Source organism: Heteronotia binoei, chromosome 3, assembly GCF_032191835.1.
Source record: "Heteronotia binoei isolate CCM8104 ecotype False Entrance Well chromosome 3, APGP_CSIRO_Hbin_v1, whole genome shotgun sequence".
In the NCBI taxonomy this organism is placed as follows: domain Eukaryota; kingdom Metazoa; phylum Chordata; class Lepidosauria; order Squamata; family Gekkonidae; genus Heteronotia; species Heteronotia binoei.
The window spans coordinates 99054253-99342610 of record NC_083225.1 but is presented as its reverse complement, the minus strand read 5'-3'; the positions used below and the strand labels follow the sequence as shown (position 1 = coordinate 99342610).

Here is a 288358-nt window from a genome sequence, read left to right as displayed (position 1 = left end):
AATATACAGAGAATTTGTGCAGTGGGGGCAATATAAGGATATTAACCCATTATTCTGTACTTCATTGTATTTATACAATGAATGAAGGTCCTTGGACCACTTTCTCAAATGTCCTTCCCTATTATTCTGGATGCCCTCACCTGGATAGCCTAGGCTGGTCCAATCTCATCAGATTTAAGATACTAAGAGGGTCAATCCTGATGCCTAGTATTTGGATGAGGAGCTGCCAAGGAAATCCAGAGTTCCTATGCCAAAGCAGACAATGGCAAACCATCTCTGAATGTCTCTTGCCTTGAAAACCCTACTGGGTTGTCATAAGTTGCCTGTGATTTGACAGCACTTTGCACCACTACCATAATACTGGATAGGAAGCAATTTAGAGTATTGTAGTTTTAGGAGAAATTGTTCTTGGATGTGTCATCAGAGTCCTCCTTGAATGTTAAAAGAATTAATAAACAGCCATGGATGCATATGTGCTTCCCTCATAGAGATAATAGTGGTGACGGGGTGCTGAAGTTAGACAATGGCTTGGGGAATCTGATCCTAAATCTAGGGAGAAAAGCTATTTATAGTTTAAAAAACTGGAGGAGATCCTTTCATTTATATCCCAACCTCAGATCCTTAGAGGAATTTGTGAGGATTGTTGAAGATCAGTTGTATATAAGTTTTGGTAATTTTTCCCCACTACCGTGTGATTTTTGCTTCTTCATGGCATGTTCTCATGTGATTCCATGAACAGCTTATGTGGAACCTATAGGAAAGTACAATAATGTGTTTTTCCCCACATGAACTCCCCCCCTCCCCGCTAGGTAATATTCATGTGGAAAGGAAACGAATCCTTGGTCCTTGCCACCATGGCTCTATTATGTACAAAGCTCCTTCCCAGCAACTGAGAGGCAACACTTCCACCACTGTGTGCAAGTGTCCTGAGTCATACCAGCAAGTGCAGTTACTGAGGGCTAAATCCAAAGAAATGGATCTTTCCCAACTCTTCCTGTATGCTGAAGTCCTTGCACAAACTGAAAAGCTTCTTCCAACGTTCATAGGAGAGGATTCCTTGGAAACAGTATGACATACAGACAAGGAAATGGCAGCTTGAGCAGAAACTCTACAATTGCAGACTACCCCCCATGGAAGCTGAAGTACCTTCTGCTCACACACAAGGGCACCTTTGGATTTAGTTTATGAGCCAAATTACAGCAAACATGGGGCAGAAATGACCTTCCCAAGATGCCCTTCTAATTTTCCCTGTATCACATTATCATTATGCCATGCATTTCTCTTCCCCAATCCTGTGAGTAAAACAGAATTACAAGTTACAATAATAGAAACACAGGAAAGCCATTTCCATTGTCCACCCTCCTGAGAAGAAGAAGAAGAAGAAGAAGAAGAAGAAGAAGAAGAAGAAGAAGAAGAAGAAGAAGAAGAAGAAGAAGAAGAAGAAGATGATGATGATGATGATGATGATGATGATGATGATGATGATGATGATGATGATGATGATGATGATGATGATGATATTGGATTTATATCCCGCCCTATACTCTGATTCTGAGAGAGAGTGGTCACAATCTCCTTTTACCTCCCCATTCCACAATAGACACCCTGTGAGGTCAGTGGGGTTGAGAGAGCTTTTACAGCAGCTGCCCTTTCAAGGACAACTACTACAAGAGCTATGGCTGACCCAAGGCCATTCCAGCAGCTGCAAGTGAGGAGTGGGGAATCAAACCCGGTTCCCCCAGATAAAAGTCCACACACTTAACAACTACATCAAACTGGCTCTCTAAATAATGTGATACTATGCATTTGTTACTCTTCAATAGCATTTCCCATATAAGATTTCAGTTTTACAGATTAAACTAGCATTCTAGGAGGTCAGTACTTTTAGACTTATCAACAGACGCTAAGATGATATTTACTTCAGATCCACTGCCAAATTTTTAATAGGTGTCCTCTTAGTATTTTTAATGTAATATTGCTGTATAAGTTAGATGTTTCTCTGTGCTGAAATGGAATGCCTCCAGTCCTTCTGAGTAGTTTCATACATCCTCATCCCATTGAAGTTGATATCAAAATGTCTACTTACTTTAATGGACTTGGACTACACTCTAATGCAACCCATCAAAAGTTTCCATCCAGAAGTTGGCTCCACCCCACCCCCCAGATAAACAAACACATTTTGCAGGAATGTTTTCCACTGACTTTCCCACCACAAGTACTGCTAGCTGACCACAAGTTGGAATGAACCGTAGGTTTCATATTACACCATTCGAACCCATGGTTGTAGGACCATGCATGGCAGATCTTATTTCTGCTGCATAAGCAACAACTGGAAACAGCATTTAGTACAGATAACCGATGACATCTAGTGAGCAGCTCGTGTAATACATGAATACTACAAATTCTGGGTTTTGTGATAGCTGTGCAGTATGAGCTCAAGGAACCACCACAAGAAGCCTTATTGATTTACACCAGAGGGGGAAAATGTGTGAAATTTAGGATTATGTTTGTACTTTGGATTTTCCCTGCAGCTCAGTTAGTACTGGAACATATTTGGTGGGTCATGCCACCCAGGAATTTCCTATTTAGTTGTACCGTTATGCAAGAAGAATTATGTAGCTCCCCTGTTTTGTTGTTAGAGCTAGTTGCTCATTGTGCTTTTAAATGCACATCCTACTATATTGTTACAGTTGGCTGATGAATGTAAATTAGAGCACAAAAGGAAAGTGGAAGCCAATCTACTGATTTCACTTGATTAATGAAGTGACCCTGATCCAGCTTTAGTTGTGCTTTAGTAGTATGCAGATAGTGCCTCAGATTACCATCAAGATGCACACAGTAGCATCACAGAAGAAGACACACATAAACTTCACCCATGCCTCCTACTTAGTAACTATCCACTAGAATGTGGTATACCGCAGGGAGCTATTCTCTTGCCAATGATGTTTAACATCTATATGCGCCCCTTTGCCCAGATAGCCAGATATTTTGGCATGGGTTGTCACCAATATGCAGTTGACATCCAGCTCTATCTGTTGATGGACAGCCATTCAGATTCCATCTGACCAGGGCACTAGAAGCCATGGCTGGTTGGTTACAACTAAGCCAGCTGAAGCTTAATCCAACTAAGACAGAGGTCCTGTACCTGAGTCAAAAGGGTCTAAGATTGGGCATCCGACTCCCCACCCTGGATGGTGTGATACTGGATGCCATACTTTCTATGGAGGCCCAGGTCACAGCAGTTGAGTAATCTCCTTTTATCATCTTTGACAGGTCAAACAGCTAGCGCCCCATCTGGCTCCTCGGGACTTAGCTACAGTGATCCATGCAATGGTCACTTCCAGGCTGGACTACTGTAACTCACTCTATGCAGGCTTGCCCTTGGGGCTGATCCAGAAACTCCAGCTGGCGCAAAATGCAGCAGCACGACTGTTGACTGAATTGCCTTTAGGGGCAAGCTGTCAGTCAATGATTTGCAATTTGCACTGGCTACCAATCAAGTACTGGATCTGCTTCAATGTTCTAGTACCTTGCACGGCCTGGGACCAACATACCTAGGGACCGTCTCTCCCCATATGAGCCCCAGAGACCATTATGATTGGCCAACTAATATCTTTTGACCAGCGTTCCCTCTAAGCTGCGTTAACATGAGCTAGCTCACAGATTTTTAAGCTCCAGCTCACACATTTTTGTCTCAGCTCAGGAAGAATGACCCCAGAGTACAATAATTTATGCAGTAGCTCACAACTTTAATGCCAAGAGCACACAACTTTAATACTAGTAGCTCACAAAGTAGAATTTCTGCTCACAAGACTCTTCAGCTTAGAGGGAACATTGCTTTTTACCATCCCTGGCTCAAAGGACTTCTGGCTTGCCTCGACCAGGCTTGCCTCGACCTGGTGGAATCACCTTCCCATGGAGATTCAGGCCCTACCGGATTTACTACCATTCCATAGGGCCTGTAAAACAGAGCTATTCCGCCAGGTTTTTGGCTGAGGCAAGCGGGCGTCCTCACTTCAATGGTTATACCATCTAATAGTCCTCCCCTGCACTGACTTACCACCTTGATTGTTAGATATTGGCTGACATCTATGACATTTTTTACATCTGTGACTTAAATTGTGAAATCTGTTGCACCATCCACGTTGTTTTTATCCTGATCTGCTTGTTTTGGTTTTTTTATTGTTGGATTTTTAACTGTTTTACTGTGTCTGTAATCTGCCCTGAGCCCATCCTGGGAAAGGGCGGGCTATAAATCTACAAAATAAAATAAATAAAATAAATACTGGGATTTTTCTATCATTTGTCTTTTTAGAGACCAGTGTAATATTTTAAAGAACAGAAAATCAATGGGCAGATGTTATTGACTGATATTGTAAAGTCACTTGGGAAGCAACTGGCATTTTTAATGTTTGCCCCAACTCTGACTTCTTTCTTACTGCTATGTACTTCTCCCAGACATATGTGACATCTGAAATCCATCTGCCATTATCACCTGAACTCTGTTTTAATCTGCTCTAAATTCAGTCAGTTAGTTGGTGACTGCTTTTATATCCCAAGTGCTGCAACTGACACAGAACATGAGAAATCTTCCAGTCATTTCTGCATTACTTTCATATTCACAATTTCAATAACATTTGTGTTTACTTGCTTAGGATACGGAATTTTTTATCAATTCGTCTATTGATTTTATCTGCAACTAATTACATATTTTATACTTTAATTTATTGTATGTTTTAATAATGATGTACAGCACCCACTGAGCCCTTCAGAGGAGGGGAATTTATAACTTAAATAATAATTATGTGTGTGTGTATAAAAGTTGTATTTAAATAGCTCATTTAGATCAAGAAGACTATTGTTATCATTTGATGAACCAACTATCCCAACTCTGATTATGCAAAGGAAAAACTTGCTGAACTCTTGGGGTATTTTCCCTTCTAAAGTTTTTAACAATACCTTACGCACACCACTTTTTGGGACAGTGTCTCAAGCTGAAAAGATTGAGACAAGATCTTACCCAAGGATAAATCTCAAGGCTCTGATAGCTGTATGGAGTGTGATCTAATCAACTTGAATGATCCTTCTGATCATATGGAATCTAGACTAGGTGATTCACTAACAACACATGGCCTGGAGTCAGATTTAATTAATTCATACAGGGCGCTTCCAGCATTAGAGAAAAAGTCAATTACTGACAGGCTTGATAACTTGAGGAATAGATTATTGGGATTAGATTATCATCCTCAGAAGCTTGTACCACTTTCTCCAACTGTCATTCCAGCCCATTTAGAAGTACCAGATCAGGTGCAATTATCAGGAGAACCTGATAAATCAATTTATGTTCCCTTTAGTAGTGATCTGTTGACTCTGAATACAGATTATATTTTCCCCCAACACCAAATTAAGTCTGACCCTTTGATTGGAGAACATTTCAGCTGTTATTTAGAGGAACATGAGACTGGCACAACTGGCCCTCTTCCTGTTGGCCCCGTAGAGGCTTCTAAATTAGTGTCACCTCATATACATAGGAATGGATCAATTTTAGTGGATTCAAAGGAACTGGATAAAATAGAGAAGTTAGATTGACAATTTGAAACCCAGAGTGAACATTATTTAAAGTGTATTTCATGGAATGTGTCAGGCTGGTTCAACAAAATTCAGAACCCTATGTTTCTGCAATTTATAAGAGCATATGATATAATCTTTCTCCAAGAGTCCTGGTTAACATCAAAACTGATGCTAAATGGGTTTCTTACCTGCTCACTTAATGCCACACCTTCAGTTGCTAAAGGTTGTCCTAGTGATGGTCTGGTATGTTTGATTTCAACTTCACTGAATTGTGATGTGACAGCTCTCCCTTCTTTATCTCTAGCAATGGCTTGCCTTTTGAAATTTAAGGAACAGTCTACTTTGGCAGTAAATGTTTATATTCCTCCTTATTCTACACTTTACTACTATGAGAATTGCTGGCTAGACTTGGAAAATTATATATATATGACCTTGAAGATACTTATCCCAAGGCACAACTGATTTTATTAGGTGATTTTAATGCCCATATTGGCAATAGTTTTGATGGGGTATAAAAGTTGTATTACATCTAAAAACTGCCTTTTAAACCTACTATTTTGTTCCCACAAGGAGGATAAAAGTTGATGTGAAAAGGGGACTTCACTTGTTTGCACCAAACAAAAACAGCCAGTCACACAGCTGCAGCATTCTTATTAGTGTGTATATCATATTTCTGTTTATCAGTCTTAAATTATCTTCAAGATGTGAGGAAGAGAAAATGTTAGAGTGGCTTAAAAGGCAGTGGGATAACCCATTGACAATATTTTGTATATCAAAGAAGTTTTGGCCCTTGAGGTTTCCCACCTTTAGTTATTTGCTTCTAATAGTACTATTTGATATTATAAAAATAGTGTGTGGAAAACAAGACCACAAAATTTCCATCAAGAAGTGAGATTACCCAGATCCATCAAGAAGTGAAGAGATTACCTTACTTTCCCATTCAGACAGTTCTGCAAGTGTAGCACAGACATGTCTCATCCCATATTCATAGGCTTCCTGACACACCCTGTAACTGAAGACGGGGGTGGGGGGCTGCTTATGCACACTACATAGATCCCATCATGTGCCAAGTTCTTCCATTCCTCCAAAGACATTAGAAGTCAGTCTCAATGACTGGAATGCTGCTGATGCCTCTGACTGAGGGTATTGTTATTACTGAATGAATTTCTGTCACATTTGTTCATATGAACGCACATCTAAAGAATTCTCAGGAGACAAACTGCTCTGGAGACTGTGGCACATAGACCCTTTGCTTTTGATATTACATGTGTTTTTCTTCTCTTGAAAGGCTTTTAGCCCTGAGGTAAGGATTAAACAACAACTTAGCAGCCTTAAAAGACATCAGAAAAATAACCTGTCATCCTTGAAAGAAATAAGGTCTGAACTGTTTTTCAAAGGTGCAGCAAATGCTTTCTGGGGCATCTTGGTTACCACCCACAACAGTTGCAGAACTGAATCAGTTTTACTAATCAAACAATGTTGAAAAAAATGCAAAATTAATATTTTGTAATTCTTTATCTTCTCGTCTTGAGAAATCATTCTCCAAATATTTTAAAATGTATTATTGGTGAGGATAGATTGAAGGGCTTGTCCTTACACTTCACTGCAACAGGAGTGTTGAACTCATTTGTTATGAGGGCCAGAACTGACATAAATGAATCCTTGTTGGGCCAGGCCATGTGCGTCATAAAACATAATGCCAACTAGCAGAGATATAAACTTTATAAAGAACACACACAAACACAAAGGTTTTTAAATCATGCTTAAAAGATTAGCACTCTTGCAATATTTTGTTTATTTATCTCTGATAACTGACATTTCTTGCTCTGAATTATTGCCATCAAAATCTGGAGACAATGTCTTTGCTGTAGCAATCTTGAGTATGCTGTTCAGGTGTTGTTCAGGTATGTATCTGTGAATACACTGAGGAGGGGGCGAAAAAAGAAAGTGAACAAATGAGATTCTCTCCCTTGTGAGTCTTCATGGGTCCACAATGTGTGATTGTACATGCACACAGCTCACAGCTTGAATCTAAAATGGTAAGGTCATTGTGCTAAGCTTAGCTGAAGGAAATATTGAGCTGTTGGCATACACATATCTATGATGCCTCCAAGAAAAGGCAACACTCAACACCTGCTTCTCATCTCATTCAGTTTTTCAACAACACTGAGAACTGGTGCTGTGTCCATCAAGTCTTCCCTGGAACTCCTATAAAACACAAATAGGATCTATATCCTGACTACTTGTCTGTCTGCTAAAAAGGTTTCATGAACATTCAATACATGGAAACCAACCTGGCCTACAACAATATAAACTAGACTGTAGAGATGAACAAATGTACTCAAAATTGCAGCTTTCATGGAACTTTGATTGCTCTAGGAGCAGCCACTAGGAATATGCAGAGATAGTACACAAACCCTCTATGCACAGATGAAAATTCATGAAAAAAAGCTAACCTACACATTAGATCCACCATTGGAGCTAAAACCAGGATAATATGCTGGTTTCCAAAGAGGAAAAATCTGCTTGGTAGTCACTGTTCCTCATGTCAGAACTTGCAGAAAGTGTGATAATTTGTTTTTAACCAACTAGGCCGTCAATGTCCGGGTCTTACAACTTAACATGAAATATGACATGTGAAGTTGGATAACTAAGTTTTTCCAGGGAGCCAAGACTGTAAAAAATACCTTGCTGCTGACATGTTCATAATGCTGCATGAGAAAGTATACATAATATGAGATGGTTCCAAGAAGCCATGGGAGTTGTGTTGAATAGAGGGTGGAGGAAGATTCGGCAACACTCCAAAGTACTGAAAGATAAAGGTGTGAAAGCTTGAAAAGTGAAAAGCTAAATGGATCACCAAACACTGCATTTTGGCATGAGTGATTATAGTATTAATACAGTAGTACATAGAGATGCCAGTAATTTCACAGCTATGGGGGGGGGGGGGGGACTGTCTTTATGTTGCTTACAAAAGATAATCTGCATTCTGGTCAAGGACCAATGCCATTAAAACCAGATGCCATTGATCATGGCTATGGGAATGTAAAACAGACAAGTACAGTGCAACTTCCAAGTGGCAAAAAAAAAAAATCCCTCACCTGCAGCTGATGCATAATCCATGAAAATAGGTTTGACATTCAAGAACAAGATGCATTTTTAAAAGTGTGTGTGTATATATAAATATATACCGTATACATATAAATATATATATATAGTGTGTGTGTATATATATACTGTATATATATATATATATACTGTGTATATATATGTGTGTGTGTGTATACACACACACACATTATACACATATATACATATATATATATTTCATATTTTTCTGCAAACTTTAGCCTTAACTCAGACTTCTAGAAAAGTGGACCTCCCTCATCTGTCCTTGTTCCCACTGTGAATTTTCAGATCTACATTCTATGATCCAGTTCAGAAGTAGACAAAATGATAAATATATAGACTCTCCCTTCCAACCCCTTTCTCCCTCCCCATTTTCCACTCTCCTTTCCCAGTCTTCTCTCTCCTATTTCCATTTTCTCTCTTACCATCCCATTCTTGCCCCCCTCCCATTTTCCACTCATCCCTCTCTTGCCTCTCCTCATTAGTGTTTCAACTCTTAGTCACACTGGAGTTGCCTATACCAGGTTCCATTGCTTTGGTTACTAATTACCGGTAAGTCCTCATGCAATTTCCATCAGTTTCCAGTATCTGGGTTTTTTTTGGGGGGGTGGGGGAATTCTAAACCCCACCTCTCAACTTTAAAAACAAATTATGTAGAGAAATCCCCCGTCTGTTGTCCTTACATGGACCCATTATGTGGATTTTTAAATCAACATTCTGGAGCTGTGTTCAGAATTGGATATAAGGATTATGAATTATTTCTCAGGTATTTTTATATATAAAAAGCACCATATACAAGCACATGGAGGATGATTCTTGGAAAATAGATTACCTGCAACATTTAGAAAAGCAGCCGCCTTCTCCTGTGACAATGTAATGTACAAGACTTGTTTGATTATATGCGTTTAATAAGATCAAAAAGCACTCCATTGTACATTCCCTCTGATACAGAAAACATCAGTTCAGCCATGTGATACCAGAGAGATGTGTTTAATGGAATGTATAGATATAAAAGGTAATACTGAAACATATCTACACTGAAACAGCCAAGGGTTAAATGCATTCTTCTTTTTAAATAAATATTGAAGTGTGATTAGGAGGTTTTCACAGGGCAAGAATATCCCAGACAGTATCATCATACCACCTCTAAGTTTTTGACTTTGATACATTAAGCTATGTACATCAACATGATTCCCATTTTAATACATGTGTAAAGAAACAAAAAAAACCAACACTTAGGTAATGGTCTTTATTAAACTGTAATCTCAGGAGATTTTCTAGATAATCCAGGTACCTTTTCAGAGGATAACTTAAACTTTTTACTCCACTTTGTTCCTCCTTAAAAATGCAACACCTCCAAAGAACATAAAACATAAGATTTACAACACAGAAACAAAAATATACTTCACAATTCCAGAGAGCAAAATTTTAAGTTCCGATCTACCATTAAAATGATACATTTCCTAACAATGTGCACCAAATGGAAACAAATCTTGCTGCCTAATGTGAGTGCTTAGAATATGGGAGGTTCTTGGCCACATCTAAGGTTGTGTCCACCCATGGCTGGATCCTACACTTTTGTTGCTCTACAATAATCATTTGCAGATAGAGCATTCAATTTGTTAGAGAATTTTGCACGCAGCAGAAAACACTGAAGGAGAGGGACAGGCAAACACAGGAATTAATAGACAAGAGAGATAACTGTATTCAGTGGTAGAATATATTACCAGGATAGTATCCAATATTCAAGTCGTTGCCAGGCCAAGGTCATACACAGTAATCAGTACACACTTCAGTAGATAACAATATACACCAGTAAGTATACACAGCACGATCCAAGCACAGTAGCATAGGATCCAACACCAGCAGTGTTCGCTGACACCCAGACAGTGAGCCTCTCAGTACCCACAATCCTTACAGGCAGACAGAGCAAGCTCACTGAGCTTCCCTAAATACACATATCAATCATGCAAGCTCACCAGAGGTTGCATCAGCTCTGTGAGTCAGCACAAAGCCTAATTTCAGGTGAGGTCATGCCACCTTACCTCAGTAACAGGTAACAGCTGGACCATGATGCGGCATGACTCAGCATGACATTGCAGAAACAACATTTACTATTACTAAGATGGAGTCAGTCAGCCATTTTAGGACTGAGTTCCAACATTCTCTTCTTAATAGTTCTGTTCGTTTCTCAATCCGAGCCTTTTACAGTGCTCATTATGCTTTTCCATAGTTTGGGGTTTAGTAAACATATCTGCTGTATTGTGGCCAGTAACACAATACCTTATGTTTATCAACCCTTCCATGATACATGATCTGACATTCTGGTACCGTATGTCAGTGTATCTATTCCTTGTCTTTACTTCTTCTGCTTTTGCAATCTCAATCACAGCTTGATTGTCCTCCAGAATTTCAACAGGCTTCTCTGCCTCTATTTGTAGGTCCTTTAGTAGCTGTCTAAACCATTCTACTTCAGTACATGCAGTAGAAAGTGCGCAGAACTCTGCTTCTGTGGTGGACAATGCAACCACACGCTGCTTTTGTGTCTTCCAGCATACTAATACCTCTCCCAAATAATGGAAAGACCTGTTGTTGACTTTCTGGTTTCACAATCACTTGCAAAACTTGCATCTGTATACACTTTCAGTGCTAGCTCCCCCCTAGGTTCGATATAAAGACACCAGTCAGCAGTGTTCTTTAAATATCTCAACACTCTCTTAGCAGCAATCCAGTGATTCTGCTTAGGGTTCTGGGTAGCTCTTGCCAACAGATTACAGGCTACTGATATGTCTGGCCGTGTCCAATTACTGATATAGCTCAAACTACCAATTAATGACCTGTACATTTCAACATTACATGGTGGGCTATCAGTAACATTATTTACAAAGCCAGTCACCATAGGGGTTGAAACAGTTTTGCAATCAGTCATCTTGTACTTGTCCAACAAATCTATGATTTTAGGGTTTTGTGAGTTTAAAACCTTGTGTAGTTTTTGCAATATCTACACCCACATAGGTCTGTACAATACCAAGATTTCTCAGTTTAAACTTCTTACTTAAGGCTGAAACAATATCATCTGTTTGTTTCTTTGTCTTGGTTAGAATCCCCAAGTCATCCACAAAAGTAAGAACAATACATCTTGTTTCACCACTTCCCTTGGTGAACACACATGGATCAGCAATGCTCTGGGTAAACCCCAGCTGTTTAAGTGTACCCACTAGGCATTTTGACCATTGATGACCACTTTGCTTTAGACCATACAAGCTCTTATTAAGCAACCAGTATCCCTTTCCAGTACCAGGAATACCTTCTGGTTTCTTTAAATAAATTTGGTGCTCCAAATTAGCATTTAGGTATGCCACACAGACATCCAAATGGGTAAAACGGAGTTTTTCTCTAGCTGCTACAGTCAAAGCAGTCAGAAGTGAACTGCTCTTTAATGTTGGAGCAAACACTTCATCATAAGTCTCATTAGTCTGTCTGCAGCCTTGTGCTACAAGCCTTGTCTTATACTTTTTTTCCCCAGACTGGTCTGTTTTCACCTTGTATACCCATCTAGTGCCTATGGGTTTTACACCAGCAGGTACAGTATCAGTCTCAACATAAACATTTAAACGTTTCAGGGAAGAAAGTTCATCGTCCATAGCAGCCCTCCAGTTACACTGCTCTTCCTTGGACAAAGAGAAAATGTCAGTATATTTCTCAGGCTCATGTATAGCAGACATCACAGGACTAAATCTCTCAGGAACTCTTCTTTCACGTGTAGATCTCCTCAATGCAGGCTCATCAGTTGGCACATTCCTCCCGGATAATTCCTCACTGGTAGGCTTCATATCCATCTCCTCCTCATCAGGCATCTCTTCTTTTGGGGTTAACTCAGCCGCCTCTCCCTCCTCTGGGTTGCTAGGCATCGAGCTGACTTGTAACCGGACTCCTTGGTCACCCTCAGGACAGAACGCTGGAGATTGTGTGCAACGATTCCAACCTTCTGATTGCTCCAGAAACGTGGCTGAAGCACTAATCACCACCTCACGACTGTCGAGCGTGCCAAAACGATAACAGCTCCCGTTTCTCTCATACCCAAGAAACCTCATACGTCTAGCCTTCAGTTGGCCTTTACGTCTGAGCTGTTGAGGAATATGAACAAAAGCTGTAACACCAAATACATGCAAATTTGCCAAGTTAGTTACCTTGTCATGCCATAGGCTTGCTGGTATTTTGCCAGTAGATGAACACCAAACTCTGTTCAGGTTGTAGTTGGCACAGCACATAGCCTCTGCCCAAAATCTCCAGGGCATATCTGCATCACGTAACATACACTTTTTATTTATTTATTTATTTATTTATTTATTTATTTATTTATTTATTTATTTATTTATTATTTGTATCCCGCCCTTCCCACAAGTGGCTCAGGGCGGCTCCCAACAATTAGTCAACATAAAATTAAACAATATTTAAATATATAAACAGTTAAACATTTAAAACAGTTAAAACCTTAAAAACCAATAAATGGCACATGTCTTGCAATGGCACTGGCACATGTCTTGCAATGTACGGCCCCTTCTTTCACAAAAAGCATTGTGGGCTGGTCTGTATGGAGCAGTCAATCGATGCTCAATTCCAAGCTCTGCAAATAAACTTTGAAAACGTTTATTAACAAATTCCGAGCCTTTGTCAGAAATTATGCATGCAGGCACATTTCCAGTTTTTCTCTTAACAAACCTTAGCCAAATCTGCATATTTTGAAAGGTTTCTGTTTTAGCTTTCAACAGGTAAACAAAACCATACCTTGAATAGTGATCTTCTATGCTTAATACATATTTGGCCCCGCCTACCGACTCCTTAAAGGGCCCTATCAGGTCTAAGAACACTAGGTCAAGAGGTTTTTTACTACAAAATTTACTTGGAATATGAACAGGAGCTTTAGTAGACTTCACCAGCTTGCAGATTTCACAGTCAAGAAATTCCTTGCATGGTTTAAGACTAATGCCTTCTGCCTGTTCCACAGTCTTCTTTAGAGCAGGAAAACCAGCGTGCCAAACTGGTCCAAAACTGTCTCTGTCCCAAAGTATTAATGATCAACAGGAACTGAAGACCTCTGGATGATGTCAAAACCACACATGCAGTTCTAAAAGTAACATATGAACATATGAAACTGCCTTATACTGAATCAGACCCTTGGTCCATCGAAGTCAGTATTGTCTACTCAGACTGGCAGTGACTCTCCAGAGTCTCAAGTTGAGGTTTTTCACACCTATTGCCTGGACCCTTTTTTAGTTAGAGATGCCAGGGATTGAACCTGGGACCTTCTGCTTACCAAGCAGATGCTCTACCACTGAGCCACCATCGCTCCCCAAATAAATAAAATAAGAATTCATCATACAGCCACCAATAATCAAATACCACCACACCAAACAATCATCAAAAAAATCCAAACACCTGTCCAGCAAACCATGAGAACAAGTGGGGTTGGTGATCTACCTCTGACCCCTCCGCGATCTACTGGTAGATCGCGATCTACCTGTTGGACATACCTGTGGTAGGTGAAGATCACACCTGCCATCTCTGCAAACTAGTTTCCCAGGAAGAAATGTGAGACTAGATCACCATATAGTATTTGTTACAGTGTATTTCTTTTATATCAAATGTCCCAGAATTACAGGGAGTAGTGTGAGCTGCAATTCTACTACCTGTGCAAATTGTTTCAGGTGATGCACTATGACATTACTAGTATTTGTACAGAAAATCCTAGTCATTGCATTTTTAAAAGCAACCTGCGAATTTTCAAGGTCCCAGTGCGCTGCTAGGAAGCCTCATATTTCCCCAGTGAGCATCAGTTTGTATAATGCAAGGCCACTGAAGCTGGCTACGCAACCTTCTTGTCATTGTTGTCTATTAGCTATGTTAGGTCTAAGTAGTTGTCTGTAATAAGAGTGTAAGAATCAGTGGAGTTTTCTGTGGCTTTTCTTCTATAAAGGACCAAAAAAAGGTACACAGTTCTATAGTTAAGAAGTAAAAATGAAAAGGGGGCACATAACCATCCTTCAATATGATATATGCCATCATCTGTCAACAATGTCTTCCTGCATAGAACAAACAGGTCAGTCTCTGTGCAAAATAAATCAATACAAGTTAGTCATAAAAATGGAAATACCCAGAAAGTTGAGGGATAATCTTATATATATATAAGTTTTCTTTATCATTCTACATTCCCATCATTTCACTGAGCATGTCTGTCAGGGTTGGTTTTTTTCCATTCTGCATTGTTTTTCTTCCCTTCAGCACTTCATTTTCTGTTCACTGGTTTTCTAGCTGTTCTTCCCTTTGCTTTGCTTCCAAGCCAAAGGCAATTCAAAAGCATACAGATTTCCTCCAATTTTACCCCCCCACCCCTTGCTGGCCTTTTCTGGCCCCTCAGAGGCCACTCCTTTGCCCACGTTGAGTTCCTTCCCTCACTTTTTATTGATAATACCAAAGAATGTTCAGAGATTTTGTGCATGCATGAACTTTGTTTTAGGAATGTAATGTGCTGGGTCTGAAAATGTTCAGTAGCAAACATACTTTATTGAAGAGCACATGACAAAGACAACATGACAGGGCCGGGTCCCCGCTTATATGCTTTCACCTGGAGCAACCCCCTCCCTGGTTCGGTCCAATCCTGTACGGTTGAAGTTCCTGCCACAGATCTTAATTGGTGGTCAACCTCAGTCCCTACAGTCAGGTGACCCGCGGTTTGCTGCAGCTCACCTCAGTGCACGTAGTCACACCGTGCTGTAAATTCAGGGACTGAAATGCAAGACACAACACTCCTCCTCCCCCCCCGCCAAGTTCAATGCACATAATCTTTGAGATATGCTTGTGGCTGCCATTCTCTTTGGGACTGCTGAGGTTCGACCTGGGGAATGGGGTCTGACAGAATTACTCTAGGTGCCACCGGTTCCCTGCAGAGGAGCGAAGGCAGAAGGGGAAATGCAAGACACAAGAAATCAATTTGAATCCCCAAATTAGAGCCAGTTCAGAAACATGACATTACTTCTCGCAAAATATCCCCCCATATTTAATGACGAGAGAAGCATAGTTTGGTATACTGAGGTTTTGTCAATGGAAAAGCAAAAAGGCCAATTAAAGGTGTTCAATAGTAATTTCAGCCTTTTTTTCTCCTTTTTTTTCTTTTGCAAAAAGCAATGGCCCCTCTGGGGATCAAACCTATGACCTTGGCATGAATAGCACCACAGTCTAACCAATTGAGCTAACCAGTCATTTTCAGTTAGTGTTCAGTCTCTGGGTCTCTAGTCCAAATGTTCTTCCAAGTCATAATCCATAGTATATTTTTCCCATTTTTATTTTGCCATTCCCCTTGCTGTCTATATTTGGAGATACACTTCTCAAGGGATTCCTTGTCATTAATAAGACTGTACTGATGAAGTATAAGGCACTGCATTAGAATGCTCTCTGTGGTTTCTATTTGTTCTGCTTCTTATCTCTTAGTTCTGATCTGGCAAGAAAGAATATATCACAAGTGGTTAAATGAGCTCAACAGCCCATCTGACTTGTGACTGATGCAGGGAAGTCATGCATGAGTAAGGGGCAGCAGATCAGAGCCCGGACAGGCAAGAGGGTGAAATCCCTGTGTTACTGGTATCATTCGCATGCCGGGCAGGGGGGCATGCCTGATGGAGGAAGAAGAAGAAGAAGAAGAAGAAGAAGAAGAAGAAGAAGAAGAAGAAGAAGAAGAAGAAGAAGAAGAAGAAGAAGAAGAAGAAGAAGAAGAAGAAGAAGAAGAAGAAGAAGAAGAAGATGATATTGGGTTTATATCCCGCCCTCCACTCCGAAGAGTCTCAGAGCGGCTCACAATCTCCTTTACCTTCCTCCCCCACAACAAACACCCTGTGAGGTGGGTGGGGCTGGAGAGGGCTCTCACAGCAGCTGCCCTTTCAAGGACAACCTCTGCCAGAGCTATGGCTGACCCAAGGCCATGCCAGCAGGTGCAAGTGGAGGAGTGGGGAATCAAACCCGGTTTTCCCAGATAAGAGTCCGCACACTTAACCACTACACCAAACTGGCTTGCTCACTCACTCCCTTCGTTCCTTGGTGCACCTGCCACTGCCTCACCAAGATAACACCCCCCCCAAAAAAAAACCCCTCATAAGGCTAGGCTGAACCAGCTTGTAACCTCCCCCCCCCAAAAAAAAAATTAAAAGAAGGGATACCCAAGCAATAGTGGAGCTTGTAGACTAATAAAGGGAGGAGAACCACTAACCATCCACCAAGATCACTGCTCAAGAGTAAATTCTGATTGAAGAATCTCCAATTTCAAAAAATACACCCAGCATGAAACTGACCAATAAGGAGAGAACAACCACATTGCACAAAAAACGCAGAAAATTTTGGTACAGAAACACTGTTTGTTTGTTTGGCTTATATCCTGCCCACCCTGCAAAGCAGGCTCAGGGTAGGTTACATCAGCAATCAAACAATTAAAATGGTTAAAAGCATATTACAATTTCAATATGGAATGGCTAAAAATACAAAGAAGACTTTAAAACCAAATTTAAGCTAGGCTTAAGAAACTGCCTCGGCAGTAACAACCTATCGATGCAAAAGCCAATACAGATCCTGATTGCTGGAATGAAGGAGAGGAGGCCTAACAGCAGGTAGCATTCACCATCTCAACTAAAGGCCTGGCAGAAGAGCTCTGTCTTACAGGTCCTGTGGAACTGGAGCAGGTCCCACAGGGCCCAGATCTCCAAGGGTAGCTCATTCCACCAGGCAGAGGCCACGGCCAGAGACTGCCAGAAGATGTTGAGTTGCTGATCTTAAGGATCTATGGAGCTCCTATGGGGAGAGGCAATCCTGAAAGTATTCTGGCCCCTGGTTTTAGCATTAGTATTCAGGTTTTCTCATTAATATGTAAAATATATTCTCCATGATTCCCAATAAAAAAAATTAGAGGGGGGAGGAGATGTGAAGTGCAGGCACAGCATTCGGCGTGAAGCCCTACTGACTCACCTTCTGGAAATCGGCAGTAAGCTGCGAGTGCATAATAGGCCAGTGCTAAATTATTTACCATAATTGCCGTAACTACTAGATACACTTGCCCTGTATGGTCCCTACACATATCTTGAATATCTTTATATTTTTCATAGAAATTTCATAAGCAATACGTTTCATGGCCCTTAATCCCAATGTAAAATGTTTTGTTCCGTATGTCTGCTGATTGATAAATTCACTTAGGACAGAATGGATTTTAGCCGACAAAAGCTTACACTTCATTAAATCTGTCAGTCTTTAAGATATTTTAGTTTTGATACAATAGACTAACAAGGTTACCATAGAAGAAAAACTTAATTACTATGGGCAGAATCAATCCAATCCACTTGCACAGAGGGCCTAGTGGCCATATATTCTCTTAGAAATGTAAAGTCAGTACATATTCACCATATTGGTAATTGAAACAACTTGCTAGAGATGATCCTAAATCACAGTGCTACAGAGACATTCTCTCAGTTTTGAATCCTAATATTGATAATTGATTTTTAGCCCTTTAGAAAAGCAAAGTCTTCAGAACAGATTCATGAGCAATATTAATCTTGGGGAGAATTCTGAAGTTAATGCTCCAGCATATCTGATATAGAATGCAGCAATAAAAACATTCAGTGCTATTGTTAAGGCCAACAAGTGCACAATAATTATTGGAAAACCTTTTCTGGTGCTTTCAATCAGATTGTTTGCCTGTCAAAAGCCAATAGATGTTCAAACCTATGGGACCCACCTACAGCAAACTTGGATACAATGAAAGTTCCATAAGTGACTGTTGATATTTGCACAGGTATTCTTTCTTCGCCACCTGTGCTGAGTTTACAAAATGGGTGTGTGACTCTTCTACCTTTTGTGTTACCCGCTTGTGTTGCTGAGATACTGTATCTCAGGCTCCACCAGTGAAAATAAGACTAATTGTTTTCTCCTGTCCTCGATCAGATCATATATTTGAGTGATGCTAATGAACTTTGTCCATTTAAGCTCTTTTATGTGGCTTGTCATAGTCTGCCTTTGGAAACCTAGAGCAATGTAGTATGGTCTGGAGGATTTTTTTTAAAAAAGACTTTGACAATCATTAGAAGAACTAATCCAAACAGACAATGCTAGTTGTGGCCAGTTCTCATGCTTTTTTGGTGACCATGTTATATTTTGCATCTGTGCATCGGAAAATGATTTGCTTAGTTTTCAGTCTTAAAGAGAACTGAAAATCTTCATTTATATTTCACTGCCTAGCTTTCTGTATCTCTAACAATATGAACGGTATATAATAGAATGAATACATCTTATATTCTAGTCTTCATCATTTTATGAGGGCTGGGTTTTTTTCCTCTTCCTCCAAGGTCCTATCCAGACTAGCTGTGTAGTGTGCAATTGCCATGATTTGAACACTAGTTTTTTAAAAAAAAAATCCTGATAATGCTTTGGTCAGCTTACTGCAGTTCTATATTTTCTGTGTGGTTGTTCCATGTGTTCGTATACCTGCTTTGTGTACTTCAAACTGCAGTCCCGTCTGGAGAATCAAAGTGCTATTGAGGATTACTGTCCCTTTAAGTTTCATCCTTCTCCTTCCAAGTGAATTAAGAACGTCCTGATCTTTGCAGGTTGACCATTTTTTGCACTGGCACTCATGAATAAAATAAATAATTATGACTGGTGATATGGACTTGCTACATAGTAACAAAACCGTCCTTCATGACCACCCACAAAAGATGATGATGAACCACTTATTCATGAGTACCACTGAGAACAGGAAGTAATCAATCTAAAAACAAAAGGAAAAATGCAGGGAAAGTGAGACCTTTGTTGAAGGAAATTTGCTTCCAAGCAGACATATAGTAAGCTTTTGCGCTTGGGGTCAGGCACTGCCAGGTTTTTAAAGAGAATATAGCACCATATTAAGTGCCACATTCCTATTCTAGATAATTAAAGGTAAAGGTAGTCCCCCTGTGCAAACACCAGTCATTTCCAACTCTGGAGTGACGTCGCATAATTACTGAAGACTAATAATTTAACACTTCTAAATAATTCTCATTTGGATAATACCCAAGTTAACTGTATGGGCAGGTTTAGCAGTGACAATATAAAAGAATCACCCATTGTCACTTCTGTGCATTGCTATATTATAAGCACAGATATCTACAAACACCTCATATTTTACATGCAGAGATGTACAGCATGTAGTATAGGAGTCCTTAATGTCTTGCCGCATAGAATAAGTTTGCTGAGCTGAATTAGAGGTTTTCCTAAGTAAGATTCTCTGTATACCACTAACCATCATGTGGCCCAGGTCAAACAAAGCTTCACTTATACTGACACAGTTGTTGGATAAAAACAGAGACACAGTACAGTCCTGTCTTTTGTAGCCTGCCCATTTCCTTGTTTATGTACCCTGTCCTCCAAGTACATTCTTCTCTTTAAAACTCAGAACTACACTTTCAATGGAAATCTGTTATTCTTTACTACTTTTTTTTAAAGTGAACTCAAAGCAGGCTTGGATAGAAAAGAGGACAGAGAGACTGCTTAACCTTTTCTCCTTCCTATTCTTCTACAGCTCAAAACTCATCTTCACCAAGCTACTTTTTAATTTGGAGGAGAAACAATACAGGATCCCTGTACCACCACCATCACCTGACCTCTGTCCCAAAAGAATGAAAAAGAAGCTTGAAGCAGTGATTTTGTCCTAAGAAATTAATGGAAGTGAAAGAGTTAAGTTGCTTCTCTTCTCTTCACCCACCTTTGTGCTCCCACACAGCCTGACCCTGGCTGCTTTGGATATAAAAGGGGGAAGAAATATCACAGAACTCCATATAACCTGTTGTTTGAGCCTGCAAGAAATGTTATCCAGTTCTCATGACACAATAGGGCAGGGCTTGTTTGCTTTGGAAGGGGCTCTGTATCTTAGTAGAAGTCTGAAATAACTAACCAGAAAGTTGTTCTTGGGAAAAGGTGTGGATTTCAAAACATTCAGCAGCAGGGCAATTGCCAGAGGACATATGAATGAATTATACTGATACTGAAACCATATGTACTAAATATATCTATGAAAGAGACTAAGGCAAACCAGGATTCTTCCTGTGTATCAGATCTGTGCAATGGTGCAATCAAGCTCACAGATTAAACCACTGCCACTCCACTGGTTGGTGGGTGCCCTGGGCTGGAGTCTTTATTCACTTTCAAGTTTATATAAACTTTTTGTTACAATTGTCCAAGGTGAATTTTCCAGCTTTATTTCATTAAAAGCAAATAGGGTTGCCAGCTCTGAATTGGGAAATACCTGGAGATATGGGGGGAGGAGCCTGAAGAGGGTTGGGTTTGAGGATGGGTGGGACTTCAATGGGGCATAATGCCATCTTCCAAAGTAGCCATTTTCTCCAAGGGAACTGATCTTGATCATTTGGAAATCAATTGTAATAATGAGAGATCTCCAGGTGTTACCTGGAAGTTGGCAACCCTACAAGCAAAACAATATTCATGATTTGCACTTCTCTGTCTGGTCTGGTCTGTAAGAATGGAGAATGGAGTGTCTGGATCTCATTTTTATGCAGATATACTCAGACACAATTCACCTGCTACTTTGAAGGTGTTACTCTCATATGAAGGGTATGTTGATATCACATACAGCAAGCTGGAATGAACCACGGTAGAGTGAAATGGAAACTTAGGGGCTCACTGAGAGCTCTCACCACAGCAGCTCTCACCATGTGAAGGCACAAACTGGCTTTTTTTAAAAAGGAAAAGCCTTTGCTTCTTTCACCCTTGGGTAAGAATCTCCCGCAAGTACCTAAACAAGGAAGCTTTGTAACACTCTGTGTTTTTAAATTTTTTCCTTCTAAGCTAACCAATGACCAACATGGGTATGTTCAGCACAATAGGCTTTAAAATGTTCTTGCGGCATAGTAAATTTTGTGGCCTTAGTAGTATTCCCAATATGAAACTGAAAGGGTCCCTTAGCCACATCTGAATATTTATTTCAAGTCCTTGGTATAAATTAGATAGAAAATTCAATCTTTTTAAAAAAATTACATCCATTCATGCATGGGAATTATCCATACCCATTTCTTAATTGGCATGGATTGCAGCCTGTATATTCATCCATTTATAGTGCAGCCATGTCATGAGGAGGATCAAAAGCAAAGCAGGATCCAGTTGTTTGAATGAAAGTGTAGACATCCTTGCAAACTCATTAATAGATCACCTGTGTTGACTATTGCTTCAGCCCTCAAAGCGTATAAGAGAACAGTTTCCATCTACTTTCCAGCACATCTTCACTGAGGTTTTTGTGGTAAGCCATGAGACGTGCTCCCTGGGTTACACTATCTAACCTCACTTGTGTTATCCCAGTACGACTGTGGTTTGGTCTTTAAACAAGTTCAAAGATAAGCAAACACCATCATATCTTGTGCGACCCCTTTCCATAGTGAACACTGAATGAAAGCAAATGATAGAGCTTTAAATTGTGGGTCATATAATATATTGTAGCAGGAGTCATCCATGCTGCAATAATTAATCATTTCCACATTTGGATCAGGATCCCAATTCTACACACATACCGAACCAGCAACGGAACAAGTTACAATGCTGATCATACAGATGCCCAGGAGTCATTTAATAGAAAAAGAGGTGCCAGAGCTCATTTGCTTATGCCACACACCCTTGACATCACCAGAAGATTTACTAAATTATATTAAATGCTTCTTGAATTATGTCATAATAAAACCTTATTCCCATCATACTTTTTAAATTACTTTGTTCTATATGGTCACAGTGGCATGATGAAGATTTCCATCTGTCTGCTTTATATGTTTTGGTTATTTTTCCATTTTTTGTGGGGAAAATTATTAGAAAGTTTGTTGGAGATCAGTAAAATTCTCACAAGGGGCTTGAATAATGGAGCCCAGAAGCAAGTATTTGGGGGTTGGGGTTTAAGAAAGAAAGAGCACAATAAAATTTAGAGGTTCTGGAGCTCTGCTCTTGTGATAGGGGTCCCAAATCCCCCGCCTGGGCGGGAGACCCCCGATTTGGAGCCTCCTCCCCCCGCTCGCCAAAAATCTGGAAAGCGGGGGGGAGTGGCGGCCCTTCCCACCTTCCCACCAAGACGAGCCGAACGCAAGCGGGCCGCTGACTGGGTTGGCTGCCCACCGAGGTCTCGCGCCGCTGGAGCTGGGCGCTCCTTCTCAGAGCCCTTTTCTTTCTGGTGGCGCAGCTTCCCTTCCTGCCTCAGCCCAGCTGGCTGGGGGCTCTTCTGCGCCCTGGTGGTGGAGGGCCGGCTGTCCCCAGAAGGAGGGAGGGAAGCGCGCTTGTGGGCCTCTTCTGCGGCGGCAAAACAAATGAAAGAAAAGTGAGCTCCGTTGCTGCTGGCCGCGCTCGCCGCCTTGGCGCCCGCAGCCACTTTGCAGCGACGACGGCTCCAGCCACGTCACCACCCCCCGCGCCCTCGCTTCCTACCAGGGGCCGCAGCAGAGCCACTTGGGGAAACCCCCGGCAGAGCGGCCGCTTTCTACAGGAGCCAGCAGGTGACAGGACTGCATGCGGGTGGCGGGACTCGGCGGGACTGGCTCTTCTGACTGCCTTGACTCGAGGGAGGGCAGGTGAACTCGCGGCGGCGAACTGGTGTGGGTGGGCAGGCAGGCAGGCAGGCAGCCAGATGGGCGGTTTCTGTTGCTGGGGAGGGGAATGCCCTTAATCAATGGGCAGGCGGGAGCGGCGGTGTCGGACTCGGAAAAGAAGGTGCCGGGGTTGCCTTGGGCACTTGAAGCTGGGGGACAGACAGTCGCCTGGCCAAAGTAAGGGAAGGCAGGGACTGCTGGGAAGGGCGAGCGAGCAAGTGCCAGAAGGGCAGCAGCAACGGAGCATGGGACCAGCTGCCCATCGTGCCTTCCTTCACAGCAACACATACACACCAGAGTTGAAGAGCCCATGATCCTCTGGGGACGGGGCTTCCCCCTCTGGTCAGCTGACTCAGTGGCAGCGCGGGAAGCAGTTCCCCCCCCCAAAAAAATGTAGGACCATGGCGGAGTGCAGATTTGCATTGGGGGGTGGATCCACATGTCACTTGAGGACTTATCACCAGCTTTAAGAGGGGATTGGATAAAAATATGGAGCAGAGGTCCATCAGTGGCATAATTGCCCATCTTGGAGTTCAATTATGCTTGTCTTACCCTTGTTCCTGGCTCCGCTCCCAATGTCTCCTGGCTCCACCCCCAAAGTCTCCTGGCTCCACCCCCAAAGTCCCCAGATATTTCTTGAATTGGACTTGGCAACCCTATCTTGTGAGCTCCTGCCCAAAATGAGGCCTGCAGATGCCAAAATTCAAAGTTCCTACTGCACTAATAGATTGCCCTTGCTTGGAAGCTGTTGTGCACATACCCTGTTGACCACTGCTTGTCCACTACTACGCAACAGCTGGCCAGACTCTCATCTCCTTTTAACTATATTCAGCAACCACAGTTGAGGATGGATGCCAATAGGCCCTGCCACTAGGCAAACCAGGCGATTGCCTAGGGTGCCGGCCTTCTGCAGGCATCAAATTGGGCACCCCCCATGTGACTCAGTGATGTTATCAGTGCGGGGGGGGGGGGGTGCCAGAAGTTAAACTTGCCTAGGGTGCCAGACAGTTTAGGGCCAGCCCTGGATGGATGATGAATCTCTTACCATTCGAGCAGAACTAAGATTCCACTATTCGAATCTTTTTGCCTCTTTGCGCTAATGCACAATTCAAATAATTCTTTCTAATTTATGATAAATTATCCTGAACCATTTTTTAAACAAAGGACAAGTTACAATTTCCAGTAAGCATCTCTCTTTTTTTTGCACATTGAACCTGAATTCAGTAGAGATTTGCCTACATTATGTTAGGATGATTAACAATAGAAACTGAACTCAAAACAACCCTTACTCTGTAAATTGTTAATGATAAAAACAATATTCCCAGTGATTAAAACATGCTAGTAATTAATTATGAAAGTACAAGAAGTGCTTTCTATTCCTAGAATTTCTAGGTATAAAACAGTGTTAATAGACACGTAAAAATCACACATAATCTGTACTCCAGTTAAAATCAAGAACATCAGTGTCAGTCCATGAAACAATTCTTAATGATATCAAGATTCATCATGTTTTTTGCATTCTGTGACTTCCAAGAATGCATCACAAATTATATGCGCAGGAGAGTAAGTTAGAAGATTGTGCCGCAAGCCCTTTGAAATATAAACACAAGGACACCCATGACCCTAATCTTTTCCACTTAGTACCCTCTTGAGTCCTTCAAAGTGCTGATGCTGGAGGTTGTGGGACCTATGTGAACAAAAAGCCATGCAGTGTGGGGTGGAGGGAATAGGGAATACTGAATAAAATCAGTCTTCCTTCTTACATTAGCAATATTTCTGCTGTAAAAAGAAATTCCATTTGTGCTATGGTTCCCCCCACCACATCTCCACTCCTTATTCCATCATTGGCCTGCATGGCTTTTGTCCAAGATTAAACCATAGGGGTAAAAGTCTTCAGTACACATGCTGTTTGAAACAAAAACACACTCTTGGGAATACCCTCAATATATGAAGAGATATGAGGGCTGAGCCTGAGATAGATTTATTATTTATTTATTTATTACATTAAGCTTATATCCCGCCCTCTCCACAAGCGGACTCAGGGCGGCTCACAACATTACATTACTACCATTAAAATCAATAAAACATATAAAACATAATTACATATTTAAATTATTTAAACCCATTTCATGGTGCTGTGTTAATACAGTACAATAAAGGCAGCTCTGAAAATTCGGTGGTGACCACCAGTACTCTACTTGGTGCTCTATATGATGTCCAGTGGCAGCTCTCTCTCAGTTAGATATCGAAGGCCTGTCGAAACAATTCGGTCTTACAGGCCCTGCGGATTGTAGGTAGATCCCGCAGGGCCCTTATGGCCTCTGGGAGAGCATTCCAGAGTTCTGGCGCTGCCACCGAGAAAGCCCTGGTTCATGTCATACGCAACCTGGCTTCTTTTGGTCCTGGGATGGACAGTAGATTTTTGGTCCCTGAACGCAGTGCTCTCTGGGGAATATACGGAGAAAGGTGGTCCCGCAGATAGACAGGTCCCTGACCATAAAGGGCTTTAAAGGTCCAGTACCAACACCTTGAAACGAACTCAGAACACAACAGGAAGCCAGTGCAGCTCTTTCAGCACCAGTTGAATGTGCTCCCATTGAGGGAGTCTCATTAACAGCCGTGCCACAGCGTTCTGCACTAGCTGTAGTCTCCGGGTTAGCATTAAGGGTAGCCCCATGTAGAGAACATTACAGTGATCTGTTTTTGAGGTGACCGTGGCATGGATTACCATTGCTAAGTCATTGTGCTCCAGGAACGGGGCCAACTGACACACCCGCCAATGGTGAAAAAAGGCGGATCTAACAGTGGCTGCTACTTGGGCCTCCATTGTGAGGGAGGACTCAAGGAGCATGCCCAAGCTCTTGACCTTAGGTGCCGGTATTAATGGCACCCTGTCAAGAGCCGGCAGACAAACCTCCCTCCCCGGGTCACCCCGACTCAGATAGAGAACCTCCATCTTCGTCGGATTCAGCTTCAGCCGGCTCAGCCTGAGCCAAGAAGCCACGGCTTGAAGAGCCAGGTCTAGATTTTCCAGGGTACAGTCAGACTGGCCGCCCATCAATAGAAAGAGCTGGGTGTCATCTGCATATTGATGACAACCCAGTCCATACCTCCTGACAATCTGGGCAAGGGGGCGCATATAGATGTTAAATAGCATCGGGGATAGGACTGCTCCCTGTGGCACCCCACAGCTGAGAGAGTGCCTCTGGGATACTTCCTCCCCTATCACCACCCTTTGTCCCCGATCTTGGAGAAAGGAGGTCAACCACTGTAAGGCGGACCCCTGAATCCCCACATCAGCAAGGCGGCTAGTCAGTAGCTGATGGTCAACCGTGTCAAAAGCAGCTGACAGATCTAATAACAACAGCACCGCTGAGCCGCCCCGGTCCAGATGTCGCATGAGGTCATCTATGAGGGCGACCAGAACCGTCTCCGTCCCGTGACCTGGTCGAAAGCCGGACTGGAATGGATCCAGTGCGGAAGTGTCCTCCAGGAATCCCTGCAGCTGAGTTGCCACCACCCGCTCTATAACCTTACCCAAAAAGGGAAGGTTTGATATCGGCCGATAGTTTGCCAATACGGCCGGATCTGCAGATGGTTTTTTAAGAGGGGACGGACCACTGCCTCTTTAAGAGGTGTGGGAAAGATCCCTTCTACCAGGGATCTGTTGACAATACCTTGTAGTGGTTCACGTAGCCACGTCTGGCTAGCTTTTATAAGCCAGGACGGGCACGGATCCAACCTACAATACTGAGGGCTGTAGTCCATAGTATGTTGATGCAGGCCTCTAGGCAGCCATTCCTGTGTGATAACTCTATGAATGTCACAGAATGATTTCAGGTCAGAACTTCAGACTTGATGCCACTGCTGCCTCTATACCAGCTTCTGGAGGGCCTTTTTTTGAGCAGGAATGCACAGGAACACAGTTCCAACTACCTTGGTGTCAAGGGGTGTGGCCTGATATGCAAACAAGTTCCTGCTGGGCTTTTTCTACAAAAAAATGCCTGTGTGAAACAATGGTGATATCAGGAGGTGTGGCCTAATATGCAAATGAGTTCCTGCTGGGCTTTTTCTATTTAAAAAAGCCCTGGTGACACCCAAAACTGAAACCTGTATATCAGAAATAATCCCATCAAGGATAATGAAACTGGCTTCCTGGCAAACTCCAAAGGGATAGCCATGCTAGACAGTTGCAGGAAAACAGGGGAGGGGGGACACATATTTTCCTTCACCTTATTAATTTGCCACTAGTTGGGAGGAGGTCATGCTTTTACCAATTTGAAGTTGTCAAAACAGAACTTTCCTGCCTTCTTACTCCTTGCTGCTTCTACAGGAAAAGGGACCCTCTGGAATGGGGGGTGGGGTAAGTGAAGACAGGAGTGATTACTGCAGCTGCCTCTTCTGCCAACGTAAGTGACTTGCCACCAGCAAAATGACTGTTAACACTGGTGGAACAGCTACCTTAGATCCAACCCACTGAATGGATTTTAATTTTTAACTGGATCTCATTTTTATTGGATCTCATTTTCATTCTTTATTATAATGTTACACATCTATATCTCACATTACAGTGCTGCTATTTTAAAAAACTTAATCATATCACTGCATTATAACACAAGGATAAAATAAGCAGTGAGGTTTAATTTAGCTTTCTCCATGCAATTGCCAGTCCATGAAATTCCTTCCTTCCTTCCTTCCTTCCTTCCTTCCTTCCTTCCTTCCTTCCTTCCTTCCTTCCTTCCTTCCTTCCTTCCTTAAGTTTTGTTGCCTTGTGCTTATACTTTCTTCATTCTTCCCCATCACCATCTTCCCCTATAACTCTTGGTGTGTTTTTGATGAAAATAATGAAATTATGTAATTGATTTGATAATCATGGAAACTTAACATCTGCAGTGTTTAACATGCTTCATAATTATTGAATAACACTGTTATGAATTGGTATATCCTGTTTAACTATTGCAAAGGGAGTACTATTTTTATAAGGATTTTTCACTAGCCATATTCTTAGTTGGTGACTAACAGGGGCGGCCCTAGGGAATCTGGTGCCTTAGGTGAGGCCCCACCCCCCACCCCTGCTGCCCTGTGGGCAAAGCTGAGGGGAAAGGCATGCGTAGCAGTGTGGTAAGGCTCTGAGCAGCACAGAGAGGCTGTGTGCCACCCAGCCACCATTGCTTCGCCTTCCAGAAGCAGAAGCGGAGCAACAGCAGCCAGGCTGCGCGCAGCCTCTCTGTGCTGCTCAGAGCCTTGCAATGCATCATGCATGCCTTTCCCCACCCTCTGGCTTTTCCCACAGGGGGGGCAGAAGGGTGTGGGCCATGGGGTGGGGCAGGCGCCACGGAGGTGGCTGGACAGTGGCTGGGCAGCACAATGTCTCATCCTAGCTCCAAGAAGACCTCTCCTTCTGGGTGATATCAATTACTTGGGAAGCAGGGGGAGGACCCAATTCAGTGCCCCCCGGGCCATGCCCTGGGCAGCCACCTAGATCTGCCTAGTGAATGGGCTGCCTCTGGTGACTAAGGAGGAGTAGGAAACCTTTGAAATGGCAAGAACCATGCTATTTCCCATGAGACATCCAGCCTTGTTTTTTGCAGTGCTATGGTGTTATGTTACTGCGCATGCACAAAAAAAGGAGGCTCCGTTGATGATAGAGTAGATGATGACACAGCTGCACAACTGCTTTGCAAAAGAAGTGAGAAAGATCGGATCCAAATTTAAGGAAAATTTCCCTGAAATAAATGCCCTTTTGCAGAAAGGGTGTCACAAAGTCAGAGCATCAGCTGGGAATTTAACTCTCTGGGAAAGAGAGGCAACACTGAAGTGAAGAAAAGATCCTGAACTTCAGTTTGCAGCAATGTTTCCCACACTGACTTTTCTTATTTCCATCCATACCCTTATTTTCTTTGTACCTATGTCTCTGTCTCTCTCTCTATATGTGTGTGTGTGTGTATACATCTGCCAGTTGAGGATACTTCATATAACTGATGAGATAGACTCTAGCCAACTGCACTAGTCTTTAAAGTTCAACAAAATATTTTGCAGTTTTTGTAGATGTGAATGTATGACAGAATAATGATTGTATGACAGAATAAGTATGACAGAATTAGGTCTACAAAGTATGAAATCTGGGGAAGTATTTGGGTTAAGAATTATAGGATTTTTTCCTCCCCAGAGAGGTTAAGACATTGGAGCAAGTACATTTAGATGGGCAGCACACACCATTTTAAAATATTTGTGCACTCCTAAACAAAGTATACCTTTCTAAGATTAAGACCACCTCACTATATACCACCAGTATTATTATACTACTAGGAGTAAGGCCCATTGTGGGGGGGGGGGAATACAACGGGCTCTAGAAGGAGGCTCTAGGCACATGCCTGCCACCCTTGCTGTCTTCCCGCCCACCCAAGTGAAGGCATTAACTTCCCTCCACCTCAAGGGAAGCTTATCTCTGCTATCTAGAGAGCAGTTGTAAATCTGAGTGATCTCCAGTGGTTCCCTAGGAGGAAATGGCATTGTACCTGTCTGAGGTTCCACCCCTCCTCAAACCCCACCCCTTAAATATCCACGAATTCCCTAACCTGGAGTTGGCAACCTATCTCCTTCCCTTTATCTGCCCCTCTGACTTCAGCTTTCTATCACCTGTGCCCTCTCTGCAGCCTCTATATAGGAAAATTAGTCTTTCTTCACGGGGGGAGGCCCCGAAGCAGTTTACATCATTCTCTCCCCCCGCATGTGATCTGAACAACAACCCTGTGAGGCAGGTTAGGCTGGAAGTCTGTGACTGGTCTGAAATCAGTCACTCAGCTTCCACAGCAAGGACCTGGGTCCGGCAGATCCCACTCTGAAGCCCTAATTCCTATGCCATTCTCAAAGTCCACCACAGAATCTCCAGGAATTTCTCACCAACCTGGAACTGGCAGCCGTAGTCAGCACTGGGCCCAGTGAGTTCTGCCTCAGAGGCCTGTAGTGAGAGCTTTCAGTCCAACAGTCTCTCTCTGACAGACTGTTTAATAGGGAGGAGTCCTCAGCCATTACATCAGTTTATATCATTCTCCTCTCCTCTCCCCTCCCCCCTTTGATCTGAACAACAACAGCCCCGTGAAACAGTTTAGGCTGGTTTGAAATCACTGTCAGCTTCTACAGCCCTCACCTGGAGATTGGCAACAGTGGCTCCCCAGGAGGAAAGGTCTCTCCCTCGGAGTCCATTCTGTCACTTGAGCCCATGTAGCCTGAGTCCGCTTGCGGAGAGGGCGGGATATAAATGCAAAGTAATAATAAATAAATAATAATTGGAATAGAAAGAGTGAAGAGTATTGGTAGGTGGAAAGGGCCCCTCCCTGCTGTGAATGAACATTCTTTTTGCCTCAGTTGAAGAGAAGGAACCCAACTGTTTTCTCGTGAACAGTTGCTGGCGGAGGGGGGGGGCTGGGGGGCCAGACACCACAAATATTTCCCCTGTTTTACACCCTCGCACCTCCTTGCCTGCTCTCAGACGGACTGTCTTGGACTTCCTATAACAGGCCCTGAGGAAAAGCAGTCCTGCTCAGTAAGCTCCCTGTCAGGAGAGAACTGTCTCCGTCGAAAGTCAGTGGCCTTCTGCTGGGGTTCTTACCTGATGGGGCTGGCGGTGGGGTTCTTACCTGATGGGGCAGGGGAGAGCAGACTCAGCCAATGGCACAGCAGAGCCAATGTGAGCCAATCCTGCTCAAGCCACATCCATCCAATAAAAATAGGGAGAATTGCCACCACGCTTGGGCTTTTATTATTTACCTGATAATACAGACTCTTAGGAACAATTAGGATCTGTTCTGTATAGTATATGTTTAACGTCTACATGCACCCCCCTTGCCCAGATTGCCTAGAATTATGGGTTGGGCTGCCATCAGCTATCTACTGATGGACGGCCAGTCTGACTGTGTCCCAGAAATCTGGATTTGGCGTTGCAAGCCATAGCAGGATGGCTTAGGCTGAGTCGACTAAGGCTGAATCTGGCAAAGACAGAGGTCCTTTGCCTGCGTTGCGGTGGTCCTGGCAGGAAAATCCCCTTACCGACTTTTGACGGAGTGTCACTTACAACAGCACCCAAGGTTAGAAGCCTCAGAGTGCTACTGGAGCCTTCCCTAACAATGGAGGCCCAGATAGCAGCTACTGCCAAATCCACCTTTTTCCACTTTAGGTGGGTAAGGCAGTTGGTTCCCTTCCTTGAGCACAGCGACTTGGGAACTGTGATCCATGCTAAAGTCACCTCGAGACTGGACTACTGCAATGCCCTCTACATGGGGCTACCCTTGTCCCAAATCTGGAAACTGCAGCTAGTGCAGAATGCGGCAGCCAGGCTGCTCCTGGGGCTCTCCATGCAGGAACACATACAGCCTGGGCTGCAGACATTTCACTGGCTGCCAGTAGTATACCGGATTTGCTACAAGGTGTTGGACACTATCTTTAAAGCCCTATATGGCTGAGGACTTGCTTACCTTAGGGACCATCTCTCCCCACATGTTCCCCAGAGGGTGCTTAGATCGGAAACTTATTATCAATCCCTGGGCCGAGGGAGGCAAGACTGAAAACAACATGAGAAAGAGCCTTCTCGATTGCCACTCCTTATTGGTAGAACCAACTGCCTGAGGAGGTCAGAACCTTGTGGAACCTTACCCAGTTCCACAAGGCTTGTAAGATGACACTGTTTCAGTTGGTGTTTAATTGAAATGCTGACCACCACCAAGACACTAGGTCCAGTGGACGCTAAGATCATTGAATACCATCTTAAATCTGTATCGAAATTAGCACCAAATTATTTTCAACTGTTTAATGCTTTTAATGTAAATGTTTTTATTGTAAGTTATGTGTTGTGAGCCACCCTGAGCCTGCTTCGGTGGGGAGAGCGGGATAAAAATCCAATAAAATAAAAATAAATAAATAACTTCTACCTGACATGCTAGTTTTCTACGCACAGGGTTTTTTTTCTGGCAGAAAGTTCACTTACTTGAGTACTGGTCTGCAGTGCCAGGACCAAGTGTTGGAAACTCAAATATTGGTTATTTATTTAGTGCATTTGTATCCCACTTTTCCTTCAAGGAGCTTTAACAAGCACATATATTCCTCCCTTCCTCTATTTTATTTTCACAAAAATCTGAAAGAAAAGTTTCCAGTCCCTTTAATAGAGTCCTAATGCGATACTATTTATGAGGTGATATGATATGACTTGTGCCATGAAAAGCTTCACTTGCCCCTTTTCACACATTGAGTCTTGATTAAAGCAGCAGGACTTTTGTTTCCAGGTTATTGGCAACCCTAGAGGTAGGCTAGGCAGTGACTGGCCTAAGGATAGCCTGCAAACTTCATAGCAAGTAGAGATTTGAACCTGGGTCTTCCCAATCCTAATGCAACACTTTAACCACTACGCCAAACTGACAAACAAATAAGCATTTGGACATTATATAATGGATCAGTTCAAGTTTAACTTATTTTTTAAGATTTACAAAAGAATCTAAGATCTCATGCATGTGATCAAAACTGAAGAAAACAACTCAATCCCATGTTAATGTCATGTATAAAACTATATGATTTGTTAATCTATCATCAATACCTTGAGTGATGAAGTTATATACAATTTGTACAACTGAATTAAAGGACAGGTGAGCCAAGGTCTTACAGTGAGAGTCATTACTCACAAAGGATACACCCAAGAAGAAAACTATGCCTGCATAAAAAAGTCACAAATGCAAGGCAAGAGATTCTGCTGGCCACACTAAAACGCAATACCTTGCCAGCTAGCAAATGTGGCTGACACAGAACCTTTGGGAAAGTATTCAGAAAATAACTGTATGCACATTGTGGTCTGCTGACTGTGGTCGCTTCCCAGACTATACTTCACATTACTAAAGAAATGCTACTTCCTGACATTTAAAAACAAGGACTCTTCAAGCTATGGAATGCAGACATGCATCATGTCTGTGAGATTGGAGGGGGGGGGGGAGAAGATCAAATGTAATATTTTCTTTCAACACAGACAACTGCTTTGAGACTTTCCACTCAGACAGCCTTGAAAACTCCCTGCAGCCTTTGCCAATTACTACTGACAAATACCACTTGGTCCTGAGTGATGTTTTAAGTGAAATAAAACAGTGAAGAAAACTGAACATGATGAAAGAGATTCTTTTTTTTCTTCTTCTTCTTAAGAGGCGACTACAAGTTAGGTATTCACAAGGCAAGGTAAAGGCTTCCTGTTCATGACAAATGCCACGTGAAGTTGAGAGCCAGAGCAAACTTTGTTTGACAGTAAAACAAAACTCATTTTCCTGCCTTCTTAAACATATCTATTCTTTTCATTTCCCACAAAGGAAGAGAAGCTAATGCAGCATTCCTGTTCAACATCAGTCTTCACAATATCAGTGTTCTAATGGAGAAAATTATTCCTGACCATTTTGCTGCAGGTGACAGATGTATAGAGGCTTTTTCCAACACAGTCTCTGGATCCTCTTGCATTATAAAATGTAGCAGATCACCGCAATTGCATAAAATACAGAAGGGATTTATTTATTTTGCTGGTGGTGAGATCTGCAATATTCTGAATGGCAGTAATTAAAGCCAACAGAACTAAGGCCGCTTGGTAAAATAAATATTTGCTTTACTTGCTATCATGCCCATACACTCAAATTCACATTAGCACTTGCTATATTTCATGCATTACGCTTCTGTTTAACAATTTAGAATTTGAAATACCACATATGTGGGAGATACCTTCCAAGAAACGCTGAAACAGGAACTCTTCTGCAGGAATATTGCAGAATTTCCTTCTGAGGAAATTCATAACCATCAACAGCATGGAATAAATTGAATCAAACTATGTTCCTAGTAATACCAAGGATATATTTCATTAAATTGACATGACCAAAAGTTTTAAACAAAAAAGAAAAGTTTCCCACTAGATTCAAGTCTCTTGTTTCCATTGGATCTAAGAATGTCTAGAACCAAGGAGAGCAGCCAGATTGGCCATTTTAACCAATCGGTGGAATGGCAAATCGCAGGCTATAAACCTACCTGCTCTACTTGCTCAGAGAAGCCCACTCACATCTCTATCAAGACCCCATCCTCCATTCACTTTCCTTTCTTTCCCTGCTCCCTAAAACATTTGTTAGAAGGAAAGATAGCAGAGGGGAACTTCATAAACCAGATGATATCTCTTGGAAGCATTAAAACACAAGTGTTTGAACTGATTTTAACAAAAATCAGGATTTGAATGGTAGGTTGAGCTCACAATAAGCCTATTTTCTACCATTTAAAAACACAAAGTTGTGCAGATAGCATCTCAGTAGTACACATGCACCCTCTAGTGTACTAATATGGAAACAGCAACAGCCCCCAATAAATTAATGGACAAATTGTTGTGATAAATTACATTTCACATTAGGACTGGGTTAACCAGATAAGTCTCCTTAGCAGCAGAACAAAGTGAATGTCAAGGGGTTGGATGCTGTGGAAAGGATCCATACCTGCAGTGGGACAGTTTTTGTGTCTTCCCCGTCATGGTAACCCTTCAGCTTCCCCTCACTCTGCTCCAGACAGTCTGGGTTCTTCTGCCCATAGGAGCAACATTTGGGGAACATTTCAGGCTGCAGCTGGAGGGGAAGAAGTGGGGAAGTTGTGTTCTCATATGCAGAATTTAGACGGGATCTAACTCATATTTTGCAACACTTTGTTAGCTGTAGTTTCTCACAGTTGAATGAGAATCTGAAGATTTTAATGACACTTGCAAAAATAGCTCTTTTGAATCAGCTTATTGGGGCATGGGGATATGTTACTGACATAGCTTGATTCTGAGTATTTCTGCATTATTACTCATAATTTCTGCTGCAATCTTAGCACTATTATTCATTATTATTATTATTATTATTATTATTATTATTATTATTATTATTATTATTATTATTATTATTATATTTATTAGATTTATATCCCGCCTTCCCCACCTAAGTAGGCTCAGGACATAAATGCCCTGAGTGAAATGCCCATGTCCTCATCTTCACAAACCCCCGTGACAATTGCCAGGTTTAATCATCAGAGGTAAAACTGAGGCAGAAACAGCATGGCCAAATTCTCAGTTCATTATTGAGTCTTCATATGTCTAAACAAAAAGCATAACAAGAAAAAACTTAAAGAGTTTACATGTATTTGTTTATATGTATGGCTTTAAAAAGGTAAAGGTAGTCTCCTGTGCAAGCACCAGTCATTTTCAACTCTGGGGTGACATTGCTTTCACGTTTTCATGCCAACTTTTTATGGGGTGGTTTGCCATTGCCTTCTGCAGTCATCTACACTTTACCCCCAGCAATCTGGGTACTCATTTTACCAATCTTGGAAGGATGGAAGGCTGAGTCAACCTGGAGCCAGCTACCTGAACCAGTTTCCGCTGGGATTGAACTCAGGTCATGAGCAGAGGACTCCGATTGCAGTACTGCAGCTTTACCACTCTGCACCACGGGGCTCTATATATATGACTTGCCCATCCCAAACTCTAATCTTAATAATAATACCAGAATGCCTTCAACCAGAATCCTGTCTGTCAGAGCTACGAAGGCAGTCAAATTGCTCTGGAGGATCAGATTTGCTCTGCTATCAGGTCACATCATGGCTTGTATGATTCAGTTTGGGGTCTTCTTCTAATTGGCTGATCAGTTGCTGACTGTTGCTAAGAGGAACCCTTGTCTGGAATCATTTTGTGTCAGTTCTGATTGTGTCTTGCTCTTCACTCACCTGATCTCCATGACAGTATGGACAGGCATGCACATGTCACAGCTTGTGTGTATTCATTTGCTCATTTTCTCTCACACACATTTGCAAACACACAATACTCTAGAATTCCCATTTGGCCAACCCAGGCCACTTGCTTCTAGAATATTGTGTCGACATATGAGAGAATACGTGAACACAGACAATTAAGCTGTGAAGTGTGCATGCCTGTCCAGACTATCATGGAGGTCGGATGAGTGAAGAACAAGATACAATCTGAACTGAGACAAAATTATCCCCATTGTGCCAACACTCTAGGCCTCTGACTTTATGTTCAAGTGATTTCATTCAGGATACTGCAGTCTATTGTACTTGCTTTTGTGTTTATCAAACTATATAAAACTTCTTACTGTGCATTTCAACCATAAAATGATAGGAATTTGTGTGTGCTACTACTACAAAAGCAAAAATTGCCCCAAGTGTCTATGAAGCATAGCATATGTTTACAGACCTTTTAACAAGCCCAGCCTGAATTTAGTTTGCAATTAACTAAAGCTAGACGTTTTATTTTGCGGCAATGCTAACATTTTCTTTCATTCTCCAGTTTATCATCTCCATCTACACCCATAGATGCATTCAATGTTGGAAACTGCTTCATATACTTCATGCTGTAAAGAAGTCCCTTTCTTTCACCCGGCTTCATATTTCTAAGGAGCACTTCACTTCTAAGGCACAGTGAATCCTTGAAGACATCACTTATAGATCTTTCTCCTTAGTGAGTGTCATCTTTTGACATTTCATTCATAATGTACTTAAAAGCTTTAATTAACAGTTTGAAAGTTGATACTATCTTATCTTCTCCTGAATAGACAAGTCTAAAAGCACTAACCCATGATGAATGAGCCCCACATTTTATAGCTGAAGCTGGGAAACTAAAAACCATTCTAATGATAGCTGTAAAATGATATCAAGGGAGCTTCTGAGATCATCTCATCCCCCCCCCCCAATCACACCCATCAGTACTTTACAAGTAATAAGCAAAGAAAAATAAACGACAGCAATCTCCCCTGGTGTAACATCTGTATAGGAATCATGTAATCCCTTTCCTGCTACAGTATCACACTTCACAGTCATTAGCTTTTTCAATATTGTTGTGTATATGCTTTTAAATGAACAACACTGAATAACAGATGACTCTTCTGTTCTTTTAAAAAACAAACTTGATACCAAAAAACTGAAGGGGGGGATTAACCTTGTAACGTGCCCAGAGTTGTTTCCTGAACCCTTCCAGTTGTGTTACAAATGCTCAAAAGTCTAACATTGGACTTCACGGCAGGAGGATTAGCAGAACAATCCTAAACCCTGTTGCTGAATGGCCTAGGCATACATTTATTTCAACAGCAGCATAAGTGGAAAATATACCAGCACTGCACTAGTACTTCTGCTGTACTAGCGCAGAACTAGGCAGCATCAGGAAAACACTGAGGATCAGGGTTCAATTAGTATCTTAAACCTTCCCATATCACTCTATGTTCCCAGCACTAAAGTAACAGGGCTGTCTAGAAAGCCAGCATATCACTCTATGATTAGTGGCTTGCAGTTTACCATGGAGTTTGGTGGAGCTGCTATGCCTCCAGTTACTAGGCAGTGTGTATGTGTGGGGGTAGGGACATATATTTACTCTGTATTAAATTAGAGGGTAATTTAGTGGCTCAGCTGCATTAGAGGAAGGTGCTTTCTAGAGCTAGAACAGAGCTGCTGGTAAGGTGAGTGAGTGTGGTTTGCTCTTCTAAAACTGCTGGGGAGCATTACCTAGAGCTGCTGTGGGAGAGAACTGTGTGAGTGCTTGGTGCCTGCTGGAGAGGGGTTTCTGATTGCTTTTGTGTAGCTGTTGCTGAGTGAGGAGAGCTTGTTTGCCTGGGGGTAATTGCTGGCCCCACCCTCTGCTGTTGCTCTGGCTGATGAGTCAGATGTGAGTGGGGGCTTAAGCCTTTAATTTGCAAGGCTCCTCCTTGCCAGAGGCAGAAGTGGCTCAGCTGCATTAGAGGAAGGTGCTTTCTAGAGCTAGAACAGAGCTGCTGGTAAGGTGAGTGAGTGTGGTTTGCTCTTCTAAAATTGCTGGGGAGCATTACCTAGAGTTGCTGTGGGAGGGAACTGTGTGAGTGCTTGGTGCCTGCTGGAGAGGGGTTTCTGATTGCTTTTGTGTAGCTGTTGCTGAGTGAGGAGAGCTTGTTTGCCTGGGGGTAATTGCTGGCCCCACCCTCTGCTGTTGCTCTGGCTGTTGAGTCAGAGGTGAGTGGGGGCTTGAGCCATTAATTTGCAAGGCTCCTCATTGCCAGAGGCACAAGCCAAAGGACAAGAGTAAAAAGGCTCTTGGCCTGGGGGTTCTGTAGAAAGGTGGGTACCTACTCACAAGTAGTTTCAAGTGGCAGCTGGTAGTGGGATTTAAAGAGAAATCAAGATACAGAAAGTTTTGAAATGGATTGCAGCAGCATGGCTGGTGAGGGAGCAGAGGCAGTGACGTGCAATGAATGTGGGATGTTTGTATTTCTAACTGAGAGTAGCAGCAACTACACTTGCAGCAAGTGTAAGTTAGTGGCCCTGCTGGAGGAGAAGATACGGGGACTGGAGGCACGATTGTCCACACTGCAGTGTATAAAGGAAGGTGAAAGTTTTCTTGACAGAACGCATGAGGCGCTCTTGAAAGGACGAGAGGCGGGAGAGGAAGTGGTATCTCAGCAATTAGAAGAGAACCCAATACAGGAGGAGGGTTCCTGGAAAAATGTAACCTGAAGGAGAAAGAAAATCAGATGGTGTTCTGAGCCTCTGCTGCTCAGCAACAAGTTCCAGGATCTCCCCACAGTCCCTGATTCTGAACCACTGGAACTAGGGCTACTTCCCTAGCCTCCACGAAGCTTGAAGACAGTTTCTCAGGATCCTGTGGATAAGAAGGAACAGGCAAATAAGAAAGGGCAGAGGTGCGGCAGTATATGTGAAGGAGGTATACACTTGTGAGGAAATATGTGAATCGGAGCATGGCAGCTCAGCTGAGAGTCTTTGGGTAAAAATAAAAGGTGTAAGAAAAAACAGTGATATTATTGTGGGGGCCTGCTATAGACCACCAAGCCAGGCAGAGGACTTGGATGAGATACTCCTACAAAAGATTGCAAAGTTCTCCAACAGAAGGGATACAGTGATCACGGGAGATTTCAATTACCTGGACATCTGTTGGAAGTTCAAGTCTGCAAAAAATGAAAAATAGAATCCTGATTTGTCTTGCTGACAACTTCCTTTTCCAGAAAGTGAAGAAGGAAACAAGGGGATCTTCTATCTTGGATTTGATTCTCACCAACAAGGAAGAATTGATTGAAGAAATGGAAATAGTGGGCACCCTGGGCAGTAGTGAACATGTGATTTTGGAATTTACAGTCTTAGGGAAGGGACAAGCTATATGTAGTCAGACTTATAGGTTGGACTTCAGAAAGGCAAACTTCAATAAAGTTAGAACTGTGCTGGGTAAAATCCCATGGTCAGAAATACTTAGGAAGACAGGGGTTCAGGAAGGGAGTTTTTTTTAAAGCCAAATACTGAAAGCGCAATCATAGACGATTCCTATGAGAAGAAAAAATGGAAAAAGCCTAAAGAAGCCAAAGTGGCTCCATAAACAGCTCTCTAAAGACTTGAGAAATAAAAAAGACTCCTTTAGGAATTGGAAGGAGGGCCTTATAACCAAGGATGAATATAAACAAATCACCAGTGCTTGTAGAGAAAAAGTTAGGAAAGCTAAAGCTGGCCAAAGATGCTAAAAACAACAAAAAAGAGTTCTTTTTTTTATGTCCAGAGTAAGAAAAATAGCAAGGACATGGTAGGCCCATTATGAGGGCAGGAAAGTGAAATTGTAATGGGTTATCAGGAGGGGGCGGAACTGCTCAATTCCTACTTTTCCTCAGTCTTCTCTTCTGAAGGAAATGGTGCTCAATATGGCAAAAACAGAACATATAAGGAGGGTATGAAGTTCCAACCTAGGATCAGCATAGAGGTGGTACATAAACACATAGTTTCTTTAAATGAAACTAAGTCCTTTGGGCCAGATAAACTGCATCCAAGGGTTCTAAAAGAGCTTGCAGATATAATTTCTTAGCCTCCGGCTATTATTTTTGAGAATTCTTGGAGAACGGAAGAGGTGCCAGAAGACTGGAGGCAAGCGAATGTTGTCCCCATCTTCAAGAAAAGGAAAAAAGAGGATCCGGGTAACTACCAACCGGTCAGCTTGACGTCTATACCTGGAAAAGTTTTAGAACAAATGATCAAACAGTCGGTCCTGGAACATTTAGAAAGAATGGATGTGATTACTAAGAGCCAGCATGGGTTTCTCAAGAACAAGTAATGTCAGACTAATCTGATCTCTCTTTTTGAGAAAGTGACTACCATGCTGGATCAGGGGGATGCTGTATCTTGATTTCAGTAAGGCTTTTGATAAGGTTCCACATACTATCCTTGTTGACAAGTTGGTAAAATGTGGTTTGGATCCTGTTACCATTAGATGGATCTGTAACTGGCTGACAGATCGCACCCAGAGTGCTTGTGAATGGTTCCTCATCCTCTTGGAGAGGAGTGACACATGAAGTGCCTCAAGGATCTGTCCTGGGACCTGTTTTGTTCAACATCTTTATCAATTATTTGGATGAATAGAGGGGATGCTTATTAAATTTGCAGATTATACTAAATTGGGAGGGGTTGCAAACACGGAAGAAGACAGAAACAGGATACAGGATGACCTTGACAGTCTAGAAAACTGGGCTAAAATCAATAAAATGAATTTTAACAAGGATAAATGTAAAGTTCTGCATTTAGATAGGAAAAATCCCATGCATAGTTATAGGATGGGGGAGACTTGTCTTAGCAGTAGTATGTGTGAAAAGGATCTAGGGGTCTTAGTGGATCATATGCTGAACATGAGTCAACAGTGTGATGTGACTAAAAAGGCAAATGCAATTTTGGGCTGTATCTACAGAAGTATAGTGTCCAGATCACGTGATGTGATGGTATCGCTTTACTCTGCTCTAGTAAGACCTCACCTGGAGTATTGTGTTCAGTTTTGGGCACCACATTTTAAGGATATAAACAAGCTGGAATGGGTCCAGAGGAGGGCAACGAAGATGGTGAGGGGTCTGGAGACCAAGTCCTATGAGGAAAGGTTGAAGCAGCTGCAGGTGTTTAGCCTGGAGAGGAGGCAGCTGAGAGATGATATGATCACCATCTTCAAGTACTTGAAGAGCTGTCATCTAGAGGATGGTGTGGAATTGTTTTCTGTGGCCCCAGAAGATAGGACCAGAACCAATGGGTTGAAATTAAATCAAGAGAGTTTCTGGCTCAACATTAGGAAGAACTTCCTGAGTTAGAGCAGTTCGTTAGTGGAACAGGCTTCCTTGGGAGGTGGTGGGCTCTCCTTCCTTGGAGATTTTTAAACAGAGGCAAGATAGCCATCTGACAGCAATGAAGATCCTGTGAATTTGGGGTAGGTATCTGTGGGCTTCCTGCATTGTGCCGAGGGTTGGACTAGATGGCCCTGGAGATCCCTTCCATCTCTATGATTAGCATAAGATACTGATTAGAGGTGCCAGGGATTCACCAAACCTCACAGCTTAGATTTGGACTGTTAAACTGCTGCTTGTTAGAACTATAATAGACAGATGAAAGAAAATCCTGCTCCATTATGTTTGGGACAGTACTGAATGAGCTCTGCAGGTGAACAATATAGGGGGAAAAAAGAATTATCAGGGATTTGGTGTGGAAAAACAATACTTTCTCTAAGATTAAGGTCCAGAAACAAGTGGGGTCACTACAGTTATTGTTCTGTAAGCCCTTTAGGATACTTTTAAAAAATTTCCACATGTAAACCTTCAAGAGTTTCCATGACCCACCCTAGATAAAGAGCATTTGTTAGGAAATGATCACATACTATGTTCAGCACAGTTTATTAAACAAAAACTATTTTAAACACCATTTGTTTAGCCTGATTTGTTGTGTGAAATCCCTGAGAGATAAGAACTTGGCGGGGGGGGGGGTTGTCAAGTAAAGTGACTTATGATGACTCTATGGAGTTTACAAGGCAAGAGGTGTTCAGAGGTGGTTTGCCATTACCTGCGTCTGTGTAGTGACCCTGGTATTCCTTGGTAGTCTCCCATCTAAATACTGAAGCAGTGTGTATGCACACAAAAGCTCATACCATGAATCAAGCTTTGTTGGTCTTAAAGGTGCCACATGACTCTCTGTTCCAGGGCTGACCTTGTTTAGCTTCTGAGAAAGGATTAACCTAGACTACCCAGGACACAGCAAGAACTTAGTTACAGAATTACTATTGATCACCAGTTTCTAGCTTGCTTGATTTGAACTCCTTGGTCAGTTCTTCAGTCATGGGGGGGGGGGGGGGGGTACTTCATACTTTCTTGCTCTGTAATTGTCACCTATTATAATAGGAATTAAAGGAGGCCTTATCTGATACTGGGGAAGGCAATGGGAAACCACCCTGTAAAAAGTCTGCCGTGAAAACGTTGTGAAAGCGACATCACCCCAGAGTCGGAAATGACTGGTGCTTGCACAGGGGACCTTTCCTTTCCTATCTGATACTGAAGCTCCTCCCTTAGTGCAATGTTAAGTCCGAAAGTTTCAGTTCCATCCAGATCTCCAGGGCTTTATGAGACAAATCCATTTTCAGCATCTGCTTAAGACAAACAGAGAAATCATCTATGCTCTAACACACTATTCCAAGGAGATCAAATCGCCAGGCAGTGTAAATGTTGAAGATTCTCAGCAGACAGCAGTAAGATGTTTAGATCTTCCATATGTAATGCCTCCACTAAAGTTAGTTGGTTTATAAGATGCATATAATCTCTTTTTAAAAGAGAAACCTGGAAAGTAAAAGAATATCAATAAATTCCACCAGCCACTGCATTATAGTTACACATAAATCCAGACTTGCTGAAAAATCTGTGCAAATAAAACCCAACATTTTGAACACTGCTTGAAACATAAGCCAATGCATACATTTAGGGGTACCCCACTTGAGCTAAGGCAACCCCAAGCTATGGAAACAAAATGGATTCAGATCAGAAACAGGCCAAGGAAGTACTCCATTTAAAATGGAGTAGAACCAGCAGAGAGCTTGTTCTGGTTATTACGTAAGCCACCCTCCTGGTCTGGCTATTCTTCCCCCCCTCCCAACTGAATGAGATTATAGCTTCAGCAGGTAATGTATTGTTTCTGTCTTAATCCTCTGCTACTGATTAAACAGCCATCTCCCTGTCTCTTTACTGCAACTCAGCTTCTCTTATGTAGGGTGGCCAGATCGTCCCGGTTGCCCGGGAAAGTCCCGATTCTGGCCGCAAATTCCCGCCTCCCGGGCTGGCTATACCGGGACCATTAGAGATCCCGGTTTAGCCAGCCAGAGAGCCGGCGGGCCGTGCGGGAGGGGAAGGCGGTGAGTGAGGGAGGGAGCGTCCCTGCGCGTGCGCACAGCGATTGGCGGCGGTGTGGCGGGCTCTGCGCATGCGCGGGGACGCTCCCTCCCTCACTCGCAGCCTTCCCCGCCCGCGCGCGCTGCCCGGCGGCGGAGAGGCCGGCGCTGGTCGCTGGAGGCCGGGGAGGCGGCGGAGAGGCCGGCGCTGGTCGCTGGAGGCCCGCGCGCGGCCCGGCAGCGGAGAGGCCAGCGCTGGTCGCTAGAGGCCTGCGGGGGGAGGCGGGCCGGCGGAGGCGGCAGCAGCGGCGTGGCGGGAGGCCCCGGGTCGGTGGCCGCCTCCTCCTCAGCCGCCGCCAGCCCCGTCCCTGTGGCATCGGTCCCATCATTGTGGGACCCAGGGGGCCGGCGCAGCGGCCCGCTGAAGCAGCCTGTCGGTCACTTCCAGGTTCCTGTCCTGCATCTCGACCTGTGTTATTAGTGACAGGCTGCTTCGGCGTGCCGCTGCGCCGGCCCCCTGGGTCCCACAACGATGGGACTGATGCCACAGGGACGGGCTCGAAACACTCTATAACCCCTCAAAAGAACAGCAGTCTAGCTCGCTTCCCCCGAGCCCTGCCGCCATAAGCCTCAAGGGGGTTCATTTTGCGGCATCTCCCGGCGGGAGGGTGGCACCCGCACGGGACACATATCAAATGAAAGAGGGGGCACAGGGCTATCAGAAACAGCCGGCTGAGGGAGTCGGGAGACCACCCCACTGGGGGATCCACACCCCGAAAGTGATGAAGGTGGCGCAGATAGAGCCAACAGAGCAAACAGGACAAAATAAATAGGCTGCATTATGCAGCACAGTCTCACTGGAATCTGACTGGCTTCTCAGCGTGGAACCCGTTCTCTCTAGTCTTCTCACTTTGAAAAAAGTAAAAAAAAGAGTTTTATTTAACTTTATTTCCCCCTTTCCCTCTCTATAAATAATCTTGGTGTTTCCGGCGGTGATATTTGGGGGATTTTTGGGGACGTCACAGGAAGTGCTGTGAAGTCACTTCCTGTTTCCGGCAGTGGCATTTGGGGGAAATGATGTCACAGGAAGTGATGTCACTTCCTGCTTCCGGCAGGTGGCGCGGGGGAAATGATGTCACAGGAAGTGATGTCACTTCCTGTTTCCAGCAGGTGGCGCAGGGGAAATGATGTCACAGGAAGTGATGTCACTTCCTGTTTCCGGCAGTGGCATTTGGGGGAAATGATGTCATTCGGAGAAAATGATGTCACAGGAAGTGATGTCACTTCCTGCTTCCGGCAGGTGGCGCGGGGGAAATGATGTCACAGGAAGTGATGTCACTTCCTGTTTCTGGCGGTGGCATGCCATCACCGGAAGTGACATCACATGAAGTGACGTCACTTCCTGTTTCCGGCGGCGCGCACACACATTCCTTCCCCCCTCAAGGTGTCCCTGGCTGGCCTGCAGATATTATGGCCACCCTAAGTCTTAAGTGTCACTATAAATCCTTTATCTTCTAAGTTTACTCTTCCTGGCGGTATTAAATTTGCCCTTTTTGGGCAAACTTATCGAGAGGGCAGTGGCGGTGCAGCTACAGACTTTCCTGGATGATGCTTCCGTCGACCCCCTTCAGTCCGGCTTTCGCCCGGTCCATGGGACGGAGACAGTGCTGGTTGCCCTGGTAGATAACCTGCAACGGCATCTGGATCGGGGCGGCTTGGCGGTGCTGATGTTGTTGGACATATCGGCAGCGTTCGATACGGTCAACCATCGGCTACTGGCCCGCTGCCTTGCCGACGTGGGGATTCAGGGGTTGGCCTTGCAATGGCTTTCCTCTTTCCTCGAAGGTCAGGGACAGAGGATCGCTATTGGGGATGAGCTGTCCCGGAGGCACACGCTTGATTGCGGGGTGCCTCAGGGTGCGGTTCTTTCTCCAATGTTATTTAACATTTATATGCGTCCCCTCGCCCAGATTGCCCGAAGGTATGGGCTGGGTTGTCATCAGTATGCTGATGACACCCAGCTCTATCTGCTTATGGACAACCGGCCGGTCTGCGCCCCAGAAAATTTGGACCGTGCATTACAGGCCGTGGCCGGGTGGCTCAGGCGGAGCGGGCTGAGGCTAAATCCAGCGAAGACAGAGGTCCTTTGCTTGGGCCGTCGGGGTCCAGGAGGGGAAATCCCCCTGCCAGCTTTTGACGGTGCGCCGCTGACTGTGACGCATAGGGTCAAGAGCTTGGGGGTACTACGGGATCCTTCCTTAATGATGGAGGCCCAGACAGCAGCCACTGCCAAGTCCACATTTTTCCATCTTAGGCGGGCAAGGCAGTTGGCTCCCTTCCTGGAACGTGACGACCTAGCAACAGTGATCCATGCAACGGTCACCTCAAGGTTGGACTACTGCAATGCCCTCTACATGGGGCTGCCCCTGTGCCGAACCTGGAAGTTGCAGTTGGTGCAGAACGCCGCCGCCCGGTTGTTATTGGGGCTCCCAAGACGGGAGCACATTCAGCCGGGACTTCGGGCTCTGCACTGGCTGCCAATACTTTATCGAGTTCAGTACAAGGTGCTGGTCATTACCTTTAAAGCCCTATATGGCCTAGGACCTGTCTACCTGAGGGACCGTCTCTCCCCACGTTCCCCAGAGAGTACTGAGATCGGGAACTCAAAACCTCCTTGTTGTTCCCGGGCCAAAGGAAGCCCGTTTGAAATCTACGAGGGATAGGGCCTTCTCCGTAATGGCCCCTTCCTGGTGGAACCAGCTGCCGGAAGAGGTAAGGGCCCTGCGGGATCTTGCACAATTCCGCAGGGCCTGTAAGACAACCCTCTTCTGGCAGGCCTACAACTAACCGGCACTGAAATTTGAAATCGAGCGTAGTTTTATAAGATTGCAGAATGTTTTAATTTTAATTATGTTAATTGTCTGAATTGTTTAAATTTTAATCATGTAAATTATATGAAATGTTTAAACTTTTATGCTCTCATGTTAGATTTTATATGCCGTAAGCCGCCCTGAGCCATCTGGTGGGAAGGACGGGATACAAATTACAAATAAATACATAAAAATAAAAAAATCTTTGCTAAACTGCCAAAGTAATTAACACCCATCCTAACCCACTGTTACCCATCTGGCAAATATTACTAAATCAGCCCCACTGTTGTTTTACCTGGAGATCCATTCAGGTGACCAGTTAGCTCTGTTCATTGGCTTGAGGTGAGCACCCAATTGGGTACCCAGAAAAGACTCATCACTGCCCACCACAAGCCATCCCCTTTTCTGGGAGGGCCTCATCCCTTCCAAAGATTATGAACATGAGAGCAAGCTTCACTTCCTTGTTCAGTCTGAGCACATGGAACCAGATTGTTCCCCCCCATTACTCTAAGTAAGGGGGCCCCTCAGACATGGCACAATGGTAGTGCATGTTGTGGCGGAACCGGCCCGATTCTACCTTCAGACCCGGTCCCGTCAGCTCCCTATGGAGTCGCCAACTCCTGGAGGGAGCTATTTCTCCTCCTGCCCCTTGGGCTCGCTGCCACCACCTGCTCAGTCCCGGGGTTCAGATTGAGAGGAACAGGACTCCCAATCCCCCTCTCCAGCTGTGAGGCTAGGCCTCCAGGTCCTCTGCCTTCCTGCACTTGGGTTTCACAGAGACCTCAGCACTTCTTTGGGGCACCCCTGGAGGATTGGCACCTTATCCAACTGCATGCCTTCCCCCTTCCCCGGGGCCCCCTTCTTAAAAACAGCGTGGTCTAAAGCGGTCTGGGGATCTATGTGGTACAGAGATTGACTGCCAGTATTTAAACAGTAAAAATATATTTATTTAACAAGAGAAACAGATAGGAAAAGAAAAACAAAACAAAAACAGTTGCATTTAAAAAGTTAGCACAGCACAGCACACGCACAGCAAACAGCCTGACAAACAAAATGTGTTATAAACGCGTCCTGCTGGCCCTGATCTAAACTTGCCCTGTCTTGTGAATTACTTACTTTGTCTTACTGCCTGGAGGCCTCATTCTCTTTTGAATAGGCCGCATGCACAGGCAGGAGCTCTCCCACTGGCAACCTCTTCCTTCGAGCTGCAGCTGAGAACTGAACTCTCTTCCTGCCTAACACATGGCAAGAACAAAAGCACTTCCTGCCTCTCTAGGAGATTTTCCCCCTAGCGTTGGTTTGGTTCTGGAAGGGAGGGGGGGAGTGAGAGGAAGGCTACAAAGCCTGCTGAGGGATTTACTGATCCCTGCCAATGAAGCACCACCACTGACTAAAATGGCGTTTCTCCACACATGTCTACATCTTCAAGTTCCAATGGACCTCTGCACACCTGGACAGGTAGTATAGTCTCTGTTTGTCATTCCCTGGCATTCGCTATTCCTCACACCTTTTGCTCCATAGGTCTTGTATGTGTGGCTGTATAACCTGTGTTTTAATGAATGATTGTAATTGCATATACCTACATTTATTTTAAGTAAACATTATAAAATATATTCACTCTGGAGTTTTTCTTTATGCGAACTGGACCTTCATATTATAGGTGAGATCCACGCTCCTAATTCGCTCTACCCAAGTCTTCTTGCTAATTCCCCCATCTAAAGAGGAGACCATCCACCAACATTATGAACCTCCTGACTCCTGGAAATCTGCCTTTCACTAACACTTCCAATGCTTCAGGGAGACAGTTCAAATGCTTCTTTTTCATAGGATAGTGCGTAAATTTTTAGATTTTTAATTCCTCTTTGTTTTCAATACTGATCCTTTCTTTGTTCTCTTTCTATGATAAAGGTTTTTGTTTATTTACTGATGGTATTTTGAATATTTATTTTAAATATTTGAAAATACATTTTACAAAATTTGACATATACTTATAAGCAGCTTTGTATTGGTTACAGTATTGGAACTGATCACGGAAATACAGATTCAAATCTCCACTCTGCCAATGATGTCTGCTGGGTGACCTTCTGCCAGTTACACACTCTCAGTCTTATCTACCTCAGAGGGTTGTTATGAAGACAAAATGGAAGGGAGAATAATGATATGAACTGGGTTGGGGAGAAAGATAGGGTATAAATGACTCAGCTAAGTTCATGGCTGTTCCTCAAAACATTCAAAACAAAATTGTTCAACAGGGCCTTTTTATTTGTGTGAAACTTTAGGTAGCTGTCATTGTTTTGTTCATTGTATGTATCAGTTCTTTGATCCAGTTTTGTTTCACTGTTTGTATATATCACACTCTATTGTATTGTGTATAGTATATTGGGGGGGGATGCAGTTAAGATTTGGAGAGATTTTAATGGTTCTGTCTTAAGATCTTAAATCTAATGTTAGATTGCATTTTTATATGTGCATTCAATATACAGTTACCCATCCTCAAGTCCTCAAGTCCTTGTGAGATAAACATACCTTCTGAAGGGCCTGCTGAGTCTCCTCTGTCAGTGATGTACAGATTTTTGTTGCAAGGTCCAAAGTCTTCTTTTCATTCCTCTCTGAAATGGTATCACCAAGCAACACTTTCTTCCATGAAGTACTACAACCAAAATGTTTTGAATAAAAGTATCATACTTCTGAATGTGACATAAGGCTGAAGCCAAAGAATGGCACACAAACTGGTATATTTTTGTAGCAGACATTTTCAGCAAATATTTGCAGGACTTACAATTGGTGAGCTTCAAGACACAACAATTTGAGTGCTGTAAGAAGTCTCCAAGAGGGCCCATCCCACCCAAATGTCAAATTGCTAGAAATAGAAAAGAACAAATCACTAAAGTGTGCAAATTGTTAAACTCAAACAGTATACAAGAACAATAAAAAGTAGCTTCCCCCCCAATCAATTTACATATCTAGTAGTAGCAAATAAGAAATTATTAAGAGGAAGATGCATCTGGGAGGGACTGTCAAGGATCACTGCCCAATGGAGTCTGAAAACCTTTGAGTGACAGGATATTTGAATGGAATTTTGTTGGAAGAGTCAGTTAAGGACTGAAAGTTTAAGATGAGATACTTAAGCACTGACTGTGGACTGGGAAGGAGGCTAAGAGAGTGAGTAGATCAAGAATTCTCATTCAAGCAAAAAAAAAAAAGAGGAAAAATAGCTTCTAGCAAAGAAAAGCGATCCCTGTCCAGTTAAGAAGGGAAACTTCTAGAAAAGAGGAGTGATCTCTGGTTTGTGTATAAAGAAGAATTTTGGGAACTTGGTTGTATGTTCCTACCTTGTAAACTTCATGTGTTGGTGAAACTCAAAAACCTATGCTTGAGTGTTTAAGCAGAAACTGAAAAGAAAGCTTCCAAAGAGTGTAGTGCAGGGGGAAAGCAGTGGTGTGGCAGTACTCTCGTGCGCCGCCCACCACCCTCTAGTCCCCCTTACAATGCGTGCGAAAAAAAAATGAAGGGCAGGCGGACATGGGCTGGCAGCTGCTGGAGGCGTGCAGCGTGCACAGCTGGCTCAGCGCGCACCAAGGCCAGGGCAAAGGCGCCCTCTTCCTTGGGCATGCACAGCGCGTCGTCGCGCAGGTAGGAAACAAGGCAGGCCAGCGGCAGCTACTCCAGCTGTGCACCCACCCCATCAGAGCCAGCTGCGATGTGGCACAGGACGTACTGGTGGGCAGCAGCAGTGAGCGGTGCGCACGCGAAGGTCTCGGCAAAGTCTTGCATCTCCAGCACCGTGGCCAGTTCCAGATGTGCTGCCAGCCAGTCCATGCACACATTAAAAAAAACAAAAGGGAGCTGGAGGGGGGCGCGGGGTTCTGCCTCTAGCGACAGATCCCTTAGTGCCAGCAAGGGATGTCAAAAAAAGAGAATTCCTGATTTATACGATCTGAGGAGACATCTGGCTCATCTTAGGAACTGTAGAATATTCACTGCTGTAAATAGGTTCTTACTGAGTAATTTTGCATCATTTTAAGTTGTATTAATACTGATGCTTTGTTTCACCATTGTTTCTGATCTTCAGTTCTAGATTTCAGCAAGTCAGATCTTAATGCATTGTGCATTAGATGTCCCATCCTGTTGAATGTATTGACCTATTTTGAGTGATCTGCCTTGAATCCCAGTGAGAAATGTGAACTATAACGTAAAGAAATAAAAATCGCCATTTGAAACTGAATACTACATTGTGCGTCTATCTATCTTCTAGTTCTGTTCTTAGGACTACTGGTATTCTTTCTCTGTTTTACCTGTTTCTTCTATACTCCTATCCACCAAGGCAGGAAGAACAGGCTCTCCATTTAGGAAGGCTAATTGTCCCTTCTCTGTTTTAGATTAAATATTACTCACCTCAAGAACACTCATCACTCTAGTTATGAAATGTAAAAAGGATTCTAAACAAATGTTTTTAATATACATGGTTTCTTTAAAAACTGAATAGCCAAGCCTTGGGACCTTCCTGTAAACACAGGGGAAATCTTCATAGAATCATGGAGTTGGAAGGGACCTCCAAAGTCATCTAGTCCAACCCCCTGCACAATGCAGGAAACCCACAAGTACCTACCCAAAATTCATAGGATCTTCATCGCTGTCCGATGGCCATCTAGCCTCTTTTTTTAAAACCTCCAAGGAAGGAGAGCCCACCACCTCCCGAGGAATCCTGTTCCACTGAGGAATCGCTCTAACAATCAGGAAATTCTTCCTAATGTTGAGCTGGAAACTCTTTTGTTTAATTTCAACCCATTAGTTCTGGTCCTACCTTCCAGGGCCACAGAAATTCCACACTATCCTCTATATGACAGCCCTTTAAGTACTTGAAGATGGTGATCATATCACCTCTCAGCCGCCCCCTCTCCAGACTAAACATCCCCAGCTCCTTCAGCCTTTCCTCACAGGACTTGGTCTCCAGACCCATCGCCCTCCTCTGGACGCGTTCCAGCTTGTGTATATCCTTCATAAAATGTGGTGCCCAAAATTGAACACAATACTCTAGGTGAGGTCTTACCAGAGCAGAGTAAAGCAATACCATCACATCATGGGATCTGAACACTATACTTCTGTTGATACAGTCCAAAATTGCATTTGCCTTGTTCTCTATCTCTATCTCTCTCTCTCTCTCACATGCACACACACACACAGATGAGGTAACCTGATCAAGAAAACTGAAGAAAGTCTAAAATTTACCCAATTGCAGTTTGTCATCTAGAAGTCTTGTCAACATAGTATACCAGTCATGCATTTTGCCATGTTAATAAACAAAGCCCTCTTGTGCAGGGGACATAACAAATGGCCAACTGTAAGAAATTATTTTGGCACTATGTTTTTAGCACAAATAATATCAAAGTTATTAACTTGGATCCACCAGAAGATGTTCATGGCAGAAGGGAGGAAGTAATCTTTGCTGATTTCCCTCCCCCACCCCCAAACTGCATGCTTCTGACTTATCCCTCCATGCTGTTTCTGTGGGTCCCCTATCCCTCAGGAGTAGCATTTGATGGCGTGGATTTTGGCCTGAAGCAGGAGAGCAGAAGCAAGGAAGTCACACTCTAAGGATAGAAATCCCTTCTGTCCACAGAAATGTCCAAAACACCAAGGCAAAATATAGCGCAAGATTACCGAAGAAAGAATTTTTAAAAACCCTAAATATTGTGTGTTCATACTTACTCTAAAAGTCTGTGCTCTTGCAAAATGAAAACCTTCATGTGCCTCTGTTTATCCTCTGGAATGAGATATTTAAGAATGGTATCTGTAGGAAAACAGATGTTTCAAGTGAACAACAGTTATAATAAAGAGTGGTGCATTTGAAGTATTCTGGCATTGCCCTCTATTATCTATCCTCAGTACCATGATGAGAATGGTCTGGCTAGTCTGGCCACAATGGTATATGATGAATGGCAGAGAAGAGAATCTTAGGTATCAAACTCATTTGTTATGAGGGCCATATGTGAAATAAATGAGACCTTCTTGGGCTGGGCCATGTGCAACATAAAATGTAATGCCAGGTAGCGAAGCTATAAACTTCATAAGAGTTTTTTTTAAAACTTAAAACATGCTTAAAAGATTAGCACTCTTTCAATATTTTGCTTATTTAATAGTTTCTGATAACTGACACCTCTTGCTCTGAATTATTGCATCAAAATCTGGAGACAATGTCTGTGCTGAAGCAACCTTGAATATGCTATTCAGGTATTTGTAAGTTGCAAACCTACTTTTGATTTATTGACATTCATTACAGAAATCTCATGGTCAATGCTTTGAGCCGAAAACACCGGCGAAAACATGAAATAGCTGGACAAAGTGAGCTTTTGTACATAAGTTGCTTCATGTGCTGGTCAGCCAATGGAGAAAATAGAGGCTTTGCTCTGTAGTTCCTGTGCAATTGAGCAAGCCTGGCAAAGCAAGCTGTGATGCAGAAGGCAGCAAGAGAGAGAGAAAGAAGCAGATGACAATGAATTGCTCACAGATGTGATGATAGGAGCCCTCTGGGCCCTGATCTGGCCCTTGGACTGTATGTTTGATGCCCCTGACCTACAACCTCTGTCTTGCTGCCTACTCTCAGTCCACTGTTGCAAGGCTACCAGAGCTTGCTCCTCTCAACAGCCTAGGACCAGGAGGATGAACAGCACCAGAGGAGAAGCATCCTGCTTAACTGAGCAAGAGCAGCCATGTCACCTTGGACATCTGGTATTATTGTCCCATTATATGTTCATGATGAGAGACAGAGAAAGAAAAAGGTTACATGTTTCCTACATGCTTCAACTCTGCCTCTGTAATGGACACATATAACTTGACCTGGCTCAATTTAATCAAGTTATCTGCTTGCTGATGTAAGTTATTCCCTACTTTCTGCCTGTGGCAAAGTTGCAGTATGGATTGTGTTGACTGGAGGGGGGGCATCATGTACAGATGGCATTGCTTAGCTGGAGGGGTTTTGTAAGCATGCTTAATAACTATACCTCTTTGACAAATGCAGTTATTTCCTATGGGCTTTACCACACAACAGCTGCAGTCTACACCCACAAGTCCATACAGAAACTTTTTTTATAATTTTAGTAATCATATAATGATTATTAAAATTATTAAAACAACTCTTGCAATACTACTGGCAATTAGTAAATCAGTAAATAAAAAAGGAAGCATGACATAGTGCCCCTTATCCAGAGAAGAACCAGTATCATACAGTACTGTACATAGGAATAACCAACAGAGGAAGGGAAAGGGACGACGGGGGGAGGGAGACCAGCTTAGATGGGAACCATTGCTGTCCTCAACCACAGGCCTGACAGAACATCTCTGTCTTACAGGCCCTGCAGAACTGCATTAGATCCTGCAGGGCCCAGATCTTGGCAGAGTTCCACCAGGTTGGGGCCAGTGCCGAAAATACCCTGGCTCTGGTTGAGGACAGCTGAATGCCCTATGCAATCAGCAGAATTTAAAGCCCAGTGAGTGATTACCACCATTGTTCTAAGCCCTAGCTCCTTTGCATTACCTTCAATACCAAATCAGTCTTACCTGTGCCAACATACACACTGTTGTGTGGATTACTGGTGGCAATGAAGCCATATTCTAGAAGCAGGCGCTGATCATCATGAGGGCCATAGTTAATAAATACTTCCTTGTATTTTGGACAGTGTGAAAGGGTCATTATTTCATAGCACTGTGTCTTCTCATTAAATGCAGCTTTCACCTTGGGGTAGGGTGGAAAGCGATACAATTTTAGCTTAAACAAAATTCCTGCAAAGAAAACACAAATTGCCTAGAATTTATAACTACTTCTGAAACATCATGTTTCTGTCCTGACTTTCTTTCTTCATGGTAGGTGACTATTTCTGCTGTGTGTGAAGTGGGGAAGGAGGAGGAAATAGGCAGGCTTTCAAGCTCTTCTCTTCCACCACAAAGGTCACCCAGAGACCTAGAATGAGGAAAGAGAGCGCAAGAGCTGAGGGAGCCACTGGAAGGAGGGGCAAATTAAAGAGGGCTATGCAGGCTTCTGTCTTGGTTTCATAGCTCTTATAGGAGCTACATAGAACCTTGGTGTCAAGGCAAAAAGAGATGCATCATGATGCAAATGGTGGTCAGTTATTTATATGGTACATGTGCGTTTCCTTCTCCTAATGGTGCCAAAAATAATTCTCTAACTTTTCCCTACACTGATTTTACAGGGACTATTATTACCAGCTTTTGTTTTTTAAAAAGTATCCTTCTAGCATGGTTGTGTTACAAAGGGCATACATATGTATTTTATTTTTCTGTACAAACTATTAAGAGCTTTAATAAAGACATGTGTGTTATATTTGTTCATGCCTTCAAGCTCTCAAACATCTGATGTTCATTCTATGTGGCTTTTACATTAAGCAAGTTTGGCCGCCCCTGTACTAGCTCCTTTTAGTGTTATGCACCACTAGGTGGCAAGTTAGACATTTTGGAGGCTGAGAGAGTTCTACAAGCTGTGACTGACACAAGGAAACAGCTCATTTCCTGTAAAGGAGTCCAGAATCGAACCCAGTTCTCCAGATTAGAGTCTGCCATTTTTAACCACTACATCATGCTGGCTCTCTTAGAGGTCATTAATTCAGAGGGTCACTGTAAATCAGAAGAGACTTGGCAGCACACAACACACATAACGTAATTCCTAAGAAGCCTTTTCATATTTAAGTATTACAAAATCAAAGGCCAAATGTGTGAGTATGCATCACAAGGTGAAATAAAAAATACTCAAGAAAATCAGAAGTCACTTAACCTGGATGTTCCAATCAGAGCTAAAAGATGAGTTCGAATGAGTTTCAGAACTAAAACTATTTTTTCTAATGATATATAGTCATTTTGGGGGCATTTGTTAATTCACACACTAAGTTTGCAGTTACAATGTGCCAGTCTCATGCTATCCATTCCAACTACACATCCATATCTGATCGAATTTTAAATTAGCTACCTGGACAGACGGACTATGATTTAGTAGGTCTAAGTATGGGGCTAATGCATAGTTATCTGGCTCTCTAGAAAAACATTCCTTCTGTGAATGCTTCATATATACTGTTCTTGTATTTATGGTGCACCAAGCCCACTTAAAAGTGCTGTAGTTAAAAATAGACTCCACATCTTCAGAAAACAGAGGCTGCAAGGAAAAGAAAAAATTCTTTGATGAGTTAAACAGTTCCTGCACCAGACTTCTTTGCTCATGGGCCTTTCTTCTCAAAGGCTCGGGAAGTAGGTTCACTGCCTTTTCCTCCAAATATACAGGACAGGTGTATGTTTCAGGTAGAAGATCTAGGTAAGGATGCCACTTAGACTTCTCAAGAGACCATTTTTCTGCTATTAGATATGTACACAGTGCAGTCAAAGGAGAAATTGGAGGCCTCCATCTAGCAAAAAGGAAAAAGAAAATCTCATTTCCAGAAACATGTTCCCACACACTACATACATGGAGTTTTAAAATGTGTAGACTACAGCAGTTTCTGCTAACTACCCAACACAGTTTTTACTTGAACAACACTTCCTTTAAGTGATTTCCAAAGCAGAGTTGCACCATTTGAAATTCACAGAAGTCAATGGGTTTAGAAGTTAGTGAGTGTAACTCTGCTTAGGAGTGCAGTGTCAGTCACTATTCTCTATACAAAATGCTAACAGCTTGCTCTGTATGTTTTAAAATCTCATTAGAATAAATGGCTTTTCAAACAACTCTACACCTTAAAATCCTATTGGAATTAAGGAAATTTGTCTTTTTCTGAACTGTTCCCTTTTTCTGCTTCTATTTTTATCTACTAAAAAATTAGCAAACACGCAGACCAATGTTTGTTTACTTATTTTTATTATCAAATTTATATCCCGCCCTCCCCTAACAGGCTCAGGGTAACTAATAGCAGTTAAAAAACACACAGAATATTAAAAACAACATACAGTAAAATCAATTCCACACATTTTAACCATAGAATCCAAGATGCATGCCGATGTTTCTGAATATCTATATTTGTCCAGTGGGATTATCAGTACTGTACTGTTCTAGATTTTTAAAAACAGATTTTGACATTAACATTCTCTGCACTCTATTTTTCCCCTTTCGTTGTTAGACATTATTTAGAACATTTTTTTAAAGATTGACTTTCCTGGTAGTCCTATTTTCCATGTTACTATCCTCTTTCTGAATATGTACCCAGTAGCACCTAAGCAAAAGATGCACCTTTCATAAACTTTCCTCTCTCTCTGGTTCTGTTAAAAGCAGTGGTAATCATTCACATAAAGACACACACAGTGGGTCTAAATACAAAACTCAACAAATACAAGGTTTTAGTAAGAGAGAGACCAATTTACTTTATAATGTATTCTCCAAAATAGCTGCTAAGTACAGTATCAGTGGTGAGCAAGCATTTTTCAGGCAACGCAATGATCAACTGTCCTGCCTGTAAGATTTTAAAACAATCAGAGTTAATATACTTCCAAATACATTTTACATTCCAATATGTAACAATCCAGAAGCACTGTTCTTGCATTGATAACACCTGATTACAGACAAGATGGTTGTTGGAAAGACTGATGTAGAAGAGGAGAATGATATGTCCATTTCTGATTGGATGAAACTTGTTATCAAGTCAAGTTAAATAATTAGGTGTGTTCATGAAGCCAGCTTTGTTCTTGGAAGACGAAGTTAGTGTGGTTACTTTACCGCACGCAATTTCACTAGGAAGTTATTTCCCCTTCAAGACGCAACTAACATTGTTATACTTAATCTTGACCAAACAGAGACGCTACCAGTGGGGTAAAGGTTTACCCAAGAATTTAGATCTCTCCTGGATAGAATCGTACTCCCCCTAAACAAGCAGGCCTGTGTAATTTAGTGAAATTACACTGCTTCCCAAAAGCAGCTGAAAATGACAGTGCTGGATATTTTTACACTATAACAAAGGATAGGGGAGCTTTCTGGAGGGTACAAAATGGAAAAAAACCCTTATCCTTTCTACTTTTACCCCCTCTTAAACTTTTCCCCTGCAACTCCTGAACAGAGATGTTCTACTTACATAGTGCTCCAACAGTCTTCTTTCAGGCACCTAACTAAAAGCACTCTTGTTAGAGGCTGGAGAATACACCACAACATTTATTTGCAGGTCCCTATTGATACCAGGGCCACTGCGTGGGAACAGGCAGAGTAGGCATGTGGGAATAGTTCTAGGGGTGCCATGAGGTGCCCCCTCTCCCCATGCCCACTGCAAAGTCCAGCTCTGAGCACACACCCCCTCTGACTCTTCCAAGGCCTCCCAAGGCTTAGGAGACCTCGGCGAAGTCCAAGGTGGGCGTGGCTGTGCAAGCGTGCTCAGAGTCAGCTCTCAGTGCACCCCCCCCCCGACTCTTCTGAGACCTCCTGAGCTTCAGGAGACCTTAACAAAGTCCAAGGTGGGCATGGCAGTGCAAGTGCGCTCAGAGCCAGTTATCAGCATGCGCACCCCCCGGACTCTTCCAAGGCCTCCCGAGCAAAGTCCGGGGCGGGCATGGCAGCACGAGTGTGCTCAGAGCCGGCTCTGAGCGCGCCTGCCCCCCGACTCTTCCGAGGTCTCCTGTCTGGGGGGCATAGCAGTGATATCATCGGGGCGCTTTGCTTGCACAAAAATAGAGATGGGGGGCGGATGATCAGGATTCGGCCTAGGGGCACAGGCACCCCTAGCCCCGGGCCTGATTGGTGCACACTTATTGTCAGTCTGATCCAAAATATTTACCTTGGTTCTGTCATAGGAATACAAACCTGAAGAGCTTTTGTAGTCATCAGTCCTCTTCCTGTTTCTAGAACAGATGCAAAACAAGGGCAGTCACAGTGAAATTCACTGTCATGTTCCCCAAAAAACTGCAATGGTAGCTTTTGAATTCAGACCCAAAGAAATGAAATGTTACCCTCCATCCTTGCCCCCCAAGTAAAAGTACCTTATAAACTGTAACATTTATTGCATCTTTACACTATCTTCCTATTAACATGACCACATCCTCAGGTGAAGCAGAAGTATCACTATACCCTACTTAACCTTATATTAATAAAACAATAGTAGAAAAACAATGAGTAGAAACAATAAAAAACTTACCTGAAAATTGCGCTGGCCTTAATATACTGTCTTCATAGCCTCTTTCTTTCAGCCATTTCTTAAGACGTATATATTCACATTTGTGGCTAAGATTAACTAAACCAAGTAGTGGACAAATAATTACTTTGGATACACTTTACTTTGATGCTGTTTTTAAAAAGCAGGATCACTAACGAAACTACTACACACAGAGTACAAACCACAACTAGTATTCCCTCTAGCTCAGTTTTTTAGCCTTCAGCTCAGACATTTTTGTCTTACCTCAGAAAAAATGGCCCCAGAGCAAATTAATTTATGTACTAGCTCACAACTTTAATGGCAGTAGCTCACAAAGTAGAATTTTTGCTCACAAGACTCCACAGTATAGAGGGGGTGTTGGCCACAACCAGTAAACATTTAAATAGAATAATGAATCAAAATATTTTGGTTAAATGGAACAACCTGCCAATCCAGAGCCAAGCAGATGCAATAATGGGAGAGCTGTGATAAGATCTTCTGAGCAAGTGAGCAGGTTATCCTTCAGATACCTGGTCCCAAGCCAATTAGAACTTTAAAGGTAAGAACCAGCACTTAAATTTTGCATAGCAATTGGTCAAACAGCAGTGTTCATTCAAGGCTACATTCCCATAGCCTTACAAGTCAGCAATCTCATAGCGGCATTCCAAACCAATGGAAGTTTCTGAACAAGGAAACTTCACAATGACCATGTAAAAGTAACCTAATGCAGGTCGTATGTTACTACAAAAAAAGTGCAGTTGGCTAAAGTTGCTAACACGCCACTGATCACACCTGAGCATACATCAGCAAATATAGATTTAAAACCCACACAACCTGCAAGGCCATTTGTGGTGGTTTGATATGTAAATATTGTGTTTTATTTCTGCATTTTAATGAGGGTTTTTATATGTATATTGCTATAATTTAAAATGTGGTCCTTTAGAATAAGAAAGAAGAGGGAAGGCTGGGTTACTGAAGTGTGTGATGACTGGATGGTAGCAGTATCCTAGGGGGTAGAGTTGATTCGTTTGGTGTGAGTTTGTTCAGAGTGTGTGTTAGAGAGAAGAGACTGAGTTAGGTGCTGAGAAATCTGTGTTCTATACGGAAGTTATGAGCCTAAGTGGCAAGTAAGAAAAATAAGTCTGTTTTGTGGTTATGACCCTAAGTAGCAAGTGAGGAAAATAAGGCTGTGTGGAAGTTATTAGCCTAAGTGGCAAGTAAGAGAATAAGACTTTGTGGCTAAGTCTATTTAGAGAAAGAAGAACTGTATATATCTAAAATTATTTACTGAAACCTTTATGCTATTATATTTCTAAATAAGCACAATTTATGTTTAAGAGAAAACAGTTGTTTATTTTGAATAAGGATTGCCTTTTACCTCATATGCTGACTGTTGTCATTCTACCAAATATAATTAAACCATAATTCTTTGGGTCCAACTAAGAATTCTAAGGCTAAAGCCTCTGGTGGCAGCAAAAATAAGTATGAAATGTTAAACAACCAAAAAAAAAATAGATCTGGTAGTTTTCAAGGTTCAACAAGATCCATTTGCTATAATTCTTATAGCTCAAGAAGCTATAACCTGCAACCAGATAACTGTGTTCTTACTCTCACATTTTCAGACCTGAGAGTGCAATAAATACTTCAATAAATTCAACATTAATAGGTGTGTTAAGAACATTTTTGCTTTGATAACTTCAATTTAAGTAACAGTTATAAAAATAGGCAAAATTGCAGTTAAAATATATGAAAACAATGGCTGTCAAAAACCTACAGTTCAATTTCCACTTGGGGGTCACCTTATGCTCTAGGGCAGGGGTCCCCAACCCCCAGTCCGTGGACCGGGACCAGTCCATGGCCTGTTAGCAACCAGGCCGTGAGTTGTATAATTATTTCATTATAAATTACAATGTAGTAATAATAAGACATTAGATTTATATCCTGCCCTGCACTCCAAATCTCAGAGTGGCTAACAATCTCCTTTATCTTTCTCTCCCACAACAGACACCCTGTGAAGTAGGTGGGGCTGAGAGAGCTCTGCCCAGAAGCTGCCCTTTCAAGGACAACTCTGTGAGAGCTATGGCTGATCCAAGGCCATTCCAGCAGCTGCAAGTGGAGGAGTGGGGAATCAAACCTGGTTCCCCCAGATAAGAGTCTGCACATTTAACCACCACACCAAAATAAAGTGCACAACTGTATCATTCCAAAACCATCGCACCGCCCCCCCCCCCCGCCCCAGTTCGTGGAAAAATGGTCTTCCGCAAAACCAGTCCCTGGTGCCAAATGGTTGGGGACTGCTGCTCTAGAGTATGCTGACACTTCAACTCTTGGTTGGCTATATTATCTACCAGAAACATTTCAGTCTCATTTGAATTTAGCTTTGATATATTGGTTTTCATCTCACTACCAAATGCCAACCAATTCAGATTATCTACCACCTCACCATAGACAGCTTAACACTGGCAACAGAACTAGGGGCTGTCTGCATATTGATGATACATCTGCCCAATTCACATATGAAGTAGGAGGCACCTGTGTCATTCTTACTTTAATAATAAAAACAACATATAGGGAAGTGTGCTTCTCACCCATTACCCAGAGTGATACAGCAGTTAGAGTGCTGAATTAGGCCAGGAAAACCTGGATTCAAACTTCTGCTGCCCACAAAACTTCCTGAGGGACTTTCAGTCATGCATTCTTTCTCATTCTCATGGGCTACCATAAGGATACAATGAAGGCAGACCTATGAAAGTCACCACTAGAAACCTTTGAGGCAGAGTAAAATAACAGTGCAGTAGATAAGATGCACACTTTTCTTAATCAAAATATGTCTTGACTAATCACTAATAATTTTGCTGCCTTGAACATTTTAAAAATCACATTACCACATTGTGAAAAACATCTAGAGTGATTTCTTCTCCTCTTTCGGGATGTACGGCCTCTGTGTTTCTTCATATTCACAAAATGTCTTCAGAATCTATCAATGACCTATAAATGGGAAATGGAGAAAGAAGAATGTTTCCTACAATAGTTCTTTCAGGTGTATATCTTAATTTCCACCAGCGTTCCCTCTAAGCTGAGTTAGCATGATTTTTACAGATTTTAAGCCTCCAGCTCACACATTTTTGTCTTATCTCAGGAAGGATGACCCCAGAGCACACTAATTTATGCAGCAGCTCACAACTTTAATGCCAGTAACTCACAAAGTAGAATTTTTGCTCACAAGACTCTGCAGCTCAGAGGGACCATTGATTTCCACTATTAAACTCTTGTTAATTTAGGGTCATTAAGAACTTTTGAAGAGCCCTGCTGGATAAGACCAGTGGTTGATCTAGTCCAGCATCCTGTCTTACACAATGGCCATCTAGTTACTCTGCAAATAAAACAGGCATAGAGACTGAGGCCTCCCTCTAATGTTTTGCGTCACCTGCAAACATGACCATTATACTGCTCACCACCAGTTTCAGACCATTTATGAATAAATTAAATAACACCAGCTTCAATTCCAATCCTTGTGGGATCCCAGTGCCTACTTCCCTTAATTGCAAAAACTTTTCATTTATTCCCACCCTTTGCTTCCTGTCATTTAACCAATTTTGAATCCATAGGAATACCCAGTCTTTTATCTTATGATTGCTAAGCTTGCTCAGCAGTCTTTGTGCGGTACTTTATCAAAAGTCTGTTAATCCAAGTATAATAATGTCTACAGAATATTAACCATTATCCACGTTTGTTCACAAAGAACTCAAAAAGGTTGGTAAGGCAAGTCTTGTGAGTCAGTTACAGTGGGGTGTAACTAATCCTGACTACACTAGCAAGTGACTGCAAAGATGACTGCACAAAGTTCATAGTAATTTAATCATCCTTTCCTAAACACTATAACTATCAGCCTACTATTTAAACGTTATCACATGTATAAGAGTATGTGATTCATTTTGAAGGGCTTGTTGTATTCCCACATTCTGGATGTATTTGCAAACAACAGAGGACACACCCGCTGGAGAATTACACAAGTGCTACATGAAAAGAAATAAGATTTATTTATGTTTATTAGATTTTTATTCTACCTTTTCCTAGAGGCTCACGGTGGATTCTTTACAGTTATTTTTAAAATAGTATCCTAAACTGCAAAGACAATCCATCTTTAAAACAAACTGAAATGCATATATGAAATTGCTCAGTTAAACTACACAAAGGAAATTACGTCAACAACTACTTCCATTCAGAAAATGATCTAATTTCCAGGGTTACCGTCTTCTCCTTGACATTAGTATCTGATTTCTCTCTTTAAGACATACAAGTAATTCCGTCTTTGTCCTTCAGTGAGCCGACTGCTGTTATTGTGTTAGTTTGGAAGGGGGGGGGGGAGGATAACAAGTCGTCTATATAAAATGTACACCCTCAGTTACGACTCCCGATCTTTTACAGACTTAGGCTGCGATCCTAAACACACATCACGAGATCCGAGGCATGTTTACGCTCAAACCTCAATCAAAACTGTATTTGAACGCAACTCCGCATAGCTTTGCCGGGAAATAAAATGCAACGAAGTGAGTCGGGCATCCTCGTCACTACACGGAGGCTAGCTAAAACTCTCCACAGCCAGAGCTCACTCTGTCAGCAGCCCCCATTTCTCCTTCTTCCGACTCCATCGCCACATGCCAAAGCCAAGCCCAGCCCAGCCTCCTCCTTAGATGTGAAGGAAGAGGAAGCGGCGGGCGCTGGTTCGTATCAGCCAGTTGTCAGGCGAGAAAGAGAGGCGTTTGAATGAGCCACACTTTCCATTGGGTAGGCATTCCTGTCTCGCAATAACACCGTCTCAGCGTTAAAACGAACAAACAACCTATCTGTTAGTGATTGTTGGAGTTACAGCAGGAACAAAGATGAGGCAGGTTAGGCGCTTATTTCTTAAAATACTGTTTATTTCTCACCAATTTCTGCGTTAACGGTTTCCTTTTCTAGCATGCTGACTGCGAATGGTTCTTTGCTTTTAGATGTATTAATAGTTATTAGTTACAGAGAACATGTTGCTTTTTTAACCTAACTGTTCTTGTTGTAATAAATTGTATGTCGTCTTCTAATATTTTTTTTTCTAGGCAGCTGCTTTAGAAGCCGTTTGGAAAGGAAAATGTCCAGCACTCCGGTAGCTGTGGTGACCGGAGCCAACAAAGGCATTGGGTTTGCTATTGTGCGGTCTCTGTGCAAGCAGTTCTCTGGAGATGTGTACCTGACAGCCCGTGATGCGGAGAGGGGCAAGGCAGCAGTGGCAGAGCTGCAAGCAGAAGGGCTGAAGCCGCTTTTCCACCAGCTGGACATCAATGACTTGCAGAGTATCCGAAGCCTGCGCGACTTCCTGAAGGAGAAGTATGGAGGCTTGAATGTGCTCGTCAACAATGCAGGGATTGCTTTCAAAGGTAAAATGCTGACTGAAGAAGCTGTCTCGGATGCTTAGTGAAAAGTTTGACTCAAGACCAACAGAGTTTAATTCTGGGTATAAGCTTTTGTGTTCATGGATTTAAACTTTGTTCTTTTGCTTTGGATCAATATGGCTACCCAACCTGGGGAGGGATGGTGGCTCAGTGGTAGAGCATCTGCTTGGGAAGCAGAAGGTCCCAGGTTCAATTCCTGGCATCTCCAAAAAAAAAAGGGCCCAGGCAAATAGGTGTGAAAAACCTCAGCTTGAGACCCTGGAGAGCCGCTGCCCGTCTGAGAAGACAATACTGACTTTTATGGACCGAGGGTCTGATTCAGTATAAGGCAGCTTCATATGTTCATATCATGGAGCTGTAGCTGTTGTTTGATACAAGGACTGTATAAACCATACATATGATAGTCTATAATTCTGCATTTTGAGCAGCTTAACAGTGCAATCATATACTCTTCTTAGTTGAAGTTAATGGAAATTTACACTCCTCAAAGTGGGAGAGCCAGTTTGGTGTAATAGTTAAGTGCTCAGACTCTAATCTGGGAGAACTGGATTTGAGTCCCCACTTCTCCACATGCATCCGCTGGAGTGACCTTGGGTCAGTCATAACTATCAGAAGCTGTTCAGGAAAGAGCAGTGTCTGTCAGAGCTCTCCGCCCCACCTATCTCACAGGGTGTCTGTTGTAGGGAAGGGAGGGGAAGGGAAAGGAGATTGTAAGCCGCTCTGAGACTCCTTTGGGCAATGAAGGGTGCAGTATAAATCAAATCTCCTCTTCTTTTTATTTTGGTATCAGTGGACATGGAAGGATGTAACTCTGCTTAGGACGTACATTCTAAGTGATGTCCAAATCACAGCATTGGTATTTTCTCTCATCAATTGGACAGTCTCTCCATGGTAGTTTCTGCTGTTCCCTTTTCCACTTTGATTGCAAGGACAATGAGCAGAACAGAAGTACTGAAGGAAGGTTTCCTTTCTTGAAATATAGTTTCAGAGTTCCATTGCATCTCTGTGTAGTGCAAGATCTTCTTACATTAATTTAAAGCCTTGTTAAACTGTTTTCTAACAAAGATGATCCCAAACCCACATTTTGGCTTGGTTTACATTCTCGATCTGATTGGAGATGTTACCTAAAAGGGTTTTGTCATGTGACATTTCCTATACTATTTTAAAGCTGCTATTTCACACAGAATTTCATCTCTTATTGCATCTTTTCAGAATCTCTTTAATATTTATGACAAAGTACATCTTTCTCATACGCAATACATCATGACTGATACCCAAAATAACTTTAAGTGTAGAATTAGAGATGGGCTTGTTGGAGCAAGAATCTACATAAACCCAGTCTGACAGCTACAGTATGACAGCTGGTGATCTAGCTGCCAGGCTAGGTCACAGTGACCTGATCAGCAGACCGGCTTGAGCCGGCAGAAGCCAAGTGATGCAATCTGCTGAGTCAGCACGGCCAGGATTGGCTGCTTGGACTATATATGATCTGTGTGTGCATCACACAGGTCTCTCCCTGTGAGATGGTGGTTAGGCGAAGCACTTTGTCCGTGGAGGTGATATTGTATAGACTGCACAAGAGAGCACTTGTCGTGTATATATGTTAATACACCTTTTGGCACTAGTTGCACGTGTCTGCCTGATTTTCTTTCCTGAAGCCCTGTGTCGGGCAAGTCATCTCCCTCACTCTGCTACTCCCGCTCCGACAGGGTTATGGGCCCAGGGCGGTTCCGCTGCGCGGAGGAGAGGGTTGAGAGTTGAGCTGACTGTGAGTTTGGAAAGAGCCGGAGGCGAGGAACGCCGGTGAAGGACACAGAAGCACCACCGTTCTCTGTTTGAGAGCCAGAGGGACGTCGGCAGCCAGCTGTGAGGAGGAGTCGGCACGATGGCTCAGCAACAGCTTGGAGTAGCCGTTGAGAAGCTCACCTCAGCCAACTACGCGGTGTGGAGCCTGAGAATGCAACACTACCTCAAGCGTGAAGGGCAATGGCTGTTCGTGAGTAACCCCCCTGCTGACTTATCTCCTGCCGAGACTGTGTTATCGGATAAGGCACTGGCCAACATAGTGCTATCTATAGGAGATGACCAGCTGGTTTATGTGCGAGGGAAGGACACTCCCAAGGCTGCCTGGGACGCGTTGAGTGCGGTGCATGTTAGCACCACTGCTGGTTCCCTCATGGCCTTGACAAGGAGGATGTTCCGCACCGTTATGCCGGCTGGAGGGTGTGTGAAAGATCACATCAAACGGCTAACGGACTGTTTCGTTGAGCTGGAGGCAAGAGGCAAGACTGTAGCTCCAGACGACAGAGTGTACATTTTGCTGTCGTCGTTGCCACCTGAGTACACTCCCCTGATAACTTCTCTGGAGACGGTGGACGTAGCGACCCTGACCATGGAATACGTCTGTGCCCACCTGCTTGACTTCCAAGAGAGAATTGCGGCCGTGAGCTGTCCGGGGGTGTCGGCCGGGCAGCGTGCTGTTATCGGTGTGTCCGGGAAGACAGCCAAGAATGAGCCAGCTTTTGCTGCTGGCAGGCGTCCGAAGGTGGAGGAAGTGGAGCCGACTGCGTTTGCAGTCCGTCGCTGCTATGGATGCGGGTCGTCGCAGCACCTGCTCCGAGCTTGCCCTGAGAGGGAGAAGAGGCGGGGGCGTGTGCGGCGAGAGCGGAGGACCGCCAGCCCGTGTGAGGAAGCAACCCGGCTGGTCACGTCTGCAGTAGAGAGCACAGGGTCTGCTTGGATTTTAGACTCCGGGGCAACGAGCCATCTCTGCTGCGAGAAGGAGTTGTTGAAAAACATTGACAGTCCTGAGCATAAGTATGTGAGATTGGCTGATGGGATCACTGCCAATTCTGTTTGCTCAGGCAATGTGGAATTTCCTGCACTGAAATGTATGTTGCAAAATGTGTTGTATGTACCCTCACTGCAGTCTAACCTGTTGAGTGTTAGCACACTGTTTGACCAGGGATACCAGGTGAGATTTGAGAAAACCTGCTGCAAAATCCTGGGAGGTGGGGGAAAGTTGCTTGTGACAGGAAAGAGGGAAGGTAAACTGTATGTGGTCCAGAGTGATTGTGCCCAGGTGGCTCAGGTGTCGAATGAGCCTGTGCACAATAATTGTATACATTTGCTCCATAGGAGACTTGGGCACTGCGGATTTAGGGCGTTAAAGAAAACCCTGGAGCTTGTGCCTAGTTTGAAAGTAAATCCTTGCAAATGTTACTTGGATTGCCAGGTCTGCAAGAAGACCAAAAGCAAGGCGTGTGCTGTTGCTAAAGAAAGCTCAAGGGAAAGCACACGAGCCCTGGAACTAGTCCATTTAGACGTTATTGGCCCATTGCCAAAGAGTCTGTCGGGGAGGAGATACTGCTTGGTGGCCACCGACGACCACACGAGGTACGCGTGGGTTTTCACCATGGTGCATAAGTCTGAGGTGTATAAGACATTCACCAAGTGGGTCAAAGCAGCGGAGAGACAATTAGGGGTTAATCTCCTAGCTGTACAAACCGACAGAGGGGGGGAATTCTTATCTAACCAGATGAAACGTTGGCTGGAGAACAAGGGCATCGCCCACCGTCTGACGAACCCGGCAACGCCCCGAGAAAATGGGCATGGGGCTGTATTGCAGAATGTGATGTATTGCATGTTAGAGGATGCACAACTGCCAATGACCTATTGGGCAGAAACCATACATGCAGCTGTTTTTTTGCAAAATAGGGTTTGGTGTAATACTGTGAAAAATGTGCCTTACAGGTTACTGTTGAACAAGACCCCAGATTTGAGTTCTTTAAAAGTCTTTGGGTCACGGGCTCGGGTTGGCATCCACTCCACGAGTAGCGGGGAGGGGGATGTCCGGGCAGAGAGCCTAATTTTTCTGGGCTACAAGCCAAGGGCCAGGTGTTATCGTTTCTGCAATAGCAAAAGCAAGATAACACTTAGTAAGAGTGCCCAGTTCAATGAAAAAAGCAGCTGGCCAAGGTTGCACTCCTTGCAGAAACAATTTGTCCTGCTGCCAAGTAGCGATAACGATGTTGGAGCGCAGCCCAGAACTCCAGCCCAGGAGGTGGCACCCAGTGGGGCTGGAGAAGGTGAGCCGAATGCTGGCACAGAGCCTGACGAGCAGAGTCAGGAGGCAGAGCCTCAAATGCAGGAACTGGAGGTAAAGTGTGAGAGTCAGGAGGTTCAACACCCAATTACAGGGGCAGAGCAACCAGCCCAGGAGGTGGGAACAGAGCAACCCGAAGAAGACAAAGCTGGTCCAAGCACAGGGCCACGGGTGTCTGCCAGGTCCACCAAAGGCCAACGTCCCGCTAGGTACAAGTGTCCCTATGTCACTCTGACTGTCAATCCAGACCCACCCGGATTTGAGGAAATGTTAAAAGAAAAGGCTAAGAAATGGAAAGCCTGGGTGGCAGAGTGCGAGGCAAGGGAGAAGGAGGCTGAAGCCAAGCGTCTGAAAGAGCTGGCTGAACAGGAACACGATGATGTGTTTTACAATCATGATGAGTTCCTGAACGAATTCCGGAAAGGGTTCCGAGCTACGTAAATATGAACTGTAATGTTGCTGGTGGACATGTATGTAAACTGTGTAAAGTGTTTTGGTGCACTGGGTTTAAATAGATTAGGAGGTGTGTTGGAGCAAGAATCTACATAAACCCAGTCTGACAGCTACAGTATGACAGCTGGTGATCTAGCTGCCAGGCTAGGTCACAGTGACCTGATCAGCAGACCGGCTTGAGCCGGCAGAAGCCAAGTGATGCAATCTGCTGAGTCAGCACGGCCAGGATTGGCTGCTTGGACTATATATGATCTGTGTGTGCATCACACAGGTCTCTCCCTGTGAGATGGTGGTTAGGCGAAGCACTTTGTCCGTGGAGGTGATATTGTATAGACTGCACAAGAGAGCACTTGTCGTGTATATATGTTAATACACCTTTTGGCACTAGTTGCACGTGTCTGCCTGATTTTCTTTCCTGAAGCCCTGTGTCGGGCAAGTCATCTCCCTCACTCTGCTACTCCCGCTCCGACAGGGCTAGGACTTGAAGTTCAGTTATTCAGGTTTAGTCCTTACTTTTGTTTCTCTCTCCATCTGAAAACCAGTTGCAGATACAACTCCATTTGCTACACAAGTAGAAGTCACACTGAGAACAAACTTTTTTGCATTGAAGGATGTCTGCACAGAGTTGCTACCTCTACTGAAGCCTAATGGTAAGTGCACTACAATGGGAAAGAAATCACTGTGCTGTCACCAAAGAAGTAAATCCTTCCTTTATCGTGTAGGATGCAGCAACAGCCAGTAGATAAAACCATAACAGAAGAAATTTTTGAAGTCTTGTGTTTTTAGTTTAAAAGTAATAAGCTTTTCCATTTCTTAAAAAGCAGTCCTCAGATGCTGTACTTAGAAGCAAGTTCCATTGTATTTTATGGGACTTACTCCCAGGAAAGTGTTGTTAGGATTGCAACCCAGCTTCTTAGGATTGCTCTCCTAGACTACAGAGGAAAGTACACTTGCATTTCTGATCTTAACCACATGTATTTCTTAGCTAACCCTACTGGTTTCAAGGGAACATAACAAAGTGGCAACATAACTTGGAAGTATTGAAATGAATGAATTTACCCCCAAGTAAACCTGTTTGGGATTCTAATTGAAATCATTATTCAAGATTCCTAATCTTTTAGTATTGATGTATTATTTATTAACTCTGGCCCTGAACCTCAGTAGCAAGCCCTGTGTGTCCTGATTACCCACCGTCTGCAGAACACCTGTTGGTTTATGAATATCTGCTCCTGAGTAGCATAGGGATCATGAGGGACAGAGAATAGTAATTAGTATTGCCTACCTTTCTGAACACTAGATAAAGTTCTAACTCCATGTTTAGACATGCACAACAAATTAGACTCAAGCAGCAGAAGAAAACTCAAAAGATCATTTAATCCAAACTGCTGCTTTGTAGTAGATGTCTCTGGCTAGCAGTGCCCATTCATTCCACACATTAACATTAACTTTCTTCAGAGATGATCCAATGATAACACTGCTAGACAACAGGAAGAGTAGATAGCCCAATATCAGAATTGTTTTTGCAGTACAAAAATGTTTGTAAAGTCACCCAGTGAACATGAAGAGCATGCTTCTTCAGGAAACCATATTCTTTATGGTTGGTAAACGCAACCCTGAACAAAAGAATCATTTTGAGCTTTACTTCATCAGGATTTGGGGAGTCATAACTAGTGGCATATGGCCATAAACTTTCTTCCTGTCCTGTATTTCTTTCCAATAGCCAGGGTTGTGAATGTGTCCAGTGTTGCAAGTGTCCGAGCACTGGCTGGGTGCAGCCAAGCCCTACAGCAGAAGTTTCGCAGTGACACGATTACAGAAGAGGAGCTTGTGAAACTCATGAAGAAATTTGTGGAGGACACCAAGAAGGGAGTGCATGAGAAGGAGGGTTGGCCAAATACTGCTTATGGGGTGTCCAAAATTGGAGTGACGGTCTTGTCCAGAATTCAAGCACAATTGCTGAATCAGACAAGACAACTGGATGGTATTCTACTCAATGCCTGCTGCCCTGGGTGGGTCAGGACTGACATGGCTGGTCCCAATGCTCCCAAAACTCCTGATGAGGGAGCTGAGACTCCAGTTTATTTAGCCCTGTTACCACTTGGTGCTGATAAACCTCATGGCCAATTTGTTCATGAAAAGAAAGTACAGCCATGGTAACTGCCTTTACTATTTCTGTGTATGCACCCTGGAGATCTTAGAATCCTGGCTCAATCCAGAAAGAGCACTCCAGCTGCAGCCACAGGTATCCATAGCTTAAATACACCAGGCTGCAGTGGAGAGAGAGACCTGCATACAACCATCACATAATGTGTAGAACTTCATATGTGTTGTTTTTAAAACACCTGTGCAGCTTCTTCTGCTTGCAGTCACAGTGTCCAGAATCTCAGTAAATATCTTAAGTTACATTGATTTTTTCTTAATGTGACTGTGCCAAACCAAGAGCTAGAAAATATATGTATGTGTCACTTTTCTCTGTCAATGTTGTTTTCTGTAATGTATTAATTCAAAACTTACATAAAAATGAATATGCAAATTAGAAAATAAAAATAATTGATTTAGTGATATTTTTGCATATTTTGAGGGAACAAGGAGAATTAGCCTTACGAAATGGAGACTACTCAAACACAGTTATGCTTCTGGAGATGCACACTTCAGTGCTGGGGTGCGGTGAAACACATATTCGTCTGGAAAAATAAACATACAATTTTATAGCATAAGAAGAAAGTCTGAATATATTAGATTCAATCTAAAATTAATGGACCAGTCTTTAATATATTAAATCATTCTATTAAAAGATATGCCCATATATAGTTATTTGCATATACAATGTGCAGTAATGTTTGATGTTTGTTAAACAGCAAATGTTAAAAAAGAAAATACCATAATTATCTAAAAGGAAGATGACCCTTTATGTAAAACAATCCCTGTGAAAATTGTTATATGCAAAATGTTATTTTAATACTTAACCTAACTGCAACTGGTGTATAGATTTAAGATGCATATTGATATTGATAGCATATTGGTAAAAACCATAGTCTTCCTTTCAAGATAGGAAGCTTGCAGCACAATACTGGAGAAGAGGAGTAAAATATGGCAAATGAGCCAAGCTTGTGAGATGACAAAATGCTCAAATGTTGTAGAAACAAATCTCTGCACCTCCCCAGGGAAAGGTAATTTAAAATAATCCAAGTGGAGAGAGTGCTTTTCCCAAGTGAATAGGCCTTCATTTGTTATGTATTTAACTTACTCATTGTGATTCAGCATTTTTGCGCTTGATTATGTAAAAGTCACTGGGAAGCTGTCCAATCTGTTGTTTTCTCATTTTTATATAAGGAAGAAAAACCCAGGCTTTTAATTAGAAATAAAATAATTTTAAACTGTCCATTGGCTAATAGTCTTATTCTGTAACCTGCCACTTTTGTGAGTAAAGAAGATATTAGCAGTGTAATCCTATGCAGAGTTACTTCACTCTTAAACCTCTTGATTTCACTGGGCTCGTGCTGGGGCAACTTTGCATAATAATTTACTCTATGAGGTCAAAATGCTACATGTTACATAAAACACATTCGGAGAAAGGTTATGATGACATGTACTTTGATAAACTACAGCTGGAGGAACTGTGGGAAACATTGGTTTTAAACAAGATATTGCTTCCATAGAATGAAAAGGAGAGCCCTGCATGTAGAATTCTAACCATATTTAAAAGTTGTTTTGATTTATTTACTATATCCTATCTTTTTATTTTGGCCTTAAGGAAATGTACAATTTGTTCTATTAAAACTATTGCTTCAGTGAAATTCATTTGTAAATATACACCACCAAAATATCCTGTGCTGCAGTTCTCGTATTCCACTAAATACCCTGGCAAATAAAACAGCCTTACACTGCTTTCTAAAATCCGCCAAAAAGAACTCTCCCTTTTACCACTATGAGGGACTCTCATAGTGAGAGCCACTATAAAAGGAATATGTTCTAGTAAATCACAAACAAGCAAGGTTGGGTGTATGATTGGTGGTTGATAGCTAAAAGATAGCCAGTGTGGTGTAGTGGCTAGACTAGGATCTGGGAGACCCTTCATATCCCTGTGCTACTATGAAAGCTTGCTGGGTGACCTTTGGCCAATCAGATGCACTTCATTTACCTTATTGGAGGGTAAAATGATGGTGAGAAGAACTGTGTAAGCTGCTTTGAGTACCTATTGGGGGAGAGATAGGGTATAAACTATATAATTCTATGAAAATAAATAAAAGAATCTGACTGGTATATGGGTAGATAATGAAGGGACATGGTCCTTCAGATATATTGGTTCCAGGCTGTGAGCAATATTGTATGATCATATATAAGGTTCTTTGTTAATTGATCTTTGCAGAACACTGGCTAGCTATGAGTTTTGAGGGAAAATACTGTCTTCTAACACAGAAAGAAGCAATTTTCAGAAATAAAATGTGTCCAGTGATCTTTTTGGTGGAAGGAACACAGCTGTTTCTCTAGTTACAGTTCTACTGTAGGGAACTCAACTCAGTTTTGAATTTGGTGTTCTAGTAGCATGGAATTTTTTATATAGCAACAGTTTCACATGCTATTGAGATATTTGCATATAATGGTGGTCTGTGGCTATCAAGTGCAGCCTTAATATCACTCATGGTTAAAAAAAATCTCATGCATTATTTGAAAAACAAAAAGGCCAGCAATACTATTACCACATTTTCTTGAAAGTTCCATTGAAATAGATGCAATAGACTTCCACAAACCATCTAGATCCTCCGCGTGAAGTACTTAAAGAATCAATAACCTCAAGGCCCCCAAAATGGTAGAAAAGTTACTATTGGCGCACATTGTCAAAACTGTTCATTCTCTATATAACTTGGGGCCCAGAGCAGCCACAATCCCCTCATTGTAGAAGAGCAAATATAAATAAAGGCATAAAACCAGAAACTAAGTTTGGATGTTATACATAGGTCAGCTTATTGAATTAGTTCACCATGGAAAATGGGAAGATGAAGTAATAACCATTTCTTATCATCAGTAATAAATAAAAACCCAACCATGGTGGCAAATCTGAGAATTTTCATTGGTTGGATGTGGCCTATGCAGGATTGGCTCGCACTGTCTCTAGTGTGCCATTGGCTGATTCTGCTCCCACTGCCAGGCAAGAACCCCAACAGAAGGCCACTGACCTTTGATAGACTCAGTTCTCTGCTGACAGGTTCTTCTGGGGGCTTACTGATCACTACTGCCTCTCCTCAGGGCCTGTTGTAGGAAGTCCAGGACAGTCCATCTCCCCCCCCACACACACACACAAACAACGCTGCCATGAAGCAAACAGTAAACTGTGAGAGACATGTTCATGAAACATGTTCATTTGAGATCACTCAAATTTACAACTGCTCTCTAGATAACAGATCAGCTTCCTTTGAAGAGGGGGGGGGGGGAGTCAATGCCTTCACTTGGGTGGATGAGAAGACAGCAAGGGTGGCAGGCACTTGCCCAGAGCCTCCTAGAGCCCATTGTATTTTTCTTCACAATGGGCCTTACTCCTAGTAGACATATAATTCCCACATTCACAAAATCAAGAAGAGCTTCTCAAGTTACATAGCTGAGTCATGTGTAACAATTTTTTCGCCAAATGTTAAAAAATATCTAAGGCAGGGGTGGGGAATGTCCATCCCAAGGACCATTTACAGCCCTCAATATCACTTGGTCTGGCCCTCAGGGATTGCTGGGCTGAGCTGAGCCATGTGGTGGCCCCCCTGGGGCCTTGCTAGTCAGCCAGGATCACTGCAGGGCCTGAAAAAGTCACTGTCACAGTTCAGGTAAGTTTCCCCCTTATTTCCTTATTTCTCTTTCTTTTTATTTCTTCTCCCCATTTCTTTGTTTCCCTTAATTCCCCTTTCTTCCCCCTTTTTTAATTTCCCTTTATTCCCCACTGTGACGGTAATGGAAGCGTTAATAGAAAAACTAAGGACTCATAGAGCCTGAGTCAGATGATCTGAGGGTGGGGGCCGGAGTGCTCGGAACTCTCAGGAGGAGTGATTGACAGTTAACGTCTGGGGAGTCGTCAGTAAATAACTGTCAGAGGGAGACAGTTAAAGAGAGCAGTTGGTTTTTCAGCAGAGAGCTGACGAACAGGGAATTATCAGCGGAGAGCTAAGGAGAAGGAGCTGAGACAGGAGCTGAGGAGAGACTTCGAGTGAAGTGAAGCTCACGGCTAGCTCTGTAGAGACAGCCAAGGGGCTGAGTGTGACAAAAGGAAAGTCACAGTGAAAGACCTAATAGGTCACAGAAACATATACACTTCTCTTAAGAACTAACGAGGTTGTTGAGGGAAAGATGTGGGTCTAGAGGAGTCAGAAGGGCTGGGAGTAGAGACACCAGTCGGCTCGAGAGACCAGACACATTAAGCCCAAGAGGCCAACCTAAAATAGTGTTGGAGAGTGAAGAATATATGAACTGTGAACCCTGAGAGACCTCAGTAAAATCTGTACTGTAAAGCCTGAACTATTTAGCAACTATTATTTATTTGAGATACAATATAGCCCATGTAAATACCTCCCATCCCCCAGTTGGAGACTGTGTGTAAATAAAATTCTGTGGTTTACTTTTAAGTTCTCTGGTGCCTGTATATTGGGAATAACCATCAAATCTGCCATTATCCCCTACATATTGAGTTCTCCATCCATCTGAAAATAAAACAAAACCCCCGAAGAGACTAGTATTGAGAAACCCATATTATACCCACCCCTTTTGTTCAGTAGTCGTGAGGTAAAATACAGAAGGAAGGAACCAAAAGTTAGAAGAGGGGCTGGGGTCGCCTTAAGTCTCCATACACTGCTTATAGAAACACAGGAGGTGTCATACCCACATTTCTTTATTTCCCTTTATTTCAATTTCTTCTCCACATTTCTTTATTCCCCTTTCTTCTCCCCTTTCTTTCCGTTTCTTTCCATTTCTTCCCCCCATTTTTATTTCCATTTATTTCCTTTCTTCCCCATTTCTTTTTTCCTTTATTCTCCTTTCTTCCCCCATTTCTTTATTTCCCTTTCTTTTTCTCCTTCCTTCCTTCCTTCCTTCCTTCCTTCCTTCCTTCCTTCCTTCCTTCCTTCCTTCCTTCCTTCCTTCCTTCCTTCCTTCCTTCCTTCCTTCCTTCCTTCCTGTGATGGACTTGAAAACAGTCTGTGCAGCCTAGCTCGGAGTGAGTTCAATAGCAAGCTCACTGGGATTGGCTGGACTGCCTCCCAGCAACCAATGTGACTTAAATAGAAGGCAGGGCCGAGATGAGGGTCTTTTTTGCTTCAGTCTGGAGTTGCACAGACAGGAGAAAGACCTGTTTGAGAGTTGTGAGAGACAGAGCTGGTGACAAATAAGGCTCTGTTCTGAGGAGATTTTTATTTTCTTTTTAGAGGCCAAGTAAGCCTCTGGCGACAGCTCTGGTTTAGGAGTGCTGACAGGCCAATAGTCAGACTTCTGTGTAAAATCAGAACATCATACACACACTGATAGCTGAGGGATTGAAGTTTGGTTATCAGAGGGGAGATCCAGGAAAGACAAAGGCTTCAGACAAAAAGGGGCTTGACTCTGAAGTTGTGGGTTCGTGATAGAACCCTGAGGGAGAGTCAGTGTCCAGGGGTCTGGAAGCAGGGTCTGAGGTGGACCTTCAGGGATAACCAGTACCTCAGGGCTTGAAGTACTTTTGAGTGTGTGGGACAGTATAGTGCCAACCAAATTTATACTGGGCGCAGCTGATTTTTGATTTTATTTGGGTTATCCAAACTTAGGATAACCTAAGCTTCAGTTTGTTCGTTTGAAGGCTCGGCCAGCCTTGATAAGCACCCAGTTGAAGAGATGTGGTTTTCTTTGTATACTGTTAAGTTCTGCCAACTGATTTACTTTATTCCTTCATTTATGTCTATAAATACATTCCCATCCCCTGCCTTTGAAAAACCAATAAACCTTTTCTTTTGGTTTTAAAAATGAAAAACTTGTGTGTGTGCCACTTTCTGTTCAGGGTATTTCTGTCAGATGTCTAGGCTGGTCTGTGAGGAGAAAAGTTTTTATTAAGTGACCGCCTGGGCTGGGAAGAAGCCTCAGCTGGATAAGGGCTTCTTCACACTTCCTCTCTCTCTCTCTCTCTGGGGCCTGAGTGGTGGCATTGTGAAGGACTGCTGCCGTGGTATGTGGGTGTCTTTAAAGATCTGCTGGGAGCAGCTGCAATTTCTGCATGAAGGGAGAGGGGGTGGTGGCAGGGGTGGGGGTGAGAGCTAGCTGCCACAAGTTCAGTTTGCACTTGATTATCTCAGATGATGTGGCCTAATATGCTAATGAGTGTGTGACCTAATATGCTAATATTAGGGGATGTGGTCTAATATGCTAATGAGTTCCTGCTGGGCTTTTACTACATAAAAAGCCCTGGAGCTAGGCATTTGCCTAGGGCGGCAGGCTGGTGGGGGTGTGCCAAATTAGGCTTTCCCCACATGACTTCAAATAGAAAAACAATTATTTATATTAATTTTGCCAGCCTGAATCATTCTCTCTCGGCAGAGCAAAGTTTTTAAGGTGATAATTTTGTATGGGCCATGAATGATGTTATAAATATCCAAATTGCCCTTGGCAGAAAAAAGGTTCCCCACCCCTGATCTAAGGCCACATACAAGTGTACCTAGAATAGCCTTGCAATAGGACAGAACAGCTCAGTGACTCCAAATTCTTGCCAAATTTTCACTAACTGGCTGATTTTCATCAACTAATGTTCACTAAGTCCGCTAGAGAGTACATTGAGCTACAATCACCTGGACAGCCCAGATCACACTAGGCTCATCAGATCCTGGAAGCTAAGCAGGATCAGCTCTGGTTAGTACTTGAATGGGAGACACACACACACAAGAAAACCCAAGATGGCTAAATAGAGGCAGACTAAATGAAGGCAAACTATCATTGAATGACTCTTGGATTGAAACCTCTAAGGGTTCATCATAATTCAGCTGTGACTTGATGATACCTTCAACCACCAGAATCTTGTCAGCAAGAAGTTTATTTTATGCTGTAATGTAACATTAGATACAGATGCATTGTTGACTCACTGCCTCGCCGAAGTGGGAATACGTGGGGTGGCCTTGCAAGGTGCACATGTGTCCACTAGATATCCCCTTTTGTGTGGTGTTCCACAAGCAGCACTCCTCTCCCCAATGTTATTCAATGTCTATATGCACCCCCTTGCCCAGCTGGTACAGAGCTTTGGGCTGGGATGTCATCAATACGCAGATGACACCCAGCTGTATTTGCTGTTGGACGACCGGTCCCACCAACTCTGGCTGAGGGTTTGGAGGCCATGGTGGGCTGGCTAAGGAAGAACAGGTTGAAGCCGAACCCATCAAAGGCAGAGGTTCTGTGGTTGGAGGGAGTGGGATTGGAGTTGGAACGTAGACTGCCAATTCTTTTTTTGTTAATAAACAATTTTTATTAGTAACATATGGCAGCAAAACTATATCTACATCTTATAAAGACTTTAAAAAGAGAAATTCTTCTACCCCATATCTTACTTTTCCCCCACCCCTCCCCCGTTACTTGACCCCTGCCAGTGTTATTTACTTAAAAAAAATATTAAAGGTACCTTTAACTATTAAAAAACCAAAAATTATACTTTTGTTTTAAAGAAAAAATGAAAAGCTTAATCATTATCAAAAATTGTCCAATGTCCTTTTATTTTTCACTCTTTTTCTACGTATCTTCTGAACTTCTTCCACTCCAACTTAAAAAGCTCCAAATCATAGTCTCTTAATTTTCTTGTTAATTTGTCCATTTCACTCCATGACATAATTTTTATAATCCAGTACCATTTCTCTGGTATTTTTTCTTGCTTCCACAGCTGCACATACAATGTCCTCGCAGCTGAGAGCAAGTACCATATTAGAGTTCTATCTTCTTTTGGAAATTTTTCCATTTGTAATCCCAGCAGAAAAGTCTCTGCAACTTTGTAAAATTCATATCCCAAAATCTTAGAAATCTCTTGCTGAATCATTTGCCAAAACATTTTAGCTCTTTCACAAGTCCACCACATATGGTAGAAAGAACCTTCATGCTTTTTACATTTCCAACACCTGTCTGGCATCTTGTTATTCATCTTTGCTAATTTTTTTGGAGTCATGTACCATCTATACATCATCTTAAAACAATTTTCTTTAATACTTTGACATGTTGCGAGTTTCATAGAGTTTTTCCACAAATATTCCCAAGATTCCATCTTTATTTCTTTATTTACATTAATTGCCCATTTTATCATTTGAGATTTCACTACTTCATCTTCTGTAGACCATTGTAAAAGTAATTTGTATACTTTTGAAATTAATTTCTCATTATCTCCGAGCAGAACTCTTTCCATTTCTGTTTGTTCTTTCCTTATTCCTTCGGTTTTAATATCATTCTCCACCAAACTTTTTATTTGTTGCATTTGAAACCAATCATATTTGTAACTCAATTCTTCAGCAGTTTTCAGTTCTATTTTTCCACTTTGTATTTTTAATAGCTGATTATATGATAACCATTTTTCTTCGGCTGTTTTAGCAGATCTTTATCACTTCGGCTGGCACTATCCATAAATGTCTCCTCTCATCACCATATTTCTTATACTTTATCCATGTATTTAATAGATTACTTCTTATATAATGGTGAGAGAAAAGACCATCCATCCTCTTTTTTCCATAATACAAGTATGCATGCCAGCCAAATTTATTTCCGTGGCCTTCCAACACTAAAAGTTTTTTATTTAACAACGTTATCCATTCTTTCATCCATACTAAACAAACTGCTTCATGATACAATTTTAGATCTGGTAATTGGAATCCACCTCTCTCTTTTGCATCTGTCAAAATTTTCATTTTAATCCTTGGTTTCTTCCCAGCCCACACAAATTCTGAGATTTTCCTTTGCCATTTATCAAACTGTTTAGCGCTTAGACTGCCAATTCTTGATGGGGTGCTACTAACACCACCTACTGTCAAGAGCTTAGGAGTGACACTGAACACCTGACTTTCAATGGAGGCCCAGGTCACACATATTGCCAAGGTGGCATTTTTTCATCTTCATCAAGCTCAGCAGCTAGCTCCCCTCCTGTCTCGCTTGGACCTAGCCACAGTAATCGATGCAACAGTCACCTCCAGACTAGACTACTGTAACTTGCTGTAAGCTGGCCTACCCATGAGTCTGATCTGGAAGCTCCAACAGGTTCAGAATGCGGCAGCGCGAGTCCTGACAAGAACACCAGCTACACTGGTTGCCAGTTGAATACCGGGTTAGATTCAAGGTTTTCGTTATGACCTTTAAGGCCTTGAGCAGTCTGGGACCGATGTATCTACAGGACCACCTCCTCCACTATATTCCTGGAAGGGCGTTGCACTCTAGTAGTCAAAATCTGCTGGTGATCCCTGGCCTGAAAGAGGTCTGGCTGTCCTCAACAAGGGCTAGGGCTTTTTCAGTCCTGGCCCCAACTTGGTGGAACGCTTTGCCAGAAGACATCAGGGCCCTGTGGGATCTATTACAGTTTCACAGGGCCTGCAAGGCAGAGATGTTCTGCCAAGCCTTTACATAAGGACGGTTGCTGTGCTGGCACCTTTCCTCTCCACCCCCTCTTGGGGGGATCCCCCCACCCCTGATGTGATGTAATGACTAAGAGCACTTTAAAGATGCCATCAGGGTTTGTAATTTTTTAATGTAAAAGATTTTTATGTATTTTTTTACTGTTGTACATCACCCTGAACATGGCACTTGCCTGGATAGGATGATTAATAATGGGGGGGGGGATGGTACGCATGCGCTGAGGAAGCCGGCTGTTTGCTTGTCCTCCCCTTCGGATTGGAATTTTAAATAGCTCAAAAGAATGTAAATAGCCTTTTGGCAAGACTAATTGAAGAAGGAGCTTACTTACGAAGGTCTGAAGAACGTAAGAATTCCTTTCTGGGGTCCCAGAGGGTAAGATAACAACTCTTACTATCAAATTAAGGAGGCAACACCCAGGCTAATTACTCAGCGTGTTGCGTGTAGCTCCAGAAGAATAAATAAGAAATTATGGCTAAATCAATTAAAGAGTTATCAGAACAAATGTCTGCTTTCCAGGCTTTAATAAAGTTGTCCCAGGACCAGATAAGATCTGAAATTAAGTCAGTGAGAGAGATAGTTTCAGAATTGGCAGCTGAACTCAAAGACACACGGAGCATTGCTCTTTCGGCTAACGAGCTTGCCTTATCTAACAAACAGAAAATAGTCCAGCTGAATACGCAGCTTTCAGAACTCTCTGACCGTAATAGAAGAGCGAATTTGATTCTGGATGGAATTTCAGAGGAAATAAATAATAAACTGCTGGAAGGAACTCTCATAGACTGAATGGGTGAGCAAGGAGTTACTCTGCAATCTCAGGACATTGAGAGGGCTCATAGACTGCAAAGGAGACAAGATGGTGGTGCCCCAAGGGAAGTCATAATTAAATTTTCAAGGCAAAAGACTCAGCAGACATTTTTCAAAACTTTGAAAAAAAAGAAAGACCTTTCTTTTAGAGGAAGGAAAGTTTGGGTGAGGGAAGACTTCTGCCAGGAAACCATCAGAAAGAGAAGGCTAATGAGACCCTTTGGGCAAAAATTATATGACAATAAGATTAAATTCTCTTGGGAATACCCTTCCTCAATAATTATTTTTAAAGATGAAAAAAGGTTGGTTGCCCGCAACCCTAAGAAAGCAAGAGATCTCCTTACTCACCTGGGCATCGCCACAGACGACCTGAGAGACCCGAGAGAGGAAGAAGAAGAAGAAACAGTGGATCTCGAAGTGGACCCGGGAGAAGGAAGCTCAAGTAGACAAGAGAAAAAGCCAAGAACGGACTACTAAAGGGAAGTATAAAACAATTTGAGCTAACTTTAGGTAGAAACTAGAAGGGGAGGGTCGGGGTGCGTACTCCCTGGAAGGTGGAAGACAGGATGATTGCCTCATCCAGAAAGTTGTCTGTGCCACAGGGGAAGGGAATGGGGGGTGGGTTTTTAGTAAGAATTAAAGTAAAATACCCTCAGCCAGTAGGGCCCAAATTTGCTACAAATAAAGAGAATGGATAGATCTTTAAGAGTGCTTTCACTGAATGTGAATGGCCTAACATCAAATCTTAAGAGATTCAGAGTAATTAAAATGGCTAAAGAACAAAGAATTGATCTGTTGTGCCTACAGGAAACTCACAAAAAAATAAATGATAGAAAACCATTGATAAAAGATTTGAGATGGCAGGTTTTAGCAGAAGCAACGGGGTCTTCCAAAGCCAGAGGGGTAGCTACATTGATTCATAAGGATACTAAGGTGGAGGACATTGAAAAATTAGTAGATAAGGAAGGTAGATACCTGTTAGTTAAGTTTAAGCTGGAAGCCATAAAAATCACTATAGTAAATGTTTATGCACCAAATAAAAGACAAAGGAAATTCTTAAACTTGGTTTTTAAGAAGATACAACAGTTTTCAGAGGGCGAACTAATTGTAGTGGGTGATTTAAATACGCACATAACCAAGAACAATAGTATTAAGCTAAGAGATTGGGGCTTGAAGGACGCTCATGAGTTTACCGACACGAGACCCAGCCCGACACACATTTCTAGTAGACATAAAACAGCATCCCGCTTAGATTATATAATTTTGGAAAAAAATAATAATATAGCGGTTAAAGAGATCAAGACCCATCCAATTTTGATTTCTGACCATGCCCCTTTAAGTATAGAATTAGAACTAAATCTTCCCTCGACAAACAGACCTTGGAGGTATAACAACCTGGTAATGGCAAAAGAAGAGGATAGGGAATACTTAATGACACAGTTAAAATTATATATTAAGGAAAATAGAGGCACTGTGTCAACTAATATATTATGGGACGCTGCTAAAGCGGTAATAAGGGGCCATTTGGTTAGGAAAGAAAAAGACATAAAAAGAGAATGGTATAAAAAAAGGCAAACAAAACTTAATGAATTGGAGGAGTTACAAAAAGAAATAATGGGAAAGTGTAATCCTAGTTTACAGATTAGAATTAAAGAGATTCAAAAACAGTTGGAGGCCCTAGATATGGCAACAATGTGGGAAAAGGAAATAATGGTTAGGAACGACTTCCAGAGGAATAGTATTAATACAGCAAAAAGGTTAGCTAATTATTTGAAAGTTAAAAAGGCAAAACAATAAATTAGAAGTATAAAAATTAATAATAATACAACTCAAAACTCTAAGGAAATCACTAAGGCATTTGAGGACTTCTATAAAAAGTTATATATGAAAAAGAATATAACGGAGGTGTGGGACGCACCTAAGCTAATCATAGAGGAGGAAGCGAAAGCCTCACTGGGAGCTGAGATTACACTCCAAGAGATAAAGGAAGTAATAAAAGCGCTCAAAAAAGGTAAATCACCAGGGCTGGATGGCTTTACTTCTGACTTTTATAAAGAAATGGTAGAAATTATAGCACCCGAATTGCAGGTGGTTTTTAACGAAGTCTTGGAAGGAAAGAAAGCCCCGGACTCACGGAAGGAAACAGAAATAATTTTGATATTAAAGCCCCAGAAGGACCCGGAAGAAGTAGGTTCGTATAGGCCCATTAGTTTACTAAATCAAGATTATAAGATCTTTGCTAAGGTTTTAGCAAATAGACTTAAGCGAGTTATCCCGTCAATTATAAAAGGGGACCAATACGGTTTCATTGAGGGTAGATCTATTGCTCATCCCATTAGAAATATCTTAAATGTACTGCACCATGGCCAAAAGAAAAAAATAGCTCTGTTAAAGTTGGATGTTTACAAAGCCTTTGATACTCTCTCACATGAATTCTTGTGGCAAATATTAAAGAAGATAGGTTTAGAGGAACGGTTCTTTTTTTTTTTTAATAGTATTTTTCTTTATTATACACCAAAGTGAAAACCACAAAAAAAACAAAAAAACACATACAATCCTTACATCCAACGCATTGTCCCAGTGTAGTTCCACCTCCCTCCACCATACAAACATACTCCCAACCATTCCGGGAGTGTTCAGAGATTTTCCTTTATATTTCTATTATTCCAATATTAATCCTTTACTTTTTACCCAGCAATATATTGGACCCCAAGTTTCTTTACATTTTTGGATGTTACCATCATGTAGCCTTGTGGTCATTAAGTCTAATTCCGCAGCTTCTACAAGTTTGACAATAAATTCTTCCCTGGTAGGTATTTTGGGCACCTTCCAGTATTTGGCGTATAGTATTCTCGCAACAATGACAATATACATTAACACTTTTGTTGTTTGGGGTGTTAAGTTCTCTCTACAAATGTTTAAAAGATATAATTCTGGAGAGTAATGTAGATTAATTTTTAGAATTTTTTTGGTCCAAGTATGAATCAAAGCCCAGTACTTTTTAGCGTGCTCACACTGCCACCAAATATGGAACAACGACCCTTTAGTCTTTTTACACTTCCAACACTTGTTGGAATAACTAGGATATATCTTAGATAGGCAATCTGGTGTCGAATACCAACGATACATCATTTTATACAGGTTTTAGAGGAACGGTTCTTACACACCATACAGGAAATATACAACGGTGGTAAGGCAAAAGTTAGAGTCAACACTGACCACTCACAAGCGTTTTCAATTCAAGGGGGGGTAAGACAAGGCTGTCCACTATCCCCGCTCATATTTATAATAGCTATAGAACAATTAGCAGAGCGAATTAGGAATGCGGGGAGAATAGAGGGGTATAAGTCAGGTAATGAAGAAATGAAAATTAATTTATTTGCGGATGATATCATAGTAATTATGTCTAACCCCAAAGAACGAGTTAAAGAGATTAAGATAATTTTAGATGATTTTGAAAAGTGTTCAGGGCTAGGAGTGAATATGGCAAAATCAGAAATTTTATACCTTAATGTTAATAGAGAGGAAAAACAGGAAATAAATAGGATTACGAATATAGGAATGGGGGCCAAGAGACTTAAATACCTAGGGATAGTCCTGCAAAAAAATATGGACAAAATGATAAATGAGAACTATGGTAAAATATGGAAGAAAATAGAGAGAGAGATGAATAAATGGAATCATAAAATACTAGGGATATCAACTAGAATAAGAGCCCTTAAAATGTTCTTGATGCCAAAGTTAATGTATTTATTCCAAACGTTGCCCTTAGGTTTGAGGAAAAATCAAATTGAACAATGGAATAAAGCAATTAAAGTGTGGATTTTTAATAATAAAAACTGTAGGTTTCATAAGAGAATTCTATACAACCTTAAATCAGAATTAGGTTGGGGAATCCCAGATTTAAGTAAATATTATGAGGCCTTCCAACTAAGAGCGTTACTAGATCTGAGTGAGGATAAGGTACAGAAGTGGATTAATTTCGAGAATGCAGTTAACAGTGGTATTGGAAGATTTGGTATTTTTTCCACAGTGTCGACAAAAGATCTAAAATTAGCCATAGGGCCCAGAAGAGCATTATTAGAAACCTGGATGAAATGGTACCCACAGTGGCTAGGAAAGGTTTCAATGTGGAGCCCCCTAGAAGCTATTGTTAAGGAGGCGTATGCTATAAAATGGTGGGAAAGGCTTAAAAACAAAGGCTATTATAGAGTGTATGATATGTTTAGGGGTGGTAAACTAAAACCTTTACAGGAAATTACAGAAGATTTAGGTAATCAATACTGGTTAAACATAGCAGGCTTACATAAGAAGCTGGGACAGACTAAGAGAGATTTAGACCAGACGCTGGCTCCAGGAAAGAGGGGAAGGAAGAATACAAGTACAACGCAGCATTGCTTGGCAGGCAGCCCAGACAAGGAAGATGTCCAAACCTTGGGAGACCCCTCTCGGACTTGAAACAACTAGGGAATGCCAGACACCTCAGTTTTTGGGCTGGTAGTGCTGGGGGCTGGGATAGAGAGAAGGGTATCTCCATGGGCCTCACTCTGGGGGTGCTGGAAATGCTGTGTAGACATGGAGGTGTAAATAAATGTGCATGTGCAGCAAGAGACCAGTCTACCTGTCATATATCAACGTGGGGGCTCATCCAGGATCCGGAACCTCAGCTGAGATAGCTGTGGATAATGATGGAAGCAGCCACTGGAGTTACAGGTGTCTCTACCCTCGACATAAGCCAATTCAAAGAATGGCTCATGACCGCTCAAGGCGACTTGATACAGTGGGTCTTGGACTGCCAACAGGTTTTGCAGGAGCAATGCTTCCAGGATTTAGCTCAAAACTACTGGCAATGACTCTCCTCTCACGGGACCCTTCTGCTTGCTGAAAATAGCAATCACAGAAGATATAGAAGCCTTCCTGGGGGCTTTTGAAAGGACTGCCATTGCTGCTGCCTGGCCCAAGGGCCAATGAGCCACCATTCTAGGGCCCTTTCTGACTGGTTCTGCCTTGGCCACCTACCAGGGACTAAACACAACAGATGCTGCAGAGTACAACAAGGTCAAAAAGGCTACATTTTAAAAATTGCATATTACGACCGAAACCTATCACCAGCGCTTCCACTCCTACAAAAGAAGTAAAGGGAAGAGCCCTTTCAAGATGGCTTATGCTTTGAAGAAGCTCATGCATAAGTGGCTGAAAACTGAGGGAGCACCATCTGACCTGGTAGTGGGAAAAGTGGTGACAGAGCAATTGATACAAGTCATGCCGCCAGCTTGTCAGGCATGGGTACTCCAACAGCAACCTACTATGGTCAAGGCAGCTGCCCATCTCTGAGCCTTTCCTGCTACAGCTGAGGAGGCTTCTGAAGCCAAGAGCAAAAAGACCACAGAAGCTTCTACAAAGCCTAAGCTAAAGATCTTGAAAAAAGAGGGTCGGGTTTGAGGATTCAAGTGGGTGACATCAGGGTGAAGCTTGTTTCTTGTTCAAGAGAAGTCCCATTGGTAGTGGAGGAAAGCATGCTCTATGGGACTATATTATTTTGGACTGAAAAGGATTTTCACCATTCATGGACTGTAACTTTACCAATATTGTCTTACTATTCTACATTGTAATATATATATGTTTGTTGTAAATTGCAAGATCTTTTCATTGTTTTTGTCTAACCTAGAGACTGTGGTGCCTTGTGTTTGGGATGGAGCAATTAATAAATCCAATTAATAACAATAATGACAACAATAATAATACTGTGATTCAAAGGGGTCATCCATCCAAGAAAATGCACCTTTTTCTGTGATCTCTGTTAGCAAAGGAAGAAACAGACACTTTTAGGGTGATACATTGGTGTTGGGGGTTCCCATTTGGCACACTGCAACCCAGGAAGTGGAAGTCAGAAATATGGAGAGTGGGGGATCTTCATGCATTTACAAGACTCTGCTCATCATGTGTAAATAAAGGGAGGGAATATTTGGTTTTAAATAAAATGGATTATCATTTAACTTTCTTTGTAGAATGATGTTATCAGTGCAGGGAGGGTGCCAGAAGTTAGCCTTGCCTCGGGTGCCAGACAGTCTAGGGCTGCTCCTGATCATAACTCATTCATAATAAAGTAAATAAATAAGGATGTGCTTGTTAGTGTATGAGTCCTCCGTCCACAGCATGGATGCAGCATGGAGCAGCAGGTGGATCTACAGTGACAGCATCTGACAGTTGAGGTCAGAGCAACCTTGGAAGAAGGCTGGTTGAAGCCAGACTGTATCTGGGGAAAGCACCTGCTGGAGTCAGCATTTGTGTGGACTGCCTGATTGGCTGACCATTGTATATATGGACTGCAGTGCCAGACAGTATCTCTCTCTGGTGAGAGTGAGTTCCTGGCGTAGCACTTTGTCACTCAGTATAATATATGTTATTCACCGCACCAAGTTGTTTGTATATAGTTGTAAATACACTAATTTATACTAGGTGCTGGTGTGAGGCTCAAATTCTTTCCTCGCGTCGGCCTGGTGGCAGTTCTCTGTTTTGCACTCTGCACATGAACCACTGACAGGGTTATGGGCCCAGCTGGGTTCCGCTGCGCAGGGGCTGTCTGAGGTCTCTCGGGACACTGAGGTGGAGCCGGAGGCGAGAGACGCCATGGAGGACGGTGCTGAGGAACTCCAGCTATCTCTTTCCGAGAGCGACGAGGGGGAGGATGGCAGCCAGCTGTCTGCTGGGGCCAGAGTGATGGCTCAACAGCAGCTTGCCGTGTTGGTGGAGAAGCTCACGTCTACAAACTATGCTTTGTGGAGTTTGAGGATGGAATTCTTCCTAAAGCGTGAAGGTCTGTGGACTTATGTGAGTAACCCCCACACTGTGTTAACTCCTAATGAGACTGTCCTGGCAGAAAAGGCACTTGCTAACATCGTGCTGAGCGTCGGAGACGACCAGCTAATCTAAGTTAGGGGCAAGGACTCTGCCAAGCGTGGGACGCTCTGAGTGGAGTTTACGTGCGAACAACGGGCTCATTAATGGCCTTGACTCGCAGAATGTTTTGCACTTTGATACCGGCCGGTGGGTGTGTGAGACAGCATATCAAAGCGCTGACCGACTGCTTTGTCGAGTTGGAAACCCGGGGCAAAGTGATTGCAGAGGACGACAGAGTCTTCATCCTGTTATCTTCCCTCCCTCCGAAGTTTTCCCCGCTCATTACTGCCCTGGAGACTGTGGATGTAGCTGTTTTGACTATGGAGTACGTCTGCGCTCATCTATATGATTTCCAGGAGAGAGTGGCGGCTGTTGTCTGTCCAGGAATGTCGGCTGGGGAGCTTCCATCTGGAGGAGTGCCTGTCCGTGCAGCTGCTGCCAAGCAGCCGAAGGCGGAGGCAGAGCCGAGAGATTTGGCTGTGATGAGGTGTTACCGGTGTGGATCTGCATCTCATCTCCTGCGTGTTTGCCCAGAAGCTGGATGGCAGAAAAGGCAGGGGAAGAGGAGTCAGCATTCCAGGAGCAGCTGTGAAGAGCAGGCTTGGCTGGTGACGTCTGCAGCGTGTGCTGAGTTGCCGTCGCTACTCGACTCAGGGGCGACGAGTCACATTTGTAACTCGAGAGGTTTGTTGCGAGACTCTCAAGCTTCCAAACTCTCCCACGTGCGGCTGGCTGATGGCTCAACAGCTACTGTGGAGTGTGAAGGGGCTGTTAGTTTTCCTTCTCTGAGCTGCCAGCTAAAGAATGTACTGTGTGTACCCTCCCTAAAATCTAATCTACTGAGTGTCAGTGCTCTTGATGACCAAGGGTTTGATGTTCTGTTCACTCGTAACTGTTGTAAAGTGCTGAGAGGGGAGGAGGTGCTGGCTACTGGCCACAGGGTAGATAAGGTTTATGTGCTGGGGAGTGAGTCTGTGACAGTTGATCAGGTATCTAATGTTCCTGAACATGATAAGTGTGTACACTTGCTCCACCGCAGATTAGGGCACTGCGGTTTTCATGCACTAAACAAGACCCTGTCTCTCTTGCCTGACCTGAAAGTTAAGCCCTATAAATGTTTTCTTGACTGTCAGGTGTGCAAGAAAGTAAAAAGTAAAGCATGCACAGTGGCAAGGCAGAGCTCCAGAGTGTCTAAGCAAGCTCTGGAATTGCTGCATTTGGATGTTATGGGCCCTTTCCCCAAGAGCCATTCAGGGAATAGGTACTGCCTAGCGGTGACGGACAACTATTCCCGGTTTTGCTGGGTGTTCACCATGAAACACAAAGCAGAGGCGTTTCAGTGTTTCTCCCAGTGGGCAAAGACTATAGAGCGGCAGCTAGGATTGCAAATCAAGGCTCTACAGTCAGATAGAGGAGGAGAGTTTACCTCCAAGAGTTTTGAGACCTGGGTGAAGGACCGTGGGATTGTGCATAGGCTGGCAAACCCAGCTACTCCTTCCGAAAACGGTCTGGCTAAGCGCAGAGGGGCCATCCTACAAGAAATCATGTACGCCATGATAGAGGATGCGGGTCTACCTTTTTCCTATTGGGCGGAGGCTATGGAGTCAGCTGCCTATGTCTGTAACAGATTGTGGACAAAAGCCACAAATAATATCCCCTACCGAATGTTGTTTGGGAAGCTGCCCAATCTGAGGTTTCTCAAAGTGTTCAGTACTAAAGCCTGGGTGAATATACCTTTGAAGCACCGCAGGAAAGGAGGTGACCGAGCTAAGTGTTTAACATTTCTGGGATATGAGCCAAGTACGAAGTCTTATCGGTTCTGTAATGGGGAAGCTAAGATAATGTACAGCCGGTCTGCTAGCTTTAACGAAAACAGCAACTAGAATAGACTACATGGCTCTGAGGATAGAAGTGCAGTTTTACTGCCTTGTTCAGAGAGCAGCTCTGAGACAGAGCAGCAGGAGGTAAAACAGGAGAATGAATCACCCAGTCAGGAGGTGTCTCTGGGAGAGAGTGAGCCCGGTACTAGCCAGGGGCCACATGTGTCCTCCAGAGTGACCAAGGGTGTTCCTCCTGAGAGGTATGGGTTCCCTGAGGTTAACCATGTGTTTGTGCCTGAGCCTGACTCCTACCAGGAGGTGTTAGTGCTGAAAAGCGAAGAGAGGCAGGCCTGGTTCTCAGCCATGGAGCGAGAGTACGACTCTCTGCTAAAGAACAAGGTGTTCTCAAAGGTGCCAAGGCCAGCTGATAGAAATGTGATATCTTGCCGGTGGACCTACAAGGTCAAGAAAGCCGCTGACGGAGCAGTGCAGCGGAAGGCTAGGCTGGTTGCCAGGGGGTTTTCCCAGAGGAAGGGTTCTGATTACGAGCAGATATACACTCCAACCCTGAAGGCTGAGACTTTAAGAGCCGCTCTGTGTAAGGCTGGGTGCTCGGGGCAGAGAGCACATCAAATTGACTTCGAGACTGCCTATCTGAACTCCCCACTGGACCAGGACTTGTATATGGAGCAGATTCCTGGGTTGGGGGAAGGGAACAAAGTGCATGTCTGAAGAAAATGCTGCTGACATTTTCACAAAGTGTTTGAATGCTGATGAGCACTGTAAAATTGTAAATTTACTGGGCATGCTGTTTTTGTCGGACTAGGAGGTGTGTTAGTGTATGAGTCCTCCGTCCACAGCATGGATGCAGCATGGAGCAGCAGGTGGATCTACAGTGACAGCATCTGACAGTTGAGGTCAGAGCAACCTTGGAAGAAGGCTGGTTGAAGCCGGACTGTATCTGGGGAAAGCACCTGCTGGAGTCAGCATTTGTGTGGACTGCCTGATTGGCTGACCATTGTACATATGGACTGCAGTGCCAGACAGTATCTCTCTCTGGTGAGAGTGAGTTCCTGGCGTAGCACTTTGTCACTCAGTATAATATATGTTATTCACCGCACCAAGTTGTTTGTATATAGTTGTAAATACACTAATTTATACTAGGTGCTGGTGTGAGGCTCAAATTCTTTCCTCGCGTCGGCCTGGTGGCAGTTCTCTGTTTTGCTCTCTGCACATGAACCACTGACAGTGCTCACCACCATTATATTCATTCCTTCCCCTAATAAATATTTTCTGGCTATGGGCCTGAAGCTCTGGGAACTGATTGCCAATAACTTCAGATAATTCCCTCCTTCTTTAACATTTATGATCATTCTTTTGTGTTATTTCTTGATCTTGTGTGATCTGCATATGCATTTTGTAACAAATTCCTAATAAAGGTTATTTTATTTTATTTATAATCTCAGTACAGTACAATCAAAAGTGGATAAATATCTTAAACAATGATCCTAGATGAATATATCATGGTTGGCATGTAGGGTTGCCAGGTCTGTGTTGGAAAATACCTGGAGACTTTGGGGGTAGATCTCGGAGAGGGTGGAGTTTGGGGAGCGGAAGAGCCTCAGCATGGTACAATGCCATAGAGCCCACCCTTCAAACCAGCCATATTCTTCAGAGGAGCTTATCTCTGCCATCTGGAGATCAGTTGTAAAAGCAGGAGATCTCCAGGCTCCACCTGGAGTCCGGCAACCCTATCTTAAAATTCTTCCAAGGTTCTTTTTTCTGTTTACTGTTCTTCCACTACTGATTGCTCGACAGAGGCTAACAGCCATCCAGTGAATGTCTGGAAAAAATTATTTGGGGTCAAGAAGTCTCAAGAATAAGATGAACCATATTATCTGCTTCGCTGCAGAAAGGTGGTTTGTCAAAGCCAAATATAGTTAATTATTGTGCCTCCATGTTAAAGGTTACCATACAGAGATTTAGGAAAGACAAGTTCTTGGAAGTATGGGATATTGCATCTTCTACAGTTGGTACCTCTATGTTTTCATGGTTATGGCTAAGTTAACAAGATCAAATAAGAAAGAGTGGTGATAATTACAATGGCATTAGGCCAGCTTTTGGATCATTGGTGCAAGAAACTTATTGATAATTTCTCAATTTTAAACCAGGTATTGAGCAAGAAATACTTAAGTCAGCTAATGATCTAGGGAGAGTGGAAGAATGCTGGGTTTGAAAAAGTTAATGATATATGTGAAGAAGGAGGTCATGGCAATATTTCAGCATCAAAGTGGAAACATTAAAAGGCTGCAGTACCTACAGATAAAAAGTTACATTAATGAAATTGCTAGAACCCCAAATCTGAACAGGGAGCTCATTGGAATGGAGAAATGGCTCTATAGTCTGCATGATCAAAAAGGGGCACTAACTAAAATATACAACCTGCTACAATAGAATCAAAATCTGTTATAGCTTACGTTGTCAGAAAAACTGGGAGAGAGACCTAAATCAGGAACTGTTGGATCAGAAATGAGAGGGTATTTTTAAAAGCATATTTTAAAATGTAGATATTATAGTAAGGTGATTTATCTGAAGTTGATTTACATGTGGTATCATAGGGCTGCCAATCCCCAGTTGGAGGCAGGAGATCCTCCAGTTTGGAGGTTCTCCCCCTGCTTCAGGGTTATCAGAATGTGCGGGGATGTCTGTTGGGTACTCCATTATTCCCTATGGTGATTGGTCTCCATAGGGTATAATGGAGAATCAAACAATGGGCTCTGAAGGGGCTATTTTTTTTTGAGGTAGAGGCATCAAATTTTCAGCATAGTATCTGATGCCTCTCCTCAAAAAAACCCCAAGTTTCAAAAAGATTGGACCAAGGGGTCCAATTCTACGAGCCTTAAAATGATGCCCCTATGCTGCATTATTTCCAGTGGAAGGAAGGCATTTAAAAGGAGTGTGGTCCCTTTAAATGAGATGGCCAGAACTCCCTTCAGAGTTTTATTATTTTTTATTTATTTATTTGTGATTTATATCCCACCCTTCCCACCAGGTGGCTCAGGGCGGCTTACAACATATAAAATCTGACATAAAAATATAAAATTATGCATAAAAAATTCCACAATTTACATAATAAAAATCTAAACATTCACATAGTTATGTACTTAAACCATTCGAGACATACGGCGGTCTTGCAACTACACTCAGTTTCAGTTTCAGTGCTGGTTAGTTGTAGGCCAGCCGGAAGAGGACTGTCTTACAGGCCCTGCGGAATTGAACAAGGTCCCGCAGGGCCCTTACCTCTTCCTGCAGCTGGTTCCACCAGGAAGGGGCCATTACAGAGAAGGCCCTATCCCTTGTAGTTTTCAAACGGGCTTCCTTTGGCCCGGGGACAGCCAGGAGATTTTGAGTTCCCGATCTCAGTACTCTCTGGGGCACATGTGGGGAGAGACGGTCCTTCAGGTAGGAAGGTCCTAGGCCATATAGGGCTTTAAAGGTGATGACCAGCACCTTGTACCGAACTCGGTAAGGTATTGGCAGCCAGTGCAGAACCCGGAGTCTCGGCTGAATGTGCTCCCGTCTTGGGAGATCAATTGTGATTGTCACAATCTTGCTCCTGGCTCCATCCCCAAAGTCTCCTGGTTCCATCCCCAAAGTTCCCAGATATTTCCTGAGCTGGACCTGGCAACCCTAATCATACCCATACAGATTAAGAAAAATGTTGCCAAATACTTCCGGCTTATGTTGGAGATTTGGGGGACATGGTTCTTACTTCCACATATAGAGAGATTTTAGCTTTATAAAAAATTACTGGGGCATGATAAGGAAAGAAAAGATATCATAGGAAAAAATACCCATCTTTCACTACTGGTGTGTCTTCTGGTCTACAGAACTGAGAAACCTAGGAATGCATGGTGTTTAGTTTTGCATTTATTACTGACAGCTAGAATATTAATTGCCATGAATTGGAAAAGGCATTCACTGCTGAGATATGGCTGCAACCTAGTTTGAATGATTATGGATAAAACTGCAACATTAAAGCAATATACCAGAAGGAACAGTGTCCATAAAGTCTTTGTGGACTGTTCACAGATTTTTGGAACAAGAAGTATCCTATGAAATCTGCAAAACTGTACTTACTGTAATGCTTGCAGGGGGAAAAAATCAGAATGTAGGATAATTAAATTTGATGTAATACTGGGAAGAATTATTATAAAGAAAGGGAAAGTACTATTTTTAGCATTCATGGACCAATTTATTGTGAATTGTATTAATTATTTGTGAATTTCTGTGTTGAATGCAAATATGTAAATATGGAATATAATTTATATATAAAAGGTCTATTCAGGCTTCTAAGGTCTATCCAGTGGGACATACTCCCAGGAAAGTATTCTTAGGAGTACACTAGCTGTCATGTGGTAGCTCCAAAAACCAACTCCAATTTAGACACAAAACTGAACTAAAAACCTCCTTTTGGGAAGTATTTGTTATCTGGACTGGTCTGGAAAATTTTCACCGCCTCTACTTCTCACTTGCCTTAAAAGCTCTTTGCTGGGGTTGCCAAAGGTCAATTGCAACTTGGCAGTGCTCATTTATACATTTGATATGGGACTCCATAAAGCTGCCAGAACAGGCAGGTCTGCAGCTGTCCAGACAGAATAGTCTTTGAACTACCTTGAGTGTGGGAAGATCACGCAATTAGCACACCAACCTGATTCTCTATATCCCACATATTCAGATGACACAAAAGAACACAGGCTTCTCACACTCATGCTTTACCACATCCCTGTTCCCCGGACAAATTTATCCCAGATGAATGCTAGCTTGCATTAATTCTTGTAAACGCCGTTGCCTGGTGCTGGGCAGATGTTTCCTGTTATGCTTTAAGTTTGGGTGACTTCAGTGTAACTGCAACATGTATAAAATAAAGGAACCTGGCTCAGAAGGCAGGCTTTTTCTCCCGATACACGTGTCGAGTGATCATTCCTACACTTGAGCAAGAACAGCAGTGTATACAGAACTGATAGACACTGCATAGACTCAGTAGATAGATGAATGTTCTCCTTATATGGGTGAATTTGTTGCTAGGTTTTTTTCTCCTGAGAATCTGAAATATACCTTTTCTTTTGGTTCCTGTTCAGAAAAAAGTAAGAGGGTGGGAGGAGGAGGAGAGAAAATACATAGAATGGAGATTTCAGCATTGCACTCTTCAGACCATGGGTTCCAGAAAAGCAAATGGTTTCTTCTCTTTGTAATCAAGGTTTATATACCTACCCTCTTAGCTGACCATTTCATGTTTGTATAAGATTGGCTTTACCTCATGCAAGCATAGGCCACAAAAAATACATTAGACTTTAAGGTGCCACAAGACTCTATTAGTTTTCCCATAAAGACCGACATAATTGTTCCTATGGTATTATTCCACCGAAGTACAAAGCTACTTGAGACTAAGTAATAATATATAGCTTAATAACATGTGTTTTTGTTATGTGGGTGTCTTCCTTATTCCTGTATGGTTTCATATGTAAAGGAAAATGCCCAGCAAACCAGTAGCCGTGGAAACCGGAGCCAACAGAGGCATTGGGTTTACTATTGTGTGGTCTCTGTGCAAGCAGTTCTCTGGAGATGTGTACCAGACAGCCTGTGATGTGGAGAGGGGCAAGGCAGCAGTGGCAGAGCTGCAAGCAGAAGGGCTGAAGCTGCTTTTCCACCAGCTGGACACCAATGACTTGCAGAGTATCCGAAGCCTGCGCGACTTCCTGAAGGAGAAGTATGGAGGCTTGAATGTGCTCGTCAACAATGCAGGGATTGCTTTCAAAGGTAAAACAATACATCATCTATTTAATAGTTGTTTCCCAATTGCTGATGACTAGGGAGTCCTCAGTGTATTTTACTCAGTGGGAAAAATCTAGTCTGCATGTGCTCAAAGAAACTTTTATTTACTCTAATGTCATATTGGCAGGTTCTTTCCACTTCCCTGAGCAGTAGTATTACCTAGTCAAGCTTCTTTTATATGAGAAAACCTTGGAGACTTTTAGCATCTTCCTATAGCATTTGCTTTACTTACAAATACACAAGCAAAATATGAGTGAGGAAATCAGGTTTTCCAAGATTAGGGAGAAGACCCAGCAGAGAATAAATCAGATACACTCCTAAAGCTGCATTCCAGTTTCAACTAACTCCAGCTAGCAACTGTGTGCTTTGCAGGGTTTCTTTGTAGAAAAAGTCCAGCAGGAACTTATTAGCATATTAGGCCACACCACCTAGTGCCAAGCCAGTTGGAACTGCATTCTTGTGAGTTCTTGCTCAAAAAAAGTCATGGTGCTTTGTGTCTTTCTCTCTCTTTGGTTTTTCCAAGAGCAAAATGCTGCTTCTCATACATACATCAACTGGCCCTCCTGCCCCACCTCTGCAGGTGAATCACTTATTCAGAGAGTCATTAGAAACATAACCTTCCTTTGTTAACACACCTAAATGTAACAAGTGACAAACCCACAACTAGCATTGGATGAGGCAACTGTGATGGGCCCATTCACAGTAATCAGACAATAAACATGTGATAATAATAATATATGCCAAAGTGTTCTGGGTAAAGTGCTTGCTGACAAACTGCCCTAGAGTTTAGACAGTTTGTGGCATAATTTGGACACATTTGAGTAACCTCTGCTCTATAGTTTAGGACTTGATTGATACTGTGTAATCCAGGGATGTCAAACTCATTTGTTAGGAGGGTCAGATCTGACATAAATGAGACCTTGTTGGGCCCAGCTGGGCCATGTAGGGCCAGGCCTTGTGTATACCTATTTAAAATTAGGTAGCAGAGATATAAACTTTTTAAAGCGAGGCTTAGCGAAGATAATCAGTGAGAGATGTCTGGTCAGGGGATTCCAGTGCTCCTGGAGAGGGGAAAGTACAGAGTTGGAACGGAAGGAGACTGAGACATAGGAGGGCTCGCTCACTTTCCAGCTTGTGTCCCATCCCAAGGATAGCAGGTATGGGAGCCAAGTGGAAACACTCACCTCCATCCCTAGTGCTGTGCAATGCCAGGTCTATAAATAATAAGACCTCAGTCCTGCAGGATTTTCTATCTAGGCAGGACATGGACCTGGCTTGCGTGATGGAGACCTGGGTGCAGGACAGGGAAACAGTGGCTCTCTCCCAAGTGGCTCCACCTGAGTTCTCTGTCCTCCACCAGGCACAGACTAGTGGGGGGGAGGGGTGGCTTTTTTCATATGGGAGGATTGCTCCTTCAAGGTGCTCCTGTCTCCAAAGATCACTGTCATGGAGTGTGCTGGCCTGATGTGGGATGTTGGAGAGAGTTTGGCAATCTGGCTGGTGTACCGTCTACCTAACGCACCAGCCAGTGCCTTACCGTCCCTGATGGAGGCCGTAGCAGGCTGGGCACTGGAGCACCCTCAACTTATTGTCCTGGGTGACTTCAATGTCCATGCCGAGGACATGGCTTCTACTCGGGCGGCGGACCTAGTGTCTTCCATGGCAGCACTGGGACTCTCCCAATATATAACAATGCCCACACATCAGGCTGCTCACACATTAGACCTGATCTTTGCGGCGGGAGTTGCAGTGGATCAGATTTCTGACCACTATGCCCTGAAGGCTCGTGTGGATACTTCACTTCTACCCCGTTTAGGCGGTGAGCAAATTTTGGCTCAAACACGAAGCCAGATGGACCCTATGCAGCTTCAAATGGCTTTGCGGGATCCCTGGCCCTCTGGTGACTCATTGGATGAGCTTGAGGAGATCTGGCATAGCCAGCTCTCTTCAGCCATCAATGAGATCGCTCCTCTACATCCTCTTCATCCCTGCTCACAGTCCACACCGTGGTACACCCCGAAGCTGTGATCGATGAAATGGCAATTAAGACGACTAGAGAGGCAGTGGTGACGTACTCGGGACGAGGCTACAAGAACACCTTTAGGTCATTTATGCAGACCTATGAGATGGCAGCCCAGGCCACAAAAAAGGTTTATTTTGCGTCCTGGATTGCGTCTGCAACCTCGCGCCCAGCCCAATTATTTAGTATAATTCGGTCATTAACAACTTTACCACAAGGTAAACCGAACATTAGAGAATTGGAAATTGGTTGTGAGGCTTTTGCGAGTTTTTTCACGGATAAGATTTTGTCGCTTTGCCACGACCTCCCCACCATAATTGATACAGTGAAAGAACTTGAGGCACCAAGCACGTCTTCTAGTCCTCTTCTTGATTCCTTCACTCCATTCAGCCTGGAGGAGGTTAACAGGATCCTTTTTGCTGTACACCCTACTACCTGTGGATTGGATCCATGCCCGTCCTGGCTTATAAGAGCTAGCCAGGCGACGCTATGTGAGCCACTATAGGCTATTATCAACAGATCCCTCTTAGAAGGGATCTTCCCCACACTTCTTAAAGAGGCTGTGGTCGGTCCACTCTTGAAAAAAACCATCTGCAGACCCAGCTATATTGGCGAATTATCGGCTGGTGTCGAACTTTCCCTTTTTGGGTAAGGTCATAGAGCGGGTGGTGGCGATCCAGCTACAGGGATTCCTGAATGACACTTTCGCACTGGATCCATTCCAGTCCAGCTTTCAACCAGGTCATGGGATGGAGATGGTTTTGGTTGCCCTCATGGATGACCTCATGCCACATCTGGACCGGGGTGGCTCAGCAGTACTGCTACTATTAGATCTGTCAGCCGCGTTCAACACGGTTGACCACCAGTTACTGTCTAGCCACCTTGCCAACATGGGGATTCAGGGGTCTGCCTTGCAATGGCTGACCTCCTTTCTCCAAGGTCGGGGACAAAGGGTGGTGGTAGGGGAAGAATCATCAAATCAAATCAAATTTTATTCTTATATCCCGCCCTCCCCCGCCAAAAGGCGGGCTCAGGGCGGCTCACAGACATGGCAAGCCATGATTTAGTTAAAACAGATACACAATGATTTAAATGGTACAGTTATAAATTAATTAAAGTTTAAAAATAGAAAATAGAAAAATAGATAGAAATAGGTGCTATACTTCTATCGGTCACAATTTACGCATTATCATACATCAGTTCCAATTACACATGAGATGGCTAAAATTACAATAATTAATCAGTTTGGTCTGGTCCTGTTTTAAATGCGAGCTGAAAAAGAGAGGTTTTGCAAGCCCTGCGGAACTGGTTCAAGTCCCGCAGGGCTCGCACCATCTCTGGAAGTTGGTTCCACCAACGAGGGGCCATTAGTGAAAAGGCTTGCTCCCGAGTTATCTTCAGTCTGGCCTCTCTTGGCCCAGGGATTTGTAGGAGGTTTTGGGAGCTGGATCTTAGTGCTCTCTGGGGAATATATGGGAAGAGGCGGTCCCTTAGGTAGGCAGGTCCTTGGCCATTTGGACTTTAAAGGTGATAACCAGCACCTTATAGCGAACACGGTAGACAATCGGCAGCCAATGCAGATCCCGCAGCACAGGCCGCACGTGTTCCCATCTAGGTAGTCCCACCAGCAGCCTGGCCGCCGCATTCTGCACTACCTGAAGTCTCCGTGTTCGACACAAGGGCAGCCCCATGTAGAGGGCATTGCAGTAGTCTAATCTTGAGGTGACCGTTGCGTAGATCATAGTTGCTAGGTCGTCGCGTTCCAAGAAGGGAGCCAACTGCCTCGCCCTCTTAAGATGAAAGAAGGCGGATCTTGCGGTGGCAGCTATCTGGGCCTCCATTGATAGCGAGGATTCCAGTAGCACCCCCAAGCTCTTGACCCTGCGCACTGGTATCAGTGGCGCACCGTCAAAGGCCGGCAGAATGATCTCCCCTCCCGGTCCGTCTCAGCCCACGCAAAGGACCTCAGTCTTCGTTGGATTCAATTTCAGCCCACTCAGCCTGAGCCAGCCAGCCACAGCTTGTAGCGCCCAGTCCAAATTTATAGGGACATCGCCAGTCCGGCCTTCCATCAATAGATAGAGCTGGGTATCATCAGCGTACTGGTGACAGCCGAGCCCATACCTCCGCGCAATCTGGGCAAGGGGGCGCATAAAGATATTAAACAATATCGGGGAGAGGACTGCCCCCTGAGGCACCCCACAATGAAGAGGGTGTCTCTGAGACAGCTTCCCCCCAACTGCCACCCTTTGTCCCCGATTTTCAAGGAAGGAGGAGAGCCACTGTAAGGCTAGCCCCTGAATTCCTGCGTCGGCGAGGCGGCGGGTCAGCAGCCGATGGTCGACGGTGTCGAACGCCGCCGACAGGTCGAGCAGCAGCAATACTGCCGAGCCGCCCCGGTCCAGTTGCCGTCGGAGGTCATCTATGAGGGCGACCAAGACTGTTTCCGTCCCATGGCCCGGGCGAATCATCCCAAAGGCACCCACTTATATGTGGCATGTCACAGGTTGCGGTTCTGTCCCCGATGTTATTTAACATCTACATGCGCCCCCTTGCCCAGATTGTCAGTAGGTATGGGCTGGGTTGTCACCAATATGCGAATGACACCCAGCTCTATCTATTGATGGGTGACCATTTTGACTGTATCCCGGAAAATCTACACCTGGATCTTCAAGCTGTAGCATCTTGGCTCAGGCTGAGTTGGTTGAAGCTGAATCCGACGAAGATGGAGGTCCTCTATCTGCGTCAGGGTGGCCCGGGAAAGGTGATCCCCTTGCCGGCTCTTGATGGGGTGCCACTAATACCAGCCCCCAAGGTTAAGAGCTTGGGAGTGCTCCTGAAGTCATCTCTGACAATGGAGGCCCAGGTAGCAGCTACTACTAAATTCACCTTTTTTTCATCTTCAGCGAGTATGGCAGCTGACCCCTTTTCTAGAGCATGATGACTTAGCTATGATCCATGCTACGATCACCTCAAGAACAAAACACTGTAATGCTCTCTACCTGGGGCTACCCTTGACCCTAACCCAGAGACTACAGCTAGTGCAGAACACTGCAGCATGGCTGTTGATGGGGCTCCCTAGATAGGAGCACATTCAGCCAGTGCTGAAAGAGCTGCACTGGCTGCCTATTGTGTCCCAAGTCCATTTCAAGGTGTTGGTTATAATCTTTAAATCCCTTTATGGTCAGAGACCTGCCTATCTATGGGACCGCCTTTCTCCACATGTTCCCCAGAGAGCACTGCGTTCAGGAACACAAAATCTATTGTCCATCCCTGGACCAAAGGAAGCCAGGCTATGCTCCACTCGGGCTAGAGTTTTTTTGGTGATGGCACCAGAAATGTGGAATGCCCTCCCGGAGGCCACAAGGGCCCTGTGGGATCTTTCACAATTCCACAGGGCCTGTAAAACTGAACTGTTTCAACAGGCCTTCAACATCTGAATCTGGGATAGAACCATCACCTCTCACCGCTGAGAGGAGCTACGAATATCATGGGATCGATCATCAACAGAAAAAGAAATGTATAGCACCATAAAATGTTTTAAATGTATTTTATTGTTTTTAAATTGTTTTATATAACTGATTGTTAGCCGCCCTGAGTCCGCTTGCGGAGAGGGTGGGATATAAATTTAATGTAATAAATAAATAATAAAGGACACAGACAAACACAACTAACAATTTTTTAAAAAAACTTAAAATAAAACCTTAAAATGTTAGCACTTGTTGGCCTTAAAAGTGCTTTTTTTGTATCTCTCCCATGGGATCCAGGGAACTGAGCAAAGGAAGCTCTGGCTCTTTCCTTCCTTCTCCAGGAGACCAGGAGGGGGGATGAGCCTCAACCAATGGAGAAAATAGAGGTTTTGCTCAGTAGCTTCTGTGCGATTGAGCAAGCCTTGCAAAGCAAGATGAAATGCAGAAGGAAGCAAAAGAGGGGAAGAAGGAAGCAAACAAGAGCCAGTTGCTCATGGGCCTAATAGGAGCCCTCCGGGGACCTGATTCGGCCCCCGGGCCACATCCTTGACACCCCTGGTGTAATCCATATTATATCTTTCAACACAGAGCTGTTTCTCACACAGTTTTTGTGGGACTGATTTTATGGTTTTATGTTGCTTGTGATTTTTTACTCTAATGTTAAAACAGTGAGTGTTCCACATTGCTTTAATTGTGCAAGTTTCAGTACATTGTTATGTGATCATAAGCAATTTTGGGTGTATTTGTACCAAAAAGTGGGCAAACAATATTTTAATAAATATACATAAATATTCTTTTTGAAGCTTAAGAGCTTGTGTAAAGCAATGGATTGTTTGGCTGAACCAATGAAATCAAGAAAAAGAATACTCCAATGCTTCTTTATATACAAAAAAAGATTGAAGGTAAAGTTGGACATGGGGCAAATCAAGTGAATCCTAGTAGCTGTTACCCAAGTGTGTCACAGTACTAAGCAGGTGAGTGCTGTAACACAAAATTATTTCTACTTATTCAGATGGAAATCCAGAATATCATTTGCACTATATGATATTGTGTATGTTTGTGTCTTTTCAAACAATTCCTACATTTGTTTTCCCCTGCAAAAGATGATGATCCCACCCCATTTCATATAATAGCTAAAATAACAGTGAAAACAAACTTCTTTGGGACTAGAAATATTTGCAAGGAGTTATTATTAGCACTCATAAAACTGCAAGGTAAGCTGTACACTTTTGGCCTGTAATAACAAACTTTGCCATCAGGAGGAGACTCTCTTTTGCCTCATTCCACAGGCCACAAAACACTCCTGGAGCAGGACCTTATGTTCCAGTTTAACAATTCTGAAGTGTTTTGCAACCTGAAGATCCATTAATTCTTTTTGTGTGTGTTGCTCACTGTTGCTGCCATTAACTGAGTTCTATTCATTATCTATACCGCTATTTCACTTTGCCAGTTGTCATTAAGAATTGTGTTACTGTCCTCCAGAACTGGAAGTCCTGAGTCCAGTCTCTGTAGCTGTACCTGTAAAGCTAATACATTTATTGTGACATAAGCTGAGCCCCAAGGCACAGAGTGGTAAGCTGAAGATCTGCAGTCCAAACTCTGCTCACAGCCTAAGTTTGATCACAGTGGAAGCTGGGTTCAGGTAGCCAGCTCAGGGTTGACTTAGCCTTCCATCCTTCTGAGATCAGTAGAATGAGTACTCACTTTGCTGGGGATAAAGTGTAGATGACTGGGGAAGGCAATGGCAAACCACCCCTTAACAAAAAGTCTGCCAAGAAAACGTTGTGATGTGACATCACCCCATGGGTTGGTAACAACTCAGTTACCTATCAAAGACTACCAGGGACTACCTTTACCTTTTTAAACTTTCTCAACTTAAACAATCATTAGTCACCCAAGTAGCGCAAGACTGTTGTGTGGGCTGCCATGGACTAACCCAGCTCCCCTCCCCCATGAAATTGTCTCAATAAAATGCATAAAATCAGGCTCCTTTGACTATGTGACAAACAGAGACCTTTCAGGGGGGCTAGGCTTGAGAGATGGTGTTTGTATGAGGGACTCATGAAAGCATGCCTGCATCATGAGACAGGCCATAACAGAAATGGAGAAAAGAAATAGATGTAGGAAGCATGTTTTCTTCCTTACCCAAAGATAGTATTTTTCTTATTATATCTTCTCAGCACTTTGGGGTTGCCAATCCACAGTTGAGGGCAGAGGGGCCCCCCTGCTTCAGGGTTAGCAGATAGCTGGGGGAAGATGTCTGCTGAACACTCCACTATACCCTATGGAGACTGGTCCCCATAGGGTATAATAGAGAATCAATCCATGGGTATCTGGGACTCTGGGGAGCTGTTTTTTGAGGTAGAGGCACCAAATTTTTAGCATGGCATCTAGTGTGTTTCCTAAAAAAAATCTAAGTTTTGAAAAGATTGGACCAGGGGATCTAGTTCTATGAGCCCCAAAAGAAGGTGCCCCCATCATCCATTATTTCCAATTGAAGAAAGGAATTAAAAATGAGCATGGTCTCTTTTAATGTGATGACCAAAACTTCCTCTGGAGTTCAATCGTGATTGCAACAAACTTTTTCCAGGCTCCACCATCAAAGTTCCCTGATATTTCCTGAATCGGACCTGGAAACCCTACAGCACTTTGGCCTTCTAGAGTAAGTACTTCTAGAGTTGCTTCATGTTCTACACTGAGAGATTCAAGAGTTTAAACCTTCCTGACAATTATGCCTCTTCATTTGGGGGGGGGGGGGTGATACCCAGCAATGCATCTCTAAAATAAGATATAATTATGTACCCCTGGAATATGACACAGCAATACCCACCTGAACTGGGATGGTCTCTTTTCTAAGACCCTAAGCAGGCTAACATGGCACCAAATCTGGTTTGGTCAGGCTTGGCAGACATTTTGACTTTGCTGAAAGGCTAAGAGGTATCTATTTTTCTGATCCTGAGAATGAAGAAACTCAGGCCCAGAGAGGAAATATTGTGGGCAAGGCTGTAATATTCCTTCACCCTTTGGTAACCTCTTTCAAGTCCTGTTCTAAAACCATAAAACCACATAAGGGACAACAGCACCCCTGCATCTCAGCAGTTCCTAAACTGGATTGATATCATCTGTTGTCTCTCAAGAAAGACAGCAGAGACATTAAGGTGAAAGACTATCTGGTGGATGTGTGGTATATCTAATCTGGTCTCACATTTCTGTCAGGGAGCCTATTTATTATAGAATCTATATTTTTCTTTGATTACTGCTGAAAGCCATCGAAGTGGAACCATATCCTAAACACATGATGAATGGGCATCCATCCTGACACATAGAGAGAAAATCATCACCTTTCCTGAGCTTCAAGGGAAACTAGCCTCTGCAATAATAGGGCCATAAATCCATTTGCCCAAAGTAACTAAAATTCCTTTTTTGAGGTTTGCATGTATTTGACACCCTTTTTTCATTGGATACTTGGAATCTCTTGATGTGACATAATTTACCCTAGAAAATAGGACATCCTACCTGTCAAGAGAGAGTCCCTTCTCAGGAGTCTGCCCCCCCCCCACTTGAAGAGTCCCTTACTTCACATTCACCTGACTGAGCCTACACTGCAAGAACTAGATATTGTATCACCTTCCCCCTCCCTACCTATCAGCTAACCTCTGTAATGTCTCTTGAATACTTGAAATTCTTTGATTGGGATGTAACTAGTAAAATCATTTTCCAATAATAAAATCCATTAACTTAACCCTGGATGGTCTGGTAGAGTCCTGGAACGATGGGCTCTCCAGGGCCATCGAGGAGATCGCACCCAGGCGTCCTCTGCGCCCCCGCCCGAAACCGTCGCCCTGGTTTAACCGGGAGCTGCGGCAACAAAAGCGGGGGCTCAGACGACTAGAGAGGCAATGGCGGCGTACTCGAGACGAAGTGACCCGAGCATCTTATAGAGAGAGTTTGAAGGCCTATGAGATGGCAATCAAATCCGCAAAGAGAGCATTCTTTGCAGCTAAGATTGCATCCGCAACTTCGCGCCCGGCACAATTATTTGACGTAATTAGAGGACTTACTACGCTGCCGCAAGGCAGGTTAAATTCTACTGAATTGGAAATAGGCTGTGAGGCTTTTGCGAAATTTTTTGCGGATAAAGTCGCATCACTCCGCCCCGACCCCCCTGCCAGTTTGGAGACAGTTAGCGAACCTGAGGCCCCGAGCCTGTCCTCAGATTATACACTGGATGGCTTTGACCCCCTCAGTCTGGAGGAAGTTGACACAATTCTTGTATCTGCTCGCCCAACAACTTGTAAATTAGACCCATGCCCTTCCTGGCTTATTAAATCTTGCCAGGGGGATCTTAGATATCCCGTGCGGGATATCATAAATAGATCCCTAATGGAAGGGCACTTTCCAACGCCACTTAAAGAGGCTGTGGTCCGACCCCTCTTAAAAAAGCCATCTTTAGATCCGGCCCAATTGACACACTATCGGCCGGTTTCAAATTTGCCCTTTCTGGGTAAACTTATTGAGAGGGCAGTGGCGAAGCAGTTACAGACCTTCCTGGATGACACTTCCGTCCTCGACCCATTTCAGTCCGGCTTTCGCCCGGGACACGGGACGGAGACAGTGTTGGTTGCCTTAGTGGATGACCTTCAACGGCATCTGGATCGGGGTGGCTCGGCGGTGCTGATGTTGTTAGACCTGTCGGCGGCGTTCGACACGGTCGACCATCGGCTACTGACGTGCCGCCTCGCCGACGCAGGGATTCAGGGGTTGGCCTTACAGTGGCTTTCCTCTTTCCTGGAAGGTCGGGGACAAAGGGTCGCAATTGGGGGGGAGCTATCTCGGAGGCGCTCACTTGATTGTGGCATGCCCCAAGGGGCGGTTCTCTCCCCGATGTTATTTAACATCTACATGCGGCCTCTTGCCCAGATTGCCCGAAGGTATGGGTTGGGCTGTCACCAGTATGCTGATGACACCCAGCTCTATCTACTGATGGATGGCCAGCCTGTCTGCGCCCCGGAAAATCTTGACCAGGCACTACGGGCCATGGCTGAGTGGCTCAGACTGAGTGGGCTGAAGTTAAATCCTACGAAGACAGAGGTCCTTTGCTTGGGCCGCCGCGGCCCGGGGAGGGGGATCCCCCTGCCGGCTTTTGATGGTGCGCCGCTCACGGCAGCGGACAGGGTCAAGAGCTTGGGGGTGCTATTGGAGCCTTCCTTAAAGATGGAGGCTCAGATAGCAGCCGCTGCCAAGTCCGCATTTTTTCATCTTAGGCGGGCAAGGCAGCTGGCCCCCTTTCTGGAGCGCGACGACCTGGCAACAGTGATCCATGCTACGGTCACCTCAAGGTTGGACTACTGCAATGCCCTCTACATGGGGCTGCCCTTGTCTCGGACCCGGAAACTGCAGCTGGTGCAGAATGCCGCGGCCCGGCTGTTATTGGGTCTCCCAAAGTGGGAACACATCCAGCCGGGTCTCCGGACTCTGCACTGGCTTCCAGTGATATACCGAGTCCGGTACAAGGTGCTGGTTATTACCTTTAAAGCCCTATATGGCCTGGGACCTGCCTACCTGAAGGACCGTCTCTCCCCACATGTTCCCCAGAGAGCACTGAGGTCAGGAACACAAAATCTCCTCACTATCCCCGGGCCAAAAGAAGCCCGTCTGAAAGCCACCAGGGAAAGGGCTTTCTCCGTTATGGCCCCCGTATGGTGGAATCAGCTGCCGGAAGAGGTGAGGGCCCTGCGTGACTTGGCGCAGTTCCGCAGGGCCTGTAAGACGACCCTCTTCCGGCTAGCCTATACCTAGCCTATATTTAGCTAGGATGACAACTTGAGGTAACTGGCCAGCCATCTGTTTACAGGAAACTGAATTACTCTGTTTTTAATGTTTTTAACTGTTTAAATATTTAACTGTTTTATACTTGAAATTGTTTAAATTTTATGTTTGATTAACTGTTGGAAGCCGCCCTGAGCCATTCGTGGGAAGGGCGGGATATAAATCCCAAATAAATAAATAAATAAACCAACGGTTCAGTGGTCTATCTTCATAAACACTGATAAAATTCCCACTTACCTCACCTCTTGCATAGACTACCATTTTGAGCTAAGAAAAATATTATTCCCGGACTTCTGGTCTTGGTGACCCATCGTTAAGATCGACCACGGATTTGCTCCTGATGGTCGGTCTTAAATCGACCAATCGGGGGGTTTCCCCAGGCTGGGGAACCCGAATCCAAGATCCAGGAGGGATTCTGGCAGGCAAGTGGCTTGTCTGCTGGGACCGAGACATCAGCGGCAACTGATTCTCAGACCCGTGGACGCTGCGGAGCCCCATTGTCCCAATCGCCATTTTTAAATGGCACTCAGGTTGAACACCAGCACTTTTCTTTCTTCTAATCTTAATTCTGCATGATCAAAGCGAACTGGAAAGCACACTGATGACTGTAAATGCTCTTTTTCACTTTAAATATTTGAAAAGCAAAGCCTGGAAGTGCAAAGGCTGGTGCGGGATCGGAGGAAGCTCATAAAGAGAATGGGTGTGTGTGTCTGTGTGTCTGTGTGTGTGTGTGTGTAAGCCTCCTCCTGCTGTAAGGCTTCGAGCAGACTATGAGAGGACAAAGTTAACTTTTAACAGATTTAAATCCTGATGAAGATTGACCCACATCGATTTTTGATATTGAATATTTAAAAAGCAGTGAACTGAGCTTTTGAAAAACTGCTTAAGGTACAAGGTAGCTAAAGAAGTGACTGTGATATATTGGTTTGGTGCTGGATTTCTCCAGAGGCATTGTATTTAAAGAGTCAGAGGTGCCTGGTTTGAATACCGGTTTTCAAGGAGTCACATTGCTGACTTTAGAAAGAACAATTGGGGAGCCCATAAAGTCTGTAAAGAGGATGGTTTCATTTTTTTTTGGCGGATTTTAAAATTACTGACTGGATCTAGAACCCTATATAACCCTATACTGGATTAATTTTTGATTTTTACCTTCACTTATGGATTAGAGATGGATTACTGAGATCTGGAGGACTTTAAATAAATTGTTGGATTACAACTGAGAAGACATACTGACTTTGATGGACCAAGGGTCTGATTCAGTATAAGGCAGCTTCATATGTTCATATGTTCTATTGCCATGTGACCTTGTTTTAATACTCTAAATAGCATTACTGACCATTAGATGTCTGTTATCATAGGCCGGATTGTGAATGTATTTAGCCTGTATCTAGAGTGTCTGAACACTTGTCAAGTGTAGTGAAGACCTACAGCAGAAGTTTCAAAATGATACACTCATGAAACAGAAGCTTGTTAAACTCATGAAAAAGTTTGTGGAAGATATCAAGAAGGGAGTATGTGAGCAGGAGGGCTGACCAAATATGCCTTATGGAGTGTCAAAAATTGGAGTGACAGTCTTGTCCAGATTTTATGCAAGACTGCTAAAGGAGACAGAAAAGCTGATAGTATTCTACTGAATGTTTGTTGCCCTGGGTGGGTCAGAACTGATGTGGGTGGTCCCCAAGGCCACAAATCTCCAAATGAGGGTGCAGAGACTCCAGCTTACTTAGCACTTTTGCCCACAAGTGCTGATGGGCCTCATGGCCAGTTTGTTAGTGAAAAAACTATTCATTTTTGGTGAACTTCTCTACGTGAGAACCATGATGGTATGGTGAAAGATTCAAATAGAAGTGATAAAAATCCTCACTCTGCCTTAAAGCTCACTAGGTTGCAATCTGCCAGAAAACCATGCTCTAGGTTTTAAGTTCTGGCTGCAATTATTTAATAAAGTGGAAAATCTATTTTTAAACCAGCTTCCATCCCTCCTCTCTGCTCTGCCCCTAGCCTTTCTAACTACCTCAATTGGATACTGCCTGGATACAAACTATCTTGTTAATTTTTCTGCTTCTCTACAGTAATCCTTCCTTGGCTTCCTTCCTTCCCCTGTCTCTGTGTTGTGCAGAGAAAAGCTAGCATTGAAGACTGACACAGGCTGCAAAGCATGAGCTCCGTTTGGCTTCCTTCCTTCCCCCGTCTCTGTGTTGTGAAGAGAGGAGCTGGGCTGCCTCTCCTTCCTTCCTTCTCTCCCCCCCCCCACCCCAGTGTTTGAGAGAAAAGCTGGCATCCACTGGTACTTTATACCTATGAAGTGTTCTTCAAGGTATGTGCTTTCATGTGCCTTGCAGTATGTTCTTTTGGGGAGATGTCCCCGAAAAGCCTGGGTGGCAAAGAAGGGGGGGGTGTTTTTTTCAGCCAGGAGGGGTGGTGAGTGGACATGCCAGTAGCTATTTTTTTTACCAAATGACCCCTGGGCAGAATTGTTGCTGGCTGGGGTCATCTGATGGTAAGGCTTTTTTTTTTCTTTGCCCCCCCACCCTTTCTTTCATTCTGTCCCTGCAAGTGATGCTCTGTCTGTATTCTTGGTGCTGGGTGGAGGGGAGCAACAACGGGAGGGCTTCTAGTGCCCTGACCCCACTGGTGGACATTCTGGTGTTTTTTGGGGCATTGTATGAGTGAATTTTGGACTGAATGGTACACTGGCCTGATCCAACATGGCTTCTCTTATGTTCTTTCTTTCCATGTCTTCCTTTTCCTTTCCTTCCATTTCATTCTTTCTTTCTTTCTTTCTTTCGTTCTTTCTTTCTTTTTCTTTCTTTTCTTTTCTCTTTCTTTCTTTCCTTCCATTTTTACTGGATGAAACTTTTCTGTTCATCATACTGTTGTTGCAGACATAGGAGCTCTGCCAATGAAAATTTGGTACCCCCAGTTGTAGTCAACTGGCCTTTCTATGAGATTTCTGTGTGTGTGAGTGAGAGGTGTGGGGCAGAAAGAGATTATTGGAGATTACTGTTGTATATCTCAACAGCACTGGAAGTGATGGTACTGTGAACTTGGCTCCATTTTACTGGTCCTGCTTTTAACAGCTGTCTGACACCAAAATTAAACTCCTCCTGTAAATATTAAAAAGGATAAAAGAAGTTCACTGGCTTAGTATCTGCACAACAGGTTGCTTTTAAAGGCATGGGAAACACAGCCAGTAAAAAGCTGCAAGCCCCTCACAAATATCCTTTTTTGGGATAACTGCAGAAAAGCTTGTATGAACTTCATATAACATGAAATTAATTCACAGCAATTTCCCATTGTTTCAGCCAAGGAAAAGTATGAAAACTAGCTGTCGAAAGATTTTCTTGAAACCAAGCAAGCTTGGTTGTAGCTTGAGGCAGGGTTCCAATAGTAGCAGCTGAAGGAAGGGCCTACTAAATGTGTCAGCATATTTTGAAGTAGAGCAGCTGCCAGGACCCAGTGTGGGTGGTATACAGTGCTGACATTCCTGATGGCAATGGCAATAGCACTCCCAACTGCATACACTGGCCAATGCTATTGAGAAAGGGGTGTGTAGGTGGGGCTGGTAATTGAACATGGGTATTAGGAGTGCTTGCAAGCTGGAGAAGAACACACAAACAGATAGGTGCATGCGGGTGTATAGGTGGAAAGAGAGGACCCTGGGAATGTATGAAAAAGTTTCAGACCAGCCACTTTCCACCCCCATTTTGGCTCAACATGAGTTTCAGAGAGATTTTTCTGAAAACGAAGTTACTTCAGAAAAAGATGCAGGTTTGGGGGAGTGCCCTGGAAGTGACATCACAGGAAAAGGTGGAGTTTTGGTTCAGTGTGCCCCGGAAATGGCATCACTTAGCCCTTGACCTGGAAGTGACACCACTGGAAATGACACAATTCCTGTCTCCCGGCTCCACCCCCAAAATCTCCTGGCTCCACCTCTGAATTTTAGTGGGCCACGAAGGAGAAGTGTAAAAATAACCAGGCCACGGGAAATAAAAGTTTGGGAAACCCTGGCTTAGGGTGATAGAAATGAAAATGTAGATATCTGTTTCTGTCTGTTGGCTTACTATATGTTTTAACAAAAAGACTATTTTCCTCATCCTTCTCTACTGTTGTATCTAAATAATGAATCCTCTTTGCATCCCACTTTCCTTCAAACTTGATGTTATCATGAAGCCCATTCATCCAACTTAAGAATTCATCTGCAGTTCCATGATCTTCATATAAAATAAGCAAATCATCAATATATCTTTTAAACAATGTAATTTTGACAAGTATTGTTATATGCATCCATAATAAACTTTATTTCAAAAAAATCCATATACAAATTCACTACATTGAGAGCCAACAGACTTCCCATTGCTACACCTGACAACTGTAAATAAAAATCTTCCCCAAATCTAAAGTAATTTTTTTTCAAACAAAAAGTCCAACAGTTCCAATAATACTGTTCTTTATACTGCTTTATCGCATTTGGATAAAAAGGGGACGTATGTTAGAATGTTGTTTGCAGATTTTAGTTCTGCTTTTAATACAATATCACCCCATAGATTGTTGTCTAAGCTTAAAGATTTGAAGCTGTCGGACTCTATATGTGAGTGGATTTTGAATTTTTTGTCAGGTCGTTCACAAAGGGTTAAAATGGATGGATATATTTCCTCCGTGAAGATCTTAAATACTGGCACCCCTCAGGGATGTGTCTTGAGTCCACTTCTTTTCACTATTTACACATCTGATTGTGTTTCCAGCAGTCTGAGTAACAAAATCATTAAGTATGCAGATGATACAACGTTGGTAGGGCTCATCTCTGAAGATGATGAGTCTGCGTACAGGAGGGAAGTTCAACAGCTGTCCCTTTGGTGTAAAGTAAATAATCTTATTTTAAATATAAATAAGACGAAGGAAATTATAGTGGATTACAGGAAGAGTAGTTTGGACACCCAGCCGTTGTTTATTGATGGTGTTATGGTAGAACAGGTGACAGAATGGAAGTTTCTGGGAATTACCATGAAACAGGATCTAACATGGGGGGCAAATACTTTAGCTCTAGAGAAAAAGGCCCAGCAACGACTATACTACTTAAGACTCTTAAGATCACTACAACTGTCAGGGAGTCTGCTGGTTGCCTTTTATCGTAGTTCCATTGAGAGCATTTTATCTTATTGCCTCTGCGCGTGGTTTGGGAGCTGCACGGAAGCAGAGAGAAGGGTGCTCCAAAGAGTGACGAGAAGAGCACAAAAGATTTGTGGATGTTCTCTCCCCTCATTGGTGGATCTGTATAATATGGCATGTAAAAGGAAGATACAAATGATCCTAAGGGACCATACACATCTGGGCCATTTGCTTTTTGAGATCTTACCGTCAGGTAGACGATATAGAGTGTTGAAGGCTAGGACAAACAGATTTAAGGACAGTTTCTATCCAAGTGCTGTGGTTAGGTTAAATGCAGGGTTATGAAGGATTATCTGTTTTAGATGTATTTAATGGTTTAAATGGTTTTAATGGTTTTATGAATGTTTAATGGTTTTATGAATGTTTAATTAAGGGTTTAAATGGTTTTAATGGTTTTATGAATGTTTATCCGTTTTAGATGTATTTAAATGGTTTTAATGGTTTAAATGGTTTAATGGTTTCAGATGTATTTAAATGGTTTATGAATATGTGTGTTTGATGTGTTGGTATGTTTGTGGAAGAGCACCTCATTTCGTTGCTCTCTTTTTGTTGAGAACAATGACAATAAATTCATCTATCTATCTATCTATCTATCTAATACATAAAAAGGAGGTTGCTTTTCTACTCTCTGATCTAAGACATCTTCTATCACTCTCCTTGCCTCCTGCAATGGTATATTAGTGTAAAGGGCTACATCTATTGCCATTAAGACTACATTCTCTGTTACTCTCATACCTTCTATCAAAGAAATTAAATGCTTAGTATCTTTCAGATAAGTATCTGTTTTAACTACAAAAGGCTGTAGAAATGAATCAATGTACTGAGCTATAGGCTCAAAAGAGGAGTTCACAGCAGACACAATGGGTCTCCCAGGAGGTGGCGATCCCTTTTTATGTAGCACATAAAAATTGGTGCCCTAACATACTCCTTAATGAGAAATTTTGTGGTGGCATCATTCAAGTGCCCAAGGTTATTGACTTCCGTGACTATGATCCTAATTAGTCTTTTAATCTGTTCTGTGGGATCATACTCAATATGCTTGTAATGCTCCTGGTTCTGCAGCAATTTATAGACCATTGCCATGTAATCCTCAGTATTTAGAATAACAGTTGCTTCACCTTTGTCCGCAGGTTTTATAATGATGGATCGATCCTGTGCTAATCCTTCTACTGCCAAAAACTCCTTTCTCTTAAGATTATTATGATGCCATTGGTGCTCTTTTTTCATTTTCTCTATCTCCTGGAGTAACAATCTTTCAAACGTAACTATGGATGGATCTACAACATTTGGTACAAATGAAGATTTATTTACAAACTTACTAGTAGTTCTCATTGTGTCTCCAAAGTGCACTTTTAAGCTTAAATTTAAGCTGTCTGATTAATTTATAAACATCAATTCTAGTTGCAAATCTGTCATATTTATGTGTGGGAATAAAGTTAACTCCTAAGTTAAGTACCTTCTGTTCCATTTCTGTTAATACCCTAGAGGACAAGTTGACTATCAGCAACGCCTTGTGTTTCGCCTCGGAGGCAAAGGGTCCCACATCTGCAGGCATTTTATAATTCCTCCTCTTCCTAAAAAAGGCCTCTTCTGTGTATTTGAACTAGTGCCCTCTCCTCCTGATTCTTCACTTTCTATGCCCTCTGACTTAGAAGTAAACTGAACTGCCCAAGTAATTCTCTTCTTATTCCTTTTGCTATTAACAATTTCATTACCTTCTGATAACCAACTATACACTCTTTCATTTTCATAATCTTTAATGTCCCTCTGAAACTTCCTAATTTTGTTCTCTCTAATTTTATCCTCCAGTTCTTTAATTTCTTTTTCTAATTCCAATAGTTTTTTGCCAAATGCCTCCATGTCAGCACTCTGATTTCTAAGAACCTCTTGTAATTTGTCTATCTCCTCATCCAGTATCTTTATCTCCTCCCCTGCTGTTTCTATTATGAAGAGCATCAAATCCTGTGAACATTTATTTAGGACAGATATCCACGTTTTAAAAACAAAAACAAAAAACTTCCAGATTGGTAATAGGGCTGGCGCCTTTTGTATTTGCAACCCCCTGGATATCTTATTAACCTTGCAGTACTCCACTAAGGAGTTTGCGTGCACTGCATATTTCATTTTTCTTTTTCGAAGGTTAGCTAATTAGCAGTCTCTATTAGTCTCTGCTTCCTTATGTTCAAACTTTCCTGGAAAGGTGGTTAAAATCCTGTCTTTATCTCCATCTGAAAACATTAACATATCCATTATATCCTGTAATAAACAATGGTAAATATCAACAGGTTCCGATGTAATGGAGGTGATAAAAACAGGTTCTGATGTAATGGAGGCAGGGGTCATTTTGTAGAAAAATAGGTGGTGGAGTTCATCCAGGGATTGTTATACAGCTTAAATACTATTCAACGGACAAAGAGGTGGAACTCTCAGAAAGGTTCAGGAGCTGTGCTCCTGTGAGCTCCCACTGAATCTGAGGTCTGAATGGAGGTGATAAGAATCCCCACTCTGCCTTAAAGCTCACTATGTTGCAATCTGCCAGAAAACCATGCTCCTTATCTCTAGGTTTTAAGTTCTGGCTGCAGTCATTTAATAAAGTGGGAAATCTATTTTTAAACCAGCTTCCAAATGCAGCAACATCTGCTAATAAAGCTGAATAGGTGTAGCAACATCTGCTAATACAGCTGAATATATCTTGCAAATATCCCTGAAAAGAAATTGTGAGAATGAGTCTGATATAGATCTCTTCCGTTGGGGTTATTGCCTGAGATTCAATGTTGTTGAGAAGCAGGTTTTGCCTCACTTCTACACAACATCCTAGTACAGTTGTGAGAAACTAGGAGTTTTGCATTAATGGTTTACTGGAATTTATGCTTTTTAAAAATTATTCATACTTGAATTTATGCTTTCTTTTGGTCTATATGCAATTAGCCTGTACCCAGCGTAACTGAATTTTGGCGTTTACTATTATTAGCTGATCTTTGTTTTATGGAATGCTAGACTGAAGGCATAAACATTTGAGTGAGTTTGTCTGGGTGTGATTGTGTCCAACTGAAGGTTGTTCAAAGACAAGCTACAACAAGTAGATGCGTCTGATCTTCTTCGTGGTCTCTGTGCAGTCCCACACATGGGTTTTCCCGCTGGAACGAACCCGACCTCGGAGAATTCAAAGCTAGCCTGAGGCGTTATTTTTGGCGCGCACTTCCTCCCGCCCTGGGGAGCAGGCATCCACTGCGCATGCCTGGAGCGGGGGGAAGGCGCTCCACCCACCAGGTAAGCAACCTGTTTTTCCATTGTCTGCAGCAAACACATCCATGTTTGCAAGGAACACAAAAAGACATTGTGTATATCTCCCTAATCTCAGTCCTTCTAGCATGGTATCTTGGCAATTGTGCTGGAATCCTCTGGATACTGAAGATGCCCCTGGATTAGGCCCTTCCAGGTCTCCAGAATTGTCCCACTGCAGCCTTCTGATCAGAGGAAAGCAGCAGTTTTCACAAGGAAGCTGTAGCATCACCCCCTAGATCTGGCTGATTACCACCCAACAAGAGCAGAAGCCACGTGGAGGCTGAGACACAAAGGAGTATAAAACCAGCAATGAGCAGGCCAAATCTAGGGAGGGGGCAGAGGGCGATGCTTGCCCTGGGCACTGACGAAGGGGGGTTGCCAAATTGGGTATGGAATCCAATGTATTCTATGGGACCATAAAATAGAATGGCCCATAAGGGGATGCCATTTTTAAATTTTGCCCTCCTTCAAAAAGCATGTAGATCCGGTCCTGGCAAAGGGGCAGGGTGAGGCAGAATCTCTTCCACTGTCCATTGGGATTCTCCAGTTTAAATTTTATCAGCTGCCTGTAAAGCCTTCCTAGGTATGTGTGGAGGGGCTCTTATGTATGAGTGGAATACAATGAAGTGCTTTTGAATTCCTTGATGTGAACTCAATAAACATCCTTCTGCATTCAGGAACTTACTACTTGGCTTTTCCTCTGTCTCATTTCCTCTGTCTCATTTCCTCCCCTTTGGGAAAAAGTCCTGCTGGGTCAGGGTAGATTTGAGCAGAGTTCTGACCACTCTTTACACTAGGCCTGGGCTCATTTTGTCTTACATTCCTGCATAGGCTTACCAGTCCCCAGATCTGGGCAGTGGATCCCCTGGTTTTGCAGGCTTTTCCCCACTGCCAGCCAGCTGGACAATGGGTGAGGGACCTCACCCCAACAGCCACTGGTGTCTTTAGATCTCAGGCAGATTTAGAAGCTAGCAAACTACTTGTCTTTTGGAAGGGGTGTGTGTGTGCCTTCAAATCTCAGACTAAAGCTCATGGGGGCAGAGTAAGCAGGCAGGGCCACGTGTGTGAGAGAGGAAGAAAGAGAGTCAAGTCCTTCTGTTCATTTTGCATTTCTTTCAGAAGCTGTTTGTATAGCCCATACCAAACCTTTAATGGCATAATAGATTCAGATAAAAATACACAGAATATAAAAATTTAAACATTGGAGATAAAATCAAAATGAAACCGAGCTTACAGATGCATTCAAACATGGTCAGAATTAAATTTAAGGATGTCAGCCAGAAATTTTGCCACAGCCTCACTAACCACCCCCTCAGTATCACTCAATAAATAATAACAGGGTGGTAGAATGGACAAATCTGGGGGGAAAGAAAGCTTGCCAAATAAATCTTTGCGAAGGTTATGGTAAAAAGAACAATCAAGCAATATATGCTGGATTGAGTCAGAAGTATTCGCTCCACAGGAGCAAAGTCTGTCGGCTAAAGGGACTCGCTGATATCTCCCTTGTAAAACTTTGGAGGGAAACGCATTTAGTCTAGCCAACATAAATGCCCTGCGATGACTTGGAGTGGTTAAGTCTGATAGATAATTGGGCATTTTGCCACAGAAAGCATAGAGACCTAAGGAAGCTGGAGAGCAAATATAGGGGTCAGTTGGCCGTAATTTCGTTTCCTCCAATTCCCACAGTCTCGATTTAATACATCTGAAGATATATGACTCATCAGAGGTAGAAAAATCATCTACCTCTAACCCCAATTGACTGAGTTTGGACAGAAGCACTGCTGTCCAGGATGAAATATATGGGTCTCTTTTCATACAATCAAGAAGGCTGTTGGGATCTATTCTAAAGTGAATTTTGAGCCAGAATTTAAACACTGCAATCCAGGCTTTTGTCTCCACCAAAGACTGACCCACTTCAGAGCAGACAGCAAAGTAGGACACACATTTTGGCAAACCAAGAATTTGTCTAAAGAATGAGGCTTGAATGCCCTCCACTTTCCTGGTAAAAGCTGAGATCCATATAGGGATACCATAGAGAGTTTGGGCAAGCGTTTTGGCTTTGAACACTTTAATAGCTGCTGGAACTAACTGGTTGCCCCTTGCAAAGAAAAACTGTTTAATTTGAGCAGCTGAACATTTAGCCAAGTTGACGGTGTTGTTACGATGTGAAACCCAGCTTAACTTGTGATTAAAAGTGATCCCCAAGTATTTAAAATTTTTTGTTTGCTCAATTGTTGAGTTGCCAATAAACCATCTCTGTAGGCGCCAGCAATTTGAAAAGACAACTACTTTAGATTTGGCATAGTTGATAGAAAGTGAATTACAATTACAGTAGTTATAAAAGGCATTCAAATACCTTTGCAGGCCCACTCTTGTACAAGAGAGGATGGTAGTGTCATTGGCATAAAGTAATAAGGGGACCGCTCGGCCTGCAAGTTTAGGTGGATGACCGTTAATAGGGTTCAAAAATTGTGCCAGGTCAGTTAAAAATAAATTTAAAAGATGCGGGGCCAGAACGCAACCTTGTTTAACCCCCTTTAGCACTGGGATTTTACTAGTCAAGTCACCGCTAGAAGAAAATTTCACTTGGCAAAAGGTATTAGAATGAAGTTTTCTCAAGAGAAACAGCAGACGGGGGTCCATTCCCAGGTAACCTAGCCTGATCCATAGTTGGGCTCTATCTATTGAATTAAAAGCACCCTTCAAATCGATGAAGGCTGCGTATAATTTTTTTGACCCAGTATGCATATATTTTTCAGCAAGGAAGGCCAGAGTGCAGCAGTGATCCATAGCAGATTTGCCTTTGGAGAAGCCAATCTGTTCAGGACCTATGATGTTGCCTAGGCGCAACCAGTCAGTTAATCGGAGTTCTAAATGTTTTGCATACAATTTGCCCACTATAGATAATAAACTAATGGGGTGGAAATCTTCTGGTAACTCCAACCCCCCCCCCCTTTTTGTATATTGGGATAATTATAGAATCAAGCCAAGAGTCAGGGATGGAGCCATGCAGATCGATAAAAGAGAACAATTTTGCAAGGGGCAAGAGCCACCAATCGGCAAACTTTGTGAATACCTCAGCGGGAAGGCCATCAGGGTCAGGTGCTTTACCCGCTTTTAAATCCTTCAATAACTCACTGATTTCCTCTAGAGTTACTGGAGGCCAGACCGGCATATCAGTAACTGAGGGGTTTGCTAAGATAGAAGGGGATACACATGGAGCAGCAAAAATGTTAGAGAAGTAATCAACCCATGTTTGCTCAGAAATATTTGGGTCAGTAACAGAATTGTTTTTTAGATTACCTGAAATGATTCTCCAGAAAGCCTTATTATCACTAGATTTTATCGAGTGGTAAAGTTGGTCCCATTTATTCTGAACGAAAACTTTCTTTTTGGATGTAATAAGCTCTAGGTAGGCAGTCTTATAAGCAATGTAGGCCTTAATTTTTGTTTGGTCTTTGGAGTGACAAGCCTCTTTAAAATGAGCTCTCAGTTCTTGTTTCCAAGCTAAACAATCTGTATCGACAAGATCACAGGTTTAGCTTTAGCACTACAATAATCAATTAATAATGAGAATCCTGAAAGGATTGAATCATCTGAACTGGAATTTATGATTGAATCCCTTAATCTGCGTAGCGCTTCAGAGCCAAAGAGGGAAGAAAACTCCCTTTCTAGGGCCGGGGACCACTTGATTTTTTTAAGAACATTCTCAGAGGCCTTCACAGATTGGGAAGGTGATACCATATTAACCTCCAGATCCAATCTTAAGGATAGAGTTTGGGGCAGGTGGTCACTTTCTGTGCGCAGATCGATGTAAAAGTTATCGATAGATGACAGAAGGTTGGGTGAACCCAAACAAAAATCTATCACACTGCAACCCCTTGTGGAAAAAAAAGTAAAGTCAGTTGCAGCTGGAAATTTGGAGAGACCATTAAATATTATAACATTGTGCGCTATGCAGAATTCAATTAATCTAAGACCCGCCTTATTGGTTAAAGTATCTTTAGAACAACGGAGTAAACATAATTGTAGTGGAAGGGATTCAACCGCTTCAAAGCCAAAATGAGAGATCCATTTCTGATTGTTACTGCCTATCCGAGCATTAAAATCACCAAAAATCATGAGCTGAGCAGTATGGAATTTCCTAGACAAAGACATCACATAATCAGAAAATTTCTCCCAGACAGCTCACCATTAGAAGGGGCTAAATAAACATTAATCATGATTAGGGTCAGTGCTGGGGAGGACAGCAATAAAGCCTGGGCAATTGACGGGCAAGGATCCAAGAGGATCACCTTAAATGGTAAGTTGGATTTCACCAAAGCAGCCAGGCCTGCTTTACTGCGACCTTTAGAATGAGATCTATAAGTGGGGAGATTAAAAACTTTAAAATCCGTCAGTCTAAAACTGTCTTCTGCCCATGTTTCCTGAAGGAAGACACGATCAAAGGATTTCAAAAAGTCCAAAAAATCTGAGTCATTCACTTTACTCTTCCACCCAGCAATATTCCAGGAGATGATGTGGATATTCCTTGTAGCTTCCCTAGCTGGCAGTCAATCAATAATGGATATCCTTTCTAGCACCCTGGAGTGAAATACAGTGAAAATACAACCATTATGTTGGGGTGCCCTTGAACCAGTTAGAGAGGGTTCCATAGACAGATCAATTAAGTCAGCCGATGGGGGACAAGGGGACAGGAGGTTGCCTGCAGGATCCAGGTTGATTGAAGGAACTGATTTCCCCGGCTCTAAAGATCTTTGCAGCTGCAGCTTAGTACCTTCAAGTCTTACGAGTATCGCCTGTTGATCTTTTGCTGGAAGACTCCCAAATGACTGGAAAAGGTCATCTTCTAATGAAACATTAAGAGGACTCTGCATCACATCCATAGAGGGCTGCACTGATGACTCATGATGCAACTCGGGGTTTGCTTGGGACTGACCAGATCTGGAAACCTTAAAACACATCACAGCCTTATATTTTGCCGCTGAAGATGATGTGTTCTTCAAGAGACAGGGATTACTTTGCGCACTGTCCCCTGCAGACAGGTTAGGCAGCGGAGCATTAGTTTGAGAGTTAATAAAAGATTGTACGGGGAAAACCCCCTTTGACCATAAGTAATTATTTCGCCTCAAAATTAGTGAAGGAATGTTGGGGGATTGAAAGTTAAGCAGAATCCTCTGCATTTGAGACTGATCATTAAGAGATTCAATGGTAATCAAGTCAATTTTGTGATAGTTCAGATGAAGAAGTTCACAGAGATGGGATTTAGCTAAAAGTTTACTTCTCCAGCATGGGGTCTTCCTGCCATAAGGACAAACAGTGATGCATACCTTATTGGGCTGTAGAACCAATTGTTGCACATTCCTTTTATGGCCCACGCTGACCTTAGACTCCGTAAAGGAGCTCCAGGGATCAACATCCTGAGTTGCAGACGGACATTGCTTTAAAGGGGCTAGAGCTCCAATAGAGGTATCATCCAGCTGGGCTAAGTAGACTTCATCCATTGACACTGATAGTCTCTTTAGTTCCAAAGAAAGGTCAAGAATTTGGTCTTCTAAACCCTTTAACTTTTTAAAGATACAATCCACTGTGCTTGCAATCAGGGTAATTGGGGCAAGCTCGTCAGAAGACATGGATCTTTCTTCATTATCATGCTGACTCTGCTGCACCTTTAAAGACCCCACCGCAGACTGGAGTTGAGAGTCTACACCATCTTCGTGGTCAGACTCATTAGTCAATTCATTAGTCAGTTCCTCCTTTTCAGCAGGCTCTACCTCGTCTTCTAGAGGGGAGAAGCGATTCGATGTTTCAATAGCAAATGACGGCAGAGCAGATTTGGACTTATTGTTTAAGGTAAAAAAGTCCTCTATCCTGAACTGTTTGCAAAGTGGCAAAGAAGCAGATTCCTCCTCCACTTCTCTTGGCCGCTTGCCCGATGCCATTAAGAGGGTTCTGTTGGATGGCAATTAGCCCCATCCTGATAAAACTGAATGAATGAACGAATAAATAAATAAATAAAACAAATACCAAACAACTAATGTCTTAAAACTTACAGATAAAAGCCACAACATCTGCTAAGAATATCATAAAATATCTTTAAACGCCAAAGTTGTCAGAGCCAACTCTGTAGCCGACTGCACTCTGCCTTGTTGCTTTGTAGGAGTTGACTTAATTTCAACCTTCAGTTCAAATTAAAAGACTCTTAAAAAAAAAAAAAAACCCAAAACCCTGTCTTTGAGGGACAAGCTAAGACTATGTAAAACTTTATAAAACTTTATAAAACATCAGCTGTAGTTCATTAGCTGCAGCAGCTTCTGAGTCAGAAAACAAAAGCAGAGGCTTATTAACGAATTAAACAGCTAGAGCTTGGGAAAGACAAAACAGAGGCACCAAATGTTAAAAGTGAGGTGATAGGATAAGATTATTTAAAAACAATTCCTTCTATCAAGGCAAGATAAAAGTTAAAAGATTAAAACAACTTAGCGTTAGTAGGAGCGAAAAGACAAGCGTCTGCCTTCCTCCGAGTCTGCGCAGAACTCCCTTCTGAGCTAGTTCTTTAGAAACAAGAAAGGGTTCCTCCGCACCAGTGCCTCAGTCAATAGAAGGAAGAGAAGCTTGGCTCAGTAGCTTTGCTGTGTAATTGAGAGGGTGTTTGTATAGTAAAAGGGGTAGTAAAGAATTAACTAGAGCCTGATTATGGAATAGATGAAAACTCCACCCCCTAGACCTCTCTCTAAGTTGGTTGAAATACAGCATATTGTTACATTCAGCAACTCTGGTGAGTAAAGCTATCTATACCATTGCCCCAACAGTCCCGTAGCCAGAAACTTCCAGTTGGGGGGGCCCACAGAAAAAAATTTGGATGGAGGGCCCCCCCTCTGGCAGCCCCCACTCTCTCTGCCGCCACTTTTCTCCCCATGGCTCTGGCAGCCCTGCCCCCCACCACGCGGCACCTCCCCCTCACTCCCAGCCACCCACTCATCCACTGGAAGAAACTGTAAAGAGCAGGCTCCTGGGGCTCTTGCACGGTGCCCCCCCTCCCCGCCGATCACGTGATTGTCTGGAAAAGCCACTCCGAAGCTGGCGGTATCTACGCCAACTTTCCGGCGTAATTAGCAAGTTCAGCGCTGGGGCGGCCAACGCTGAACTTGCAGATCGTGCCAGAAAGTCGGTGTAAGAACCTCCAGCTTCAGAGTGGCTTTTCCGGCCGATCACATGATTGGTGGGGGTGGGTGGTGCCTTGCAAGAGCCCCAGGAGCCCACTTTGTACAGTTTCACTTGGTGACTGGGTGAGTGGGTGGCTGGGTGGGAGGGAGGGGGAGGTGCCGCATGGAGGGGGGCTGTCAGAGCCGTGGGGAGAAAAATGGCGGCGGAGAGAGAGGGGGCCAGGGAAAGGAGGGACCATAAAGGTCCGAGGGAGGGGTTGGGTGGAGGGACCTTGCCCCCACCCCACCCCCATGGTTACAGGCCTGTGCCCCAAGGAGATCAAAAAATGTGGGCATGCAAACTGTTTCTTTTGGATTCTTTGTGAGTGTGTGTGTGTGTTCACTTTCATTTAGTGAAAAGGCAAAAAAAGAGGATGAGGAAATGAGGACTGTGTTCAGGGGAACTGCACTGCTGTATTTGTTAAAATTTATTTATTTGGAATGGGAAAGTCTCCCGACTCCACCCCCAAAGTCTCCTGGCTCCACCTCCAAGGTCCCCAGATACGTCCTGAGATGGACCTGGCAATCCTAATTCCTGCATCTCCCAGCAGATATAAAAAGGAAAAAATATCAAACAAAATTGCTCAAGAGGCACTTTCACAAAGGGACAACAGCTATTGTTTATGGGCACTCTTTTTACAGCATTTATTGTTACAATGTTTGTGACAGACTGTTCCTACATTGTTAAATATTGTAATCCACCATGAATCTCAGTGAGAAAGGCTGACTATAAACAAACAATCAAGTAAAATCTTTCCTTACAAATGAAGTCTGGGAAATTAGTAAATTTTTATGCAAATTGTTACATGTTATAACAATATAGCTATTCGATTGATTTTTTTAAAAAACTGCAGAAATTAAGGGGCGGCACTGCCAGGGGCTGGGGCAGGAAAACCTGCCACGTGGAAGTCCCATTGCCAGTGCACTGTATCAACAGCCACAAGGAAACCACACAAGCCCATCCCTGTGTGGAAAACACCCCAGTGATGCCCTACATTATCCTAACAGATAGATTTCCGTTATTAATTGGTTTAAATTCATTTTAAAATGTTGCATATTTTACTCCTACAACTTTCATTCCATTTCTCCCACGAATGAAAAGGAGTAGAACAAACAAAGTTTTTCTTCCCTAGCCACATGTAAGAAAATAATCACAAAGACAAACATATATAGCAGACCTTAAATTAATAAACAATGAAATCCTTACTGGAGGGCCTAAAAGTGCATAGGGAGCCTACTAGGCATTGTGCCAGTGTATCTTGGAGTTATGCCTACCATAAACCCAGCCTGTGTTTATGTGTTCTTACATGCATGTTGCATGCTTGTGTGCATATAAAGCATATTTCTCTTTGTTGTGCCACCACCCCAACATAAAATCTAGCCTCCCACAATATCAGTGACTTGGGGAACCCTGGTAAAGGCTGCCTCTGAGCAAGTACAAAGGGCAGAGCTTTCCAATTACTTCAGCCCATCCCATGTGCAAGTTTGTGAGAGTGTGTCATAATCCTGAGCCTAGTGATGCCTAGAGGCTCCAAAGAAGCCTGCCTAGGAGTTACTACAGAAAGCCTACATCTCCCAGGATCCCTTCTGTCCTTCTGATTGGGTGTCAAAGTTTTGGAAGGACACTGGCCCAGAAAGGTGTGGGACCTGGGAGGAAAGCATAAAAGGGCCAAGCACAGACAGGGTGTGTTCTTTCCTGAAGAGGTTACAGGTAGGAAGGTTCTCTGAAGAGGTTGCAGACAGAGATGGGGTGCTCTCTGGAACAGCCAGTGGGAAGAGATCTCTCACCCAAGAGAGGTGGTGAGTTTGGTATTAGTGCATGGAATGTCTGGTTAGTTGCATCAGGGCTTCTGTTTATTGTCACCCAACTTTACTGTATATATTTTTCACTGTTTTTACCCACTTATTATTTGAGCACTGTAAATAAACTGTTGTTATACTGCTTGGGTCCTCACATCTCCTTGGTCACAGGAAGACAGGGGTGGTTGGGTGCTATGGGACCTAGCATGTAGACCCTTACCAGAAGGGTGGCAGCCAATAGAAGGCCCTCTTAAGCCCCTGCTGTGTGACATGGCAGCCTTAGCAGTGGGATGGACTAAATTTTGGACCCAGTAAAGTGGCAGAGTGCTCAGTGGGTTTGACTTACCTTCCCAATTTTGGAATTTTTTGGAGGGGTGGAATCCTTTGCTTGGAAGAAGCTGCTTGCCAAAGCAGGAAAAAGCTCAGTAAAGGTATTGGTGGTGTTTTCTTTATCTTCTAGCTCTCGGGTCAACTGGATTGTGAGGCTAGATAAATATTGTATGCTCCTCCGGTCTGGGAAAGAGAAGCCTGAGGACATTCCTGTTAGTAAGAGCAGAACTCAGAAGTGGACTGCAGGGCTAATGTCGGATAAGGACAGTCAGTTGGGTGAAGCAACCCTGTCCCAAGCAATGGCATTCCTAAGTGTCTCCAAGTGCAAATTAATCAGGCAGACCTCAAGAAGGCCAGGCTTGAGGTAGAGTTAAAGGAAAATATGCCCACTACTGGTATACTAGAGACACCAAACTCAGCTCAGTTTGGAGTCTCCAGCCGACTCTCTTCTATCTACCCTCCAAGTTTGGTAAGGATTGAATTTACAGGGTCAAAGTTATGGCTTCCCAAAGAAGGTGACCTCAGGAAAGGGCTTTCAGGATAAATGGCAGAAATAACAAGCCTTGAGACCTGCTGGCATCTGGCCACTCACTTCTCACACAGCTTCAAGTCTGTCTGTCTGCTGTGCAAGAGGCTGAGGGAGGGGGATAAGGAATTTCACCTACACCATGATTGTGCATTGATGGAACAGAACACTGTGGCATGGGACGTCATCCTGCATGGGGAAGAGGAGCTCAGCATCAGTTCTAACAACTGGCTGACCCTCTCCCAAATATTACATTTCCTTAAGCCTTTCCAGGACACCACCAACAAGCTGTGTGCTCAAAAAGCCAGCCTGGGGGAAATCATCCCCCTGATTTGAGGGCTGCAACAGGTGCTGGCCTCCATCCTGGAGTCGGGCCCCAAGGGGACGGCTGTTCTCCCAGGGGTCAGGGCCTTCGCAGAGAGGTTGCAGCTGAGTATCACCACCAGGTTGCGTCCTCTCTGCAAGGAAGGGGAGTACAAGCTGGCCTGTATCTGTGAACCCCAGATAAAAGATAACATTGCTCTCCTGAATGCAGAGCTCATGCAATGGCAGTGTTAGCTCTGCTAAGATGTGTGGAGGCTACAGGCCAATAGACATGGCTAGAGAAAACAGTGGGTAGAAGAGGCGGGGAGGAGGAGCCGCAGCCCAGCACCTCTGCCTCAATGAGCCCAACCAAGGAGAAGCCGCAGTACTAATTGTCACTGATAAACTAGGAGGTCAGCAGCCGCAGGGATCCCAGGCATGAAGGCAGAATATTCAACAGAGGTGATGGTGAGGGAGTACCTTGCCAAGTCTCCTGAGTCCACCTAACACCTAAATCTCAGCAGAAGAAAGGAGTTCATAATTAGAGGGGTATAAAATGTGGGTCCTCAGTCAAGGCACCCAGTAGCTAAGCCCCTCAGCTCATCGTGAAAATAGCAACGGGGTGTCTCAGAGTCCTGAGTCCAACTAACACCCAAATGACACCAGGGGAGAGGTGTTCACTTTCACAATCAGGAATACATAAATGTACTCCACTTGGGGGGTGTATTTGTGTGTGAGAGAGAGTCTGTGAGTGTGGGTGTGTGCACCTGGAAGTCATGGTGACCTCTGGTGACTGATCCCTACTGATGGTCTGGAGGATATTCAGGGAGGTGACTGAATAAAGCCTGCCCCTACTTCTGGCTCTGGTATTTCAAGGAAGTCTCCCATCCAAGTAGTTGCCCGAGTCAAATCTACTTAGCTTCTGAGATCTGATGAGATTGGGCTTGCCTGGGCTATTCAGGTCAGGAAATGTGCTCTGCTTTTAACAAGTTCCCTGACTTGCTGTCTAACTGCCAACAGCAAACAGAAGGAGGCTAGGCATGAACCAGGAGAGGAGTTCACAATCGGGAGGAGCTGAGCTGAGGGTATATACAGAATTCTGATCCCATCAAGCAGAATGGGAACTCTGTTACTGGCAGGCAGCAATACCTGTTAAGTTTTGAAGATCCCCTATTGGTGTTACCAAGGCAGGAGAATTCCACCCTCCCTTGTTTTGAAATTTTGTAAACATTTTAATTGAGTGGAGACAGTCTGTCTGGAAATGTATCCATTCACGAACTGCCAGAAACCACCATGAACAGCTTGAAAATTGTGGAACATTGCTGCCATGAACTTAGTTTCACAAACCATGAACTGGCCAAAATTCTTGGCAAATTTTAGTTTGGGTTTATCCCTGTTCTGTTACTATTTTAGAAAGTAAGTCAAACCATTGATCTATCAAGGTTAGTTTTGTCTCTTCCAACTAGCAATGGCTCTCTAGGGCCTCAGGCAATCTTTGACATCCCCTAATACCTAGTTAGTTTTTAATTGGAGCTGTCAGGTGCTGAACCTGGGATCTTCAGCAGTCAAAACAGATGCTCTGCCACTGAGCCACAGCCCTTTCCCACATGTTCCATTTGGAATGCAAAAGAAAAAACTCCCATGCAATTTGCATACTTCCATATGCGAAAAGTTTGACCATCAATTTGAAGTTGGTAGTTGGAAATTGAAACATTTTGGCATTGCCCACTCCTACATTCGTTCCTGATGTGTCTGGAATTATTAGAAACTAGCATACCTGAGATGATTTGCTAGTGTCTGAGGAATGTCAGCTAACAGCAATTAAGTGAGGCGAGGCACATTAGAATTGTATTGACACAGACTTAACTTAGATAATTTAGGACAGGATCTCCATACTCTACATAAGCAGTCCCCAACCCTGGGCCGCAGACTGGTACCAATCCATGGCCTGTCAACAACCAGGCCGTGGAGTGAGGCAGAGACCTTTGCCTACTCCTCATTTAAAGACCTCCATGGGGGAGTAGGTATGGGGTGTGGAAGTGGGTAGCAAAATCCCCCAGCACTCCCCCCCTCCCGTCCGTGGAAAAACTGTCTTCCACAAAACTGGTCCCTGGTGCCAAAAAGATTGGAGGCCACTGCTCTACATGACCAAAACAATAGTTTTAATACTGAAAACAGAGACCATAAATCATGTGGCAGCTAAATCTGCTCTTACAGCATGGAGACATGGTTTGCTCAACTCCTACTATACTGCAACAGTGTGAGAACCATTTTTCTGAGGCAGAGTCCCATATTGCACTACCAGTAATAAACATCAGGCCATGATAAATGATGAGTTTGTTTCCTTACAACACAAACATTGCCTGGGCCCTAAATAAACAATGATCAAATGAGAAGAAATTAGGAATGCAAATTCTGGGATGGGAAATTCAGTGAGATGTAGGGGTTGACTCAGAGCCTGATCTAAGTGGAGTTTGGTGAGGGGGTTCAGTAGGGATGTGATGCCATAGAGTCCATCCTCAGAAGCTGCCATTTCCTTTAGGGCACTGATCTCTCTAGTCTTCAGATAGGATTGCCAGCTCCTGGTTGGGAAATACCTGGAAATTGGAGGGTGGCACCTGGGGAAGGGAGAGGTTGTGGAGGGGAGGGACATCTGTAGGATATAATGTCATAAAGTCTACCCTCCAAAGTAGCCATTTTCTTCAGGTGAACAGATCCCTGATATCTGGAGATCTCTTGTAATTAAGGGAGCTCTCTGGGAACCCAATCTACAGATTAGTTGTAATTCTGGGAGAACTCTGTCTCCAGGTCCTACCCAGAACTTGCCAACCCTAGTCAGAGGTGTCACCTTAGTGGTTCTAGGGATGCCAGCCTCCAGGTGGGACCTGGGGATCCCTCAGAATTAAAGCTAACCTCCAGACTACAGAGATAAATTCCACTGGAGAAAATGAATACTTCGGAGGGTGAACTCCATGCTTTTGTACCCTGCCAAGCTCCCTGTCCTCCCCCACTCCATGCCCAAATTCCCACAAGTTTCCAAATCTGGATCTGGCAATGTGACCCCACCTGATGTGACCCCACCTGGCAACCCAAATTCAGACATGAAGGCGTTAAAGTTAAACATAAGGCTTTAAAGTTAAACATAAACTATGTGGAACTATGTAGTACAATACAAATTAAGACAGAGGGCGTTTTCGCACTCACCTTCAAGTGGTGCGACCACCCTCCTCACGCCGGCGGATCTGCAGGGATTTCGCACCAGAAGCGCCGGCGCACCCAAAAGAGCCGGCGACTTCCGTCGCGAAACCAGCTCAAACGTTTTCCTGCTTCTTGGCGGTTTCCGTTTGAGCTGGTTTCGCGACAGAAGTCGCCGGCTCTTTTGGGTGCGCCGGCGCTTCTGGTGCGAAATCCCTGCAGAACCGCCGGCGTGAGGAGGGTGGTCGCACCACTTGAAGGTCAGTGCGAAAACGCCCAGAGAGATAACTACCTTCTCATGAAACTGTCACAAAGAATGTATTTATTTATGAAGGGGAAATTCCTTGTGATTCAAGGTGGCTTACATAGAAAGATTTTCCCAGCATATGGAAGTATAGCAGCTAGGTTAGGAGTGCCAGTCACTACTGGAAGCAGGAGATGCAGAGGGAAGAATTTCAGTGGAGATAAGACAGAGCTTTGGCTGCTTCATGTAACCCACAGGATACTACCTAAAGACATGGGCCATATGGTAGATACAGTATGTCACAGAAGTGAGTACACCCCCTCACATTTTGTAAATATTTAAGTATATCTTTTCATGTGACAACACTGAAGAAATGACACTTGGCTACAATGTAAAGTAGTGAGTCTACAGCTTGTATAAGTGTAAATGTGCTGTCCCCTCAAAATTACGCAACACAGCCATTAATGTCTAAACTGCTGGCAACAAAACTGAGTACACCCCTAAGTGATAATGTCCAAATGGGGCCCAAGTAGCCGTTTTCCCTCCCTGGTGTCATGTGACTTATTAGTGGTACAAGGTATCAGGTGTGAAGGGGGAGCAGGTTATTGCTCTCACTCCCTCATACTGGTCACTGGAAGTTCCACATGGCACCTCATGGCAATGAACTCTCTGAGGATCTGAAAAAATGAATTGTTGCTCCACATAAAAATGGCTTAGGCTATAAGAAGATTGCCAAGACCCTGAAACTGAGCTGCAGCACAGTGGCCAAGACCATACAGCAGTTTAACAGGACAGGTTCCACTCAGAACAGGCTTCGCCATGATCGACCAAAGAAGTTGAGTGCCCGTGCTCAGCGCCATATCCAGAGGCTGGCTTTGGGAAATAGATGTAAGAGTGGTGCCAGCATTGCTACAGAGGTTGAAGGGGTGGGGGGTCAGCCTGTCAGTGCTCGGACCATACACTGCATGCTGCATCAAATTGGTCTGCAGGGCTGTCGTCCCAGAAGGAGGCCTCTTCTAAAGATGATGCACAAGAAAGCCCACAAATGGTTTGCTGCAGATAAGCAGACTAAGGACATGGATTTCTGGAACCATGTCCTGTGGTCCGATAAGACCAAGATAAACCTACTTGGTTCAGATGGTGTCAAGCATGTGTGATGGCAACCAGGTGAGGAGTACAAAGACAAGTGTGTCTTGCCTACTGTCAAGTATGGTGGTAGGAATGTCATGGTCTGGGGCTGCATGAATGCTGCCAGCACTGAGGAGCTACAGTTCATTGAGGGAACCATGAATGCCAACATGTACTGTGACATACTGAAGCAGAGCATGACCCCCTCCCTTCGGAGACTGGGCCGCAGGACAGTATTCCAACATGAATAATGACCCCAAACATACCTCCAAAATGACCACTGCCTTGCTAAAGAAGCTGAGGGTAAAGGTGATGGACTGGCCAAGCATGTCTCCAGACCTAAACCCTATTGAGCATCTGTGGGACATCCTGAAATGGAAGGTGGAGGTGTACAAGGTCTCTAACATCTACCAGTTACATGACGTTGTCATGGACTCTAGTGGCAACCTGTGAAGCTCTGGTGAACTCTATGCCCAAGAGGATTAAGGCAGTGCTGGAAAATAATAGTGGCCACACAAAATATTGACACTTTGGGCCCCATTTGGATATTATCACTTAGGAGTGTACTTACTTTTATTGCCTGTGTGTTACATAATTTTGAGGGGACAGCACATTTACACTGTTATACAAGCTGTAGACTCACTGCATTGTAGCCAAGTGTCATTTCTTCAGTGTTGTCACATGAAAAGATATACTTAAATATTTACAAAATGTGAGGGGGTGTACTCACTTCTGTGACATACTGTATATGGCTCCAGTCATTCACACACTTACTAGGAAGCAAGTCTAAAAAACCAGTCTGGATAAATATGCTTAGTGTTGCACCTCATTATTGTTTTCTAGTTAATTTCTAAAAACTTACTCCAAACTTTCCCTTCAAATCCAGATATGTAATGGAAGGCTATGCTTACAAAGAAACAATGGGAATGCATTCTGGACTAACCCACATTCCAAACTATCCCCACAGTGGGTTGTGTATCCTTCAGGATAGCAGTATCTCTTTTTTGTTTGCTCCTTGCTTTGTAGCATGCCTAGAACATGCCATACATATAATGCATTTTAAGTAATAATTATTCACAAGCTTCAAGACCAATCACAATTGGGTCAGGGACAGAACAAGGTCCAGTCTAGCTCACATTAAAATCCTCTTATTTCATTAAAATAGACAATGAAGTTGGACAATGTGGAACAATGAAGAAAGCTGACAGGAAGAATGTAGATTTTTTTTTTACTGATACTGTGGACCACCAAAAAGAAGTGGGTTCTAGAGACTAAATAAAGAAACTAAAAAGAAACTCCATAAGAAACTAAAAAGTCTAAACTGAGACTATCATACTCTGATCATATTATAAGAAGACAACTGATAAAAGGAAGTACTTCTTCACCCAAAGGAGGTGGTGCCACAGGAGGTGGTGGCAGCTGCAATCATAGACAACTTCAGGAGGGAATTGGATAAACATATGGAGCAAAGATCCATCAGTGGCTATTAGCCACAGCATATTGATGGAACTCTCTGTCTGGGGTAGTGATGCTTTGTATTCTTGGCGGTTGGGGGGGGGCACAGTGGGAGAGCTTCTACTGTCCTGGCCCCACTGATGGACCTCCTGATGGTGCCTGGGGTTTTTTGGCCACTGTGTGACACAGTGTTGGACTGGATGGGCCATTGACCTGATCCAACATGGCTTTTCTTATGTTCAAAGCACACAAAAGTTTAAATTCTCAATAAAACTTTGTTGGTCTTAAAGGTGCTTCTGGACTCATGTGCTACTCAGTTCAGATTTACTGCAGCGGTTTGTCCCTAGGGATTAAACCAGCTGCAGCAAACCGTTCCGCGCTGGCTTTTCAGATTCTGCTTCGGCCAGTAGATGGAAGTAGAGATACGTCCATACACCCAAGCCTTTGGAGTGTACCATGTTTAACGCAGGTGGGGAAGCGTTATCTTTGTGTTTGTATCCGAGCAGATCAGCGATCATAAAAGGGTTGGGGGCTGGAAGACTTTGGAAAAGGACTCGTCTGTACAGTCCATATTCTTTTGATTTTCCAACTGTCGGCATCCTCCTCATACCTCAGTGCCAGTGGCCCACAGTGAAAAGCAGAAGAAGCGCAGCACTATCTCCGGACCTGGTCGCCATAGCGACGGGGCGTTCCATTCTCCTCTCTCTGGCCTGCCCCCACCCAGCTTGTCCCCCGCTTCCGGCTCAGCCCCGCCCCGCCTCTGTTCGGTACACGTCGCCGCATCGGGCGCAGCAAAGGCTTTGCTGTCCAAATCAGTGGGGCATTTCGTCTGTATTTTCTACTTCAAATGGTGAGTCGGGGAGAAGCAGTTGAACACTGAGGGAGTCTACTCAGCACAACAGTGTCTCCAACTTGTTTAGGTCCTCCCTCGTCTCTTCCTGGGTGGTGGCGGCACAGAGAGGCTGTGATGGGGCTTGCGAAGAGAAGCCCCCTTCGTTTTTAAAGAGGCCACTGTTACCACCGTCTAGTGGGCTTAAGCTCCTTCTCCCCTTCTGATGCAATCGAACCAGAGGAACCCCCCTTCCTCTCACAAACCTTCTTCCACTTATGCGATTTCTTGCGCGTTACCCCCAAATTGCAACTGTGGAAGCAAGGGGTACGGGGGGGGGAGGTACTCCCCCCCCCCCTTCTGTGTGCTTCGTGCCTGTTTCACAGTTTCTGGGAGTCTCCCAAGTTTCCGCGGGTGCAGCTGTAGCTTGGTGTTAGATCAGCTGTTGTGCTTACACTGTTGTTTCCCAACTGTTAGGTGGTGTTTGCCACGGAGAGGCAGCAGCCTGTCAAAAGCAAAGGAGGGGGAGATCAAGAGGCTGTTTCTGCATAATCAGAACGCTGACCTTTCTCTGTTAGTTCCGCGCGCACACCAGGGCACGCCTGTATAGCGCAGTTGAAGTGGAGGCAACGGTCTTTCGGCGAACCAAGGAAACAGCTGCTTTCAGCCCAGTAAACAGGCTCTGTAACTGGTTTGTCTTCTGCAGAGCAATGCATCACTACCGTGGACTGCAGCAGTGAGGGTTGTGGGGTAGCCCTATTGCAGCAAAGCCAACAGGGTTCTTTTAGCACCTTAAAAAGGCAAAGAGGGTTCTATTGTAACATAAGCATTTGTGGAGCAGAGCCCAGTGCGCCAGTTGTACTGCAGTGTCTCTTGCTTTGTAAGAAAAATGGAAATGAAAGGGTGGTGCAGCTTAATACAGCAATATGTGGATATATTATGCTACAAAGGTCTTCCCAGCCAGAAGTTGTAATTAAAAAACATATTGGATATTTTTCAAAAATGCATGTTATTTTATCATGCTTGGGTTTTTATTTTTCCTTTGATATTTATTCCCTTGTCTTCTCATTTTCTTTCCAAGGTGCCATGATTAGGTAACAGACCCCAAGAGCACTATACATCTAGTGTGTTGTATGTTATTCTGCGTTTTTAAACAATTGTAGGGCAAAGTTGGTTTTGTTACATCAATGTGACCAAACTGCTTGGCTTGAATGTTGGTGGTGCACGGGTCCAAATATCCACTTAACTCTGAAGCTTATGTCATGACTACAGCTAACTCATGCTTACCACAACCTAGTGTCATATGGGACTGTTGTGAGAATACACTAAATAAGGAGTGCAAAACTATTTAGAAATGTATAGGACAAGTTTTGAGTGGACCCTTAGAATGGAACTACTGCACAGTAAGACATGTTTCCAAAGAGCTAAGGGTAGCCAAGGGCTTGGAAGATCCCCAGTTGGTATTTTAGGGGGGGGGTTTTCCAACAGCAAATTTCCAATCTGCATTCCAAACTGCTTTTGAGAACACTCCTAATTTTTAGGGCTTTTCCTTAAGTGGCTGCTGTTTACTAATTTACTTTGTTTATGCCTCATCTGTTCCCCTAAAGAGGACCCAAAGTGGTTCCTATCATTCTTTCCTCCATTTTATCCTCACAACAACCCTGTGAGGTAGGTTAGGCTGAGTATGTGATTGGCAAGGTCATCCAGTGAGCTTCTGAGGCAGAGTGGAAATTTGAACCTTTAACCACTACACGACACTGGCTCTTCAACTGTTGTTTTTAAGAAATAAAAGTCAAGGGCATGCATAATTTGTCCTCTGGGGGTGGGGGTTAGATTCTGACTGTAGTCTTTGAGGCTATGATTTGTTTGACCATAAGTTATTTAATTGTTATCAGCTTCATTGATCAAAATATGTAATGCACTTTATATGTTTTGTAGGCCACTTAATTAGTCTGTCTGGAATCATATTTGACTTTTTCCTGGTCTTACCAATGCGTTTTAATGTATGCTGAAGCTATTAGATAGTAAACTCTGTAAACACAGGAAAGCAACTCCTCCTATTTACATTTGGTTCTGCTTTTGTTAAGAGTTAATAATTAATTTGGTTGCTAAAACCTTGAGGAAAATATTTAGCATTTGCTTCCATGTGGCCTTCTGAATCCAGACCACTTTAGCTTCATGAGTTAGGAAGCTAAGGCTACAATCCTGAACATGTTTACTCGATACATTTTTTAAAAAAAAAAAACCCTTCTCCATACACATGTAGTACTGCAGTTCTGTATGTCATATTTTATATACAGAAACAAAATAGGAAACCAGAGCACACACATGAATACTGCATCTTACTTATTTACAACTCTCTCTCTCTCTCTCTCTCGGCTTGGCTTCGCGAACGAAGATTTAAGAAGGGTGCAATTATCCACGTTTGCTGCAGGCTCGCTGGTGGCTGACAAGACCAATGTGGGACAGGCAGGTCCGGCCACAGCGGCTGCAGGGAAAAGTCTGATTTAGCAACTAGTGATCTATATAAACATCTTGTTAGCCTGTCATTAGTGCCTAAGGTCAGAAATCTTCACTATTAAATGTGGGAAAGGGTTTTGCTTTTATTTCTTTAGACTGGATGTAAACCTTTATGAGAATTAGCTTTCATATGAACACAGCTTACAAAACTATTAACTGGTGATCTCATTATTTCAGTTGCTTAACTTCATCCGCACACACCCATCTCACTATTTTAATTTATTTCACTAAATATTTATGCTATTTAATATTGAAGGTTTCTGACCTTAGGTACTAATGACAGGCTTACCAAATGTATATATGGATGTTGTTCCATTGCTACTGATAGGTTTTAGACAATAAGATGCAGTATAGTGTGTGTGTTATAACTCCTATTTTGTTTCTGTATATAAAGTATAACATACATCATTGTAATAGTGAATATGTGTGTGGAGGGAAAGTATATTTATTTTAATATCAATACATAACTTATACATTTTCATTGCATAATCATTACTTAGCTGGAAAACTAAGTTTATGCTGGAAAGTAAAGCATTTCAGCTTAAGTGAAACAATACTATCTTTGAGTATTTTCAGTAAAATAATTTATGAATGAACCTGATACCTCCAAGATTCCCCATAGAAGGATGGATAAGTCTTGCAAATCAAAAGCATTTGAACTGAGCTACAGCTTCAAAGCTGTGTTGTTGCGGCTTTTTTGTGAAGCTAGTTTCTTTTAGTGTTATGCACCAAGTGTTAACGTTTCTAAGTATTGATTCTACATTTACTGTTTCTTATTAGGAATATTTGCCCATATACTTGGCAAAGAATGAGTTCAGTATGTCAGATGCCATTGTGTTTTGTTTCACTGTTTATTTTAGCTTACCAGACCGCTTTGGCTATGAAAGTCTAAAATGGATCCTGAAGAGCAAGAGCTGCTTGGTGATTATAGATACAGAAATTATTCCTCAGCAATTGACAAAGCTTTGAGGAACTTTGAATCTTCAAGTGAGTGGGCAGATCTTATATCATCTCTTGGAAAGCTCAACAAGGTAAATACATCTCTCTCTTTTTTTTAACAAAACGTTAAAATTGAAAGTTACTTAGGGTTGGATACAGTTTTCTATCAGCAAAATGGAACATTCCTGCCTTCACTTGCCAATCCCATTGTAGTCCACAGAAGTTCACAAAATGTCTTTCTGGTAGATGGAGGACCCTGAAGAAGAGGGAGGTCTGAAGCAAGTAGGGGAAATAGGTGGCAGCTGCCCATTTATTTTGGATACAGCCCTTAGAAAGCAACTATTTTACAGTACTAAAATTTACTAGAGAGTCTTAAACATTATACATCATTTAGCCTATAAGAATGCTGGTGAGCAGATACTGAATAGCATCATAATACAAAACAGGCAACTTTAAAACAAAAGTCTGGTGGGATTCAGTGTGCATATTTGTATAGAAATGATCCCTACTAATATACTCAAAATACTTAATATTTCACAGTGGATCTTCTGAATAATTATTAAATCAAAGGAAAGTTTAAACATTAAAATAATATATTTATCATCATTTTAAACCAGTTATTCTTAGTAGTATCTTTATATCTTGTAGGTGCAGCAAATCATTGATCTTTCAGAAAGCACACTACCCATTTTTATATCATGTGTTGTTACATTAATTTCCTAAATTTAACTCATATTGGAGGTGTGGAACTGGAAAATGCGGCTGCACTGGGAATGGAAAGCTCTCATTTTGCTTGAAGTTATTTAGACTACCGGTATTTATATTTCGCCCTATCCCAAAAAGGGCTCAGGGGAGATAACAACATTATAAAACAGTATAAATAACAATTAAAACATATCATATCAATAAAACAATACAATTTGATCATAAACAGTTACAGGTGATGGCTCAGTTAGGCACATGTTATAAAGATTAAGAATCTGGCACAGTAAAGAGGTAGTTTAATATTACAGTAGGGATGGTACTGCAGCCTAGGGCCTGCTGATGGAAAGAACGCCTGATAAAGTAGGACACCCATTGCCTCAACTAAAGGCCTGGTGGAATAGCTCCATTTTACAGGCCCTACAAAAAGGTAACAGTTCAGTGAGGGCCTGGATCTCCAAGGGGAGCTGATTCCACCAGGCTGGGACCAAGGCCCTAGCCCTAGCTGAGGCAAGACAGACATCCTTCGGGCCAGGGACGGTCAGCAGATGTTGTGTGCCGGATCGTAGTTATCTCTGGGACATTTATGGGGAGATTCGGTCCCATAGGTATGTCAGTCCTAGGCCATGTAAGGCTTTAAAAGTTAATACTAAAACCTTGAAACGGATCCGGTACTCAACTGGTAACCAATGCAGTTGGCGCAGTGCTAGTCGGATGTGTGCCCAGCTAGGCACACTTATCAACAGCTGTGCTGCTGCATTTTGCACCAGCTGAAGTTTCTGGATCAGTCTCAAGGGTAAGCCTATGTAGAGTGAGTTACAGTAATCCAACCTGGAAATGACCGTTGCATGGATCACTGTAGCTAGGTTCTTGGGGGATAGGTAGGGTGCTTGTTGTCTGGCGTGCCGAAGGTGATAAAAGGCAGATTGAGCAACTGCTGGGACTTGTGCCTCCATTGAAACTGAAGCATCCAGTGTCACCCCAAACTCTTCACCTTCTGAGCCGGCACAAGAGATGCACCATCTAGGGTTGGGAGTTGGATGCCTGAACCTAATCTCCCCTGGCTCAGGTACAGGACCTCCATTTTAGCTGGATTAAGCTTCAGTCGACTTTGCCTCAACCATCCCACCACAGCTTCTAAAGCCAAGGTCAGATGACCTGGGGCAGAGTTCGGGTGGCATTCCATCAACAGATAGAGCTGTCATCTGTATATTGATGACAACCCAGTCCAAAACATTCTGGTGAGCGCCGCATGGAGATCTGCTCACCGAGCACCACCCTTTGTCCCCAACCACGGAGAAAGGAGGAGAACCACCTTAAGGCAACCCCCTGAACTCCAGTGTCAGCAAGGCTGTGGGCCATTAGGTTGTAATTGACCGTGTCAAATGCTGCTACTGGATTTAAAAGCAATAGCAGTGCTGAACCACCTTGATCCAGATGTCTTCTGAGGTCACCCATGACGGTGACCAAAACCATCTCCGTCCCATGAACAGGGCGGAAGCCAGACTGGAAGGGATCAAAGGCTGATCTCTCCTCCAGGAGGGCTTGGAACTATTCTGCCACCACTTTCTCAATTACCTTATCCAGAAACGGAAGGTTTGAGACTGGGTGGTAATTGGATCCAGAGAGGGTTAGATAAATGGATCCAGAGAGGGTTACAACTTTACCTCTTTGTATGCAATGGGCTTGAACTGTTTCAAATCAACTTTTAATCAAAATGCCATACAGCTGTGGAATGTGTTCTTCCAGACATTTATTCTGTCCCCTTATTTTAGTAAAATTACACAGTGGCATCATGCAAAGGTAGTAGCAAACCATGATTTACCAAGGGTGTCAAACATGTGGCCTGTAGGCAGGATCCAGCCCTGAGCAACTTTCTTCTCCTTCTTCCTTATCCAGGGTTGCTACTGCAGCTGCACTATAGCTTGCTTTTCACCCTAGCTCTCTCAGTGGCTCTTCACTTCCTGCCTCTTGCCTCCCTTCTCTTGTCCCCTGCCCCCTCTCTCTCACACACACAGATCCATAGAGAGCTCCATGACTGCTTCTTGCTGTGTGTGGTAGAGATACAAAGACAAGCCTTGCTCTCTTTCTCTTGCACACACACACAGACAGAGCTTTTGCTTCCTTCTTTGAACTGCTGCTCCTCTTTTGGGAGGAAAGGAGAAGGAGAAAAGAGAGAGAAGGAAAACAAAGCTGGAGTCCATGATGGCAGCTTCAAGAACAACAATGTTTTATTCCGGGTATAAGCTTTTGTGTGCAAGTGCACTTCTTCTTTGGAAGGTGTGTGGGTGTTTGGATTCTTCTGACAAGCACAGTGCGCACTGAGAAAATTATTTTGGCTTGTTCTGAAAAATTGTCTTTAAAAAACAAAAAGATTGGATTTCTCTGTTCCTATCTGGATTTATTTTCTTTCAAAAAGACCTTGATTAGGAATTAGAACACTTGGATTGGTCCTTATGTCTTAGAGAGTGATTTCAGATGCCAAATGATAATAGCACACATTAGTAATGAGACAAAAAAAAACTAGCATTCAGTTCAGTCCAGGAGGATGCATCGTCTTGAGCTTCACTATCAATTGCAATTCAGCAGTCTCTCTTTCTAATATCCCTTGGAAATTTCTGTGTAAGAGTACTGCTACTCTTAGGTCAGCAACTGAATCTTGTGGTTTCTAATGTCAGACTGGTGTCCATTTGTTCTTTTCATCCTCCTGGACTGAATCTTCCTGGATGAAATTGAGACTTAGGTTTCCTGTTTCATTACCAATGCTGTTATCTCCATGCCTACTACCCCTCTGCATATCACACCTAATCCAGTCAAGCCTGCTATTGTCATTCACCTGCTATTGCCATTCGCCATTCTGAAGTCACCTTTATAAAGTTTATATCTCCGGTACTTCATGTTACATTTTACAGCATGCATGGCCTGGCCCAACAAAGTGATATTTATATCAGATCCAATCCTCATAACAGATGAGTTTGATACCTCTGATTTACACTGTGTGAATGAGCCTGGGGGACCTTGGGCATGCTGTGGAGAAACACCATTTTAGGCCTGTGCTTGTCTGGGAGTTGGCTAGAGGAGTCTATAAAACTCTAGGCAAGGCTTTGGCTTAGTCTGTTCCTCCTTGCCCCTCCCCTCCTGTCTGGAAGCAGCACTTCTGAGGAGGCCTCCTAGAGAGACAGGAAGTATTTCAGGCTGGTCTCCCAGAAGGCTGCAGGAGGGAAAACCAGTTCCTGGGTGGGAACTGGGATTTATATTGTAGATTTTGGGAGGGAAAAGCAGTTTGATTTTGGTCTTAGAGATGGGTGAGTCAGTTCTGGATGGTATGGTCAGGGCCAGTTGTATAGTGGGGAAAGAAGGAGCGTTTATCCCTACGTTCATTTATTACTTCTGTTCACCCTGTATTTAAATAGTTGCTGTGGTCTCTGTGTTAACCAGGTGCTGGGTTGGCAGAGGACCTTGAGGCCACAGAACTGGCAATGGGGAGTGGGAGTCCTGTTCCTCTCAGTCAGAAACCCCTAAATTGAACAGGTGGTGGCAGTGTGCCCTAGTGGTGGAAAGAAGATTAGCTCTCTTCAGGAGTTGGCAACTCAAAAGGGAGTTGACAGGACCGGGTCTGAAGGCAGAATCAGGCCGGTTCTGTCACACATGCATTCTTCCCCTTCCTCTTATCCTTATTTGCAGCCAGAGAATGAATTATGTCCACTACTGTAACAGTGTAGTATGCCACTGTTAGTTTGAACTATGAAGTGCAGTTTATTCTTTGCCATTTGAAACATTCCAGACTAGGATTAAACCATAGTAAAAATTCAACTTCGTAGAGAAGGATGAAGATTGCAGTGCAGACGTGATAACAAAGCATGCTATGAAATTGGAAGTTTTATTTAGATTTGCTAAGCAGGACAGGGACTGTAACAGAGTTTGCTGTTTATCTCCATCCCATCCCAAGAGATGTGGGTGCAAGGGTATCTTTTCCCCCCACTTCTTCGCTAATACAGTGCAATACCATACCGGCATGGAATGAAATTGCATTAATATCTGGGCTCCTGGCAGAAGAGACATTGATCTGGCTTGCATGATAGATAGCTGATTGGAAGAAAATGATGGGTGTATCTGTCTCAATGCAACTATTCTAGACCTGTTTCAGTCTGGCTTCATGCTGGGCATGGGATGGAAACAGCATTTGTGGCGCTAATAAATTGATCTCTCTTTGAATGTAGATGAGGACTCTACTTCTTTGTTGCTCTTTCTAGATTTATCAGCAACCTTTGACAATGTCCATACATTGCTGGTATGTTTGGCGACAGAAAGGATATGCTTCAGATTGGTTTCATATTAGTTTGTTATAGGCTGAACTCAGAAGGTTACTATCGGAGACCAGCTATCATCAGCATGGGATTGCCTTGTGGGATTCTCCAAGGCTCAGTCCTGTCCTCCATGCTACTCAGCCACTGTGTAAAGACCTTATAATAGGAAATCATCAATGATTTTGCAGTGTGCTACCATCAATATGCTGATGACATCCATCTTAATATTTGTTTATCCAAATTGTCCCGTGATGCTGTAGAGGTCCTGAACCTGTGCTGTACTGCTTTAGTTAAATGGCAAAAGGTGAAAAAAAATGAAACTAAATCCTGATAAATCAGAGGTAATGTTAGCTGAGAAGGCTGAGGTCTTGAAGGACAGTGTGCTTCATTGCTTGTTGTTTATTGTACACAGTTGTTTTGTAACATCAGTGTTTACACTGTGTGTTCATTGTTGTGATGTACCATGTGGCATTGGGCAGAATGTGCATGTCACACCCATTCTGCAATTACTTCATTGTTTACCAATTAGCTCAAGGTTCTGGTTATCACCTACAGAGCCCTTCATGGCCTTGGACCTACATACCTGTGTATCGTGCTAACTATGTCACAACATCTTCACTTGTCTGAGCAAAAATCTTCTGAAGGTGCCACCCTGCAAATGGTTAACATTGGCAGCTACCTGTTTACACACCTTCTCTGAATATGCAAAACAGAACTCAGGAGGTCGCTTTGATAAAAAATAGTACTGTAGTCTTTTACAATTTTATTTCACTGCTTTGCCTTTGTAACACACTTTTTGCATTGTGGTATGTCATGCCTTAAGCACTTCTGCTAAGTGCAGTAAGATCTATTCCTCCTTTAGAATTAAATCAGATGTAGCTGCCTTCTTACCTCTGAACTATAGATACTAGAAATATTCTGAGATATACACCTCTTGAAATGTACACCAGCATAGTAGATCTGGGAATCAAATCAGCAAAATCCAATCTCCTTTACTGACATCAGTCCATCTGTTGCATGTTTTCTAATTCTCTTAATCTTCTTAGTGTGTGGTCAGACCAGCACCCTTGTCACACTTCATTTCAGTTTTGTCCTTCAGTTTCTTAGAAGAAATTATTGTGTGCACATGCATACTACCTATAAGAATTGCAGGCAGGGGAGTTGTAGTCGCTTTTATATTATTAAATATAGAATTTGTCTTATTCTGCTTCCCTCCCTGTTCTCTTCTCTTTTTGACAAATTTAGATAGAGGTTTTCCAAAAAAACACTGGTGAAGGAGGGACTTCTGAGATGGGATTTGAATTAGAGATGTTAATTAGCCAGCTTTAGTTTCTTTTTTTAAAAAAATTACTATAAAATTAACAGGATGTTCTGGTGAATGAGTGTCCATGAGCACTGTCACAAATTCATATTAATGGCCAGCATGTGGGAGTAGGCCAAGTTGGCAGCCTACTCCAGAAAGCCAGTTTGGTGTAGTGGTTAAGTGCATGGATTCTTATCTGAGAGAACCAGGTTTGATTCCCCAGTCCTTTATCTGCAGCTGCTGGAATGGCCTTGGGTCAGCCATAGCTCCCACTGAGTTGTCCTGGAAAGGGCAGCTGCTGTGAGAGCTCTTTCAGCCCCACCTACCTCACAGGGTGTTTATTGTGGGAAAGGAAGATAAAGCAGGTTGTAAGCTGCTCTGAGACTCTTGAGAGTGGAGGGTGGGGTATAAACCCAATATCATCACCTGGCCTACAGGGGTGCCACCAGGCACTCCCTCTCCCCACACGTGTCATGTGTGCTCAGAGCCAGGCTCCGTGGAGCGCACATGCATTCAGAGGAGCACCCTACGCAGGCACACCCGGCCACTTTTGGGAACTCAAAAGCGGCAGGGCAGCGCCTGCACAATGTGCTCCTTGGAGTCTGCTAAGGGCAGGTGCTGACCAGCTGCTTTCTCCCCCCCTCCCCAGGCCCGCCCAGCCTTCCTGGATCCCGGGCCAGCCTTTGAGCACACCCACTGCTGCACTGACCCCACTCAGCCTTCCTGGGACCCAGGAAGGCTGAGCGGGGTTGGCAGGGTGCCTCAGCAGCAAGCATGCTCAGAGCCTGGCTCCGAGCACACCTGTTGCTGCCCCGACCCTGCTCAGCCTTCCTAGGCCTGGAAGTCAGGGGCAGGGCTCTGCCCAGGAGGGCGCAGAACTTCCAGTGCTGGCCCTGTTCATGTTTTTTTGTGCTTTTCCAAAAATGATGGAGAAATATTAGGATTTTGGGCAGGAATAGAGAAGTGAAAAAATTTGGACCAGACTGATTAGTTTGTTTATACAGCCATTTCTGTTCCACTTTGCTCCCCAAAGAGACTGAAAACAATTTACAGAAATGTCCAGATTAAACAATATTCAGTCCATGCTTATCCTAGGTGGCTTGTGTCTGTGATCTGTTTGTCATAGGTTTGTACCTCTGGCCACACCCAGACTTTCATTACTTGCAGACAGGAAGGAGACAGATACTCTACTAGATGTTATAACTGGAGAGGTGTTCCCCAACATTTCCTCCACTTCTTGTACTTTAAATAAATTAAATGTGGCAAGTTCTAGGATTCACTCACATCTGCATGCCCTCCTTTCATTAATATTTGTAGGGGATGGCATAAAAAAGCACTTAGTGACATTGGAGTTGACATACAGCCTTCAGATGGTTTATAACAGTAGTTTTTACATGAACCTTTCAAAAACTCAAAGTTTGGGAAATATGGAATAATTTATCTGTGAGAGTATTTTCTTTGGCCCAGACAATTGATTGAATTTCTTTAAAATGTAGCAGTATAAAACTACCTTATTTCATTGTTGTTTTGGAGAATTTTTGTGGGCTCCCAAAACGGAATCACTTATGGGGAAAGATAAAACCTTCATAAATTCTTCCTTTCTCCAACAAAAATCTCATACTCTAGAACAGGGGTTGCCAAATTTGCTTAACGCAAAAGCCACATAGAATAAATGTCAGATGTTTGAGAGCCATAAGACATGAACATCAGACATTTGAGAACCACAAGACAAGAAGGAAGGAAAGAAAATAGGTGGGGAGGGAGAGATGGAAAGAAACAACTTTAACTTTAAATGCATTCTCCAAGCTGGCCAACAGTGTGATGGGGACTTTGAGAGCCACACAATATATGTGAAAGAGCCACAGGTGGCTCCCAAGCAACAGTTTGGCCATCCCTGCTCTAGAATAACATGCCTTGGTAACACCAGGCTGCCAGTTTGTTTCCTAGCACAATTAAATTGCAGCCTAACTGAAAGTACAACAAGGAAAAAAATCTGAGGACTTTCACAGTTTTTCCAAAAGAAAACAGATATTCAGGGGATCACTGGGGGGAAAAGTATACTGTAGACATATACAACATTTTAAAGATTTTTTTGTTTAAATATAAATTTTGGCAACAATTAATATGCTACAATATATTTAATAATACTTTCGGCTAACTGCTCCTACTGGCCCCTAGTGTGCAAACTGACCTCATATTCATTCAGTGATGTAGAGGGCAATAGTTTCCATTAGTAATAGCTGGATTACTGATGTCTCTGCCCACCTACCCTTCAGTGCAAGTAGCACAATGGATTATTACTGACTTGCCATCTGTTTTAAAATTGGGTTCAGTTGTCCATGGTTTTATGATGTGGTTTTACTGTTTATATTTCTGTTGTGACCTGCCCTGAGCCCCCTTGCAGATGAGGGCAGGATAGAAATAAAGAATTCAGTGGTTTCAGGGTGAAAGTTCAGCTTAATATCAAAATCTGCTGGTTATTTTACCTACTGTCACTCTATGAGAGAGATTCTGCCCAAATAATATACTTTCTTTTGTTAATTATATAATTTATTGTCTATCTTTAACCTTCCCCTCACCAATATCTCAGATGGAAGAAATGAAAGATACATATGCTATGACAGCACAAGTAATGGGTATACTTACAATTTTTCTTGTAGAAAATATAGACATTTATACTTTAATATTCCATAAATAAGCACAATGGTACACCTTTTATACACTAAATATGCATTTTATGTTTTTCAAGTAAAATAAGTTTAATAGGACAGTGTTGCATTTGCTTCAGCTTTACAAACTTTTTTTTTGGGGGGGGGCAGGTCCTTCAAGGACAAAAGACTACCCAGCTTCAACATTTCTGGAAATTTTACATCTCTGTACTCTACTGAATGAAGAGGGAATGATGATGTTTCAGAGTGGGAAGCTGTAATAGCATAGAAATGAGAGAAAATTTAGCCTGCAACCATTTTTAAAGCTATGTGTATCTTAATACAGGGAGAAAAAGGCTTTATTAGTTCATTTTTACTTTCTTGTTTAAAAAAATTATACCCTCTTCTAACTACATTTGAATCAGCTTCCAGCAAATAATCAGTACAAAACAATTAAAAATTAAAATTGCATCAGATAACACCAAAGCCCCCACACACAAGCAAAAAAAAAAAGAGCTGGAAGCATGTATCAGTAACAGTGCTGGTGTGATCCAAGTCTGTACAACATCAGAAATGTAAAAAGCATCTGATGTTTTACAAATAGAAACTTGCCATTTATATTGGTGACAATATCTATGTTGTGGGTATGCCAAGCATCACCTGAGGCTGTTACATTTAATGGTGTGAGTGGAGTTTGTTTGAGATAGGTAAGACTGCACCTACAGCTGTAGGCCCTGCCTGTTTGCAGTAAGGCCTGATGCATCCATGCCATAGATAATAAGCAAAGCTGGTTTAGGTAAGTATGGATAACAGTACTGGAGTAAATTCAGTTAACTGATTGAGAATGAAGCTGTCTTGAATTATCTACACATAATGTGATAAAACATTTGCTACTGTTTTATATTTAGATAGATATTCTGCTCTGGTAAATTTAAATACAGGTTGGTTATTGAATATGTTTGTTATTATTTAAGCAACCAAGTTAAATGTAAGAGAGAAACTCACTTAACATTTTAGGTGTTAAAACTTATTTTCAGTGAATTACCAGTTTTGCGTTAATGAATTACCAATTTTGAAGTTAATATAGTTGAATCACACAAATTAAATAATCACTGGAATATAAAAGTATTATGTACATTTCATGGCTCAATCACACTGCGAACTGTATTGCTTATTGCTTATTTTGTTATATTTGAGTCCTGTCTTTCATCCAGGGAAATCAAGGTGATGTGCATGGGTGATACCTTACTTAGGTAGCTTGGTCAATGCCAAAGTGAGAGACCCACACGTGCTTAGGATCAGCAAGATTCCATGTAATCTGGCTTCAGGCCATGGTGAAAGACTGGGAGCACATAATGATCTGACTGAATGTTGTGTTGAACTGTATTTTGATTGCATATGCAAATCCACTTATTAGCAGTTCAACAGATACAGTTTGTCTTGCTCATAATCACTCTCAGTATTTAGGACTTCAGTATTTACAGAACATTCAGAAGACTGTTTTGGTTTGTTTAGAGTTAAATTAATGGGGAAAGGTTATGCAAGGTTGATACAAAGTAGTGGCAACTTTTGATCTGAAAGTGTATCTCTCTCAGGCTTCTAGGAATGGGGACAGGAACTTGGGGGCAAAGGGATGGGAATCTTTCCTCCAATTTCAAAGGGTGGGAGTTTGTACAGTCACAGCCACCAGTCACCTTATTTCCAGGTAACTTCAGAACACTGACTATAATATTCAATGACTGGTTGCCAGGATATAGTAGCTCAATTTCAGGAGCGTCACTTGATTGATAGGTGCCTGTGGAGGGACAGTCATCTTAATTACTTCAGGTATAAAACGGAACTGTTTTCACTAATTTCCAGTTCAAAGGTTTGCCATATAGACATAGAAATGACCCTCTTTATACATGGACAATGACACTTTTCAGCTGAATACTGGAAGCTCAGGTTTTGTGCGATGGTAGGCTTTTTTATTTCTGTGAATGTAGCAGGAAAATAATGGAGCCACACACATTACTGATATGAAGCGAGGTTTTTTACTTCTGGTGCCAAAAGCAGGGTCCAGTTGAGCATCATAGCTCCAAAATACTGAACCTCCCCCCCCCCCACCCCGATCCTCAGACCGTCTTTTTAAACACAAAGCAAGCTTAGCAGGCAGGCTCACAAGTTTATCTGATTCAACATTCCCCATCCCCTTGGTCTCCTTCTAGTACTTTTCCATACCTCCTGTCTCCATGCTTTATCAGCTCCAGCAAGCAGCTTCTCAGTGAGGCCCCTTTGTGTTATCCTAATACACATCTGTAAACACATACCCACTGAAGGCTGTCTGTGTGTCTAACGAACATTGCATCAGACACCATCTTTTTGAAGGCAGGAGCATGCTTTCATTCATTATTATAGGGGTATTCATTAATTATTCAGGGATCCCCCATCATTCCCCCCTTTCAGCCTCTGAAAGTTTATTTAAGTCTGAAAGAGTCTGACCATCATTACACAAAGTAATAAAATATTGTTTCCTTTCCTCTGGAGACATGTACAACATGCTAACACTTTTTTCAAAGAAAATAAGTGCCTTTACAGCATTATTAATACTGTACTTTATAACAGGAATTAAACATGGCAATAGCCCTAAACCTCCTAAGGAAATACCAATTAAGAATAAAATATGCTTCCAATCTCCCATAATCTGTCCAAACCATGATGCATCCAAATTCTTCCATGTTTGCACTGGTACATGAACAATTTTACAAATTTCAGATGCTATATTCTGCACAGCCTCTCCATTATCTATATTAAGACAGCAATTTGAAAGATTAAACTTCCCACAGACACCACCACCTTCAGCCAGCAAATAATCCAGAGCCAAACGGTTCTGATATATGGCTGCACACATCTGGATCTACTGTCTAGCCAACAGTTCTAAAGCCATGGCTGTTTGATTTGTAATAATTTCTACCACAGCTTGCAAGCTAATAATACGGTTAAGCATATACACAGGCGTTCTGTAACCCCAAGACCCATCTTATGCCCAAGTAGCTGGGCCATAGTATTCAATGATCTGCTGTGGGGGCCATTCATCTCCCCACTGCTTACGTCCGATGTCCAAGGAACATTTTGATCTAACATAATCATCAAACATTGGGTTCTCAAAGCAGAACCATTCTAATGGCAAAAGAAAGAAGCTGGGATGTATTGTTCCAATAATGCAAGTCCCATGCCATCTCCTGGGCAGGAGTGTATAAGCCCTTTTACTACAGATCCATATAACCCTTCAGGAGCCATCCATTGCTCAGAGGAATCTGAAGCAGCATTAGAATATTTATTTATACTGCTAACATTTTCCCATGGCTGAAAATCCTCTATAACAGTGCCATTCGCCTCTACCCATTTCGTTTTTTTGTTAGTGGGGCTGACTATCAAAGTTCAATAGCACGAAGTGTGCCCAACATGCTTTCCATTTTCCCACAGCATAGCCCGGGAAATGCATAATTCTCCATTCACCACTGTTTGCAATTCCCAGGTCTTTCTCTCTTCTGGCCTTGACTCTGATCTAGGTTTATTCCATCGGACTAGGTCAGAAGGCAAGACCTCAGTGCCAACCCAAGGCCATCTCTCACTCATTAGTGGACCTCTGCACACCCAACAGTTTGAAATATTTAGGGAGGCAGCTATTTGCTCAGCTAAGACTATAAAAAGATTACTCCCAGGTTCTGAAATGACAAATTTCTCATCCTGAGCATCATTAAACACACTCTTACACAAAATTTTCTTATTCTCCTGGACAAGTAGCTTAGGCTTAGGGTTGGGCTTTTTTTCCTGGTTAGACTTTAAATCATATCCACTGTGACGTCGGGCAGCGGAAACCTCCTCTAAAAGCTATTGTCCTGCTTGATCCAGGATATTCTATTTTTGCTTGATAATAAGACACTCCAAGTTCTACACAAACTATCTGAGTTCTACACAAACTATCTTAGGTTTTATGCAGGCTGCATGCACACCCCTAGATTGAACATGCAACAGATGTTTAGAATCCTTTTCTTCCCAGCATCTAGTACATCTCACTGCTTGAGTACAGTGCATTGGCACACAGGCAAAAATATAGCAAGAAAGCACAGCAATAACAGCTTTTGAAGCATGTATGATTTTTTAAAGAACTACAGCAAATACTTATAGCAAAATAGCACTGTTGCAATAATATATTCAATACAGAAAAATAAGCAATTCAAGAAGTTCAGAAAACTAATACAAAGGAATATCTAACTCTGTATGGCTCCAGAAGACTTCCTCAAGCTTCGGCCGTGTGTAGACCAGTCAGCTTCCTGGTGTGGCTGGGCCAAGGCTGTTGCCTCAAAGCTTCGGCCGTGCGTAGACCAGCCAACTGCAAGCTGTTGACTTTTAACAGTTTTTACTGAGTGGCATAAGGCCGGGTAGGGTCTTTATAAGGTTTCAAAGTTAATGATTTCCCTGGAACTGGCTGTACTTTCCAGTAATCTGCAGCTCGCTTTAAATGTGACCAATGGATCCATGCTGCTACTTCTTGTTCCTTGACGGCTGTAGGGGAACTTAAAAGGACAGTGAATGGGCCTTTCCACCTAGTCTGTAAGGTCTTTGCCCTCCAGCTTTTTACCCACACACTATCCCCTGGCTGGTAAGCATGTACAGGAGAATAAATTTGATATGGCAAAGTTTCAAACACATACTTATTCACCTCGTTTACAGCTTTGCCCAAGGCTTGCAATTCCTCAAAAGTTATAAGGCTCCCCAACTGTGAAAGGTCACCTCGAACTCCTTGGACTATGGGGGAGGGGGGTGGTCTTCCATAAATGATCTCAAAAGGCGACAAAGTCGTTTGTGTGGCAAACGGTGCAACTGAAACAATGCAATTGGCAACATTGTAGTCCATGGCAAATGGTTTCCTGACAGAGTTTAGACAAGGCATTCTTCAAAGTTCTATTACCCTTTCAGCTTTTGCTGAACTCTGTGGGCGGTAGGCTGCATGCAATTTTCAGGTATTAGCAAGCAACATAGATACACCCTGTACAGTTTTCTCTATAAACGATGATCCATTATCGCTCCCGATGATTACAGGTGAACCAAATTTAGGCACAATGTCTTTTAATAAGGCTTTTACAACCTCATTGGCTTTCTCAGTGCATGCGGGGTAAACTTCAGTTCATCCAGACATTGTACAAGCAAATACAAGCATGTAATGGCATCTCAGTGAAATCCACAACTAGGGAGGAGAAAGGTGTTGCTTCCACTGGCTGACTCCCAGGGAGTTGAGTGGGACCCGATCTTGCATTATTCTTTGCACATGTAACACATTGTGCAGAGGTTTGGGCTGTCAGTGAAGTCACATGATTAATATATGCCCACTGACCCACAGAGTGTTCTAGTGCAGCCTTTCCATAATGTGTTCCCTCATGCAGATTCTGAATTAATGGCCATGCGACAGCTTCTGGAATATAAATTCTGCCATCGGGGAGAACATACCAATCCATCCCTTCATTTGGTTACTGCCCCTTGAGTTTGAACCCACTGCTCCTCAGCTAGTGAATACCGAGGACTCCATTCAGTTAAGGAAACCTGAAAAATAGGCAGAAATTCTGTGCTTCCCTGATAAGGCTTTAGCACTGCCCCCTTAGCTGTTAAATCTGCCTTCCGATTTCCTCTTGCTACCAGACTTAGGGGCTTCTGATGGCCCCGGCAATGGATGACAGCTATGTGCCAGGGTGCCCAGACAGCTTCTAACAATTCCAAGATCTCTCTACCATTTTTAATTCCTTTGCCACTCGCAGTAATTAAGCCTCTCTCTTTGTATAGGGCTCCATGAGCATGCAGCATCATGAAAGCATATTTAGAGTCTGTGTAAATATTTACTTTAAGTCCCTCTGCTAACCGGAGTGCTCTGATGAGGCCAATTAACTCGGCTTTCTGTGCAGAGGTTGAAACAGGCAGCGGTTCTGCTTCCATCACTGTTTCTGGAGTGACTACTGCATATCCTGCTCTGCGCTTCCCATCCTGGATAAAGCTACTCCCACCGATACAATATTCAATATTAGGATCTGAAAATGGGACATCTTTCAGATCTGGCTGGCTGGAGAATATTTCTTCCATAACCTCTAAGCAATCATGCTCCAGTGCATCATCAGGAGTTGGCAACAAAGAGGCTGGGTTCAGAGCTGACACAGTCACTATTTTCACTCTGGGATTTTCACACATAAGTGCCTGATATCTGACCATATGGACATTGGTGAACCAATAGTTCCCTTTGTGCTCCAGAAGGGCTTGCACATAGTAGGGAACTCTTACTTCAAGTTGACTTCCAAAGGTAAACTTGTCTGCCTCCTTCACAAGTTTCGCGACAGCCGCTACTGAGCGCAAACAGGGGGGCCACCCTTTTCCTACTGTGTCTAATTGCTTAGACAAATATGCCACCAGTCTGGGCCAGGATCCCAGCCTGCAGCTATTCCTTCTCGCTCATGCACATACAGAGTAAAGAGCTTGTCAGTATCAGGTAGTCCCAGAGCTGGGGCCTGCATGAGCTGGCGTTTTAAGGCTTCAAAGGCATTTTGACATTGCTCTGTCCATTCAAAAGGTGCCTTTTCTCCCCTCTTAGTAGTTTCGTATAAGGGCTTAGCTGTTATGGCAAAATTGGGGAGCCAAATTCTGCAGAACCCTGCTGCTCCTAAGAATTATCTCAGCTGGTGCCTGGTAGTGAGCACAGGAATGGCACACACAGTCTCTTCGCTCCCTACCTAGCTGCATCTGCCCTGGGATATATGGAAGCCTAAAAATTTCACTGTCTCTTGACATAGCTGAGCTTTCTTCCAAGATACTTTATACCTAGCCTCCATCAGAAGTGTTAGCAGGGCAGCAGTGGCACCTTGGCAAGTCCGTGTCTTTGGCCTCTATCAGAATATCATCAACATACTGAAGGCACACAGCCTCTCCTGGCACAGTTGGGAACCAGCTCAAGTCCTTACTGAGGACATTACCAAAAAGGGTGGGCGAATTTTTGAACCCCTGGGGTAAACGAGTCCATGTATATTGTAGCTTTCTACCAGTCTCTTTTTTTCCCTGCTGGGAGGCAAACAGTGGCTGACTTTCAGGTGCCAGTCTTAAACAAAAGAACTCATCCTTGAGATCTACCACTGAGAAGTAAGTGGCTGAGGCAGGTATAAGTCCCAGCAAGACATATGGGTTTGGAAAGACAGAATGCAAAGTGTGTGCAAGAATTTAGAGAGTGTAAATCCTGTACTGGTCTGTAATCATCGGTGTCCGGCTTCTGGACTGGCAAAAGGGGACTGTTTCATGGATACTGACATTCTACAAGAATTCCATATTCAAGAAGCCTGTCAAGGTGTTTCTGGATGCCAGCTACTGCCTTCTTAGGGATCAGGTACAGGCGTTCTCAGACTGGAACGGCCCCTGGGATTAATTCTACCTTAATAGGGGCATGGTTTACTGCTAGCCCAGGCGAGTTCTCTTCTGCCCATACATCTGGAAATGGTTGAACCCAGACTTCTGACATAGCCATTGAAGAAGCTGACTGGTAAAGCCTCCACTCCTCTTCTCGGGGTTAGGATTATTCTAAAACATACACATCTTGATAATGTAATTTGCCTTCTGAGGTTATATAAGGCAGCTCAAAGTTCATTTGACTTTCTGATTCAAAAGTCTACTGGGCTCTTAACTTGGAAAGCAAATCTCTTCCCATCAGCGGCACTGGGCAATCAGGCAAATGGACAAAATTGTGACGGACCACATGGCCTCCTATTGTCCAAGTTTGTTTAAGAACATAATAATAATAATAATAATAATAATAATAAATTTTATTTATATCCCGCCCTCCCCGCCTAGGCAGGCTCAGGGTGGCTAACAACAGTTCAATAAAATTATACAATATAGAATATACAAAATAGGGTGATTTAAAACAACATTGAAATTATACATTAATTTAAAACAACAATCTAAAACCAGTTCGAATGTCTGGGTCATTCCATAATTTAAACGGCGGTGATCTTCCTGATGTTATTCTGTACACTTATATTATGGCAGGGGTCACTAGATAAATCATTGGTGGATTAAACAGCCATCCTATCAACATCTACAAAAGCCTGCTTGAAAAGGATGGTCTTACAGGCCCTGCGGAATTGGTCCAAATTCCGCAGGGCCCGTACCTCCTCCGGAAGTTGATTCCAAAGGCACGGGGCTATAACAGAGAAGGCCCGTGCCCGCGTACTCTGTAATTTTGCCTCCTTTGGCCCAGGGATAGTCAGCGTGTTCTTCCCTGCTGACCTCAGTGCTCTTTGGGGCTCATATGGGGAGAGACGGTCCCTCAGGTAGGCAGGTCCTCGGCCATATAGGGCTTTAAAGGTGATAACCAGCACTTTGTATTGGACCCGGTATGTAACTGGCAGCCAGTGCAGTTCACGCAGCCCCGGCTGTATATGCTCCCATTTCGGGAGTCCTAATAACAGCCTGGCCGCTGCGTTCTGCACTAGCTGCAGCTTCCGGGTTCGACACAAAGGCAGCCCCATGTAGAGGGCATTGCAGTAGTCTAGTCTTGAGGTGACCGTCGCGTGGATCACTGTTGCCAGGTCCCGGCGCTCCAGGAAAGGAGCCAGCTGCCTTGCCCGCTTCAAGTGGAAAAATGCTGACTTGGCAGTGGCCGCTACCTGGGCCTCCATTGATAGTGAAGGCTCCACTAGGACTCCCAGGCTCTTGACCCGGCCCGCCGCTTTCAGTGGCACACCGTCAAAAACCGGGAGAGGTATTTCCCTTCCCAGAGTGCCGCGCCCCACGCAAAGGACCTCTGTCTTTGTCGGGTTCAGCTTCAACCCACTCAGCCTAAGCCAAGTTGCCACGGCCTGCAGTGCCCGGTCTAAATTCACTGGGACGCAGTCAGGCCGGCCATCCATTAGCAGATAGAGCTGGGTGTCATCCGCATATTGATGACAACCCAGTCCAAAACTCCGGGCAATCTGGGCAAGGGGGCGCATGTAGATGTTAAATAACATCGGGGAGAGAACTGCTCCCTGAGGCACCCCACAATCTAGTGTGCGCCTCCGGGAGAGCTCATCCCCGATTGCCACCCTTTGTCCCCGACCTTTGAGGAAGGAGGAAAGCCATTGTAAGGCCAGCCCCCTGACCCCTATGTCGGCGAGGCGGCGGGTCAGTAGCTGATGGTCGACCGTGTCGAACGCTGCCGACAGGTCCAACAACATCAGCACCGCCACGCCACCTCGATCCAGTTGCCGCTGGAGGTCATCTGCCAAGGCGACCAGCACTGTCTCCGTCCCGTGGCCCGGGCGAAAGCCGGACTGGCAAGGGTCTAGGATGGAAGCGTCATCCAGAAAACCCTGTAGTTGCAGCGCCACTGCCCTCTCAATAATTTTACCTAAAAACGGTAAATTAGAAACCGGTCGGTAATTTGCCAATTCGGCCGGATCTGCTGTACATTTTTTCAGGAGGGGGCGGACCAAGGCCTCTTTCAGAGGTGATGGAAAACGCCCCTCCGAGAGGGATCTATTTATTATGTCCCGTAAAGGACATCTAAGCTCCCTCTGGCAAGCTTTAATCAGCCAGGAGGGGCAAGGGTCCAAATCGCAAGTTGTTGGGGCGCAACAGAGAGAATTCCGTCGACTTCCTCCAGGCTGAGCGGGTCAAACCGACCCAACTCCAAACCCGAAGACAGGCGTGGAGCTTCAAGTTCCCATACTGCATCCAATGTGATAGGCAGGTCTTGGCGGAGCGACGTGATTTTATCTGCAAAATATTTCGCAAAAGCCTCACAGCCAATCTCTAATTCCCTAACATTTGGTTTGCCTTGAGGCAATGTAGTAAGGTCTCCAATTATTCTAAATAATTGTGCCGGGCGCGAATTTGCAGATGCAGTCTTGGCTGCAAAGTAAGCCATGTTGGATCAGGCCAATGGCCCATCCAGTCCAACTCTCTGTGGCACATAGTGGCCAATATATGTGTGTGTGTGTATACACACATACAGTGAATTCCACTTGTTAATCACCCTTTGGGTGAAATACTTCCTTTTATCCATTTTAACCTGACTGCTCAGCAATTTCATTGAATGCCCACAAGTTCTTGTATTGTGAGAAAGGGAGAAAAGTACTTCTTTATTTTCTCCATCTTATACATAATCTTGTAAATCTCTATCATGTCACCCCGCAGTCGACATTTCTCCAAGCTAAAGAGCCCCAAGCGTTTTTACCTTTCTTCATAGGGAAAGTGTTCCAAACCTTTAATCATTCTAGTTGCCCTTTTCTGCACTTTTTAGACAGAAGACTTAAAATACAATTAGAAAGGCAAACAAGAGATTACATTAGTACAGTTGCTCATATAGTTATACATTTAGAATTCAGTTCCATAGTCAAGCATAGTTACATAGTAAAGCATTCTGTAGTCAAGTATCCTATGAAAAGTCTAAGTCCCTGTTAGTCTACATTTTCTCAATTAAAGTCTAAGTCCCAAGTCCCATTCTGTATTAGAGATCTCTAATAAGAGTGCTTAAATTCATGACTTGACTGTCAGAAAGACTGTCTCTCATGCAGGCCAGCCCAGAGTCTGTCCCAGTTAGCTTGGCATGATCAAACACAGAGCTTCTGATTCAGATCAGCATCTTTCTACCCAAAGTCCAGAGCTTTTAAAGGCTTGGACCCATCTCTACCATCTTTATCTTATCAGATAATATCAGATGTTATACATTCCAGAATCTCTGGCTGCATCTTAATATCAACAATCCTAATGCCAAATCAAAACATTTGAGGCTAAGATTGCCCTCAGTTCACTCTTATCTTTCACCTATTCCCTAGCAGACTTTCACAGATGGCTAAAGCCATGCTTCCTGCAAATACCTTATAAGGACCATACCATATAAGGCCTTTCCTGTCCTGAGACAGTTTCACACCGACCTAGATTCTCTACTCATGCTTTTATCTGAGAGCAATAGATGCTCAAGGTGCTGAAGAGCTCTTAATGCATATTTCATAAGAGTATGGCTACTTTCATAAAGAGTTCTTGTAGCCAATTTCATAAAGAGGGCCAACCCAAAATAAATTCTGCCACACCTTGATAGCCAGAACTGTGCAGGGTTTTGCCAGGGAGAGGTTGTCAGGTAGAGGAATAGAGGGAAGGCTTGAAGTGGGGGAGGTCAGATGCAGGTATGTTGGCTGGTGGATGGTAAGGAGAGTAGGAGCCAGAGAGAGGCTTTGGTGGCTTTCATGGAGGGGAAAGATAAAATAGTGGGGGAGGGGAAAGTTGTGCCCTTCACAAGGCATTCTGAGTTCCCTGCTTGTTTTTTCTGTTAGGGTGAAAACATGCACTATGGATATCTGTTAGGACCAACTGTATATTGGCACAATCTCCTGATGTGTGTGGCATTTTAAACGACAAGTCTACTACAGAAGATACAAGTTTAGGGGCGGAACAATTGATATTTTCTGCTCAGTATACCCTTCTTTCAGAGAAGAAAGCATAGCACCCAGCCCCAATTGGTTCTCTGCTCATCTTGCAGCCTCCTGCTTTTCATTTTTAAATGCTTTCTTTTTTTAAAAAAAGGGAGATTAGTAGACTATCTGCTATGCAATACCTACCTTATCCACAAGTAAAACTGGAATTAAAAGGAATCAATCTTGAAAACATGAATGGAAAACTTCAGAATACAAAGCCACCTTTTACTTTAGTCCCCATGAAATATACTTTCTTTAGAACATCTGTATTTGCTATACATAAATTTGGTGGGCTCCTTGTAAATTATTTGTAATATGACAGAACAACAACCACATGGAATTTCCCTGTTTAAATTTGTGGTTTTTCCTTTCCCTCCACTGTTTGGTTGGAACAAGTTGCATGCTTTTGTTTCTTGTCTTGTGACTTATTCTCTGTAGCATATGTTGATTTTCATAGTGTTAGATGTGCTATTAATGTTAATAGTTGTAATTTGTCTTAATTAAATCTGATGATATAATTCAAAAATGTCCTCAGGATAGTGGTGTTTGTGGGTAGTTCACAGTGTTGACATTGTAGCAGAATTTGTCCAGGCTAGCATGTTATGCTAACTGATGAGTTGAACAATAAATGCTCCTAACTTCTTTCTGTACTAGAACACTCTGGGAAAAGAAGGCTGTGCAGAGAATATGTTCTTGTATAATTGTTCCTCAAAATGTTTGCCGCAACTGAAGTGTGCTACATTTAGTACAGTTTGTAGCCAGCCAAGTTGGCATTCATTGTTATGAATGCAGGAAGGACCTTTTCAGGTGTCCTTCCAAATCACAATTCACCCTTAGCACAATACTAAGGTCTCAGGTCATTTTCAATAGAAATATCATATACTCCCTTTTGGAGTTAGCTCTGCTGTTTTCTGCCATCTCTTTGTTTTCAAGATGTATGTTAAAATTAGAATACACATTCTTCTGGGAAGGGCTGGAAAAAAAGTTCTTCTCCACTCCCCCAGGATTTATCATAATTTTAATTTCTACAAGAATGATAGTCTTGTGATGTATTAGACCAATAAATTTGTTATGGTGTACATTTTCATGACACGCAGGGGGGTGGTTATGTCAAATGCTAGTGAAAATAGCGAGGCCGAAAAGTTATCGTTTAGTTCAATATGCATAAGGAGCTCTATAGTGAATTTCTAACACATACACAGAGAGAAATTCTCTTTTTGATAAAACAGAGACACTGTGTTTGTTGATGTGAAGCTTTCATCAGATACATCTATGTGAGTTTATATAGGTATATGAAAACTGGATATAAGAGATGCTGCATTCATCTGTTAAACAAGCTGCAGTTGAACTGCTGTAATGCAGGAACATAGTTTATTGTTGAACGAAATAGGAGTGGATTGCACCTTTAAGACCAATTTATTCAGAACATAAGCTTTCGTGTGCATGCACACTTCTTCAGACGAGTAATGAGGTACAGTAAGCAGAGCCACATATAGCTGTACCTCATTCCTCGTCTGAAGAAGTGTGCATGCACACGAAAGCTTACGTTCTGAATAAAACTAAGTTGGTATTAAAAGTGCAATTGACTCCTATTTTCTTCTACTACTTCAAACCAACACAGCTGCCTACTTGAATCTATAGTTTATTGTTGTGTCTGCATGTACCCTTCAGCATTCCCTAGTGCATGAATCTGGGTTCCAGCTTTATCTGGCTCCAGTTCACCATGATAGTTACATGCTGGAAGATTAATTAATTAGAGTCTATTCAACGCAAGCTGTGATTAGAAAACATCTAAATTCAGTCTGTGGTGCAGAGTGGTAAAGCTGTGGTACTGCAGTCCTAAGCTCTGCTCACAACCTGAGTTTGATCCTGGCGGAAGCTGGGTTTTCAGGTAGCCGGCTCAAGCTTGACTCAGCCTTCCATCCTTCCGAGGTCGGTAAAATGAGTACCCAGTTTGCTGGGGGGAAAGAGTAGATGACTGGGGAAGGCAATGGCAAACCACCCCGTAAAAAGTCTGCTGTGAAAACGTGAAAGTAACATCACCCCAGAGTCAGAAACAACTGGTGCTTGCACAGGGGACTACCTTTACCTTTTTAAATTCAACCTTACAGTTAGGTCAGTCAATGAAAGAGATTATTGTAGTATATTTCACTGATCCATTTAGGGATGCCAGCCTTCAGGCGGGACCTGGGGATTCCTCAGAATTGCAGGTCAACTCCAAACTATAGAGATCAGTCTCCCTGGAGAAAATGGGTGCTTTGGAGGGTGTTCTCTATGGCACTGTGGTCCCTGTCCTCCCCAGGCTCCATCTCCAAATCTCCAGGAGTTTCCCAACCTGTATCTGGCAGTGTTACTCCCCCATCCCATTCCAGTGGGGACCTGGCAACCCGATCCATTTGAGTGTTCTGTTTAAAGTTCTCTTCATAAATGGTTATTAACCACTGTCTACCCTTAGTTTACACTGTATTAGTACCACATACTTTGGTGCATGGAATTCTCACCACAACAGACAGAATATGACAGTCTTCCTTAAATTAAGTTTTATTTTTCTATAATGCTTTAATAAGAAGAACGTTTGCTATAGAAGTTAGACTTTCATCAAGCTGAGGGTGAGGGGGAGCAGATGTGTATGACTTGTTCAGTCTAGCTGCAAAAGTAACTAGCCAAAGTCTCAAACTGCTGGCAGTCTGTAGTAGCTTAATTCATCAACCATAAAGCAAAATAATATTGAATAGGTATATATTTGAAAGTTAACTAAACCCATGATCTCCTGTCTAAATTTGTAAAATAAAAATAACTTTGAAACTGTTGCTAAACTTGCAATTTACAATGAGCAGCTTTTCAGTTATGTACTGCTTGTGTTCAAGGGCTGCATAGCCACAGTATTCTCCTATTCATCCAGCTGTGTTTACACACTGGGGGACTGTTGAGTATTGCACAGGCTTCATTCAGCTGGAGCATCACAGCCATTTCATATTTGTGTACATGTGCCCGCGTACACGAGCCTGGAAGTCATGGTGACTTTTGTTGACCCCTACTGGGGCATGGAGGAGGTTCAGAGAAGTGGCTTGATATAGCCTGCCCCTGCCTCCCGTTCCTGATAGTCCAAGGAGGTCCCCTATCCAAGTACTTCCCAGGGTTGGCCCTTCTTAGCTTTTGAGATCTGACAGGATCAGACTTGCCTGGTCTATCCAGCTCAGGGACATCACAGCCATTTTCTGAGGAACAGTGTGACACCCTGTGTTTCATTTATTCTCAGGTAAGCTTGTGGTGTTTGACTTTCAGCAAACCAGTTGTATCACTAGGAGCAACAGTTGTTTAAGACTACTGATTCTGTACTTAATTTTGAAAAATGGGGGCAAGACTTAAAAAGTAATTGAGTATGGGGTTATGAACTTGGTCATGGCAGAGCTACGTCTTGAAAAGAGTGACTTTATATCAGTTCTCCAAGATTCTGTTAAGTGTATTCTGCTAAGCATGTAATTATGGTATTCCCTTCCCTCAGCATTTTCTTTGTTTTTACAGGCTCTTCAAAGTAATTTGAAGTACTCTCTTTTACCAAGACGCTTGATTATCAGCAAGAGATTGTCCCAGTGTTTGCATCCAGCTTTACCTAGTGGAGTGCACTTAAAGGCACTAGAGACATATGAGGTCATATTTAAAATTATTGGGACCAAATGGCTTGCAAAGGACTTATTCCTATACAGGTAGGGTTTCCCCCCTATTTAAAGAGATTAGATTGAAATTAAACTTGATAGAATTTATCCGCTTGGTGATATATTTTTTTCCCCTTTTAAAAATTATAATTTCTCTTTTTTTCCCTCCCTTCCCCAGCTCTGGTTTGTTTCCCCTGCTGGCAAATGCAGCAATGTCGGTGAGACCAGTTCTTCTTGGTCTATATGAGAAATATTTCCTTCCCATACAGAAGTCTCTTCTGCCAAGTCTTCAAGCCTTCATAATTGGACTTTTGCCTGGATTGGAGGAAGGGTCAGAAATCTATGACAGGTTGGCATAATGTATTAGAAAAAAATAAAATTACGTATTAATATCTTTCTGTTTATTTGTGAAGTGCTCAAAGTCTTTAAATTGCTTTTGTGTGATAGAACAGTGCAAGTAACTGAAATAGACACAAGAAGGGTAGGGGCATGTAATTCTGAAGTTAGAATGTTCTTTCAGTATCTGGCAGTGGCCGCAGAAACACCATTTGACTGCAGTGCTTCCACCTGCAAACAGGGAGGGATAGATGTAAGTCTACAGCAAAAAAAACATGATGTAGAAGCAGGAGGCTATTCAACAGTCAACCCCAGAACAGTCATCTTGTGAGGATGCTTTCCTAGCCAAAAGACCAAGCTCACAGATAAGCTGAATTCACTTGATTTGGATTGTGACTCTCTTCCAGGCCCGGTGCGTCCATTGAGCCGGAGTAGGCAGCTGTCTGGAGCGCTGAGCTGGGGAGAGGGCGGCGGTTTGGGCCCTCCCTCCCACCGGAGCTTCAAAGCGGACTGAAATAGTTCACTTAGAAGCAACAGTGAGGCTCCCGGTGTCAGCGTGCGTGCTGCTGCTTCTGCTGTCGCTCTGTCTCTCGTGTCACAGACGTGAGAGGCAAAGCAACGGTGGGCAGTAGTGGCATGCACGCTGACACCGGGAACCTCACTGCAGCTGCGCTCACCCTTGCCAGTGCTGGCATTGGAGCTGCAGCAGTGCCTTGCCTGGGGTGCCGTCCTTGGGCTGGTATCATAGTGCCGCTGCTGCTCCCTTCTGGCTTTAGGGAAGACTGGTGCTTATAGTTTGGTTAGTAGCCACCTTGTGGCAGAAGAATGGGATATAGGGAAGTGGTGCATATGTTCGTCCGTGTACTTTGGATATTCATATTTTAATCAATATCAGTTACCATATTATTTCTATAGTATTATAGTACTATGGTACCAGAGGTTTTTTTTTTCAAGAATGAATTCACTTTACTTGCTGTCTTACATGGACTATTTACAAGCCAAGAAAGGGGATCTAGAGTTTGTACCTGTGATAAGTCTTCAGTAGAAGCTATTGAGCATTTCTTCTTTTTCTGTGTAATTTATTCAGATCTGCAATGAAAATTTCTGGATCCTCATCTGAATAAGAAGCCTGTTTGCTCTTCTAATGATCATTTAATTACTCTGTTAGTGGAGCTGTATTTTAATATAGATGTGTGCAAATATATAGTAGCTGCAATTAAATGTCATTTGTTTTTGATGAATTGTGAACAGCAATAACTTTGTTGTTATATTGTTGTCTTTTTCTGGTCAAACAGGCTATTGGTTTTAAGACTTAGATGGGATAGGTAGTTAGTCATCTTGTGAGGTAGCTAGGGCTGAGAGAACCCTGAGAGAGCTGTGACTGACCAGAGGTTACCTAGCAGGCTTCACATGGAAGAGTAAGGTGATCTTCAGCCAGCTGGCTGCTCTCAACCACTACACCATACTGGCTCTCAGTAATGAGCAGCTGGCTCTCAGTAATAGACAGTAACTCCCCAAGGTCTTGAGAAGATATTTTTTCTTAATGCTGTTTACTTGTTTTTCTGTTATCTTATACTTGCAAAGCATGTTGAAGTAATATTTGGCATTATGGTTGTGATTTTAAGGTTTTGTATAGCTTCATGTGTTTTTCCATGGAATCCTTATATAGTTTGTCACTCATAATGCAAATAAGAGGCTGAGACTCAGGCAGCAGCTTGTTTAAAGTCCCTGTTATGACTGCACTGGAGACATATGGCTCACACTTGTGAGTCACTTCCCTTAATTACCTTTGTCATTTCCTAAGCCAAGAAGTCTCTCCTTTTCACCAACTAAACCTTTCCTGTTTAGAAGACAAAAACACCTCAGTTCCTTATATCATTTAAATTCACACAATATAACTGGCTTTTGTTCAAAATATGCCTGCCTTTCTAGGTCGTGAGTTTTCTAAGAATTGACAATTTACAATGTGGTAGTCTAAGGAATTGACAGTTGGAAGGAAATTTTTAAAATTTTCAAAATTCCGAGACTAATTCCTACCAAAGTTTTCAAGAAGTAAATGGCTGCTTGTGGCTAGTAGCCACAAGTTTTATTTTCCTTGGTCCTTGTAGCCACCAGAGGACTATTTTTGGCTTTTTAAAAAAATTGTTATTGCTTGATAGGTAAAACATTACAACAGTCTATTGCCGCAATCCACTAGCTCCTCTACATTTTTAGCTTTTATTTTTTTTAAGTAAACCTTTTTGTTTCCTTTCTCTTGTATCTCTGAAACTCAATGGCTAGAGCCCCCTGAAAGACAATAGAAACAAGAGATACATGGACAATAAAAGCAATATATCAGTGGGTTCTATTAGGAATTTGGGAGTATGGCTCAATTCTTTACTCTCTAAGGACAAATGTGTCCTTTATGACAAAGATTGAGCTTTACTATGTATGCTGGGCCCGCCAGCTGGTTCCCTATCTGTCTTGGGAGGACCTTTCCATAGTAATTTATGCAGCAGTCACCTCAGGACTGGGCTACTGTAATGCGTTCTACATAGGGCTACCTTTGAAGATGCTTTGGAAACTGCAAGTGTGCCAGAACACAGCTGCCAGTTTGCTGATGGGAATGTCTTGGTCACTGCATATAACACCTACCCTATGGCACCTGCAGTGGCTATCAATTAGTTTCTGGTGCCAATTCAAAGTATTCGTACTTAGCTTTAAAGCCCTAAATGGTCTGGGACCCTCATACCTTCAGGGCCACTTCTCCCAGCATCATCTTCCCCATCTTCTACAATCTTCTTCTTGGCATTTACGGTATTAATGGTCTGCCTTGTGTCAAAAAGAGTGAGGGCCTTCTTCGGTAGTAGCCTCTATCCTGTGGAACTAACTACATCACAAGGTGCATGCTATGTGGGACATCCCTAGGTTCTCCAGGGTGTTCAAGGCTACTCGTTTTTGGGTGGCCTTTGGGGGATTGTGATCCACTAGACAACTGGTAGGTGTCTTCATCATCTGCTCATCCTACCCTGCTTGATAGTGGATAGAGATTAATAGGGATAGATTTTCAAAGCTTATTATTTTCTTCTATATTGTTTTTATTTGGTTTATTTTATATGCTGTTAGTCCCCTTGAGTCCCATTCAGGGGAGAGGAAGCGGGATATAAATTTTATGGAGGAGGAGAAGACAAGATTATTTCAATCATGGATTAATATGCTGCAGTTTTCTCCTTACAATACAACTTTTCCTCAGCATAGTTCTAGAAACAATTTCCCTTTTGCATTCTTAATGTCATCTATTGCTTTTCAGTTTGAATATCTGTCTCATAAGTGAGTAGAGAAGGTAGCAGGCTGCATAAAACCATGCTCAGAGAAGAAACAGCAGTAAGAACCTAGAACAACTCAGGTGAAATAATAACAAATTATCTGGAATATAAACTCACACTCTCATCCAAAAACAGACTTATACCCCTGATTTACCATTTCTTATTTATTTATTTATTCTATGACTTATATCCCGCCCTTCCCATAAAATGGCTCAGGGCGGCTGGTGGGGTATTGCTGGTGGGGTATTGCTGAGTTTCCCACCTAACCATTGTCCTTTGGTTTATTAATTGGTTATAGTGTTTCTGGGGAACATAGTTATAGTTTCTGGGGTTATAGTGTTTCTGAGACATTAACAGAATAACTACAGGGAAACCATAGAATAATTTTCTATAAAATTTAAGTTAACTCTAATTCTGTGTTCATGTGGGAGCCCATTCTTCTTGGTGTAGTGAATAATGGTAGTACATCATGGTTGAATTACCTAACAGGTCGCTAATTATTATTTCAACATCAGTGAGCTCTGATAATATCAGAAATATTTATATAAAATATTAGATATGTACAAGTATTTGGTTTTTCATGTAGAATGTTTACTTATTAATTATAGAAACTTATATTTTTCTTCTTAATTAACAGAACAGATGCTTTACTTGTGAAACTGTCTCTCCTAATCGGTAAAGAATTGTTCTATTCAGCACTGTGGGGGAGTGTCCTGGTCAGTCCTTCCATAAGACTGCCTGCATCCCTCTTTGTTGTTAGTCATATCAATAGAGAATTGCCCGGAAGACATCAGAATTACATGCTGGGGACTGATGCTAAACTAACGGTAAGTTATAAACCTAATCATGTGGATGGGATGTATAACTAAACAATGGACAATGCAGATGAACAGGCAAATTCTAGATTAATTTTGTTTTTAAATAACTTTTTGTATTCTTTTTTCTGGTTTAATGCTGATTAACACTTACAGACTACACAAGTAATAGGACAAAGTTGGAGTCTAGTGGCACTGTGACGGACTCTGGCAAGTTAGCCTGGAAGCTGGAGAACAGTCTTGCAGAGATTGGCTGGGCAGCAGCTATGGAAATGAGAATGTAGTGAATTGAAGGGGCTTGCAGAAAAGAGAAAATGCCTCAGAAAGTTAGTCTGGAATTGGGGCTTAACTACTGAACAGTGTGAAGACTGATACTTAAGCTGGTCAGTTGTGATGTAAAGCAACTGGACAAGGAGCTGAGAACAGCCAGTGGGGCTGAGTTCCTTGGTAGACAGAACTGGGCTAAGCTTCCTGTCTGAGTGAGTTTTTGGTCAGAAAGGGGTCATAGCCAGGCACCTTCTGTGAGGAGAAACTCTGTAGGGTTCTGCACAACAGGGCAGACTCCTAGTGTAAACTGAGAACACTCCAATACACAAATACTGTGACAGGATTCTTGTGGCTAGAAAGGAATTCCAGGAGTCAAACTAGGAATCTAGCTGGGACTGAGACACACCAGGAGTTGAGGGGCTAGTTAGAGTGTGAGTCCGGTGAGCTAGTGGGTATGTCTGTGAGGGAAAAGTGATCTAGCACAAGTCAGGAGTCCTCAGTGTGTGTGGAAGAGTGAATGTCAGTTTGTTATTTTTATGATTTAGAGAAGTCAGAGCATATGGCGATACCATCTCTGCAAAGCGTTTTTAGTGCCCAGTAGGCACTGCCTGCCCGTCCAAAACTTTTTTGTATTTATCTAAAGCCTGCCAGTGTTATATTTGTTTATAATAATTCAGCCTGTTATTTAGAGATTGTTTATTTTGATTTTCTGCCTGCCAACTGATTTGTTTTTCCTTTTGCCCCTTAGGAACCATTGGGAGAGGGATTTGTTGATGTTCATATTGGGGTGAAATAAAGTGACTATGGTTGCTTCCTTCAGCTAAAGCTTTTAACTCCTTGCTCAGAACTATTGCCTGCATGTTCCCTACTAGCACTGAGCCCCGTGGCGCAGAGTGGGAAAGCTGAGTGGCGCAGAGTGGGAAAGTGTAGATGACTGGGGAAGGCAATGGCAAACCACCCCCTGAAATGTCTGTCATGAAAACATCGTGATGCGACATCACCCCAGAGTCAGAAATGACTGGTGCTTGTACGGGACAACCTTTACCTTTTCCCCAACTAGCAGAGGGAAATGTGTATGGAGCTGGCTTTTTTAAACAGTATATTCACTTTATCAATAGTGCTCGGGGTCCACAACAAGTTGTGTAGCTGTCCCCAGCATGATTGCAGAAAATGAGGGAGAACTTTACGAGAAATGAAAAAGAGTAAGAGTTCAGTAGCACCTTAAAGACTAACAAAATTTAATCTTTAGAATGCTCAGGCTCTTGTGTGTGGTGGTGTTAAATATGTTTTGCATAAGATACAGTTAGCTCTGTGAAACAGCTTGCAATTGCAGAATAGGCTCTGACTTGCACAGGGTTCTGTTTCTCACATGGAGAAGATGTGACGGAACGGCCCTGGTTTGCCTACCAGACCCCGTTCCCCTTTTTGGAGGGAGCTATTTCTCCTCTGGCCACTTGGGCTCGCTGCCACCACCTGCTCAGTCTAGGGGTTCGGATTGAGAGGAACAGGACTCCCAATCCCCCTCTCCAGCTCTGAGGCCAGGCCTCAAGGTCCTCTGCCACCTTGTACTTGGGTATCACAGAGACCACAGCACTTCTTCGGGGAACCCCTGGAGGATTGGCACCTTATCCAACTACATGCCTTCCCCCTTCCCCGGGGCCTCCTTCATAAAGCAGCGTGGTCTAAAGCGGTTGGGGATCTATGTGGTACAAAGTTTGACTGCCAGCATTCAAAACAGTAAAAATATTTAATTAGAAGAGAAAAAGAAAAGAAAAAAACAAAAGCAGTTGTATGTAAAAGTTTAGCACAGCACCCAAACAGCAACCAGAAGGACAAATAAAAGGTGGATTTAAACGCATCCTCCCTTCCCTGGTCTAAACTTGCCCTGCCTTGTGGATGACTTCCTTGGTTTGACTGCCTGGAGTCCACTCCTCCTCTCCCTCTTGAGAAGGCCTCTCCCACAGTCAGGAGCCCACAGACTGACAACCTCTCTCCTTGAGGGCCAGCCAAGAACTGAACTTTTCCTGCCTCACTCCAATTAAAAAAAAAGAACTTCCTGCCCATCTAGGAGGCTTTCCCCCTAGAGGTGATGGTTTAACTCCGGAAGGGAGGAGGGAGTGAAGGGAAGGCTAGGCCACAAAGCCTGCCTTAGCAGTTTCATGTTCCCTCCCAACCAAGCACCACCATTAACTAAGATGGCGTTTCTCCACAGAAGATTTTCTATACTGTGACAAATGTCTGTATTAGATTACACAAGAGAAACTGACTCTTCCACTCCATCTTTGAACAGTAAGTTCAGAAGCCACACTTCTTCAGTGTAGGACTACATCAGATGTCTTGAATTTCAGTATAGCTAGAAACCAAATTAGTTATGTTAAGTTTGATGTGGAGTTAGCTAAAAAAATTACAGGAACTTGATTTCCCCTTCATGACTTATTGTATCATGAAGGAAGAAGTTAACATTTTGCCGCCTTACGTTATTTAACTTGACAGGTAAGGGTTTTAAAGGTTAAAGTCTGCCAGAATAAAACTGGAAGCAATGTACCTTATTCCCTCATTTGAAGAAGTGTGCTTTTAGCACAGAAAAGCTTACTTTCTGAATAAAACTTTGTTGGTCTTAAAGGTGCAGGAAAACAAAGTTGTTGTAGTATTTTGAATTTAGGGTAAGTGGTTCATTTTCCCACTGTTTTGCAAGAATATTGATGTATTTGTGCCGCTTGAGGTTATGAGTATTTAACTCTGGCGTTTTTTCTTTTTACTCAGAGGTGCCAGTCTCATAAAGTTTAGGCTTATGTGGAAACATAAAGGGGTAATATGAAAGTGCTAGGGGTCTTTTTAACCACCTAAAGCCTCGGAAAGCTTTGAATTTACAGTTGATTAATTTGAATGGTGTTGAATCAGCTTTGTTAGATGCAATTCTCCTTTTTTAAACTGTTCACTGCAGGTCAGAGCTCTTTGTGTGGCCATGCTGGATACAAATGTTCTTGTACAAAGAAACACTTTAGAGGTGGTTCTCTTCTTCTTCCCTCTTTACACATCTTTGGTAAGCATTAGTTGAGGTTCAATATAAGGTTTATTTTACAGGCACATAAATACCAAGAGCAATTTGCAGGGCCAGTGCTGAATCACCAGATGTGGTATTTGTTGTTTATATAAAGCCTATATTCTCAACCCTTATAGTGGGTTTTTTGTAATAGAATTTATCTTAAAGGTATCAGCTCTAATTAGCATTGGTATCCTGTATCTAACAACAGGTAGCATAAAATATGTCAGTGGAAAATATGCATTGGGGAACAGAAAAAAAACTTGGTGGCAGAGCTATGTTTGATGGTACCGTTGTTCCTGTAGAGTTGCAGGCATATGTAAATTTTTAGAACTTGTTCTGTAAATAAGAAATTGATTCACATCACTAAAGAATCCTAAACATTCTACTCCTACCTGTTTTTGCTGAGGGTTGATTTCCCTCTTTTAATTGCAGGCTCCTATTTTGTCCATTATGCTGCTATTGAACATCTGATGAAACTGGACACTTCTTTCCTTTGGTTTAATTGCAGTACTGTTTCTTGTATTCGCTGCATTTGGTTGCCCCTCTGTTACTAAGTCTTCATACATTTCTTATGTATGCAGATAACATATAGGCTCACTCAAAGGGGTGGAATCTGTTTCTGAATTGTATCATGCTATGGGATAAATAAAACAAAGGGATAAAATGGCAGCTTTTCACGTAACTCAGCCATCATATTGCTTTACCTTTTCATAACTAAATTTACTATGGAATGAGTCAAGAGATAAATAAAAAGATGGGAAGGCTGAAAATGCTTTGTCTCCAGACATTCCTGTTGTATGCTGAGCATGAAGAATACCTACTATTATGGCTCTGTCAAATTTCAAAGATTTTCAGGCTTTCTAATTCTCTCTGCTAGTGTTTTCCCCATAGTATTAAGGTTTTATTGGTTTCTGGGTTTCCTTTCTGCTTCTAAAGAGTGCATGTACAGATGATTTGTTTCTGTTTCTTGTTTTAGGATCTCAGTGAAAGTGCTATACCACTGTCTAGGTCTGATGTAGTCCGTCTTCTCTCAGCTTCTGCCCAGACTCTCTTAAGAAGAGACATGTCCCTGAACAGAAGGTTATATGCATGGTTGTTAGGTACTTCGCAGATTACATTCACACTGTCTTTATATTGTTTTTGTGTGGGGTAGAATGTGTCTCTTTGAAATGTAACAGCTTGATTTGAGTCCAGCAGCATCTTAGAGACCCAGAAAAAATTTGAAGTATGAGCTTTTGAGAGTCTCTAAGGTGCTCAATTTAAATCTAGCTGTTTTGCTGCAAATCTTCTGAAACTATCTTTTGAAAAGTTACAGTATTTAAAAGTATTTAGATCCATGTGGGCATGGATCCCAGGTGGGCAGCCATGTTGGTCTGAAGAAGTAGAACAAAGCAGGAGTCAAATATCACTTTTAAGACCAATAAAGTTTTATATGGAATGTAAGTTTTCATAGAGTACCTTGTTACTGAATATTAATGTTCATTAACGTCTATTAAATTATAAAACATAATTTGCAGGTTTCATCTAAGACATGCTGTCTTAATGGACAACCTGTTACTGAATAAAATGCTTCTTTACAAAATGTTTGTCTTGTGTAAGGAGAAAAAATTGTGCTTTTCACATCAGATGAATGCAGATTTTTACAACTGGCACATGAATCTTTAAGTAAAAGTATGCCATACATATATGCTTTTTACTATATGAAACATTCACATAGTGAAATCTGTTTCACAGAAAAATTATAATTTGTGTTCCCATGGTCTTTTGATGATGAATTGTCCCACCCTTGCCACACCTCCACACCTACCTAGGACTGCCTCTCAAGAATTCCATTTTAGATTAATCATAAATTATAAGTTTGGTTTCCTTTAGGCTGCATTCAGACCATAAGTTTAACCACAGTGAAACAAGAATGTTCATGAACTCAGAAATATTGCCTGAGTTATACACATGCCTGGCTCCTTCCTCACTTCCATTCTCCCAAGGTAGTTTATTTATTTATCAGATTTATATCCCGCCCTCCCCTGACAGGCTCAGGGTGGCTAGCAACAGTTTAAAACATTAACAATTTACAAACATATTAAAATTAGAAATATGAAAACATTTCCATATATATTAAAAATCCACGATGGCAAGCCTCTGATTTCCATTATATTAATTCAGTGAGATTGTTGATGTTGAAGGTAATAGCCACCTTTCCCTAACCATTAAAGGCGAATTTGAAAAGTTTGGTCTTACAGGCCCTATGGAACTGTGGCAGGTTCCACAGGGCCCTGATGTTTTCGGGGAGGGCATTCCACAAAGTGGGGGCTGTTACCGAGAACACTCTGGCTCTAGTGCTGCATTTAAGTAAATGCAGGTATCTTAGACACACAAATGCAGGAATGTGGCTTTACCAGATTTAGCAATGTGCTTGCTTTTAGGTGGATCCTACTATAAATCAAAGTAAAGGCCTATGATTTCTGCTGAACTTGACTGGTACACTCATGATGTGGAGCTGCCAGAGTATGGGGAGGGAGGAAGTTGTTCATATTTTCCGTAATTGCTTGTGTCATTAACCTGAAAACACAGTTTGTTCATTATAATATGCAAATTACTTTCCATATTTCTCTGTTCCATTCTTAGGTTCTGATATCAAAGGAGGTACCTTTGTTCCTGATTCATCTGTTTCAATATCCTTAGAAGACCATGCCCTCTATTTTTTTGAAAAATATTCCAAAGACCTTCTAGTTGAAGTAGGTATATACAATATTCTTTGAAGAATGTTAATTGTCATTATGATGCATTGTGTGTCTGGTTCAGTATTAGTACAGGGTTCAAGGTTTTGCTTATTAATCATTCTTGGTGGAGAGCTGAAGCAGATTGTGGCACATACTGGAGAAAAGGGGAGAGCAAACTTTCATTCCCATGGTGATGAGTTGTCCCACCCACGCGACACCTCCACTTTCAGCATTCTGAGAACATTGAGCAGGAAGCAAGCAAAAAAGAAACTAGTGTCGAAGCTAAGTCAGTTTATCTTGGCACTGGTGTTCATTAGTATTAAAGATTTTTTTACACATACACAAGGGCACAAGAACTTGCAGGAGGCAGTTCATGTTTTCTTCCCCTACTATTGCTTCTTTCCCTTTCCTGTAAACCCTCATAGCTGCTTCCGTTTCCTGCTTCCTACTTTTCTTCCCACCAGCCAGCATACCTTTCTTTGCCCCCCTTTAGCTTTCCCTCCTTCTATCCCTTGGCAGCTTCTCCCTGAGAAAATCTGGCCTAGCTGTGTGATGCCACTCATCCAGCTGAGCCCAGCTGCTCAGTGGGGAACCCGCAAGGACTTGTGGGGCCACTTCCCTTTCCCCTGTATCCCCCTCATACTATTTCATCTTTCTGGCAGCCCCCATGTCCAACCTTGGCCAAGATTAATCCTTCCTCAAAGATCAAAACATCTCTGAAAAGGGCTCTGCTCTTCTTTCTGCCTTTTACTGACCAAAAAAAGACAATGAAGGCTGCCAATAATGTTGTGGTTGTCTAACAGCTGCCACTGAGCATTTCCTAAAAGCTACAGGTACTGTTTCTATGATCTGGGTGGGATTTTGACCTTCAATGTATCTTTTTTTTAAGATTTCAGATATTTTGGTAATTTTAGGGCTTTTCTCAGTTTTGTAGAACAATTTGTCTTTTATGTCCTTGGCCTCAGTCTCTGGATTTAAGTATTCACAGATGAAGCCATGTGGAAAACTATATATATAATTTTCCACATGACTTCATCTGTGAATACTTAAATATAGAGACTGGGCCCATGGAGACAGATCCCTCTCAGATATAGAATCATAGAGTTGGAAGGGACCACTAGGATCATCTAGTCCAACCCCCTGCACAATGCAGGAAACTCACAAACACCTCCCCCCCAAATTCACAGGATCTTCATATCTGTCAGATGGCCATCTAGCCTCTGTTTAAAAATCTCCAAGGAAGGAGAGCCCACCACTTCCCAAGGAAACCTGTTCCACAAATCGCTCTAACAGTCAGGAAGTTCTTCCTGATGTTGAGTCGGAAACTCTTTTGATTTAATTTCAACCCATTGGTTCTGGTCCTGCCTTCCGGGGCCACAGAAAATAATTCCAAACTAGTGTTGACTCATGTTCAGCGTATGATCCACTAAGACCCCTAGATCCTTTTTGCACATACTACTGCTAAGACAAGTCTCCCCCATCCTATAACCATGCATTGGATTTTTCCTACCTAAATGAAGAACTTTACATTTATCCCTGTTAAAATTCATTTTATTGGTTTTAGCCCAGTTTTCCAGCCTATCAAGGTCATCCTGTTTCTGTCTTCTTCTGTGTTTGCAACCCCTCCCAATTTAGTATCATATGCAAATTTAATAAGCATTCCCTCTATTCCTTCATCCAAATCATTGATAAAGATGTTGAACAAAACAGGTCCCAGGACAGATCCTTGAGGTACTCCACGTCACTCCTCTCCAAGAGGATGAGGAACCATTCACAAGCACTCTTTGGGTGCGATTTGTCAACCAGTTACAGATCCACCTAACGGTAACAGAATTCAAACCACATTTTACCAACTTGTCAGCAAGGATAGTATGGGGAACCATATCAAAAGCTTTACTGAAATCAAGATAAACGATGTCTACAGCATTCCCCTGATCCAGGGGAATCAAAAAAAGAGATCAGGTTAGTCTGGCATGACTTGTTCTTGAGAAACCCATGCTGGCTCTTAGTAATCACATTCATTCTTTCTAAATGTTCCAGGACCGACTGTTTGATGATTTGTTCTAAAACTTTTCCAGGTATAGACATCAAGCTGACGGGTCGGTAGTTACCCAAATCGTCTTTTTTCCCCTTCTTGAAGATGGGGACAACATTTTCCCGCCTCCAATCTTCTGGCACTTCTCCTGTTCTCCAAGAATTCTCAAAAATAATAGCCAGAGGCTCAGAAATTACATCCACAAGCTCTTTTAAACCCTTGGATGCAATTCATCTGACCCTGAGGACTTAGTTACCTTGAAGAGTTTTAGTGTGCAGCGTTCGCCTGCCAAGAGAAGAACTAGGCGGTGGGTTGTCATTCTAAGATTATGCTCCCTGAAGCTCTGGGGCAACCCTAATATTAGGCTGCCTATTCATGATGCTGAAAATGGCTTTGTATCTCTGAAGTAGTTTGGTATTCTGTTTTAATAAGGGTTAGTGGTGTTCTATAATTAGCATTCAGGTTACATAAGGAACTGGCTGCTAACAATATTTTGCTTGCAGTATTTATATTTTAAAATTGTTTCAACAGGGATTGATTGAAATCTTACATCAGAAGTTTGCAGATTGTGATATGGAGGAACAGCACCATGCATATTTGAAACCTTTTCGTATTCTCATAAGCCTACTTGACAAACCTGAAATAGGTAAGAAATGTATCTAAAGGGAACATATGGAAGGTGTGCATGATCTTTTGAGCCTCCATAACATTTACTATATGTTTTGTTAGCCAGAACCCCAAATTTGAATGTATGTACTTGATGCTGGGGACTCAGGACAGAATGGGGATTTTGTTAGCATTCTGCCCATTGTGCTGCCCATCAGTGTCTCTGCTTGAGCTGATAGAGGCAGTCTTGGGCTTGGCATTGTAGGGCTTGTTGTTTGTTGTCCTTGGCTGAGGGTGCTCCAACGGACAACAGTGCAAGGCTGTCCTGGAGCATTCTGGTGCCTATGCATATAATGGCTCATACATGTGATTCAGTTTTCTCTGGTCATAAGGTACATAAACCAACCATTTATCTGGGTGTGATTTAGACTTTCAGACACTGAGAAGCTTATCCAAAACAGCTAAGCCTGTTCTGAATAGATGTCTGGAGAAGGTAATGCGATGTACGAGGGCTGATAAACTGAAGCTTGATTCAAACAAGACTGAGGTGCTGTTGGTCAATGGAGAAGCTGCTCTTTGGACTGTGGAGCCAGTCTGTCTGGGGCAGGGGTAGGGAACATTGGCTCTCCAGATGATTTTTGCCTACAACTCCCATCAGCCCCAGCCATTGGCCATGCTGGCTGGGGCTGATGAGAGTTGTAGGCAAAAAACATCTGGAGAGCCAACGTTCCCTACCCCTAGTGAGGTGTGTGTGTGTGCTCCCTCTGAAAGAGCAGGTTTCTAGTTTGGGAGTGCTACTTGGATCCTTTTCTATGGTTGAAGACTCAGGTCTCCTTCATGTCACATGGTGCCTGTTATCAGCTTCTACTGGTTTCAAACTATAGAACTTCAGAAAGCGTGATCTGACCATAGTGTTCTGTGCTCTCATCACACCAAAGTTATATTACTGTAATGCACTCTGTGAGGCTGCTTTTGCAAATGGTTTGAACTTCAGTTGGTACAAACTGGTGGCCAGGCAGCTATCAGAAGTTGGTTACAGGAATCATTTCACTCTATGCTAAAAGAACTGCAGTGGTTACTTATCTGCTTCTGGACACAGTTCAAAGTACTGGTTCTTACCTTGAAGGTCCACAATGGCTTGGGCCAGCGTACCTGCAGGACTGTCTTCTCCCATACTATCCAGCCCACCTATTAACCTGTGCCTCTCAAGACCTACTCTTTGTGTTCCTACATTCAGAGGCAGGTGGCAACTAGATAACAGGGCATTTTCTGTGGTGGCACCTTGCCTTTGGAATGCCCTTTTCCTTGAGGCTTACCTGGCACTTTCTTTTAGGCACCAGGCTAAAACACACCCTTTCACTCAGGCTTTTAATTAGGAGTTTATCTTAACCAGCTTTTTAATGGTCTGCTTCTGTTTTATGGATAGGTTTTATGCAGCTTCTGTCCAATGGCTTGTTTTTTTTATATTGTCATTTTTTAATTGTAGGACTCTAAAGAGGTGGCATAGAAATATTATAAATATTCTAAATCAGGGGTGTCAAACATTCAGCCCGGGGACTGAATCAGGCCCCTGGAGGGCTCCTATCAGGCTCTCAAGCAACTAGCTGTCGTCTGCTTCTTTCTCCCTCTCTTTTGCTTCTTTCTGCATAACAGCTTGCTTTGCCTAGCTTGCTCAATCACACAAGAGCTACAGAGCAAAGCCTCTATTTCTCCAATGGCTGAGGCTCCTCCCCTGGGGAGGAAGGGGGAAGGGATAGCTTCCTTTGCCAGACTTTCTCAGTTGCACAGCAGAGCTACTGAGCCAAGCCTCTCTTCCTTCTATTGGCTGAGGCTCTTCTCCCTCCTGGTCCACTGGGGAAGGAAGGAAAGAGCCAGAGCTTCCTTTGCCCAATTCCCTGGATGTTTTAAGCATGTTTTATTTTAAGAATTTTTTTAAAAAAAATCTTTAATTGTGTTTGTCTGTATTCTTTATAAAGTTTATATCTCTGCTATCTGGCATTACATTTTATAACACACATGGCCTACCCTGACAAGGTCTCATTTGTCAGATTCAGCCCTCATAACAATTGAGTTTGATACTCCTATTCTAAATGAATACAGAATTAAAGTATGTTACATTGTGGTGAATTTCAGATATCTCATCTGCACCTGAAATGCTTACTGCTTTACAAAAACAACTGTGCAGGCTGTATTGTTGCCATCTGAATGCCAGATTAATGTTGCTATCTTAAGGGTTTGGGCAGGGGTATGAGAGAGAAACTGAGACTTACAGCCTATGTACTACTAAACTTTCACAGCTTTCCTAGCTATATGTTGATGGCAAGACACCCAACAGTTCTCTTTTTTGTTGTTGGTTTTCTTTCTTTCTCTCTTTTTCTCTTTCTCTCTCTCTCTCTCTCTCTCTTTCTCTCTCTCTCTCTCTCTTTCTCTCTCTCTCTCTCTCTTTCTGGTGTGTGTGTGTCTGCACCTGGAAGTCGCAGCAGCTTCTAATATCTGACCCCTACTGGAGGTCTGGAGGTGGCTGAATAAAGCCTTCCCCCTCCTCTTGACTACTGGTGTTTCAAGGAGGTGTCCCATCCAGTTACTTGCCAGAGTTGACCTTGCTTAGCTTCCAAGATCTGGCTTGCCTGGGTTATTCAGATCAGGGCATCTAGCAGTTCTCTTTGTCTTAAAAGATGGCACAATTATACAAAAGAGCTGAGGACAGCCTGGGCGCAGGCTCACCTATGCAAGGAAGGCCAGGAAAGAGCGGTTGCAGGAACCCAGGCAGATCACTCTGACATAGCAGAGAATAAGGCAGGGAGCCTGGCAGAGGCAGGAAGGCGTTAGAATACAAGGCTAATCTCAGACTTGGGGAAGGCCAGAATACGGGTGACTAAGAAGCAGCCCTGAGCAGAAAGGAGAAGGAGCAAAGCAGGGAAAAGAGGCAGATGGTGTAGGTGGAAGATTTGAGAGGGCCAGGGAATGCCATAAAAGGGAAGAAAGCAAGAGGCTGAGCTCAGGGGAGGAGAAGATCTAGGGAAGGAAGAGGAGCTTGTTGCTGGAATCCCCTCTCCTTAGCAATTCTGAGGCTTGTGAACTAATTGTCCTCTTTGTTTGCATAATGGTGGACAGCAGGGAGATAGTCTTGGGAGTTGGGGAACCTCATAAACAGCAAGATACAAACCACAAGTTTATGGGATGCAAATTCTGGGTTGCACTTCCCACTTCCTAAACTTGCTTGTGAAATTAGAATAATGCTTGGTTATTTGATCATACATTGAACTGTCAAAATGAAAAAAAGAAACTCTGTTTTACGTTCAAGACCTCAATTTAATTACAACAGAGCTTTGGTTGGATTAATTTTTTTTCCTTTTGTTATAGGACCACCAGTTGTTGGTGATGTGTTTCTTGAAGTGATCAGAGCCTTTTATTCATACTGCAAGGATACACTGGGTTCTGATCTTAAACTTAGCTACGGTCAGAGTGGCAATGTCCTTTCAAGGTATCTTAGTCTTCCTAGTTCAAACTGACTGACTACTCAAACTCATTAATTCTACTTAATTCTATAGCCAGTTTGGTGTAGTGGTTAAGTGTGCAGACTCTTATCTGGGAGAACCGGGTTTGATTCCCCACTCCTCCACTTGCACCTGCTGAAATGGCCTTGTGTCAGCCATAGCTCTGGCAGAGGTTGTCCTTGAAAGGGCAGCTGCTGTGAGAGTCCTCTCAGCCCCACCCACCTCACAGGGTGTCTATTGTGGGGAAGGAAGATAAAGGAGATTGTGAGCTGCTCTGGGATTCGGAGTGGAGGGCAGGATATAAATCCAATATCATCTTCTTCTTCTTAAATTAATAAAGTGCTTCTTCAAAACATTTGTCTTACTAAGTAAATAAAGAACAATAGGGGTTGGGATTCAAACAAACATGTTCCTGGAACTTCCATAAAGTTTCCAGCCCTTTTTTTTGTCTACAAACCTGTTGTGTGGGCCCAATTCAGGTTAAGACTGTAGTGCAAAGGGAGGTTTTTGTTTTTGCCCTTTTCCTGAATTGACTCTAGCAGGCTGTTGTGTGTGCCACTGGAGTAAACATGTAAAGGGTACAGGTGAAAATGCTTTAATCCTCTCTTCCCCTCATACTGTAGTCTTAATCTGAATCAGGCCTGATTTTTAGAGAATGAGAAATGTTGGGAACTCTATTCATGGATCTCCCCATGTAACTTCTGGGTGTTTTTTATTAGTGTGTGTGTATGCACACACTGAGAAGCCAAATTGATCTCTGGTGACTGACCCCTACTGGGGACCTGGAAGATATTCAGAGAGGTAGCTGAATAAAGCTTGCCCCTGTCCTCCCAACTTGATATTTCAAGGAGGTCTCCCATCAGAGTCAGCTCTGTTTAGCTTCTGAGATCTGACAAGATCAGACTTGCCTGGGTTGTCCAGGTCAGGGCTCAGTATCACTTCTGTTTTGAGCCCTTATTCCACAAGTATTGTGTCATGTAAAGTCATTCTACCTTTTGAATTGCATTTTTATGTTTTTTGAAAGGAAGCCATTGAAATCAAGTAATTTGATTTAAAGCTTAGAACTAGTGATGGATAAGGTCCCCTTGACTCAAATTTATTTCAGAACCCATGGAAAATAACCTCATGGTTTCTTACCTCAAATGGGTTAATTCATGTTGAATTTGACTTGGTCCTAAGTTAAGTTCACTTTAAGCCCAGTCTAGTTATTCATAGGAGCTCACTGTGGGGCCTCCATTGTACTTTTAGCACTTTGGAAATGCTCTAGTGAAAAGAATCCATGAGAAATACAGTTCCCTCCTCCACTTTATCCTCATGGCAACCCAATACCTTAACCAAACAATAAGGTTTATAGGAATCCATGGAAGCTAGAACTCTTGCTGATCTTTGCAATGTGTGGCAAAACCCAGGAGCAATTGTAATGTAATTCTTGTGGCCATATTAGAACCATAACTTATGTGGTCTCTTGCACCTGGGACCCTGCTGTGACAGCACTAAAAGTATAATGGGGGAGAGAGGAATTGAGGCCTCCCATGCACACTTATTTAAGTATGAGTGTGAAAGAAGGCAGCTATCAGAGGGGGCTAGTCCTTAGATGACTTTTGGAGAAAGTTTGGCTTGGCTTATAATGGCTGAGTATTCTCTCTTTTTCTGCTTGAAAAATATCATTGTTTTATTGACCCTATTCCTATTCTAGTGCAATCAAAGAAAACAAGAATGCATCTGAGATTGTTAAAACAGTCAACCTGTTGATCACATCCTTAAGCACTGATTTTCTCTGGGATTATATGACCAGATGTTTTGAAGACTGCTTCAGGTAGCTATGCAGTTTATATCGTTGCTTGCTAGAGATGGAGTTGAACTAGGGGATGAAACCCGTCCACTAATAGAGCAAAATTGAAGCATTTATTGCTTTGCTTATTTTTAAAACCACAGAGAGTTTTGTTGTGAAATGTGATCATTCACTGATACTTTTGAGACTATCTTTTAGCCTACAAAATTTGCACAGTCTTTTCACATTTGCAGGTTTGTCTTGTTGGTCTAATCCTAAAATAAGTAACCTTAATAGTGGTGGCCTAGAGAAGTTTACTTGCTCAAGCTCCTGTTACCAGAAATGCTCAGAATCAAAAAAATGCATTCTAAGATGTCAGTGTTGAGGGATCTTTGGTCTGTGCTTGAAATGGGGCTCAGATTGACCCTAATTTTCCCTTTGTTAGGATGTTATTTTATCCTGTTTTCTGATAGGCATTTACTGTTGTAGCCAAATCCTATTGAATTTTGGTGGCATTTTAAAATTTTTCTGTCATTGGGCCATATGTCCAGAACTCTGTAGCTGGAGGATTTTGGTATACTCTCTAAATTTTGGGGAAGTCAGAATCCTGGCTGCTGTTGTTTGCCATGGATTTTTTTAAAGATAAGGGGGGGGGGGGGAGAGAGAATGATAGTTGCCACATGGGATAATGGGGAAGGTAAGGTGATTGAATCTCCTGGGTGTGATTTGAGTTACCTGATTAAGTCCAGTTAACAAGGGCTAGGGAATGTGTGATTTGATTTGCTTTCTGGGGAAGGCTGCATTGTAAGGCAGATTCTGGGAGGGTCATAGGAGGTAGATTATTGTTCTGCAAATCTCAGGACACCAAAAATTGAATTGTTGGGGGGATATTCTGGCCCCCAGTGGAACCTGGCTACTTCCTTGTGAGTTTAGCGCTTGATTCTCTGAAGCATGATCATAATTTCTCAGCTTCAGTATCAAAAATGGAGCCTTTTCTGCCATCTCAAACAGCATATGATCTTGTCATGGAGGTGACTCAAAAATGGCTCCTGTTCTGAGCCTCTTTCAAGGTGACACTATCCCACTCTTGATTTTTGAGCTGTTTTCCCATGAAATGAAAGAAAAGACTGGCCATACATTGAAATGTTTAATATGTGTTTACTGTACATAATTCACATTTTGGTATCCCATGTTTTTGAGGTTAAGTAGTTTTCATGGCAAGCAGAGAGATGAGTACAAATATATAGTCATATTCAGTCCATGTTGTAATCCTCTAAAATCTTAGAAATCCAGTCCATGTGTTTACTGCAGATTCTTACTTACACAGTCCACTCTGAAATGTAAGGTCTCCCCAGGGTATATGCAGCTTGTTATTTAGAGCCATAGGGGCTGAAGAGTTTTAATGAAAACTGGAAAGCAAAATGTGTTTCCACATTCCATATCTACAGTACTAAATGTTACAAGTGATTGTTTTGGAAGGGGGAGAATGCTGAATTTCTTTAACAAGGTTGATATTTTATTTACAAAATGTAAAAGAGTCTAAATTATTTTCCATTTCTAGAAATATCTTCAGTATTGATTAAAATATTGTCTTGTATGCTTTCTCTTTTGAATTGCAGAAATAAGGCTGTACAAACACACCTTCTGGCTAAAAACAGCCATACTTCTGCAACAATTTCAGAGCTCTGCACACTGCTAGTGTTTCTCCTGGATGTGATACCACTGGTAAATATCAATATTGTATATATAATTACTACTGTATCTCCATGGAACTTCCAACACTATTGCACAATAAAGAGGGAGTGTCAAATACTTTTTTGCTCAGAAAAAACATGCCCACTCCTTAGGACATTGGATTAAATTTTTCCAAGCCATCGAAAACAATAATAACAAAGACTTATGGTTCCTGGTTTCAGGTCTTAATAACTATCCTGGTGCCCCCAACATTTGCCCAATTTCACCACAGAAAAGGGTCTCTTACTATATTTGCTTATTTAATAATGTATCTACAACTGCCTCCACTAATGTCTCATTAACACTTTCCAACATTCTTGAATGGCTGCTGGTTATACAAGATGAAGTAGCTGAGTTAATTTCTTCCCTATAAATGCACAAAGCCCCAGGCCCTGATGGCATACCACTGAGCTCTTAAAAAGCAACATTGAGTAGTGGTCCTCCTCACTGGCACATCTTTTTACTCAGATCGATGAATTTGGTTCCCTTCTAGAAACATGGCTAAACTCTATAATAACCCCAATCTTTAAAAAAGGTGATTCCAACAATACTGTGAATTGTACACCTCTTAGCCTTTTATCTCTAATAGGGAAGCTCTATGCTAAACTCTTATTAAAGAAGCTATACACTTGGATGGTGGACCATAGTTTGCCAGGGAAGGAACAAATAGGTTTCACAGCTCACTACTCCACGCTGGATCATTGCATCACACATTGCATTACACATTTTAGCTGAAAAATATCTTCAATACTCCAGAGGTAAGCTATATGTGGCATTTATCAATCTCCGCAAAGCTTTCGAGTCAATTGATAGACCGCTTTTGTGAGACAAACTATTTAAATTAGGCATCGATCAACGCCTTTTGTAATTCTCACCAGGTCAAATTTACTAACAAGGGTGCATTGATGCAAAAAAATCCTATTTCCAAGGGGAAAAAACAGGGCTGCATCCTGACCCCCTTGCTGTTCAATTTGTTTCTCGCAGACCTCCCCCTTTATTTAGCTAAATTAGATGGACAAGCCCCTAAACTAAATTCCGAACTGGGATTAATGCGTTCTTTGTCATCTTTTATTTCATACTGCACCCAGAACTCCTTATCCACCAATTATGATAAGACCAAAATCATGGAAACAGCATAGCTGGAAAACCAATGACAGGTGCATTGACCCAGTTAAATCTTTTAGGTACTTGGGAGTTCTTTTCCATTATAATTTGAAATGGTGCATGCATCACTAAATTTTGCCTTCAGTTCAATAGAGCATGGCTCAATGGACTTACCTGTTTCCCTAAAGCCAGCGAATTCAGTTTTGTTTCTATAATAGGATGTAGTGTAATTGATTACTTTCTAGTGTCTCCTCTCTTGGAATCTTAAGAACATAAGAGAAGCCATGTTAGATCAGGCCAATGGCCCATCCAGTCCAACATTCTGTGTCACACAGCGGCCAAATATATATATATATATATATATATATACACACACACACACACACTGTGGCTAATAGCCACTGATGGACCTCTGCCCCATATTTTTATCTAACCCCTTCTTGAAGGTGGCTATGCTTGTGGACGCCACCACCTCCTGTGGCAGTGAATTCCACATGTTAATCACCCTTTGGGTGAAAAAGTACTTCCTTTTATCCGTTTTAACCTGTCTGCTCAGCAATTTCATCGAATGCCCACGAGTTCTTGTATTGTGAGAAAGGGAGAAAAGTACTTCTTTCTCTACTTTCTCCATCCCATGCATTATCTTGTAAACTTCTATCATGTCACCCCTCAGTCGACGTTTCTCCAAACTAAAGAGCCCTAAGCGTTTCAACCTTTCTTCATAGGGAAGGTGTTCCAGCCCTTTAATCATTTTAGTTGCCCTTTTCTGAACTTTCTCCAATGCTATAATATCCTTTTTGAGGTGCGGCGACCAGAACTGCACACAGTACTCCAAATGAGACCGCACCATCGATTTATACAGAGGCATTATGATACTGGCTGATTTGTTTTCAATTCCCTTCCTAATAATTCCCAGCATGGCGTTGGCCTTTTTTATTGCAAACGCACACTGTCTTGACATTTTCAGTGAATTATCTACCATGACCCCAAGATCTCTCTCTTGGTCTGTCTCTGCCAGTTCACACCCCATCAACTTGTATTTGTAGCTGGGATTCTTGGCCCCAATGTGCATTACTTTGCACTTGGCCACATTGAACCGCATCTGCCACGTTGACGCCCACTCACCCAGCCTCAACAGATCCCTTTGGAGTTCCTCACAATCCTCTCTGGTTCTCACCACCCTGAACAATTTAGTGTCATCCGCAAATTTGGCCACTTCACTGCTCACTCCCAACTCTAAATCATTTATGAACAAGTTAAAGAGGATGGGACCCAGTACCGAGCCCTGCGGCACCCCACTGCTTACCGTCCTCCACTGCGAAGACTGCCCATTTATACTCACTCTCTGCTTCCTATTACTCAGCCAGTTTTTGATCCACAAGAGGACCTGTCCTTTTACTCCATGACTCTCAAGCTTTCTAAGGAGCCTTTGATGAGGAACTTTATCAAAAGCTTTCTGGAAGTCAAGGTAAACAACATCTATCGGGTCTCCTTTGTCCACATGTTTGTTCACCCCCTCAAAGAAATGTAACAGGTTAGTGAGGCAAGATCTTCCCTTGCAGAACCCATGCTGAGTCTTCCTCAATAACCCGTGTTCATCAATGTGCCTACTCATTCTGTCCTTGATAATGGTTTCTACCAACTTTCCCGGTATTGAAGTCAGACTGACTGGCCTGTAATTTCCCGGATCTCCTCTGGAACCCTTTTTAAAGATGGGGGTGACATTTGCTACCTTCCAGTCCTCAGGAACGGAGGCAGATTTCAATGAAAGATTACAGATTTTTGTTAGAAGATCCACAAGTTCAACTTTGAGTTCTTTCAGAACTCTCGGATGTATGCCATCCGGACCCGGTGACTTATTAGTTTTTAATTTGTCTATCAGTTGTAGGACCTCCTCTTTTGTCACCTCAATCTGACTCAGGTCTTTCAACACCCCTTCCAATATTAGTGGTTCTGGGGCAGGCAAACACTTCTCATCTTCCACGGTGAAGACGGAGGCAAAAAATGCATTCAGCTTCTCAGCCATTTCCCCATCCTCCTTCAGTAATCCTTTTACCCCATGGTCATCTTGTGTTTTGAACTTTGAGATTGGAGGTTTTGTATTTAGTAACCACCTGCCTCTGATCCTAACACTCAGAACCAGTCTTTTTGCTGCCCCTTTCCATCCACCAGTTTCTCTGACCTCTGAACCAGAAATCTTACCTAAAATTGTATGGAACAACTATTCTATGCAGGTGGCATCTGAGCTACTTCAACTCAGATCTTTTTCTGATCTTAGAGTCTTTATAATTCAGTGGTGGCCAACAGTAGCTCTACCGATGTTTTTTGCCTACAACTTCCATCAGCCCCATGCTGGCTGGGGCTGATAGAAGTTGTAGGCAGAAAACATCTGGAGAGCTACCGTTGGCCACCCCTGCTATAATTGATAGCATGGATCCCACACCAAAGATCCTCAGCTTACAATACTCTGATTTCCCATTTTTCTCAGTCACTCAATATAAAACTTAATCATTCCACAAAGAGAAGCAATAGGGGCATTAACACTTGGTTCACTGAAGAACTCAATTACGTAATATCTATAGCCAATTCCAAATCTCTAACAACTCTTTTCTTTTAAAGTACTTCCAAGTAAAAAAACAGCTAAGGAAGAGCATAACAAAGAAAAAATTAGAGTATTTGCACCATCAGTTGGATCAACTATACCAAGCCACTATTTTAAACAATTCTAAGAAGTTCTGGGCTATAACCTCAGGGTCTGAATGTGTGGGGCCTCTCCCCATGTCTGTGATTCCATCATGTGCATGGTTTCAATATTTCTCTGACTTATTACAGCAAAACCAAGATTGTACCATTAAGCCATGTGATTTTTATGATAAGAACTTACCAGCTTGGACACCTGTGACACCAGATGAAGTAATAGAATTAATCAACCTACTGAAAACTGGGAAAGCTCCCTGATTTGATTCCCCCAGAGCTCTTAAAGTTAAATCCAGAATGGTGGTCTGTCCCTCTTGCTTCCCTTTTTACCATGATTAATCAAATGGGCCTTATTCCTGATGCTTGGCAAAATGCAGTTGTAGTCTCGATCTACAAGAAAGGTAACTGTACAATTCCTTCTAATTACGGGCCAATCAGCCTTCTTTCCATTATAGGCAAACTATACGCCAAGCATCTATTAACTAAATTAACTTCTTAGATGTCCCAGCAAAGAGTCTTAGGCTCTGAACAAATTGGGTTTAGTAAGGGTAAATCTACTGTAGATCATTGTATCACTCTAGCACACCTGGCTGACAAATATACTGGGAATTCCAAACTTTATGCAGCTTTTTTGGACCTTAAAGGGGCATTCAACTCTGTAGATAGAGAACAACTATGGATTAGCGACTTCCGGGCTCCGTCATCTTGCCTTCAGAGGTGTCCGCAGATCGTCCTCCTGTGGTGCCTTTGATTCCGGCTGTTGGAGGGGTGTCACCAAAGTGGCGCCCCCATAGAAAAGCCCTGGAGGGATTTTTCTTCAGCATGGGACTTTTGTGGGGAGGTAGGGGTTCAGCAGCAGCTGGCCCTGTGCATCTTCTTCGTGGTCTCTGTGCAGTCACACATATGGGTAATCCGCAGGATCAGCCCTAACCCCAGAGAATTCAAAGCAATCTTGAGCGTTAGTTTGGCGTGCCTCCCACTCGTCCTGGGGAGGAGGCATCGTCTGCGCATGCCTGGACGAGGGGGAGGTGCCTAGCCACTCAGTTTCTTCTTTACCGCCGACCGGATCACACCTACCTCGTTGAGTCTCCCGATTTCTTCACTGCAATCTACCTCCAACGTCCTTTCTTCGCCTTCTCATCCTTCTCCTTCACCTTCTGGTATCGTATATAAAAAAAAAGGCTTTTCTTACTATCTTCGAACTTTTTCCCCGTCTCCTCCCTCCCCCGGGCGGATGGAAGGAAGAGACAAAATAACATTTAAACGCTGCATTCGCTGCTCTTCAAAAATCCCTTCTTCGGACGGCCATTCCCTGTGCCTATTCTGCCTTGGCGAGGTACATCGCACAGATACCTGCGTGCATTGCAGCCAATTCAGCAAACAGGCCCGCAAAAACCGCACCGCGAGACTCAGAAGCCATCTTATGGAGTCCTCTCTGCGACCAACCATGCCCCACGTGGCACAACAACCCTCGCCATCTTCCCTACCTCTCTCGGGAGTGGCGCAGCCGGCAGCTTCCGTGGCTCAGGTTCCCTGCAAGCTTAAGTCCGGGAAACACACCAAAAAGTCTGATGACGCCAAAAAGCGCCGCCGATCCGACTCCACTCATGCAGAGTCGACCAGCACCAAGCCCCCGAAGAAGCCCAAGACGGGACATAAGTCATCCGACCCATCAGCAAAACCTGCGACCTCAAACCCGATCACGAGTTCCAGCACCTCCATTCCGAGGACACCAGTTTCGAAGTCGACGTCGACGCCAGCCATTACACCGCTAGAGATCGTGCGTATCTCATCTAAATCTCCCTCGATTCCCAACTCTCCACCCGAGCAGATACTCTATGTCGACTCACCCGGCAACACCAGAAGCCAACGCCTCATCGACGCTCGCGCCTTCCTAGAAATCCCCCTTCAACCACTGGCAGCTCTCTCTCTAATCAGAGAACCCTCGACCCCGAGGGAGATACCACCGCGTCTCCGCACACCACGATCTCGCAGTCGCCAACGATCTCACAGCCGTCGGAGAGAAAGGTACCATTACTACTCCCCCTCGAGGTCCAGATCACCGTCCCCTCGGGATCGACGGAGACATCGCAGATCCCCTTCCTTCGACGCTTACCGGCATCCGGACCCGAGGAGCCGTTCCTACCACAGCCGCCACGAGTCCCCTTATTACCGGGACCATAGCTACAAAATTGATCGGACTCGATACCGAGATTCTCCCCCACGCAGACGCCATTCTGACTACGATGAACACTCTCGGTACCGTGAAGAGCCTGCTCACACCTTCGAGCTGAAACCGACCTCACCGACCAGGTCTACATCTGCCGCCTCTGCCAAACAACCTCCGCTCCTGGAACCTCTGGCCGAACCCCTACATGAAACCGATGACGACTCCGAAGTGGAACACTCCGACTCTTCTACCACAAATTTACACTCCCCGGCCTCTGATATAGCCAAGCCAGCTGAGCTATCTCCATCAGAAGGTCCTAAATCCTACCTGGACCTCCTTTCGAATATGGCAAACTCGCTGAATATTAAACTCAATACCGACGCCCCCAGGGTCTCCGACGTCGTGTATGACCTGGTGCATGTGGACCTTCCTTCAAGTTCCTCTTTCCCCATGCTCCCCGTCCATCTTGAAACTCTCAAGGAGGCGTGGGATAAACCGGCGTCCGTGCCTCCAACCTCCAAAAGGGTGGAAGCCCTCTACAAAGTCCATGTACCCGAATCGAAGTTCCTATTTAACCACCCAGCGCCGAATTCGATGATTGTGCATTCCTCCTCGAAGTCGAAGCAAACCAGACACCCAGTGCCCCCAGAGAGGGAAGGCAAGAAGCTCGACACCATCGGCAGGAAAATATACTCCCTTACTACGGCCACGACTAAAATACACAATTACATGGCATATTTCTCGGCCTATGCATATAACCTAACAAACTACCTCAATACCCTTGTCCCTTCCTTACCTGAGGCAACAAAGAAACCAGCTGCTAATGCCTTGCAAGAACTGGCCAGGGTAAGCAAGCAACAGATTAATACAGCGCGCCACGCTGCTCAGTGCTCTTCCAGGACCCTCGCCTCGGCTATAGCCCTGCGCAGACACGCATGGCTTAGATCCTCATCCCTCCAACCTGACATCAAGTACAAAATTGAGGACTTACCTTTCGACGGCCTCGGCCTGTTTAACGCCACCACTGATGATATTCTCACATCTGTAGACGACAGCAGGAAGAGAGCAAAGAGATTGGGGGTCACCCAACACCAACCCCAACTCAGCAGGCAAAGGAACTGGAGACCAAGCTACTACAAGAACTCCAGGTCCCCAAGACAACCGGAGGCATGGAGACGCAACCCCCCCCCCCCCAGTCCAAACAGCCCTTTCAGCAGAGGGCACGCCCTCAAACATCCAAAAAGGCCACCACCACTACCAAACCTTCTCTTTGACCACCCTGCCCCCAGACGTCCAGATGCCTGCCTTCAGCCAAACCTCCATCTACACACACGACTGCAGCCCTTTTACCCCGCCTGGGAGTCCATAACATCAGACTCATGGGTCCTGGAGATCATACAAAGGGGCTACATAATAGAATTCACGTCTACCCCAAAACATCACAGATTTCTCACCACACCACCATCCGCACCCCTCCAAACAGAGATCACAACCTTGCTGGACAAGGGCGCGATACAACGGGTACCGCCACAATATCAGCGAACCGGATTCTACTCCCGCTACTTTCTGGTGCCGAAAAGAGACGGAGGACTCCGCCCCATCCTCGATCTCCGCAAGCTCAATCTTCATATCACCTACAAAAAATTCCGCATGATTACCCTTCAGTCAATCTTGCCACTCATCCCAGAACAAGCCTGGATGGCATCCATAGATCTACAGGATGCCTATTTCCACATTACCATCAATCACCATCACAGAAGATTCCTCAGATTCGCCATCGGGAATCAACATTTCCCATTCCGCTCCCTCCCATTCGGTCTCTCGACGGCGCCGAGAGTTTTCACCAAATGTATGGCGGTGGTGGCCGCAGCACTGCGTCAACAAAAGATATCAATCTATCCGTACATAGACGACTGGCAGATCGTCGCCCACTCAAGAGAACAACTTCGACTGGACGTCTCCACTACCCTTTCCCTTCTGGCCACACTCGGCCTCCAAGTCAACATATCAAAGTCCAAACTAACTCCCACTCAGACAATTCAATTCATAGGAGCAGACATCTCTACGATCTCCCAAACAGCTTCCCTGCCACAGGACAGAGTACTCACCATCCAGTCTCTAGCCAGCACAATCATTGCTCACCGCACCCAACCAGCACTCACCTACCAGAGAATGCTAGGTCTAATGGCAGCTACCACTGCAGTCCTTTGCTTTGCAAAGCTACACATGCGACCTCTACAAATGTGGTTCATCAGGACCTTTCACCCGCACAGACAGCACCAGTCCACGCTGCTGTCCCTCCCATCACACATCATCCCATCCTTGAGATGGTGGACGATGGAACGTCATCTCCGTATGGGAATGCCATTCAAACAGGCACCTCCCTCCGTGATCGTCACCACAGATGGTTCCAAGTGGGGATGGGGAGCCCACTTGGGAGCCCTCACAGTGCAAGGCCAATGGACGGACTACGAAAGCTCCCTCCATATCAACTGCCTAGAACTTCTTGCAGTTCACAAAGCTCTGAGATCCTTCCTCCCATCTCTACAGAACTGCCATGTCCAGGTCACCTCCGACAACATCGCCACCGTCTTTTACATCAACAGACAAGGGGGCACCACTTCCACCAGACTCTGCAAGAGGGCCCTAGCACTATGGCATTGGAGTATCAGTCAAGGCATTTTTCTCACAGCCGTCCATCTACCAGGAATCGAGAATGTCCAGGCAGATGCCCTGAGCTGTCACTCGACCAACGATCATGAGTGGGCCATCAACAGACAATACATACGACAAATCTTCAAGGTCTTCGGTACCCCGAAGATAGATGTGTTTGCATCCCCATCGAATGCCCAATGCACCCACTTCTACATGAGAGGACCTCCGTCCCAACTCTCCCGAGGGGACGCCTTCCTCCAGTCCTGGAAGGGAACTCTCCACTATCTCTTCCCTCCAATTCCACTCATCACCAGAGTCCTACAGAAAATACAAGTGGACCGCACCAACTGCATCCTAATAACTCCCTGGTGGCCACGTCAACCCTGGTTTACCACCCTGCTGCTCCTGTCCAACAACACATTCCTTCAACTTCCGCGAGCACAGGACCTCCTGTCACAACAACATGGCAAGGTCTTGCATCACAACCCAGCATCACTGAAACTGACGGCCTGGAAGATCAGTTTTTAGAATTCCCTCCCGAAGTCCGTCAGGTCCTAGTGAACTCCAGGAAGCCATCCACCAGAAAATCCTATTCACTCAAGTGGAAGCGCTTCTCGCACTACGCCTCACAGCATAACTTTGACCCTAGCCGCGCTAGTATCTCCCAGTTTCTGTCCTACACCCTAGCGCTTTCCAAGACGGGACTTTCCTACTCCTCCCTGAAGGTCCATCCTGCAGCTATTTCTGCTTTCCACCCTCGCATTGAAGGTGTGACAGTTTTTTCTCACCACGCTACCAAGGCCTTTTTCAAGGGCATTATTCGCCTGCATCCTCCAATCCGACAAGTTTTACCAACTTGGAGCCTCTCTCTTGTTTTAAGTCAACTTATGAAGCCACCCTTTGAACCTATGGCATCCATCCCCCTTCATCTGCTGTCCTGGAAGACGGCGTTGCTAACAGCACTCACTACGGGCAAAAGAGCCAGCGATATCTGTGCATTCAGGGCAGACCCACCGTACACTATCTTTCATAGCGACAGAGTGGTTCTCCGCCCCGACCCTACCTTCCTACCAAAAGTCGTCTCACCCTTCCACCTAGGGAAACCTTCAACCCTACCGGCCTTTTTCCAGCACCCTGCGGACGCAGGTCAGAGGGCCTTACATAACTTGGACGCTCGTAGAGCCCTCGCCTTCTATATAGACAGGACTCGACAATTCTGTAAGGATCCGAGACTCTTTGTCACGTACGCAACTCATAACATGGGTAGTAAAATATCCACCCAAAGACTTTCGAAATGGCTTGTCGCCGCCATCGAGTTATGTTACCAACTGGCAAAACAGCCAGTCCCACAGCACATACGAGCTCACTCTACCAGAGCCGTAGCTACATCGTCAGCATTCCTGAAAGGCATCCCAATAGAGGACATCTGTGCCGCTGCAGTCTGGTCCTCTTCGTCTACCTTCGCCTCGCACTACGCCCTTGATGTTCGTGCCCGGCGTGACTCGTCCTTTGGACAGGCTGTACTGCGCTCCATCTTTGACTGACTGATCGTGAGTACCACTCTTGCTATTGTTTTTTCCTAACTTGCCTATTCTTGCAGATCCAGCACCCTCCTCCTGAGGGAATAGCTCGCTAATCACCCATATGTGTGACTGCACAGAGACCACGAAGAAGATGGACAGGTTTCTTACCTGTAACTGGTGATCTTCGAGTGGTCATCTGTGCAATCACACAAACCCACCCAGCCTTCCCCGCTGCTGGATACTCATCTTAAATTTTCCACCTTTCGGCGGCGGGAAGAAACTGAGTGGCTAGGCACCTCCCCCTCGTCCAGGCATGTGCAGACGATGCCTCCTCCCCAGGACGAGTGGGAGGCACGCCAAACTAATGCTCAAGATTGCTTTGAATTCTCCGAAGTTAGGGCCAATCCTGCGGATTACCCATATGTGTGATTGCACAGATGACCACTCGAAGATCACCAGTTACAGGTAAGAAACCTGTCCTTCCTGCATGTCCCGAGGCTCCACAGCCATGAAAGCTGGCGCACCAGCAGAAAAAGATGAACACCCGATTGCTTGCTTGCTTTCTCTTTTCTCAGTACGCCTTTGATGTAGTGTCTTTCTACTTCTAATGTGGCAATTCTACTTGACAAGTGACTTTTCAATACCGCTGGCTAATGGGTCACTTTGCATAACAACGAGAGGCTAGCGCAAAGGAAGAGAAATGAGGCCTCAAAAAGTCTACAAGCAATCTTAAGTATCGCTAACTATTTAAACTGGATTGAATACAAATGCGACCCGGATTATTATTGGACATATGCAAAAGAGACTATCATTAAGCTGCAATATGATCTGAACATAAAAGAGATATATTTTAGAGAGATCTGTCTCTGTTGCCTGACTGTATTTGAAATGATAACATTTTAAATCTCAGTGGGAGCTGTTGTGGAATGTGGATTTAACAGGACCCTGAAGCTACTTTTCAACTTGGATTAAGAGACTGAGTTTGCTGTCAGAGAAAAATGGCACTGCCTAGCGAAATGTCTTTAAAAAAGATTTCTTATGCAATATTAATTCTCTGACAAGATCTTGGCTCATTAATGCAGCTTATTAGAGAGCAAGTGGGTATTCTTATGCTGAAAGCTAGCGAAATTGAAAATCTACTAGAGTGCTAAAGAGATTCTGCTGACGTCCGTGGAACTGGAAAGGGAAAGTGTTATGCTCTGAAACCAACAAAAGAAAACCAAAATGGATCCCTATGTCACAGCAGTAAAACAAGACAGGAAATTAAGATTCAGTGAAGTCATGTGGAGAGGGAAAAATGGCGTTGAATTCTTCCTCTCATTGAGAAGAGAAAAGGTACATCCCGACCAGCAAATTAAGATGTGGAAAGCTTTAAGGAAGAAGGATTTTGAACTTTTCTCATTCTTGTGGATCGCTGGATATGGAACTCTTACTAAGAAGTGACATGCGATTTTAAAAGGCAAAGTGTGATGTTTGGGTCGCATTAAGTGGTTGTCTCTGGTGTAATATGATATGGAAGTTAAAAGGAATCTAAAAGTGTTTAAATTTTGGGAAGAAGGATTCCTGAACTCTGATTTTTCTTTGTTTTTTGTCAGTAAGCAAATATGCAATTATTAATAATGAATAGATATGTGATTTTAAAAGAACATGGGAGATCCTAAAGAAGGAAGGGAGTTGTTAAAACTTTAATTAAATATATAGTTAATTTGGATTAATGCTAAAGAGTGCAGATAACACATTTTTTTTATATAGCAGATTTATTCATAGTATGTTTAATTGGTGAAAAATTCTCATATTGATATAAGAGTTGGATTAATTGTTGAAAAGGTAGATAGCACAATTGTTTTGTAATCTGGTAGATTTGTTTCTAACATGCCTCTTTGGAGAAACTGTTTAGACTGAGGTAGACAAATTATTAAATTGTATTTTTTGTAATTTGTTAAAGATAAAGATATGTTTTCTATGTGTTTATTTTAATAAGGATTTTGTTAAACCAACAATTTAATTTGTACTTATAATAGGGTTAAGCTAAATCAGGCAAAATTGGTGCTGAGATGGTTTTGAAATTTTTTTCTTAACTTTATATACTTATTTGTGTTCAAGAAGAATTGTTTAGATTCATATTGCTAGTATTCTTTCTGTAATGAAAGAAAGGATGGTAAAATATATGGAGATCTTTATGCTTCAGGTAGAATGATCTGGGTAGTCTATTTGGAGGTAGAATTATAATTGATATATTTGTACTTTTTTCTGTTTCTGCTTTTCCCATTCTGTAAATGCCCCTTTCCCCTTTTTATGTATCTTTTGCACTGCTTTATCTTTTTGTAGTTAAAACCAATAAAAATTATAAAAACTGAGAACGACTATGAATTAAACTCCATCAACTGGGCATTGATAAGAGACTTCTCAAACTAATCATAACTCTACATTCCTCTACCACTTGCCAAATCAAAACTTCCAACTACTGGGGAACTGACGCCTAAAATTCCCTTCAATTAAGGAGTTAAACAAGGATGCATACTTGCTCCTTTTTTATTAAATCTATTTCTCAATGATTTGGCTCCTGTACTAATAGAAGTAGACTGCCACCCCCCAAAATTGGGCTCTATGAGTATACTCATCTTACTATACGCGGATGACACAGTACTCCTTTCTCGTACAAGGGTTGGGTTTAGATGACTGTTGAATAGATGTCTCAGTTTTTTTCAAGAAAAACGGCATCTGAATTACAAAAAATCTAAGATTCTGATTTTTGCTAAGTCTTGTAAAATCCACAAATGGCTGTTTGATGAGAAAGAAATAGAACAGGTCAGGCATTTTAAATACCTATATCTCCATTTTAGTTACAATATGTCCTGAACATGTCACCGTAAATCTGCAGTTAACTTATCAGCCATTACTGCATCAGCCATTTCCTGGTTTTTCTTTAATAGAGGCAACCAGTTTGTTCCAGTGGCTTTAAAAATCTATGAGGCCAAAGTAATCCCGCAGTCATTGTATGGCATTCCAACTTGGATTAGTGCCTTTGAGTCTGATATGAAAAATGTTCAGTCCAAATTTGCTAGGAAAATCATGGGCCTACCATGCTGTGTCTCATATGCCACTCTTCGTTTAGAAACAGGCCTCAATATGTTAGAAACTAGAGCATGGCTTATATCAATCAAATACTGGCTACATGTGCACTATTCCGCCAACTGTGGGAATTGTATATATCAAATGCTGTCGGGATCCTCCTCGTCCAAATGGATTTCCTGCATAGAGAAGAAAATAATCACCTTAGGTTTGTCTATGGATTCTCTTTACATGCTTCCTCTTACAAATGCATAATATGTAATTAAACGCAGAATTTTAGATAATGAATTACAAAATCTAATGAGTGCTGCAAACAAATCTTGCTCCCCTCTGAATTTTGGAATTTCCCCTACTATTGGTCATCTGCCTTCTTATTTATCAACTCTCCATGTTCCAAAATAGCGTAGAGCATTTACCCTTGCTGGATGCAATACAATCCCATCAGCAGTTACCTATGGTAGATATAAAAAAATCCCACTTTCATTAAGACTATGTATATGTAATTTAAAACAAGTTGACTCATTGTCCCCTATATGATTCTTTACGCCTTAGGTTTCTAGATCCAATTCTGTTCAATATGACAGGCTGCTCAGATGTTGTAAAGGTTTGCCGTCTTTTGAATGATTTGTCATCTGAAATAACTGAAAGTGTTGCTTTATTCTTGAGTCTGGTAATCAAGGACCAATTGTCCAATGTATAGCTGCATATGACTGTTTTATTATTTCTGTAGCTGTTTATTTGTTTGTTGATAATCTGATATATGCCAATAAAGGCTTTTGATTGATTGATTGGTGCATGCATCGTGATCATGCCCTTCTTATGGCCAAGAACAAGCTATTGGCGTTATCAAAAAAGCAATCAATTTGTCCCAGCCGCTTTGCAAATTTTTCACGCCACGCTACTTTCTCAGCTACTCTATGGGATCCCTGTGTGGTTTCAGTGTTTCAGCAAAAAAACTGAAAAAACCACAGCTTCTTTTTTACACCACATCCTGGGCATTCCCAACTCAGTGCGTTATCCCACCCTGTGTGCCGAATTGGGTCCTCACACAGTAGAGTCTAGAATCTGGATTATCACAATCAAATACTGGCTCCACCTCCATTTCCACCCCTTACCCAACAGTCTGATTTCTCTTTTACTTGCAGACCCTTTTACCCCTAACTGGTTCTGTTCAGTACTCAAGAAAATTAAATCAATTGGTATCGATCTAGATTCATTGACAAACTGCAGTAAAACTTATATATTTCACTTGATCCGCAGGATAATACTGGATACTGACTCCCAATTAACAATTGCTGAAGCAAGGGGTACATGCTCACCCTCTTGGACCTTCCCCCTTCCCAAATTTGCATGGCTAAGTACTTCTCAAATCTAATAAGCCCACATCAACACCAAGTTTTTTATGTTGGCCAGACTCAACATATTTCCATCGTCCGTGGTCTGTGGTAGATATAAGGATATCCCTTACGAACAGAGGCAGTGCAGATGTGGTAAAGAACCTGACTATACAGCACATTCTACTGGACTGCCTGTTACTTTCCCAGCACCAAATGGCGCCTGATCAAACCTCTCCTCTTAACCCCCAACTTGGTGACTAGCAAAAGGATTGAGCTTTTGTTGGCTGACAAATGTCCCTCAATTACTGATCAAGTTGCAGAATTTCTGGCCCTAGCAGTGAATGAGAAAGAAATTAAAAATGGAGTCAGGTAGGGAAATACCTTGCCCCACTTTTCTTAGCTAAGTTTTGTGTGTAACCTTGTATTCCCATGCTAGTTGGGCTTGCAAATTACTGTGGTTTGTATGTCCCATTTTGAAATCCCTTTGGACCTTGTTTTTCTTTTTTGTTATAAAGGTTATGTCTGTCTGTCTACTACTGTACTGACTGCATCTAGAAGTAGTATTATGTCTGCTGTCTTATGCACAGCTTTGTCATGTGTTTCCAAGTTTTCTTACTCTAAAGCTTTTATCATCTTTGAAGGTCTGTAGATTCTAGGAAACTTATATTTAGAATATGTAGGAATCAGTTTCTAAATGTACCAGACTTAAATATTTAATGGCTTGAAATCCTTTTTTTTTTTTTGTAGGAACTTTATTCAGAAGTGCAGACTCTGTATCTGCCACAGATGCTCAGCTACATAGTGCAGTCTCTCCTTGAAAACATGGAAACTCTAAGTTTGCCAGAGCTTACTCATGCCTTAAGGACATGCTTCAAGGTGCTTAGCAAAGTACAGATGCCTCCTGCCTACCTAAGTACTGAAACTGGAAGCTCAGACACGGTGGGTGTTAGTATATTTTCTCATATCTATTTAATATGCTTTGTGTTCAACAGAGTTTTGATTTATTTGTTTGCAGGGATACTGTTGTGGTGTAGGGGGATACTTCACACTACTTTTTCAATGAACTTTGGATATATGTTCTATAAGTATGTGTATCATAACTTGTGAATAGTGACATGAGTGTTCATTATGATCTTTCATGTTCGAATTCATGCCTGTGGTAGTTTTTCCATCAGTCTGGTTAATGCACCTCACATATCTTGAGCAGCAAGGGTGTTCTAGTATAGCACTGTTTCAGAGGGTAGCTGTGTTGGTCTGCAGTAGAACAGCCAGATTCTAGTCCGTTAGGACCTTAGGGACCAACAAGAGTTTTCAGAGTATGAGCTTTTGAGAGTCAGAGCTCCTTTCATCAGATACTTGATGAAGGGAGCTTTGAATCTCAAAAGCTCATACCCCCAAAATCTTACTGGTCTAATACTGGTACCGCTTACCAGTGGTCTCTAAAGTGCTACAGGATTGATATGTGCAGTGTTCCAGTACCTGTGATGGAGAGTGTAAAATCAGCATGAATAGCATTCTGACCCTCAGGTAAATTGTATTAAAATGTGACTCACTTCCTATAAATGTACCTAGGATTGTGATGGCATAAAGATCAGTTTTCAGCTTCTTGAAAGAAGATAAGTAATAGGCAGCATTTATTTTCAGTAATTTATTTATCTATGTAGAAGGTCTCTTATATAAAAGCAACTGATGTCAGAATTTGAAACTATGAGAAACAAAGCAGAGTTTGGTTGTTTGCTGTCGAAATGTCAGAGTGACTAATAGAGTCTGCTGTGATACAAGTTCAGATATAATGTTCAACACTTTTTACTGATGTTATGATGTGTTCGTATAAAACTGTGAAGGAATCCCTTCTCTTTTCCATCTCTTATATATATATATATATATATATATATATTTATTTTATTTATTTTATTTTATTTGGGATTTATATCCCGCCCTTCCCACGAATGGCTCAGGGCGGCTTCCAACAGTTAATCAAACATAAAATTTAAACAATTTCAAGTATAAAACAGTTAAATATTTAAACAGTTAAAAACATTAAAAACAAAGTAATATATGGTGTGTATGTGTTCATGTGTATGTATAATTAGACCAAGGAGCTCCAAATGTGATTTTTTACCACTTTCATATTGTTGTTCATAAGAGCCCTATGGGGTAGGCTACTATAGCAGCGCCCACCTCACGGCCTCACTAGACCTCTTCATTTCAGTCTCTTCGGGGTATTTTACTTTGTTTATTTGATGGGACCACAGCAGCTTTGTTTGTTCTTCCCACAAAATATAAGCTCTTGAGAACTTTAACTTAAACCACAGATTTATTGTAACACAAAGTCTTTAAACTGGGGATATGGGAGATATTTACATAGGCTAACACGTTGCTCAGTTGTTTCAAGCTTTACATTAACTTATTCCTTCCTTGAATTTCTTTTCTGTTGGGTTACTCAGTCACACAGTTCACAGTTTCCTATAACTCACTCTCCACCTCTAGCCAAGGTCTGGCCTCTTGGGATTGATGTGTCTAGTCTCACCCCTCGACTGGAGTCTCTCTCTCTCAGCCCTTCTTGGTGTCTCAGACCCACATCCACTCCCTCATCCACTTCACTAGATCTTCGGAGTTGTCTCTAGGTGTTTGTGACCGTTCAGGTCTTAACTGACTCACACACACCAGTGGCGTCACTGGGGTGGGTTGCACCCTGGGGCCAAGTGCGTGGGTTGCACCCTGGGGCCAAGTCGGTTGCACCCTGGGGCCAAGTGTGCCGGACTCGGAGGGAAGAGCAGCAGTCCTCGTGCGCTGCCCAGAGGTGCTAAATCCCTCGCGTTCGAACAAAGGAAGCCTCCGCCTGGAGAAGCCAAAAGATTTGGGGACGGTAACCATCCCGAAACTTGAGGAGAGGCGCTGCTCGTCCTGCAAACTACTTCTTCCATCAGTCCGTCCCTCCCAAGGTGCTGGCGGCGGCGCGGGCTTGTGCAAGACCAGTTGCTAGCCGAGAGCGGCGGCTGGGGGAGCTCAGCGCACCTGGCGAGAACCAGCGAGAAAGAAGCCCGCTTCGGGTCCTCGTCGCCTGCTGCCCCCTCCTCCCCCGCCGCCAGCAGCAGCGCCTGCGGTGCGGAGTCTTCAGCACTGGCGCTCATGCGCACTGCCGGCAATGCTCCTGCGCTACCCCTCACCTGCTCCTCCTCTTGCTGCTGCGAGCGCGGCCGATGCCGCCTGTTTTCCTCCTGCGTGAGGGACTCCCTCGCTCTCTGCCTGCCTGCCCCCTTCCCTTCCCTCCTGCGCCCCGCGCGTCTAAAGCCTCCTTTCCCTCGCTGGTTGGCTCGCAACGTCCTCCCTTCCCTGGTTTGCCTGCTCGCCCTCTGATGCCTGCCTGCAGAGAGCTGCGCTTTCCTCTTCCCTCCCGGCCTTCTCTCGCTTCGCCACTGCCTTGAAAGAGCCTCCCCGCGTCTCCCGCCAATAAAGACTGTGATTGCTTGCCGCCTGCTGCCTTCAAAGAGCCCTAGGGGGCCAATGAGAATGCTCTAGGGGGGGCCAATGGCCCCCTTGGCCCTGCCCTAGTGACGCCTCTGACACACACACAGCCCTCTTGGCTGGTTTTGTCGAGCTTGCAGTGTCTGGAAGACTTCCCCGTCTCCGCCTCAAGCTCCTTCACAGGATCAGCTGTCCTCTCAGCCTTTCTGGCAGGCTCGAACTGACCCTCTCAGTCTCTGTCAGGTCCCCACTGACAGACTTCTCTGACAGGCACCTTCTCTGTCAGAAGCCAACTCACTGAACGACTGCCTCAGCAGTTTCTCTCACTCAACTTCTTTTCCCTCCCTGAGAGCTCTGAGCACTTTGCCCCCACCCTCAGGTCACCTGACGCAGCCCTGTGCGTCTTCAGTTTATGGTTAACCCATTGCTTTCCGTCACAGCTACATTAAAAGACAATGAGAGATTGAAGTGCTGGCTCAATTCTGCATACACATTAGTTTGAGTTCTGCTCTATAAACTGTAAACATAGGATTTTTTTTAGTCTGTTCTTACTCAATTTGAATGCTTATATAAAGTTAATAAATCCATGTTTAGAATTAAACATACTGTCTTTTCTAATTTCAGAGCCCTGTAAAGGAACAGAACCATGAACTAACTTCAGAAACCAAAGTCTTTCAGAATGAAGATGTTCATTTTCCTCCACTCAAGTCTGAAGACAGCGGCATAGGTCTTAGTGCTTCATCCCCAGAGCTGTCACAGCACTTGAGAATGCCAAGGATAACTCCTGAGAGAGATGATGTCTGGAAAAAGGGTGGGAACATGCAGAAGACTGTGTACTGTGTCCAGGAATTAGTTTCAAAGTTTGCTAGTAAATATGTATTTGGGGTTCATTTGCAAGACTCCAGTAATGGCAGTGTTTCCAAAGAGCACACAAATGGACAGGAGAAAAAAGAAAACCAATATCAAGTGACTAAAAATGCTGGCAAGAAAAGGAGCTCATGGGACTCAAAGCAAATCACTGTGCCTCAGTTTAAGCAGATGTTATCAGGCTTGTTCACAGTTCGAGGATCACCTTTTAAACAGAAAGAACTGGCATCTCAGTGTCCGTTGGACAACCTTGATAGTCAAAGGAGAAAAGAGGAGGAAGAGTGGGACATTGACCAAGTAATGCTGGACTTGGGAGACACAACAGAGGACTGTAGAGAGGCATTTGCTGCTGCATGCTACCTCTTACTGGACTGCACTACATTTCCTGTCTATCTTTCAGAGGAAGAAACCGAACAGCTCTATTTCTCTCTTTTTCAAGTGCCTGGTAAGAGAAACTTCTGGTTATTGGATTTTCAGGAACCTCCAGTCACAGAAGAATGTATTACAAATCTATATTGCAAGCAGGGGGTTTCCATGGAAATTGCATATGAACATGTAATACCTTAGGCTGTAAAATGTGGCAATAGGGCATATTAAGCATATGAAGATAACAGATCCAACCAAAGATTAATCAGTATACAGGAATGGATTGCCCCAGAAAGGGCTAGTACTCTTACATGCATATACAAGGTAGAAGTAGAAAATGATCAGGTTAGGTGTGATCTCTCTTTCCATATGAAGGGTGGCAAATGGGTTGTAGTCCACATCTTAATATTCTAGCTCACTATTAGTCTGTGTGTGTGTGTGTGTGTGTGTGTGTGTATATATATACACAAAAAACCCCCTATATTTAACACATGGTTATCTCTTACTGGCTTATGTAATGATCACTGCAAAAATATTGGTAAATACAAGATCCTACATAAGTTATAAGTGAATTATTTGTCTGTTTTTCCTCAGGAGGTTGTGAATCCAGTTCCCCCCTGTGGCTCAAATCTCTAATGACAATATGCTGCTGTGTAAATGACTGTCATATTCAGAATGTGTCCATCTCTGTGCTGTTGGATTTAATCAACCATTCTCAGTCATTAGCACTGGTGATTGAAGACAGAATAAAACGTTATAAAATACCTGGGAAAAATCCTTTTTTTGGAAGATTGCAGATGGTCACAGTTCCTCCCATTGCTCCTGGAATTCTAAAGCTGATTTCAGAAAAAACTGATTTCTATCAGGTGTTGCACTTGATCTTTCCACTTAAAAATTGTTGCAAGTCACAATATGGATTGTTCTGTAGATGTGTATTGCCTAGAGTAGTGGTGTCAAACTCATTTGTTAGGAGGGCCGGATCTGACATAAATGGGACTTTGTGGGGCTGAGCCATGCATGTCCTAAAATATAATGCCAGAGAGAGGAGATGTACACTTTATAAAGGACATAGGCAAACACAATTAAAAATATTTTTTTTAACTTAATATACAAACATGCTTAAAACTCTTGCAAAATTTAATTTAAAACAGAAAGGTAGGGGAATAGTGGGATTTTGCAATGCAATTAAAAAAAAAATAAAACATAAAGGAAAAGCACAAGGATGACACAGCAGAAAACTAAAAAAAAATGCTCTCATCAAGCTTCCCCCCCCCCACGGTCTACTCAGATTAGCAATGTCTCTCCAGTGTAATATCCCCTTTGGCTCTGGGTTCCCAAGTTAGAATATTCACTAAGCACTAGTTCTCACTCCATTTGAGAAAAGACAAAGCTGAATCAGAGCATGCACACTTGATTTGCATTGACACAACTCCAGCTGGCTGTAGAAATGCTGGGAAGTTAAACCTCTCCGTTGAAACAAAGTTACAAGGAAAACATGGGGTATATTTCTCATTCCAGTCTGCTCTGCCTATAAGCCTGAGTGGGAAATCCATTCCACATTTTTGTTGCAGCTTCGCTTCTGCTTTAGCCTCTTAAAAGAGAAGGCAGAAGGAGTTGGGATGGTTTGGAAGCCTCCAAGCTTTGCAGGGTGAGGACAGAAGGGGGGAGAAGAGAGCCCACTGGGCCTGATTGAAGCCCTCTGGGAGTGGTTTGGCCTGCAGGCCGGATGTTGACACCCCTGGTCTAGAGGATACTTGTCCTGTATACCACAATTATTGTTACTGTTCTGTAGATAATATGTAGCCCCTTCCCATACATGTTGACTCAGAACTCTGACTTGGTTCAGCTGAGGCTACTCCCAAGTAAGTGTGCCTAGAACTGCAGGCTGTATAATATGGAATAATACTCAGGCAGAAAGCAAAGCATAATCTGAAAGCTGATGTTAAGCCGGTTGTCTTATATGAAATCTCTCAAAATATTTTGCTTTCTAATTGCAGGCTTTTGTGTCATGTAAATAAAAAATATTACATTTAAAAATGGAAGTAACATTGGTTTTTTACTTTCTTGCCCCTGGTGTTACTTGCATTTCTTGTTTGCATGTATAAACACTGTGCTGTGTGATTGTATATAGTATAGGAAAACATGAAATGCAGAACTTTCAGAGATTTATTGTCTGGTAAACTGCTCATTTGATTTCCAATTTTATTCCAGAGAGTTGCTCAGGTCCTTTGGAATCAACTGAACAAAGAGACAAGAGAACATCACAATACTTGTGTAGAACTTTTCTTCCGCCTGCATTGTCTTGCTCCATCTGCTAATATTTGTGAAGACATTATCTGCCATGCATTACTGGATCATGATAAAGTAAGACTTGTTGATCAATGCCTTATTAAGCATTGTATAGTCTAATGTAATATTCCAGCTTTTGGAACCCCTCCTTCTTCAGTCTCTACTTTTAAGACCAGCTAAGGATTTCTCACTCCTTCCTCCAGTTAAAGGGTCTATATAACAAATAAACAGAGATACCAAGTATTAAATGCTGTTTTATATATTAAATGCCATAAGATTAAAGCTCAAATTGCTTGTTTCCCATAAATCATGATTTGCAAAGTGATACTGTTTCATAAGCATGCTCAGTAGAGCTTCAGCTTTGCACATAAAGAACCCCACATCAAATGTCTAGCTTGAAATAGAAATATAAAACATACTTTGGGTAGCAAAGCTTTGAGACATTTTTATTTGAATTCCTGGAGCGTTGCTATCAGTCATCATAGATGATATAAGGCTGAATGGGTCATTGACATGATGCAATAAGAAGTTCTTTTATAGCCTGTTTCCTAGGGGAGGCATAAATTGTTCTCAGGCTCATGTCTTGGCTCTTTTGTCTAGTGTATGTATACTGCCTCAGCTCAATCTAGGAATCCCTGCTTCTTTTCCCCTCCAGACAAGTAATCTTGATCACTCTTCAGTGGGAAGAAGCAAAAGGTTTTCTCTGTTCCACACACTGGCTCTGGCTTGGCAGTTACTTTGGAGTGGCTCAAAAATTATTTTACTTTGATGTCGCATTCGCTTTATAAACCACATTTCGCTTTACTGTCTTTCTCCAAGTTTTTAAATGTCAGTGGACTACAATTTTATAATGAAGAAATTGCGCACAGTGAGTGGTAATTTATGCATGGGGAAACTCAGAAAAGACTTTTGTTCTGTCATATCAATGATCTTGTTAGGATCAACCAAAATATCATGAAACAGTGTGTGGCTTTCAAGTCCCAAGAAATCTTTAGCAGGTTGACTGTTCAAAAAAATTTTGGGGCGGGGGAGATGTTTCAGGCCATGAGAGAAATATCTCTTGTCTGCAGCTTGTTAAATGTTTAAATAGAATGCAAATAATGTTGCACTCAATTGGATGACATAATACTGGTTGCAATCTAGATTTCAGGGTGCACCAAAGGCTATTGGACAGAAATGCAGAACAGGAGGTGAGGAGATGTACTATAAAAAGACTGCAGTTAGATGTCTCCCTAGTACTAATCAAAATATTAAAATCTCTTGAAAAACAGAAAGCAGAAGAAAAATGTAGTAGTCCTTAGATCAACAAAACAAAGTAACTGAAGTAAAACTTTTATAAAGATATCCACACTTCTTTTTAAAACTTATGGAAAGGTTGCATTAAAAAGAAGTGTGGATATCTTTATAAAGTGACAATCAGTATATCAGTTCTCAGCATGGCCAAATCTGGATATTTAAATCTAGAGCTTGGAGCCATGAACAGACAAGACATCTTTTTACAAAGCTGGGAAACGCCCCAGGTTTGCAGAAAAATCTGGAATCTTAAATACACACACGCACACACTGAGGTGTTAACCCTCCAAAAAAAGTGAAGCAGTGCCTGTATCTTTAAGATATGATACCCTCAATGGCCATTGCTTAGGGAATTACACAGCATTGCCAGTCTTCAGGCTTAAATGAAAGGCAGGAAGAGGAAGCATGGCCAGTTCCACAGCTGTTTTGGTTTTTAAGCAGCCTGAATAGCCCAGCTTAGCCTAAGCTTATTGAAGCTTGGAAGCTAAACAGGGCTGGCCACAGTCAGTGCTTGGATGGATACCACCAAGGAAGACTGCAGAGGAAGGCAGTGGCAAGGCATCTCTGCTTGTCTCTTGCCTGGAACACTCTGTGGATGAGGGTCACCATGAATTGATTGTAGCTCAATGACATGGGTTTTTTTTCTTTGACCCTTTAAGCAAGGAGTCATTGGGTCCAGAGCCAGCAGCAACTGGGGCCAGGAAACTAGAATCACTCACCTAGAACTGAGATGCCTCCTACAAGTCCTTGCAAGTTTCCCACTAGTCTACTGAGCATGGCTCAGTGGCTGGTCCCATGAAACTGGGCCATAGTTTTCCCACATAGAGAATGCTGAGGAGAGAGAAATCCAAAGATGGGGGGGCGGGGTGGACAGATAATTGTAGATTGGCTGATGGATGGGAAAGAGAAGAAGTCAGGAAAAAGGGAAGAGCCATGGGGGCTTCCTGGAAGAGAAGTAGTCGGGGTGGAGATATTAGATTCTTATTCCAACTCCTTGTGGGTTCCCCAAATTTTGCATTGTGAGACGGATTCTATACTGTCATTAAATAATGTTGTTTGCTTTGGTATTTCAGATATGTGTGTGAATGCATAGAAGTAACATGAACATATTCTTGTTCTGATTGTTTTGGGTTTCTTTCCTGCTTAAGGGAACAAGGCTGGAGGCACTGTTTCGATTTTCTATAATGTGGCATTTGACTAGAGAAATCCAGAGCAGCAGAGTCACTTCACACAGTCGATCTTTTGATAGGTATTCCTGTAATTAATTTATATTTTGATGAAACTATACATTTGCATCTACTTGAGCTGAAAATGGCTAAAGTTTCTCATGCACCAAAAATATACCTAAACTAAAAATCAATGTTTAGTTTGTGGTTGATAAACAAAAGTAAGCTGTGCCCTGGAGAGTCCCCAGGAGTCAGGGGTCCCTGCCTGGAAGTCAGGGAGCAGTGCCCCCACAGGCCCCCCTGTGGCTACAGGCCTGCAGCTGGTCAATGTAGATTCTTAGATGTTTAGAAAATTTCTATTTTATGGCATAAGAGCTAAACGAGGTATCCGGAAATTCAGAACCCGTTTCCGCCTTCCAGGCTTTCTCTGAACTCCAATCATGACAAGGCACTTCTCACTAAGATCCATAGCTTCAGTTTTCAGTTTTTCACTGTTCCAGATAGGTTACGAACTCTTTTTTTTTCTTTTTGCCATGGCTGAGATGGCAAAGTATCATCAGCAGCAGGTGGAGCCAGGAGACCTGAGCAGGGCGCAGTGCCCTGCAGCAGCAAAAGCAGCAGGCATAGAGGAGGGAGGTGGAGGAGCAGGAAGTGGAGGAAGCCACGTGGAATGGAGCTGCTGGCTGCAAAGAGGGGGAGAGGGAGGTAGAAGGAAACCCCGCTGCTTGCACACGAGATGCAGTCCCTTCTTGACGCCTATGTTTTAGGGTTGGCTGCCTCAACCTGGCCACTTTCTGAGCCTCCAGCTTTTGCCCCTATCCCAGAAAGCTTCTGAGAAGTGGTAGATGGGAAAGTGTGCCCCTGACTTAAAATCCTGGCTACGGCCCTGACCAGCCAATGTTCGCCCATTCCCCTTGGCGTTTTTAAGGTGGTATTTTATTTTTTTTGCTTCACGGGAGACTGAACCTGCACCTTCTATGAAATTGACTTAAGAAAAAGGAAATTGCCTCTGTGGACTTTAAAAAATATATATATACATCAGGGATGGCCAAACGGTAGCTCTCCAGATGTTTTTTTATCTACAACTCCCATCAGCCCCAGCCATTGGCCATGCTGGCTGGGGCTGATGGGACTTGTAGGCAAAAAACATCTGGAGAGCTACTGTTGGCCACCTCTGATACACATCATTAGGCATTTGGATCTTCTCCTGCTGATGTTTCATTTCCTATAAATATATTTTGATAAGGCCAGTTATATTTTTGTGTTAGAGTTGCTTTATTTGTGTTAGCTTTCAGAAGCACAATTGAGACTAATTTATACACGGAAGTGTTGCTTTGTATCTCTGCCACCCTTATCTGTGTTTCATTTTGGTTGCTTAGTCCCCAATTGGGGGCATAGGATTCCCTGGTTTGGAGGCCCTCCCCCCACTTCAGAATTATCAGAAAGCAAGGGGAGGGAAAGAAATGTCTGCTGAACACTCCATCATACTTTGTGGAGATCAGTTCCCATAGGGTATAATGGAGAATTGATCTGTGGGTATCTGGGGGGGGTGCTGTTTTTTTACAAAGGGGCACCAAATTTTCAGAATAGCATCCAATGCCTTTCCTCAAAACACCTCCCAAGTTTCAAAAGATTGGACCAGGAGGTCAAATTCTGTGAGCCTCCAAAGAAGGTGTCCCAAATGAAAGGAAGGCATTTAAAAGGCATGTGGTTCCTTTGAATGTGATGGCCAGAACTCTCTTCAGAGTTCAATCATGTTTGTCACACCCTTGGTCCTGGCTCCATCCCCAAAGTCTCCAGGCTCCACCACCAAAGTCCCCAGATATTTCTTGAGTCAGACCTGGCAGCCCTACCCACCCCTTTTGATTGTGAACGCTTCTCCCCTGGTGGGGTTTGGGTATTAGATGGACTCAGGCTACTCTGTATCATAATGGCGATGTTTTGCACCATGTGGTCTGCATCCATCACATGCTCATGGATCAGAACCACTTTGTAGCCTGGTGGCAGGGCTATCCCCTGCTGGGTCCTGGGCCATGCTCTGACAGTCTGGACAGAGGTCCTCTGGTTGCCACCAGTGAGTGGTGACATAGCAGTAGTTATGCTGCCGGTTATCCCAAAGATCTGCCATGAGGTGCACAGTTCTACTTTGTGCTCTGGAGAGCTGAGCCTTGAACATCGGCACTGCAGAACGGTGTTTGGTGAGCAAGACTCATTGGTCCATGGTCCTCTGTGAGGTGAAGGACCAGGGAGCCAAATGTTGCAGCAGCCAATGAAAGACTACATCCTCCACAAGGGAGGAGGATTGGCCATGCACAACAGTCATCTCGCCAATAAGGCAAGTGACTGCTTCCTGGGCCTTCCGCATAGCCTTTTTGGATGGCACTGTTAGTGTCCCCAGGAGAGGGTGACCTGCCTTGATGTCCCACCCATGGCATCCCAAGTGCAGGGAGTCTTTCTTGGAGGGATCTCCTGCTCCCCCTCCACTTCTCTATGCTGAAAGGGAGTGGACCTCTTCTTCCTCCCACTGACTGCCATACTTTTCTCTAGTAGCAACATACTTGGGTGCACCTTTTGCAGGTGCCTGAGGAGGACAAGTGTTGGGAGGCTGCACCCCTTTAGACATGTGTGTGGCACACCTGGCACTCTGCCACACAGGGTCACTGGAGAGGGTGCAGAAATATTTCCAAACTGTGGGCTGGAAATGGGGGTCCCAGGATTGGAGAAGGTGGGAGGCACTGGTTGTCAGTGGTGGACTGAGAGGTCAGTAGTGGCCAGGATACCATGCATTCAATGGCAAAGGATTTGGCAGAGGTGATGTTGAGGGAGTATGTCACCAAGTTCCCTGAACCCACTGACACCCATCCCTTGGAATATTGATCATGCAAGACTATCATCTAACCTGCTCTCTCTTGCATGGCCATGAGTCTCCTCTCCTGCCCTTACACTAGTGTTCAGAGTGAGTGGGTGTTCTTCCACTTGGGAGACATTCTCACCCCCCCACCACCACTCTCACCTGGATTCAGTCAGGGTAGATGAGCTGGCCTTCCTCAAAGTCAACCTCCCCCCACTAGGCTACCCCTCTCTAGACCTCACAAAGTAAGATCCAAGCCACCTGTTGTCCCTCTGCATGTCCCCCTCTTTCCTCCTCCTCTCTAGGTGAACTGGCATGCAGTTTGCACCTTTGGCACTTGGGTAGGAGGGTGACCACCCAACCCTTTCTCACTGAAATTCCCCAACTGAGAAAACCCAACTTTATTTTTACCCTCCCAAAAAAAAAATCTCCCTCACTCAACACCTATTTCATACAACATCGTCCTCATAACACAACAGCTACCTCATGGAACAACATCCACCTCAGCAGATATCTGCCCATACAAACAAGCCCCTGTTTGATTACGCCTTTGCATTGCATTTGTACAATTTACAAATAGGTGATCTCTTATCTGCCCTCTACTGGTCGGGTAAGTCAAAGGCTGAGAGCCGCCTTTCTGGTGTTGGCTTCATGGTCAGGAACTCCATTGCCTCCAAACTCAAAAACCTGCCAACAGGTCACTCAGATCGCATCATGTCCATGCGCCTCCCACTTCAAAACAAGCAGCATGCAACACTCTTCAGTGTGTATGCCCCAACTCTTCAAGCAGATCCTGCAGAAAAGAACAAGTTCTATGCTGATCTACGCAACCTCGTACGGAAGACCCCTACAGAGGACAAGGTGATCATCCTTGGCGACTTCAATGCCAGAGTAGGTAAAGACTCGGAAGCCTGGAAAGGAGTACTTGGCAAACACGGCATTGGCAACTGCAATGATAACGGGCGCCTCCTGCTAGAATTCTGCACGGAGCACCAGCTCACACCTTATCGACTACATTCTGGTGCGCCAGAGAGACCTTCGAGATGTCTTACACACCCGAGTAATGCCCAGTGCGGAATGTCATACGGATCATCGTCTTGTACGCTGCAATCTCCGTCTTCACTTTAAACCCACACCCAGGAGAGGAGGTATCCCTCGGAGGAAGCTTCAGGTTGGCAGCCTTCAGTCAGCTGAAGTTAAAGCTGCCTTCCAGGCAAAACTCCAGTCAAAAATTGAGGACCCCAGTTGCCCCACAGACCCTTCTCCAGAAGCACTCTGAGAACACCTAAAAACTACCATCCTGTTGACCTCTGAAGAAGTCCTCGGGTTCTCCACAAGGAAAAACAAGGACTGGTTTGACGAGAACAATCAAGAGATCCAAGAATTACTAGCGAAAAAGAGATCTGCCTACCAAGCACATCTTGCTCAGCCCTCTTGTCCCGGGAAAAAAGCAATCTTTCGCGCTGCATGTAGCAACCTCCAGCGCAAGCTTCGAGACATTCAGAACAAGTGGTGGACCAAGCTTGCAGAGAGAACCCAGCTGTGTGCAGACACTGGTGATTTAAGAGGGTTCTATGAAGCCCTGAAGGCAGTATATGGCCCATCATATCAGGCTCAGAGTCCCTTGCGTAGTGCAGACGGCCAAGTGCTCCTCACAGACAAGGCATCCATACTGAACCGGTGGTCGGAGTATTTTCAGGCTCTTTTCAGTGCCAACCGCGTAGTTCAAGATTCAGCAATCCACCTCACCCCACTTCAACCAGTGAAAACAGAGTTGGATGAGATCCCCACCCTAGAAGAGACTGTTAAAGCCATCAAGCAACTGAAAAGTGGCAAGGCAGCGGGAGTTGATGGAATCCCACCAGAGATCTGGATGCATGGGGGCACAGTACTACATAGCACACTTCACAAAGTACTTGTCACCTGCTGGGAACAAGGCAAACTACCACAGGACTTTCGCGATGCAATCATCATCACTCTATACAAGAACAAAGGAGAAAAGTCAGACTGCTCCAACTACCGGGGGATAACCCTGCTCTCCATCGCAGGCAAAATCCTTGCCAGAATACTTCTGAACAGACTGGTGCCCACCATTGCAGAAGAACTCCTCCCAGAGAGTCAATGCGGCTTCAGAGCTAACAGGAGCACCACTGACATGGTATTTGTTCTCAGGCAGCTCCAAGAGAAATGCAGGAAACAGAACAAGGGTCTATATGTGACTTTTGTCGACCTTACCAAAGCTTTCGATACCGTTAGCAGGAAAGGCCTGTGGCAAATCTTGGAACGTTTAGGATGTCCCCCGAGATTCCTCAGCATGATCATCCAGCTACATGAAGACCAGCGAGGCCAAGTCAGACACTGCAACGACCTCTCGGAGCCCTTCCCAATAGGCACAGGTGTAAAGCAAGGCTGCGTTCTCGCGCCAACTCTCTTTACGATCTTCTTTAGCATGATGCTTCAAAGAGCCGCAGTAGATCTAGATGATGACGATGGTGTCTACATCCGCTATCGCACTGATGGCAGCCTGTTCAACCTGAGGCGACTAAAGGCTCACTCCAAGACAATGGAAAAACTCATCCGAGAGCTACTGTTTGCTGATGATGCTGCACTCGTCTCCCACTCGGTATCAGCTCTGCAGCATATGACGTCCTGCTTTGCAGAGGCTGCCAAGCTATTCGGCCTAGAAGTTAGTCTGAAGAAGACAGAAGTTCTCCACCAGCCTGCACCCCAGGAAGATTATCACCCTCCCTGCATCACTGTGGGTGAATCAGTACTGAAGACAGTCCAGCAGTTCAGCTACCTGGGATGCATCATCTCCTCAGATGCCAAGATTGACAAGGAGATCGACAACAGGCTGGCAAAGGCAAACCGTGCATTTGGCCGACTGCACAAAAGAGTATGGAGCAACAAGCATCTGAAAAAAGGCACAAAGATCAATGTTTACAAAGCGGTTGTGTTGACAACCCTCATCTACGGCTCCGAATCGTGGGTTTTATACCGTCATCACCTGCGACTCCTTGAGCGCTTTCATCAGCGCTGCCTTCGCACCATCCTCAACATCCACTGGAGTGACTTTGTGACCAACATTGAAGTCCTCAAGAGGGCGGAGGTTACAAGCATCGAAACACTGCTGTTGAAGACGCAGCTGCACTGGGCAGGGCATATTTTTAGGATGGAAAACCACCGCCTTCCCAAGATTGCTCTGTATGGCGAACTTTCCACCGGCCATCGAAATAGAGGGGCACCAAAGAAGAGGTACAAGGACTCCTTGAAGAAATCCCTTGGCACCTGTCGCATCAACCATCACCAGTGGTCTGACCTAGCCTCAGATCGCAAAACATGGAGGCACACCATCCACCAGGCTGTCTCTTCCTTTGAGAACGCACGCATAGCTGGTCTTGAGGACAAAAGGAGATTGAGGAAGAATCTCAGTGCTACAGCACCAACCCCAAATCAGACTTTTCCCTGCAGCCACTGTGGCTGGATCTGCCTGTCCCGCATTGGTCTTGTCAGCCACCAGCGAGCCTGCAGCAGACGTGGACTACTGCACCCTTCTTAAATCTTCGTTTGCGAAGTCAAGCCGAGAGAGAGATCTCTTATCAGTACAATATGTTCTGCTAATGGTGAATAACCAGAAATTTCACCTAGGGTTGGGCTGTGACCAGAGGATCTATGTACAATAGAATGCAATAGCCTTTATTGCCATGATCTATGTGTTTATGCCTTAGGGGGCCTGGGAGCATTGTGGGCATGCCTCACTTCATTGTAGTGCTTGCCAGGGGCCTCTGCCAACCTGCCATGGGGTTACTTTGGGGGGGGGCCCTGTTGAAACGCTGGAGATGTCTGCCTTTTGGTCCTTCAGAACCCACCTTTGGAGATTTAGAGGTGGCCCTGCCAGCTCAACATGAATTTCCATTCCTTTGCTGCATAGAAGAATATACCCTGGTTGATGGGTGTGCTCTGGACTTGTGCCTTGAGATAGAGCTGTGAAAGTATTATTCCTGAGCCATTTCATAATCTCCTGTAACTGTCTTTTCCAGAGAGAACACTAGGGAGACCTTGGGGAGGGTCTTTAACTGGGACCACAGAAATGTAATCTGCACCCAACATGGAGATACCGTAAAGGAGCAGGTGGCAGGGTTAAGTTCTCTGTGTTTTGGGGGTGTGTAGCTTACAAGTGGTCCACTCTATACACTTTTGAAACTGCACCTGACATTTTCCCCAAAAGCACTTTCCTGGGGGCATCTTCTTCGGGGGGGGGGCAGGACTCTGATCCCCTAAGTCCAGTCTGCCCATAACTTGGAGGGCAAGTAGAAGAGCATCGGGGGATGTTCCCTGTGAATGTGATGTCTCTAGCTTGATGTCTGTTCTACACACTGCTGAACCTGTGCCTGTCATTTCCCCAGAAAGCACTTTCCTGGGGCCACATTCTTTTGGTGAGCTAACTCAGATCCTGTAAATCCAATCCTCACCAAATTTAGAGGGCAGGTAGAGGAGAGTCAGGCAGAGATCTCCTGCAGTGTTTGTGTCTCTAGCATGCAGGGAGGTGCATTCTACTGCATCATGAACCAAACCGGTTCACTTGGCACCTAAAAGTTTGTAACAGTTCATGAGTTATGAATGGCTTTTTCCTGGTTTGTGCCCATCCTTACCAAAGGTACACAGAAGTAGACATACCCACAATATGCATGTGCTATTTCATAATCTTGGAAGCACCATTCTGTATTCTCAGTATTCTAGTGACATATTCAAGAAGTAGAATGTTCTAATAGTTAAGTTGTCTAAATTTGTCATCCCAGCCTTCCACTCATCGTAATGATATAATCCCAGCTTTGATGCTTTGTATTAATATTACTGTGGTATCTACAGGTCCCTGTTTGTTGTATTGGACAGTCTTAACTGTTCAGATGGTGTAATTGGTGCTGCAGCACAGGGTTGGTTGGTAAGAGCACTCTCGCTTAATGATGTTGCACGGATCCTTGAACCAGTGTTACTACTGCTGCTTCATCCCAAGACACAGCGTACCTCCATTCATTGTATCAAACAGAAAAAAACTGCAGGTAAGACTGTATTGCTTCAATAGAGTTGTTCCTACTTTGATTTCAGAACAGGGATTAAAATTTGAAGCCATTAGCTGTTCAGGTTTAATGCCTGGTAGTTTCAATACTTTAATCAGGATGGTGATTCAGTGTACCAATTCTGTAGCGTAGTACTAGTAGAGCAGCGGCAAAATAGTTTATTTAGAGCAGCCATCTGCTGAAAAAGCAGATGATTCAGTTGAAAAGAAAGAAGATAGGTGACTCAAAAATGGCGTTAAGCAGGAAAAATAATGGTCTCTCCATGCATCCTCTCCTTAAAAAGAAGAAGAAGAATTGCAGATTTATACCCCGCCCTTCTCTCTATATCAGAGACTCAGAGCGGCCTTCAATCTCCTATATCTTCTCCCCCCACAACAGACACCCTGTGAGACGGGTAGGGCTGAGAGAGCTTTCACAGCAGCTGCCCTTTCAAGGACAACCTTTGCGATAGCTATGGCTAACCCAAGGCCATTCCAGCAGGTGCAAGTGGAGGAGTGGGAAATCAAACCCGGTTCTCCCAGATGAGTCCACGCACTTAACCACGACACCAAACTGGCTCTCTTAATTCATTGGTTTTTAATTTGTATGGTCTGTGATATTATCTTAACCACGTTAGATGTCTTGGGTCCTGTGTGGAAAGAGACAGGATTAAAATATGTTAAATACATTTAGATAAATAAAATTAATGTATGATTAACTTTAAAAATTATTATGCTTTTTCAGAAGACATACATCTCTGGTTCAGCAAGAAAAAGCCCTATTTCCATGAGTCATTGGGAGCCCCTGAGCTATATGAAAGCAGTTCTGAAGAAAATTTTATGTTGCAGCAGTTTACAGCTGTAGACAGGGAAGCTATTTGGGCTGAAGTTGAAAAAGACCCAGACAAATTTACACAAAAATATGAATTGTCTGTAAATGATCCTTCTCAGCGTGCAGAATCTTCACAAGAAATGCGTGAAGAGGAGGATAGTGAACATACAGAGTCTGCTGATACCAGCACAGGGCCTACTGACAGTGATAATACATCTTCTTTTTCTCCCTCTCTGGATCAGCAAGATATAAGCAATGAGGAGAACTGCAGTGCCTCCACTGAGGGCAAAGAAGGCATGAAAACTGTTGGCCCCTCTAACATTGATCCTCCAGACAGTTCCAAATCCAGTACTGTGCTAAACTTTGTGCGAGCAGATTCTGAGAGAACTCAAGCATCGGAGTCTCTCTCAAGTGATGACGAGATGGATTTGGAACTTCAAGCACTTAGCACATCTAGATTGTTAAAACAGCAGACAGAAAAGCAGGAGACAATTGTGGCTCTGTTCAAGCATATTCTCTTGTATTTGCAGCCATATGATTCCAAGAGAGTTTTATATGCTTTTTCTGTTCTTGAAGCAGTGCTAAAAACAAACCCTAGAGAGTTTATTGAAGCTGTAGCCACCACTAGCATGGATACTAGCTCCACAGCCCATCTGAATCTCATCTACAATCTTTTAGCCCGCCACCAGGAAGCACTTGTGGGACAGAGTTTCTATGGGAAGCTTCAAACCCAGTCAGCAACTATGTGTCCCCATTCATTATTAATAGAACTGCTGACTTACCTCTGCCTGAGTTTTTTGCGCTCCTATTATCCTTGTTACTTGAAGGTGACCCACAAAGATGTGCTTGGCAATAGGGATGTCCAAGTCAAAAGTGTTGAAGTCTTGATCAGAATTATGACACAGCTGGTTTCAGTGGCCAGATCAGCAGAGGGCAAGAACATGGAATTTATACGCATCCTACTTAGCAGATGCAAAGTTCAAGAGTTTGTCCTCCTTTCTCTGTCAGCTTCCATGTACATAAGTCAGAAGCGATATGAGTGTATGACAGCTGATGAAACAAATATCTTAAATGAAGATGTCCTCATTGAGGAGAGCCTCGTCAATTTTGGACATGATCAGATCTGGAGTGAACATCCTTTACAGATTGAACTACTGAAACTTCTGCAAGTATTAATAGTTCTGGAGCATCATCTTGGACAGACTCAGGAGGAAGTAGAGAACCAGCCAGCCTTGTCTAAGGAATGGCAAAGGGCGCTTAACTTTCAGGAAGCAATTGGTGCTATGCAGTATGTACACCCACACCCTATAACATCTCAAGGATTATTTGTGTCTGCTGTAGTTCGCGGTTTGCAACCAGATTATGGTTATGGGATGCATCCTGCTTGGGTTGGCTTAGTTGCACATTCCCTGCCATACTTTGGGAAATCTTTGGGATGGACAGTGGCACCATTTATTGTACAGATATGTAAGAACCTGGATGAACTTGTCAAACAGTATGAACATGAAACCCTGAAGCTGTCAGCAAAGGTGTCTGTAAGGTATGGAGAAGGCTTTCATGAGGACTTGTTTTGCTGTTCAATGTATCATTATTTACATTTTTTTTAATTTACATGTTTTTTCCAAAAGCTAACTTTATTGCTTAGAATATTCTAATATGACTGCTATTTGCAAGAAACCAGTATGACAGGTAATGATGTATCTGATAGATATTAGGTTTGTTGACAGAAGCATGCAAAATCAGAATGTACAACATAGATAACTTTCAAAGAATGAAAGCGCTCTGGTCATTCAGTTACTGTTTTTATTTTAACTGTAGTAAGCGGTACTTCCCTTGGCAAGTAAATAGCAGACTGAGCTCCTGACACCCTCATGCCACCCAAGGGGCTTGCCACTGTCATTTAAAACAGGGATTGGCAGAAGGTAACTTGATGCAAACAGAGAAGGGGACAAGAGCATTTAAAAATAGCTTGCACAAACAGATTTAAGATGTGAAACACCTGAGATATGAAATTGTTTACAGGATTTAAATAATTAACTGAATTTTAATTTTCTTTACTAAAGCATAAATTCTAAGAGAGAAAACATTACACCAGATTATCCTCTCACTCTTTTGGAAGGTTTAACTACTATTGGGCACTTTTGTCTATTGGATTATCCAAACCAAACCAAAAAGGTAACTGCAATTTTTAAAATAAATCTGCTGCAAAGTATATTCAGCCAGAAAGTAACACTATGTGTATAGACTTTTACTGGGTTGTCATATGATTCTCATGATAGGAAAAGACTGCGTAGCAGAATCTGTCTTTGGAAATTACATTAGTTTGTTCCTTGGCTGTAGATATATTGAGAGACAGTGTTCTACCATTTTTATTTTACCATTTTGCACTACTTGAAGGGATGGTGTGCATGTGATAAAACTGCAGTGGTCAGTTCCTTTGTAACCCCCTGTCGTCATTATGGTATGTCATGCCTTAGATAGTTTTTGTTGTTTTAAACAGTTTTTCAAATGTACTGTTTTCTGGTTCTGTAATCCAAGTCCTACTACATGATTTATTTACAGGTCTTTGTTGGTTGATTTAATTTTTTTGTATGTTGTAATCTACCTTGAATCTCAGTGAGAAAATGAAGGAAGTTTTAATAATAATAATAGGGTTTGTTAATAGGTGCTAAAGTAGTTCATGCATTTGTATATTTTGAGAAATGGTATGGTAGCCATTTGCTAGCAGAGTTTTTTGAGCTGTCATGATAACTATTTGGTATGATCTTTGAGTCTGAATATGGCAGTTGTTGTCCATGTTCTGCAATCTGTAACAAGAATTGTTTTGTCTTCCTAGTCACCACTTACTGCAGACCCTACAAACCTAAGGAATGCCAGGAATGCCATTTTGGAAGAGCTGCCCTGTATCATCAACACTATGTCCCTCCTTTGGGGTGTCATAAGAAAGGAAGAGACTCAGAAAAGACCAGCTGACTTTCTTGGAATAAAAGGCTCTGCTTCAGTGTACTTTAAGTCAACAAAAGTATGAAACCTTAAATTAAACTTGAGTGTTGCTTAGTACTCTTTGGGGGAGGGTGTAATTAGAAGACTAGTCTCATCAGTTTCTAAACTTAAATATATTCATTTTTGAAGAGGCTGTCTGGCAAAAATCATTTATTTTGCTAAGTATTATTTTCTGTACATGTTAGTAGTATAATGTGAATAAAGAATTCAGATTTGTAGCTGATGAAGATAAGGTATTTTCACTATTTTTTCTATAGATTATTGGAAATGGTACAACACAAACTCCAATTTGTTTTGTGATTTTTAATTCTAAATGGGTTTATTCAGAAATTTCCTAGCTTCTAGATCTAGTATGTATGCCCTGAATTCATTAATTTACATTATGCATAAGTATACTTAGTATCCATGGTGTGCAGTTCACAGTCCCTTTTAAACCTCAGCTAGAACACCTCTATCACCTGGTGTTAGAAGTGGTCTTCATTGTAGTGTGAGGAAACTGATGCTTGAAAACAAGCATTAAAATTCCCACTGTGGATGTAGATAGTCTTGTGTGCCCATCTGGATTAGAGTTACAGAAAGAAAGAAGCAAGGATTTATGAATGTGAGAATGAAAAAGTTAACTGAAAGAATATTTCATTATTTCAGTCCCCAGTGTGGTGCCCATGGGTGCACTGGTGTTTGCCAACACTTTTCATGGTGCCCACTAAGAGTTTTAGAAAGTGGGTGTGGCAATGCGGGACTCTTGCCCAGCCGGGCTTATGATTGGCCATTGAAGATCTGATTGGCTGTGCAGAGTAAAATAATGCTGTGTCAGCATGAGTAGCCACCATAGTGTTGGTTTTATTTTCTCTCACTCCTCTTTCCCAGTGTGTTTTTAAAATTATCCTCCTTGGGCTTTCTCTGGGTCTGTAGCTCTGCTTCCCGCAGCAGCCATTTTGTAGTTGCTCCTACCACTTTGTGTGAGAATTCCATATTCTTTAAAAGGTTTGGATGCCTATTCTACTGTATTACATTTTGTTACAGTGTATAGTGGACAAAACTAATCTGAATTCATTCTGCAAGAAATGTTAAACATGCATTGTTTTTAATAGACTTTAAAGAGTAAAATCCTGGAGTTTATAAACCCCTTGACTGGACAGCTTGGTGTGCAGCTGATTGCTGCTGTAGCAGCCGTGTGGAGCAGCAAAAAATCTCATAAGCATAAAAGCAAAACAAAGGTAAAAGAAAGCTTTAATACAGTGCTGTACGATGATGTTGTAATCAACTATTAAGGTAGATCCATTGCTTACTCTATTTGAATGGGAGCTGAGCAAGAAGAAAAAGAAGAGCTTGAATTTATACCCCACCTTTCACTTGGAGTATCAGAGCGGTTTACAATCTCCTTCCCTTCTTCTCCACACAGCAGACACCCTGTGAGGTAGGTGAGGCTGAGAGAGCTCTTTAAGAACTGTTCTGGAGAGAACAGCTCTGAGAGAACTATGATTGACCTAGCAACTGCATGTGGAGGAGTGGGAAATCAAAACCAGTTCTCCAGATTAGAGTCCATTGCTCTTAACCACTACACCAAACTGGCAAGGGAGGACTGTGATAGTTTTTAGAGGATGTGCTCAGGGCTTTTTTTTTTTTTAGCAAGAACGCACAGGAATGCAGTTACAGCTGGCTTGGCATCAAGGTGTGAGGCCTAATATGCTAATGAGTTTCTGCTGGACTTTTTCTACCAAAAAACCCTGTGTGAAACAATGGTGCCATCAGGTGGTGTGGCCTAATATTCAAATAAGTTCCTGCTGGGCTTTTTCTACCCAAAAAAACTCTGGACATGCTGCTTAGTAAATTGCAAAATAGTTGGAATTTTCACCTGTGGAAGTTTCAGCGAGATTCCTAATTCTGGGTGCTCAAAAAGCATTATCTGTGTAATGAATATGTGCATTATCTCTGTAATGAATGAGTTTGCAGTTTTAAAGGCACAGCTGTTCATTTTGGGTTTGTAAGTTGTACATAAGCAAGCAAAAATGTTTGACTTTAGTAAGTCTTGAAGTAAACTCAGAGTTTCTCAGAAGTAGCAAAGGCTCCAGAGAGGCCTATGCCAAATAATTGGACCTCCCTAAGCACACTTGCAGGAAAGTTGCATTTTTTTTATGAGACATGTCCTCACAAATGAATTCAGGATTGGTTTTTGTATATTGCTTTTACTTGAACAGTGCACAGAGGGACCCTGATTGGGTAGAAAGGTGCCATAAAAATGTTTTAAATAAACAAAAGAGAAAGGAAAAAGCAGAAGGTTATTCATTATTGAACCAAGCTCTGGTGCTGGTAATGTCTAGGGAATCTTGTTAATGCTAATATATTAATTTGCATGGAAATGAAACATTCATATCATATTCTGACATTTTACAACATTAGTTCCAATTTTCTTGTTATTTATTTCCATGAACAGAGGACTCTCTGGACTTCCTCAGGAGCTACTACAATGTGGGGAAGAGTTCATAGAACTGCTCCTCTTTAAGGGACTCTGCCTCCACAGTTGTTAGGCAGAATCCCTAAGCAGTTCAGAGAGAAACAGGCTGCAGAAATAGCCAGAATATCTCTCATGAAGGGAAATGAGCGAGAGGTTAGAAGTAGCCAGCGGGCAAGTATGGCTTGACATGCTGCCTCCAGAAGGGCCCAGGATGTCTTTTGTAGAGGACCTTGATTTCTTTCCACAGGTTCTTTAGGAGAGGCCAGCAAGGGGAGGGGGAACAAAAGGGCAAAGAAGCCCTTCCCCTCTTTATTCTAATACCACTGTAGACTCTTGTAAGAAGTGTCAAGAGAGCCTGGCCAATAGAAGTGTGGATGCCTATCCCTGTTACGATAATCTGTTTTGTGACTAAATAATTACATTCAAATACAAATGTATATTATCTAAATCTTTATATAATTGTCTTCTTGAAGTACTGAAGTACATGTTTATTAAACTGGAAATTACCATTCCATGTTCATATGGAAGGACATCTTCAACTACTGCTTTAGCTGAATGATATGGTAATTAAACTTGTAGTTCTAATTTTCAAGTAATGTTGTTGCAGGATAAGGAGCCATTGTATTTTGGTGACCTCTTTTAAAGTACTCATAGTTCCTTGAGCCATGTCTCTGAATGCTAACATTGACTCTTACCAGTTTACTCTTTTGAGGATTTGGGGCAGAGATGTATTTCCTCAAATGTTCTATAATTATTTTGCTAGATTCTTCCCAGACCAGAAACAGATTTTTCTGGTTTTCCTATAGTGTCCCTGTGGCATAGATGACATTAAGTGATTATTCCTGAAATTGCACATTATAGCTCTGGATGTAAGGAGTTCTTTTAATGATTCCTAATATTTTGTTGCAGATCCCATCTGTACCTAGGACACCTCAGCTTATACTAGTTGATCTAGTTTGTGCACTCAATACTCTGAAGACTGACACTATATTGCAGCTTGTAAAAGAAGTTGTCAAAAAGCCATCACAGATCAAAGGTGAAGAGGTAATAGTTTATCAGATTAATTAATCTGAGGTAATGAGTTACAATTGTTGATCAGTCTTAAACATTCAGGCAGACAAAACAAACTTCATTTAATCTTGTGACAAAAAAGATGTAGCTCTGAGAGCAAGCTTATCCGGAAAAGAGAATTCCATAAATTGATTATAGATCCAGGTGGGTAGCCATGTTGTCTGAAGCAGTAGCACAAAATTTGAGTCCAGTGGCATCTTTAAGACCAATGAAGTTTAATTCAAGGTATGAGCTTTGTGTGTATACACACTTCCTTAGATACAATGAAATGGAATTTGCCAGTCCATACATATGAGGCAGAGGCTGAACAGCAAATTAGCATACAACATAATGAAGACGTTTTAACAGATGCAAAAAGGAATAACAAACTAGGTTTATAAAGTTGCCATTGTTTGGGTTTAATTCTGAGAGGCAACATCGGAGCAAATGCATTTGTCAGAATCTGAGATAGCGTATTTTAATGTATTTCTTATTTGGAATAGTAGATTAGGACAGTGATTGTAAAGTAATGCAATGGATATTAGAATGGCATATTGGAATTCATTTCTCTGGTCTGGTAACAGAGGGGACATAACACTGCATTACAAATCACCCCACCTCTAAGAAAAAGATGCTATTAGTAACCTCCATGCTTGAGAGGAGGCAGATGAAGCATAACAACAAGGTCTCAGTCAGTTACTCTTAGCACTCCACAATTAAGAATGATACATTTACATATCTGTCTCCAATTCTGACACATTTATTTACTCCACTGTTCTCCCCAACCCCCTGGAACTGAATCCAAACTATAGTGACCTTATAAATTTAGCTTGTTATTCCTGTTTGCATCTGTTTAAAACATCTCTGTTGTGTTGTATGCTAATTTGTTGTTCAACCTCTGCCTTATACATATGGACTGGTAAATTCCATGTCATTGTATTTGAGAAAGGGTGCGTGGACACAAAAGCTCATACCTTGAGCCTGTGGAACCTTTAACACCAACAAAGTTGAAAGAAAGCTCTTAAGTGTATTGTTAAGTATATTTTCCCTACATAATATATTTTATATAATATAAGACAGAGGTCCTTCGCTTGGGTCGTCGGGGTCCGGGGAGGGAATCCCCCTACCAGCTTTTGAAGGTGTGCCGCTGATAGCGGCGGACAGGGTCAAAAGCCTGGGGGTACTATTGGAGTCCTCCTTAACGATGGAGGCTCAGATAGCAGCCACTGCCAAGTCCGCATTTTTTCATCTTAGGCGGGCAAGGCAGTTGGCCCCCTTCCTGGAGCGCGACGATCTAGCAACAGTGATCCATGCCACGGTCACCTCGAGGTTGGACTATTGCAATGCTCTCTACATGGGGCTGCCTTTGTGCCAAACCCGAAAGCTGCAGCTAGTGCAGAATGCTGTGGCCCGGCTGCTGTTAGGACTCCCAAGAAGGGAGCACATCCGGCCAGGGCTCCGGGATCTGCACTGGCTGCCAATAGCTTACCAAGTCCGGTACAAGGTGCTGGTTATTACCTTTAAAGCCCTATATGGCCTAGGACCTGCCTACCTGAAGGACCGTCTCTCCCCACATGTTCCCCGGAGAGTACTGAGATCGGGAACTCAAACTCTCCTAGTTATCCCCGGGCCAAAAGAAGCCCACTTAAAATCTACCAGGGACCGGGCCTTTTCTGTTATGGCCCCCTCCTGGTGGAACCAGCTGCCGGAAGAGGTGAGGGCCCTGCAGGACCTTGCCCAGTTCCACAGGGCCTGTAAGACAACCCTCTTCCGGCTGGCTTATGACTAGCTGGTACAAGAAACCAAGTGTACTTATACTAGATGTCTGCTGTCCCTAATGTTTTAAATGGTTTAAATGTCTTAAAATTTTAAATGTATTAATTATTTTAACTGTTTTTATGCTTAAATTCTATTTATGTGAAACTTTGTGTTGTGAGCCGCCCTGAACCACTTGTTGGGAAGGGCGGGATATAAATCATAAAATAAATAAATAAATAAATAACATATTTTACATAATAAAGTTTATAGTATATTCTAGATAATATTTTTTCCCTGGGAATTCAATTGAAGCTTAAAATCTTCGTGGTCTCTGTGCTTCACACCTCTAGGATGAAGCACCAGCGCTGGTCCCCAATCGGTACTTCCAAAGTCCAGGATTTTTTTGTGCCTCGCCCCGTGGGCATGCGCAATAGGCCCAACATGCATGCTCACGGAGCGGGCACAGAGATCCTGCCAGTTCCTTTTTGACTGCATTGTCAATCAGTCGCATGTCGGACTTCTCCGGTTGGTACTTGCCTTTTGTTTTCGGTTTTTCAATCTTTTTCCTAAGGGAAAAAAAGTGTTAGTGTTTAGACATTAGCTCCCGTTACCTCTCAGGGTTCCCCCCCCCTTTTGTTCCTTTTCGCTGTTCGCTCTTGGAACTTATGGACAGACGTTTGGGGCTCTTTAAGCGCTGCCTCAACTGTGGGAGCAAAATCCCCCCCCCCCGACGGACACTCGCTTTGCCTACTGTTCCTCAGGGAGAGACATCACGTTGACGCCTGCATCTATTGCTCCAAATTATCTAAGTAGACTAAAAAGAACAGAGCGGCCAGGCTCTCGGCGGCCCTTGTGAAATCGGCCTTCTCCCCGCAAATGGCAGCTTCAACATCTCTCATGAGTCATACCGACCGCCCCTCTAACCGTGCAGGCTCGATATCTCACTCTGAACCTTCTACCCCTGCCAAGTGAGCCAAAGGGGAGAAGGATGACCATCAGGAGCACAAGAAATCCCGGAAGGAAAAGCATCGACACCAGGAGAGCCATACCCCTCTCCTCCGTCGAAGAGAAAATCGGACCCGATGGTCATCCCAGACTTGCCACCTAAGAATTGCTAGCTTCCCCGGTTCAACTGCATAGCCCCTCGGGCCCAACTGATGCTCGTTCAATATCTCTCTCCGGTTCCAATTCGGAGCTCGATCTCGCCCAAAAGTTGCTTCCTTCCCGTCCAGCCTCACAAAAGAGCGGCGCCTCCAGCTCAACATCGGGGTGTGAGGCTCTGCCGCCAAAGGAGTCGCCAATCGCCAATCAAACTCCACCAGATAGGGATGTACCACCGTCGGACAAATTTCGCCGACTAATGCCATCGCCTAACTGGGATTCTCATCAATGGCCCTACCCATTCGGAGGCTTCCCATACCACGGACCATACCCGTGGTTCCCACTGTGCCAGATGGACTGGGATCAACGGCCAGAAGCATCACATCATTCTAGGATGGTCCTACCGATCGCCACCAAATCGGCCAGAGGCATCAAAGCCGAAGTCGGTACCGAAGTCGACCACTAAGCAAACAAAGCAAAAATCCCCTGACCCTGTTCCTGATGCTCCACGCTTACCGGAGCAATCCGAGGATAGTGATCATTCTTCGCATTCTGCATCCGACTTGGAGAGCGAAGGTCAGTCAGATCAACATCACACAGACTCTTCCCTGGATCCTAGAATTGCAGAGGATCTGCCAATTTCCCCCTCCGAGGACCTGAAATCATATGGAGAGCTCATAAAAGGGATGGCTCATGCCCTGTCACTGCCAGTAGTACAACCTCAGCCAGTCATTGATGACACGGTGTTTGACATCATGCAGAAGAACACGTCTGCAGCTGTGGCCCTTCCAATCACCAACGTTGTTTTGCAGGCTGTCAAGGAGCCCTGGTCTAAGCCTGCCTCCACTCCTATTTTGTCTAGGTGATTAGACCACATGTATCGTGTCCAGGAGCAAGGTGTGGAATTCCTGTTTAATCACCTGCGTCCTAATTCAGTTGTGGTTTCCTCTTCGTCTAAGGCAAAGAAGACACTCCTCTCCGCCAGATAAAGAAGGCAAGAGGATCGAAAGTTTGGCAGACGATTTTACTCGGCTGGTGCCTTAGGGGTCAAAATTTCAAACAACGCAGCTTGCATGGCCAGGTATCAGTACTCTCTTTGGCAGCAGTTCTCTCCCCTCCTGCCTTTGATTCCCAAAGATAAGCTCAGTTTAGCGAAGAAGTTGCAGAAGGAAGGACTACTTCTTGCCAGACAGCAACTTTCAGCTTCTAAACATATGGTCAACATGTCTGCAAAAGCTCTTACCTCTGCCATTACTTTAAGGTGTCACTCCTGGCTTCAGGCTACGGCGCTCCATCTGGGCACTAGGTCTTGGGTGGAAGACCTCCCTTTTGAAGGAGATGGGCTTTTCAGTTCCACCATGGATACAGCCCTGCAAGAGATGGACAAAAGCAGTAAGACTTCTAGAAGTCTGAGTGTTCCACCTCCATCCCGCTCTAACAAACCTTGTACCTGGCCTAAATAGTGGCCCAAGAAGCCCTACCAGGCTAAGTCTCCAGATAGGTCTTGGAAACAGTGCCCCTCACTGCAAGAAAACAGGGGGTCTTACCCTACCGGTTCCAAGGGAAAATACACGCCTTCTGCATCTCAATCCAAGCCCAAGGGCAATCGCTCTCATAAGCAGGGCCTTTGACTTTTGTCCTTGGCCACAACTCCCCCCCGCCCCCGGCCCTACCTGCCTCTTCAGCTTCCTCCCAGCATGGTGAAGGATTACCTCCAACAAATGGGTCTTATCCATCATAGAGGAGGGGTATGTGATAGAATTTGCTCGGATCCCTTCATATTCTAAGTTGGTCATCACCCATCCTTCGAAAGCTCTCATGGAGGAAGTGCAAAACCTCAGAGACAAGCAAGCAATAGAACCAGTCCTGGACCACCTCCAGGGACAAGGTTTCTACTCCTGGTATTTTACCGTCCCAAAGAAGGATGGGGGGCTGCAGCCCATTATGGACTTAAGGGACCTGTCCACCAAAAATTTCAGATGCTGACTCTGCAGAGCATCCTGTCCCTAATCAACAAGGGAGACTGGATGGCCACCTTGGATTTGAAAGATGCCTACTTCCATGTCTCTATCCTTCCAAGCCACAGGCAATTCCTTCGCTTCGCTATTGGCAAGGCCCATTTTGTATTGGAAATACGAGGCCCTTCCATTTGGACTCTCAACAGCCCCCAGAGTTTTTACAGACTATGGTAGCTGTGGTGGCCTACCTCTGCTTGCAAGGACTTGTGCTGTTTCCTTATATAGCCAGCTCCAGACAGTGCCTCCTCCAGCATCTGAACACTGTCCTAGCTTTGCTGACTGAGCTCAGCCTCCAGGTGAACTTAAAGAAGTCCCATCTACTTCCTATCAAACGCATTCAGTTCATCAGAGCGGTGTTGGACATCTCACTCCATATGGCGTTTCTACCAGACACCAGGGCGTTGGATATCATCTCCCTGGTCAATCAGTTGCAGGAGACGGGTCACAAGACAATAGTTCAGATTCATCGAATGCTGGGCCTAATGGCAGCCACAACGAGTATCCTTCTAACTGCAAAGCTACGGATGTGGGCACTGCAACTTTGGTTCCTGAGGTTCTGCAGCTCCTTCATGATGCTGCCAAACAAGTTGGTACGGATCCCACCTATGGTTCTCCGCTCTCTGACCTGGTGGAGGACACAGGCCAATCTTTGCCAAGGAGCACCCTTCCACCAGCCGCTTTCTTCGGTTTCTCTAATGACAGATGCCTTTCTGTGGGGTTGGGGGGGCGCACCTGGATGACTTTTGTGTTGGAGGTCCATGGCCCCTGCTCTTGCCACCCACCACATCAACTTTCTAGAACTCTTGGCTATCTAGTTGGCCATTTGCTCCTTCCGACCGCTTGTAGTGGGTCAGACTGTGGCAATCTTCACGGACAATACGACAGCTACGAGCTATGTGAATCGTCAGGGGGGAACAGTTTCCAGGAAACTTTGCGCACTGGCAATGCTGATCTGGGAGTATTGCTTGCAGATGCAGACCTCCTTAATAGCCTCACAACTGCCAGGAGAGCTCAACATCCAGGCGGACTCTCTGAGGGGCCGCATCGCCACAGGAATGGGAGATGAACTTGTCTTACCTGTCTCTGCTTTTTCACCAATGGGGTTATCCTTCCATAGATGTCTTCGCCACCCACGTGGGAGAATCACAAATGTGAGAAATTCTGCTCCAGAGGGGGAGTGGGACGGGGTCCCTGGGGGATGGCCTGCTCCTCTCATGGGCGGGCAAGTTCCTCTACATGTTTTCCCCCTTGCCTCTCCTCCTCAAAGTAGCGCACAAGCTGGCAAAAGAGTGCCCAGATTCCATTGTGATTGCTACCTGGTGCCCGCGTCATTGCTGGTTTCCAATCCTCATCAATTTGGGGAAGGGGGATCATCATATATTCCCAGCAGAACCAGATCTTCTGCTAGCTCACCAGGGCCGTCTTTTTCATTATGATGTCCCCCACTTAAAGTTAACTTCCTGGAGGATACACTCAAGCCTTCCCACATAAAGTGAAGCACGTCCTGTTGGGTCACCTGGTTCTGCAGTCAGCTCTTTCCGCTTGACTGCTAGCACCCACCGCCAGGTAAGCCTTTCTTGCTAATCTCCCAGAGGTGTGAAGCACAGAGACCATGAAGAAGATAAACAGGTTGTATTCACACCATCCGCCCTCCGTCCCCTCTGCTGCCAGTCACGCTCTTGACTGGCGGCGGTCAAGGGAACTGGTGGGATCTCTGTGCCCGCTCCGTGAGCATGCGTGTTGGGGCTATTGCGCATGCCCACGGGGCGAGGCACAAAAAAATCCCGGACTTTGGAAGTACTGATTGGGGATCAGCGCTGGTGCTTCATCCCAGAGGTGTGAATGCACAGATGACCACTTGAAGATCATAAGTTACAGGTAAGCAACCTGTTTTTCTCAGAAATGTGGAGGCCTATTCAGTTTAGGGCTGTGGAGAGAGGGCACTTAAGCCATTCATGTGCACTGTTATTCCTAGCTGAAAGAGCCTTGCCTATAGCCCATTGGTGCATGTCATTTTCCCCAACAGGGCAAATAGTGATCCCCTGGGCCCTTTTCACATCATAGAAAATAGCACGAGGTAGGGGCTAAGCTCATTTTCCTTCTGTTCTGAATAAGGCCACAACATGTCTGAAAATCTAATTTTCAGCCAGGAGCTTCCGGTTCTTATCTATTTGACAGGGCCTGAGAACAGACCTAGGAATAGTGTATGGTGCACTAGGCTGTAATCAACAAATACAAGACCATATGAACACAAGCTAGGATATTCACAGTTTGATGCACTTGTACAAGTGCTCGAGTGTTGTACAAGGTAGCATATAAGAGGGTGTAGAGCCCCGTGGCTCAGAGTGGTAAGCTGCAGTACTGCAGTCCAAGCTCTGCTCACAACCTGAGTTCAATTCTGGTGGAAGCTGGGTTCAAGTAGCCAGCTCAAGGTTGACTCAGCCTTCCATCCTTCCAAGGTTGGTAAAATGAGTACCCAGTTTGCTTGGGGGGAAGTGTAAATGACTGGAGAAGGCAATGGCAAGCCACCCCATCAAAAGTCTGCCATGAAAACATAGTGAAAGCAATGCCACCTCAGAGCCAGAAACAACTAGTGCTTGCACAGGGGACTACCTTTACCTTTTTAGCTAAAATCTGACCTGGATGGCCTGAGTGGGCAGGGCTTTCACCAGGTGGTGACAAGCCAGGAGTGAAGCAGCAAAATAGAAAAGGAGAGAGGATGCGGGAGAGAGGTGTTAAAAATTATCTACTCCAGGTGTCAAATACACTAGTTACACCACTGCCCTCAGATACACTCAGCCTACACGTTCATGCTTCAACTTAGCATATTCCATAAATCAAGGATCAGCTGATAATAATAAATTATTACACTGGGTGCGAACTAGCATAAATAAAAAGCATAAATTCAAGCAGATTGTTAAAAAAAAACTACCATACAGTCCAAAAACCACATGTTCAGAACTCATCCTGGTTTCTTAGAAAAGCACCACTGAGTTTAATAGGACTAGATTCTTCTTGCAGTCAGGATTTAGGCATTGCTTATTGAATTTACATTTTTTTATAATTAGGTATGGGAATTATATTGAGGCTTTTGTTCTTTTACAGAAATCTTCTCTAGTAGATATCCCTGTGCTCCAGTTCTGCTATGCTTTTGTACAAAGGTAAATTAGGTTTTTTATTTTTTAATATAAGTTTTAATCAGTAAAAAAAATGAATACAAAGCTTTACAGATTCGTCTGTATAAATCCAGGTTGGCAGCCATGTCAGTTTGAAGCATTGGAACAAATTTTGAGTCCAGTGGCAACAACAGTTTATTCAAAGTATGAGCTTTTGCGTGCAAACACACTTCTTCAGATACATAGAAATGGAAGTTAACTTCTTCCTTAAGTTGTATGCTGATTTGCTGTTCAGTAACGTAGAGGTATCTGCCTATATATATATATATATATATATATATATATATATATATATATATATATATATATATATATAGGCTTCTGGAGGGCTTCTGGAGTCCAGCCCTGCTGGTGGACCTTCTGATGGGACCTGGTTTTTGGCCACTATGTGACACAGAGTGTTGGACTGGATGGGCCATTAGCCTGATCCAACATGGCTTCTCTTATGCTCTTACCTTTTTACTGTGCAATATTCAGGTTAGTTTGCTCAACTCTTATGCATTCCTTTCGTTTCTCCAACCATTCCTCTTTATTTGAAGTTATTTTCCTTTTCCTGTATCCAGCAAAAACTAATCTTGCAAAGATTATTGCATATTGAGTATTTTTCTTGAGTATCCTTAGAAAAATGGGTTTTCATTTTTGTGTGTATGTGATTATCAAATTTAAAATAGCTGCAAAAAGTTGGAATAGTTAGAGAATTCCACAGTGCAACCCGTTATCTAGAGTCAGTATACCTTTTTAAATCTCTCTCTTTATTAAGATATTAAGTATTAAATGTTGTGTTGCTTTTTTGTGTGTGTGGCTTTTGTGAGACATTACTGATTCAGGTTTCTTGCAGACTTCCATCCTCAGTTTTGCAGGAGAACTTCCAGTCATTGTTAGGAGTGCTGAAAGAATCAGTACAATTAAATTTGGCTCCACCTGGTTACTTCTTGTTGCTCAGGTATGGTCATAATGATTAATGTAGAATATGCACTAATAACTATAGTTGTTCAGTGTGCTAATTTTGGCTCTTTTTTTTTTTACAGCACCCTGAATGATTTTGTAACTAGAACTCCAACCCAGGAAAATAAGAAAGATCAGAAAGATCTGCAGGTATGGCATTTACTCAGCGTCCTCTTTCTGAATGATCACTGTGTAAGGAAAAAGGGGATAGAATGGTGGAGTCTGTAACAAGCTCCTGTTCCTTAAAGTTTGTTAACCAGTTGGAAGGAAACATGCTCTGACACCTAAACCAAATTCATTAGTTTTTAATTACTAACAGCTAAGCAAGTTTGTTTATTATTTTATTGGTTTTATATCCTGCCCTATCCCAAGATGGGCTCAGAGTGGGTTACAATTAATCAATATAAACAAACAGTACCATATAATAAAATCAGTTAAAACAATAAGGAGAAAGTTTTAACATGAGAAAGTTCTGTCTCATCAATTTTGTCAGTTTTTACGCATGAAGAAGTCACTTGGTTACAAACTGACCTTCTTATGGAATCCAACTATACAGAAGCTTATGTCCTTTTTCACTGCCTTACTGTAAGCACAGACTTTTCATTAGAACAAGCAAAATTTTCTTGCTGTCATGCAGCAAACATAATATCTATGTTAATATTGTAACTGCCTAATATCTACCAATTGACTAAGTGTTTATCTCATTTGTCTTTCAAGACACCCAGTGCAGTATAACACCCTCATTTATTGAGTTTTATCTAGAGTACTGATCTGTGGATTGGTTTAAACTGCAGTTGCTAAAGCAGTGGCTGCCCCCATTGAAGTTGTAGTACAATCTTATTCCTAAGAAATAAGGCAGCTCTGACATTTTCCAACCATCAGAAGTGATCAGATTTCTTATATTCACTGTTAAAATAATGAAATAGTTCCAGAAGAATCAAACAATGACCTTAGAAATCTGTTATGATTTAATTGATTGACTTTGGTTTCCAAAGTCCATTGAACTTCCAGATTTCCATTAGACTTTCAGGTTTCATAGCCACAGAAACCTGTAGGTTTCATAACCACAATCATAATCAATCACAGATTACTGGCTTTTGTCATTTAGATAAGTTCTTATCCACCATCACAGATAGTGGGAAACTATCTAGCCTCTTTGGCATACAGTCTGAGTACAGCCATGTTAATGGTTTTTGCAGTTTGTCTCCTTTATTACACTAAACAAATACTACCTACATATGTAAAACAAGATTTTGTATGTGTTGCCCAGATCTGGATAGCCCAAGCAAGCCCAGTCTTGTCAGACTTTGGAAGCTAAGCAGGGTTGACTCTGGTTAGGACTTGGATGGGAGACCTCTTTGAAATACCAGTAGTCAAGAGGACAGAGGCAGGGCTTTATTCAGCCACCTTTTTGAATATCCTCCAGGCCCCCAGTAGGAGTCAGTCACCAGAAACTGCCATGACTTCCAGGTGCACACATGCACAAAAATTAAAAAAAAAATTACAAAAAGGATTTTTATGTGTTGTCTATTTATAAATGCTTCATTCTTAGTTGGTTTCATTTGCTTGAGCAGGAGGTGACCCAGAAAATCTTGGAAGCTGTGGGAAACATTGCCGGTTCTTCCTTAGAACAGACTAGTTGGCTGAGCAGGAACCTTGAAGTGAAAGCACAGCCTCAGATCTCTTTAGATGAATCTAATGTTGAAGATGAATTATGTGGTAAGACAATTATTCAGACAAACTAGTGAACAAATGCCACTAGTGATCAGATCTGTCCCTGAGCCAATCCTGCCATATCAGAGCATTTCCTTACACATGTACAGCTACAGCACAAACCATTAGGGGAAGACTGGAATTGTCCAGTCTGTTGTCTGCACAACTCCTCAGATTCATGTAGTAAAATCTTCTGTACAAGAAAAAATGGGAGAAAAAGTATTAAGCAGCAAAAAGTTTGCTACCCTAACAAGATACAGATTAGCAACTAAAATCAGAAAGAAAACCAAGGCAACAGACATTAATATCACAAAACCAACAAAGCAAGAAAAATAACCTACCTTGTGTGTGATTGTTACTTTAGAATAAAAATGCCCAATTAATATTACATAGTAGCAAGTTGTGTTCCTCTTGCAAGGCTATTCCAGAACAGGCAATCCTAGTTAAAGGAGATAGGTTGCCAAATATGAGATCAAAAAGTTTGGTGGGAAAATGGGATAGAGCTTTAGTAAGAAAGGAAGGATTCCCTAATTAAGTTGCTATGGGGAGAGATCAGTTGGCTGGAGGGCAAACTCATCCTAAACTGGGGAAGAAGATGGTAACGGTAGTCCCCTGTGTAAGCACTAGTAATTTCCAACTCTGGGGTGACGTCACATGACGTTTTCACAGACTTTTTATAGGGTGGTTTCCCATTATCTTCCCCAGTAATCTACACTTTCCCCCTAGCAAGCTGGCTATTCATTTTACTGACCTCGGAAGGATGGAAGGCTGAGTCAACCTTGGACCGGCTACCTGAATCCAGCTTCTGCTGGAATCGAACTCAGGTCATGAGCAGAAAGTTTGGACTGCAGTACTGCAGCTTTACCACTGTGTGCCACAGGGCTATAAGAGAAGGGTAACCAGGGTAAAAAGACATAATAGGTTAAAATGAGGAAGGAAAGCAAAAGGGAGGAGAGAATGAGATACTCTGCCTGTCGCCAAAGAGAGAGAGGTCCCAGTGCTATGTTGTAGCAGTGGAAGATGTCTGCTTTTTTTCATCTGGACTTCAGTGTTGAAGCCTGGCCATTGGTCAGATTTGGCATATGAAACCCTGTTGGACCAAGGGAGTAAAACTGAGGGTCCATTGGTGGATTCAGGCTTCATTCTAATTGGTGCAGGTTGAGGACCTGAGACCCTGGATCATAATCCAAACTAACTGGGCTAAACTAGGCAGAAGGGATAGATTCAGGTGGGTATCCAGGTTGGTCTGAAGCAGCAGAACAAAGTTTGAGTTCAGTGGCACCTTTAAGACCAACAAAGTGTTATTCAAGGTAGAAGCTTGAATAGAAGCTTGAAGTTCATGCACACTTCCTCAGATACAATTAAGTGCTCACCCCACTTCAAAGAAGATGCTGTAAGGTCACCTCCATGCTTGAGAGGAGATGGATGAAGTATAATGGCAGAGTCTCAGTTAATTATTCTCAGCATTCTACAATTAAGGATACAGCTGCCCATCAGTCCCCCCCAATTAAACCCAAACAAATGGTAGCCATATAAACTAAGCCTGTTTGGTTCTTGAATTCATTGCACATCTTCAGTAGACTGTTTGCTAGGGGTGGTGAAATTGTGACCCAGGAGCCACATGTGGCTGTTTCACACAAATTGTGTGGCTCTTGAAGCCCCCACCAGCTGGCTTGGAGAAGGCATTTCTCTTTAAATCACTTATCCAAGCCATCCAGAGGCTTGGAGAATGCATTTAAAGTTAAAGTTGGTTTCTTTCCATCCGTCTCTTCCTCTCCCATCTATTTGCCTTACAGTAATACTTGTTGATCTTAAAGGCGCCTCTGGACTCAAACTTTTGTTATGCAGAAACTTTGTTATGAGAAAACCTGAGGCAGGTTTTGGCTTAATGGGTCTTAATAGATCTGAAGTGGTGGTTAAATGGGTGATTAATTCTCAGGAGAGGAGGTAATGCCTTTATCTGGAAGATAATTGTGCTGTCTAGAGTTGCATTTACAAGTGAAATACAAATGACTAATTGTTTTAACTTGCAAACCTAGGTCATTGTATATGAGGCAGAAAGTGTGAGGAGCCTGTATTGATGTCTTCCTGTTGCCTTGCAATGTGTTAAATTACCTTTTCTGCTGTGGATCCTGTTTATTACTCAGTACTTATAGTCCTTGAGATGTTTTCCCCCCATCTCTGATACCAAATTGACCAGAATGTACTAGAGTCACATCCTGCATTCCTGCCATAACTCAAGTCACAAGCTCACAGTCTAAGGCAATGCCCATGCCTCTGGTTTCTGTTGAAAGAGAGATTTCTGGGGTGTTTCCCCAGTGCTGGTCTCTTAGTCTGGGGTATACCCATATAGACTATAGTACCACAGCATGTATCTAATGTCACAGAATTCTGACAGCATTCAGCTAGAGAGATTTATTATGCTAATCTGTAACCATGTGTGACTCTGATTGAGAGAGTATATTTAGTTTTTTCATCCCTACATAGTTTTGCCAATCATAGCAGATGCATGCACCTACATTATGAGCTCTGCAAAGAAAGATGGGTTAAAAGCAGTGCAGGGAGGGCAGTTTCAATTAGCAAAATCATACAGGGGTAGAAGTGTTTAATCTCCTCTCCCTTATAGTCCTGATATTAATCAGAAACACTGCAGTTGAGCTTCAGAAAATGTGGGTTGTATTACATAATACACTACCAAGTTGTATGTCTAAGAAGCCACACCATGATAAGTTGTGCCTAGCTGTAGCCTGTTGTCTGTAACCTTTTTCCAGTCTTAAGAGAGAGGAAGTAATAGTACATGAAATTTAATTGCATTAAACATTGGTCATTAAAATGCCACTGCTCCATTTTTCAAGAATAATTAATAAAAATAGATTGAGGACATTACTTTCTCTATCTTGATACAAAGCACTGTGGTGTTCACATATATTGCCTACTAGACCAATATGACTTCTATTTGACTAGGCCCTCTGTTTTTCTGCTCTAAAATGCTTCTATACAGCCTTGTCTGCCACTGTGTTTCAAATGCATTTTTCTTCTGTTTTTGATAGGGAAAGAGTGACTCACCCCTTTTTCTCATTCGGTTGTCTGCTCTAAACTCCCTCTTCCCAGAACAACTTTTCCTTTTTAAAGAAAGGCACCAGTGGTGTAACACGTGATACTGTATGTACAGCTATGTATGTATAGCTTTGCAAACTAATGTACCTAAAAATATAAACACATATATGGTTAAGCCACTTAGGCTAGATGTGTTTATTTTCTCAAGTGCATTACTGTACATAGCTTATTTTGTTGTATGCAGATCACATCATCCTGCAGCATCTGAATCTAAGCCTTTTTGTTTTTGCAAACAAACACTAATTTAGTAAAAATTCAGTATCACCTCCTACTGAATGGAAACACTAACATGCCACTTCTTCTGCAGATGCTTCAGCAGTCCCTTCCTCCATGGTCTCTGCCTCTGCTCCATCTGTGTACAGTGTTCAAGCCCTCTCTCTCCTTGCAGAGGTAAATGCTGTTTCTGTTGGGCAAATGGAGCTTGCAGTGCCTTTGCCCTCTTTGGTGGCCATGCAGATGCCACATTTGCATCCTTGGCTAAATTTTAGCTAGTGTAGTTTATCTAATGAAATTAAATAAGTATGGGGAATAGCACTTAGGCATTTTAAAAAGTTGGCATAGTATGTTGAAAAGATGGAATTTTCCCAGGTGTCAGAGTCACATATTTCATCCCCCCCCACACACACACACACACTTTAATCGTGTTTTCTCATTTCTGGGTGCTGTCTCAGATTTTGTGTATTTTTGCTTTTTGTCATTTAAAAAAACAGTATCAATTTCATTTAAAATTAAAAGGGAACCATATGATTTGTATTGTCACTTTAAAGAGTTAACAGAATTTTAAGTTTTCATGGACTAGAGCCAACTTCTTCAGATGCAGTGCAGTGCCTCCTCACAGGCAGATCTTTATACATGAAAATTAACAACAACAAAAAAGTAGGGCTAAGGGGCTATGAAATGTAGTAAGTACATGGTGAAATGTAACAATGTAAAATTCAAATCTAATCAAGGAAAGTACAGAAACCATTTACTAGTTATGCTCAGCTAGCTAACACCTGCAATGGCTGAGGGCCCTTCATTAATATGGAACATTGTTTCTATAGGTTCTTGCTTCTCTTCTGGATATGGTCTATCGTAGTGATGAGAAAGAGAAGGCAGTGCCGTTAATATCACGATTGCTTTATTATGTGTTTCCTTACTTACGCAATCACAGGTAAATAGCTTATTCTTATAAATCACTTGTAACACACTCAGACAGATACGTATCTGTGAACATATTTAAGACATCTCCATGTTGTGCTGTGCTGTGCTGTGCTGTGTTGTGCTGGTCAGGTGAACTTAACTGTATTTTGCATTAACCAGGGAGCCACACTATGTGCATAACTATCCCTTTTCCCCAGGTCTACCCACTGAAGGATGTAAAAGAATATCTGGACAATATACAGTAGCAATACCTAATACAATTTGCAGTAAAAAAAAGGGGGGGGATACACAGTGGAACAATTTATGGCTTACAGGTAGCTCTCTCTAGTCAAAGTTATCCCCATTACAGGTATATAGACTAAGATCTGGTTCTGTTTTCAGTAATTCCTTGGATAATTCATCAAGACAGCTTATTTTCAAAGGCTATAAATGCTAAATATTTATTGGCTATAATGAACCTATCCAAGCAAATGTTGATTTATAAACATAGCTTGTTATTCCTGTTTTGTCTTCACATATCTTAAAACATCTTCATCATGTTGCATGCTAATTTGCTGATCAGCCTCTACTTATATTTTGAACTGTTACCTTCCATTTCAGTGTATCTGAGGAAGCGTGTGGGCACACAAAGCTCATATCTTGAATAAGACTTTTATGGTCTTAAAGGTGCTGCTGGACTCTGACTTTGTTCTTGTTTTTCATTTAACAGTATCCTATATATATAAAAGGCAAGCCATCTTGCTGATGACTCATCTACTCTCTCACTGATTGAGCTACATGTTGCTCAATCTCCATGGAGACTAATCTCACCCTCTGCCCCAGGACAGATGAGGATTTGAGCCACTGGGGAAGCTGCCTTTGCATACTACCAGTAGCAGACTGGCCAGGGCGTCAGTTTGCCCAATGGCAAGTGGGCCCTTGATGAAGTGCCCCCCCTTAAACATTAGACAATATGTTTAAAATGCTAATGACCTTTTAAGTAGCTTGAAAATATAATAGAAGTTCTTTATCTCCTGGCAACCAATATTTTTAGACCCAGTCCACCACTGCGTACTACTGGCCTATCCCACTGAGTTTTCCATTTTCCCTCAGTGGCTGTTGCTAGACAACCATAGTATTCCAAGTTTGGTTCTGTCAGTAAAAGGGAGGGGGAGAAGGCCCTTTTCCAGACCTGTTTTGGCCTTTGAGGGAGAACTCATTGGGGCCAGTCCTGACTAGGGTTACCAACTCCAAGTTTTGGGGAAATTCCTGGAGATTTTGTGGTGGAGTCTATGAAACCCAAAGTTTGAGGAGGGGAGGAGCCTTAGCATTGTACAAGTTCACCCTTCAAAGCAGCCATTTTCTCCAGGGGAGCTGATCTCTGCCCATTGGAGTTCAGTTGTAAAAGTGGGAGATTTCCAGGTCCCACCTGGAGACTAGTTAAACAGAGAGAGGTCACTTGCGGAGTACAGATACAAAACAAAAGTTATAGTGACCAGATTACTAATATATTATAACAAACATATGCAATATCAAATCACATGAAGACTGAAAAATCAATTCCCAAAGTTCCACAATTCCTTCAACGAATTTCCCATAGAAACAAGACAAAAAGTCTCCAATAGAAATTTCAAACCAGCACTACACTCAAAACGTTTTCTATTGGAAATTCTTTTGCAGACAATTGACGCATCAGAAACCATCAGTACATATTTTTCTGAGCGCTTGTCCTTTGGTTGAAATATAATTAATGGAGCACCCTATTCTGGAAGAGAAATCGAAGCAGGAGTAATCACGTCAACTTCCTGTACATCGGGACTCCCTTGACAGAATTGTGAAACTTTATGAATTGATTTTTCAGTCTTCATGTGATTTGATATCGTATATGTTTGTTATAATATATTAGTAATCTGGTCACTATAACTTTTGTTGTGTACCTGTACCCACCTGGAGGCTGGCAACCCTAATTACAGGCTATCATTCCTCTATAAATTATCCTTTTTGTCTCCCTTGCTGAGTGCATTAATTTTCCTTGCAACTAACCTGCAGGTGTTCAAAGAAATATGTAATCAACAATGTCAAGTGGAATGTTGCTACAAGACGTAGAATTTTCTAGGGCATGTGAATAATGCATTTTGGAGAAATGCATCATCTTTACATTGTATATATTTTTGTTGACAGTGCCTACAATCTTCCTAGTTTCCGTGCTGGTTCTCAGTTGCTTAGTTCTTTAAGTGGCTATGCCTATACCAAGAGAGCATGGAAGAAAGATGTTCTAGAACTATATATGGATCCAGCTTTTTTCCAGATGGACACTTCATTCATTCAGTAAGAAATATAATTGGGGCAATCTTGTTTGTCTGTCTTTTTTTTCTTAATAAACTCACTAGCAAAATCTAATGAGTTTTAATGAAGCTGTAAAATGCCTTGCATTTGGAAACTCTATAAAATAAATAATTTGCCAATAATCTTATTTATTAATGGATGGGTTTTATTCAGTCTCCTACAATTCCATACTCTGCATATTCTTCAACCTTAGCAAGGACAATTATCTTGTAGTGTTCCATGGCTCTCCAAGAAAAAAATAATTGCAGTGTGTAGGATGAAAGTGAGAGTTATAATTTCTTAATTTTAAAAATTATTTTGTTCCTGGAATCTTTTTTGCCGTTCTGTTCCTGTACTGCCAAATGAATATAATGAAGTCTAGATTTTTCTCATTTGAAACTTGTGCCATGATCCATAAAACCCTGAGGGTTTTTTTGTTTGATTACTTAATTTGGGGTCTGTTTATTCCTCATATCATGATAGTAAAGTACACTTTTAGTTCAGGAAAGGAATAATTTGTATCTTTTCTTTCTGAGATTTTGGTTGGATTCAAAGTTCTATAAATGGAAGCAGATCTTACTTGGCTCCTTATTCCAATGAACTCCCCCCTCCCCCAATATGTTAGGAATCTTTCTGATTGATATGTCATGCAGTATAGAAATCTGCAATAAGTGTTGGCAATTCAGCAACAGTATCCCCCCATATGTTTCAGTAGAATGATCCTATCGTGCTCCACTTGTGCAGTAGGGAAGCCAGTTTTGTACATTCAGGTGAGTATGGGCGAGTCCTCAGCAGTGGCAGACAGGGGAAGGAAAATGCAGGTAAAATTTGTTTCCACAAGTTCCTCCCAAAATCCGGTGGATGCAGCCAGCAAACGACTGTTTAAAAATACAAGATTTGACATGAAATGTTAATTGGTTCTCTTTCATAACTGCTTTACACAAGTTGAAATTGTCTAAACAGAAGTAGCTTGTTTGGTATAAGAAACTGTAAATTGTGTATGTAATTTTCTAAGTGACAGATGCATGTGTCTGTCCAGTCATGTGTATATTAGTCACTATTTGTTGGATTCTTGCAACTTGTCTACAGTGTCAAAAGGCACTTAGATTATGGAAATTTAATGCTGCCTCAAACAGTCATGAAAAGAATGGTAATGGTTTAAAGCTGATTGCACTAATTTTTACTTGATTTGTCTTATCCTGCAGTTGGCGATCCATTATTGATCATTTTCTTACACATGAAAAAACTATGTTTAAAGACTTAATGAGTAAGTTTTCACTGAAAATTGATTTTGTTTTTGTTAAAAAACAAAGTTAAATTAATAAGAACATGGTGAATTGCTTAACTGTTCACACTGATATAGAACATTTTTGTTGTTGCTTATTCTAGTAGATAACCAATGATTATTTCATTGTGCAACTTAATGCCAAGTCTGTTCTTAATCATAGGTATGCAGAGCAGTTCTTTGAAACTTTTCCCAAGTTTTGAGCAAAAAGCAATGTTGTTGAAGCGTCAAGCATTTGCTGTTTTTAGTGGAGAAATTGATCAATATCACCTTTACCTGCCTTTGATACAAGGTGAGATTGATATATTATATACAGTAAAAGTATAATGAAGAATGTATTCTTTGTTCTATGCTCAGCTAAGGATTATTAAGAAGGACTTGAAGATGTTGTTAGCCGCCCTGTGCCTGCTTCGGCGGGGAGGGCGGGATATAAATGTGAAAATAAATAAATCAACTATAATTGTAATACTTGTGTATAACTCTATTGTGTGGCATTCTTAAGATTACTATGTACACTTCTGATCATCCCATGTTAAAAAAAAGATGTTCATGACACGGTCGACCATCGGCTACTGACCTGCCGCCTCGCTGACGTAGGGGTTAGGGCTTTACAATGGGCTTTACAATGGCTCCCCTCCTTCCTCGAGGATCAGGGACAAAGGGTGGCAATAAGGGGTGAGCTGTCCCAGAGGGGCACACTAGATTGTGGGGTGCCTCAGGGAGCAGTTCTCTCACCGATGCTATTTAATATCTATATGCGCCCCCTTGCCCAGATCGCCCGGAGGCATGGGCTTAGGTGTCACCAATATGCAGATGACACCCAGCTCTATCTGTTAATGGATGGCTGGCCTGGCTGCGTCCCAGGGAATATGGACCTGGCACTGCAGGCCGTGGCAACTTGGCTAAGGCTGAGTAGGTTGAAGCTGAATCCAGCGAAGACAGAAGTCCTTTGTGTGGGTCCGGGCACTCTGGGGAGTGAAATACCTCTCCCGGTTTTTGACGGGGTGCCGCTGAAAGCGGCGCACCGGGTCAGAAGCTTGGGAGTTCTACTGGAGCCTTCACTATCAATGGAGGCCCAGATAGCAGCCACTGCTAAGTCAGCCTTTTTTCATTTAAGGCGGGCAAGGCAGTTGGCCCCCTTCCTAGAGCGCCAGGACCTAGCAACAGTGATTCATGCAACGGTCACCTCGAGACTGGATTACTGTAATGCCCTCTACATGGGGCTGCCTCTGTGCCGAACCCGGAAGCTGCAGCTGGTGCAGAACGCGGCAGCTAGGCTGCTACTGGGGCTCCCAAAATGGGAACACATAGAGTTAGGGCTGCGCGGACTGCACTGGTTGCCAGTTACATACCAGATTCGTTACAAAGTGCTGGTTATTACCTTTAAAGCCCTATATGGCCGAGGACCTGCTTACCTGAGGGACCGTCTTTCCCCATATGAACCCCAAAGAGCATTGAGGTCAGCAGGGAAGAACCTGCTGACCGTCCCTGGGCCGAAGGGAGCAAAACTACAGAGTACTCGCATGCGGGCTTTCTCCGTTGTAGCTCCACACCTATGGAACCAGCTCCCGGAAGAAGTGCGGGCCCTGCGGGACTTTGAACAGTTCCGCAGGGCCTGCAAGACCATCCTCTTCGGGATGGCCTTCACCGATTAAAAGATAGAGAGACTGCTTAAGTGATTTTTACCATCTGTTGAAATAGCACCAGGATGTTAATTTTATTAATTTTAGAATTTTAATTAAATTGTTAAATTAGCTACTGCTTTTAAATATTATTGTATAATTTACTGTATTGATTTAATGTTGTTAGCCGCCCTGAGCCTGCTTCGGCGGGGAGGGCGGGATATAAATAAAAAGATTGATTGATTGATTGATTGATTGATTGATTGATTGATTGATTGATTGATTGAAAAGGTGCACAAAATTATAAAGGAGCATTTCGGGTCTGTAGCTTACAAAAAGGCAACTGAGAGGACATATGAGAGAGCTTTGTTAAATGTCTTTTGCTGAGAAAGAAGACAGAGAAGCTTTTCTATGTGTTCAATAATACCAGAATTCAAGTTCACCCAGTAATGTACATGGGTAGTTGATTTAGGGTGTCTAACAAAAAGAAATGCCACTTTATACAACACATCAAGATCTTATATAATTTACTACCACAAGGAATGGTGATACTAATTACTGGGTGGGTAATTGCAGTGGGAAGCTGATAGCTTCATTTGTTCCTGAACTTCCCAAGTGCACCTTATCTACTGTGAAAAACAGAATAATTGATTGGACCTTTGATGTGATCCATTATATGTGATCTTGTGCAATCTTCTTAGAAATCCTCCTATGGCTTTCTGCTTAGATAAATAAGTGAATTTTCCATTAGAATAACAGTATTCCTTGCAGGGAACTTAAATTATATGGCAACCTATAAGTCCAGATTGCTGTCGCTCACCATCTTCCTATACTTTCTTTCTGCTTGGGCAACTCAGTCCTTTGAAGAGCTGTAAGCATCTAATGCTGGAGATATATGCTCTGTAGTGGAGGAGCATGCTGTGCAAGTGAAAGGAAAGTAAAAGATCCAGGCCTAAGATATTTATCTTCCTGCATCCTCTAGCAAAAGGTGTAGATGGAAGAATACAAGTAAAATAGTAAAAGTAGAAATTTAAAAATCAGAAGTTATTTTGTTACCAAAAATGGCAGCCTGAAGTTATTTCACTTCAGACTTATCAGAGACCTACTAATTTTCAATAATAAACACAATTGATCAGTGAAAGATGCTGTAACTAAACACATTTTTGTAGCTATGCCAGGTCAAGCCCCTTTCCTGTCTTGCCCTTACCTAGCCACAATAATCCATGCAGTGGTCACTTCCAGGATAGATTACCGTAACTTGCTCTATGTAGGAATATCCTTGACTGACCCAGAAATTTATTTATTTATTTATTTGATTTCTATCCCACCCTCCCCAGAAGCAGACTCAGGATGGGTTGCAACATAGAAATTTCTAACAATAAGCTAACCTCAATAAAATCATTCTTAAAGCCACAATAAACAGTAGCAAGATGACATTCTTAAAGTATCATATCCCTGGCTCTGTTTAATTTAAAAAGATATAAGGTCTGATCCATGGGTTCCCAAGCTATCTAGGTTCCTGCCAACAACAGTCCAGTGAACAGTTTGTCAGGACATTTGAACAGGATGGGCCAGAATAGTAATTAGACATCCATTACCTCAACTAAAAGCCTGGCAAAATAGCTTTATTTTGCAGGCTCGGTGAAACCATAAAAGATCCCCCAGGACCCTGATCACTGTTGAGAGCTTATTGGGGTAGGTATTTGTGGGTTTCCTGCATTGTGCAGGAGTTCGACTAGATGACCCTGTAGGTCCCTTCCAACTCTATGATTCCACCAGGTCGGGGCCAGGGTCAAAAATACCCTGGCCCTAGTTGAAGCTAGGTGGATGTCTTTTGGGCCAGGGATTACCAGCAGGTGTTGACTGGCCAAATGCAAGGCCCTTTGGGCTACATGAGGGGAGAGCCAGTCTCACAGGTATGTTTGTCCTTGACCACTCAGGGCCTTAAAGGTTAAAACCAGCACCTTGAAATGGATCTGGAACTGTATCAGCAGCCAGTACAGTTTGTACAGCACCAGCTGAATGTACGCCTGTGGAGACATCACAGACAGCAGGTGCACCAGCACGTTTTGCACTAGTTGCAACTTCTGGATCAGATACAAGGGCAGGCCTTCATAGAGCAAGTTGCAGTAGTCTAATCTGGAAATGACCATTATTTGGATCATTGTAGACAGGTTGTGGATGGAATGGTAAGGAGCTAGTTGCCAAACCTGCTGAAGATGAAAAAAAGGCAGATTTGGCAACTGCTGTGACCTTGGCCTCCGTGGATAGTGAGGCATCCAGTATCACAGCTAGGCTCTGAACTCTGGGCACAACCCATCTAGGGCTGGGAGCCGGATTCCCATGTCCCAACCCCCACACCCTAGGTACAGGACCTCCATCTTCAATGGATTCAACTTCAGCCAGCTTTGCTGCCACCAACCAGCCACAGCCTTCCAAGCCTGGTCCAAGATGCCTGGGGTTATGTCCAGCCAGCCATCCATTAACAGATACAGCTGGTCCAGAATGCAGCAAGGTGTGGGTTCTTACTGGAACTGCACAGAGAGTGTGCATTCAACCAGTGCTCCACCAGCTTCAGTGGCTCCAGGATGAATACTGAATCAAGATCAGGGTTCTGTTATTAACCTTTAAGGCCCTAAAACGCCTAGGACAATGTATCTTTGGGACTGCCTCTCATGGTATACCCCCAAAGAGCATTACATGCAGCAGAGAAATACTACTGGTGATCCCTGGCCTGAAAGATCTGGCTGTCCTCAGTCAGAGCCAGGGCTTTTTTGGCCCTGGCTCTGACCTGGTGGAACTCTGCCTAATGACATCCGTGCCCTGTGGGACCTAAAGCAGTTCTGCAGGGCCTATGAGACAGAGATATTCCACCAGGCCTATGGTTGAGGACAGCAACAGTTTTCCACTCTGCCTGCCTCGCCCCCCTTCTCAGCTCCCACCCACAGGGTAGTGATGAAATAGATTCATTTTAGGGCCATTTGATATTGTTATAAGGTTTACTGTTATAACTGTTTTTAATTTGATGTGAATGTACCTATACAACTGTAGTACACTGCCCTGAGCCTTTGTTCACATGGGAGGGTGGTCTATAAGTCAAATTTATAAACAAAAAAATATAGTGATTATAATAGTTGTGACTCATTGTACTTTAATACATGTATGTTACTTTAATACATGTGTATTAATTCCTGTGAATTTATTCCAGAGAGACTGACTGACAACTTGCGTGTTGGACAGACTTCCGTAGTAGCTGCCCAAATGTTTCTGTTTTTCAGAGTCTTGTTGCTGAGAATTTCACCTCAGCATCTAACCTCATTATGGCCAATTATGGTGACAGAGCTGGTAAGGAACAATTTTTAAAAACTAGTAAATGTAAGATTAGCCCCCCCTCCATAAAACCCCCCAAAACCCTTCTTTGATTTGCACTGGTCTACTTAACAATTTGTTAACGTTAACGTTAGTAAATATTTGAGCCTTGTATGTCTTTTTCAATGCATATTTATGTTCATAACATAATATACAGTATTTTTAGTTATTGTGGTGCATATACTAATACTTGAGGTTTTTTTCCCCTCCCTCATTTCTATCACTTAGATTCAAACATTTATACAACTGGAGGAGGATTTAGCAGAAGAGGAAGAACCTGTGAAGTAAGCAGTGTTTTGTGAATATAATAAATTCAAATACTGAGACAAAAGCTAGAGAAAGGAGAAGCAATCTTGACAGGACCTTCTGATGTGGTAGTTTTGGTTACAACTAACAGCAATGTTGCCTGCTTTTTTTTTTTTTTTTAAAGGTAGTCCCTTGTACAAGCACCAGTCGTTTCTGACTCTGGGGTGATGACATTGCTTTCACAACGTTTTCACGGCAGACTTTTTACGGGGTGGTTTACCATTGCCTTCCCCAGTCATCTACACTTTCCCCCCAGCAAGCTGGGTACTCATTTTACCGACCTCGGAAGGATGGAAGGCTGAGTCAGCCTGAGCCGGCTACCTGAAACCAGCTTCCACCGGGATCGAACTCAGGTCGTGAGCAGAGAGTTCAGACTGCAGTACTGCAGCTTTACCTCTCTGCACCATGGGGCTCTACCTGCTTTTTTTTTAGTATAGTGCTAACCAAGACTTTAGTCTAACATTGCATAGATAGTGGCTGCAATTAGAGCAAAATATAAAAAACAAAATAATAATAAGATGATATTGGATTTATAGCCCGCCCTCCACTCCGAAGAGTCTCAGAGCGGCTCACAATCTCCTTTACCTTCCTCCCCCACAACAGACACCCTGTGAGGTGGGCGGGGCTGGAGAGGGCTTTCACAGCAGCTGCCCTTTCAAGGACAACCTCTGCCAGAGCTATGGCTGACCCAAGGCTATGCTAGCAAGTGCAAGTGGAGGAGTGGGGAATCAAACCTGGTTCTCCCAGATAAGAGTCCGCACACTTAACCACTACACCAAACTGGCTCTCCTTTTTATTATTATTATTTATATTGATTATTGGCAGCTGTATGTATTAACTGAATCTACTAAAAAGCAAGGAAAGTTCCAAGCCAGTCACACATTCTCAATCTAACCAACTTCATAGGGTTGTTGTGAGCATTAAATGGAGGAGAGGAGAATTATGTGAGCAGCTTTGGGTCTCCTTTGTAGAAATGCAGGATAGAAACTAAGCAAATAAATAATAAATGTGGTGAAGATGTAGATAAAAAATTAGTTGATAGGTGTGAAGGAAGCAGAGAATGATGATGATATGGGGGCTGCCAAAGGGAGGGGAAAAGGAAATGGGGAGGAACGGCTGCTCAGTGGTAGAGCATCTGCTTGGGAAGCAGAAGGTCCCAGGTTCAATCCCTGGCATCTCCAAAAAAGGGTCCAGGCAAATAGGTGTGAAAAACCTCAGCTTGAGACCCTGGAGAGCCACTGCCAGTCTGAGAAGACAATACTGACTTTGATGGACCAAGGGTCTGATTCACTATAAGGCAGCTTCATATGTTCATATATATGTTCATATGAAATAGTGTGGGGAGGGGTTATAGGAGAAAGTGAGGTGCTCTTGCATGTTTCCTATCCTGCAACTGGGCCTGGCTCAGCCAGCACCACACAACCCAGCCAGAGTTTTCCTGAGACATGGCTGCTGAGGGAGGGAGAGCTGAAGATAAAGGTAGGTTGGCGGGTGGATGGGAAGGAGAAGGAAGAAAGGGAAGGGAAGAGGCTATAGGGGCTGTCAGGGAAAAGAAAGTGAAAATAGCAGAGGAAGAGGAAATGAGATGCCCCCTGCAAGTCCTTCTGGGTGCCCTGCTTGTCATTAAATTATTACTAGGTTTGTAAAGCCCTTGGAGACTTTATGGTTGGAACACTAGATAAAACTATTAAACCAATTTGAAAATTGTACGATTAATTTCTGCAATTATATTTTAAAGTATGGAATAGAAAAATAGTCTGTTCATTTTTATTGTAAGAGCTGAGGTCTCTTGTGGAAAAGGAGGTAGTCAAATTGGCATCAACAGAAATTTACCCATTTTAAAATTTTTATTCAAGAAAACAGGGAAAAGGGAAGTGCAACTGCCTAGTTTGCCTAGTGGATGAGCCGGCCCTGCATATGTATGTTACAGCATCCTTTTTTAAAAATTAACAAGCAGCCCCAGGTACCTGTGATTTTAAATTTAATTTGATTTTAATTTAGTTGTTTAGTAATGGTTCAACTCCAGGTCTTTTTTGATATCTCATCTGCAGTAGACTCTTTTCAGTCTGGTTTTCAGGCCAGGCTGTGGGACAGAGACAGCTCTGCTAGCTTTAGTTGATGACCTTTGTATGAGCATAGATAAAGGCCATGCCTCACTGCTCCGCAGCCTTTGGTACAGAAGATCACACCATTTTGTTAGGTGCCTGGAGGCAGAAGAAGATGAAGATATTGGATTTATATCCCGCCCTCCACTCCGAAGAGTCTCAGAGTGGCTAACAATCTCCTTTCCCTTCCTCCCCCACAATAGACACCCTGTGAGGTGGGTGGGGCTGGAGACGGCTCTCACAGCAGCTGCCCTTTCAAAGACAACCTCTGCCAGAGCTATGGCTGACCCAAGGCCATGCTAGCAGGTGCAAATGGAGGAGTGGGGAATCAAAACCGGTTCTCCCAGATAAGAGTCTGCACACTTAACCGCTACACCAAACTGGCTCTCCAGGAGGAGGTATCATGGTATATGCTGAACTGATTCAAACCACTTCTCACAGACTGGACTCAAAATGTTGTTGTGGGAGACCAGTTATTATCAGTGTGGAATCTACCCTGTGAAGTTCCTCTAGGTGCAATTCTAAGCCCCATGTTTTCCAATCTCTATGTAAAGCCCTTAGGACAAATCATTCAAAGCTTTGGGGTTGGATGTCATCAGTATGCAGATGATATCTACTTATTCAGATTCCCTGGTTATGCTGTAGAAGTCTTGAATAACTGCCTGATTGCTGTAGTAAATTGGCTAAGAGTGAACAAATTGAAATTAAACTCTGAAAAGACAGAGGTAATGCTTCTTGAAAAGGCTGAGATCTTGAATGATATTATGATCCCCACTTTTGATGGCGTTTAGCTGACCTTGCTGAGCATACTGTGGAATTTTGCATAATTTAATGCAGGGGTGTCAAACTCATTTGTTATGAGGGCTGGATAAATGAGACCATGTTGGGCCAGGCCATATGAGTACCTGTTTAAGATTAGGTAGCAGAGATATAAACTTTATAAAGGTCACAGACAAACACAAATGAAGATTTTTTAAAAAAAATGCTTAAAACATTAGCACTCGTTGGTCTTAAAGGTGCTTTCTCTGTATTTCTCCCATGGGATCTAGGGAACTGGGCCAAGAAAGCTCTGGCTCTTACCTTCCTTCCCCAGGAGACCAGGAGGGGGAGGAGCTGTAGCCAACAGAAGGAAGAGAGGCTTGGGTCAGTAGCTCTGGTGTGCGATTGAGAGAGCCTGGCAAAGCAAGCTGTTATGCAGAAGGAAACAAGAGAGAGGGAGAAGGAAGCAGACAACAGCCAGTTGCTGGGGAAGGGGGGTGATTTGGCCCCTGGGCCACATGTTTGACACCCCTGATTTAATGTGTCACATTAATACTTATGCTTTGCTTCAGTTCTGTTTTCCGACTTCTGGTTAATTCTATAACCCAAATCCTATTGCATTGCTTATTGATTTTTTTTGTATGGCTGTATTTGTGTGCATCTGCACCTGGAAGTTTTGGCAACACTGGCTGGATGTCTCCCATCCAAGTACTTGCAAGAGTCAATCCTGCTTAGTTTCCAAGATCTAACAAGATCAGGCTTGCCTGGGCTATCCAGGTCAGGGCCCATCTGTCAATTGTATTGACTCACTGCATAATCTACCTTGATTCTAAGTGAGAAAGGTGGACTATAAATAACATTAATAGATAATGTCAATAAATAAAATGTAGCTTACTAGGGTTTGCTTGATCTTAAATTTCTGTTTTGCTTATTTATGAATTTTACAGAAGCAATAACAAACTAAGTAAACAGAAAGCATCAGGAGATGGCAGCGGTCCCTTACTCAGTGACATACAGCAGAATGAACTGATCTTATATTTATCAGCCTGTAAATTTTTGGACACAGCACTTTCTTTTCCCCCTGACAAGATGCAGTTATTTCAAATGTAAGTGTGCTAATTTTTATTAATATTACGGTCAAAGCGTAAAGAATTTTTGGCCAGAAATGAACATAACAATCATAGTCTCTAGATTATTGGTTCATGAAATGAAGGCATGTGTGGGATCCTGTAGGTGCAAGAAGGTCCATGGTAGATTTATCTTCAGCAAATGTGTGATTAGAGTGAAGTTTGTCTTTAGCAACAGCTAGGTTAAATTGCTCTATTAGAGATGCAGAGATTATCAGATAGTTCTTGTGCACTAAAAATGTATAATAATATACTCTGCTAAATGTTTTATTGTTACATTAGCTTTCAGAACCCAGTGTCCATGCACACAATGTTGGATCTTATAATTAGGGTTGCCACTCCCCAGTTGGGGGCAGAGAATCCCCCAGTTTGGAGGTCCTCCCCCCACTTCAAGATTATCAGAAAGCAGGGGGAGGAAAATGTCTGCTGGGCACTCCATTATACCCATTATACCCTATGGTGTATAAAGGAGAATTGAACTGTGGGTATCACAGGGACGGGAGGGAGGGACGGTGGCTCAGTGGTAGAGCATCTGCTTGGGAAGCAGAAGGTCCCAGGTTCAATCCCTGGCATCTCCAAAAAAGGATCCAGGCAAATAGGTGTGAAAAACCTCAGCTTGAGACCCTGGAGAACCGCTGCCAGTCTGAGAAGACAATACTGACTTTGATGGACCGAGGGTCTGATTCAGTATAAGGCAGCTTCATATGTTCATCTGAGGCTCGGGGTGGGGGTGGGGGGCTGTTTTTTGAGATAGAGGCACCATGTTTTCAGCATAGCATCTGGTGCCTCTCCTTTAAAAAAGTCTTCAAGTTTCAAAAAGATTGGACCAGGAGGTCCAATTCTATAAGCCCCGAAAGAAGGTGCCCCATCCTCCATTATTTCTAGTTGAGGAAAAGCATTTAAAAGGTGTGCAGTCCCTTTAAATGTGATGTCCAGAACACTATTCAGATTCATCCTGGTTTATGCTTAGATAATAACTCAGCTGCAATTGAGAAAGATCTCCACCAACTCTATTTGGATCTTATTACATCTATGCTTTAGTATGTAGATCTAATAAGATCCACCTATGTCTTAGAAGCTCTTCCTGCCAATTCCTTTCCACTGTTTCTTTCTTTGAGTATCTCTCTCTCTCTCTCTTTCAGGCAACTGAATATATTGCTTCATACAACTGGCAGACTGGGCTGTGGCTCATAACAGTTTAGGCTGTGACAAATGTGTCACAAGACTTTCTTTTGCCAAGTTTTTATATAGGATTATTGTCATAGGCTGCCATTACTACATAGTGACAAACAAAACAAGTATATCTAGATAAATGTACAGAAAATACTTACATGCAAGTTTAGGTCTGCATCAAAATTAGTATCTGAGCAGAATAAATTATCTTGCTTATACTTTAACTTCAGTATAACAACTGGACAGGAATGTGTCTTAACCAACATTCAGCACTGGATTTAGGATCCACCTCCTGGGATCAGAAGGCAGAGCAAATCTGATTGGTCATGGAGCCAATTGGCCTTGGAGAGACACTGTTCCATTTAACTCATTAAAGGCAGGGTTTCATTGAAGCTCCTTAAAGCTATTTTCATAACAAAAGAAAAAAGGAAAGGTAATTTCCCTCAACAGGAGGTGTCTTTAGGGCTTTTTTATGATGTGTTTTTCCCCTGCACATAAAGCTGGACAGTGCTTTTATTGCTTTTATTGTCCTCTCACTTCCTGTGTTCCAGGAGCAGTAAATGGGAAACTGTCAAGCTTAAGCAGTTACAAGAAAAATTACTAGCCTTTGTAATTGAACAAAGTTGGAGTCAAGTGCACCTTTAAGACCAACAAACTTTTATTCAGTTTTTAAAATTTTATTTTATTTATCTATTGTAATTTCACTGGAAAGACACCATTTGTGGTGTTCATAGAGTCCAAAGGTGTAACTTCACATAAGCGGCACCACTTTATATCTACTTGCCTGCCAGCATTAAGCACAGGAATGCTGGCAAGAACAGGCCAGAACCATGGCCTCTTTTTTATTCAGCAAAATTTGTTTGTGAACCTCAATGGAGGATTCCCCCTCCAAAACCCCCACAAACTTGTATTTCCCATTCTCCACACAGAGACTGTTATTCCTATTCTAGGATGTCCAGATACACCTCTTGCTTCCTATTTTGTGCTGATAGGGAGGAGTGAGAATCGTTTTCAGAAGAGGAAAGGAGAAATCTAAAAGCCTCCAAAAAGGTTTTTGCCTCAGATCACTTTCAGAGGCTTCTTAACAGAGCTGTACATTCCCTGCAGGTGGTGCCTGCTTTTGAAGTGCCAGATACCACTTCCAAATGTTCAAAACTGTCAGATTTCTTTCTCTACTGCTCTCTGTCCTGATATTGATTGTGACATGGCTATAACTGAGAGTCCCTGTCTTCCTATCACATTACTTTTGTTATTTCCTTGCAAGTCTTAGGTCAGGAAAATTGATGACCACTGGACTAGTTGTGCTTTCAAGCGATTTGGCCCACAGGCTTTATGCCCTCCCTTTTGTTCTTGCAAATGACCATCATAAGGATCAGGACACTGAAAGCTGATGTCATTCTGATTCCTCTGACAAAGCCCTGATGTCCATAGCTCTCTGATGTGACAGAACTCATCAGTGATCCTTGGCATCTCTCAAAGAGCCCAGCGTTTCTCTTTCAAGGCCCAGTTTTTTATCCAAGATTTAGTTAATATGGCTCCCTGGAAATTTAAAGGCAATCATTAACCACTACTGGCTGTCATCTCATAATCACCTCTGCTCTGTTGACCTCACTCAAGTGTTCATCAATTACAGCATACATCAACTCATGGAAGGCTTTTCCAAGGTGATGTTCTGGATATGAAATGTCAGCTTAGTGTATGGTGACCTGACTTTTTTTTTTTTTTTTTTGCAGAATTTTCTGGATTCTGATGTCAGGCCCACTGCTCTTAAGAGAGCAATCCTTGCTCTGTGTAGCATCCCCTAGAAAGTAAAAGTCTGTTCCTGGTCATCAGCTATTCATACAAAGCAGGAGTCAAGTAGCACCTTTAAGACCAACAAAGTTTTATTCAGAACGTAAGCTTTCGTGTGCTAAAAGCACACTTCTTCAGACGAGGGGATAAGGTATTCCCTCATCTGAAGAAGTGTGCTTTTAGCACACGAAAGCGTACTTTCTGAATAAAACTTTGTTGGTCTTAAAGGTGCTACTTGACTCCTGCTTTGTTCTACTGCTTTAGACCAACACAGCTACCCACTTGGATCTAGCTATTCATACAGTTTCTGTTCCTCTTGTCCAACATATTCCTTCATGGAGTTCAAATGTTCTTCTGTGAACTCTGACATATACCTTTCTTTCAGGCTTCAGGGCAATGCTTCTCTGAAGGTGCTTTACTTATTATAGGTAGCAATGTTATGAGTTTTGTACTTTCCAACATAAAGATGTATCACAACCAGATCCTTTCTTCATTCAAAAAATTAACACTTATTTCTATAAAGGATGAGTTCCATACGCTAGATGTGTGTAGGGCTCTCTATATGAATTGCACAAAGTTTGCTAAGAAAGATGTCAACCTGTTTCTCCTTTCATGAGTCATCTTTGTGGAGAAAAGTCTCTGTTTGCATGTTATCTCAATGGCTAAGAGAGGCTATATTTATTTAAAACATTTATTAGCCACATTGTTCCCTTGTGGAATCCAAGGCAGCTCACAATATAAATGCAGCTTTGGCCTATACATTTTCTGACCTTTCCATGCGAGAGGATATCCTAGTGCATTCTGTCAAAAGAATGGCCACTTCAGCTATCCCCTCAAATAGAACTATCAGAGTGCTGCATCAGTTCATGCATTCTTGATGGATATCATCTCTTCTGTAGAGGGTTACTTGAGAGAAAGGTACTGCAGAGGGTCCTCAAGCCATGAGGAATTCTTGTTTCTTTACCAAAGATTTGTTGTGCTCTAAAATCTCTCATTTTGGACATATTTCTGAATAAGCTCCTATTGGGATGAAAGGAAAGTCTTACCTGGTGAATTTCTGTTCTTGTTGTGATTATATTTATTTATTTATGTTGATTTATTCCCATTGATTTCCAACACGAAGATGTATCGCAAACAGATCCTTTCTTCATTCAAAAAAATTTAACACTTATTTCTATAATGGATGAGTTCCATACTCTAGATTAGTTCATTCAGTGCATCATGGATAATTACACAAATCCTCAGATATTTGATGGCTGTAGTTTGTGGGGATCTCTAAATCCTGGTCTTCTTTCTGTAAAAGGGGCCCTTTTCTCTTGAAAATTAATTTCATTAAACATTATCTGCAGCAAGGTATTTGTTTTTTATCCATGTTCTTATGACAGATTATTACGATATCCTGTTCATGACCTGCTCCCAGGCAAATGAGATTTATTCTGTTTCCCAGTGCAAGGAGACAGGACCTATCCCACTGTTGAATGAGCTTCTTTCTGTCCATGAAAAGTACAGAAATTTTTCTCTAAAACCAAAAGAATACCCATGATTGATTCTTAGTTCAGAATCCTTTTGCATTTAGGTACCGGTGGGCGTTTGTTCCAGAGGTGGACACACAGACTTGCAACACGACTTCAGATCTAATGGAAAATCATCAGGAATACAAACCACATATTGTTAGGATCATGGATTTACTCAAGCAGAAGTATGGGGTAATTAAACATCATTATTTTTATATTATTAATATAAAACTTCAAAGTTTACCTCAGTTCTTGAGTAAACTGTTTTCAAGATTTTCAGACTCCATCCCAGTATGTATTGGGCACATAGAAAGACCATCCATTATCTTCAGTGGCAGGCCTTTATGTCCCATTCCTCTGCCTGGGGAAGAGAAATGTTCCACAGCACTCTTGTGTACCTCTTGTGCATAATGCAGAAATAGTCGCACGGGTTCTTGCCTGTATATACAGCAGTGTGAACAGTATGTGAAGGAGGGAAAAGATTGTGTTATCTTTGTCTTTCAAGTATAAAATTGTATTGGAATGCAGGTGCAGCCCCGTATCGGAAGATGGATGTTACAGATGTCCCTTTATAAGTTTAACAATAGGTATGGGGTGCAGTGCTTCCTGTATTACTGGCATAACTTTAGTATAAATACAGTAGAGTATCCTTGCTGGGGAAGGGGAGTAGTAGATAAGGGTACTCTATCATCATCAAGCCGCATTCCAAAGTGACAGCTGCCCCGCCCACACATGCGCGCGCGCACACACAAAAACGAATGCAGTATGTTTCCTCATGGGGGAGTGACGCAACAGTCCCTGAGGGGGCGGCTAGGGATCCGCCCCCCCCCCCAAGGAATGCCAGCTGTTTCCTAAGGGGGAAAGGAGGGTCAGCCACTGGTGTAGCAGGCTTCATATTATTCGGGGGGAAAGCGTGTTTTGCAACACAGACATTTTTTAGAGAATTGTGGAGATGCAACGGTTCTAAGCAGCCATAGCTTGGAGAGGAGACATACCCAATGGATAAAATGATGGCTTTAAAACTGAGCACGGCTAACCTTATACGTGTAACACGTCCCTTTAACATCAGGTTGCATCAGGTTGCGCGTCGATAGAACTCATGCTCTTTAACTTGTTCATTAATGATCCGGAGTCGGGAGTAAGCAGCAAAGTGGCCAAGTTTGCAGATGACACTAAATTGTTCAGGGTGGTGAGAACCAGAGAGGATTGCGAGGCACTCCAAAGGGGTCTGTTGAGGCTGGGTGAGTGGGGCGGCAACGTGGCAGATAAGGTTCAATGTGGCCAAGTGCAAAGTAATGCACATCGGGGCCAAGAACCCTGCTACAAATACAAGTTGATGGGGGTGTGAACCGGTAGAGACTGACCAAGAGAGAGATCTTGGGGAGAGAGATCTCACTGAAAAAAATGTCAAGACAGTGTGCAATTGCAATAAAAAGGCCAACACCATGCTGGGAATTTTTAGGAAGGAGATTGAAGACAAAGCAGCCTGTATCATAATGCCCCCCCCCCCCCCCCCAGTATAAATCGATGGTGCGGACTCATTTGGAATACTGTGTACAGTTCTGGTCACCGCACCTCAAAAAAGGTATTATAGCATTGGGAAAAAGTGTAGAAAAGGGCAACTAGAACGATTAAAGGTTTGGACCACTTTTCCTATGAAGAAAGGTTAAAACGCTTGGGGCTCTTTAGCTCGGAGAAACGTCGACTGCGGGGTGACACGATAGAAGTTTACAAGATTATGCATGGGATGGAGAAAACAGAAAAAGAGGTACTTTTCTCCCTTTCTCACAATACAAGAACTCGTGGGCATTCAATGAAATTGCTGATCAGTCAGGTTAAAACAAATAAAATGAAGTACTTCTTCACCCAAAGGGTGATTAACATGTGGAATTCACCGCCACAGGAAGTGGTAGGCGGCTACAAGCATAGCCAGCTTCAAGAGGGGATTGGATAAAAATATGGAGCGGAGGTCCAACAGTGGCTATTAGCCACAGTTTGTGTGTGTGTGTGTACGTACACACACACATATTGGGCACTTTGTGACACAGAGTGTTGGCCTGATCCAATACGGCTTCTCTCATTTTCTTCTTATGATCTGCAACTTGTGTTTCACAACTTGGTGCATGCTTAAAGTCATTGTTACTTATTTGATCCCTTTTTAAGATTGGCAATGGGTGGTGATTAACATGTGGAATTCACCGCCGCAGGAGGTGGTGGCAGCTACAAGCATAGCCTGCTTTAAGGGGATTGGATAAAAATATGGAGCAGAGGCTATTAGCCACAGTGTGTGTGTGCATATATATATGCCACTGTGTGACAGAGTATTGGATTGGATGGGCCATAGGCCTGATCCAACATGGCTTCTCTTATGTTCTCAGTGTGTTTTATGGGGAAAACTGTTGCAAAGACATTCATGACTAGTTCTGCAACCCATTCTAATAACACTGCCCAGTTAATTATTAATTGCAAACACCTACAGTTTCTTATTAACATTAAAACCTATCTTTCTAGCAGCTTCAGCAACCTGTTCTCAGACGATCATGAAAACTGCCTCTGTTCTCTGCAACCACAGGGAGCTTCCCAGTCTCCAGGCTGGAGAATCTAGCTCTGGTTGTCAAAACAAAACACGCAAACTTGCAAATGAGTTCTCACAGAACCGTGTCAGGGGAAAGTGAATTCCAAAGTATCGTTTCCCACCTTCCAAGTCGATCGATCTTATATATTGCTAATTGTGAGACAAAACCCCACAAACTGTCATAAAAGGTCAACTGCTCAAGGCCAGTGATTTTTATGGTGAGAACTGTAGAAATATATATATATCAGCCTTCTAATCTGATCGATCTTATATATTGCTAATGAGTTATCTAGCACAACCCCAAGATCTCTCTCTTGGTCAGACTCTACCGGTTCACACCCCCCATCAACTTGTATTTGTAGCATGGATTCTTGGCCCCGATGTGCATTACTTTGCACTTGGCCACATTGAACCTCATCTGCCACGTTGTCGCCCCACTCACCGAGCCTCAACAGACCCCAATTTAGTGTCATCTGCAAACTTGGCCACTTTGCTGCTTACTCCCGACTCCGGATCATTAATGAACAAGTTAAAGAGCATGAGTTGTATCGACACGCAACCTGATGCAACCTGATGTTAAAGGGACATGTTACACGTATAAGGTTAGCCATGCTCAGTTTTAAAGCCATCATTTTATCCGTTGGGTATGTCTCCTCTCCAAACTATGGCCGCTTAGAACCGCTGCATCTCCACAATTCTCTAAAAATGTCTGTTTTGCAAAACACGCTTTCCCCCCGAACAATATGAAGCCTGCTACACCTGTGGCTGACCCTCCTTTCCCCCTTAGGAAACAGCCGGAATTCCTTGGGGGGGGATCCCTAGCCGCCCCCTCAGGGACTGTTGCGTCACTCCCCCATGAGGAAACATACCGCATTCGTTTTTGTGTGTGCGCACGCGCATGTGTTGGCGGGGCAGCTGTCACTTTGGAATGTGGCTTGATGATGATAGGGTACCCTTATCTACTACTAAGGGGGATGATATGTTCACCAGCTAGGGTTACCAGTCTCAAAGTGGAACATGGAGTTCCCCAGAGATATCACCTAATTTCCAGACTATACAGATCAGTTGGCCTAGAGAAATTGGCTGCTTTGGAACACGGACTCTATGGCATCATATCCCTGCTGAGATATTTGTCCTCAGGCACTTCCCCAAATCTCCAGGAATCTTCTAAGTTGCAGTTGGAACTCTATCACCAATTGCTTGTTAAAAATAGATGGATTTGATAGGTCAACTACATACATTTTGACCCTGCCAAGGGAAAAAAACCCAACTATACTACTTTGGCATAGGGATCAAAGAGACCCTGCATTACAGCAAAAAGCAATGGAAAACTGATAGCTCTCTCAGTCATGGCATTAGCTACTAAGAAAAAAATCAGGCCTCGATAATAACTTCCATCAGAAATGGAGGACAAGAGAGTCAGATTTGGAATTGGGGTCAAAAATACCCCTCATTGAAAACATTAAAAACGCACAGAAACCATAAATGTAGGACTAAGAAGAAGTTTTATAGTTATAATCAATGACATAAGGCGTAGGAGTATTATGAAGGCCTCATATGCTTGTGTCATAAACAGGTGCATAAAACCCTGGATGGTGCTTCGATTACATGCATTCTTGTTTGGGTGCAGGAGATACAGTTTCAAAAGCAATGCAGAGCCAATGTACCATAAATATATGTCACACCTGTTTATAATAATAATAATAACTTTTTATTTGTATCCCGCCCTCCCCGCACAAGCAGGCTCAGGGCGGCTCACAACATAGGAATGCAATACAATATAGTAAAATCATAAAACAATAAAATTGATATGCAATTACAATAAAATTAACATTGAGGTGCTAAATAGATCTTAATTCAGTAGAGGAGAAGAAACATACACAGCGACATTATCTTAGTTCAGTATGGGCGAAGGCTATTTTGAAGAGGTATGTCTTACAGGCCCTGCGAAATTGATTTACACATCGCAAGGCCCGTACCTCCTCCGGGAGTTGGTTCCAGAGTAGTGGGGCCGCAACGGAGAAGGCCCGATCCCGGGTGGTCTTTAATCTGGCCTCCCTTGGCCCAGGGATATTCAGCTGGTGCTTACCAGCTGACCTCAGTGCTCTCTGGGGCTCATATGGGGAGAGACGGTCCCTCAGGTAGACAGGCCCTCGGCCATATAGGGCTTTAAAGGTCATGACCAGCACCTTGTAACGAACTCGGTAGACCACTGGCAGCCAGTGCAGTTCGCGCAGCCCTGGCCGTATGTGCTCCCATCTTGGGAGCCCCAATAACAGCCTAGCCAATGCGTTCTGCACCAGCTGCAACCGCCGAGTTCGGCACAAGGGCAGCCCCATGTAGAGGGCATTGCAGTAATCCAGTCTGGAGGTGACCGTAGCATGAATCACCGTTGCCAGGTCCCGGCGCTCCAGGAAGGGGGCCAGCTGCTTTGCCCGCCGAAGATGAAAAAACGCGGACTTAGCAGTGGCCGCTATCTGTGCCTCCATAGATAGTGAAGGCTCCAGAAGAACCCCCAAGCTCCTGACTCTGTGGGCCACTTTCAGTGCCACTAGGTGGGGGGCCTTTTGGTTTGATTCAGGCACTGCCCAAACTGGGGCGTTTTTTTTTCGATTTGTGCCTAGCCCTAGACTGCCGTGTCACACTCACAATCTCAGCAGCATTAGTGTAATAATGTCACATCTGACCAACATAATCAAATTTCAGTTTGAGTTCCTAGGCTAGACTAGCAGCTGCAAACAAAAGTGTACAGCTATTTTGTTTAAAAACCTATTATCTGTACCACCCTGTTAGCCACTCTTAATCTAGTGCATGTTAAAATGGAAATTTGTGTCCAGTACATACATCAGTTTATACTGTAAATTACACTGTCTGCAAAATGTCTCAACGGTACTGGTTTTATGTGATTTTGCAGGAATTGAACATCAGTGACAGAACAACAAAATATGAATTTCCACTTCTGGATCTTCATTCTGTATCCAGCATCACACAATTAATGCCTTTCTTCAGGATACTGAGCTGTGCTTTTAAAACTGAAAGCAGCTGGTCCCTCAATACACATAGCTCAGTGTCTCTCAAAATAGACTGTTCTACTAGAAGTAGCAAAAGAACCTTGAAGCTTCTAGAAGACTATGTGGAACATGATTTTATAGAAAATATGGAAACTTAATTTACTTAAGAAAGATAGCATGATTATCAAAGAGATTAGCTGTAACAAGGCTCCGCTTTATTGATGAGGCATTTTAAAGTTTACAGATTTTATTTCAGGTTTTCTTTTTCATACTGATGTGGACCACATCTGTGCTGTTTTTGATTAATGGTAACATTCTGTCCTCAGGTTTTATAAAAAAATTAGTATCACAATTTGCACATTTCTAAAATGAAGGGTTGTTTTTTTTTACTTTTCAAGTGAAGTATGTGTGATTTGCTCCTTCTAAAGGCAATATTTATCTGATTAAGGCTGTTTTAAGGGGCTTGCAGATTTATTTATAGAGCTCTTTCAAGGCAAATAAATAACTATATTAGATGTTGGTTGAATGGACTGTTCTGAAGGTGTATTAGTATTAACTGTCGCTATATATTGCAAGAATGTATGTTTTTTCTGAACATATTAAAATAGCATGCTGCTGTTTATATATGTGTATGTATATATATAGCCTGTTAACTTACTATCGTACTTTCCAACATAATAAATTCACCAGACTAAGGTTGCAAGCCTAACTACCAAAAAGTGGGCCTCACTAACCTAATGTGGTTTCATTTTGAATAAACCTTTTTTGGAATTGGGCTTTGGACCATATTACATAGGATTTACAGGATTGTGCTTCTAAAACTAGAAAGTAAAAACATTTGCTTGTAATCTCTTTTTAGACTGATTTGAAAGTCATTTTTGCCTTTTACAACTGCTGAAAGAGTACTTCATCGTGGCAGACCTAAAAGAATGTTAGGAAATTGTGCATAATGACACTACAGGTCTTAAAAGTATATACGGTGGTGGTGAAAAGTGACATCAAGACACATCTGATTTATGGCGACCCTGTAGAGACATTCAGAGGTGGTTTGCCATTGCCAGGCTCTACATCACAGCTCTGCTATTTCTTGGAAATATCCCATGGGAATACTAACCAGGGCAGATCCTTCTCAGCTTCCGAGATCTGATGAGATCAAGTTAGCCTGGGCTATCCAGGTTTGTGTGTGTGTGCATATAGAGAGAGAGATGCTGCATTAGAAGTACATAATTTTCTAAGCAAATGGCTCAAAGCAGCCTTGTAAATTACTTGTATAGGTACACTTCACAGGTGTTGGATGTCTCTTTTCTACTATAATTTTGAGGGAGAGGCTCTGAGTTCCAGTCTCATATTAATGACTGTGCTCTAGTACAGTTATTATCTTAACTGTAAAAGGCCATGTGATTTTTTTTGTTAAATGAATTATGTCAATATCTACAAATAAAAACTAATTAGAAACAAGAAATCTATGTATTAAAATTAGAAAATATGTTAGTGTCTTCTTTGTGTTGGTTGTTACGTTTTCATGTATTTATACCTGTTACTTCTTGGGTATGTCCTTTTGTTTTCAGCCAGGAGTCTGCTTGTCATGCACCTTTGTCATGGGCACAGTTCAGCCTAACATTGTTTACTTTTGTGTCAGTTGACTTCCACAGGAGAATTAGGCATGCACCTAAATTTTTCCCATTGACAACAATGGGGCTTCTGTTTTCTGTGGTCTCAGAAGGTAGGACCAGAACCAATGGATTGAAATAAAATCAAAAGAGTTTCCGGCTCAACATTAGGAAAAACTTCCTGATCGTTATAGTGGTTTCTCAGTGGAACAGGCTTCCTCGGGAAATGGTGGGCTCTCCTTCCTTGGAGATTTTTAAACAGAGGCTAGATGGCCATCTGACAGCAATGAAGATCCTGTGAATTTAGGGGGAGATATTCATGAGTTTCCTGCATTGTGCAGGGGGGTTGGAATAGATGACCCTGGAGGTCCCTTCCATGATTCTATGATTCAAATCTTTAACTTTGACTGTATTGTGCTTCCTTTGTGCAACATTCTTGAGACAAAATAGTATTTAAATATTTAATACCAAACATTTTATTTCAACATTAGCACAAATACTTGGTAAATGGTAGATTTGGGACAAGACAGATATGTTTCAAGGTTTTATATAGTATATACCAATGCAATTTTCATATTCATTTTGATACTAGATAAAATTCTACAGGATATTAGAGAAAACACAGGCTTTCCTGTAAGTGATTTAAAGCCTAAAATCAATTTACTTCAGAATTTTGTAAACAGAAGCAAGTAAGCTAGGGCACTAAGTGGATGTGAAATTCCATTCTGAATGTAAACTATTTCATTAGTATCATTAATTTATAGGTGCAAAAATATTGAGTCCATTTTAAAGTAGATATTGTTGCTTAATATTTAATATTAGCATGTGGTATTGTAAACATTTTTTAAAAAGTAAGCAAGAGTTGCTGAAACTCAAGGAAATAGAATAGTTTTAATTTGCAAGTCTAGTCTTGTAGCAGAGGTCTCCCTCTGTGTATCTTCTTTCTCTCTCATAGTTGAAATGCAGCCCAGATATTTCACTGTACATTCATTCTCTCCAGCATTGTACTTTAATCTCACAGAGGGAGATACTCCCACGTTGTATTAAATTCTTGCAGTGCAATCCTAAACAAAGTTGTACCTATCTAAGTGTGGAAGTCAATGGATTTTAAAGGATATAGTTAAGTTTAGGATTGCGCTGCTAATAACTTTTGTACTCAAGATTACACAGAGCACTTGGCTGCTGCTTCACTTCTCCATTCCCTTTCTTCTTAATCTTCCCCAAAACAATCCCAAATTCCACCCTAAAAATCCATTTAACCATTTAACACTTTCTTAATTTTATACTAAATTATATCAGTATTTTTAGCAGGTAAAGATGCTTTTTGCAGAAGGCCATTCTAAATTATACACTACAGATTCCCATTCATGTCTGATAACATTCTGGGCCACTCTTTCATGTGATTTTTCTTCAAACATGTGGAACCAAAAGCTCTGGATTATGTAAGTAGTCAGTTTGCCTTAATTCAATTAATGAGTCAGACACAGCTCTGGATTCTGTAGCATGCTAAAGACTTGATTCATAAGTTGATACATAAAATCAGTTATTTTTGGCCACCTATATCCTGTTCACAAAGTTTTGTGAATAGGACATCTGTCTTTGGAAGTGGAACACATAAATTTCTGGTCTGCCATGATGTTTATTAAAAACTAGAAGTAAGGTCCATTGTGAAGAAAAATACAGTGGGCTCTAGAAGGAGAATCTGGGCAAGTGCTCGTCACCCTTGCTGTCTTCCCATCCACCCAAGTAAAGGCATTAACTTCCCCCCACCTCAAGGGGAGCTTATATCTGCTATCTAGAGAGCAGTTGTAAATCTGAGTGATCTCCAGTGGTTCCCTAGGAGGAAATTGCATTTTACCCATCTGAAGTCCCACCCCTCTCCAGGCCCCACCCCTTAAATATCCAGGAATTTTCTAACCTGGAGTTGGCAACCTATCTCCTTCCCTTTATCTGACTCTCTTACTTCAGCTGCTTCCCCCTCCCTGCAGCCTCTACATGGGCTCTCTTTTTCCACAGTGCAGGGGGGGGGGAACCAAAGCAGCTTGCATCCTCCTCTCACAACCATGGCTGGAAGTCTGTGACTGGTCCAAAATCACTCAGCCAGCTTCCACAGCAAGGACCTGTGTCTGGCACAGGCCCAGAGCTAGGGGTACCTGCACCCCTAGACCGAACCCCAATCCTCCGCTCCCCCCAATTGCTATTTCTGCGTGCGCAAAGCACACAGCCCAATAACGTCATAATGACATCACTGCCACACACACCCCCTGGACTTTGCAGAGGCCTCTCGAACCTCAGGAAGCCTCGGCAAAGTCTGAAAGGCAGCAGGTGTGCTCAGAGCCCACTCTGAGTGCACTCGCTGTCACACACCCTCCTTACCTTGTGACGGCAGCAGGCGTGGGGAGGTGGATGGCAGGGGGCACGGGGAGGCGGATGCAGCGGGCATGGGGAGGTGAACAGCGAGCATGTGAAGGGGGGGCGCCTCATGGCGTCCCTAGACCAAGTGGCTCCCGAGGCGGCCGCCTAATTGGCCTACTCTCACGCACCAGCCCTGGTCTTGCATATTCCACTCTGAAGTCTTAACTCCTATGCTCTCCTCAAACTCCACCACAGAATCTCCAGGAATTTTCCACCAACCTGGAACTGGCAGCCGTAGTCAGGAGTAGCCCCAGTGAGTTATGCCTCAGAGGCCTGTAGTGATACCTTTCAGACCAATAGAGAGCAGTCATCAGCCATAACATTAGCCTACATCATTCTCCTTTCCTCTCTCCCCTTTGATCTGAACAACAACAAACCCATGAGGCAGGTTATGTTGGTTTGAAATCATCCAGTCAGCTTCTGAAGCCCTCACCTGGAGATTGACAATAGTAGTTCACCAGGAGGAAAGGCTTCCCTCAGAGACCTGTAGTGATAACTTAGGAATTTCTGACCAAGATGGAAAGGTATCACTAAAGGCCTCTGGGTGAGTGCCTCCCCCCCAAACCTTGCTGTCTTCCCACCCACCCAAGTGAAGGCATTCACTCCCCCCCCCCCCCGCACCTCATGGGGAACTGATCTCTGCCATATGGGGAGCAGTTGTAACTCTTGAGTGATCTCCAGCCCTTACCTGGAGATTTATACAACAACAAAAAAAACTGGAAAATAACGAATAAAGCATGAAAATTACTTCAAATATATAATTAATTAATTTTTAAACACTATAACATCACATATTATTGCATATTATCAAGAATTCATGAATACAAGGTATAAAGTGCAGAGAATAAATTTTCAAAAGTGCTTGCAGTTAATCATGTTCATTGCTGACTTAAGATGCTTGAAAACTATTCACCCGACTCTGCGGGACAAATAAAGTGCCAGTGTCAACCGTGTTGCAAATGCAGATAATTCTTGTTTTTCAGAAAATTACTTTAGACGTTCATCCTTTAAAGAAGTTTGATATATAGTAAGTAGTCATCAGCCTCTAACAGTAAAGCCTGTAGTACTGTTTCAAGTGTCTTCATTTGAGAGACGTATTCCACTTATCAGCACCCAGCATACCACATTCCTGTGACACTAGCTCTGCAGAGAGAGGTGGGTTGTTTTTATCCAGGAAAAGTTTACTAATCTCTGGGAATCTGGTCACTTCACTACTGCTGTTAGCACATTGACTTCACCTATTTAGTTGTATAGTGATCTAAACTAATCTTGATGTAATTAGAACATTGATAAAGGTGGCCAGATCATTCTACTGGTTTTCTCCAGAGCTAGTGTCACAGGAATGTGGTGTGCTGCGTGCTGATAAGCGGAATACGTCTCTAGGATGAAGACATTTGGAACAGTATTACAGGCTTTACTGTTAGAGGCTGATGACTATCCACTATATATCAAACTTCTTTAAAGGATGAAAGTCTAAAGTAATGGCTTAAAATAAAAAAAAAATTCTGAAAAACAAGAACTGTCTGCATTTGCAACACGGTTGACACTGGCACTTTATTTGTCCCGCGGAGTCAAGTGAATAGTCTTCAAGCGTCTTAAGTCGGCAATGGACATGATTAACTGCAAGCACTTTTGAAAATTTATTCTCTGCACTTTATACCTTGTATTCATGAATTCTTGATAATATGCAATAATATGTAATGTTGTAGTGTTTAAAAATTATATTTTTGAAGTAATTTTCATGATTTATTCGTTATTTTCCACAGTTTTTTGTGTTGTTGTATAAGTCGCTTTGTCCTGTGGAACTCGAGGCTTCTCTCACCTGGAGATTAGCAACAATGATTCCCCAGGAGGAAAGGCCTGAAAGTCCATTTTGTCATATGAGCCCACTGTAGCCTAATTTGAATAGGAAGAGAGAAGAGTATTTGCATGTGGAAAGGGCCCCTCTGTCATGGGTGACGCCCTCCCTGCTGTGAATGAACATTCCTTTTGCTTCAGTTGAAGAGAAGGAACCCTACTGTTTTGTCTCATAAACACAGGCCCGTAGCTTGGGGGGGCCAGGCACCACAAATCTTCCCTCATTTTATCTTCCCAGCCCCTCCACTGTTGCTCGCTACCATCGCGCCACCCTGCCCACTTCCACGCTGCAGCGCTGCCATGCCCGCTCTCATGCAGCCTTGCCTGTTCTTGAGTTATGGGTGCCACCCTGCCTGCTTTCACACTGCAGTGCCACCCTGCCCACTTTTATGCTGCAGCTCAGCCCTGCCTGCTTTCATGCTGTGGCGCTGTCTTTCCTGCTTTCATGCCACCTTGCCCACTCTCATGCCGCAGCACCACCTTGCCCGCTCCTACACCGCAACACTGCCTTGCCACTCTTGTGTTGCAGTGCCACTTTGCCCGCTATCTTGCTGGCATGCTTACTCTTACACCACCCTGCCGGCTCTCGAGCTGCCTTGCCTGCTCTTGTGCCGCAGTGCCGACTTCCCCACTTTCATGCTGCCTTGCTCACTCTCATGCCATGGCAGCACTGCTCATTCTTGCACCGCAACTGCACCTTGCCCACTCTCGCACCGCGGCGGTGCCCTGCTCTCATGCTGCAGTGCCATCCTGTCCATTCTCATGCAGTCCTGCTCACTTTTGCACCACCTTTCCTGTTCTCATGCCATGGCGCCACCTTGCCCACTCTTGTGCTGTGGTGCCACCTTGCCCACTCTCCTGCTGCCTTGCCCGGTCTCACACCACAGCACTGCCTTGCCCACTGTCCTGCTGGCCTGCCAGCTGTCCTGCCACCATGCCTTCTCTCGCGCCACCCTTCCCGCTCTTGAGGCACTGCCTTGCACACTCTCACGCTGTGATGCCATCTTACCCGCTCTCACGCCTCCCTGCCAGCTTTCACACTGTGGTACTGCCTTGCCCACTCTCACACTGCCTTGCCCACCCTTGTGCCGTGGCACCACCTTGTCCATTCTTGTGCCACTGCACTGCCTTTCCTGCTCTCCTGCTGGCCTGCCTGCGCTCGCACCACCCTGTCCACTCTTGCACCATGGTGCTGGCTTGCCCACTCTCTCAGCACAGTGCCACCCTGCCTGCTCTCAGATGGACTGTCCTGGACTTCCTATTACAGGCCCTGAGGAGAGGCAGTACTGGTCAGTAAGCCCCCTGTCAGCAGAGAACTGTCTCCCTCGAAGATCAGTGTCCTTCTGCTGGTGTTCTTGCCTGACAGGGCTGGCAGTGGAGAGCAGAATCAGCCAGTGGCACAGCAGAGACAGTGTGAGCCAATCCTATGCATGCCACATCCCACTAATAAAATCCTCTGAATTGCCACCACAGTTGGGCTTTTATTTATAATTGATGCTTGTTATATATGATCCTTGGCTGCAGTATAAGTATAAGCTAAATTTGTTTAGAATATGTATGTATGTATGTTTTAGTAGGCACTAGTGTTCCAAAATAAAATGAGAGCCATCATGGTGTAGTGGTTAGTGTGTCAAACTAGGATCTTGGAGACCCAGTTCGAATCCCCACTCTGCCATAGAAGCTTGCTAGGTGACCTTGGGTCAATCACATACTCTCAGTCTAATCTACGCCACAGGGTTGTGGTGAGGATAAAATTGAGGAGAGGATAATTGTGTGATTAAAGAGGAATAAGGCCTGTTGTGGAGGAAAATACAACAGGCTGTAGAAGAAGGCTGTGAGCAAGTGCCCCCCACCCTTGCTGTCTTCCCACTCACCCATGGCAGCCATTTGCTGTTGAAGAACTGATCCGACTTCAGCTTTCCATCTCCTTCCGACTCCCTGCAGCCTCTACAGAGGAAAAGCGCGATCTTTCTCCACAGTGGGGACCAAAGCAGCTTACATAATTCCCCTCTCCCCCTTTTGATCTGCACAATGGCCCTGTGAGGTAGGCTAGGCTGAAAGTCTGTGACTGGTCTGAAATCACCCAGTCAGCTTCCACAGCAAGAAGCTGGGTCTGGCAGACACTGCTCTGAAATGCCAACTGCCATGTCACACTGGCTGTCACAGGGGGATGACCTCGGCAGCAGATAACGACTCAAAATGTACCATTTTCTCCAGGGGAACTGATATCTGCCCATTTAGAGAGCAGCTGTAATTCTGAGTGACCTCCAGACCTCAGCTGTTTCTAAAAAATCTTGGTGCAGTGTGTAATGTACAGTAGTGATGGTTCTCTCCACTAGCGGCTGACATACACACTACTACCAACTAGAGCAGGGGTCTAAATGGTCCCAAGTGCCATTTACAGCCCTTGAGATCACTTGGTCTGGCCCTTGGAGATTGCTGGGCCAAGCTGAGCCACATAGCGACCTCCCTGGGGCCCAGCTAGCCAGCAAGGATTGTGGGGGCCCAGCTGCACTACAGCCTCCCTGTGGCCCAGCTGGCTGGCCAGGATCGCTGTGGGGCCTGGAAAAGTCACTGTCACTGTTCAGGTAAGTTTCCCTCTCATTTCTTTATTTCCCTTTCTATTTCTTCCCCCCATTTCTTTGTTTCCCTTTATTCCCCTTTCTTTCCCCCCTTTTTATTTCCCTTTCCATTTCTCCATTTCTTTATTTCCCTTTATTCCTTTCTTTCTCCCATTTCATTTTCCTTTCTTCCCCATTTCCTTATTTCTGTTTGTTTCCCTTTCTTCCCTCCATTTTATTTCCCTTTCTCCCCCCATTTCTTTATTTTCCTTCCTTCCTTCCTTCCTTCCTTCCTTCCTTCCTTCCTTCCTTCCTTCCTTCCTTCCTTCCTTCCTTCCTTCCTTCCTTCCTTCCTTCCTTCCTTCCTTCCTCTCTCTCTCGCCTGAGTGGTGGGCATTGTGAAGGACTGCTGATGGGGTATGTGGGTGCATTTAAAGGTCTGCTGGTAGCAGCTGTAGTTTCCACATGAAGGGAGGGAGAGAAGGGTGGCAGGGGCGGGGGGTGAGAGCCAGCTACCACCAGTTCAATTTGCACTTGATTATCCTAGATGGTTTGGCCTAATATGTTAATGAGTTCCTGCTGGCTTTTTCTTTAAAAAAAAAAAGCCCTTCACCTAGGCATTTGCCAAGGGCAGTGGGCCGGTGTGTGTGTGTGCATGTGCAAAATTAGGCTCTCTCCACATGACTTAAAATATAAAAACAATTATTTGCATTAATTTTGCCAGCCTGAATCATTCTTCCTTGGTGGAGCACTGTTTAATTTGATAATTTTGTATGGCCCACGAATGATGTTATAAATATCCAAATAGCCCTTGGCAGAGAAAAGGTTCCTCACCCCTGCACTAGAGAGTTCACATGAGAAACCTTCCAGAGAAACAAAGGTTTCTGTGAGTTCAGGGGTGGCCAGCTTGTGCTGTGCAGAAGAGTCTGTGAATTTCACTCTTTCCCGCGCATGATGACGTTGATTTGGGGAATTGTTGAAAGCGTGGGAGATCAGCAAAGCCCACACGTGAAGACTGTTCTCTATGTAATTAGCTTTGAATTATAATGAAGTTATAATTATAATGAAGTTATAATTATTAACTTCATTGTCTAATTTCAACCAGAATGTCGGTGCCTGAAAAGAAGAGGTACCAAAGCAGTACAGAAAGAAAACAAGAGAAAGCAAAGAGGCTTGATGAACAATTAAAAAAAGACACAGTCTTTTCCAGCTTTACTCGCAAGTCATCAGAGGATCAACCTGAGGCCTCTTCAAGTACATCTGCTAGGAAAGTGATAGCGATGGTGGTAGACCTTCCTCCTAAACAGATTGCTGAGGATGAGGATACAGTTCAATTACTGGGTCCAGCTGAAACTAAGCTAAAAGGTCAGTTACACCATCAAACAGAAATCACCTGGGGCCAGAATATGAAAATGACATTGGGTTATAGCAAAACATTATGATGAAATGCAGGATTTTTTGCGTAATAGAGGGCCTGTGGAATGTCAACACGTCGATGGTGATTTTTTCAGCTTCAAGCAAACAGTATGAAGAGCTAACAAAAGATTTTTTTTCCTTTTCCATGGTCTTTTGAAAACATGTAAGTGGTGAACAGATCAAAAGAGAATGGCTCATGTACTCTCTGTCCACAGGAAATGTGTACTGTTTCCCATGCGTCCTATTTAGTGAAACACAAAGGCCAAACTCAGTTTACAGATGGATTTTCTGATTGGAAGAATGCCTCGCAGCAAATGAAAATGCACAAGGACAGTGCAACGCATTGGGCATGTATACAGACACTGATCAGTAAATGATGCACACACTATCAAATCGACAGCTCTTTGGAAATTCATTTCAACAAAGAACAACAATACTGGATCAAAGTTCTGCAAAGAGTAGGATCACTGATCAAATTCCTCTCATCATGTGGATTGCCTTTTTGCAGTAAAACAGAACTCCTTACTTCTCAACATAATGGCAAGTATTTGGGAATTTTAGAGTTAATCACAGACTACAACCTTTTGCTATAAATGAGTATAAATGGGCAATTTTCACAGTGGAAGGTGGTAAACACTGGGGTACAGCAGGGTTCAGTACTGGGTCTGATGCTTTTTAACTTGTTCATTAATGATTTAGAGTTGGGAGTAAGCAGTGAAGTGGCTAAGTTTGTGGATGACTCTAAATTGTTCATGGTGGTGAGAACCAGAGAGGATTATGAGGCACTCCAAGGGATTTGTGGAGGCTGGGCAAGTGGGCATCAACATGGCAAATGAGGTTCAGCGTGGCCAAGTGCAAAGTAATGCACATTGGGGCCAAAAATACTAACTATGAATACACTTTGATGGGGTCCGAATTGGCAGAGACTAACCAAGAGAGAGATCTTGGAGTCATAGTAGATAACTCACTGAAAATGTCAAGATAGTGTACAACTGCAATTAAAAAGGCCAATGCTGTGCTTGGGATTATTAGGAAGGGAATTGAAAACAAATCAGCCAATATCATAATCAGGGCTGGCCCTAGACTTTCTGGCGCCCTAGGCAAGGTTAACTTCTGGTGCCCCCCTCCCTCCCCATAACCAATTTTCAAAGACAGATGAATTGTAGGGAAAATTAAAAGCAGAAAACCTGACTGGATAGCCCAGGCAAACCTGAGTTTGTCAGATCTCAGAAGATGAGCAGGATCAGCTCTGGCAAGTATGTGGATGGTAGACTTCCTTGAAATAAAGCTGGGAGGTCAGACTCTATTCAGTCCCCTCTCTGATATCCTCCAGGCCCCCAATAGAGGTCAGTCACCAGAGGTTGACATGACTTCCAGGTGTATGCGTGCACACACACACAGTGCCCATCACTTAACTCTTCCTGCCCCAGGGTCCTACCTGTGGAAAAATGTTCCTCCTGTAGCAAAATCCCCTTTGCAGGAGGTGAAGATGAACAAAGGATGATCTTCTTGGGTCTACTTCGGAATCAACTTCTTCTATATTTCTCTTTTAATTGTTTTGGGAGAGGGGATGAAACATGCAGGGACCCAAAAACAAAATATAAATGATCCTCCCAATGTGCCTGCTGAAGAGATCACCCTACTCAGGGCTTCTGGAAGCTGCTGGGTTTCTTCTCAGGCTGAAGGGGAGGGAGGGGTCATTTCTAGCTTCCTGCACCTGGTCTCAAGTCCCAACAGTGACACTGGGGTGGCTCAGTGAAGGAGGGGGAAAGGAAGGAAGGACACTGTGCTTGCCTCTGCAGCTGCTGGAGCCCTGGGGAGGGAGAGAGGGAGGGGGAAAGGATGGAAGGAAGGATACTTCATCTCTGTCCCTGCTGCTGCTGGAGCCCAAGGAAGGATAGACAGATACCATGCTCCTCTCTTTCCCCACTGCTGCTGGAGCCCCAGGGAGGGAGAGAGAGGAGGGGAAAAGGAAGGAAGGACAGGCATTGCGCTCCTCTCTGCTACCGCTGCTGCTATTGCTGACTGCCTGGAGCCCTACAGCGGGAGAGAGAAAGGAAGGAAGGAGTGCTGCCACTGCTGGAGCCCCAGGAGGGGGAGAAGGAAGGAAGGATACCATGCTTCTCTCTGTCCTCACTGCTGCTGCTGGAGCCCGAGAGAGGGGAGGGGGAAAGGAAGGAAGGGCACCGCGCTCCTCTTTGCTGCTGCCGCTACGCCTGAAGTCCCAGAAAGGAAGAGAGGGGAGGGGAAAAGGAAGGAAGGGCACCATATAGTCCATGCTGCTGCAGCCTCCACTGCCACTGGTGTAAGCCAAAATGCTTTCAAAACGAGGTTGGGGAATTGTCAGGTGGGCACCTGGCTTAATAAGGATCTTTTACCTGTGTATACAGGATTCCACATCCAGAAATTAATGCTTAAAAATATTAGGGACTCTAATTAAGTAAAACAAAATTTATTCCAGAAAAATATAGGCTTCCATACAAGATAAAATACTCATAAAATCATACATACAGTCCTAAGAAAGAGAGAGAGAGAGAGAGACAACATATGGAAAGACAAACAGGGTGATATTTACCGATCGTAGTCTTCAAGGAAGGCTCCAGTGGTGACGAGCGAGGAAGTGGGAGAGGGGACCTGAAACGGGGATGGCTCTAGACAGTGGAATTGGGATACTGCTAGAAGCACACCTGTGGGTAGCTAGTCCACAGGTTATAAGGACTATCTTGAGCCCTTAGGGGATGGAAGGTACGAGGGAGGAGGAAGATGGTCAGCTGATGCATGACCTCCCAAAAAGGGGAGGCTTCGCAGTGACCATAAGGGCTGGACTACTGCAATAGCCAATAGAAAGTTCATTGGTGGCACCTAATTGGGTGCCCATTCCTGACCAATGAACAGGCTTGGGTCCTGGATACCTGAGTGAACTTTCAGGTTGAAATGGACCAGGGTGGGGGAGCTCCAAGGGGAAAGTACAGAGAAGGATGGGGGAAATCACTGGGTGGAGGTGTGCTTGAGTTTATCACACTTATCTAAGCGGGTGACAATAGAGGGACAAATTGTTATCTAAGGTAACACCCGGTTTACACAAAGGAACTTGGCTCTGGCTGAAGATGGTCTTCCTCTTCTTCTGTCTTCTTCTTGGCACCAGTCTTTGTCTTGAGCTCCACTGGACAAAGAGTGGTGGTTGGACAATTAGCCACGCCAGGGGTGGGTCGATTGCCTACAATCACAGGTGACATCTGGGGAGTACGTGAGCCGTTCGCTTCGCTGGAATGAAGTCTGGCCTGGTAGGAAGATGGCTGCATGTGGTGTTAGCCCTCCACAGTGGATTCCATGGTCAGTGCTTCAAAACCGTTCACCTGGATAGCTCCTGGCGGCGCATTCTCCTCTGCTCCACGGCTGAGATGGATGTCATACAGAACGGCGGAAAGCCCTCTGTTCTCCTGGTGGGCACTCTTGTACCGGTTTTGAGTGCCTTCATAGCGTTATGGCTACTAGTACTGCATAAGTCCCTTTCACCCCTGGATAGGTCCACTCACACTCTCTGGCCAGATGTGTGTGAGCTACTTCTCCAGGTGCTCTGACAACCAAGTTGGTAACTACGATGTTCTGTAAGGTGTTTTTCTTCACACCGGTGGTGGGGAGGGGCACCCTTGGCACCCCTGGGCTGTTGCCACCCTAGGCAGTCGCCTAGTTTGCCTAGTGGCAGGGCCGGCCATGATCATAATGCCCCTGTATAAATCAATGGTGCAGCCTCATTTGGAGTACTGTGTACAATTCTGTTCACCACACCTCAAAAAAGATATTATTGCATTGCGAAAAGTGCAGAAAAGAGCAACTAGAATGATTAAAAGGTTGGAACATTCCTTCTGAAGAAAAGTTAAAGCACTTGGGACTCTTTAGCTTGGAGAAATGTTGACTGAGAGGTGATATGATAGAAGTTTACAAGATTATGCATGGGATAGAGAAGGTAGAGAAAGAAGTACTTTTCTCCCAATACAAGAACTCATGGATACGATGAAATTGCTGAGCATCGGGTTAGAATGGATAAAAGAAAGTACTTCTTCACCCAAAGATGATTAACACATGGAATTCACTGCTACAGGAGGTGGGGGCAGCTACAAGCATAGACGGCTTCAAGAGGGGATTGGATAGACATATGGAGCAGAGGTGCATCAGTGGCTATTAGCCACAGGGTATAGATGGAACTCTGGGGCAATGATGCTCTGTATTCTTAGTGCTTGGGGGGTCACAGTGGGAGGGCTTCTAGTATTCTGGCCCCTCTAGTGGACCTCCTAAAGAGCCCCATGGCACAGAGTGGTAAAGCTGCAGTACTGCAGTCAGAGCCCTCTGCTCACGACCTGAGTTTGATCCCAGCGGAAGCTGGTTCAGGTAGCCAGCTCCAGGTTGACTCAGTCTTTCATCCTTCCAAGGTTGGTAAAATGAGTACCCAGCTTGCTGGGGGGAAAGTGCAGATGACTGGGGAAGGCAGTGGCAAACCACCCCATTAAAAAGTCTGCTGTGAAAACGTGAAAGCAAAGTCACCCTAGAGTTGAAAATAACTGCTGCTTGCACAGAGGACTACTTTTTTTTTTTTTGTGGACCTCCTGATTTAATTGACTAAATATGATTTTTATGGATAAGATGCCAATCCTCCAGGGGTTCCCCAAAGAAGTGCTGAGGTCTCTGTGAAACCCAAGTGCAGGGTGGCAGAGGACCTTGAGGCTGGGCCTCATAGCTGGAGAGGGGGATTGGGAGTCCTGTTCCTCTCAATCTGAACCCCTAGACTGAGCAGGTGGTGGCAGCGAGCCCAAGGGGCAGGAGGAGAAATAGCTCCCTCCAGGAGTTGGCGACTCCATAGGGAGCAGACGGGACCGGGTCTGAAGACAGAATCGGGCCGGTTCCGTCACACTTGGCGGCAGCGGTAGGATAAGAACAAACAGAGAACTTGATTGGCCAGGCATTTTTGGTTTTTGATACGTGCAAGCACCCAGAGGAAGCAACAGAGGTTTTGTTTTATTTTCGGGTCAACTGGAATAGGGAAAGTTCAGTTTAGTTAGGATGGAGCGTACCCAGAGACGGGAAATCCTGAAGATGACAAAGCCACAGCTCCAGGAAGAGTGCGCAAAGCAAAAGCTGGAGTGTGACAACATGACTGTATTAGATATGCAAGACCTCCTGTTGGAGCATCATCAGCATGCAGGGGCACCTGCAGAAGGGCACCCCACCCAGTCAGAAGCAACCTTTCGGCTACAGATGGAACTGGAGAGAATGCGTATCGAGGCGGACCAAGGCCGCAGACGGGAGGAAAGAGAGAGAGAGAAACGACAAGCGGAGAGGGATGAGATCCGCAGACAGGAGGAACGAGAGAGAGAGGAAAGACAAGCAGAGAGGGAGCTGAGACAAGCTGAGATCCGCAGACAGGAGGAAAGAGAGAAAGCTGAGATCCGCAGATGGGAGCAGGAAGAGCAACGTCGCCATGAGCTTGAGGTGCTACGTCTGAAAGCGGAACAAAGCAAAAAGGTCAAAGTCACCCCCAAAGACTTTGCAGTGTACAAAGAGGGAGAAGACCCCTCCATATACCTCTCCAACTTTGAGAAGGCAGCCAAACAGTGGGGGATTGCAGAGGAAGAGTATATGTCTTACCTCTGTAGCATCCTGACTGGAGAACTTTCAGCCATCTATCACAGCATGCCTATGGAAGATGGGGGGATAACTTTTGCAGCCTATAAAGCAACTGTATTTAAAAGGTTTAAGCTGGGGCCAGACCACTTCCGAAAGCAGTTCAGGGGTTTAGCCCCACAAGAATGTAAATCCTATTCTGAATTTGGTGTAAAACTAGGTGATCTGGGGAAGAGATGGGTAGAGGAAGAAAAGGCCCAGGATTTTAAGGCTTTGTTTCAGTTGTTGATTTTAGACCAGTTCTACTTAAGACTTCCCAAAGAGTTGAAATGCCTGGTAAAAGACAGGAAACCTAAAACCATTACAGAGGCCTCAGAACTGGCAGACGAGCTGGTGCAGAACCGAGAGGGGTTGGATTGGATCCCTTCCCAGTTGGGAAGGGGACAAAAGGGGTCCCCAATGGGTGGGAAGGAACACCCGGCACCAACAAGGGGAGGGAAACCTGCCCAGGAAGAGGGTAGGAAATCCCCTGATTTGACTAATCAGGATCGGCCCCCGATTCGAACGTGCTACAGCTGTGGCCGGGCTGGACACCTACGGCCGGCCTGCCCAGAGCTGCAAGCTGAAACCCCCACACCCATAACAAAAGCACCAGTCACTCCAAAGGTGAAGGAGGAGTATGTGGCCGTGGTAAGCCATGAATGTCTTTTCACCAGAATGGAGCCTGCAGAGGCCTGGAGTGATTTTGTTGAACCAATAAGGCTTAAGGACCGGTTGGTTTTGGGATATGCTGACACTGGCTCTTCAGTCACCCTTGTGAGGGCAGATCTGGTGTCAGAAGCTGACATTGTCCCTGATAGGGCATTCAGAATCAAGGGGGTTCTGGGACCACCCGCCACGATTCCTGTGGCCCGGATGGCGAGGATCAGCAGGTCTTATGGAGGTTGGGGTAATGAAGGAACAGACAGTTCCAGTTTTACTGGGCCGGGATTTGTTGGTTGGCCAGTACTCTATCAATGCTGTAACCCGCAGCCAAACCCTCAGGGGAAGGTGGGAGGAGGAAGGCAACGTTAGGGAAGCCACCTCACCACCAACCAGGGAGGGGGAAATAGCCCAGGTTACTGAGGACGAAGAGAGGGCAGTCACCCAGGAGGGGGAGGACCAGCCTGTCTCAAGCCCTGGAGTAGGGTGTTCCCAAGGGGAAGAGGGGTGTAGCTTTCCCCAAGTGCAGCAAGAGGCTGTAGATGTTCCTAGCAAGGAAGGGAACCTGTCTAGCATAAAGGATGTGTGACCTGAAGAGACAGAGGTGGAGAGTGGAGATTTCACAGGAGGTTCTGAGAGCAGCAAGGATAATGTGGGCTCAGAGGAGCACATAGCTGAAGGCTTGGGGGAACGGGAGCGGTTCCAGAAGGGGGTCCTGAGCGGCCTTAGGTTGGAACCGGTTCACCAAGTAGCTGTGGATCAGGAAGTGGGATCGTCCGAGACGCTCTCAGAACAGGTTGTCTTGAAGCAGGGCAGACAGCAGTCCTGGGAAGCTGTGGGACCTTCCAGGCAAGAGGGGGGTCAGTTTGGTAGTGCTGAAAAGCCAACCGAGGGGACTGAGAACCCAAGCCAAACCCTCAGGGGAAGGTGGGGGGAGGAAGGCAACTTTAGGGAAGCCACCTCACCACCAACCAGGGAGGGGGAGGACCAGCCTGTCTCAAGCCCTGCAGGAGGGTGTGCCCAATGGGAAGAGGGGTGCCAATTTCCGCAAGGGCAGCAGGATGCTGTGGAGCCTTCCAGGCAGGAAGGAGCTCAGTTGGCTGACACTGAAAAACCAACTGAGGGGGCGGTGAACCCAGATCAAACTTTGGCTGAGTGTTCTGGAAACAGTGGGACTAGGGGTGGCTTGAAGGGACAGATGATAGAAAGTCTGGGGGAGCCAGAAATGTTCCTGTCTGAGGTTCACAGGGACCCTAGGCTGGAACCACTGTGTGAGGTGGCAAGGGACCAGAAAGTGGAGTTCGCAGAAGCTGAGACAGGGGATAGGGAGTTGGTTTTCCTGCCACTTCATACTGGTGAATGGAAAATGGAATGGGAGGGACCCCATATGATTGTGGATGACCTGGACGATGCTACTTATGTGGTGGCTATGGAGAAGGCGGGAAAGGCAGTTAAAGTGGGGCAGGTGAATATACCACAGCCATTCTCTACTAGGTCCATGGTGTTGCATATAGGTAGGAAGGAAGGAGACACAAAGAAGCTGGGACAGCAATTGTTTGGAGCCCCAGAGGTGGTTTTCTGGGAGGTCAGAGTGGACAGAGGGAACATTCCACCAATGAGGGATAAAGAAGCAACTGTGTGGGAACTGGGCAGTTTCCAACCCCATATGTGGGGCCAGGAATTTCCTCCGTTGATGGTCCACTCATCCCAGCAACAGCAGCAACTGAGGGAGAGCGCCAAGCTCCAGAGGTGGTCCTGGGAGATGGAGGAGTACATCTTAAAGACTGGACATTCCTTCTGCATGCAGCAATGCAACGTTTTGTCCAGAAAGGACATGGACACCTAGGTTGTGGGACTTTGTGTATTATTGGAGAAATACCTGAATGTTTGTGTAATATTTTGGTTAACGGGTTTCTCCTTGGTTGGTTGGATTCTGCTACGGGGTCACCTCTGTAGGAGGCAACCCCTCCGGCTCAGAATTTAAGGAGGGGGACGTGTGGAGAAACACCATCTTAGAGTGTTGGTGCTTCATTGGCAGCGATCAGTAAATTCCTCAGCAGGCTTTGTAGCCTCCCTCCAACCCCCCCCCCTCCCTTCCAGAGCCAAACCAACAACTCTAGGGGGAAAGCCTCCTAGAGCGGCAGGAAGTTCTTTTGTTCTTGGCATGTGTTAGGCAGGAAGAGAAGTCAGATTTCAGCTAGCGCTCGAGGGAGCATGTGGTGAACATGGGGGCTCCTGCCTGGGAGGCCCCAGGCAGTCAGACCAAGTAAGTAATTCTCAAGACAGGACAAGTTTAGACCAGGGACAGTAGAAAGCGTTTATAAACACCTTTCCTTTGTCATGCTGTTTGCTGTATGGGTGCTGTGCTGTGCTAACTCTTTAAATGCAACTGGTTTTGTTTTGTTCTTTTCTTTTCTTTTTCTCTTTTAAATAAATATATTTTTACTGTTTGAATGCTGGCAGTCAATCTCTGTACCACATAGATCCCCAACCGCTCTAGACCACGCTGTGTTAGAAGGGGGCCCCGGGGAAGGGGGAAGGCATGCAGTTGGATAAGATGCCAATCCTCCAGGGGTTCCCCAAAGAAGTGCTGAGGTCTCTGTGAAACCCAAGTGCAGGGTGGCAGAGGACCTTGAGGCTGGGCCTCATAGCTGGAGAGGGGGATTGGGAGTCCTGTTCCTCTCAATCTGAACCCCTAGACTGAGCAGGTGGTGGCAGCGAGCCCAAGGGGCAGGAGGAGAAATAGCTCCCTCAAGGAGTTGGCGACTCAATTGGGAGCTGACGGGACCGGGTCTGAAGGCAGAATCGGGCCGGTTCCGTCACAAGCATTTTTAAAAACACAGACGAGAAAAAGCTAATTTAATTTTAAATTCTTGTTTACAGTTGTGCATCAATCAATCTGCCATTTCTTTTGGCTAATGTGCAAAGCTTTCCTGTTATCTGTGGAGATTCAAATCCAGTGACTGAAGCCATTAACACACAAAGACAAACCTTAGAAAAGTCCCTGGTATTCAGAAAAATCTGAAATCTAAAGAGATAAAATGGGGGTTGACCCCCCCCCCACCAATAGAAGCAGTGCCTTTCGCTTAAAGAAATGGACTATGTTAGTGGCCATTGTGAAGGTAGCTTTTTGTCATTGTTCAGTTGCACAGTCGATTCCAACTCTTTGCGATCCCACAGACCAAGTCACGCCAGGCCCTCCCTCCCATCTTTCACCATCCTCCGAAGTCTGCTCAAATTTGTGTTAGCTTATAGGTTTATTTATTGGATTTATGTCCCGCCGAAGCAGACTCAGGGCGGCTCACAACCAGTAAAATCAAAACAATTGTAGAATTAAGCAATTAAGCAATTAAAACAAATTGAAGAAATTAAACCAGTTAAAACAATCTGGTGCTAATCATATTTGGTATCTCAGATGACGTTCAGTATATATTAGACGGAGCTGTTCCTCCGGGTTTATGGTTGAGGCAGCGGGCGCCCTATTATTCCATCATTTGGCCTTCCTTGAGGGGACGTCGTGCCCTGTGGTGACATTATACTTTATCACAGCTCTATCACCATCACTTAAATATGGGCTTATAACTGGCTACTTGACATGCTGTGCCTTTTTCACCGATGGTGCATTTTATTTATTGGTTATTGCTTTTCTGTTTAATTTTACTATAGTATTTTAACTCTGTTTTATAGCTTTGTATTGCTTCTATTATATGTTGTGATCCGCCTTGAGCCTGGTTATGGGAGAAGGCAGAATAGAAGCCTACAAAATAAATAAAATAAAATAAAATTAGATGTACATCAGTCACACCAGATCAGTCATTCCAGATCAATTAAAGGCTTACCAGAATAGTGTTGCCTTACAGGCCTTGCAGAACTGGGCAAGGTCCCACAAGGCTCTAACCTCTTCCAGCAGTTGATTCCACCAATAGGGGGCAGCAATCGAGAAGGCTCTCTCTCTGATGGACTTTAATCTAGCCTTCCTTGGCCCAGGAATCACTAATAGATTTTTCATCCCAGATCTGAGTACCCTCAGGGGAAAGTGTGGGGAGAGATGGTCCCTAAGGTAAGCAGGTCCTCGGCCATATAAGGCTTTAAAGGTGATAACCAGCACCTTGTAGCGAATCTGGTATACTATTGATAGCCAGTGCAGTTTCTGCAGCCCCAACTGTATGTGCTCCCACTTAGGGAGACCCAGTAGCAGCCTGGCCACCACGTTCTGCACTAGTTGCGGTTTCCGGGTTCGAGACAGGGGCAGCCCCATGTAGAGGGCATTACAGTAGTTCAATCTCGAGGTGACAGTTGCATGGATCACAGTTGCCAAGTCACTGTGCTCAAGGAAGGGAACCAACTGCGTCACCTGCCTAAGATGGAAAAAGATGGATTTGGCAGTGGCTGCTATCTAGGCCTCCATTGTCAAGGAAGGCTCCAGCAGCACCCCCAAGCTCCTGACCCTGGACGCTATTGTCAGTGGCACCCCATCAAAAGCTGGTAAGGAAATTTCCCTGCCCAGACCACCACGACCCAGGCAAAGGACCTCTGTCTTTGTCGGATTCAGCTTCAGTTGACTCAGCCTGAGCCATCCTGCCACAGCTTGCAGCGCCAGGTCCATATTTTCTGGGACACAGCCAGACCAGCCATCCATCAGTAGACAGAGCTGGCTGTCATCAGCATACTGATGGCAACCCAGCCCATACCTCTGGACAATCTGAGCAAGGGGGTGCATATAGATGTTAAACAACATCGGGGAGAGCACCACCTCCTGAGGCACACCACAATTGAGTATCTCCGGAACGATTATCTCCAGATCACCACCCTTTGTCCCCGACCATAAAGGAAAGAGGAGAGCCATTGCAAGGCCAACCCCTGGATCCCTACATCGGCGAGACGATGCGCCAGCAACTGATGGTCGACCGTATCAAACGCAGCCAATAGATCTAACAACATCAGTACTACCGAACTGCTTCCGCCCAGATGCCACTGGAGGTCATCCACCAGAGTGACCAGCACTGTCTCCATCCCATGACCTGGGCAGAAACTGGACTGTGGGGGAGCATGCGCCTGCCTTGTCACCCATATCCCACACAGTTTGCAGACAAGAATGTGGGGGAATCACGCGTTCAGTATGCCACCTGATTCACCTATACTTTGCAAAGTCAGCAGACAAAAGAGTACAGGACTCACACACAGGAGTTGAACCACATCCCTGCTTCCTCAGATAAATCTATTCCTGACAACTGCTGAGCTCATATTAATTTCTGTAGACTATGCAGACACGACCTCCTTGTAACTGTGCAGATATTTACTGTTATGCTTTAAGTGTGGGTGACTTCAGTATAATTGGAGCATGTATAAAATAAAGGAACTTGGCTCAGAGGGCAAGCTTTTTCTCCTGGTACACGTGTTGAGTGGTCATTCCTACAAGTGGCACCCGAACAGGGACATCTTAGCTCCGACTCATCAATGCCTGGCATAGGCCTCTTAGTGCACTCCATCATTCTCAACGACCCCTTCATTGGTGAGTATGGGAGGACAATTATCGCAGGCTGAGCAGAAACATTTAGATGAATTGAAGTATTTGATTCAGAAGTCCAATGGGTCCATGTCTTCCTCTCAACTATGCAATCTCTTTAAGGTCATTAGGCAGCAATGTCCCTGGTATCCTGAACATGGCTCTCTTAAACTTCGGGACTGGGAGAAAATTGGGGAATTTCTCCATACTGAGCCACGGCCATGTGTGAGGATCCTTCACACATGGATCAGTGTCGTCATGCTCTAGAACACCACAACCCCGATTATCTGGTCCGGACCCTCTTACCAGAGAATTTACCACCTAAATATAATGAGACACAACTAGTTCCACCAAGTCCTTTAGCTTCTGCGCCACCAGCACCCTCTATATCTCCCCCTATAGACCTCCCCGAGGTCCACAAGACTTGCTCCAAGGGGGTTTGGAAAAAGCCCTCGTGGATGCTAAAGAAGATGACATTGGAGAAATAACAGAAATGCTGGCAGACTGTCCAGTTCATGTGACCGATCAAAGAAATCGCCAGGGCCAGCAAATTATAGAGTATATACCCCTGCCCTACTCTGTTCTCAGTGAATTACGGAAGGCCATCTGAGATACAGGGTGTAACGGCCCGCCCCACATCTGTGACCGAGGTTGTGGACGGACAGTTAAAATGGTGGCCCAAACAATTACAAAGGCTTTGGGTCTACATCCTCTCCAGCCCCGGTGGTAGGCATCACATCGCCCATCACCAGGGAGCGACCTATGCAGAGTATCATAATTCAGGGTAAGACATTTGAAGGCATTGTTGATACTGGGGCTGATGTCACAGTGATCAGTCACCTTCAGTGGCCCTCTGACTGGCCTCTGGAAGCGTGCTGCAGTGTATGAGGTGTGGGAGGAAACCAGGGAGCACACCGCAGTGTTCAGTATTTGTATGCTTCTCTTCCCGATTCCAAGTATCGCATTCAATTTCACCCTTATGTTTTAAACATCCATGTAAACCTGTGGAGCATGATCTCCTTGGTCACTTTGACACCACCCTGAGTATTGAAGAGCCATGTCCTTAACGGCATTGCCTTTAACCTGGGTCATGAACGATCCTGTATGGATCGATCAATAGCCCTTGCCGACTGAAAAAATTCAGGCTTTGCATGCGTTAGTTCAGGAGCAGCTTCACACTGGTCATATTGAGCCCACTACAAGTCCTTGGAACACCCCAGTATTTGTCATCAAAAAGAAAAGTGGAAAGTGGAGAATGTTGCATGACCTTAGCGCAGTGAATGCTTGCATTCAACCTATGGGTCCTTTGCAATGCAGTACTCCAAATCCAAATTTGATACCCCATGTTTTTCAGTTGTTCATTGTGGACCTTAAGGACTGCTTTTTCACGATCCCCCTCAGTGAATTTGATCATCAACGATTTGCTTTCACTGTGCCGGTGATCAATCATCAGGCTCCCACGCATCGTTATCATTGGAAGGTTTTACCCCAGGGCATGCTAAATAGCCCAACCCTATGTCAGCATTTTGTGGATCGGGCCTTACACCTTTTTCGGGACAAACACCCAGAGGCTGTAGTTTATCATTACATGGATGACATTTTGGTGGCCGCCCCTCGCATCCCTCCTGAGTGGCTGGGAGATTTAATTCAGTCCCTCCAGCCTTTTGGTCTCAGGGTAGCTCCCGAAAAAGTACAACTGGTGGAGCCTTATCTTTACTTGGACCATCAGATGCTGCATTCTTCTGCTGCTCCGGTAGTCCCTCGATTAACATTTCCGTTTCCCTTAACCCTAGTTGCTTTACAACAGCTCCTAGGAACCTTAAATTGAGTCCATCCTTATTTTTCATTACCTATTAGTCTATTGAGTCCCTTATTTTCATTGTTAACTACTGCTCGCCATCCCAGTGATGTGATTGCAGTACCACTGTCAGGACATCAAGCATTACAGGAAATTAATTATATTTTAGGACAGCAGTGTGTGGACCGAATATATGGCTTGTCAGGCTTCTCCCCAGCATTCTGAGTTAGCTGCTGTGATTTTAGTGTTCCGCTCCTTTCCCAGCCAACCTCTCAATATTATTTCTGACTCCCACTACATCTACCGGTTGGTCAGCAATTTACCAGGTACCTACCTTGCCCCACGCATTGATTCTAATTTAATGACTTTGTTTCTCACGCTGCAAATGCTTTTGGAGCAACGCACACATGAGTTTTTTATTGCTCACATCTGCAGTCATAGCTCCCTGCCTGGAGCTTTGACTGAGGGCAATCAGCGTGCTGATGAAGCTGTGCATTCTGTTTTCTGACCCTGTTTCTAGTCATCAGTTTTCCCATCAGAATGCCAAAGGGCTTGCTAAAGCCTTTGACATTCCCCTTTCGCAAGTCCAAGCCATTGTTTCTGCTTGCCCACATTGTGCAGGGTTTTCCCACATCGCTGAAGGTGGGGTGAACCCTAGGGGTTTAGGGCCTAATGAACTATGGCAAATGGATGTCACCCATGTTCCCTCCTTGGCCCCTTGGAAGTTTGTTCATGTGTCTGTGGACACCTATTCCGGTGTCCTGTGGGCTACTCCTCAGCGAGGGGAAGCTGTTGCTCATGTTATCGCACATTTGATCAATCAATCAATCAATCACCTTTTATTTATATCCCGCCCTCCCTGCCAAAGCAGGCTCAGGGCGGCTAACAACAAAATTCAATAAACATTGTACAAACAACATTTTAAACTACAATTAATTAAAATCTAAAACAGTAAAATTAATATTTTGTGCTATTACCTAGATGGCGAATTTACTTAGCAGTTCTAATCGGTGAAGGCCATTTGAAACAAGATGGTCTTGCAGGCCCTGCGGAATTGTTCAAAGTCCCGCAGGGTCCGCATTTCTTCTGGAAGTTGGTTCCATAACTTTGGGGCCATAACAGAAAAAGCCCAAGTATGGGTACTTTGAAGCTTTACCTCTTTTGGCCCGGGGATAGTCAGCAGGTTCTTCCCTGCTGACCTCAGTGCTCTCTGGGGTTCATGTGGGGAGAGACAGTCCCTAAGATAGGCAGGTCCTTGGCCATATAGGGCTTTAAAGGTGATGACCAGCACTTTGTAACAAATCCGGTAAGTAACTGGTAGCCAGTGCAGTTCACGCAGCCCCGGCTGGATGTGCTCCCACTTTGGGAGCCCCAGCATTAATCTAGCAGTCGCGTTCTGCACTAGCTGCAGCTTCTGGGTTCGGCACAGAGGCAGCCCCATGTAGAGGGCATTACAGTAATCTAATCTCGAGGTGACCGTTGCATGGATCACTGTTGCCAGGTCCCGACGCTCTAGGAAGGGAGCCAGCTGCCTCGCCCGCCTCAGGTGAAAAAAGGCTGACTTGGCAGTGGCTGCTATCTGGGCCTCCATTGATAACGAAGGCTCCAGTAGAACTCCCAGGCTCCTGGCCCGGTGCCCCGTCAAAAACCGGGAGAGGTATTTCTCCTCCCAGAGCGCCCCGACCCAAGCAAAGGACCTCTGTCTTCGCTGGATTCAGTTTCAGCCCACTCAGTCTTAACCAAGTTGCCACAGCCTGCAGTGCCAGGTTCAAATTCTCTGGGACGCATCCAGGCCGGCCGTCCATTAGCAAATAGAGCTGGGTGTCATCTGCATATTGGTGACACCCAAGCCCATACCTCCTGGCAATCTGGGCAAGGGGGCGCATATAGATATTAAATAGCATCGGCAATAGAACTGCTCCCTGAGGCACCCCACAATGAAGTGTGCGTCTCTGAGAGAGCTCTCCCCCGATTGCCACCCTCTGTCCCCGATCCTCGAGGAAGGAGGCAAGCCATTGTAGGGCCAACCCCCCAACCCCGACTTCACCTATCATAACGGTCTTGGGTACACCTCAAAAACTCAAGACCGGCAATGGCCCCGCCTACTGCTCTGCTGCTATTGCAGAATTTTGTGCACAATGGAACATTACTCTCCATCATAGCATCTCTTACAATTCCACGAGTCAGGCAATTGTGGAGCGTGCCAATCGCTCCTTTAAGACCCTCTTGGAAAAACAGTTAAAACAGGGGAAATTCCGGCCCCCTAACTTGGCTTCCATAACACAACAGGTTCATAAAGTTTTATTCACTTATAATCAATTAAATTTTTCTTCAATTCCAGGTGTAGGCACCTCCTCTCTTTCAGGGTTGGCCTTGTCCTATGACTGGCATTTCCGGACACAGCCAGTTTTGCCTCAACCTCTGGTTTATTACCGGGCCTTGCCTGATCGGACCTGGCTGGGGCTGGCACCACTTATCACTTGGGGGCGCAGGTTTGCTTCTGTTCTCACCCCTGCAGGTCCTTTGTGGGTTCCGGCGAAGTGTGTCCGACCTGCCCATGGCGTGGCATCAGGTGGCCCCCAACCCGGTTTCCAAGATGGAGGAAGTCAGCCTGGAGTCGCCCCTGATGAGTCCACAGCCCTGACAGTCCCCTCAGGCCCCTCTGGTGACCTGGGGGGCAGTGAAACAAATGACCACCAGGGGTCAGCAGGTGCTGAGAGCCAACAATCAGCCGGAAACTCCCGAGAACCTGTGTGCTGCCATCTTTGCAATTATCACTACCAATTCGCTTCTCATACTGTGTGTGCTTCTTTATTTAGCTGCCTGACTTCTCCCTGATGTGCTCATGCAGGCATTTCCTCTGCAGAATTACTATCAAGAGGACAATCCAGAGTGGAGCGACACTCACCACTTTAACCAGTTTGCCCTACAATTTGAAGATCCTTTGCAGTATCCTTATGGGCCTCAGTTGTTAACCACCGGGCATCTTTGTGAAAATTATAACTGGCAGTTTTGGTGGTACTGTGATCTCAAGGGGGCAATCGAGGGCTGGGGAAAGGTGTTTTTTCAGCACTCCAACCCTCACAAGCTTCAAACGTGGAAAGCTCGCTATTACTATTAAGTCCAGCCTAACTCCAGTGGGTGCTTTCATGTGTGGGAACACTCTCAGAACACCTTGGCTCCTTCTGAAACAATACCCATAGAAAACCTCGCTGACCCTGAATTTTGGCATAGCCAGTGGTGCGTCAAGTGTGCTCCTGTGCCCCTACACGGAGATGCTTCGGATTCTTCGGAAGATGAGAACAGCTCAACAACCTCTGTAGATTACTATTTTAGTGGGGATAAGTGACGATTTGTTTGAGCCTAACAGTGACGATCCACTTGGGGCTTAATTGCAGAAATGTGGGGCTTTCAGTGGGGATTTTGCTTATGCCTCTTTATTGGGTCAACTGGCGGAGTGTTTGAGGCCTACCCCACCCTGGTGCCCCAGCACATCCCCATTTACCCCTGGTGGGGTGGATACAACGTTTCGCTAATAAAACTCGATGCTGGATTTGCTTGCTACATGAGCTCAAAATAGGGTTTGGCAATCTTCGAGGCCAATTGTATACCAACTATACATGGGCAGGGGCAATGGTGGACTGGGGCAGTGACCACAGATCATGGAATCATGGGTTGCAGAAAATTACAGTGGGAAACATAACATACCTAACCCGAACCTTTCAGGGATATGTGTATGAGCCTTTCGTTGTATGCTTTCGCAGTCCTTCCAGTACCAGACCCCAGTTGGGTTACTTGGCAGATAACGACTGCTAGCAAATCATTCGATTCAATTCCACATCCATGAGTTGGGAGGTAATTAAGGGAACTCCCAATACCACTACCTTCATAGTGGGCCAAAATTATTCCAACCTTACCCTCACTCCCTTTAACTTTACACTCCATTTACAATTGAACACTTCGGGGATTGCTTGGTTTGCTAACAAAACCATTTGGGAAAATTTTAATGTGGCCCTTTTCCGGATCATTGCACAATCTACAACCTGTAATGCTTCTAACCTTAAGACAGCCACTGCAGACAACTGGCTCAATGCTTCCTGTCACATTATGGACACTATTCCCAATCAAGGATTTCTATTCATCACTCCAGGTTGGTTTTGGATTTGTGGGAACCCCCCTAGGGCTATGAAATACATCCCTTACCCCTGGCAAGGACAGTGTGCTCTGGGGACCATGCAGCTTCCCTTTTCTATACGATCCAGCCTGGGGTACAATGACACCCTCAACCTGGGATGGGATCATATGCCTGGCCGTGTCAAGCGGGCGGAGAACCCTCTTATAGAACATGGGTCTGCATTTCACTCAGCTGTGCGGGATATCTTCCCAGGCTTAGGGGTTGCTGAATTGGAAAGGGCTATTCTCAACATGTCAGCTGAAATTGAGAAAAGTTTTAACATCACTGCTGATCTGGTTGCTGATTTACAAAATGAAGTAAAATCCCTTGGTCAGGTTGTCTTGCAAAATTGAAAAGTTTTAGATATTCTAACAGCTCAGCAGGGTGGTGCCTGTGCCTTAATTCAAGAACAATGTTGCTATTATGTGAATAACAATGGTAACATTTCATGGGGTATCTCTCAGTTGAGACAGCACTTGCAAATTTTCCATAAAATTGCTGAAGACCAAGCATGGGCCTTTAATCTTGATTGGCTCACCAACTGGATTCCATGGGGATGGTTGCGGCATGTGTTTCTCATTATTTGTTGCATTCTGATATTTGGCCTTACCTGTTGCTGTTGTACACAATGCTTGTTGCCCATAATCCGCACCTTATGCGCCCCAGCCCCTCAAGCCCCTACTTTACTGTATTATCAACTATTGTCTGTAGATGAAGCAGTCTATGAGAACACCCATGTGTAGAGGGCTTGAAAAGAAAAAAGAGTGGCGTGTGGGGGAACACGTGCCTGCCTGGTTACCCATATCCCACACAGTCTGCAGACAATGTGGGGGAATCACGCGTTTGGTATGCCACCTGATTCACCTATACTCTGCAAAGTCAGCAGACACAAGAGTACAGGACTCATACACTGGAGTTGAACCACATTCCTGTTTCCTCAGATAAATCTATTCCTGACAACTGCTGAGCTTGTATTAATTTCTGTAGACTATGCAGACACGACCTCCTTGTAACTGTGCAGATATTTACTGTTATGCTTTAAGTGTGGGTGATTTCAGTATAATTGGAGCATGTATAAAATAAAGGAACTTGGCTCAGAGGGCAAGCTTTTTCTCCCGGTAGTGGTCATTCCTACACCGGACTGATGGGGATCTAGGATCGAAGCGTCCCCCAGAAAACGCTGTAACTGTAGCGCTACTGCCCTATCAATAATTTTACACAAAAGGTAGATTTGAGACCGGCCAGTAGTGTGCCAATTTGGCCGGGTCCAGTGTAGATTTTTTTCAAGAGAGGGCGGACCACTGCCTCTTTCAGAGGCATTGGAAAAAGCCCTTTGGAGAGGGATCTATTTACAATATCCCATATAGGATATCATACCTCCATCTGGCAAGCTTTAATCAGCCAGGATGGGCAGGGGTCCAGATCACACATCGTTGGGTGCACCATGGAGAGGATTCTGTTAACTTCCTCCAGGCTGAGTGTTGTAAAACAATCCAAACCGGTCCAGAAGACAGGCATGGAGCCTTGAGTTCACATACTGTTTCAAATTACATCAGTAATGCTGTCTAGCCATCTCATCTTTTGCTGTCCCCTTCTTCTTTTGCCTTCATTCTTTCCCAACATCAGGATCTTCTACAGTGAGTGCTCCCTTCTCATTTGGTGTCCAAAGTACTTGAATTTCAGCTTCAGCATCTGACCTTCCAGGGAACAGTCAGGGTTGATTTCCGTTAGGACTGACTGATTTGATCTTCTTGCACTCCAAGGGATTCTCAAGATTCTTCTCCAGCAACACAGCTCAAAAGCATCTATTCTTCTGTGCTCAGCTTTCCTTATGGTCCAACTCTCACAGTCATACATTATTACTGGGAATATCATAGCTTTGACTATATGGACTTTTGTTGGCAGGGTGATGTCTCTACTTTTTATTATACTGCCTAGGTTTGCCATAGCTGTCCTCCCAAGGAGCAAATGTCTTAATTTAATGACTACAGCCACCATCTGCAGTGATCTTGGATCCCAGAAATGTGAAGTCTGTCATAACTTCCATGTCTTCCCTTTCTATTTGCCAAGGACTGAAGGTAGCTAGGCAACCACAACAACATTGCCAGCCTTCAAACCTCAGTTTCTGTTAGTAAAATGCAAGTGGGTGTGGGTTGGTCCTTTCCATAGCTGCTTTGTCTTCCCAATTCATCCATGCTCCCCTCCCTCCTGCTCTGAAGGAAGAACTTACTGGGGTCAGGCCCAGCAGCTGCAACAACAGAGCAGCTTCATACCATGTAATTATTACCACACATGGATAAAGCAGTGGCTACCTAGCCATGAAACACCAAACAACTTGCATAGACCCAGCAGCAACCCTCCCCCCCACCCCCAAACACGCAACTTGTATGACTCAGGCAGTCCTGGCAGCAGTCACTATACAACTCAACTGAGCAACTTCCTACTGAATGATTTTTGCATATTGGCCAGATATTTTCTAGGAAGAAGCTACCAGTGAGAGGGAAGGAGGGAAATCTGAGTGCCAGTGAGGTGTAGTGGCTATATATATATATATATATATATATATATATATATATATATATATATATATATATATATATATATATATATATATATATATATATATATAGCCCTATGGAACCGGCCCAGTCTGGCTCTCCCATCGGCTGGGTGGGTTCTGCATCAACCATTGGCCTATCAAACATAATTCAAGTGCATTTGCATGGCACTGGATGACTTGCTCCTCTTCCCTGCCCACTGTTAGCCCCAGGACAGATGAGGATTGAGCCTCTGGGGAACTGCTAGGCAGTGCCTGTTGCTAAGCAACAACCTCAGTTTTCTCAATAAAAAACAACTAAGCCTGGTTCTGTCAGTAAAAGGCAGGGGGAAGAGGACCTTTCCAGGCTTATTTTGACTTCTGAGGGAGAACTCATTGGGCCCAGTCCTAACTAGAGCTGCCAGTTCCAGGTTGGTGGGAAATTCCTGGAGATTTTATGGTAGACTTTATGGAAGCTAGAGTTTGAAGGGAGAGGCCTCAACTAAATATAACAGAGTCCATCCTCCAAAGCAGTTATTTTTTTCCAGGAGGAGAGAGATCTGTTGTCTGCAGTCTGCTGTCTTCCAGGAGACCTTCAGGCTCAGTCTAGAGGTTGGCTACCCTTTGCCTGGCTGCTTGCTGCTGCTGGGAAGGAGATAGGGTTGCCAACTCCAGGTTGGGAAATTCTTGGAGATTTGATGAGTGGAGCCTGGAGAGGGTGAGGTTTGAGGGGTGGGTGGGACCTCAAACAGATACAATGCCATAGACCCCACGCTCCAAACCAGCCATTTCCTCATGGGGAACCATTGTTGCCAATCTCCAGGATATGGTTTGGCATTGCCTGCCTCTCCATTGTGACCCTGGTATTACTTGGTGGTTGCCCAAACACTGGCCAGGGCTGAACCTGCTTAGCTTTCAAGAGCTGAAGGGATCAGGCTAGTCTGGACTATCCATGTAAGGTCTTGATGAAGAGAAGTGGGTGTAAATGAAGTAAAAATTAAAGCTGAAGAGTGGAGGGCAGATAAAAGAAAGGTTGGTTGGTGAGTGGGAAGAAAAAGTCAGGCAAAAAGTGTAGATGATATGGAGGCTGCCAGGTAAT

The 288358-nt window shown here is 43.5% G+C and overlaps 4 protein-coding genes across 5 annotated transcripts; 3 read left to right on the top strand and 1 right to left on the bottom strand.

Moving 5' to 3' along the window:
* Positions 1–42755: 42755 nt before the first annotated feature.
* On the bottom strand, positions 42756–63180 carry SETD4 (SET domain containing 4). Its single transcript, XM_060234278.1, has 11 exons — positions 62756–63180; positions 61388–61492; positions 58508–58604; positions 58177–58214; positions 56754–56842; positions 55378–55807; positions 53958–54132; positions 52110–52191; positions 49180–49260; positions 48927–49050; positions 42756–42985 (listed from the first exon to the last, which is right to left on the bottom strand). Exons 2-11 carry the CDS (start codon positions 61457–61459, stop codon positions 42851–42853), a joined length of 1323 nt encoding a protein of 440 aa, XP_060090261.1. The 5' UTR covers positions 61460–61492; positions 62756–63180; the 3' UTR covers positions 42756–42850.
* A 414-nt stretch (positions 63181–63594) lies between these two features.
* Positions 63595–71873, top strand: LOC132568451 (carbonyl reductase [NADPH] 1-like). The gene is made up of 3 exons (XM_060234277.1): positions 63595–63918; positions 69034–69141; positions 70212–71873. Exons 1-3 carry the CDS (start codon positions 63633–63635, stop codon positions 70646–70648), a joined length of 831 nt encoding a protein of 276 aa, XP_060090260.1. The 5' UTR covers positions 63595–63632; the 3' UTR covers positions 70649–71873.
* Positions 71874–95101: 23228 nt separating this feature from the next.
* On the top strand, positions 95102–113489 carry LOC132568861 (carbonyl reductase [NADPH] 1-like). Its single transcript, XM_060235048.1, has 3 exons — positions 95102–95424; positions 102033–102143; positions 113413–113489. The coding sequence occupies exons 1-3, from the start codon at positions 95139–95141 to the stop codon at positions 113487–113489; spliced, it is 474 nt and encodes a 157-aa protein (XP_060091031.1). The 5' UTR covers positions 95102–95138.
* Positions 113490–132146: 18657 nt separating this feature from the next.
* DOP1B (DOP1 leucine zipper like protein B) lies at positions 132147–258549 on the top strand. Of its 2 annotated transcripts, none has more exons than XM_060234275.1 (37): positions 132147–132248; positions 135608–135778; positions 159637–159818; positions 159946–160116; positions 164046–164235; positions 167435–167533; positions 168513–168636; positions 170162–170271; positions 172823–172937; positions 176261–176381; positions 178091–178210; positions 179785–179890; positions 195205–195396; positions 198550–199237; positions 199753–200024; positions 201370–201522; positions 203889–203989; positions 211627–211817; positions 212559–214185; positions 214709–214820; positions 215482–215667; positions 216740–216865; positions 219013–219147; positions 227136–227191; positions 228045–228149; positions 228235–228301; positions 229726–229870; positions 233289–233371; positions 234025–234134; positions 236285–236431; positions 237634–237695; positions 237877–238005; positions 242544–242680; positions 242933–242988; positions 246822–246980; positions 251542–251671; positions 256969–258549. In XM_060234275.1, exons 2-37 carry the CDS (start codon positions 135641–135643, stop codon positions 257221–257223), a joined length of 6900 nt encoding a protein of 2299 aa, XP_060090258.1. In that variant the 5' UTR covers positions 132147–132248; positions 135608–135640; the 3' UTR covers positions 257224–258549. The 2 variants fall into 2 exon arrangements, with proteins under 2 accessions (XP_060090258.1, XP_060090259.1); XM_060234276.1 differs by having other exon boundaries at positions 132189–132248; positions 135616–135778.
* The last annotated feature ends 29809 nt before the right edge of the window (positions 258550–288358 follow it).

Excerpts from the sequence above, each read along its gene's own strand:
- LOC132568451 (XM_060234277.1), top strand. The coding sequence starts at position 63,633 with ATGTCCAGCACTCCGGTAGCTGTGGTGACCGGAGCCAACAAAGGCATT. Across the intron at positions 63,919-69,033 it reads TGCAGGGATTGCTTTCAAAG|TTGCAGATACAACTCCATTT; the intron begins GTAAAATGCTGA and ends TCTGAAAACCAG. Across the intron at positions 69,142-70,211 it reads ACCTCTACTGAAGCCTAATG|CCAGGGTTGTGAATGTGTCC; the intron begins GTAAGTGCACTA and ends TCTTTCCAATAG.
- LOC132568861 (XM_060235048.1), top strand. The coding sequence starts at position 95,139 with ATGCCCAGCAAACCAGTAGCCGTGGAAACCGGAGCCAACAGAGGCATT. Across the intron at positions 95,425-102,032 it reads TGCAGGGATTGCTTTCAAAG|ATGATGATCCCACCCCATTT; the intron begins GTAAAACAATAC and ends CCCCTGCAAAAG. Across the intron at positions 102,144-113,412 it reads AGCACTCATAAAACTGCAAG|AGGACAAGTTGACTATCAGC; the intron begins GTAAGCTGTACA and ends TTAATACCCTAG.
- SETD4 (XM_060234278.1), bottom strand. The coding sequence starts at position 61,459 with ATGAAGAAACACAGAGGCCGTACATCCCGAAAGAGGAGAAGAAATCAC. Across the intron at positions 55,808-56,753 it reads TTTGGAGAATACATTATAAA|ATGGAGGCCTCCAATTTCTC; the intron begins GTAAATTGGTCT and ends CCTTTTTGCTAG. Across the intron at positions 54,133-55,377 it reads ATCATAGTCCGTCTGTCCAG|GTGAAAGCTGCATTTAATGA; the intron begins GTAGCTAATTTA and ends CCCTACCCCAAG.
- DOP1B (XM_060234275.1), top strand. The coding sequence starts at position 135,641 with ATGGATCCTGAAGAGCAAGAGCTGCTTGGTGATTATAGATACAGAAAT. Across the intron at positions 201,523-203,888 it reads CATTACTGGATCATGATAAA|GGAACAAGGCTGGAGGCACT; the intron begins GTAAGACTTGTT and ends TTCCTGCTTAAG. Across the intron at positions 203,990-211,626 it reads CACAGTCGATCTTTTGATAG|GTCCCTGTTTGTTGTATTGG; the intron begins GTATTCCTGTAA and ends TGGTATCTACAG.